This window comes from Oryza sativa, chromosome 3 (assembly GCF_034140825.1).
Source record: "Oryza sativa Japonica Group chromosome 3, ASM3414082v1".
Taxonomy (NCBI): Eukaryota; Viridiplantae; Streptophyta; class Magnoliopsida; order Poales; family Poaceae; genus Oryza; species Oryza sativa.
Window position 1 is genome coordinate 32,037,902 of NC_089037.1, and position 273,298 is coordinate 32,311,199.

The window sequence follows — 273,298 nt, forward strand, 5'->3', positions numbered from 1 at the left end:
GTGTCGTGGGGCTGTGTCTTGTGGGTACAGTTATACACCTCTGATCAGAGTAAAACTATTCAAATAGCCGTGCCCGCGGTTATGGGCGGTCGACCAGATTCACCGTGATTAGTTTCACCCTAGTTAGCTTTTGGAACTGGTTAGTTCAGGTGGTGGTTTGGGCCTGTTGCAACGTGGTGTAACGTTGGACAGTGATTGGTTAATATGGATTAATTACTACAACTTTTTTACGGCTTTCAACTACTGCTTGAAATGCCGGCTTTATGCAAAAGAACCTTTAGCCTCCCTTGGATATATCTTGCATCATACCTCCTCTTCCGGTGTGACTTGCTGAGTACAGTGGGTAGTACTCAGTCTTGCTCTCTTTTCCCCCACACCAGAGTTGAAGTCCTTCCCAGTTGAAGATGTCTCGAAGAGGTTGGTTTCGTCGCTGCCGTCAAGGATGCCTGTGGAATGGAGTCACCCGCTGCAGGAGTCAAGCCTTCAGGCTTAGCTCGCTTTTATCCTTTTCCGCTGCATTTGTAATCTTTTATATTTTTGTAAGACGTGGATCTGTATGTCAACAATTGTCGTTTGTGTACCCTGGCTGGTCCTGGACAGGGGTTTAATACACATTCAGCTTAGAAATTCTGGTTCGTGAATTTCTGGGCGTGACAGTTATGTTCGAATTTTAGAATCTCAGTGACAATAAAGAGTAGGCGGTGGACGGGCCGTAGAGGAGTATAGTGGCAACGTTTGATCAGACTTCTAAAAATTATAGAAAAATAAAACCCAGCGAGACAATAAACTCTCAAAACTACATGGTCCAATTTTTAAAGTTTTGGGACTTCTCAAAAGCAAAAAAAAAAAGTAAACCCCAATGATAATCATGTTCAATTTTAAAATCTCAATGACAGTAAAGAAGGGATGCAGCGGACGAGCCGTAGAGGAGTGCAGTGGCAAAGCCGCTGATGGTTTGGAAATACTTCTAGAAAGTAAAAAAAATGAACACAAACGATAATTATGTTCGATTTTTAAAATCTCAGTGACAATAAAGAGAAGAGGAAGTGGACGGGCCGTAGAGAAGTATAATAGCAGCGTTTGACGAGACTTCTAGAAATTATAAAAATAAAATCCAACGAGATAATAAACTCTAAAAACTATACAATCCAACTTTTATAGATTCCAAGGAAAATGAATAGAAACTGTGGTGGATCGAACAAGCAAATAAAAAATGAGATGACACAAGTAAGGGGTAACAACTGGTGTGACTTTTAGAACTATAAAATTAGAAAACACGGTGATGATAAGGTTTGGTCTTTTAAAATCTGAAGACAACGAGATAGCTATTTAATAAATTTGAAGTAAAATCATATTAAAAAATATATAATTTTGTATGGGTGCTAGCCGCGCAATTGCGCGGGCCACCTAGCTAGTTATAAATATTACTATATTTTTCTACAAACTTAGTCAAACTTAAAATTGTTTGACTTTGACCAAAGTCAAAATGTCTTATAACTTGAAACGAAGGGAGTAATATTTAGTCCTTGGCCAGATTCGGCGGCCAGCATCAAGAGCAGGTAGGGCGCGGGGTGGCACGGCCAGCGGCGGCAAAGGCCGGCGGGGCGTGTGGAAGTGACGGTGGGAGGTTGTGGAGGCGTGGCCAGCGGTCATGGGAGGCCTTTGCAGCGCATGGAGGCATGGTCGGCATGGATGTAGAGGTGCAGCCGGCGACTGTGGGAGGTTGGCCGGCGGGGGCATCGGCGCAACGGAGTCCACACGCCGACGGAGGTTGGCAGGTGGTGGAACATTGGAGCATTAACTATGGATCGGTAGGGGGTGGATGGTGGGTGTAAACCTAGCCTGAGCTTGATCGGGCTGGCAACGATGGCGCTTCAACGTTGTCTTTACTCTTGGGGGCATTGTCGAGTTGTCCCCTTCCTCTGGTGGGGCTGCCATGTGAAAACCCTATCTTGGCTCTCCTTGAGACCTCGACGAACGGCGGCGGCGGTGCTCATCATCGCTTTTCTCCCTGAAGACGTCGTCTGTTGAATAAATGGATTTAGCTCGATTTAATTCAATTAAATTCCATACGCCCACAATTAATGTTAGAAACAATAATACTGTCAGGGTTATGGATACCACATACCTAATAGTAGTTGACTAAATCTCGGCAGGACCCACCACATACCATGTCTTATACGAGAACTGACTTCGGATATGGAGGGAGTTTCGGATAAAGAAAGACAACTAGAGTTCTACATGAAAACGACAAGGACTAAAGACGTTTGCAAGACGGTGATTCTTGCTTCAAAACTAAAGGGCTAAAGCACTCCAGCTTCGAAGCTGGAGTTTGCAACTTCAAAACTATAGGAACACATAGAAAAAGGGCTGAAGAAACAAATCCATGACTTAACATAAGTAAAATGCTACCCATAATTCCCTGTATGTTCGATAGAGCCTAATATTCCCCCAGAGTACGCCGCTTACCCTCCGAACCGTACAAGATAGTTACCACCTATCATACGACTTTCTAACTCCACTTCTTTTCTGGTCGTTCCGCTCTGTCGGATCGATGGTAGTCTCAGAGATCCGGTAACCTCCAACATTTTTTACAACACGCTTCCTGCTTCCGTTTTGAGTTGAGCATCTTTCCCCCCGGGGCATATGTTAACAACCAAATTTGGTAAGTATTCGTACCACGAAAAGGGATCTAATCGGAGAAGAGTTGGAGGCGGAGACCGAGTTCTAGAACAGAGCAAGAATCGGCTAGAGTCTGGATCGGCTACGGCTAGATCGGCTAAGGTTGAGTTAAGTTAAGTAAGCTGGTATAGCCGATTCTGACGATAGAACTTGTGCGCGACATCGGGCTCGGGTTGATGTGCTTCAAGATGATTGCCACGCATGGATAGAGTCCTGGGAAGGCAATTGTATCTATTAATTAGGATTATTTATGTAAATTCCTTATTGATAAGTGTGGGCAAGAGTCTGCCGCAAAGACTCGTGATATTTTAGAGTTTGTTAGAGATAATGGTCGTGGCCGGTACGGGCATATGTTGTAATCTTCGGGTATAAATAGACCCTGAACCCTATGTAAATAAGATACACACATTCAATACAATTCCGGCGCATCGCCACCTTTTGCTTTTGTTTTATTTTGACGAGTTCTTGCTTTTGGGTTGAGCTGCATCGGTTTCGATCTTCAACAAGAGGTAAAACTCGTTATGACGAATTATGTTCTCAGTGATTAGTGCTTACATCTTCATGACACTCTAATCTCGTTTACGTAATTCGTCAAGTTATCACATATCTTACATAATTCTTAGCAATATCTCTATTTAATCTACTACCGGCTAACATTTGCAGCCGTTTAGGTTAGATCCTGACGTTGATTTGGATTATATAAGATATCTACCACTCTATGAATCTTCTAGCGGCTTGATTGTCTAGATATTGTTCTTCTTTTCATACTTAATGCTGCATCAGTTAAGTTTGATCTATTAAGTCGTGCTTAGAATATCAATCCCTAGCCTGCCTTCTAGTTGCCGATTAGAGTAGCATCGGAGTTTCAGCCGATCGTATCTAATTTAACTATTTTTTATCCTATATGCTTGATTGACATGTTAAATCTGCCCTTTATGTCAAGATATTATTGCAATCACGTATATTAAGCCTCTGTTTGGTATATTTTGCTTGTTTTAATATCTTAAAATAGAGTAGTATCGGAGTATTAGCCGATACATGCTAGATCTATCTGATCGGCTATGCTATGAACATATATAGTCTGACTATTAATATATATTTCGATCTAAGTGATTTATACTGTCTCGGCATGGCGGCCGATCTATCCCAATCACTTGATTTAAGTATATATCGATATGCCGATTATATATTGTTAATATCTACAGCCGATCGAGTAGATTTAGTTCTTTATTGTTTATTTCCAATTGCCGATCGATCTATATATGACATCGGCTCAAATGCAAATGATATGTCATCAGCATATGGCCGATCGACTATCATTTGTAGATTTAACCACGGTTCTTTTGTCTTTGTTTCTTGTTGATTACAGGATCAAATCAACTGGCACGCTCATACATCCGAAAGCGAGTTTTGGACCTGCACTGGAGTTAAGCAGATCTCCCAGGCCTCGTGTTTTCTGTCAACACGCTTTTGGCACGCCTGGTGGGACCTGATTAGAAGTCAGACGTCAGATCTTCCTCATGGCCGACAAAACAGCACCGGCAAGCCCAGGCTCCGGCAAAGGCAAACCGCCAAAGCCAGGGCTGACCGACATCATTGATGACAATGTCCTACCGGTTGACCCTGAGAAGTTCACACCAGAGTAGAAGCAGGACTTCAAAGCAATGATGCAACAAGCACGGGATCAGTATCTGAGCTCATACATGCAAACCCGCAAGGGGTCGCTCGTTCAGAAGTACAAGTTAAAGCTAGTTGCCGACATCCCTGGGACCGGTTCATCTAAAGATGGGGAAGTTAAGCGAGATCCAGATGGCTCGGCTCAGCCGAGTGTCAAAGGGGCTACCGAAGGTTCTGCAGGAAATCAAGGCGATAATCTTCCAGAGGTGCATGGAACTCCAAATCGTGTTTACCAAGAACTACCAGGAGGAAATTTCAGTCAAGATCTTCAAGAATCTTTTAACAACTTTCAAGAACGGATTGATTACGCGGTGCACCATGCTTTAATTAACCAGTCTGGGGTGTTAGCCAACACGCTATCGAACATGATGAAGGCAATAGCCGATGGCTCGATAGCTGAGCATCAGGCTACAGGCCCGGTTTACTTACCAGGAGGAGTTTTTCCAAATTACCGGACCTTAATCACCGATGCTCAGCCAGTTGTGCAGGCGGCTCCATCTGTCGCGCCAATAGCCCAACCAACAGCGTCGGCATCAACATCTGTACCTGCTGCATCGGCTACTGCGGCGGCTCAGCCGATGAATCCCAGATTACTAGTAAGGGAGTACCCACAGCCTGCTGAACAGATCACGAATCAGCCAACTCAAGACCAGGTTGCTGCTATGTTCCTGCCACCACCCGTTGTTAATTCAGTGCAACAGCAGCCGATTCAGCAGGCACCGCCAGTCCAGCCGACAGTGCAGCCGGTTCAGCAACAAGTTGCGCCACCAGTTGAATCGATGGTACAACCAATTCAACAACAGGTTGCGCAGCCGGTTCAGCAAGTGTCATTGCCGCAACAGCATTTTCAGTCAAATCAACAAACACCGCCAAGGCAACGGCTTCAGCCGATTCAGCAGACTCCGGTACGGCATCAGCCAATTCCACACTTGGGGTCGGCTAATGCATCGGCTGGGTTCGCAGCACCTGGGGGGCAACTTGTGCAGCAATTCGGGAACCAAGCCACTCCAGAACATTTAGTTCACCACATACAACCAGATGACACTGTGATACCTCAGATGGTCCCCGAGCACTTGGTACGCAATATTCAGCCGGATCTGCACGACTACCAAGGGGGTAACTTAAGTTATCGATACCAGCCTTCATCTATACAAGCCCAATATCAGCCAGGAGGATCGGCTCAGCAGCAGTTCGCTCCCCAGTTTGGTCAGTTTGAATCCATGCAGCAGCAACCACAAGGGGCAGCTCAGCAGCGACAATGGGCCGATGTGATTGCCGATGTAATGAGGGAACAATTCGGGCTCAAACCTAAAGAGACCGGAAGCTTGTATCGGCAGCCTTATCCAGAGTGGTTTGAAAGGGTTCCTCTTCCTAATCGGTTTAAAATTCCGGATTTCTCTAAGTTTTCGGGACAAGAGGGCATGTCAACCTATGAGCACATTAGCCGATATCTTGCCCAATGTGGAGAAGCATCGGCTGTAGATGCTTTAAGGGTTAGGATGTTCCGATTGTCTTTGTCCGGGTTAGCTTTTACTTGGTTCTCATCTTTGCCGTATGGATCGGTCAATAGTTGGGCCGATTTGGAGAAGCAGTTCCATAGTTATTTCTACAGCGGGGTTCACGAGATGAAGTTGTCCGACTTGACAGCAGTCAAACAGTGGTATGATGAACCCGTGCATGAATATATTCAGAGGTTTAGAGAGATGAGGAACAAGTGTTTCAGCTTAAGCTTGACCGATGCCCAGTTAGCCGATTTGGCCTTCCAGGGTATGATCCCTCCGATCAGGGAGAAATTCTCGTCCGAAGACTTCGATAGCTTATCACATCTGATACAAAAGGTAACCTTGCATGAGCATAGGTCGACTGATGTTAGGAGGAGCTCTAAGAAGGTTAATCACGTTTGCCAGTATATGTATGGATCGGAGGATGAAGATGATGATTCTGAGATAGCTGCAGCCGAATGGGTGAGGAGCAAAAAGGTTATACCGTGTCAATGGGTGAAAAGTCCTGGAAAGGAGCAAAAATATGATTTTGATATCACTAAAGCTGACAAGATCTTCGATTTGCTACTCCGAGAAAAGCAGATTCAGCTTCCTGCCAGTCATATGTCGCGACCGGGAAAATTGCATTTTCCCGAACGCTAGTGTATTAATCCCCGTCCCAGGAAAAGCCGGGGTACACCATACAAACATGATATAAAAGACACATCTTTATTATATCGATAATATTTACATTATTACAAAGGCACTTAAGGCCTGACAATCAAAAATAAACAGCAGCGGACTAGCGGGCCTACGGCTCCATCTTCACAGGCGCTCAACTGGGGTATAAGCCAGGACTCCACCTAAGACTTCTTCTCCAAAGCTTCTCTTACTGAAGGGGGAAAAGATTGAGCAAGAATGAGTACAACCATAGTACTCAGCAAGCCACACCGGAGATGCATAATTAATGCAAGGGAGTACAAGGGGATAATAATATAGGGGTTAAGCTTTGCAGAAAACAGCATTTAAAAGTCACTTAGTTGCCCAAGCCATTTTATAAAGACGATCCTAGAGTTACACAGTGTTATTAAACAAGGCCGTGAACCCTCACGAACCTGCCTTAACCCAAGGCCTACGATGATTCAGACCGAACTGGCAACCCGACCCTGGGTCCCAGCTCGTCCTAAGCCAACCCAGGCCAACCATTCCACATTTTAGTTGTTAAGCAAATTTTAAGAATTAAAACACTGACTTGGGTACATTGCTCGGCTTGCCCATAACCGAGGGCGCGGCTATTCGAATAGATTATACTCTGATCAGAGGTGTACATCTTTACCCACAAGACACATCTTCCTCACGTGTAACCACGTGCCACATACCACCACGGTATACGGACGGAAGACGTGACATAGTTCCCAACCCATCCTAGCCATAAACAAGAGTACCGACCCAACCCCACCTACGGCCGGAACCCCCGGGACAGGCAGGCAGGATTGAGCCCCCTAGCAGCAGGACACCAGCCCTGTGCCATGACATCTCGACTACCGGGCCGCAGCTCGTGTAGCCTTCATTTGTCCTAGAGATGTCCATCGACCCCCGACTTCATCCATCTCCAATCCGTGTACTTTTGTTTATAACCAGACTGAGCCACAAACTAAGCCTTACCCACTAGACATGTGGAAGTACGGTAGTGCTTTGCAACAGAGGCCCGAGCTTAATCCTTATAGTGGCCGGGGTGCTACTTCCCACAACTGGCATGCACCCAAACCCCACCGGAAAATAGATTTTAGGGGCTTTGAAAGAGGAAGAGAGGGGTATGTCCAATTCCACCATAATCCAACAATTCCATAGTGTCCAGGTGATATGAGAATTCCCAAAGTCTAAAGTTATAAATCCACCTAATGTTGCCTAATTAATCAGCGAAGCATCTACCTAAATTCATACTAGTGGAACCATGAATAGAGTACCCACTAGTTGGGGGGGTTTTGTTTATCCTAGGGTGAACAAGGTAATAATAACAATAGCAATAATAATAAGGCCATAACAAAGTTAAATAGGCATGGCTAAATAAAACAGTGATAACGCGGGAATTTAAATAAAGCGATAATGCATTAATTTAAATTAAAATAATTTTATAAACTGGGATTCAATATGCTCAAGGATGATGTGACTTGCCTTGCTCAGAGAGAACGGCCTTCCGAACCTTCGATGACGACCGAAAACCATGCTTCGGGAACCTCCGGAACGACGAAGACTACGCGAAGCACACAAGCAAAGCTACAAGCCTATAAAGAAGCAATAACAATACATAAAAAGAAAGCACAGGGTTCTTTAGGTTATAACAAACATTAAGAGACTTGAACGGGTTGATTCGGAGTTCGTATGACCAAGATATGATCATCCGAAGTTTAGTGCTGTTATATGGAGATTTGCGGATTATTATAATTAAGCTTTGCAACAATAAAACAGGTGTAAGCGCTAGCCTGGAAAAGACAGGAAGGCTGCGCCGTTGACATGCGGACCCCACATGTCAACCTAAAGGACCGCGGTAGACCGGGTACACAGAGACGGTCCACGGGTCGACGGAAGCGGACCCCGTGTGTCAACCGAGGCAAGTGGCCGACAAACGGACTCCACTAGACACCACACGGGTTGCACACGTGGAAACCACGCGGCTACCGAGCGGACACACTAACACGGTCACCACACGCACAAGCGAACGACTGCCGACACCGATACACGGGTACCGGGGCCGACAACCGCACAACGGGCACGGGCGACACCGAAAGGACGAGGACGGGGCAGCGAGGGAGAGGGAACCTTACCACCACGCGACGAGGCGAGGGAACGACAACGACGAACTGGCGCGGCGGAGACGGACGGTGAGGGAACGACTTCGGCGGCGATCCTTGGACGAAGGCGAGACGCGGCTGGCACGAGGCTTGATGACGCGGAACCGAGGACGAAGACGACGACGGGGGCTGCAGCGACCTTGACGAAGCGAGGACGAACGAGAACGGCTCGACGGAGGGACAAACGCCACGACGACCGGGAACGACGAGAGGACGACGACGACGACGACCGGGGCCGGCGAGGAGACGACGAGGGCAGCTGGCAGCGGCTGCACGGCGGCGAGGATGGCGTGGAACACGCCGCTGCGATGCCGACGACGGAGGCGGCGCCGCGAGACGACGAGCCGGCGAGGATGAACGGTGAAGACGACGTCGGACACCGGCGGTGTTCGGCCGAAGGGGAAGCGATGCCGAGGGGTGGACGAGGTGGAGGGCTACGTCACCGTGCCGAGGGAGGGGACGGCAGTGCCGGCTGACGCACGGGCATGGCGAAAGGGGCTGCCGGAGGAGATGCCGACGAGGAGGAAGGAGAGGCCGGCGCGGGCGACGGCGTTCCGGCGAAATTCGGGCGAGGAGGAGGTGATGCCGGGGAAGGAGGCGATGCCGCGGTGTCGAAGGAGGAGACGGCGGCGTCGATCGGCGCACCGGCGACGAACAGCAGCCGGCTGGAGGGAGTACAGTGGCACCAATGCCACTGGTTGCCGGCGGGGGCACCGTTCCGGCGAGTTTCCGGCGAGGAGACGGTGAGGCCGGTGAAGGGGACGGTGTTGCAGAGCCGAGGGAGGCGACGGCACGGCCGGACGGCGCGCGGGCGAGGCGGGAGAGGCGGCTGGAGGCGGCCGGCGGCACGGGAGAGAGAGAAGGACGGCGGGGAGATGGCTAGGGACCACGGGAGACCGCGGGAGGGGGCTAAAACGATAGAACGGAGCGAGGGGATTCCGTTTTATAGGCGCTGGGAGGGAGCCGGCCACGGGAGGAGCGAGGAACGGCGGCGGAAAACTCGGCCGGCGGCCATGGAAGGCGGCCGGACTTGGCGCGTCCGTTCCCGGCGATTGGGGGCGCCATTTAAGGGGGAATTAAGGGGGAAAGAGAGAGGAGGGAAAGGGGATTAATTCCCCCTAATTAATTTTGGAATCCAACGCTTAAATCGCGCGGATTCGAGGGAGGAACGAAGCTAGGGTTCACGGGAGAGGGAGAGAGGGGGCCGGGCGGGAGGAAGGAGACGACCGGCCTGACGCGTGGGCCCCACGCGGTCGGACGCGCGGTCAGCGCACGCGCGGCGCACGTGCGCGCGGCTGGCTCGGCTCGGCCTGGCTTGGGCCGGGCTGCTGGGCCGAGGCAGGCCGGGAGGAAGGAGGTGGAGGGAGGGGGAGGCGGCCTGGGAGAAAGAGGGAGGAGGAGGGAGCTGGGCCGGGAGGGGGAGGGAAGGCCCAAGAGAGAAGGAGAGGGAGAGGAAAAAGAGAGGGAGGAGGGAAGGACTTCGGCCGCGGGCCGGGGGAGAGAGAGGGAGGCTTTGGGCCAGGAGGGAGAGGGATTATTTTTAGGTTTTTCTTTTTAATAAACTTTGATAATTGTTTTTGTTGCTTAATAATTATTTCCGGTGCTCTGAAAATTCAAGTAAAATTTGAGGGCTCCTTTTAGACCAAGGAGAATTTAACAAAAATTCTCCGGGCCACATTCGAATTTTTCTTGTACGTATTTTAGTGTTTGCCAATTTCTTTTCGAATTTTAATTAATTCTATTATTCCTTTTAGCGAATGATTTTTAATTCGGGATGAATTTATCAGGACGTGACATCATACGATCCCATCGGCTGAGGAATTGGGCAAGAAGAGATATTGCAAGTGGCATAATTCTGGATCTCATTCTACCAACGATTGCAAGGTCTTTAGACAGCAAATCCAGGTGGCCATCGAAGGAGGAAAAATTAAGTTTGACGATTCCAAGAAGCCGATGAAGGTCGATGGGAATCCTTTTCCTGTCAATATGGTGCATACAGCAAGTCAAGCAGCTGATGGATCTCGTGCGAAGGGTTTCCAAGTAAATTCGGCTAAGATTATTAATAAATATCAAAGGAGGTATGATAAGCAGCAAGGGAGACGTTATGAAGAGAACGACGATGGTTTTGATCCTCATTGGGATTGCGAGTTCTTCAGATTCTGCTGGAATGAAGGAATGAGGTTGCCATCCATCGAAAATTGTCCTGGGTGTAGCGACATCATTGAGAGCTCAAGCCGACCACATAGTAGGGGTAATCGGCCTAGACAGACAAGGCTCCCTGTCCATCAGAGGTTGGGTCCGATGAGTCAAGATCATAATCAAGAAGACGAGCTGACTAGGAAGAATCAATGGTGTCTTTTGGTATTTTTATGAAGAACCAGAAAAGGAGGGACCAGAGATTGAGGAGCAGGGAACGTTTCCAGGAGGTTGAAGAGGAAATCAACCATCGGCTGAGGAAACCAAGACCAAAACAGGTGTGGCGTGTTAAGAGCCAAGCTCCTGCAACCGATGATGCTACAGCTGATGAAGCAAAGAGGTTGGCAAATGGAAATAGTTTTGTTACAGCACCAATCAATATGGTCTTTACGCTGCCAGCCGAGTTCGGAATCAGCCAAGCCGATGTCGATGAAGTGGGAGAAGAATCGGCTAAGCTAGTCCTATCATCGGAGCAGGCGGTATTTGAGAAGCCTGAGGGAACGGAGAATCGGCATCTTAAGCCATTCTATGTAAATGGCTACGTCAATGGGAAGCCGATGTCTAAAATGATGGTTGATGGTGGGGCTGCGGTGAATTTGATGCCTTATGCTACGTTCAGGAAGCTGGGTAGGAACGCCGAAGATCTGATCAAGACAAATATGGTGCTCAAAGATTTTGGCGGTAATCCATCAGAGACCAAAGGTGTTTTAAATGTGGAGTTGACGGTCGGCAACAAGACTATTCCTACCACGTTTTTTGTCATTGATGGGAAGGGTTCATATAGTTTATTGCTTGGGAGAGATTGGAATCATGCCAATTGTTGTATCCCTTCAACTATGCATCAGTGCTTGATTCAGTGGCAAGGTGACAAGATAGAGGTTGTGCTAGTCGACAGGTCAGTTAATGTTGCCAATGCTGATTTAGCTCTTTGGGAGATGGATGGCCTTGATTGTCTATCTGGAAAAGTTTGGGATGGAGATTTTCTAAAAGTATCCGATTCTGATATACAGCCGATTGAAGATGAAGAACCCAAGCTATTACTTTGAGGGCGTTGTGGAGGGTTCAGAGGCCTGTGCTAAGGATACAGTAGATGATCTCGACGATAAGCAGGGCCAAGGTTTTATGTCGGCCGATGATTTGGAAGAAATTGATATAGGTCCGGGTGATCGGCCGAGGCCGACATTTATTAGCAAAGGTTTGTCTTCGGAATTCAGAACCAAGTTAATAGAGCTCCTAAAAGAGTTTAGAGATTGCTTTGCTTGGGAATACTATGAGATGCCCGGACTCAGCCGATCGATCGTTGAACATCGGCTACCCATTAAACCAGGAGTTAGGCCACATCAACAACCTCCGAGGAGATGTAAAGCCGATATGCTTGAGCTTGTTAAGGCTGAGATTAAACGGTTATATGATGCTGGTTTTATTCGTCCTTGCCGATATGCAGAGTGGGTATCTAGCATAGTTCCAGTTATTAAAAAGAATGGCAAGGTCAGGGTGTGTATTGATTTTCGTGATTTAAATAAAGCAACACCAAAGGACGAATATCCAATGCCAGTAGCCGATCAGCTGTGTCGGTGACATGGGACCGGGAGTATCATGACTAGAGGCTTGGGCAGCCGCGATCACCCACGTGGCCTGACCCCCTCGGGGGGGTCGGGCCCGAGGGTGATGTGGCCGCCCCTCCCTTTGTCTCCCCGAGGGGTCGGACCGCTCCCGTTTCAGCCCCGAGGGCCGGGGCGCCCCGACCCACTGTGGGTTTGGCGCCACGTATATGGGTTAGGTGAGCACAGCGGGGCTCACCTAACCGCATTTATTGCGGGTTGGACGAGCGCGTCACGCCGCATGTAATGCAGCGCAGCGCGCTCGCTTATCCGGTCCGTGACTGGGCGCAGCGTGTGACCGGTCACAGACCGGTCAGATCGCGGGTTAGGTGGTGGCAGGTGGCCTGTTACACGCCTCGCCCCGTCCCGTCGGATTGATGAGAGCCTCCAGGCACTTGTCCCTAGCCGGAGACGGCGTGCCAGCTCCTGAAGATGGCACGTCGGTCCCGGTCAGATATATGCCAGGCTTCATCCCAACCATTGCAAGGAAGTCATTGTATGAAGAAGGGCAGACATGCAGCTTGCTAAACTGACGCGTGGTAGACGAGAGTGACCGGTCTGTGACTGGTCTGACGCCTGTCATGTCATTGGCGGACAACCGCGCTCCCGTTTTGCACCTCCTTCCAGCGGAGTGGAGGTAGGTATGACCCATCCCATCGGAGGGTCATTCGGACAGCAGCCATTGCAAATCTCCGCCCATTTATGAAGGGATGACAGGGTGATCTCCGGGAGCAGACGAGTAAGGACGCCTGGCCACACTGAAGAACAAGCTGTGTTTTAGCTTCCAAGAGAAGGTGAGCCAAGTTTTGGTGAAGATAGGGTGGGTCCCCACCCAAAAGAAAAGTAGGTAGAAGTGGAGCATGTGGGATCCCCTTGAGTTATAAAAGGAGGACCTTGCCCACCGAAGAAAAAGAGGAAAAAAAGGAGGAAGACAACTGGGAGAACACCTAAGCTCTCTAGCTCTTCTGCTCTCTGTAATTCCTTCACACTCAGATCCACCAGAACACAGGAGTAGGGTATTACGCTTCTCAGCGGCCCGAACCTGTATACATCGCCCGTGTCTTGCGCGTTTCCTTTCTCGCGAACCATTCCATAGACCAAGGGCTCAAGGGCTTAGAACCTCACTCTTCATTCTCTTCTTTCTTCATGGATGTTCTGGAGTTTTATGACCTCCAGATGGCGCACCTTACCCCCAACGCGGTAATGACGTTGGCCATCTTCGCGCACCTGTGCGAGATGTTTATCGGGGTGCGCCCATCTCTTCGGCTGTTCCGGTGGTTCTTCACCGTACAGCCAGTGTCGCCGCCGTCGGTAGTTGGTGGCTGCTACTTCCAGCTGCGGGGGCCGGTGCTGAGCCGCTACATTCCCTGCGTCCTCCGCAAGAAGTGGGACGACTGGAAGAGCGACTGGTTCTACACCCCCCTCGCCGACGAAGCGCGCCTCCAACTTCCGAGCCAGCCCCCAGCGCAGGTCTCCAGCTGGCGGGCGCCGGTAGATCTGGGAGATGGCTACGACGCCGTTCTTGACCGCCTGGCGGGTCTACGATCCCAGGGGCACACGGGGGCCATGGTGTACGGCGACTACCTTCGTCGCCGGATTGCGCTGCTCCAGCGGCGCGCCCGGGGCGCCTGGGAGTACACCGAGTCCGAAGACTACATGAGGACCCACCAGGGTGTCAGATGGGACTGGGCCCCTGAGGATTTCAAGATAGTGGTCCAACGGGTGCTGAATCTCAGCTCCGTGGAGGCGTCCCTCATCCCCCAAGGAGTCCTCCCCCTCTGCAGCGATCCAGATCGCGCCAACATCCTGACAATCATGATGGCGGTCGGGGCGTCGGAGGAGCGGGCTCCTCGAGGCCATGATGGCGCGGGCGGGAGCCGCAGGGGAGAACAATCTACCCCAGGAGGGGGTCGTGCTTCTGGGCCCCGTGACAGGGGCCCGGGGGGCAGCCGCCCTGCCGACGCCCGAGGGAAGAGGAAGCAAGAGGGTACCCCCTCCCCATCTCCTCCCCGAGGGGGCGGGGCGGCGCGTGTCAGCAGCAGGCACACGGAGGGGGCCGCGCCAACGCCGCAGCCCGAGGAGGAGCGGAAGAAGAAACGGCTCCGCAAGATGGGGGGACCGAACCATACCGGGGAAACCTTGTCTCCCCCCCAAGGTGGTCGTTTAACCGACCTCCTCGCAGGTTCGTCCCGCGCCCACTGTGGCTGTATTCATTCTCCCAATGCAAGTTTTCACTCACCCGTTTTGTTTGTCTTCTGGTTTTCTTCTGCTTCAGCGAGATCCCGTCGCGCCCCTCCCGCCATTCCAAGTCCGGCCGGTCTGAGGCCGAGGATACGGCGACGGCGGAGGCCCAGAGGCGGGAAACTGACCGGCGAGAAGCCGCGGATCGCCTTCGGGAAGCCGAGGAGGCTGCCCAGGAGGCCGTCCGGGCTCGCCGGGCTGAGGAAGCCGCTCGGGAGGAGGCCAGACTCCGCCGGGCCGAGGAGTCCGCCCGGGAGGCGGAGGCGGCGCGCACACGCCAGGCGGCCTGCCAAGCCCCCGACCCGACTCCGCCCGAGGCGACGACGACTTCCGAGGCCGCCCACGACGAGGCCGCGGGCGCACCGCTCGGGCCCGACCCCTCGGGCGACGCTCAGGACAAGCCAGGTCCGGGGGACGTCCCCGAGTCCGGCACGTCGATCGGCGGGCCGAGCCGTGCGGCATCCTCACCGAGGCGGCTCTCCCCCATGCCTTTCGCTGCCCCACTGAGCGCAGAGCCCCTTCTGCAGGCCTTGGCCGCCGCGAACACCACGGTGTTGGACGGGTTAAGTGCCCAGATGGAGGTCCTGCAGGCAGAGCGGGCGGAGCTCGACGCTGCATGGGCGCGTGTCGAAGAGGGGCGACGCTCGGTGGAGGCCATGGTGGAGGCGGGCCGCAAGGCACACCGCCGGCACACCTCGGAGCTCGAGGCCCGTCGGAAGGAGCTAGCGGAGATCGCCAGGGAAGTGGAGGAGGAGCGGGAGGCTGCCCTCATCGCCACCGCCGTGATGAACGAGGCGCAGGACGACCTCCGCCTTCAATACGGGAGCCGGGGGGCGGAGCTAGAGAGGAAGCTCGACGCGTCCCGGCAGCGCGAAAAGGCCCTTGAGGCTCGTGCCACGGTGCTGGAGGAGCGCGCCCGCGCCCTGGACACGAAGGAGAGGGGACTGGCGGGTCGCGAGGCCGCCGTCGCCATCCTGGAGGCAACGCTGGCGGCGCACGAGGCCGCCTGCGCCGAAGAGGAGTCTGCACTCCGCCTCCGCGAGGACGCGCTCACCGAGCGGGAGCAAGCTCTCGAGGAGGCCGAGGCCGCGGCGCAGCGGCTGGCGGACAGCCTGTCCCTCCGCGAGGCAGCGCGGGAGGAGCAGGCGCGCCGTGATCTGGAAGGCGCCCGCGCCGAGAGGGCCGCACTGGATCGGCGGGCCGCTGAGCTCGAGGCGCGGGCGAAGGAGCTGGACGCGAGGGCGCGCAGCGGCGGGGCGGCCGCGGGCGACGGCGATCTAGCCGCCCGCCTCGCAGCTGCCGAACACACCATCGCCGAGCTGCAGGGCGCGCTGGACTCGTCCGCCGGGGAGGTCGAGGCCCTCCGCTTGGTAGGCGAGGTAGGGCCCGGCATGCTTCGGGACGCCGTCTCCCGTCTAGACCGCGCCGGGCGGCAGGCGGGCCTCTGGGGCGGGCGGATCGCGAAATATGTCGCCAACCAGGGGGGCCTCGCCCAGCGCCTCTCAGAGATGGCCGGGACCCTCCAGCGGCTCCCCGAGGAGCTCGAGGAGACGATCAAGTCATCCTCGAGGGACCTCGCCCAAGGGGCGGTGGAGCTCGTACTGGCAAGCTACCAGGCCAGGGACCCGGACTTCTCCCCATGGGCAGCGCTGGACGAGTTCCCTCCTGGAACCGAGGATGGCGCGCGCGCACAGGTCCGGGACGCCGCCGTCCACATCGTCCACAGCTTCGAGGGTATGGCCCCTCGGCTCGCGTTCGCCCTCGACTCCGACGAGGAGGGCGGCGACGGTGTTGTGGACGACAGCGACGACGAGGCCGGCGACCCGGGAGCCTCAAAGTGAGCCCCCAGGCCCCCGCCAATCTTAGATAGTTTTTCCTTTCTTCTTCCGAGGCCTTCAGGCCTCCTTCTTGTACAAACTAATTTAATCTGCAATCAAATAAAGAAGAAATTTTTGTGTCAGCTCTGTTCATTGTGTGTATGAGACGAGGATGATCTGTGCCGCGGTCCTTCTGTGTCTTGGCTTGAACGAGGGCTCGTGCCCAGGTCCCAGCCTCAAATGGCGCGGGTCGGGGCTAGTGCCTGGGGAGATCCGCGTGTCGAGACTGGCCAGGCCAGGAACGTGGTGACCGAGGGTTATGGATGACCCGATTGTGGGCCTTTGCCGATTCCCCCCCGGAGTTCACCACGCCCCGGGGCACGGCTCGGTTCTGGGCCCCGTTTGGCGATTTTAGCCGGCCCGGGCCACCGAGGGCAGGATCGAGCACGAGCGTGCTAATTCAAGCCAAGATTCTTCGAAAGAAAACAATGGCACAGACACAGTCCTTAGGGAATCGAAAATGCTTTTATTGAAATATGGAAGAGAAAAAAGATAAGTATATGCATGTGGTAGCCCCCGGCCAACCCTGCACGCCCGAGGGGGGTGCGGGGTTGGCCCGAGCCCGAGACCTGACACCCGACCCCCATTAGGGGTAGAAGCGACGAAGGTGTTCAATGTTCCATGGGTTAGGCAGTTCTGTGCCGTCAACCGTGGCCAGCCGAACGGAGCCCGGCCGGGGAACGCCGATCACTCGATACGGACCCTCCCACATTGGTGAGAGCTTGCTCAGTCCAGTACGCGTTTGGACGCGGCGTAGGACGAGGTCGTCGACGCAGAGTGATCGGGCCCGGACGTGGCGCTGATGGTAGCGCCGCAGGCTCTGCTGGTAGCGCGCGGCTCGGAGGGCCGCGCGCCGCCTTCGCTCTTCCAAGTAGTCGAGGTCATCTCTGCGAAGCTGATCTTGATCAGCCTCGCAGTACATGGTGGCCCGAGGGGACCTCAGGGTGAGCTCGGATAGGAGAACCGCCTCCGCGCCGTAGACGAGGAAGAAAGGCGTTTCCCCGGTTGCTCGGCTTGGCGTGGTTCGGTTCGCCCAGAGCACCGCTGGCAACTCCTCGATCCACGAGTCGCCGTGCTTCTTGAGGATGTTGAAGGTCTTGGTTTTGAGGCCCTTGAGGATTTCCGCGTTGGCGCGCTCCACTTGGCCATTGCTTCTGGGGTGGGCGGGGGAGGCGAAGCAGAGCTTGATGCCCATGTCTTCGCAGTAGTCACCGAAGAGTTCACTAGTGAACTGGGTGCCGTTATCCGTAATGATACGGTTAGGCACCCCAAACCGAGCAGTGATGCCCCTGATGAATTTAAGTGCGGAGTGCTTATCGATCTTGATGACCGGATAAGCCTCGGGCCACTTAGTGAACTTGTCGATAGCGACATACAGGTACTCGAACCCGCCCGGGGCCTGTCTAAACGGACCCAGGATATCGAGCCCCCAGACAGCAAACGGCCATGAAAGAGATATGGTCTGCAGGGCCTGGGCCAGCTGATGGGTTTGCTTGGCGTGGAACTGGCACGCCCTGCACCGCCGGACCAGGTCGACCGCATCGTTGAGAGCCGTCGGCCAATAGAAACCCTGGCGAAAAGCCTTGCCAACCAAGGTGCGTGAGGCAGAGTGGGCTCCGCACTCGCCTTCATGGATATCGGCAAGAAGCTCGACGCCTTGTTCCCGAGGAATGCACTTCAGGAGGACTCCGTTAGCCGCGTGCCGATAGAGGGTCCCTTCCACCAGCACGTAGCGCTTGGAGATGCACTGGACGCGTTCACTCCCTTCGCGGTCCTCGGGTAGAGTCTTATCTGTGAGGTACGCCTGGATCTCAGCGATCCAAGCAATCAATCTATGGGAGCTAGGAGCGCTCCCCTCGGGTCCCGAGGCCTGGATTCCGACGGGCCTCGGGGGCCGTTCAGGCGCGTCCGTCTCCCCTAAGGGGTCGGGTCGCGCCGACGGCTGGGCAAGCCTTTCTTCAAAGGCGCCCGGTGGGGTCTGGGCTCGCGAGGAGGCGAGCCTTGAGAGTTCGTCGGCGACCGTGTTATCCCGTCTGGGCACGTGCCGAAGCTCTATCCCGTCAAAATGGCGCTCCATACGCCGCACATGGCGCACGTAAGCATCCATCTGCAGGTCAGAGCACTGGTACTCCTTGGAGACCTGGTTAACGACCAACTGAGAGTCGCCTAACACCAGGAGGCGGCGGATCCCCAGTCCAGCCGCCACTCTGAGTCCCGCAAGGAGTCCCTCGTACTCTGCCATATTGTTGGTTGCTCGAAAGTCGAGGCGGACCAGGTATTTGAGGACATCTCCGCTCGGCGAGGTCAACGTGACCCCCGCACCGGCGCCCTGAAGAGATAGGGAGCCGTCGAACTGCATCACCCAATAGGCGGTGTGAGGCAGCTGCGAGGGGCCCGAGCTGGCCTCGGGGACGAAGATGGGCTCAGGGGCCGGGGTCCACTCGGCCACAAAGTCGGCGAGGGCCTGGCTCTTGATAGTGTGGCGTGGTTCAAAGTGCAAATCGAACTCAGAAAGTTCGATTGCCCATTTCACCATCCGTCCAGTACCCTCTCGATTATGCAAGATTTGGCCGAGGGGGTAAGACGTAACCACCGTGACCCGATGCGCCTGAAAATAATGGCGCAACTTCCTCGAAGCCATCAGAATAGCGTAAAGCATCTTCTGGGCCTGAGGGTATCGGGTCTTAGCGTCCCGGAGGGCCTCGCTAACGAAGTAGACGGGCCGCTGCACCTTTCGGCGGGGCCGATCCTCTTCACTAGGGGCCGCATTCCTAGGGCGCTCTTCGTCCAAGAGGCCACGCGGGGCGCACTCGGCTTCTGTGCCGACGACCTCGGGGTCAGAGGGCGACAGGCGCGGCCTTCCCGCAGTGGCCTCGGGGCCGTCCTGGGGTCGGGGGCGCCTGGCACCGTCGGACAAGCGGGCGGAGGGCCAGCTCCGGCCGTCGGGGGCCTCGGGCCGCCGTTCGACTCGGGGGCCTCTCCTCCCTGCTCTCTCCCGGGTCGAGTCGACGCAGGGTGGGGACGCGCGGAGTAAGGGTTGTCCTCGTCGCGCTCCACGACCAACGCCGCGCTGACCACCTGCGGGGTCGCCGCCAGGTAGAGTAGCAACGGCTCTTCTGGCTCCGGGGCGACCAGGACCGGGGGAGAACTGAGGTATGCCTTCAACTGAGTGAGGGCCCGCTCAGCCTCCTCCGTCCAGGTAAACGGCCCGGAGCATTTAAGGAGCTTAAATAGGGGTAGTGCCTTCTCTCCCAGCCTCGATATGAACCGACTTAGGGCGGCCATGCAGCCTGTGACGCATTGCACATCCCTAAGCTTGCTGGGCGGGCGCATCCGCTCTATAGCTCGTATCTTCTCGGGGTTGGCCTCAATGCCTCGGGCAGAGACCAAGAACCCGAGAAGCTTGCCCGCAGGTACACCGAACACGCACTTGTCGGGGTTCAGCTTTATGCGGGCGGAGCGGAGACTTTCGAAAGTTTCCGCTAGATCCGAGAGTAAGGTCTCTTGGTTGTGCGTCTTCACAACCAAGTCATCGACATAGGCCTCAACATTACGTCCTATTTGGCTACCCAAAGAAATTCGAGTAGTACGTTGAAAAGTAGGACCTGCATTCTTTAACCCGAAGGGCATTGTCGTATAACAATAAGTTCCTATGGGGGTAATGAATGCAGTTTTTTCCTCATCCTCCCTAGCCATGCGAATCTGATGGTAACCAGAGTATGCATCTAGAAAACACAAAAGGTCGCACCCCGCGGTAGAGTCGACAATCTGAACTATGCGAGGCAGGGGGTAAGGGTCTTTAGGACATGCCTTGTTAAGGTCAGTGTAGTCGATGTACATCCGAAGCTTGCCATTCGCCTTGGGAACGACGACCGGGTTCGCCAGCCACTCCGGATGGATAACCTCTCGGATGAATCCGGCCTCCAGAAGTCGCGCCACCTCCTCGCGGACGAAGGCTTGACGTTCCGGGGCCTGCCGCCGCACTTTCTGACGGACCGGCCTTGCGCCCGGCCGTACGGCGAGACGGTGCTCAATCACCTCCCTGGGGACCCCGGGCATGTCCGCCGGTCTCCATGCGAAGACGTCAGCGTTTGCCCGCAGGAAGGAGACGAGCGTGTCTTCCTATTTGCCGTCCAGCAGACCACCGATTCGTGTGGTCTTGGACGGGCCGTCGCCCTGGGCAACCTCCTTGACCGGGACCTCGTCGCACGTGATCATCCGCTGCCTCGGGGCGGCGGGGACGGAGGTGCCGAGCCTCTCGTCGCCACCCTCGGGCTTGGACGCGGCGGCGAGGTGGTCCGCGCGCTGCTCCATACAAGCAAGCGCGACTTTGAGGTCGCCATGGACAGAGATGGGGCCACCGGGGCCCGGCATCTTCATCTGGAGGTAGGCGTAGTGGACCGCCGCCATGAACTTCACCAACGCGGGCCTCCCCAGGACCGCGTTGTAGGGCAGACTGAGGTCCGCCACATCGAAGTTCACCCGCTCCGTGCGGAAGTTGGCGGATCCACCGAAGGTGACCGGGAGGTCGATATGACCTAGCGGCCAAGTGTGCCCCGGCGTCACACCGATAATCGGCTGGGACGGCCGGAGCACCATCCCCGGGGCCTTGATGGCGTCAAAGGCTGTGGGGGAAAGGATGTTGAGGGCTGCTCCTCCGTCTATGAGGACACGCCCCAACTTCACGTTGCAAACGGTGGGGGAAACCACCATCGCGATCTGTCCTCCCCGGGCAACGCACGGCGGGTGGTCGGTCTGGTCGAAGGTGAGGGCAACCTCCGACCACCGCGCCCGCCGCATCGCCTCATGGGTAGGGGCCGCGGCCAGAAGCTCTCGCTTCATGGCCTTGAGGCTCCGGCGAGAAACGTGAGCGCACGCTCCCCCATCGACAGTGGCAATGGTGGCCCCAGGCTCCTGGAACCCCAGGTCATCGTCGCCATCGTCGATGTCCTCGGCGGGGGCCTTCTGCTTGGCCTCACTTCGCCGGTTGCCGGCGGGAGCCGCCGGGGACTTGCCCTCACGGCGCTCCTGCCTCCTCTCCTCCTCCCACTTCCTCGTCCGCTCAGCCAAACTTTTGACCGCGCGGCAGTCCGCGAGGTCGTGGAGGGAGGTGTTGTGCACGGAACACCACTTGCCGGTCGAACGCTCCCTGCTGGGAGCGCCGGCCTCCTTTTTGTCGCTCGCAGGCCTCCACTTTCGGGTGGCCCGCGAAGCGCCCTCGATGGCGAGGACATGACCCTCGTCGTCGGAATGGGCTGACCTCTTCTTCCTCCTCCTGTCTCGCCGCCCTGACCGAGCAGCGGACCCGGGGGCGGCCGAAGCTGCCACACCGGAACCGGAGGAGTTCCAGGTCCAGGCCTCCTCCTTGCGAGCCACTCGGTCCGCGAGCTGAAAAAGCTCCGCGGTAGTCTGGGGCTCCTTGGAGGCGATCTTTTTGAGCATGCGGTTGTGCCGCACGCCCCCCCCTGAACGCGTAGATCACCGCGTGTGCAGGGATGCATGGTATGGTGTTGCGGACTTGACAGAACCGCTGAATGTACGAGCGAAGTGACTCATCATCACTTCGCTGTACCGCGTGCAAGTCCGCTTCTTCACCTGGGCGCGGATATGTGCCTTGGAAGTTCATGGTGAACTGCTGGCACAAATCCTCCCAAGAGTGGATGTCACGTCCTGATAAATTCATCCCGAAATAAAAATCATTTTCTAAAAGGAATAATAGAATTAATTAAAATTCGAAAAGAAATTGGCAAACACTAAAATACGTACAAGAAAAATTCAAATGTGGCCCGGAGAATTTTTGTTAAATTCTCCTTGGTCTAAAAAGAGCCCTCAAATTTTAGTGGAATTTTCAGAGCACAAATAATAATTATTAAGAAATAAACAAAGTTAAAATGATTTTATAAAAAGAAAAGCTCTAAAAAGTCCTTTTTCCCCCCTCCCCCTCTTGGGCCGGCTCGGCCCATCCCTCCCCCTCTCTCTCCTCTTCCCCGCGGCCCATTCGGCCCTCTCTCCGCGCGCGCGCCGCTGACGGGCGGGCCCGCCCGCCACCCTCGCTGACGGGTGGGGCCCACCTGTCATCCCTGTCATCCCGCCGCTCCCGCCGCCTCGCCCGCGCCCTAGCGCCGCCGCCGCCGCCGAATCCGCCGCATCCCGTCGTCCCCGCGTGCAATCAATAAGGGGGAATTATTCCCCATGATTCCCTCTCTCTTTCCCCCCATTTTTCCCTCCCTCTCTCCCTCGGATTCGTTTGGAAACCTCTCCCCTAACCTCGCCGGCGCCATCAATGGCGGCCGGATCTTCCGCGCCCGTTTCCCCCTCGTCCGGCCGCTCTCTCCCCCTCCCGACCCTATATAAACCCTCCCCGTGCCTCCCTCCACCGTTTCCGCCACTCGCCGCTCTCTCTCCCCGCCGGAATCGAGCTCGCGCCGTCGCCCTCTCTCTCCGTCGTCGCCGCCGAGCTCCGGTCCGCCGCCGTTGTGGCCCCGGACCACCTCTCCCCTCGGCGCCGCCTCCTTCGGCTTCGCCGCATCCCCGGCGACCTCGTCCACCCCTCCGTTTCGCTCGCCGACCACCGGAGCACCGTCGACCCCGTCCACCCGAGCCGCGCCGCCGCCTTCCTCCGCTCCGGTCGCCGTTTCCGTCGTCGCCGTCGACCCGGGGTGAGCCGTGGACCGTCGCTTCTTTTCCCCCTTCCCTTCCCCTCTCTCGGCCGCCGCTCCGCCGTGCCTATGGCCGCCGCCGGCGACCATAGGGGCGCGGGCGCGCCGCCTCCCGCCGCTGTGCCGGCGTGGCCGCCTTCGGGCGCACCGTGCGGCTGCCGCGTGGGGCCCGGCTGTCAGCCACCCGCGCCCTCGGGTGCGGCTGACGCGTGGGACCCACGGCGCCGGCCGGTGTGAGCCCGGGTGCGCCCGGTCCACCGTGGACCGTGGGGCTGCCGCGTGGGCCCCACCCCCGTGGACTCGGTCCGCGCGCCCCTCCCCTCGGCTGACGCAATAAATCCATTTTAAATTAAAATTTAAATGAAGAAATTCGCAAATATTCATTTAAAGAGCATATAAACTTCAAATGGCCATAACTTGGCCATTTGAACTCGGAATTGGACCGTTCAAGTCTCTAATTTTTCCCTAAGAAGTCAAGAACCCATTTTTGTGCTTTGTTTCTGCTTGTTATATGGAGTTTATTAGAGTAAAAGCCTTTTCTTTTCCGTTGGTCGTGTAGACGCTGCAGCTTCGGAGGATCCGCTCTTCGTGGAAGTTGAAGCCAGCGTTTGGGAAAGCGAGCAAGGCAAGTCACATCATCCTTGAACATATTGAATCCCAGTTTATAAAATTATGTTGCTTTAAATTATTGCATTATCGCTTTATTTAAATTCCCGCGTTATCACTGTTTTATCTAGCCATGCCTATCTACCTTTGTTATGACCTTATTATTATTGTTATTGTTATTATTACCTTGTTCACCCTAGATTAAACAAAACCCCAACTAGTGGACACTCTACTCATAGTACCACTAGTATAATTTTAGGTAGATGCTTCGCTGATTAATTAGGTAACATTAGGCGGTTTTACAACTCTAGACTTTGGGATATTCATATCACCTGGACACTTTGGAATTGTTGGTTTATTGTGGAATTGGATTCACACCGCCCCCTCTATTCAAAATCCCCAAAATGGTTTTAGGCTGGGCTCGGGGTGCATGGTTTTGATAGTAGCACCTCGGCCATATAAGGACCGGTCTTCGGGCCTCTGTTGCAAAGCACTACCGTACTTCCACATGTCTAGTGGGTAAGGCTTAGTTTGTGGCTCAGTCTGGTTATAAACAAAAGTACACGGATGGAGATGGACGAAGTCGGGGGTCGATGGACATCTCTAGGACAAATGAAGGCTACACGAGCTGCGGCCCGGTAGTCGAGATGTCATGGCACAGGGCTAGTGTCCTGCTGCTAGGGGCTCAATCCTGCCTACCTGTCCCGGAGGTTCCGGCCGTAGGTGGGATTGGGTCGGTACTCTTGTCTATGGCTAGGATGGGTTGGGAACTATGTCACGTCTTCCGTCCGTATACCGTGGTGGTATGTGGCACGTGGTTACACGTGAGGAAGATGTGTCTTGTGGGTAAAGATGTACACCTCTGATCAGAGTATAATCTATTCGAATAGCCGCGCCCTCGGTTATGGGCAAGCCAAGCAATGTACCCAAGTTAGTGTTTTAATTCTTAAAATTTGCTCAACAACTAAAATGTGGAATGGTTGGCCTAGGTTGGCTTGGGACGAGCTAGGACCCAGGGTCGGGTTGCCAGTTCGGTCTGAATCATCGTAGGCCTTGGGTTAAGGCAGGTTCGTGCGGGTTCACGACCTTGATTAATAATACTGTGTAGCTCTAGGATCGTCTTTTTAAAATGGCTTTGGGCAACTAAGTGACTTTTAAATGCTGTTTTCTGCAAAACTTAACCCCTATATCATTACCCCTTGTACCCCCTTGCATTAATCGTGCATCCGCCGGTGTGGCTTGCTGAGTACTGTGGTTGTACTCATTCTTGCTCTATCTTTCTCCCCCCTTCAGTAAGAGAAGCTTTGGAGAAGATGTCTTAGGTGGAGTCTTGGCTTACACCCCAGTTGAGCGCCTGTGAAGATGGAGCCGTAGGCCCGCTAGTCCGCTGCTGTTTATTTTTGATTGTCAGGCCTTAAGTGCCTTTGTAATAATGTAAATATTATCGATATAATAAAGATGTGTCTTTTATATCATGTTTGTATGGTGTACCCCGGCTTTTCCTGGGACCGGGATTAATACACTAGCGTTCGGGAAAATGCAATTTTCTCGGTCGCGACAGTGGACCGACGCGGGTGGCAAGTTCATTAGCCAACCCCGCGCCTGTCCCTTCAGGGCCATGGGGAAGAAATTCGCCATGACCCTGTCGTCACCCCCGGCGGCCTCGATTCCGGTCGTGTAGACCTGGAGAAACTCGGCGGGGTTGACGCTCCCGTCATATTTTTCGGCGATGGTGGGCCGGAACCTTGGGGGCCAACGGACGTTCCGAAGGCTCGCCACAAAGGCTCTACAGCCGACACCACCAACCGGGGGCACGGAGGACTGACCCCCGCGCCCGTACTGAAGTGACGCTCCGGACGAGGAGGCGCCCTCCGTTGCATGGGTAGCACGTCGACCATTGCGCCGGCGCTCGAAGCCGAGGCGGGCATCCGGCCCCCCACGCACATCTTCCTAGGTCGGAGGCGTTGACGAGGGAATGGTGGCCGAATGGCGGGCAACGGCCGCCGCTCGCCGCGCCCTCCGCCTTGACGACACGGAGCCGGCGGTAGCAGCGCCAGAGGCCTTGGTGGCGGAGGTCCGCCCACCGGCACCTAGGCGCTGCTGCGCCGTCATGACCAAGTTGGCCACGTCATCCAGCCAACGTTGGGCTGGAGACTCCGGATCAGGGGCGACGGGCGGGTGACGCAGGAGCGCGCCCGCAGCCTGGGGCACGCCCTGGGGCGTGCTGCCATCGCCATAGACGAGGAGGCGACGCTCCCCGTCTCGCCATTCTTCTCCATCACCCGTGGGTGTCGAAGTCGCGGATCCTTCGACCCTCTCGAGCGCCTCCTCCCGCCTAGGATTTTGGCGAGAGGGGGGCGGTGGAGTACGAGCTCGACGGCGCGGGTTCGGCTCCCCGTCGTCACCGCTAGCACTCGGAGAGAGGTTGTGCGCTTTTGCTCGTTCGGCCATTGGGCTGAACGGGAAAAGCTTGGCGCACACGAAAGAGGATGAGAGCTTAGAAAAACACACGCGCCCCCTACCTGGCGCGCCAGATGACGGAGCGTGGGGGCTCCTCACCGGGAGACCGCGCAGGCCCCCCTTTGCCAGTTCGGCCGGGGGCGCTGAGTGAGGTTCTAAGCCCACATCGCCCGTGTCTTGCGCGTTTCCTTTCTCGCGAACCATTCCACAGACCAAGGGCTCAAGGGCTTAGAACCTCACTCAGCGCCCCCGGCCGAACTGGCAAAGGGGGGCCTGCGCGGTCTCCCGGTGAGGAGCCCCCACGCTCCGTCAAGCTGGTTGATGCCGCATCAGGAAACAAGATTTTGAGTTTTATGGATGGGAATGCAGGTTATAATCAGATCTTTATGGCTGAGGAAGATATACATAAAACAGCCTTTCGATGTCCTGGTGCAATCGGCTTATTTGAGTGGGTTGTTATGACTTTTGGCCTAAAGAGTGCTGGGGCAACATATCAAAGGGCCATGAACTATATATATCACGATTTGATCGGCTCGTTGGTTGAAGTTTATATTGACGATGTGGTTGTTAAATCTAAGGAAGTTGCTGATCATATAGCCGATTTAAGAAAAGTTTTCGAGAGAATCAGGAAATATGGTTTGAAGATGAATCCGACAAAATGTGCTTTTGGTGTATCGGCTGGCTAGTTTTTGGGGTTTCTTGTTCACGAAAGAGGGATTGAGATAACTCAGCGGAGCATTAATGCAATCCAGAGGATTAAACCCCCGGAAAATAAAACTGAGTTGCAAGAGATGATCGGCAAGATAAATTTTGTCCAAAGGTTTATCTCCAATTTATCCGGTAAATTGGAACCTTTCACGCCTTTATTGAGGTTGAGAGCCGATCAACAATTTACTTGGGGGGCAGAGCAGCAGAAAGCTTTGGATAATATCAAGGAATATCTTAGTTCTCCTCCTGTTTTAATTCCTCCACAGAGGGGAGTACCGTTCCGATTGTATTTATCGGCTGGTGAGAAGTCAATCGGCTCGGTTCTGATTCAAGAGCTGGAAGGGAAGGAACGAGTTGTGTTTTGTCTTAGTCGACGGCTCCTGGATGCTGAGACTCGGTATTCTCCCGTGGAGAAGTTATGCTTGTGCCTTTATTTTTCGTGTACGAGGTTAAGGCATTATCTATTATCTAATGAGTGCACTGTTATATGCAAAGCCGATGTAGTCAAATATATGCTATCGGCTCCGATATTAAAGGGACGAGTTGGAAAATGGATATTTTCTTTAACCGAGTTTGATCTTCGGTATGAATCACCGAAGGCGATTAAGGGACAAGCTATAGTTGATTTCATTGTGGAACATCGTGATGATTCAATCGGCTCGGTTAAAATAGTGCCATGGACTTTGTTCTTTGATGGATCTGTTTGTACTCATGGTTGTGGCATCGGCTTAGTTATAATTTCCCCTAGGGGGGCATGTTTTGAGTTTGCTTATACTATTAAACCATATGCAACTAATAATCAAGCTGAATATGAGGCAGTGCTCAAGGGGTTGTAGTTACTCAAGGAAGTTGAAGCCGATACTATTGAAATCATGGGGGATTCTTTGCTGGTAATCAGCCAGTTGGCAGGCGAATATGAATGCAAGAATGATACATTGCTGGTTTATAATGAGAAGTGCTTAGAGCTGATGAAAGAGTTTCGGCTGGTTACGTTGAAGCATGTATCTCGAGACCAAAATCTTGATGCTAACGATTTGGCTCAGGGAGCATCGGGGTATAAGCCGATGATCAAGGATGTAAAGGTTGAGATTGCAGCAATATCAGCCGATGATTGGAGGTACGATGTGCATCAGTATTTGAGCAATCCTTCTCAATCGGCTTCTAGAAAATTACGATATAAAGCGTTGAAGTATACATTACTAGATGATGAGCTCTATTATCGGACGATTGATGGGGTATTGCTTAAGTGTTTGAGTGCCGATCAGGCTAAGGTTGCAATCGGTGAAGTTCATGAGGGAATCTATGGTACTCATCAATCGGCTCACAAGATGAAATGGTTGCTTCGACGTACAGGGTACTTTTGGCCGACGATGTTGGAGGATTGTTTCCGATATTATAAGGGTTGTCAAGATTGTCAGAAGTTTGGAGCAATTCAACGGGCACCGGCGTCGGCTATGAATCCTATAATTAAACCTTGGCCGTTCAGAGGTTGGGGAATTGACATGATCGGCATGATAAACCCACCATCAAGCAAGGGACATAAATTTATATTGGTGGCAACTGATTATTTCACCAAGTGGGTAGAAGCGATTCCTTTGAAGAAAGTGGATTCGGGAGATGCCATTCAATTTGTTCAAGAGCATATCATCTATCGATTTGGTCTTCCTCAAACTATTACTACAGACCAGGGTTCCATATTTGTGTCCGATGAGTTTGTTCAGTTTGCTGATAGCGTGGGCATCAAGTTGTTGAATTCTTCACCTTATTATGCACAAGCTAATGGGCAAGCCGAGGCGTCCAATAAGAGCTTGATCAATTGCGGAAGATTTCTGATTATCCTCGGCAATGACATACTCGTTTGGCTGAAGCATTATGGTCTTATAGGATGGCTTGTCATGGATCGATCCAAGTTCCTCCTTACAAACTCGTTTATGGACATGAGGTTGTTCTGCCTTGGGAAGTTAGAATCGGCTCTCGTCGAACGGAGTTGCAAAATGATTTGACAGCCGATGAGTATTACAATCTTATGGCCGATGAGCAGGAGGATTTGGTTCAGTCACGATTGCGAGCCCTTGCGAAGGTTACTAAGGATAAGGAATGCATTGCTCGGCATTATAATAAGAAAGTTGTGCCTAAAGATTTTTCAGAAGGTGAACTTGTATGGAAGTTGATATTGCCGATTGGTGCTCGTGATAGTAAATTCGGCAAGTGGTCACCGAATTGGGAGGGACCGTTCCAGATTCATAAAGTTGTTTCTAAAGGAGCATATATGTTGCAAGGGCTTGATGGTGAAGTTTATGGACAAGCGCTTAATGGTAAATACTTGAAGAAGTACTATCCGAGTGTATGGATTAATTCATGATCGGTTCCTAGTGTCGATACATGATAGCCGATGTGTGTGCATCGCCTTGAGATGGCCCATATTGTTATATCGCCCTTAGTTGTTTTATAATGTAATCGGCTGAAGGTTTGCCGATTTGCAATGGCCGATATTGTTATATCGCCCTTAGTTGTTTTATAATATAATCGGCTGAAGGTTTGCCGATTTGCAATGGCCGATATTGTTATATCGCCCTTAGTTGTTTTATAGTTTTATCAATGCCATTGACATTGTAAAACTAGGGGGGCATATATATCTGTTAAATTTTTTGATGAAATCTTACATTTATATTAATCGGCATAGAAGGATGTTAAGTGATGAAGTATCAAGCTCTTTGGCCGATTACAAAAATTTCTAAGTCCTATTACATTGGGATTACTGTGATAAGTATTGTTGGATAGCTGACATAGCTTTTTGCCTAATTTGCTCTACTTCTTCTATGGCTTGAGCATCTTGAGCGTCGGTTCCAGGAATAACTTTTAAGGATTTGGTCAGTTCAGCGACATGCTTGATAACCGATTTCAGTCTGGCTTTCTGCTCTTCGATTGACTTGGGGAGATCGGCTAGTTTCTTGCGCTCCATATCCAGCTCAGCGTTGCATTCCTCAAGTTGTGCTAGGAGATCGATTTTGCGTGCTTCAAGCCGATCAATGTTGGACTTGATTGGATCTTCAGATAATTGATCAAGCTTGGATTTTTCTTCATGCACAAGTTGTCGATTGGCCTGGATAGTGGACTCAATGTCTTTGCGTTCTCGCCGTTCGGCTAGTCTTAACTTGGCCTTCTCCAACTTGAATTGGTGTTGTTCAAGGTAGACAGCTGGAGTAAGGACATCGGCTAATTCATCCGGGATTAAGGCTTGGATTTCATGTAGCCGAGCTCTGATTGGGCCACAATCAACTACCAAGCTATCTAGCGATGATGCTTCTAGCCGATCTAAGATACATTTTAGAGTCTTCTTGACATCATCAGATAAAGGGGCCAATGCTTTGCTTATAGTATCTTCTTCTCCTTCATCAAGATAATCTCTGATATCAAAAGAGAAAAGATCGGCTAGGGCCTGTGGTGATAATATGAAAGTGGTTAGAAACCAAACAATTGTAGCCAATTTGGATGCTTGCTAGGATAAACTTACTGGGATAGCAGGAGCGGCTGGTTGTTCTTCTTCTTCAATATGATGACTTCCCACGGCCGAAGGGGTTTGATCACTCGATGATTGTTGGGCCAAGGGAGAAGGAGGAGATGAAGGCTGAAAAGAAAGCAAGCGTTAAGTAGAGCCAGCTAAAAATTGAAAGTTTGAATTATCTTACTGGTGAAGCTGGTTAAGATGTTGTTGCAGCCGATTTCTTTTTCACTGCGGTCTTCTTTTTCTACAATTATAAGACTCAGGGGTGATCGGCTATAAGGTAAAAGGGTTCCAAAAGGAATTAGTGAAGAATACTTACCCTTGAGAAGTGGACTGGAGCAGATGGAGTTGGAAGGGTTTGCTTAGGTGATGCCGATGGTGTTCTTTCAGTATCGCTTACTTCGGCTGCGGCTTGATCGACTTCATCCCCGATTGCTTCTTCATCTAAGGCTTGTTCGATGGATGGATCCAAGTCAGGCAGATCATCGGCTGGCTTGTCATCTGGTTTGGCTCTCTTGACTCTGGTCTTTTTCTTTGGAGCCAAGATTGAGGTGCTTACGGTTGAAGCTCTGGTCTTCCTTTTTTGGCCTGCATCGGCTGGTTCTCTAGTGAGGCCATGGAGGAGAATTGATGTCTTGGGGGCATGGTAGCCAATGACAGGGGGAGATAATCCACCTCCGTTTGGAATCAAGCCTGCAGCATATTCGATATCTTTACCGTTGTTACTTTGATGAGGAGGGGAAGATTCTGTTGTCTGCAAAGTGAGGAAAGGAGAATGGTTAAGTAATAAATTGATCAATTGACTATACAAACTTGATAATGACAATATTTACCTGGGGTATGACGTCAGGGAAAAGATCTGTCATATACATCGTGGCCGATTGATGAAACAGATGTAGTTTCCATTCACCCCACCATCTGTCGAAGTTTTTGCTTCTGAAATCGGCTAACTCAATGTTTTCAACACTGCCCAGAGGAGGTCCTGGTAGATTGAGTAGCCGATCCATCATTAGAGCGGAAGTGATTTGGCCTCGGCATTGAATTTTGTCGGCAAAGAATAAGCCGATAGGGAGTTGGCCTAATCCAAGTTGCCTGGCTGAGCTCATTGGATAATAAAACTCATAGGACACTTGGATGTTTCTTCCTTGATGGATGCCGACGGGAAGGATGCAAGGGCTGATTGCAGCTATAAGGACTTCTCTGGATTTCTGGAATTTCTCATGATTTATGTCTTCAAACCTGAAGTCTGATGGGAGTTCAAGGTCTGTTGAGTCTTCATATGGGAACCAGATCCGAGCATCTTTCTTGAAGCCTTCATAGAAGCCACAGAACCAGTCCTTGAACAGTTCAGCCGATAGCTTTCCCCAGCGTCGGTAGGTGTGGATGCATATTCCCCATATGATGTGCACCTACGATGTGTGCGTTCTTCTCCATCATCACCTGTAATCGGCTCTGGCAGTGGGAATTCAGATTCTGTCACAGGAGGCCGATTGACAACCTTCATAACCATCAGGTTTAACCAAGTCTGCAATAACCACCAGGGTCCACCTGCTCCAACTGCCGAGCCGACAGCGATTCTAGCCGATGCATTGTTTAACATTTGGTACAGATAGCCGAGAAGGATTTTTCCTAGAGGGAATTCTTTCTTTGACTCCAAGGCTTCGGCTACAAATTGCCAGTTGGTTGTGGGGCCACAACTGGATCCACAGAAAAGAAATTTTTTCAGCCACATGAGCAAAAAGGCTACATGCTCACGAGGGGTGACAGATCCTTGACCCATGTATGCTGCCACATAGCCGGACCAACCACCTATGCTCTTGGTCTTGAAATCGAACTGGTTTCGGGTGTTCATGCTCATGGGGTTGGCCGATGAAGTCACATCTAATCCGGTGATCATGGTGATATCGATTAGGGTTGGAGTCATCGGCCCTTGGTTGAATAGGAAGGCATTGATGGTGTTTGACCAAAAGTAAGTGGCGGCAGCCATTAATGGTTCATCTTTGGCAGAGTTGGCTATAGTTAAGGCAAGTGCTTGGCCGATTCCGATCTCGTCCCAGTGAACTTTCTTGCTAGCCGATACACGCTGATACCAAGTAGACTAGCTCCTGTCAGGCGAAAGTTTTTCCAAAGATGGCCAAGACTTAAAGGTGTTCTTCCAATGACCTAGGTTGGGATTGGCTAGCCTGAAGGGAATCCGGTTGGTTTCACCAGTAATGAAATCGGTGGGGTCGAGATTGCCGATTGGGCCGAGGAAATAGTGGTTTTGATGCGAAAGACTTGGAATCGCGACTTGATGAGAAAGGTGCTATAAATCAAGAAGCAATGGAAAAGGGAGAAGCGGTATGAGACGGAAGAAAATCAATCTATTGCTGAAGAAGGAGGGATTTAGCCGATTGGAACTTACCTCAGCGTACTCAGTTGTTGGCGCAACCGATGGGCTGGCGGAAGAAGACATGGCTGCGGGCGGAGATCTCGTCGAAGAGGGAATCGCCGGGGAGTCGCCTTTGCGTCGGAGAAGTCGCCGGAGAGGAAAGGGGATTGGATTTGCTTAAGCGGTGGAAACGGAAGTTATGGTGTGAGGTTTCTCGGGGGTGACGGTTAAATATTTAAAGCACGGCGGTAACGGTCGGAAACAGTAAAAGTGCGAAACTTACTCGGAGTCGGCTTATAGCAAATCCGGAACATTATCGAATATCCCGGACTTGGGGGGCATGTGTTAACAACCAAATTTGGTAAGTATTCGTACCAGGAAAGGGGATCTAATCGGAGAAGAGTTGGAGGCGGAGACCGAGTTCTGGAACAGAGCAAGAATCGGCTAGAGTCTGGATCGGCTACGGCTAGATCGGCTAAGGTTGAGTTAAGTTAAGTAAGCTGGTATAGCCGATTCTGACGATAGAACTTGTGCCGATATCGGGCTCGGGTTGATGTGTTTCAAGATGATTGCCACGCATGGATAGAGTCCTGGGAAGGCAATTGTATCTATTAATTAGGATTATTTATGTAAATTCCTTATAGATAAGTGTGGGCAAGAGTCTGCCGCAAAGACTCGTGATATTTTAGAGTTTGTTAGAGATAATGGTCGTGGCCGGTACGGGCATATCTTATAATCTTCAGGTATAAATAGACCCTAAACCCTATGTAAATAAGATACACACATTCAATACAATTCCAGCGCATCGCCACCTTTTGCTTTTGTTTTATTTCGACGAGTTCTTGCTTTTGGGTTGAGCTGCATCGGTTTCGATCTTCAACAAGAGGTAAAACTAGTTATGACGAATTATGTTCTCAGTGATTAGTGCTTACATCTTCATGACACTCTAATCTCGTTTATGTAATTCGTCAAGTTATCACATATCTTACATAATTCTTAGCAATATCTCTATTTAATGAGTAAATTCCTTGTGTACCCCTGAAAAGTTATTCAATCTCTTACATGCCCCTGAAACTTACTCGATTCCTTCTATACCCTTGAATTTTTGATTGGATCCCCTACATACCCCTACCGTTAGATTTAGCAGCATTCCCTGGTTAGTTTGGTTGAAAATGTCTATAATACCCTTGAGGTTGGAGGAGCTGAAAACTAAGAACATGTTTGGCAGCTGGGTTTGAAACATTCATGACTGCACAGTATGTATTCCGTGAGACTAAAAAAATAGTGCATAAAATTAATTTCATTTTCTTTTGTTATAGCATTCAGTATTTTATAAAAAAATATAACATGACATTGGATCTTTCATGACCACTAACCGACACAGCCTGGGGGTAAAAGACAGTACCCCTACCCGTTTACTCAAACACCATTGCAATTCATCAGCATATCAAGAGCATCGGTAGCACCATTTAATAGGAAGAAAATGAAAATACATCTAAAAGCATTCATACACCATCAGCAGTACACAAATATATTACTTTTTACATCATGAGCATAATGGCACAAGCCCATAACAGTTCAAGGCATCTGCCTGCATAAAGTCAAACAAATTAATGAAGAAACACTAGCAGCAGCAGCTATTCGCATTTTGCTAATCAACGCAAGGGTATATCTTACCGACGGCGAGGAGCAGCGGAGCAAGGAGGTAATAGGCCGGCGTCGGAGCCCCCGAGAAGAGGGTGAGGTGACAAGAGGGAGGGCGCGGAGGAGGCAGGGAGGAGACGGCGTCGCCATGACCGCAAGCAGAGTCGAGGCCGCGACGGGATGCAGACTCGTCGCCGCGGCAGGATGCAAAGCCGCCGCCGCCCACCAGATGCGGACCCCGCCACGCCACCGATGGGATGCGGACCCAGCCGCCGCCGCCGACCGCAAGCAGAGCCGAGACCGCGGCGGGATGCAGAGCCGCTGCCGCCGCCGGGATGTGGGAGAAGGGCGGCGATGCGCGTGCAACGATGGCTGAAAGCTGGCGATGTGCGGCACCGTGCGTGTGGGAACTATTTTGGAGGATTTGGGGATCGGATGTGGCCCTGTGTTACCTAGGGTTGACAGGGGCATTTTCGCATTTTATGAAAATACTGACAAGCTAACACACACATGAACACAAACATCTGACGGAACCCAAACGGTAGGGGTATGTAGGGGATCCAATCGAAAATTCAGGGGTATAGAAGGAATCGAGTAAGTTTCAGGGGCATGTAAGGGATTGGGTAACTTTTCAGGGGCACACAAGGAATTTACTCCTATTTAATCTACTACCGGCTAACATTTGCAGCCGTTTAGGTTAGATCCTGACGTTGATTTGGATTATATAAGATATCTACCACTCTATGAATCTTCTAGCGGCTTGATTGTCTAGATATTGTTCTTCTTTTCATACTTAATGCTGTATCAGTTAAGTTTGATCTATTAAGTCATGCTTAGAATATCAATCCCTAGCCTGCCTTCTAGTTGCCGATTAGAGTAGCATCGGAGTTTCAGCCGATCGTATCTGATTTAACTATTTTTTATCCTATATGCTTGATTGACATGTTAAATCTGCCCTTTATGTCAAGATATTATTGCAATCACGTATATTAAGCCTCTGTTTGGTATATTTTGCTTGTTTTAATATCTTAAAATAGAGTAGTATCGGAGTATTAGCCGATACATGCTAGATCTATCTGATCAGCTATGCTATGAACATATATAGTCTGACTATTAATATATATTTCGATCTAAGTGATTTATACTGTCTCGGCATGGCGGCCGATCTATCCCAATCACTTGATTTAAGTATATATCGATATGCCGATTATATATTGTTAATATCTACAGCCGATCGAGTAGATTTAGTTCTTTATTGTTTATTTCCAATTGCCGATCGATCTATATATGACATCGGCTCAAATGCAAATGATATGTCATCGGCATATGGCCGATCGACTATCATTTGTAGATTTAACCACGGTTCTTTTGTCTTTGTTTCTTGTTGATTACAGGATCAAATCAACTGGCACGCTCATACATCCGAAAGCGAGTTTTGGACCTGCACTGGAGTTAAGCAGATCTCCCAGGCCTCGTGTTTTCTGTCAACAGCATACTATACTATAGTATCACATCGTAGGCCTCCACCCCAACTCTATCTTCCTTATCAGTGAACCGGAACATAGTGCATAGGTACTCTTCGATGCTGCGAGGACGAGACGAGGTGACATACTACGATCACGCACTGAAGTTCTGCCCTTCGGCTCGGCATATGGAACCTCTCAACTGCTCCCTCAGGATAGGTAGGCCCATCCCCCACCCCCCCCCCCCCCCCTCCTTTCCCGAGAGGCGGCCGGGCTGTGTTTCCCCAGCGGCCACCCAGTGGCGGCAGAAAACGAAAAAGGGTGGGCTCCGCGCGGTTCGCGTTTTATTGTAAAGAGAGAGCTTTTTTCTGTGTAGAATGCCTATTGTTTTTTCACGAAACAGTACTATATGTGGACAGTACATAGGTATCAAGAAAGAGGGCTAGCTCTGTTTGAATAGTTACCAGCCAAGAAAAGACTACTAAAAAATCTGCTACTTCGTTTCCAAGCAAGCAAAGCGCCGCTACTTATTTCTTTCTCACTTGAAAGACGACAATGGCAAGTCTCAATCAACTGTCATTAGATCATTAGTAAACAGGGGATTGCTTTGCGTATCACGGATCGAACACACAATAGAATGCTCGAACTACACTCTCCTAGCATCAGGCCTATGGTCCATCCAAGGACAGAGCTGTAATCAGCGCCTTTCTCAGATCTTCAGATAGACAGAATTCGTCGTACACGCTTAGCCATCTCGCCCGAGGGAGCCTTCCCCATAGTCCCGGCATTTATAGTTCCGGCTAACCAAGGCACGAAAGGAAGCACTCTCGATCAAGACCTAAAAGCACACCCTCGAACTGGCATTCGAGATACCCAAAGAAAAGGATGTTTTTTTTATACAAGAGCTCCTGCCTTTCACTTTCATAGGAACCCAGTCTTGTTCGAGTCAATCTTATTGATGGTTAGAAGCAGAGACATTCAGAATCTTCTTTACATCAAGTAAATCCTTCGGCTCCTATGCGCCTTTTTCTTTAAGTTATTTATTGTTTCTCTCAAGCCATAGGGAAAGTCTATGATAAATAAAAAAAACATCTCACTCTTTCTCTATGGCCCAGATTTCATGATAAGTGGGGCAAGATGTTTTCTTCCGCTTCTTGGAAAAAGTACACCGAAGGTCTCTCAACTTGTCATCGGGGATAAAAAACATCCTCAAACCGCAAAACCAGATATACATGGTCCCTTAACTAATCAAAACCGTTCAGAATAGGTCCCCCGGTGGTTTTCAACCCAGTTTTGTCTGACGTGGCTGTTGAGTTAGCGTGGGACCCATATGGGCCCCACATGTCAGCTGGCCACGTCATCACCGTCTCCCCTCCTCTCCGGCTCTCCCTTTCTCCTCCTCTCTCTCTCTCTTCTCCTCGTTCTCCTCCTCTCTCTCTCTTCTCCTCGTTTGGGTAGGCAGCTGGGGTGGTAGTGCTGCGGCTTGCCGGCGATGCGGCGGCGCCGTCGCCTGCGGACTTGGCGTCCATGACGGTCTCGACGGCACCGACGAGCGCCTTCACCCTGCTGCACTGCCGCTTCTCCAGCAGCTTGCTCCGCGCCTCCTCGATCACGTCGTTGCTCCACCGTGCCATCTCCCGCCGGCGAGGCTGCTCCTCCTCCGACCTCTTCTCCATCGCCGTCTTCACCCTGCTCCCCTTGAACCTCCGCACCAGCTCGTCCGACGCCGCCGGCGAGTTCTCGGCAGCGGCGTCGTCGTCGTCACGCTGCTTCTTGATCGCCTCCTTCACCACCGCGACGAACTTGTTCGCTGCGGCAGCGGCGGAGTCGGTGGACACCGGAGCAGAGGCGTCGCCTTTCTTAGGCCGTGGCGTGGCTCGTGTTCCAGCTGCACCCGATCGCGAGCAAGGTCGTCAAGCCATGGCCGCTCGAGGACCTACTCCTGCACACCTTCTCCCTACCTCCTTTCCTGGTGCGCCGTGGCTACGCCACCCTCAAGGCGTACTTCGCCGACGCCGCCGAGAAGAACCACCCGGGCATCCCCGCGACGTGCTCCTCGACAACCTCGTGTTCGTCGCCATCTTCAACGCCTTCGGCGGCTTCAAGATCTTCCTGCCTCACATCGTCAAGTGGCTCGCCCGCGCCAGCCCGGAGCTCCACGCCAAGCTTGCCACTGAGGTTCGCGCCACCGTGCCCACCGGCGGCGCGCATGAACCCGCCGGTGTGTGAAAATGGTGTTCTTGACTGCGGGTATGCTTTGATTTGATATGTACCGGGCAGTGGGTTCACGGAGACCAACTACACGTAGCTGACGGAGCTCTATCAGAAACACAGGGACAAAGGTTAGTCTGCGCCGCGCATCCATAGCATATGTCCAGTGACTGAACAGCTGTTGCAGTTCGTAATTTGGAGTAGTCGATACTGTATGGAACTATGGATAATGGATACGTCTTGGTGACTAGGATATACGTAGTATGTTGTTTTGAAGTGTATTAACATGCAAGTCTAATTGGTGTGGGAGGCATTGCGCATGAACCCGCCGGTGGAGTTCCAGTACGGCCACGCGCGGCGCGACATGGTTGATGGTCGTCGAGAGCCACGACGCGGCGTACGAGGTGCGCAAGGGCGAGATGCTGTTCGGCTAACGGCCGCTCGCCTTTCTTCCCCGGCGAGTTCGTCGCCGCCGGCGGCCGGCCGCTGCTGGAGCACGTGGTGTGGTCGAACGGGCCTGAGACCAGGATGCCATCGGAGGGGAACAAGCAGTGCCCCGGGAAGGACATGGTGGTGGCGGTGGGGCGGCTGATGGTGGCGGAGATGTTCCGGCGGTACGACACGTTCGCCGCCGACGTGGTGGAGGCGTCGGTGGAGCCGGTGTTGACGTTCACGTCGCTGACACGGGCGACGTCGGGATAGCACGTCGACGTCGGGATAGTACTGCTTGGCCGCCGCCTTGTCCTTGTGGGTGGTGGCCGGCGGCGGCGAGTCGTCGTCAGTCCTGACCGTCATGCAGCTGATGGACAGCGACCTGAGGTGGCGGCACGCCGGCCTGTCCAGAGCACCAGAGAGAAGAGGAAGGGAGAGAGGAGGGGAAAGAGAGAGGAGACTGACCTGGACAGGCTGACATGTGGGGCCCACGTGGGGCCCACGCTGACTCAGCCGCCACGTAGACCAAAACCGGGGTCAAAACCACCGGAGGACCTCAGGTGACCGGTTTTGTATAGTTAAAGGACCTCGTATATCTGGTTTTGCGGTTTGAGGACGTTTTTTATCCCGATGACAAGTTGAGGGACCTTCCGTGTACTTTTCCCTCTGTCGGCCCAGCAGGTGGTCTGCTCTCCTCCCTCTCCCTCAGCCCTGCCTTGCCAGCATGCACGCAGCGTGTTCGACGATTTGCCTCCAAGGCGCACATGCCAACCAAGCAGCCCCGCGTCACCCTGCCAACCCGGGGGCAGGTTGATGCCGGCCATCAAGTCGCGGGACCCACGCGACGGCCTCCTCCCCTGCACCCAAAACTCCCAGTCCACCAAACCCTCCGGCAAACACCGAAGACATAGTGAGAGGAAGACCACACACCGAATGAGAGAACCATGTGTACACCGATTTGGGAGAGCAAGTTCACAGCGATTTGGGAGAGCCACATTGGCACGTCCTATACTACCAAATTCAGAACAATTTAATTTTTTTAACCTTGAAAGGCACACAAAAAATTTGGCCTCTAAACTACAACAAGATAAGCACGCCACTGCATTCTTATGAATTAGTGTTTTTCAGTCTCAGATTATTGTGTTTCTCTTCTTCAGGGCTGGCAGAACAGACTTGTACCACTTCCAGTTTTTGCTTGTAAGACAGTGGGATATGTCAAAAAGTTGATATATCCAGTTTTTGATATATCACTTTTTGGCACATCCCACTGTCTTACAAGCAAAAACTGGAAGTGGTACAAGTCTGTTCTGCCAGCCCTGAAGAAGAGAAACACAATAATCTGAGACTGAAAAACACTAATTCATAAGAATGAAAATCTCTAGCTAGCACCATACAAACCTTTTTAAAGACAGGCAGTTTGCCACCACAAACTCCTCCGATTCAAAATGGAGTGAACAAGTGCTATAGAGACTCTTTGTTCCATTAAAGACAGGCAGTTTGCCACCAAGAGATGTCCTCTCATCATTGGGTACTTCCCTATTTGTTGCTCTTGATTTTGACTCAGGATTGATTGAAACCTGTAACATAATCCAAAAGGAAGATAAATAGCCTTTCTATTGGACATGAGGGGCAGTTTTTATATATATATAAATAGAAAAATATTAGATCAACTTAACAAGAACTCTGCAGATAAACATCACATAACAAAGTAATTTCAGATGAAAGCAGTTAACCATCGCTTATACGCCAAACTACTCAAAATTTAGTGTGTTTCGTCTAGACCTAAATGAGTAGTTCAGTATAAATTGAGCAGTACACACATTATCCGAGCCGATTGATTGGGGAAATGCAGGCAGAAACCACAAAAAAAAAAAAAAAGAATGCCCCAAAGTAACGAAATCTAAATCAGCTAGGGACCAACAGAAATCAAACAACAAGAGATTGATCCTTCTCCATTCAAGCCACGATAGAGGTAGAACTACGCTGCTATGCTACGGCGTACGACACTTACATGGGGCGGGAATCCATGGCGGACGCTAAAGCCTAGAGGGGAATCGCCGGCGAAGCCTTGAGGAATAGGGAGAAGTGTCGGGCAGTGGGAGTTGATGATTAGCGAGGAAAGATGGATGATATAGGGGGTTAGCGTTCTTCGAAGGCCCACCAAAGCCCATAGAAACTGGGCCAAGAACTCAGAAATCAGAAACCGACACCTTAAAAAGCCCAAAAAGAAAATAACAAATGGAACTACTACTGAACAGGAAACGAGATTGCAATAATTCCACCTGAAGAATCGTTATTGAACGAAAATATGGTACTCGGAACAAGTCTACTATAAGCTAGCACGCATGCACAAACACGAAGTCTTATTAACGAACATATGACTGCTCTTTTTTTGGTACGGAATAAACTTTTTAGTTAAAAGGCGTACAAAATTATGAATGAGAAAGACATCCCGGTAAAGACAACAATTTAATTTTCATGAAATTTGCTAAATAGCAGAAAACACATAACCAAAAGCCACATCTATATTCACAGAGTTTTTAAACGTGGATCCACCACTCTACTTCTGCAAACCATGCAAGCGACAGACGGTCGCTAGTCCGCTGCTAAAAAGAAAAAAAAATCGATTGGATGCAGAAGTTCACGCGAAGGCTTTGCATGCATACAGGGAGAACAAGTTTAGCATGTCCCTTGCAAGAAAACAGCAAGCGAACGCATCCGCTTACACAAAAATGGCAGTCTCCAAAAGACAGCAAAAAAAGAGTCAAAACCAGAGTCCAGAGGTAGAACCGACCGGGCAGGGCACAGAAACTCAGAGAGGTTTCGTCTTCTTCCATCTCTCACAAAATAAAAAGGGAAAGCAAACTTGTAAAGTAGAACAAAACGATGCAAAACCTTTGCTCTTGCAGAGCGAAGAAAGACCCGACGAGCTCCCACGAGGGAGAGATCAGAGCTACCTTTGTACGAAATCAGCAACTCCAAACAGTGTACAGTACCAAACGTTCTGAAGAAAACGGGATGTTGCGCGCATGTACGCCAGTGCGTTTAGCAGAGGAGATGCGCAGTACATGTACATGCATGTCACGAAAACGAACGCAACGAAACGCTTCGAATGGGTGAGCTGCGTGTGCTGCGGCCATGAGATATCTGTCGACATAGATTTCTAGCACTAAATTAGCAGCGAGCACCGAAGGTGGAAAAGGCCAAAAAAAAAAGGGGTCAAAAAAACGAGAAGAAACTTTATGAAAGAAACGAAACGCGACGCTCCGGCCAACACCCATGAACTGGATGATATCGGAAGCCTCGGTCATGCAAAACTTTAAACGAAAGCACCAGAGAAACGAACTTGCAATCGAAAGAACGAAATAAAAGGATCAAGAACCAAACATAATCCGTACAAAGAAGCAAAACTTTGTAAAGTAGAGCCAAACGATGCAAAATTGAACCGAGCAACCTTTGCTTGCAGAGGGAAACACCCGACCATCTCCCACGAGGGAGAGATGATCAGGCCTACCCTTTTACGAAACGTTCCCAAGTAAACAACGACATGCATGCATGTACGCCGGTGCGTTGAGCACATGAGATGCGTAGTACATTTGTACATGCAAATCACCAAATTAAACGAACACAACGAAAGGCTTCGAACGGGTGAGCTGCGTGTGCTGAGGCCATGAGATTTCTCTCGACCTCGCTTAGATCTCTAGCACCAAACTAGCAGCGAGCACCGAAGTGGAAAAATCCAAAAAAACGGAGAAGAAACTTTATGCAAGAAAGGAGACGCGACTCTCCGACCAAACACCCACAAAATAGGATGAGATGGGAAGCCTTCGCTCCATGCAAAACTGCCAACGAAAGCAGCAGAGAGATTAACTTGCAAATTGCAATCGACACAACGAAACAAAAGCATCCAGAAGCAAGCAAAATCCATGCATACACACATGCCAACATAAGTACGGGAGCACAGTAGTAGACGCCATGCATGGAGTATACGTAGATCTAGAGGCGGGAAGGGGAGGGAAAGAGGGTGAGGTGAGCTCACATCGTAGTGAAAGAGGTTGTTGTCGGCGACGTTGGCGAGGAAGTGGTTCGCGCGGATCATCACCTTCTTCCCGGCCGCTCCGAACCCCGGCCGCGCAGGGTGGGCGAGCCCCTTCTTGGACACCGGCGCACGATCCTTGTCCGACGCCACCGACGCCTCGCCAGCCGGCGCGGCCGCGGCCGACGCCGCCGCTGCCGGTGGCGCCAGCGCGGTCTCCGACACGAACAGCTTCTGCTCGACCTCCTTGGCCAGAGCCGTGGCAGACGGCGCCGAGGAGGACGACGAGGAAGCCGGCGCGGCCGCCGGCTGGTACGGAGCCGGAGCCGACGAGTGCGACGGCGGAGGCGCCCGGATGGTGACGGGCGTGCTGCGCGCGTAGCCACCGAGAGGCACCGGAACCCCCGGGGAGGGCGCACGGTACACGGCCCCGGGCTGGTACGAGGCCTGGTGGTGCAGCGCCGGCATCGGCTCCCCGTGGACGACGGCCGGCGGGCCCGGCTGCGGGTACTGCGGCGGAGGAGGCCCCGGCCGCGGCGTCATCCCCGGCGGCGGCCACACGGAACCAGTGGCGGGACGGTACGGCGGGGCTCCACCCCCGCCGCCGCCGCCACGGCCAGGGTCGGCGCGGCCGGAGTACGGCGGCCGCTGCTGCTGCTCGCCGCCGCGGACTCCTCGGCCGCCTCCGCCGCGGTGGGCCATGGCAGAGAGATGGAGGATGTAAACGAAATGGAGAGGCTAGAATGGAAGGGAAAGGAGGATTTTATACTTCATAGGCGAAGGAGGGTGATTGACGAGAAACCCTAGACGCGGTGGGAGGGAGAAGAGGTGGTGATCTTACCGCTCGGTGATTGCCGTACATAAGAGTGATTAATTAGGCGGCCGGTTAATCAAACTTGCTACTCAAGACAAATTACATGTCATTATAGAAAATGAATTTATATTTTTTTAATTTGTTTGTTTTTAAGGCAAATTATATGTCATTAAGTTCATCGATCGGGGTGAACTAATTAATCTGGGATTGTTTTGTTAATATATTAATTTCAGTGTTAAATGTATAGAACCAACCTATGAACGTGAAGTTATATATACATGTAGTCAAGTGAACGCCTGTATAGCAATTCATAATGTTCAAGGTTAAACTGCAAATGGCAAAAAAAAGTTCGTCTAGTACTGTAGTATCATCCCATTTGACACCACCTTCTGTTTTGTTTTCTCATAATTATATTGAAGTTATATATGTTTGGAGTGATGTTTGTGATATACATTGTCCAAATTTTGACAAACTAAATACTATAGTAGTGGATAAAAAAAAAAGGCTAGCTAGAAGTGCATGCCTGCCAGCTGGAAGGATCAGATCATTGAAATTAATGTACTGTTACTAAGTATTCTCATTTTCAGCGATCGAGTCTCGAATTGCTGCCACGTAATGCCTCTATCTTGGACCATTTTGATCGCTATGGATATAAAAGGTTTAATTCAAAACCAAGTCGTGTTTTAATTAGTTTCAGGCAGGGATGATCAAGACGAAGCGTGTGGACAGCATCGATTTTTACAGCGCAGTTAGAGATATTTGAGAATTGAGATGTGTATTCACATGTGCAAGGCAAAGCACATGGATGCATGCGGTGAGTGATGGAGTCCACACCTCCAAGACAAGTCACAACTCGATCACAACGGACGGACTTAAAGAAGATTCTGGAGACTGGAGGAACGAATGAGCACCTGAGCAAGTCTCTCTCATGCGCCTTGGAATTATCTCTCGTACGTGCTTGGCCCCACTTGACATAATCACAGCCATAGGTGAAAATATCTTCACTCCGGCTAGCTAGCTTCGCTATTCCCCTACTACTCCCGAGAGAGAGGAAGACCGAAGACCTCATGACATGATCGAGTAGAACTTTACACTGGAAAACCCATATATGGTCTGATCGTCTATCGGCGATTCGGCATACGTGTCACGTTTGAAAAACAGGATCTCTCTCTCTCTCTCTCTCTCTCAATTTCTCTCTCTATCTCTCTCTCCCTCTCGCCTCTGCAAAGAGATCGTATCAGATCGTCTTGGCTGCGAGAGCCACACAGCGATCGAGCCAGAGGCGGTCGCTGTAGCTGCCGTTCCGGTGAAAGCTTAGGCTACGGGAACATGCACATGCATCCAAGCGGTCGGCCCAGCTCATGCATGCATGTATATATACGTTGCGGCGCAGACTGCATGCAGCACTCGAAAAGCAAAAGGAGAAAGGTAGCCAAACTTTTTGATCGTCTCGATCCCTCGTCTCCAAACCCGGGTTAAAAGTTGTGTGTGGAGTGTGGACTGTGTGATTTTAACTGCAGTTATAGCAATGTTGAGTTTTTTTAAAACTTCTAAAATTTTCATCACATCAAATATTTGGACACATGTATACATGAAGTATTAAATATGAAAGAAAAAAAATAATGGCACAGCTTATATGTAAATTGCGAGACGAATCTTTTGAGCCTAATTACACAATTATTTAACAATGTAATGCTACAGCAAACATTTACTAATGATGAATTAATTAGGCTTAATAAATTCATCTCACAGTTTACATATAAAATATGTAATTTGTTTTGTTATTAGTTTACGTTTAATACTTTAAATGTGTATCCGTATACTTAAAAAAATTGATACACGAAGTAAACAGCCTAGTATTATGTAGTGGCTGACATTCAGCTCATAACATGAATGTACGTATGTACATGCAGCAAATCCCGTTTCCTTTTTCAAATTAAAACAAAATGGAGTAGTAGATCGAGTGGCCTGGAAGAAGAGCTGCACAGTGCGTGGTGGTAAAAACGACGAGTTGTACACGAGCACGCTCCTTTTCCCATGCCGCTTTTGGCATCCTCGCGCTCTCCTCCACCCTGTGCATATCTCTGCTGCTGCTGCAACCTCGCATGATCGCATCGCATTCGAGTACGACCAAACCGCGGAGGCGAGGAGGAGGAGGCGCGCGGTTGCACAACACCACTTCCCGCAATCCCGCCTCTCTCTCTCTCTCGCGCGCGCGCGCGCAGGGGAGGGGTTGCCGGGTTGGTGGAATGGTGGTCAAGCGAAGCACGCAGATGCACGCACCGGTTCGAGCCGCAAACGGTAAAGCATCTCCGGCGCGCGCTGCGCTGCACCGTGGCGTGGCATGCGGTTTCCGCGAGAGGGGGAGGGGGGGACAGCTGCTGCAAGTACGGCGTACCAGAGACAGCAGCAGCGTACACCGCGGCCAAAAGCAAAAGGGTGATCGTTCTGGGCTTCTGGCCTCTTTGCACAAAGCTGGCACTCGCAAGCTGTGACCTTGCATATGCAATGGGCAACCCATGCACAGCGTGATACATCTCTGTTTGTGAGATGAGACAACGGGTGGGTGAGTCTCATGTGTCTGGTTAACATTGCGTCTTGTACTATTTATACTCCACTACGATGACTCATTTCTGCATGCAGTTTGAATTAATTTGAACTCAAGTTTGAACTGGAGTGCGAAAAACAACCGCGGTAAAAGATGGGCTCGTGTGTGGTACTCTCTCCGTCACATAATATAAGGGATTTTAAGTTTTTGTTTAAACTGTTTAATCACTTGTCTTATTCAAAAAAATTTAGAATCATTATTTATTTATTTATTGTGACTTACTTTATTATCTAAAGTATTTTAAGTACAACTTTTCGTTTTTTATATTTGCACAAAATTTTTTAAACAAGACAAGTGATCAAACAGTTCAACCAAAAATACAAAATCCCTTATATTATGAGACAGAGGGTCTAATTTAGACATGCAGCAGAGCACTAGTGGAGTGAGGATACACTCTGGCAGAGTGGGCCCACTGGGGCAGAATGTTGGAGGAGAGGAGAGATGCTTCTTGTTGGCTTCGCAGCCAAGAAAGAAGGGAGATGGATTCTAGTAGCTCGAGTGGATGTCCACCGTTTATTGCATGTCAACTAGATAGTTACGAAAATTTTTTAAAAAAATTGATAAGATAGATCAAACATGCAAGTTAAAATTCAACTTCTACAAGTTGTAACAAAAATAATAAATTTAACTGTAAATATACATATAGTAATTTGAGTTTTGTTTATTATTTTTGTTACAACTTGTAGAAGTTGAATTTTAACTTGCATGTTTGTGAATTGATACATTACATATTGATCTATCTTATCCATATTTTTTTAATTTTTTTTCATAACCATTTAGATGACATGCAATAAACGGGTGGACATCCACTCGAGCTGTTAAAACGGTTTCCCAGAAAGAAGGGAGATAGATTATAATAACTCGAGTGGACGTCTACCCGTTTATTGCATGTCAACTAGATGGTTATAAAAGTTTTCAAAAAAATTGACAAGATAGATCAATATGTAATATACCTATACTATGCCTTAACTGGTGGAGCCCCAGACTGCCCGAGACGGCAACCCCGTGCATCTCACGTGATGGCTTCACCTCTCACAACACAAAGTGACGCTGGTATGTGGGACACGCTTGGCTGCCACAGCGCACTGTGCAGGCTTCCCGTCCTAGCTTTGTAGTAGACTAGTAGTAGCACCTTTTGTGGGTAGAACTGGTGCAGGATGATCAAAGTACCAAACCATTAGATATTTCTTTCATTTTGTTTGGACCAATCGTTTTAGAGATGGTCAAATTGAATTAAACGAAATTTAAATAAAATAGGGATGTTTTTTTAAAAAAAACATGAGTACCTTCGCTGGGGAATAATGTCATATTTTAGAGTTTTAGTTAGTAACGACTGTTACACGGTCCATAAGCTTCCCCATCTTGAGATAAAGATGCACGGTTAGTTACATTGCGAAAATGATACAACGCCCGGTGCCATCAGATTAAAAATGATTAACTTTTAGTATGGTAGTACCATAATCAGCGGGGGGAGCCAACACGTGTAGAAAAACCAATTCAGGATTGAACTTTGCAGAACTCCTATAATTTTACTCACCAGTCTGCTCTTAACTGGGAAATGAACTGAAGGTAGTCAGGAATTTCAGTAAAACATCATGAAAAAGATTATTTTTTTTATGATGTTAACCATTCTATTTTCAAACTTCACAACAAGCACTTCTATGTGGTATTCATTAAGACCTTCACAGTTCATCCAGTATAAGGTTAACAAGCACCTCTATGGGGGGTCCAACAATCACGGTACGACCCTATTCTGTCAAAAGGTTGGTTCAAGCACTTCACAGTTCAACAAGCATTACTCTAAAGGTTAACTAGCTTTTATGTTCAAACAAAATGATGATCAGTAAAATCTGACCAGAATGGCATGCAAGGTCCGATGAAATTATCGCCCCAGTCCATGCATGCTCCAGTTCCAGGAAATGGTACAGCCACAAACAGCATCAAACCAAAGCCATTGAAATTCCTCAACAGGTGCAGCCTTCCGCCGCGGCCGCTCAAAGAAAGATCCATAATCCGAGTTGCAGATGCGCTTCTTTGAGAGAGAAAAGTTGCAAGTTTTTTCAGGTAGAGGATAATGAATGGCGCAGGCACCATGTTCCTGGAGAATGACATAATGGCATCAAATCCTGTATTTTTTTTTTTGGGATGTTCTGTATATTTACGAGGAGGCATTTTCAAAGAGAACCAAGTTGTTTATTAGTACTACTGTTATAACTTATAACTAGCATCCCCGAAACAAAAATTATAACTAGCAGCTTCTGTTCTAGGTGTGTCAGAAATAAGGTACTCATCACAAATTAAGGCTGTGTTTAGATCCATGGTAAAAAATTTTACCGTCTCACATCGGATATACGGACACATATTCGAAGTATTAAACGTATTCTATAAAAAAAACTAATTACAGAATACGTCTGTAAACCGCGAAACGAATTTATTAAACCTAATTAATCCACCATTAACAAATGTTTATTGTAACACCATATTGTCAAATTATGAAGTAATTAGGCTTAAAAGATTCGACTCGTAAATTAGTCGCAATTTGTGTAATTAGATACAGTGTTCAAATGTTCGATACGACAGGGTGAAAAATTTTATGGTGGGATTTAATAGGACCTAACAATATAAAGAATGCTCTAAGGGTGTGTTTGGAAACCTGGGTTCCCAACCGCTCTCCATCGCATTTCGCGCGCACGTTTTTCAAACTGCTAAACGGTGCGTTTTTTTGCAAAAAGTTTCTATATGAAAGCTGCTTAAAAAATCATAATGATCTATTTTTGAAAAAAATAGCTAATACTTAATTAATTACACGCTAATGGACTGTTCTGTTTTCCGTACGCACCGTGCATGTTGCAAACATATGATTCCAAACACAGCAATAGAATGCGTCCAGATAAGGAGGTACAGAGGTTCTGTGGCGACATGATTCAGGCCCTGTTTAGTTCTCAGTCCCACAAACTTTTTCCAAAAACATCACATTGAATCTTTGAGCACATGTATGGAGTATTAAATATAGATAAATTAAAAAATTAATTGCACAGTTAGGGAGAAAATCACGAGACGAATCTTTTAAGACTAATTAGTCTATGATTAGCCATAAATGCTACAGTAACCCACATGTGCTAATGACGGATTAATTAGGCTCAAAAGATTCGTCTCGCGGTTTTCATGCGAGTTATGAAATTAATTTTTTTATTCATTTCCGAAAACCCCTTCCGACATCCGGTCAAACGTCCGATATGACACCCAAATTTTTTTTTTCACGAATTAAACAGGCCCTCAGATACGCAATGCCACTGGAACGACTCTATTCGTCAGATGTGCAATGCAATCCGGGAATACAGATGTTGTAAACCGGAACTACCGTGGGTTTCGCCAGCATTGCGAGGAGGTTCTTGTCCACGATCTTGACAAGGCCGGTGACGCTTGACATGCAGCAGGCCTCGTCGAATACGACGATGTGATCCAGATCCGCCGGCTTGAGACCAAGGAAGGCAGAGGCCGAGGTGCCGCCATCGTTGGAACGACGGTGACGACGAGGAGGTGGCAGCGAAGGTTTAGTGAAGGAATAAGTTCACTCCAGGTCCCTCAATTTGTCATCCAGTCTAATTTTTGTCTTTGGTCCAAAAAACCCGATATAACGCATCTCCCAACTTACAAAGCCATGCAAACGAGGTCCCCCGACAGTATTGACTCTGGTTTGGCTGACGTGGCTTCTACGTGGCGTCTACATGACTCCTTTAACTAGGTCTTCATCCTACGTGGCATTGATGTGGTGGTTACGTGGTGTTTTGATCGAAAAGAAAAAGAAAAATTAAAAACAAAAAAATAAACAAAATATGCGGGACCCACCCATCAGTCAAAAAAAATGTGGGACACACATGTCAGTGGGTCCCACCTTTTCCACCACATCTCTTCACCGGATGACGGAGGGAGAGGCAGTGAGGCCAGCCGCACGACGCTCCTCTCGCCCATCGGCCGTCGCTCCTCTCTCCCACCGATGCACGCCGCTCCTCTTGCCCGCCAGCTGCCGCGCGCCCCTCTTCTCCCCCACCACCACTCCTCTCTCTCGCCGTCAATGTGCGGCGCTCCTCTCGCCCACCAGCCGCCGCTCCTCTCGCTCCGGCTGTCGCCGCGACTCCTTGCCCACACGCCAAAAGGAGGGAAAAGAGATTGCGGCAACGAGTCGCTGCCCGAGCTCGTCAATGGCAGACGACGGAGGTGGGTTTGGGGAAAACCCGTCACCGACGTCAGCGCCTGATTCCACCACCCGCTACCCACATCCATGGCCGCCGTCTCGTCCGACGCGCGCCAGGCAACGACGGCAACAGCGATAACCCCTTGTCGGGATGAAGAACTCCTTCGCGGACCTAGAGGACGACAATGAGGTGGGCCTAGGGATGAAGTCCCGCCGGATCTACGGCGGTCACCACGTCCACCAGGAGGAGGTGAGATGGCCACGGCGGTGACCGACGGCAGTGACCTGAAGCAGGTGCGGTAGCGGGTGCGGAGGCGCGCGGTAGAAGTGAAGGAGCAGCAGGTGTTTTACGAGGTTGCCCTCCGCTCCTCCTGCATGTTCTCCTCCCGTCGGCCCTATCCCTGCCGCCGCGACCGCCGCCATGACCGTTGGAAGAGGCAAGAGGGTGAGGTTGGCCGCCGCCTGCTCCGCCCGCTCGCTCCACTCCACCGCACGCTGCCCGCCACGCTCCGCTGGCCCGTTGGCCGCTGCCCGCCTCGCTCTGCCCCGCACCCTCCGCCGCCTGTCGCCCACTTGCAAGGGGAGAGAAAGGGGATTGAGAGCAGAGTAAGAGGGGTGAGGATGGTATGTGGGGTCACATTGGCCCCACCTTTTTTAGTGCAACTGGCATGCGGGTCCCACGAGTTTTATTATTTTTCAGGATTAAATTGCCACGTAAGCGCCACGTCAATGTCATGTTGGACGAAGACCTAGTCAAAGCAGCGCCACGTTAGCCAAACCAAGGACAATACTGTCAAGTGACCTCGTTTACATCGTTTTGCAAGTTGGGGGATGCGTTGTATCGATTTTGTGCTACATGGACGACTTTTGAACTCGGTGACAAATTGAGGGACCTAAAGTGAACTTAACTCTTTAGGGAAGACGAGATAGTAGTTAAGTGGGTTGGGTTGGATTTCTTTTTTTTTTTTTGAAATAATACACCGAAGGTCTCTCAACTTGTCATCAAGTTATAAAATCGCACCCCAACCACAAAACATCCGGCGTCTCTTAATTAATCAAAACCGGTCACAATAGATCATTCGGTGGTTTTAACCCTGGTTTTATCCTACGTGACAGCTGAGTGAGCGTAGAACCTACATGAGTCCCACATGTCAGACATCAGCACCTACCTTCTTTCCCTCTTCTCTTTCTCTGTTTCTCTCCTTCCTCTCGCTCTCTGCTCCCGCACGGGCACGGCGCTAGGGCTAGCGTCCACGGCGGCGCGCAGGCTCGGGGCGGCATGAGCTCGCCGGCCTCCCCGCCCCCCTCGTGCGGGCCGGCAGGCGGGGCGAGGCAGGAAAGGGCGCCCGGCGACGGGCGGCGGGGTGGTGTGGCGGCGCGGCAGCGGGCGGGCCGGGCGTAGGCGGGCGCCGCGGCGACGGGCGCGGAGGTGGAAGCAGGCACCGTGGAAGAGGCACTGCGGCGATGCGCCGCTTTGTTTGTTGTTGTCGCCGCCAACGCTTCGATCCCTCTTTGACTCACCGGAGTGGCACCACTTGAAGAGGAAGGAGACGGGGAGCCCATCTCTCGCCTCCATTCTCCTCATCCTCTCCACTACGGCGCAGCGCGGCGGCCTCCTAGCGCCATTTCCCCCACCACTTGGAACCAGCAAAAGCGGAAGCCCGTCGCCCGCCTGGCTCGAGCTCAAGGCCATGGAGTAATCAGTACCAATCCCTTGCTGTCCATTGCTACCTACCTGTATTTAGTTTGCCCTTGCATTTCTGTCTCTATATATGCCTGATTTATTAATTAGTCGGTTGAATTGCTGAGGCGTGCGATGGATTTTCATGTGGTCTGTCCCAGTGATGAGCAGTTTAGTAATCTGAGCACTTGATTTAGTTCAGTTGGCGCTCCCTCCACGGCATGTCGGCATTATGCTGCTTGTGAGGTTGAAGGAACCGATCGATCGATATTTCCATATGCACTGTTGAGAATAGGCGTTCTGAGGGACAGACTTGATTCAGTTCAGTTTGCTTCTTCTTATTTCACATTAGTGTTTTCATCTTCTTTTTTACTTCGGCGTGATATTTTCTTGTCTTAAATCCTTTTTCTGGTGGAATGGAGTTGGAGACTTGGAGCCCAGCCCAGGCTTGGTTTTCCTCTATCAGATTCAGTCCTAATTGCTTGTTTGTTTCTCAGTTATGATCAGTTACTTACTCTGATGATTCGAATTTTGCTGTAGCTCATGTTTGGGCACCTGAGGAAACTAGAGTTGGCGGAATCGCAGCAGGAGGCGGCGTGGAGCTTCGAGAGGCGGACGTCCTTGTGCGGGTGGACGACTACGGTTGTCGCGGGGAGCGAGGCGGGGCGGGGAGGGAGGGCGAGGCGGCGGGAGTGGAGGAGCGGCGGCGCGGTAGACCTCGGAGTCGGAGGGGTGGAGCGGTGCACGAGGAGGAGCGGGAGGGTGGAGGCCATCGCCATGGGTGATGCGCTGATTCTGCAACTGCAATGGCGATGATGAGGTAGATTATAATGCTAGCAATGGATGATGGGCTTGGCATCTCGTCCTCCTCTCCCGCCTTGTCCCCGCGGCCTCCTCCCCCGGCCGCCGGCCGGCTTGCCCAGAGGAGAGGAGAGGAGAGAAGAAAGGAGAAGGAAGGGGGAGATGACATGGCACCCTGACATGTGGGGTCCATATGGAACCTAAAATCCAAGGGGGGCTGGCCTGCACGCCATACCTATACCCATACAGTGCCAGGGGAGGGGAGAGAACTAAAAGATAACTCAAGCTAGACAGAAAGGTGCTGAGAGTAAGCAATCCCCTTTCCTAGTGGTTGAGTCATGATCAGAAATATTGCGAAAGAAAGTGAAATGTCCTATCGTTTCAAAACACCGAAGGGTATACTGTGATCGGCTTTAATTAGTTGATATTTGGTTTTGTGGTTGGGGGGCGATTTTGTAACTAGATGACAAGTTGAGGGACCTTCGGAGTACTTTTTCCTTTTCTATTTTGCATACATGGGCTTTAGATTGGGCCTGAGACGTGGGCTGTTGGGCCGTCGAGTGTCACCAGAAGTCCAGAACCCTAACGAAGTAGCAGTCGCTGTTCTTCTTCCGCGGCAGGCCGCGGTAGACTCGTCTCGCTCCTTGGTGATTCTTGGCCGCCGCCGATTGGAAGCAGCGGAGCAGAGGGAGAGGGAGGAGGAGATGCCGACGCTGACGAAGCTGTACAGCTTGGAGGACGCGGCGCGCCACAACACCGCCGACGACTGCTGGGTCGTCGTCGACGGCAAGGTAAGCTTTCCCCATCTTAGCTCTCCTCCGTTCCTTCGCTCCCCATCTTAGCTCTCCTCGTTGCTGCTGAAGTAGCAGTAGCACGTGTAACGGTGTAAGGTCGGGAGATAGATGGGTGGGTGGATTGGTAGGGGGTGCGACCGTGCGAAGCTCGCTGCTCGCTCGGTCAAGATGTCGCCCGTAACCTGTTCGACGGAATGGCTACTAGATCGCGTGCTCGATTTCTTTGTGCTAAACTGCAATTTACCATCTTGCGATGCAGTAGTGGTATTTGTTGTCAGGCGACTAGTCAGGAGTAGTGATTTAATGCGCTGTGGTTATAGTGCGGGCTATCATTCTTTCTTGTGGAAACCCGTCGTATTTACCTGCATTGAACTATTGAAGGCTATGGTCAAATTGTTTGCTAGGGTCACTAAAGAATTAGAGATCTGATGCATGGCTACATGTTACGTTGTTCTTACCTACTATTCAGACAAGTTCATGCTGTGTCAATGAATGCGCTGCAGATTTATGATGTCACCAAGTATCTGGACGACCATCCTGGGGGTGCTGATGTTCTGCTCGAAGTGACCGGTACTGATAACCCTCCATTAATCTTATGTTTCTTTTTTCAGTAATACCTAGTTTATTTAGGTGGACTGATCATATCTGATTGTCTGTTATAAGGTAAGGATGCCAAGGAGGAATTTGATGATGCGGGGCACAGCGAGAGTGCCAAGGAGCTAATGCAAGATTATTTCATTGGGGAGTTGGATCCAACACCCAACATCCCTGAGATGGAGGTTTTCAGGAAGGAGCAGGATGTGAACTTCGCAAGCAAGCTGATGGCCAATGCAGCACAGTACTGGCCCATTCCAGCGACAGTAGTCGGGATATCAGTCGTTATTGCTGTACTGTATGCACGCCAGAAGTGATAATCTTTTGTGACATTGATTGAAGGGCCATATGAGGCATTGAGGGAAACCGACCCATTTTTACCCGCTCATGGATGGTGATATTGTATTTCTGTCCATAGCCCCAAAAGTTACAAACACTGGGTCCTTAGGTACATTAATTCAAATATTTGTTTGAAATTTATGAAAACTATATTGTCAAGGTGACAGTCATTTGATGAATTATTGGATTCAATACTATTTAAACATCCTTGCAATGCAAACGATCATGAGCGCTGATGGCAAAACAAAATAACATGGAACTGCTGCTGCTGCTATTGAATATCATGGCTTTTCAGCCTATTATGCTTTCTGTCTGAACCACTTCAGTTTTCTGTAATTCTCTTTTCAGAGTTTGTATCATGCAATGCTGAAATTACAAGCGGACATTTTTTTTTAATCAGTGTTCCATTTGGATTGGGATTTATCAACATCATTCTTGCGTTGAACATTAGATGTTTCCTCCATTGTTATCTCATTTTCTTCCAGTTTATTCCCTCTGTCGAACAATTTGAATTTTGAATAAGGTGGAGATAGCTGAGCCGTAGATTTCAGAAAGATGTATGGTAACTGTTATCAGTCTTTTTTTTTCTTTCTATTTTTGTCCTCCCTTGATGCTTCAGGTTCAACATTGCTTGGTAAGAGTTGGTGAATTTTCATTCCTGGTGACTCTAATGAGTCTGACTCCTGAGTAACTCCAATTGGACGACATTGCTTAAAGGCAGAGCAAGCAACCACCATGTGGAAGATGGTCAGGATGCTGAGCTTCAAGCTGGGTTTGCTTGGAAGTGCAGCTGACCAACAAACCAAAAGCTACGGGCGAACCATATCCACCCTTCCATTGCACTGAATCTTTCTCTTCTCATGGGTATATATTCCATGCCATAGACAGCATATGGTCTCTGATAGTCTGATCTCTGAAGGTTTCAGGATTCAGAGCAGCAGCTCTTTCCACAAGCCAAAACATGGTTCCCTTTGAAGAAGGTAGAGATCTTGGCACAAGCCAAAAACATTGAGCGTGTTTGAGGACCTGGAACTGGAACCAAGATCATCTATGAAGGTAAGAGTGTTTCAAGGAATTTATGTTGCTGTGATGTTGTGGTGCAGTTTTTGCACTAGTTCTATGTTTATTGTAGTGATCTGGAGGTCTGGTTCTCTTTTGGAGGAGTACCGGAGTAGACAGCTAGTTCATCTAGTTTAGTAAATAATCATTAAATTTGTCCTACTAAAGGTTGTAGCTTTTACAATGTAAAAACAAATATGCGATGATTCTCTTCAGCATATTTGGATATTCTTGTTGCTCGTTATGGTTTTATGATCTTTGGATTACATGTTCTTCAATCGTTCACAACAGCTTTTCAAAAACAAAACAAAAAAAAAAATCGGTTCATGTTATCTGACAAGTGAACACTAACATCAGTTTGGTATCTTAGCTCAATATACCAGGAAGCAAGAAAAAGAAATTAAATGATCTCACTCAACAGCATCCTTTCTGTTCACAAAATCTTACAAAACGTTATTATGGAACCTATACATGTACTACAAGAAAGGAAGTCATATAGTTCAATTAAATTTCTGGGTTGCTATAAAATACAAAAGGTGCAACTGTAATTACCTAATTTGCAGTATCTAAGTTCACCAAAGTGCTGTGCCCAGTATATACCAAACAAGAAATACATTTTGCCCCTTTAACTTACAAAACACACATGTATCAGCTTTCCTCAGCGTGACAACATCTTTTCTATGTAACCAGGTAAGTGAATGAACAACTGATATGTTGTATTGTACACCGTGGAACCTGACAACTTGAATCTCACTTTTTTTTTGTTTCACCCATCATGCATAAGCCAGGAAAGTAGCCAACACAATCCAAAATGCCAAGAGCGGGAGCGTCAATGGTTGTTTTGTTAGAGGGCTTGCATTAGGCAACCATGGATATGCATCTGGAGGTGGCATGACACAATTGTCACCATTGAAGTACACACGGTGGGGGAAGGCCCATCCCTTGTCAAAGGTGAAAGCCATAGAATCCTTCCGCAGAAGTAGTTCTGACTGCGCATTTCCAAGTGGGCCAGCTTGCATGAGCAAATCGTTGTAGAACTTTACTCCCCAGAACATTGCAGTATCATCTAAAATAGAAGGAACAAATTCTGTCAGAGAGGTTGAAGGAGGGAGGGGCATGTCACAGGTGCATTCTATTACTCTGAAAGTTAAGTAAAACAATTTACTTACTTATTCTGCCTCCATATGGAGTAAGTGGTTTGTAGTTGAAGCTAAACAGCTGGGTGATATTGTTGAAGTTAGGATGCTGAATGACCAAGTTCCATTGTGTGTAATTCATGCGGTAGTTGAAGTTTGTGATCGTGACTTTTACTCTCCAGTATTCCTTGTAGTTGAGCTTCACATGCCAGTGGATTCTTATTGGGCACATGTGGGAAGTGCATTGGACAAGAGGTTGGCCAGTCCATTTGCCAGGGCCATCGATGGCAGATTGTAAATAGGGTGAATTCTCACTGTGGAAATGAATGGAACTTGTTAAAGCTTTTGCAGAAAATTAGGGCCTCGATAGGAACTGAAATAACAATAACAGCTTAGTAACTCACTTTACACAGCTCCCAGGACTAGTCCCATTGTTTTGGCAGCCACAAGAGCATGTTGGGCAGTTCACAATTGTGTCATTGTAAAATGACGAGAGAGATACACAACAGGTTGGAGTCTTCTGAGCAAGAAATTGTGAGTATGTGCAGGTCACATTCCATGTCACTGCAAGTAGAGTTTATCTTGTTAAGAATCAATAAAGAGAAATTTCTGGTATAAGACTTAAAACATAATTTAACTTCTCATAACGCCATCACGATGCTTATCTGCATTTGACATAAATTTTATGCTAGACAACAATATTAACTGTACTATGCTACATTCTATGAAGCCGAGCAATAACCTACAACAAACAAACGTTCCTAGGTAATGAACTCATCTCACTTAGAGAATAATCTCTTCTCATTCAATGGACTACATTTTCTCACTTCCCTACAGATATGGTAGCCTAGCTTAAACATGCAAGATTTTTGTTCGTTTAGTGCAAATGCATTTACTCAAAGAGTACAAGCAATTGATATCAGGCAGTAAAGAGAGCTACTTACTTAGAGCTTGGGTTGCCCTGCGCCCATCATTGGTGAAAAACTTAGTAGGCCTAACAATCATAGCACGCCCACATGTGTACCCAGGACCTGGGGCCTTAAGAGTAAAGTTCTTAGGCAGCTTAACTGTCTTATTTGTAGTCCCAGCAAGACCTACACTGATCTGGAAGGATGAAGCAGCATTTAATGGGTCCTGGTTAAATGTATTTATAACTCCTGCTTTGCAGCAATTGGCAATTTGCATGTTGTATGGGGTGCCTGGAAGCAGATCAACAATCGTGGGATCTTTCTTGCAGCAGTGGGGTGGGTTGCCCTTGAACTTTGAGCAATCACCCTGCTCAGTGGTCTGTGCTCCAACCATCGACCAAATGACCTCCTTCTTCGCCCATGTCCACCCCAGCTGCCACCCAGGTGCCTGGATGTGCCGAAATTGTTGATAATTGAACATTGTGACTACAGCCTGCACAGGAGACATTTGGGGGAAAATCATGATACACAAACATACAGGTTAACCAGATATCCGTATAATATGATAACATGCATCTTGCTTACTGTATTATTATCTGTGGCACATATTTCTAATCAGTTGTTACTTGTTAGTTATACTATTAGTTTTGCATTGCAAGACAATTTCTATAAAATAAAATTATCGCTCAATAATAGGTTGAGATGAAAGATACGAATGATGGATGTGCTACTTACAACGTAACCATCAGGAGTCCATTGCATAACGTCCCATTTTATTGTGATGTTCCCATTTGGATCCAGCGAATCATAAGCTTCTGCAAGAAAAAAAAGAGAGAGAATATGAATTAAGCATTAAGTTACATCCCGATTCCGATTTAAAAGGTACACACCACACAACTAATAAGAAATTCGCGGTGAATATTATTTCTAAAAAAAAAATCTGAATTAGAAGTAGTAAGAAATTTGCACTAATTTCTCTGTCCTGAACTGAACAGATCCATCACCGAAATGCTTGAGATGAAGATTCAGCGAAGATAGCAAAGACTGGTGCTGGTAAGGAAGCTCTGTGTGTGCTCCTCCCAATTGCCCTAAGCTACCTAATTCGACCTCAGAATTCGTGCAAGCATGAGAGAAATGGAAGTCCCTAGTGAATTTGGAGCCCAACCAGGAGTACCAAAAACAGAAAGAAGCCAATGACGCCGAACTGGAGCCACCGACACTGTAAGGACAAGCAGCCCGGGAGTCGCATTGCCCACACGCACGCGACGGAATCTCGCGGCCACCTCGTCCGATCATCCTCCTCATCGGCGATCGGGGCCTAACAAAGCTCGCCGGCGACAGCGACGGCCGGCCGACGGACACGGCAGCACGAGCAGAGAGCTAGCGAGATGATACAGGTGGCCCAAGAAAGCGGGGGAAGCAAAGCTACGACGAACCTGTGGCGCTCGGCGCGGAGAGGAGCAGCGCCGCCACGAGCAGCGCGGAGGCGCCCCACGCGACGGATCTTGCGCTCCCGGCGCCGCCACCCGCCGCCATCATCCCCGGACACGGCACCAACACCACACCACCACACCGGTAGGCAGGTAGGTACAGTACAGCCAGCCGCAGCGCGCAACCCCCCGCCGATCTCGCGCGCCGCCTGCCTCCCCTCGGAATGCGCGCGTCGGCGTCCGTCCGGCCGCCGGCAATTGGGAAGCGAGGAGCGGAGGTGGTGGGGAGATCTGGGGGGCGGTGGTGGTGTGAGGAGTGTGGGGCTTAAAGCATGTGCGGGCTCCTCCCCTGCTGTTTTTTTTTTTTACTGCGACGAGACGACGACGCGGCGCGCGTCACCTCAGTCTCGTCGCTCTCCTCTCCTCCCCCGCGCGGGCGTTCTCGTGGAGGTTGAAGCCTAGAAGGGTAATATTGGGGTTTTTTTTTGGTTGCCGCGAGCCCGCGAGCGATAGCGTGGGAGGGAGTCTGGTAGATGGATGTGGACGCACTAACATCTGGGGGTGATTTTACGGGGATGCCCCTCGCTCACACGGCTGTTGATGTGCTGCATTGGCGATTCCAGAGTTCAGACAAACAGGGACGACCTGAAAATCAACTCCCCTCCGCAACTGATTGAGAGGTTAATCGGAAAATTTTATGGGAATGTATGTCTGTGTTTGATAGTGTGATTCGGCTGTTACGGTTAACTAATATTTAAATTCTGAACTTGACGTTGGTATTTGTATTTATGGTTAACTATTTTTCGGTGGTAGACATCAATGGTGATTTCGTTAATTTTTCAGAAGTGTTTTATAGGGTAGAGTATGCATGTGTGTCTTTTTTTTTCTATGAGTGCACGTGAGTTGTAAGCGTATGCGTTTATACCGTTCTTAGAAAACTCGCTACATATAAAACTGCATGTCTCTTATCTGTTCGTGCAAGTTTAGAATGCAAAGAACTTAAAAAAACAGTTAGTATTCAAAACAAAATTGATCAATCACTCCATTATTCAGTGTTGCGTTTACTTAATGGTATAGTGTGTTTTTTATGTTAACAATGTCTCCTGAAGTCCTGATCCGAGGCAATCATTCCAAACAAAAAGGTTTGTTACACTCTCACTTTCACCTAGCTGCAGCCTGCAAGTGATAATAGTCGACTAGTACTACAATAGCCAGTCATAAGGGGCAAAACGGGAAACACTCGACCAGCTTTACTAGCTTTGTTAAAATAGTGACAGAGGCTGATGACTTTGATTAGACAGAGGCCAAGCCACACATGCAGCCGACACTTCAGGGAATAAAAAGAAGAGCAGAAGAATCAGGAGAGAGAGAGAGAGAGAGAGAGAGAGAGAGAGAGAGAGAACGAGGCTGTTTAGTTTAGTCCTGGCGCTAATCAACCAGCGATGATGCACGCGAGATGCAGCTTAATTAGGACGGAAGAGGCAAAGAAAGCTGCTTGAGCTCGGTGCACCAACCAACACCGTGGACACCGTCGCCATCACACTAATTGGTGCTATTATCTGGACGTGCCAACAACCAAATCGCGATCGGCCATGCCATTAAACAATTCAGTATAGTTATGCTTATGCACTTTTCTTTTTTGTTTTGCTCATGGCTAATTAATTAATTGTATTTGCATCGAAATCTCCAGCTGTATGTGTGTAGTCTGTAGCTAACAACTTCCATGTGTTCTTTGCTCTTTTTTTCTCCTTTTCTTTATTGGAAGCATCAGATGAATGAGCTGAGTACAATGGTTTTGGCCAACATGTCAGTGATGGAGTGGATGGTTTTTGTTGAAATTTTCGAGACTCATCGATCAGTTAATTAAGGTTGTTCAAACGTCTGTATTGGTTGAATAGTTAGCTAAGGAGATTGGTTGTGCAAGGAGTTTTTTTAGCAGGGAGATTTTTGCTAACCTGCTAATAGAAAAATATATCTGAACAGTTTGGAGAATGATAATCAGTTAATTATTTGCAAGATTAAGCGCTAAATTAACCTGGAAATTAAAGTCCCAAACATGCAAAGCATGAGGGTGATCATGTACTCCATTCATAATGTGCTGAATCTTTGGTCCCTACCATTCATAAGTTTAGTGACGCACTGACGCCTGACAAATGAATGAACACTCCATGATTTGAAACGAACTTTCTTCTTCATATCTGCTACAATAAATTTCTTTGAGAACATTAATTTTGTTGCAATAAGTTCTGCTCCTTTTTTTTTCAAAAAAGAAAAACTTCTAGCTACGGAACCAAATTAGAGTTAGTCATCCGCAAACTAAACACATTGAACAGGACATGAGGGAATTGGGGGCATCCAAATGTAATGAGCTACACTAGTTCTTTTCCTCTCTTTCCCAACTTTACTTAATTATTCTTTACGCACACACTTCGCAAACTGCTAAACGATGTATTTTTAAAAAATATATGTTAGGAAAGTTGTTTTAAAAAATCATATTAAGTTATTTTTGTAGGTTTTTTTATTATATTTAGTCCAATACCTAATGAAAACAAACATATATTCCATTGAGGTACGAGGGCCTCTTATTCCACAAGAAAAAAAAGAAAGCACATTTTTATTATTTCACATATCACGGGGGTTTTTACTTGGAAAATATGATATTCCATACTAAAGGATTCGGGTGCATAACCACGAGTTCCAGTGCACAAAATTTTGTAACACTTAGCAGTGAGACCTTATGAATAGGCATATAATTTTTGGTCGGCAAATTCGTATGAATCATTGAGTGAAAAAAGAGAAAAAAAAGACGACACTACTAGTGTTCACTCTTATGGTTTCCTTGGTTTCTTTTCTTATTCTAGATCTCGATTTTTATGGTTCTTATCTTTGCAACTCACGATTTTTGGGAGAGAACAAATCCAATTTAGCGAAAATCATGAATTGGTCTGGCATAGTAGTGATTACTTTTGTAATTACGGTTCGAACCTATTAATTAACCACGGGCTAGTCGTCGCTCTATTTTATATGTATAGAGATTAGTTCCCAACCCACGATAACAAACACAATCATGGACATATTGTGAAGCTTAACTATTCTCAAATACAATTTTCTTTTTTACGTTATCCGATTGTATCAAAGGAGTGGTACATCCGTATATCACGTAGCAACTGGTCGACAGAGTTGTACTTCCGTTATAAAATGAAGTTTCAGGATATTTCTGGATAATGATTCCCTGAAAATCATTTTCTCTTTATTACAATTCAAACGGGAGACCATCCTGTTAAAAACGCTGATTAAACTTATAGCACAATTTCATAACTCAATGTGAGCAGTTGAGCACATATTTCTAACTAAACCGTGTAAGCATCGTATTTCCAGTTAGATGCCGTATACATCCTATTCGTCTGTTTCTCTCAAGTTTTTAGCAACAATAATTTTAGCGAAAAACCACAAGCCTCTATCATCATCCAATGATTCCAATCCCCCACGCCAAAGAAAACGAGTACAACGTGCCAAAATACTACATGGGCCGGAGCACTGCCTTAATGGGCCTAACTCGCGAGCTCAGCAACGGCCACGCGATTTTTTTCCCTTTTCTTTCTTTGGGCTCAAGCAAAAAGTGGGGAGAAAACGGGTAGAGAGAAAAGAGGAGGAGGAGCCCCAATCCGGGACGCCATTGACGCCCTCCCAGGAAGGTCAGAGTAGAGGGAGGCGAGGAACACATGACCTCCTCCTCTCCTCTCTTCGTGGAAGAGTAGTAGTGGTAGTTGGTGTTGCGTAGAAGAGAGCACGGAAGCGATACGCGGCGGGGAAGAGAGCAGAGCAGCCGGGTGGCCCGTTCTTGCCGCCGCGGCGCCGTCGTCGCTGCCTTTCTCGCCTCGGGAGATCGCGGATTAGAGGAGGAGTTGGGGGAAGAGGAGGGTTTGGGGGCAATGGATACTACCACGAGGGCCAAGATCCCGTCCCTTCACCACCAGACGGAGATCAACTGGGACAAGTAAGCGCATCTTGTTCTTGTTCCTTTTTGTTCTTTCTGGCCAATTCCCCTTTTTTGCTCCGGGGATCATTTGGACTGTCCGGGATCAGCGTTATGAATTGTGATATACTCCGTAGGTAGTTGTTCTTGTAAATGGATGAAGCGCAATTTAGTAAGATGTGGTTGATGCTGGCTTATTGGTTAGCTTTCTTAATCAGCGTTAGAGATTGTGATATAGGAAGTTGTTCTTGTAACTGGATGAAGCGCAATTGAGTTAAATGTGGTTGATTCTGGCTTATTGGTTAGCCTTCTAGATCAGCGTTAGAGATTGTGATATAGGAAGTTGTTCCTGTAACTGGATGAAAGCGCAATTGAGTAAGATGAGGTTGATTCTGGCTTATTGGTTAGCTTTCTGATTCACATGTTATTCAGTATTCACACATTGCTGTATCTATTTACTTGTTGTAGCCTCGACAAGACCAAGCTCTATGTGGTGGGAGCCGGGATGTTCAGTGGCGTGACCGTGGCGCTGTACCCGGTATCGGTGATAAAGACCCGGATGCAGGTAGCCACTGGGGAAGCCGTGAGGAGGAATGCCGCGGCAACATTCAGGAACATTCTCAAGGTGGACGGAGTGCCCGGGCTGTACCGAGGGTTTGGGACAGTTATCACAGGGGCCATCCCTGCTAGGATTATCTTTCTTACAGCGCTTGAGACAACAAAGGCGGCCTCGCTTAAGCTTGTTGAACCATTTAAGCTGTCGGAGCCGGTACAAGCAGCCTTTGCCAATGGCCTTGGCGGTTTGTCGGCATCTCTATGTTCGCAGGCTGTGTTTGTGCCCATTGATGTGGTATGCCTGTTGGTTTCCATTTTTCATGATATTATAGAGAATTGTGATATTGTTGCTAATTACTAGACTTGGAAAATGTGATAACCATGCTCATTTGGCTTGATCAGGTTAGCCAGAAATTGATGGTTCAAGGATATTCTGGTCATGTTAGATATAAGGGTGGACTTGATGTTGCCCAACAGATTATAAAGGCTGATGGAATTCGGGGGCTGTACAGAGGATTTGGCCTGTCTGTTATGACGTACTCACCATCTAGTGCTGTGTGGTGGGCAAGCTATGGGTCCAGCCAGCGCATAATTTGGAGGTTAGCTATTATCTGATTGGTCTATCAGTTATCAGTATGTTCTTCTCAGTTTCATGCATTTTATGACGCTTAATTTTATAATGCCTGGACAGTGCTTTTGATCGTTGGAATGATAAAGAAAGTTCTCCTAGTCAGTTGACAATAGTTGGTGTCCAAGCCACAGGGGGGATTATTGCTGGTGCAGTGACATCCTGTGTTACAACTCCCATAGATACTATCAAAACCAGACTGCAGGTGCTGTTTTACATCTCTGGTTGTTGCTGCTTATTCTGCCTACTGGATGCTAAGCATTTTCTTTGCCAGGCCTACTGTTGTCACTAGCATTTTATAGTTTTACATTGATACCACTCATATGCCAGTAACCTGACTCCATTATCAATAAACTTGTTGAGACCTAGGAACATGAAGATTTGTGTTCAAAGTTTATTGATGTCAGAGTAAAGACATAAAAGATGATATGTTGGTATATGTGATAACGTCATCATACCAAGAAAATAGACTTGAGGAATACTTTCTATGTTAGGCCAGATCCACTTCTGTGATTTATTCTGTCAGTTTATTAGATACTTATCATTAGGAGATTGGAAAGGAAAGCTTCATTGATTCGCAACTTCGATTTTATAGGTGAGTAGAATATAAATGCTGCATTTCTTAACTGACTTGGGGAGTATTTCAGCGACATGGCACGCGTTCAATCCACAGCCCCTTTTCTTACTGTTACAAGTCGCATCTGTATTGGTTATTCATCTTGCAAACTTTTGAATTCTTTCGTACTTTCCGTTGCAACCAACTTCTTGCTCTTAACCATAGTATTCAATTTCCTTTCCTTCTACCTGTTTATAATATTACCTTTCTTCTTCTGTTTTTCTTTAAATATCGGTACAGTAGATGCTCTATACATTTGCCAGATTTATCATTTTTGTTATTTTGTGATGTTTATTGTACTTGTAGATACTGTCAATATTGGTTTAGGTCAGTTTTACCAAGTTTTCTTTCTTGCCAAATAGGTTAATCAAAACAAACCAAAAGCCATGGAAGTAGTTAGAAGATTGATTGCTGAAGATGGATGGAAAGGTTTCTACAGAGGTTTAGGTCCAAGATTTTTCAGCTCATCAGCTTGGGGTACCTCAATGATAGTATGCTATGAATACCTAAGTAAGTCCATCTCTTTTTTTTCCAGGTGTCGGTATAGTAGTGTACTGTACGTTCTATTCTTGTAACCAACATTTCCAATGCATTTTGCATCCATATATTACTACAGTTCAAGTGATTAAATTTGTGACATGAGAAAATTTATCTTATTTTGAACTTAAGGTGTATCAGTGTATGTTCTCATGTTGTCAACTTGTCATCGTCAGTGCTAAAGCAGACACTTTTTTTTTCCTTCCGACAGAGTGGAACTAGTGTTGTTTCATGAATAACATCATGAAGCATGCAAATTAATGCTTTCTTCTTAAATTCTTGGCAAATGGACTCTAACTGTATATTGCTTCTGTGCTTATTTTTCCAGAGCGCTTGTGTGCTAAAGTTGAAGAGGTCTGAGTCAGCTTAAACCTATCACTCTGATGCTCGCAGTGGTGGAAATTTTGTAGCAAAAATCCAATAATGCTGTATGCCAACAACTGTGACCCATGAGGAAGCTCTCTTTCTTGCTGACTTGATACTAGATATCTTTAAAATTTTAGTGCTCTTGAGGCTATTTTGAAAATGCAGAGGTTCATATTGTTTGCCTCTAACGATGAATATGGATTAGGCAGAATGTTTTACATGATATATAAACGAAAGATTAGATATGTTCACTTTTCATTCTTTTTAGCTCCAGCCTCCAGGGCTTGTAATAGTGAGACCGGAGTATTGGAACCGGTTTCAGTGAGGAGGAGCAAGGATATATATACATTTGCTCGTTTCTCTTCGATGTACTCAAAATATCATTCTTCGAATTTTTTTACGATGGTGCTGGTCTTCGTTTTGTATCAATAATCATTCGTAGCGAAATTATTTTCTCCCGATATTTGTTCATATTCAGGACTGATGTGGAAATCATGCAGTGTTAGGGGTGTGTTTTATACTCCCTCATCCTAACTCCTGCTTGTTTTTTCATGTAAACACTTCCTAAACCGCTAAACAATATAATTTTTTAAAAATATATATATATATAAATTGATTTAAAAATTTATATTAATCTATTTTTATGTTTTTAGCTAATACTTAATTAATTATATGTTAATCAATCGCTCTGTTTTATACGTTGGGAAGAGCCAAAAAGGAACACACCGGGTCTCCTCCGTTTCACAATATCAATATGAATGTGGAAACTGTGAAAACTGCTAAAATGACTTAGATTGTGAAACGGATGAAGTAATATTTTGCCTATGGCTTATTATAAAGTTGTAATGCTTATTAGTGAGAAAAAAATAATTTACAGGTAAAACTTTTATAACGATAGTTAATGTGGAAAATAAACTATAATGAAAAAACATCAAAGGTCTCATCTTTTCGTTTATGCTTATGGTTATCAGCTAAAATTTGATTTTTTAACTTTAAATTTGGAGCTGATTTTGAGATTTTTTCATCGAAGTTTTTTTTTCAGTCTTTGCTTTTAGATAATTAAGAACACATATATAAAAGTTTTAGCACAATATTTTTTAAATATGCCGTTTCACTTATTCCGTGAATAAGCGAAATGATGGCTCCGCAAAATTAAATCTAATTGATTTTTTTTTGTTACGGCTAATGAAGAGCAAACGATGGACGGATGGAGCCCAATGGTCAGTCCAGTAGCGGTTCGTCAGTCCAGACCAGTTCCTAGCTCCGAACAGAGTCCTTCTCCGAAGTGCGAACTCGCTGCAAGCCGAATCCGCCGCGCCGCCACACGGAGACGAGAGGGAGAGGTCGAGAGGGAGAGGGCGAGGGCGAGATGGACGCGGCGGTGCAGGAGGCGAAGCTGCTGCGCCAGGTGAACGCCCTCATCGTGGCGCACCTCCGCGACCACAACCTCACGCAGGCTGCCGCCGCCGTCGCCGCCGCCACCATGACGCCCCTCGCCCCGCCCGAGCCCGACGGCGACGACTCCGTCCCCGCCAACCAGCTCCTCCGCCTCGTCGCCAAGGTTTGCTATCACTTTCTCCTCGCCCCCCATGTCCTCCTCCCCTCGGGTGGACGGGGCTCGTGCAGTGCAGCGCAGCGGAATCCGGCCTAAACCCTCGCTGTGTCGCTGTTGTTGATGGTTCGCAGGGCCTCGCGGTGGAGCGGGAGGAGACGGGGAGGGGAGGAGGGGCGTTCGACTCTGCCGCCGCCGCCGCTGGATACGGTGGATTGTTGCCGCCGCTCGGCACCAATGCCGTGGATTTCAGGTGTTTTAATTTGCTCGTGGCTCTGGGCATTGACTTGTTAATTCTGTGTACTTGTTGCTGCTGATCATGTATGAATTTGATGGTGAGTGTTCGCTGGTGGTCTGTGCAGCACGCAGGATGTTAAGGGCTCATCCAAGAGCTTCCCCAAGCACGAGGCCAGGCACGTATCTGATCACAAGGTGCAGATGATTAGAGTTCTCCCTTGCGTGATCTGCCACTGAATTCATTGTTTATGCCATTTCCTTCTATTTATCTGAATGAAATCTAAAACCAACTGGGCAACTTTTTTTTTATTTTTAAAAAGGCAAGATAGAAGAATTTAGGAGCATATATCTGGTACCATTTGCAATTTGCACTTGCCATGGTATTTTGCTACACATGGTCTTGCTGTAGATCCTAATAGTAATGAATGGTGTCTTCATTTGCTTACTCTTATGTTGTGTAGAATGTTGTCCGATGTGCAAAATTTAGTCCTGATGGGAAATATTTTGCATCCGGGAGTGGTGACACATCAATTAAGTTCTTCGAGGTGAGATTGAATTGGAACTCAACTACTCAAGTCTCTATCTGCAGGATGGGTTTTTTAGATTTTACCTATTGTTCATTAGTGTTCTTTCTCTTGCAGGTTGCTAAAATAAAGCAGATGATGCTAGGGGATTCCAAAGATGGCCCTGTCCGTCCTGTGATCCGTACTTTTTACGATCACACGCAGGTGAGCATGTCATTCTCATGCATGATAGTTGTCTGTACTACCACTGCGCCCTCTGTTAGCAAGTATACTTATTTACTTTACTGCAGCCCATCAATGATCTTGATTTTCATCCTGAGAGCCCCATACTGATATCTGCAGCAAAAGACAATACAATAAGGTATGCTTAAATTGGTTCTCTCCCACCTTTGGTATTTTTGTTGTGTTCTGAGTTGTTCATCTGGGATCAAGAATATTTAACCAAATGTTCACAAATATATTGTACATTATTTAATTATGTATTTCCTTGATATACCTGCCCAACAGGTTCTTCGACTTCTCAAAAACTGTTGCAAGGAAAGCATTCAGAGTTATTCAGGTGGTAAAATTCTTATTAATATTAAATTCAATCTTCCAAGATATTCTGTAAAATGTGTGCTAGCTGCATCCAGTCAGTGCTCTTATTTTCAATATTTACTTGAACAGGACACTCACAATGTTAGATCCGTATGTTTTCATCCTTGTGGGGATTACCTTTTAGCAGGTAGTACTATTATCCTTTCACCATATGGATTTTACCTGTAAACTTGCTCTGTTGCTCTGGTTATGAGGTTGTGGTATTAATTTGGTTAATACGAACTTTTCTTAGCCTTTCTTTTTTTGGACCAAAGATAAATCAGATGATCGATCCAGCTTTACTGAAAAGCCAACAGAGTCTTACAGCAGAAGACAAAAGATAGCAGGTGGATTTTCCAGCTTACAAGCATGAACACTGAGCCAAAACTACCCACATCTAGACTGAAGAACTACATAAACACATCACCACTCCTTTCAGTTTAGTTGAAACTCCACCAGCTAGATCAGACAGCTATCAAACATCACATCTGCTGCACAATCATATGTCTTCAGGCAAAATGTCCCTAGGCTTCAATTCATTGAGTTTTGCCATGATACTACTGCACCACTTGTCCACCCGCTCGTGATCATTGTCCTTTTGAAGCCTTTTCCAACACTAAAAAAGAAAATAAGATAAACTTATAACCCCACATGCAGTGGAGATTTAACTCGTATCCCTTCAAAAACATAGTTGTTTCTGGTCATCCACAAAGACCAACAAACCCCTTCAAGCAAGACAATTCTATTTATCTGTTTAGCACTACATCTGTTTATGTTAAGGATATCCTCTATGGTGCGAAGCAAGACATTTAGCTTACATACATCCCTCACAGCATTCCAAACATAAGTTCTAAAGGACAATCAAACAGAATGTGATTAGTAGTTTCTCTTTTCTTACACAGTTTGCAAAAGTTTTAGTCAATTTCTCTGATACCAGATGTTATGTGGTAGGATGAATTGGGGTGCTCGACGGGAAGGCGAGGCTGCTGCAGCCTTGCCGCCCCGGAGCCTAGGTGAGGCCGAACAGAGAAGAGTGGAGACTAGAGATAGGTTTAACTTCTTTCTTGATTAATTCCAAATGACTACGGTGCCTCTCCTTATATAGAGCCAGCTCCTAACAAACATCCTAACAACCTTATCTAATAGAGCCTAACAACCTTATCTTATAATGAGAGGGGCTGAGTTCTGCCCATAACATGTGCTCATTTTCGTCCTTCTGCCATGTGGTGTCCCATGTGGACTTGTAGGGTCAGCACCTTCTTTCCAATTTAGACTATGCAAGTGACTGAAATGCGTGCTTTGCATCACCCGAAAAAACAAATAATGAACTGCATAGGGTCATCTTACATCGATAGTAATAAAAATTAGGGCAATGCAGTTACTTTATATAGTTTGTTGCATTTGAGGGCCCTGGATATTGTCTACCCGAACCCTGGATATTACCTGCCTGAGACCATCTGTGATGTCATAAGAGGCATTACCACTAAAGCCTTTCTTTTGTCAAATTTTATTTTGTGCTGATGAACCCATAGTACCTACATTTGAAGTTGGTTTCATATCATACCTTTTTATTGTATTTGATGTGATTGTGAAGTATATAACTGGTCAATGTGCTTTTTGGTATTATCTGGCAAACTCTTTTAATTTATTGTTGAGTTTTAGCTTGCGTACTCATTAGTACTAAGCATGTCTAGATTGCTAAAAACTTCTTATGCAGTGGTTTCTTGTTTTCTAATGAAAATGAGGAACCAGGGTCTAGGTCCTTCATTCTAAAAACTCTTAATTTATTTGACTAAAACTTTTTGGAGTTCTAGACTGAGGATTTCGATTTTGTTGTGGAATCAGGCATTCTTTGCTTCTTTCATTTGATGTAATCCACCCCCCCCCCCAAGTGAAGACGCTCATATGAATATTGCTAACAAACTGATAAAGATGATAACACAAATATGCTATCCATTAGCTGTTTTGATCATGCAATTGATTAAGATAATTTGGACAGTGCCATCCTGACCTGACAAGCAGGCTGCTGCCCCTTAGTGCGCACGAGCTGCTCCCGATGCACCTTCTGTGCACAGACTTATGATTCCACCTGATTCCTTGCAAAACAGAGAGCTCAGCACGTGCTATTGGTGGCCCAGTCAGCCAGTCTGAACTACCAAGCACCTGTATTATATGCTTGATATTTGACAAATATCACAAGTCTAGTTTCTACCGTTTTCTCTGCATTCCTGCTGGAAGCTAATACTAACACATTAATATTCAAGCAAGTGATTCTGATATAAACTTTTGTAGGGACTGATCACCCAGTGGCTCATCTATATGATATTAACACTTTCACATGCTACTTATCGGCAAATTCACATGATTCCAATGCTGCCATTAATCAGGTATTCATTTTGTGTGAAAGGACTTATCCTGGACTTTTTGTTAACTCTAGAAAGATGTATATTTACTGTCCTAGCCTTAGTCACTGATGTTGATGCTAGGTCCGATACTCTTCTACTGGGAGCCTGTATGTGACTGCTTCCAAGGATGGTTCTCTGCGCATCTGGGATGGGATATCCGCTGAATGTGTCCGGCCCATAATTGGAGCACATGCATCTGCAGAGGTTACTAGTGCAATTTTCACAAAAGATGAGAGGTTAGCACGCTGCCTTGTTGTATAAATGAAACCATGTAGCATTGCTATCTGTTATGGTGGCCTCAATGTTCTTTCAGGTATGTCCTATCATGTGGGAAGGATTCTTGTATAAAATTATGGGAAGTTGGCTCTGGACGACTTGTCAAGCAATATGTAGGCGCTGTTCACAGACAATTTCGATGTCAGGTCAGCAATGTGCTTACCCTACTATATTCTCTGATTTACACCATTATATATGTTCTGTTGTCAGCTAAGAACTCCATCTTGGTTGGAACTTTAAAATGTGAGAAAAAGAGTTTGTAATGGTACCGATTATTTATTTAATAGTATTATTTTTGTGGGGAGGACGGGAGGTAATTGCACCATTAACTTTGCTATGGTAATAATTGCCTTTTCATTTCAGGCTGTCTTCAACCAAACGGAGGAATTTGTAGTATCAACCGATGAACAAAACAGTGAGGTAGATTTCAAATTCAGACCAGTATTTGTAACTTTCTTTCAGCATTGCCAACAGAAGCCTGAGTGTGCATATCTGTAATTCTACTTCACCTCCAGGTTGTCGTCTGGGATGCACTTACCGCTGAAAATGTAGCAAGGTTGCCCTCTGGCCACACCGGTGCCCCGAGGTGGCTTGGCCACTCCCCTGCAGAACCAGCCTTTGTTACATGCGGTAACGATAGATCCGTCAGATTCTGGAAACAAACCGTGTAGAAAATGTAGATCCACCAACGAATCAACCCAGAAGTTGGTGGTAGAATTAACTAATACATTGAGATTAAAAAACCTTGTTCATGTGCTGTTCCTTAATTATTTGATTAGTTGTACACTTGTACATGCTACTGAAGTTGTACACTGATGATACTGTACCCAACTTGGTAGGAAAATTTTGGCTCTTGTTGGCATTCATGTAAGCAGAATTCAGAACTTGAAATGCATGTTCTTTTCCATTGTTGCCACGACTGGCATATGCTTATGCTTTTGATGATTTGAGCGTGTCGGAAACTTGGAAATTGGAATCGCGAAGCCCTCCTGAAATTTGAGAACTTGACAAACCATCTGAGCGATGAATGAAAGGAGTGTCAAATTATCAAATCTCTCCTCCAAAAGAGAAGAACACGCGAATCTTCTCTCTTTCTACATGGTCAAGTTGCGAGGAAGAAGAAGAGCCCAGTTCTGCGAACCGGGCCCATACCACTAGAGGCCCATTTGGGCCCAACCCGCTAGATTCGAGTGAACTGGCTCCAACTAAACTAATTTCCCCATTTTTTTTTTCTCTCTCTCCCCCCTTCCAACGAGCACGTTCCCCGTCCTCCTCCTCCGCCCCACCTCGCGTGGCACGCCCATGGCCTTCTCCCCGCGCTCGCCGTGGTCGCGCTCCAGGAAGCCCGACGTGTACTCCACCGTCGTCGTCCACGGGGACGACGACGACGACGACGCCCGCGGCGGCGGCGGCGGCGGCCGCCATGCCCTCGCGGAGGATGACGAGGAGGAGGACCCGTCGTCGCTGCCCCCGCTCCTCCAGCGCCTCCCCAAGGACTTCGGCGGCGGAGCCTCCTTCGACGAGTACGACGACCCCTACTCGTCGGACCTCGACGACGCCTCGCTCTCCGCCACCGTCGTCGTCAAGCGCGGCGCCCCCGCCTCCACCTCGGCCTCCTCCCGATCCCCGTTCCTGGATCTGCGCCGCTCCAGCCCCCGTGCCGCCGAGGTCGACCCGTACTCCACCTTCGTGGTACACGGCACCGCCCGCTCCGGCGGCGCCTCCAGCCCGCGGGAATCCGCCTCCGGCACATTCGTCCGCCGCTCCGGTGGTTCCTCCAGCCCCCGCGAGTCCGTGTCCGGCACATTCATCCGCCGCACGGGCAGCCCCTCCAGCCCCCACGAGTCGATCTCCGGCACCTTCATCCACCACACCAGCGGCGCCTCTAGCCCCCGCGACACTGCCCAGGGTGGCGGAGGGTTTGGTTCCTCGTTCTGGAGCCCTGCGGTGGGGCAGTCCGAGGAGCTCCGGCAACCGGCGCTTCTTGTGCAGCAGCAGCACCAGCAACAGCAGAATTCGAGGCGGAAACCATCGGTGAGCTCTGTGCCGGAGAGTGTTACCAGGGAGGATCCTTCCACTAAGTATGAGCTGCTCCATGAGCTTGGTGCGCCTCTTGTTTGGGATTATATTTCCTTTTTGTTTATAATTCTTCCCAATTATTCCGAGCTGTTTGCATAAGCACAACTCAATTGATGAATGCAGGTAAAGGTTCCTATGGTGCAGTGTACAAAGCAAGGGATCTCAGAACACAGGAGCTTGTGGCTATCAAGATCATCTCCTTGACAGAAGGGGTTGGTTTTATAAATTTCAGTTGAGATTGTAAATAACGTCACACTAGTTAGCTGGCACGTGTACAGAATATTCAAATTATAACGTGTATGAAATAAAGACAAACTAAATATTCTGTCTAGTCAATAGTCCCTCTGTTCACGTATATATATCATGTTTGTTTGTTTTTTTTAAAACTTGTATTTATTGTCTCTAATGCAAGAGTTCTACTGCACATTGTCATGTCATATATTACATGATTACATTTTGCAAGATGATTCCAGTGGCATTATTGTCATGTAGCTAGTTTATATACTTCAATCACATATTGAATTCTAAAGTTTAAAACATTGACCACACATGCATGAATTCCACAATGGCCTACCTATATTAGGAGATATAGGGAGGGAGTACTAGCCATCTAATATGGTTAGAACAAAAACACATTTTAATACAAAAAGTTTATCATTATTTATTTTGACGACTTCTTTGTTTCCTACTCTGCCCCACTTGCATATTGACATCGTGTTGTGACTTGTGAGCATTTAACTTTCGTGGATTAAATTGTGACTCTGACAGAATACACAAAAGGATATCCCATTATGACCCTTCGTGTTTCTTCAAAGTCTAAACCTGTCTTTGTTATCAGGAAGAAGGATATGAAGACATACGGGGAGAAATTGAGATGCTGCAGCAATGCAGCCATCCGAATGTCGTCCGCTACTTCGGGAGCTACCAAGGAGAAGAATACCTTTGGGTATAATCCAATGTCCTGATAATATATTCTTATAATATTTTGAGATAGCTACACTATTCTTTTTTTTCCTAATATTTGTCTACTTGTGAACTCATTAATTATGTTTGATGTGTGCTTCAATTTGCAGATAGTTATGGAATACTGTGGTGGTGGAAGCGTTGCTGATTTGATAGGCATAACAGAGGAGCCTCTTGATGAATCCCAAATAGCTTATATATGTAGAGAAGCACTAAAGGTTCATTTTTTTCATACTTCATATGACTCAATTGTATGTAGGATTTAACTATTATCTTAAGTAGCTATGAGCTTTGCTACTTTTATTGCATTAAAATTCGCCATCAGATTTAACGGTATTCTATTAAGCCGGAATAATGCTACAGATGACCTTTAGAGGCCCAACAAAAAACTGGGCACCCTTATGGTGACCATTTCCAGATATTTTACTTGCATATTTTCTGTTGCAGGGTCTTGCTTACTTGCATTCAATTTTTAAAGTTCATAGAGATATTAAGGGTGGCAATATTCTGCTAACTGAGCAAGGAGAGGTGAAGTTGGGTAAGTCAAGTTGTTCTCTGGACCTCTGGTATGCTTCAATTAAATTGTTAGGGCTTGTTTGGGTAGGGATAGGATGGGTGGGATAAGGATGGAGGTTTACACTGAAGATTGGTGAAAGATGGGGAGGATTACCAACTTCCATTTTCTCAATCCCTGTTCCATGCCTCTATCCCTGAATCCAAATACCCAGTTAGTGTTTATTTGAGCCTACATCTGTGAATTTTACAAGACATCTCACGAAACGATGTTTCAAACAGGCGATTTTGGGGTAGCTGCCCAGCTGACGAGAACCATGTCAAAGCGCAACACGGTATTCTTCTCAATTGTGTTTGTTTTGCTATTGTATACACAAAGCTGCAGAACCTTAGTTGTTGATTGTTGCGACAAAAAAGGAAGTGGCTGATACTGTGATACAGTTACTGTAGCAGTTACCACAATGGGGGCGTTCCCATTTGTGCACAACCATTTATTGCTATGTTAATTTGGTGGGGGAAACGGGCATATGTTTATTTTGGATAGAGTATTTCTCCAAGCTGGTCCTATCAATTTTTATGCCACTTGGGTTCCATCCTATTATAGATGGAACAGGGGATGTACTTATGGCTTGTCCCCCAAATATCACCTCATAAGTACCCTCACCGACCCTTTTCACACGTTTCCAACCATTCAGCTATTGCCCTGCGCTTTAGTGCTATGAGGATCTATTTCTTTGCCTCCAGGCATGAGGTGAGAGAGGTATTTTGTTGCAGGCTGGTAAAATTGGGGGAGAAGTGGGAGAAAGATGGAGGGGAAACCATGGCGCAGGCATGTAGTGCACAAATTTTGAGCTTTATGGGTGTGTACAAAAGGGTGACATTAGCTGTCTATAAGAGATGTCACAGTCGATCTTTTTTATGAGGTGGAGGAAAGAGGTACAAGAGAGAGGGAGAGGGAGAGAGTCTCAGCAGAAGAAAAAAAAGCTGTGTGGATGTCATCTGCATTGTGTGGCCTCATTTTTCTAAATTTGTGCCATAGTTAGGATCCTTTACAGGTTAATTGAGAGTTGAGATAATCCATTGTGTTTATTGTCTAAGAATGACCTAGATGGTTAGTACAGACAACAGTAGTCGAGCACCATTGTACATGACATAAGAGTATACCATCTCTTATATCTTTATGACTATGTTTCTGTCTTTTTTCGTAGTTGTCGTTCATCTCTTTTCTATGAGCAGAATAAGCAGCCACTTCTAAAAAACACACATTGACTTTGTCAGATTTACATACCATGCGCTAAGACTGTATCCCGCATACATCAGCTTGCTTATCACCAATTTTGAATACTGGAATGTTGACTTGCTAATCTACTGACATCAAAACACAAAGATGTCCAAACTGGCGGGGATATAATTCTACGAGTGCACGAATCATTTTGCTAGCTACTCCCTCCGTTCCATAATATAAGGCACAACTACTTTTTTTTTATGTTCCATAATATAAGGCAGGCATGCATGCATGCATGCATACAATTAATTAGGACCTCTTCTCCATTAAATTATTACTTTTTTTTAAATTCTCCATCCTTAGTATCTCTAATTCTATTGGATGCATGCATTATATTTATTAGGGTGATCCAAACTAGGAGATGATAATAATTGTTTCTTGGTCTTTGGGTTAAGGGTGGTTGTGCCTTATATTTTGGAACGGAGGGAGTAATATTTTTGGGGGGTTGCATTTTCACAAAGCATATATCTTAACCGCACACATGCAAATTTTTGTAATTCAGTGTTTTATGTTTATGCCTGTCAGTTCATTGGCACTCCACATTGGATGGCACCTGAGGTTATTCAAGAAAGTCGCTATGATGGAAAGGTACTCTCTCTCTCTCTCTCATGCACATTCACAATTATGAATGTGAGTGCATTGTTTTCCATTATATTTATATAACTACTCCCTCCTTCCAAAAGTCTAAGTCCTATTTGTAGTCGCTATGTGCTAAATTAAATTGTTGATCGGAACCCAAGAAGCCATTTTAGTACTTATTGGTTGCATGTTCATTGGTTTTGTCACATGGTGAATGAATTAATTACTTCTTGGTCTTGGTGCAAAAAGAAATAGGACTTAGACTTTTGGATGGAGGGAGTACTAGGTTACTGCAGATGATGCATTCTAGCAATATTTATGCATTTTGCATTCGGATTAGGAGCTTCGAAGTCTCTGCTTTGAGATTCTTTGCAGGAATATTTGTCTACTTGGCTTTGGCATAAACGTTCTCTTTAAAAGCCACATGAAAAAGTTGTACCTTGGGTTTTGGACATATAAGTTTTTTAGTTTGTACTGTACTAAACATGTGATGTCTTTTTTTTGGTACTTTCCTTGATGGTTCCTGAAGAGAAAAGTTAATACCTGATAGTATAAACTTCTAAGGAACACACCAATGTCACAGCGTTGAGGAAATACAGTTTGAATTTTCTCCTTCTTCCACTGTTGTAGCAAAGCTAATAATGCATGCTTGTTTTTCCCTTTTCAATATCCAGGTGGATGTGTGGGCATTAGGTGTATCTGCAATTGAAATGGCAGAGGTAGGAAACATCATTTGGTCCTTCCTTTTGAAACTGTATAGTTGTTCATTTAACCTACTAGTTCTGTGATGGATAAATATTTATCCTTAATCAAATTTTTTTTGTGGTGTCTCTGACTGTAGGGTATGCCACCGAGATCCACCGTGCATCCAATGAGAGTAAGAAGAAGACTTCTTGATTCATTTAAGTGGTTATAAATTTATCATAGCTACTTTGATGCATTTTGCTTTGAATCCCTTTGCTATTCTATGTATCCTGGTTTCAGTGATGAATTTTCCTGCTATCAGTTATTTCCTCTCTTTTTCCCAATAATGTTTCATGCATCATTATATTTCTTTTAACTATTTGGTTGTATTCCATGGATGCATGGATATATCATATATTCTTAAATAAGCGAATCGAAGCTGTTGTTATCCCTGAATCATTTGTTTCTTCACTTCTTGCTATATATTTGATAAAACCATAGATTTTTTTTATTCCATCATTCTGCTTGAAGGTTGAAGCTTGAGCTAATTACATATCTTTTGCCCTTACTGCAGGTGATCTTTATGATATCTAGTGAACCCGCACCAATGCTCGAGGATAAGGAGAAGTGGTGAGTGCCATCTAATACACCATGAACTGTTGTGCTTCTCTGAGTACCTCAGTACCAGGAACAGCTGATAAGAGCATGGTTATAAAACTTTCAGACCAGAGATCATTTCAAGGCTCCTGTTTCTTTTGATCTGTGAAGAAATTATAACAGTGTCAGCTGTGACCTATTTATCAAGGAATAAACTATACATTTTTTTTGTGCGTGTTGGTTACTATAGTTAGCAGGTTTCAAAACCGAGGCTGAACCAATTGTCCATCAATATTATTATTTCCCTGCACATAACAATTTAGTCATCACGTATTTGACATAAATTATGATTAAACTCCTCTAGAGCAAACCTTATGAGCCGAACCATTTGGAATGAGCTGGTGGAAAACTACGGTAGAAGCATCAATATATGGTGTCTTTTTAATTTATACTAATTGAGGTGGCACTTTGTGAAGTTCTTATATGCTAATCTCCTGCCTCTATAATCAAGTGCACTGTCTGTCATGAATTAGGAGCCCATCACAGGTACAGTTTGACACAATTGTACCAAGCAAATATGTTGATGCTGATGTAGTTAACACAAACAAGATGCACTTCAGTCAACAGTATCAACCATTGACTCCTTTGCCTATGTTCATTCCATTCAATATATTTAGATTCTCATGCTTTCGTGTGGATAAGGTGGCTATTTTTATGTTTGCCTTCTAAACTATTGTTGTTGTAGGTTTTCAAACTCTAGTCTTAGATATTTATGTCAAAATCTAACTTGGGCATGAACAAATGACAAGTGTATTCTAAAAGTAGTCAAACTTTAATTTACCCCCTTTGCTCATCCACTAATTCTTGTTATTAGCTATTTCTTTGGTCAAGGGCATCAAATGAAACGTTCTTGAGCATTGGTTGGTCTAAGTTCTTGTTACCCTATCCTTCAGGTCCCTTCTTTTCCATGATTTTATTGCCAAGTGCTTAACAAAAGATCCAAGACTTCGCCCAGCTGCAAGTGAGATGCTGAAGGTACTTCATACTAGCTTAGGTCAACTTTGTTATGCATTTTCATGATTATTTGTTCCTACATTTAATTATGTCACTCTCATCCTCTCCCACCAATTCTTTATGCAGCACAAGTTTATTGAAAAATGCAACCCTGGAGCTTCGAAAATGTTGGCAAAAATCAAGGAAGCAAAGAAGATCAGAGCAAAAGTAGCTGCGGAGACCGAGCTATCTGGCCCTGACAGTGTATGTTAAACTCGATTAATGATATGTGCATTGATTTTTTGTCAATGTGGTATTCTTCTTTTGATGTCTGTAGACAATGCAGGATGCAACTGTTCGAATTAATGATGACTTTGGAGAAACTGTTCCTACAAACCCTCAGCAACAAACAAATCACGAAACATATGATGGTGGGGCAGGTAATTATAAGTGATGACCCTGCAAATATAATAAATCTATATTCCCTCTATATATCCTACACATCAATTTCCGTTTTTCTTTTTTGGAATCTGTTGTTTCATTGGGACTTTCCTCCTTATGCGATCTTTCGTCAAATGTTCCATTCTCCCTCTAGGGTGCTAATGATAAACAGCAAACCTGAAAACCTGATATATGATGTTCATGAGCATTAGGTATTTCTGGTTAACTCCAATTCGTGCAACTTCAAAATTACTTGTCCTTATGACTCTTCTATATAACAAAGTTTTATTTTGATTGAGCACTCAATATTAGTGCTTGCTTTTTTCCCCCAGTCTTGTCCTCTCCACTTGAAACAACCACTAAATCGTTTCTCCTTACAGGTGATTTTGGTACAATGATAGTTCATCCTGAAGACGGCGACGAAGTTGATGAATCACCCATCTTCCCAAGTTCAGAATTCATACCAGGCCTTGGGAGCATAAACTCTTTCACACATGATCCAAAGAGGGCCGAGCTTATTTCAAATTTTTGGTATGATAAACAGAAAATAATTTTGTTCTGTATGTTTTTCATTCAGAAAGCAACATAGCAAAAAACGAAAAGCTTTCTCCCATCAGAAATAAAGTTTATGTATAACATCTTTATCAGGGCGGAGAACACAGCTGATATTGAAGCCAATAAAGAGCAATATCTAGATGAACATCCTGATATGCAGGAAGCAAAAACAATGCCACCTTCAACTGGAACGGTTAAAAAGCTTAAAGTTGCAGAAGGGACTATGCCACGCCATGGTAATCAAGTTAGCTCTGCCTCACCAGGTGTTGCTAGCACAATGACCAAATTAAACAGCAGCCCCAGCCGTAAAGCATTCTCAGTTCAGGATAAGGTATATACTTCGTGGTTGGTTGCCTCAGATATTTAACGTTATAGTTATGAACCAGACCAAAATACTTAGATTAGTAATGCAGTTGTACACCCCTCTCCTTTACCCTGCACAAATTGAAAATGCCTCTATAATTTTCATTTTTGTAGCTCTGGTCAATTTATGCTGCGGGCAACACCGTTCCTATACCATTCCTCAAGGCAATTGACATTTCACCACTAGCTCTAGTATCAGATAGTGTAGTAGGAAATGGCCTAGCTGGGTCAAATAGAACTGATGCATTGGAGGCAGTTAGGGAGCTTTTCAGTGGTGATGGGCAGACAAAGAAAGGGCGCAAAGGGCAAAATGAGGTATGATTCAGACCCTTTTTAAAGTAATAGCACTAATTCTCTTGCCCATATGTGTTGTCTCTGATATTGGGTTTACTTGCATTAGGTTCCTCTTCCTCCTGGGGTGCACCACAGATTGACCACAAGTCCCACATTGATGAACCTGGCCCAAGCCCTTGCTTACCACAAAACGTGAGTTGTCTGCACCAATGTTTGTTGATCTTTCTTTTACACAAAAATTAAAGTAATTGAACAGATTTTTATGCATTTCTTCCATAAATATTTGGCACAGGTGTTACGAGGACATGCCTCTGCAAGATTCGCAAGCAACGCAAGAGCAGCAGACAATACAGAACCTTTGTGATACACTTCGAACCATCCTGAGACTCTAGTCTGTGGACATGCATGAGTAAAAGATACGACCTTGGAGCATTTCGAACATCGAAATGCTGCGCCGAGTAAAGGGCTGATTTTGGCTTCTCAATTTGATGCCGAGATCGATCCGGCCAGTGTGTAGGGTAAGTCTGTAACCAAAAGCAGGCACGGCATAGTGCGTACTGCAGAACAATGCTGACGGAGCTTGCCATTAGCTTATAGATGCTGGGTGACCTTGAAGCTGGATAGGCGGAAGGAATTCCTGTTTTGGAGATGGAAATTTTGTCTGATGTTAATAGCAGGTATTTATGTGGGCAGTGTATGTAGAGATTGCATTCGACCTTTTGCTAATCAAATTTTGCGGCTCAAATGGTGACGTGTACTCAGGCTTTGTATTTTTAACATATTTCATTTGTTTTTCCCAAGAATAAAGAGAAATAGTATTAGTACCTATGGTATTCTATCCGTTGTCAGATGAAAAGAGCATGAGTGCTGTCCATGAACCCAGTTCCTCCTGATCGATGGCTTGAGTGTTGTGTATGTTGACCGAAATCTATACTGTAGCACTATGTTGACCAAAATCTGGAGCGGCACGGTTCGTGCTGTTACAGGGCGTCTCCGGAACGAAGTCTATTGGCTCCAGCTTTCTTGCAAAGAAAGATGCACAGCGAAAAGTCTATGGTCCATTGTTCCACTTCCACAAAGTTGATGTAAGTACCCAAATTGCCAAATCATACCGACAGACGACAGTTTGTATTTATCAGTACAAAACTTTGTTATCGAAAGATATCGAGGCCTCCTTTAGAATGGAGATATTTAAAGATAATTTGAGAAGATTTTTAGTTAACTTTTATAGACAATGTAAAATTCCTACTCGCGCTGGAGTGACACTATGATTTAGATTACCAAAATATCCTGTCTCGCAGAGAAGACACTAAAGGTGAGAACTAGAGAATACAATAACATTTCCTGTGATGAAGTTGTGCGAATGCGACCCTACCTATCTTTATATAAATTCGATGTATCCATGTCCATTTACCCAGGGCATATGCTTTACGGATTTCATTAGGCGCACATGCTATCATAGCTGCTGTTTTGTTAGGTATATCGAATCGAAGAAGAGACATTCGAATAGTGCGCATCATGGTGGTAGCCTGGTAGGATCCCGGTTTGCCTTAAAAAAAGTTTGAATCCTTCCAGTAGCGAGTGGCGATGCGGTGCACCGGGATTGGGGAGGGAGCCACAGCCAGCCGCCAGGTGATACCTGTCTCGGTTGCGCTCGCCCTCCCGCCTGTCCTGCACCCGCGCCGGTGCGATGCTGCGAAGCATGTGAATGTGTCCATCGGCGCACGCCGCAACAGCACACGCCACGAGGCAAACACAGTACGGTACAAAAAAGGCCCATCCCACTGTCTCTCGCTCGCCTCGTCAAGTCAGTCTCCCTCTCCCCGCGCGGCCGCGCCCCACCCACACAAACCCTCCACCACCACCACCCACCCACCCATCCGTTGGCCACCGGCGGCGTGGGCGGAGGGCGGCGGGCCGGCGGCCATGGGGAAGAACCTGCGTATCAAGACCGGCAACCGCGCCCCGCTCCTCGCCCAGGGGGTGTGTTCCCGTTCCCCGCCTTTCTGTCTCTTCTCCCTGTATCTCTCTCTCTCTCTCTCTCTCTCTCTCTCTCTCTCTCTCTGTCTCTGCTTTTGCGCGGCTAATTCTGCTTCCGTGTGGCTCGATCGCAGGAGACGTCGAGGGCGCTCTCCGATCTCGAGGAGGGGAGCAACGTCCAGGTTCGGAGCCGAATCCGCTTTCCTCGATTGCACCCGAGTGGTGCAGCTGCTGCTAGAGCGATGCACCGATGGCTAAATGGCTAATTTGATTTCATTTTTTTTTCTCTTTTGCCCCTTCGTCTGATTGTGATCATCTCAGCCGGAGAACGTCGGGTTCTGCCGCGTCATCAAGTTGGTGAGTCCATGCTCTGCACTAGACGAGGGAAAAAAAAACATTCTGGTTATTTTTGATGATGCGGTTGATTAATTGCTGAACACGTGAGCCATATGGGTTGCAGGCGAGGCATGACGCGGGGAAGCTGGTTATTGCCACCATGGCGCTGCTCGTCGCTTCGCTCAGTAACATTCTCGTTGTAAGTACTCGCCACTTGTTGATTGAGTCAGAGCCAATTTAAGCTCTGTTGTGTTGTTCTGATGCCGAAACTGCGAAAGCACGATACATTGGTTCTTGTAAACAAAGGTCTTTTAAAAAAAAGCTGAAATAGTACATAATTATGGGAGTCTCATTTGATCTTTGACCTAACACTATAACAATCTGAAGAGTTATTTTTATATCTGAAAAGTGTAGAGCAGGATCAAAGGGTGTTGCAGCTCTTATCTCAGTATCATTGTTGCACATTTTTCTTGTTGTAATGTTTGGATCATCTTGTGCTATCCCACAGCCGAAATATGGTGGAAAGATAATTGACATTGTTTCAAGAGATGTTCGGCGTCCAGAAGATAAAGCTCAAGCCCTAGATGATGTGACGGGCACAATATTGTATATTGTCATAATCGTCGTAACTGGGTATCTTCTTGAAAACCTTGAATTAATATTGTAAAGATGCACTCTGTCTATGTCATTACCAACTTTCGTTTGTTCAGGACAAATCTGGTAGGTCTAACATGCTGCAATTTTTAATTAGTAATTATTAAACCATTAATATCTAATACTACACATTTTTAGAAAGTAATTAACACTAATGTGATAAACAAAAGTGGTATTATTTACGGAAATTTCATCAGTCAACTGCCCCTGTTTCAGTTCAGTTTGCACAGCGCTTCGGGCATGGCTATTCAATTCTGCTAGTGAGAGAGTAGTTGCTCGACTGAGGAAGGACTTGTTTAGTCATCTAGTAAATCAGGCAAGTACCTTACTTCCATCGAAATTTTTTCAGTGTTAAAGAAGTATTGCATGCAGCTATATTCATTCTCAACAGCTTATCTTGTGCAAACACAGGAAATAGCATTTTTTGATGTCACTAGAACAGGAGAGCTATTAAGCAGGCTTTCTGAAGATACGCAAATAATAAAGAATGCTGCTACAACTAACCTTTCAGAAGCATTGCGCAATATTACTACTACGTCTATTGGTCTTGGTTTTATGTTTGCAACTTCATGGAAATTAACATGTAAGTTCATCAATTCCAAATGTTTTTTTTTGCTATATTTAAAGAACTTGTTGGTATTTTATTTTGGTTTTGTGAGGCTTAATTATGTACTTTGGCTTCATATGCTTAACTTAAACTTTTCAGATTAGCATTATTTTCCTTTCAAATCACTAAAGTGTGTTTGTCTTTTGATTTTATACAATTACTGTCTCACTGTGTATGTGTGATCTCTGTAAAACTGAAGTAAACCTCATTCCTACTTTCTTCACAGTGCTGGCACTTGTAATTGTTCCGGTTATATCAATTGCTGTGCGCAAATTTGGACGCTTTCTTCGTGAACTTTCACATCAGACACAGGCAGCAGCTGCTGTTGCTTCATCCATAGCCGAGGTTTGTAGCATCAGAACATCCCGTTGTAGTTCATTGAGAATTTGAGCAAGTTAGTTTTTTTATTGAATCTTTTTTTCTTTAGGTGCCATCACCAAATATAAAAACCAAATATGTGTTTTAGTTTGATTGCTAGCATATGGTAGAAGTAAAATCCTAGGCTCTTCATTTTTGTTCCTTGACAAATCTATCTAATTGTGTTCAGGAATCTTTTGGTGCCATTCGCACAGTAAGATCGTTTGCTCAGGAGAGTCATGAAGTCTTACGATATGGTGAGAAAGTAGATGAGACACTGAAACTCGGTCTCAAGCAAGCTGTGAGTATGCTACCATTAATGTAAAATCAGCGACTTATGGCACAACCGATCTGATTCAACGCATTCTTTTGTAGAAAGTTGTTGGCATGTTTTCTGGAGGGCTCAATGCAGCATCAACCCTATCAGTGGTCATTGTAGTTATTTATGGCGCTAACTTAACCATCAACGGTTACATGACAACTGGTTCTCTCACATCGTTCATTTTGTACAGCCTTACAGGTATTGTTCAGTTTTGTGGGTATTGTGTTACTGGACCTAATGATACCATATATTATATAACTTCACATCTAGAAGTCGTCACTGGCCATCATGTTTGGTATGTTTTGATCTTTCTGAACAATTATATTTCTTGCATATGCAGTTGGGTCGTCAGTCTCTGCCTTGTCAGGACTATACACAACTGTAATGAAAGCATCGGGCGCAAGCCGACGAGTATTTCAACTTCTGGACCGTGTTTCCTCAATGGCAAATTCCGGGGACAGATGCCCAACAAAGTATGTTTCTAATGGTATATCAGCATTCCTGTTTTGTTCTACCTATCGTCTTTGACATTTCGTTTATTCCAGTGAAAATGATGGGGAGGTTGAGCTCGACGATGTCTGGTTTGCATATCCCTCTCGGCCTTCTCATATGATTCTGAAGGTATAATATTTTCTCAACGCATTACTTTGCAGACTCACAGCTGATATGATAACTTAGAATTTTGAAGATTTGATAATTTTCCTAGCATGGTGTATGTCAATAAAAAGCTAGCCATTGAAATTGCATCGCTTATAATTCTTGTTCATTTAGTATCATTGGTTCATTTTTCTGAAAAAAAAAAGTTTAACATTCCGATTCAGATCTTTTACCATGTTTTATCTGCAACATAACAGCAATATCTACTACAAACTTTACCAAATAGAGTATTAGTTTCCTGTCATTGTAGCTGTTTTATATGGAAGAAATGGATAGGTTTGACTTGAAATATCTGAAAGTTTTAGATTGCATGTGGGTTAAATAATTATATGCTTGAACTCATAAAATAAGTAATTACATTAAAATGATATGTATACAATCTTTCAACAGGTTTACCATGAGCATGGAACTTTTTTTTCAACTATGGCAAAATCCACATTGCATATATCAGCTTAAGATTTTATCTAATGCCATCAAATTGCAGGGAATAACGTTGAAGTTAACACCAGGTTCAAAGGTAGCTCTTGTTGGGCCAAGTGGTGGTGGGAAAGTGAGGACTGTTTTCCTATATGCGAATTACTTGGCATGTTGTTTGGCCGATGAATTTGTTTTTCAATTGCACTTTACAATTTGAACATCACATTTTTGCAGACTACAATAGCAAATTTAATTGAACGGTTTTATGACCCTCTAAAAGGAAGAATCTTGCTTAATGGAGTGCCTTTGCCAGAGATTTCACATCAGTTTCTCCACAGGAAGGTAACGTTTGTGCAACTATTTGTCATATAGTGAACTGTTTACTTGTTATTAACACGGAAACAAGTATTTCTATAGTAACTTCACATATGGTTGTATTGTTAGGTTCACATTCCTAATGGCTGGTTTGATAGTACTTCAAATCTTTGGCCGTAATGTCCTTTAAATTCAGGAATCTTGTAAATCCTGTAAACATGGTTCAACAATATAATCTAGAAGTACTTTAGAATTTAATAACACTCACTTCAATAATTTCGGAACCTTTACAATTAGGAGCTCGTGATAGAAATAGATGTGCATGGTTATCTTAGTTCAGAAAATGTTTGTCTAATTTCAGGTTAGCATTGTTAGTCAGGAGCCTGTGCTCTTTAACTGCTCCATCGAAGAGAATATTGCTTACGGATTAGAGGGCAAAGCCAGCTCTGCTGACGTTGAGAATGCAGCTGTAAGTATCTGTTACAACTACTAACCACGCTGAAATTTTATTTTATTTTTGGAATATCTTACATTCTCATTAGCTAACTTCTGGATGCAGAAAATGGCAAACGCCCACAATTTCATATGCAGTTTTCCAGACCAATACAAGACTGTAGTTGGAGAGCGAGGCATCAGGTTATCAGGTGGGCAGAAGCAGAGAGTCGCCATTGCAAGAGCTTTGCTTATGAACCCTCGAGTGCTCCTCTTGGATGAAGCTACCAGTGCACTAGACGCTGAAAGCGAGTATCTTGTTCAGGTACCTCTATCACACCACCGCTTCTAATTGCTGACCTGATTCCAAGTTTCCAACCAAAAAAAACAAGCAGTTATCTACTTATCTTTCTTCAATGCCCTGATGCCTCTGTACCCATCAACATATGATGATGATATGAACATGCTTGATCTCTTGCTTGGAGAGCCAGAATATGACATGGTTCTTCCTTGATGCCACAGGATGCAATGGACTCTCTGATGAAAGGGAGGACCGTGCTTGTGATAGCTCACCGGCTATCCACCGTCAAGAGCGCCGACACCGTCGCCGTCATCTCCGACGGCCAGATAGTGGAGAGCGGCACGCACGACGAGCTCCTCAGCCGCGACGGCATCTACACGGCCTTGGTGAAGAGGCAGCTGCAAGGGCCAAGGTTCGAAGGCACCAGCAACGCAACAGCCGAGATAGAACCCATAAGCAATGGCCAATAGACAAATATAGCCTCTTCTGCATAGTACTTGATTTTTGTCCCTTCTCCGGGCAGGTGGACACCGTTTCCTGATGATCCACTGAATGTAAACGGATATGAATGCATCCACTCTGAAAATGCCACGCAGTCCCGCACAACAGTACAAACACATTCTAATTGTCACGAGCTGCTGCTGTGTCTTACACAATTAACTCGCTTATTTTTTTATAGAATGTAATTATGCCTTGATGGCGTGATGTTGCGCGGATGGGTAATGACCGCAATCAATATTGTGTTGCTTGATTGCTTCTCACACGACTTAGTAATTCATTCTCTTCGTACGCTATAAGTATATAAATACTTTTAGAAGCTCTAACACATATTAAGATTAAGGTTTACTAGAAAAAATACTCATGCGTTGCAACAGGTGAAGTTTATTTTAATCTTATTATTGTTATATGGTTTAGTTAAAATGAAATTCATTGTGGAAGTTCGCTTGGATATATATATTTTTAAGAAAATCATGAACTGCAGTTAGGAGTCCGATGGTCTCAAGTTAGCATGCAAGTTTTTTTAAACAAATTTATTATATGATTTCTTATGTATTACCAAAGTGAATGATCTTAAAAACCGACTCAAAAAAGGATCAAATACGGATATGTATTTCCAAAACCAAACGAACTTAAAACCGACTCAGACATGATGACGTACCAAAATCCTGACAAAAACATCTTCAATTTTTATAATAGTAGAGATAGAGAAGAGATATAGATTAAAAACAAAACATAAAATTAAAACCGACTCAAACACAAATGACAAACCGCAGAAACATCTCCAAATTTAATAACCGACCTAAACACGGATGACGGACCACGAAAACATCTTAAATTTTTATAATAGTAGAGAAGTGAAATCATTTTGACATCCTTGGTAGTTTTACTTCACTGGGAAAGATAACGCTAGGTGATAGCGACTATAACAAAAATAAATATATGGAAATCATCAGGATGACAGATTTGGGAAGCAGTATTCTTGAAATACAATATTTTGAACAAATTTTAAATGCTAGAAATATTTATATTTGTGAATGAAGGGAGTATCAATTTTAATTTTATAAATAAACTCTAAAATATTATTTTAAAAATGAATCTTTTGGTCATGCCATCTGAGTTGATATGGCTGGATAACAGTAACAGTCACGCCATGTCAATGGCAACATACCACATGGCGTTGCAAAAGCCCTTATCACACTACGATTTTTTACCAACTTGAAAACATTGCTTCAATCCACTCTATGGTTGCAAGTCGGGAATCGGGAATAAGTCTCAAAGAGATTGGGTGGCGCCTAACCTTGGTTATGCAAAGATAAGTGTTGATGGATTTTCCTATGTAGAATTCGGCGAAGCAAGAATGGCAACAAAAGCACTTTTTAATGGTTTTGGTAGTTCAATTTCAGTAAATTAGCCAAGGCATAAGGTATGTTTAGACGAATCGGCCCTATTTATCACTCTTGCTACCAGTTGCATAGAATCTATCATAAGCCGTTGTAAACAAAGGATTTTCCTATTAATAATTGGGCCAACCTACCAAATAGTAGGGTTTTTCGCACGGTACGGGAGTAGGTCTCTCCTCTATATAAGGAAAAGCAAAAGTTAGACGATTGAGTGAAAGTAGCTCATATTTGGTAAAGTATAAGTAGAAGATCACGCCCAAGCCTAATAGTTCCATTTCAACCTCGAGGGGAATTATGCATACGGGAGTCATGCTGCTACCTTTATAGAATTTATATGGCATGGTGCAAATGTGGAAGAAATGAAGATACTAGTTTGTTGAGAGGTGTTTGCATTGCCTATAGAATGGATTTGGAAAAGATGAATTATTTGTTGGGAAATAACCTCTCGGCTAAGGAAATGAGAGAGAATCACGCGGCCTGTTTCCACCAGTTGGCCCGCGTGATTAACACACATAACTCACGATTAGTTTCCTTCAAGCGTGATGGTTTAGACGCACGGTTTTTCTGTAACGGCTTGTTTGGTAACTCGAGGAAGGGAATTGGGAGTTTACACGAGAAAATTGATGATGAGATTAAAATGGAAATTTGATTTTTAATCCCAGCCATCTTGTTTGGTAGAGATGATGGAAATTGATAGGGAGTTTAGTTGGAGATTAGATCATTAATAAAAACGGATGGCTGAGATTTGCTTAGATAAAATAAAGGAGAAATTCCCTCCCAATTACCTGCCCCTACCCAGGTATTGAAAAGGTGGGAGTTTCTTCCTCAATTCCTCATCCCCATCCCACCAAAATTCATATGTCTCCCAACCAAACAAAACACTTAATAGCCTCATCCCTCTATACTCCCAATCTCTCCTAAAAACTCTCTCCAACCAAATGGGCCGTGAAGGACTCGCCCCCGATCCCCTCACTGCACACAATATAAAGGAATCGCTACTGTTTTGTTGGTGATGACTAACGTAAGGATTAGCCAAAACTAGAACCCTTTGTGGTGTGGTGTTAGAGTTGTGGATGCACCAGGGTTCAAATCTTGGTGTCCGCGAATATTACGCAAATGCATGTGTGCTTCCAACAGGATTTTAATGAGATTAGGGGCATGCCATTGATTTCCATATCTTAGAGCATGTGTTAAGGGACACATTCACGGAGGTGTGTGTGGTGTTGTGCAGTGGCAGAGCCAGGATAAAATTATAGCGGAGGCTAAAACAAAATGACCAAGAGCAACTAAGAGAGATTTAGTTCCCCGCAAAAAAAAACTAAGAGAGATTTAGGGTTGGGTTATGATTTTTTGGGCCTTTTTAGCCTTTTGGGCCTTCTAACAACCTCAAACAAAGTCTATATTAGCCCCTCATCTATAAATATATGGATTAGAATTTTAGGGAGGTATTATGGGGGCTCTAATGGTATATTAGGGGGTAGGGGGGTCTAAAGACCCCCCCTCCCCGCCCCCACGCTGTCTCCTCCCCTGGTGTTGTATGTGTAGTGGTGTGTGCATGTGTGTGTCTACCGTGTAATTTAAAAAACAAAAGAGTTGAAAATAAAAAAAAAGGTTAATTGGATCCATGCTACTGCAACTTTGCCAAATTCAAAAAATACCACTATTATTTCTGATATCGGCCGGGTGCCATAGGTATTTTGCAAAATTTGAACCATGCCACTGTATACGTCTTGGACATGGTTAGACCAGGTTTTTTTCAAACCGTATTTTCGTACGGATCAAAATACCCCCAATCCTTAGAGGATGACAAGTGGGACCCATCTTGTCATACTATCTTTTTCCACAGCCCTTCTCTATCTCTGCGAGGACGGCGACTGGAGCTCGACGGCAACGGCATCGGTTTAGGAAGCTTGACGAGGCCGAGTCGTGCGCAGGAGCTCGAGGAGGACGACAACAGGTCTTCGAGTCTTGTTCGTGTCGCCGCCGTCATCGTTTTCGAGAAGAATGGGGATGGATCTCACCGCGTCTTTGAATCTTCACCGCCACTGGGCATCCTCGCGCTGCTCCGCGCCGAGCCGCAGCCGGACCCGCCGTCCACCGCTGCGATGAGCTCACCACGACCTCGCCGCCACCATTGAATGTGCTCCCTCGACTGCCAGACTACCACCGGCGGCGGATTTGCTTGAGCCACCACCGAATCCGTGCCACCGCCATCGTCGTCTTCGAGAAGGATGGGGATGGATCTCACCGCCGTCTTCGAGTCTTCACCACCACCAGGCGTCCTTGCGCTGTTCCGCGCTGAGCCGCAGCCGAACCTGATGACCACCATTGCAACGAGCTTGCCACGGCCTCACCGCTACCATCGAACGTGCTCCCTCGACCGCCAGACCTGCCACCGGCGGCGGATTTGCTTGAGCCACCGCCGAATCCGTCCCCTCCCGCCGGCCGCCACCACCACTGCTGCTTGCTGCGTTGTTGATTGGATTGTTGCTGCTCGATTCGTGGTTGATGCTGTCGCTGTTGAGATTATGGGCATATAATGATTTAATTTATTCCATAAATAAATCATGACATTACAGATGAAAACTAGCATGAACGCATCATTAAACAAAAACGAATCCGAATTTGCAGCAAAACAAAACTGCAAAAGGAGGCTGCATCTGCGCAAGGGTGAGGAGCCAATTTTTCGGACCATTCGACGCGTACGTCGTGCACGCGCGCCGCCTGCCCTGCCAGGCCAGGCGAGGCGAGGCGAGCGCGCGCGTGTGTTTCCCCTCTTCTCTCCACCACACATGCTTCAAGTGGCTAGGAGGGCATCCTCCCTTTTAAGGAGGTCCCCCTCTCCTAGAATAAGCAAGGTGGTACTAAACTCCACATGCATGCCATCCCATGAGGTGGGCTTTTGTGATTTTCCAAAGAATTAATCTTCGAGTGGGCTAAGGCCCATTCATTAATTCCAACAATCCCCCACCAAATCTCAAAATCCCACTGAGATTTGCCTTTTCCAATGTACTGTTTATATACCAGCGGTTCGATGGAGACCAATTAAGGTTGAACATCCACCTAGAACTCCAAGCTACACTTACTCACAACTTGAACAATGGACTACGCCTTGAATTGCAAGTCTTGTGCAAGCAAGTTTCACTCAAAGTCTTATCTGGTACTAGACCGTCTGTAGACTACCCCTCGGGTGGAGCGTATAAGTCATACTCCTAGGTCTTTAGTAAGCTTCCTAGAAGATTCACCCAAAATCTTCATGGACTGCGACCAACAGTCAAGCTCACAAAGGTGAGTTCCTTCAAGAATGCTCTGCAGGACAACATCTTTGCTAATTAAAGCCAACAGAACTCATTAAGGCATAGCCAACCTGCCTTGCAGCTCACGAGAGTATATGCATCTTCACTTAGAGAGGGTATATATATTGGTACTCTCCTCTAGTTTATTAATGGTTTGTTCTTCCCAGGATCTAATTCACGGGATCTCCGATCACATAGACTGGGTTACCACCATAGTATAACTCACATGGGTCTCAAACCCATCTCCTTCGATGCATTGTCTATCACATTTCGTGATAGTCCCTTCGTGAAGGGATCTGCCAGGTTTCTCGCTGTTTGGATGTAATCCAACGTTATAACTCCGGAGTTTCTTAATTTCCTGACAGACTTCAATCGTCTTTTCACATGTCTAGACGATTTCATATTATCCTTAGAACTATTCACTTTGACAATTACCGTTTGATTGTCACAGTTCATAAGGATAGCCGGCACCGGTTTTTCAACAACAGGCAGATCCATTAATAGATCACGCAACCATTCTGCCTCAACAGTAGCAGTATCCAGTGCCGTTAGCTCTGCTTCCATGGTTGACCTCGTCAAAATTGTCTGTTTGCAAGACCTCCATGAAACAGCACCACCACCCAGTGTGAAAACATATCCACTAGTGGCTTTGATCTCATCCACATCAGAGATCCAGTTAGAATCACTATAACCCTCCAGTACCGCAGGATACCCAGTATAGTGAAGCCCCAATTCCACAGTACCTTTCAGATAGCGCATTACTCGCTCAAGCGCACGCCAGTGATCATCTCCCGGATTAGAGGTAAATCGGCTCAACTTGCTCACAGCAAAGGAGATATCAGGCCTAGTTGCACTAGCCAGGTACATCAACGAGCCAATGATTTGGGAGTATTCCAGTTGATTCCTAGCAATTCTCTTGTTCTTGCGAAGCGACAAGCTAGGATCATAAGGTGTTGGAGAAGGCTTACTATCAATGTAGCCAAAGCGATTCAAGATCTTCTCCACATAATGAGACTGCAAGAGTGTAATCCCATTCTCACCTCTAATTAGCTTAATGTTTAAAATAACATCAGCTACTCCCAAATCTTTCATATCAAAATTTTGAGACAAGAATGATTTAACCTCATTTATCACCTCAAGGTTTGTCCCAAATATCAGTATGTCGTCAACATACAAGCACAAAATAACTCCCTCACCCCCACCATGGCGATAGTACACACATTTATCTGCCTCATTGACTGCAAAGCCTGCAGATGTCAATGTTTTGTCAAATTTCTCATGCCATTGCTTAGGAGCTTGTTTCAGACCATACAAAGACTTCAACAATTTGCACACTTTGCCTTCTTGACCTTCAAGTACAAACCCATCAGGTTGATCCATATAGATCTCCTCATCCAGCTCTCCATTAAGAAAAGCTGTCTTAACGTCCATTTGATGAACGAGAAGACCATGTGAGGCTGCTAGGGAAAGTAGCACACGAATTGTGGTCAATCTAGCAACAGGTGAGTAAGTGTCAAAGAAATCTTCGCCTTCTTTCTGAGTATAGCCCTTAGCAACAAGCCGAGCCTTGTACTTTTCAATAGTACCGTCAGGCCTAAGCTTCTTCTTGAACACCCACTTGCACCCCACAGGTTTACACCCATAGGGTCGCTCTGTCACCTCCCAAGTCCCGTTAGCGATAATGGAATCCATTTCACTACGGACAGCCTCCTTCCAGTAGTCTGCATCAGGAGATGCATATGCTTCTGAAATTGACTTAGGAGTGTCATCCACGAGGTACACAGTGAAATCATCACCAAAAGACTTAGCCGTCCTTTGTCTCTTACTCCTTCGAGGAGCTTCACTGACATCCTCCTCAGAGACAAGTTCATGTGTATGTTCAGTTTGTTCTGGTGGTGTGATTGAACTGGGAATTATTTCAGAGGGTTGGTTCGAACCACTATGTGTATCCTTCATTGGGAAAAAGCTCTCAAAGAAGGTAGCATCACGAGACTCCATAATTGTACCAACATGCATGTCCGGTACCTCGGATTTAACTATTAAAAATCTATAGGCAATGCTATGATGAGCATATCCCAGAAAAACACAGTCCACAGTCTTAGGTCCAAGTTTGCGCTTCTTCGTTATTGGTACATTGACTTTCGCCAAGCACCCCCATGTGCGCAAATAAGAAAGTGATGGTTTTCTACCAATCCATATCTCATATGGTGTTTTGTCCTTATTTCTGTTAGGAACTCTGTTTAACACATGATTTGAGGTCAACAATGCCTCCCCCCACCATGCCTTAGGCAGTCCCGCGGTGTCCAACATGGCATTCACCAAGTCAGTCAGTGTGCGGTTCTTCCTTTCAGCAATCCCATTAGACTCGGGAGAATAGGGAGGCGTCCTCTCATGTATGATGCCATGTTCCTCACAGAATAAGTCAAACTCGTTCGAGAAAAACTCTCCACCACGATCAGACCTAAGCCTTTTTATCTTTCTGTCAAGTTGATTTTCAACTTCTGCCTTATAAATTTTAAAATAGTCTAGAGCCTCGTCTTTCGTTTTCAACAAGTACACATAGCAAAATCTAGTAGCATCATCAATCAATGTCATGAAATATCGTTTTCCACCCTTCGTCAACACCCCATTCATTTCACAAAGATCTGAATGTAGGAGTTCTAGTGGTGCCAAGTTTCTCTCCTCGGCAGCCTTGTGAGGCTTGCGAGGTTGCTTCGATTGCACACAACTATGGCACTTAGAACCTTTGACAATGGAAAACTTAGGAATTAAACACATGCTGGAAAGCCGAGACATCAAGCCAAAATTAATATGACATAAACGTGAATGCCAAACATTAGCCTCATCATCCACACTGCCACAAATATGGTTCACAGACTTATTGCAGAAATCAGAAAGGGAAAAGCGGAACAGGCCTCCGCACTCATAACCTTTACCAATAAAATATCCATGTTTAGACACGACTACTTTATTAGACTCAAAAACCAACTTAAATCCGTCTCTAGTCAGACGGGAGCCACTAACAAGATTCCTGTCGATAGAAGGGACATGCTGCACGTTCTTCAGCTGCACGATCTTTCCCGAAGTAAACTTCAGATCTACCGTGCCAACACCATGAACAGAAGCATGTGACCCATTCCCCATTAGGACGGTGGAACCCCGTGCGACCTGATAAGAAGAAAACAATGAGATGTCAGCACAAACATGTACATTGGCCCCAGTATCAACCCACCAATTAGTAGATTGATTAACTGAAAAAACAGTAGGTAAATTACCATACCCGCTTCCATCTCCAGTGTTGCCAATGGTCACATTAGCAGACTTAGAAGTCTGCCCTGCAGGTGCCTTCATCCCCTTGCGTTGTGGACACTTCCTAGCCAGATGACCAACTTGGCCACACACAAAGCAAGTCCTCTCATCCTGATTAGGATTGTTGTTGTTCTTCTTCTGCTTCTTGAAGTTGGTGGTCTGCTGAGCTTTGTATTTCCCCTTGCTCTTGTTCTGGGCCTTGTGCACAACATTGGCACTGGACTGCCCACCATCGCCCTTAGACGCGGCATCTTTTTCCCGAGCTTTCTCCTCAACATCAAGAGACGCAATCAACCCCTCAACGGAGTATTCCTGTCTCTTGTGTTTGAGTGCAGTACCGAAACTCCTCCAAGATGGAGGTAGTTTTGCAATAATGCACCCGGCCACAAATTTGTCGGGTAAGACACACTTAAGGAGTTCGAGTTCCTTAGCCATGGTTTGTATCTCATGAGCCTGTTCGACTACAGAACGGTTGTCAGCCATTTTGTAGTCATGAAACTGCTCCATGATATACAGATCATTGCTAGCATCAGTAGCACCGAATTTAGTATTCAGTGCATCCCACAACTCCTTAGCGTCGGTCATATGCATATACACCTCGACCAGACGATCGCCAAGAACGCTAAGAATGCATCCCACAAAGAGAGTAGTGGCTTCCTCGAATTGCTTCTGCTGTTCAGCAGTAAGAACTCCTTCAGGTTTGCCAGTACTCACCCAGAAGCATTTCATAGCTGTCAGCCACAGAGTGACCCTGATCTGCCATCTCTTAAAATGCACACCGGTGAATTTATCCGGCCTCAGTGCATCGGCAAAACCAGCCATAGTAAAATCACAGTGCCTATAATAAGGTTTTTGGATTGTTGAGATTATGGGCATATAATGATTTAATTTATTCCATAAATAAATCATGACATTACAGATGAAAACTAGCATGAACGCATCATTAGATCTACACATGTAAACTATGCAGAATAACATGAACAGATCAAATATGCGCAACATATTGAACACGTACCGAGGTGACGAAAAGACCGGCTGCTTGGTCGAAACTTTTCGCAGGTGTCTACGAAGGCACGAAACACGCGAGCGAAGAGGAAGGCGAGCCGTCGCGAACGAACAGGGAGCAGTCGCGCGAAGCGCTTCCCAAAAACCTTATTGCCGCCTTCTCCCGGTGCAGGACGTCAAAGGCAGAGGTTCCGGAGACCTGCTCTCCCGATCGCTGGTGCACGCCGGCGAGCGGGATGGAGTAGTCTACGAGCGACGGCGCAGTACAGAGTAGGAGGCAAACCCTAGATTGATTTTCGCATATATTGCGTGAAGACGGCGGGTCGGTTTATATAGAGAAGGGTCGCTTGATCAGGGCGCCCGCACGATCTCTACTGCGCGTAACCGAACCGGATAAGTCGCGCGTAACTTATCCGGACTCCACGCCGTTTGCACGCATCGGATTTTTCGGAACGTTTCCAAAACAAAAACGAATCCGAATTTGCAGCAAAACAAAACTGCAAAAGGAGGCTGCATCTGCGCAAGGGTGAGGAGCCAATTTTTCGGACCATTCGACGCGTACGTCGTGCACGCGCGCCGCCTGCCAGGCCAGGCGAGGCGAGGCGAGCGCGCGCGTGTGTTTCCCCTCTTCTCTCCACCACACATGCTTCAAGTGGCTAGGAGGGCATCCTCCCTTTTAAGGAGGTCCCCCTCTCCTAGAATAAGCAAGGTGGTACTAAACTCCACATGCATGCCATCCCATGAGGTGGGCTTTTGTGATTTTCCAAAGAATTAATCTTCGAGTGGGCTAAGGCCCATTCATTAATTCCAACAGTCGCTCGTTCCACCGCCGCAGCTTGCTTGCTCCACCCGGTCGCCGCCGATGTCCTGGCGCAACAATCAAGATAATGGTTGGGAAGAAGATAGGGTGAAGACAAGTATGACAAGGTGGGTCCCACTTGTCATCCTCTGAGTATTGGGGGTATTTTGGTTCGTATGAAAATACGGTATGAAAAAACCTGGTCCAACTGCATCCAAGACGTATATAGTGGCATGGTTCAAATTTTGCAAAATACCGATGGCACCTAACCAATATCGGAAATAGTGGTGGTATTTTTTCAATTCATCAAAGTTGTAGTGGCGTGGATCCAATTAAAAAAATCCACCGGGTTTGTTGTTCTTCAGTCTAACTCGAATAGACAAGCTCGAGCCGGAACCTCAAACCTCGGTCGAGTCAAACCTAGAAAGAAGTCCAAAAAGAACCGGCCGCTCCGCTTCGCTTCCTTCCGCCTCCTGCCCGGCGCCCGCCACTCGATTTCGAGGAGCACGGCACAACCCACGCAAAAAACACATTTTCTGACATTTCTTCCTCTGCCCTGACGTTAACGTCTCGCAATTTGCAAAGCATTGTCAAATCATGGCGCAATTAGATTCATCTCGCAATTTACATAAAAACTGTGTAATTGGTTTTTTTTCTATATTTAATGCTCCATGTATATATCTAAAGATTTGATATCACGTTTTTAGCCATTTTTTTTATAATATGTAAACAAGACCTATATAGATTGACTGGTCGGATCGGGTTTGCCTCGGCTCCACTGCTTCCGGCTCGGATAACTAGTCCTTTTCTTCTCCCATCAAAATCTACCGGTCCCCTTCCACCGAAACCCTAGCGATGGTGTGGCCGGCGTCTCGGTGCGTCCTGCTGGATCCAGGTGTGCCCGACTACGTGTTCTCCATCGATCAAACGAAACAAGGGTGGGCGTCCATCGACCTGAAGAAGAAGAGGTACCAAGGGTGTGGGAGGTACGGCCCCTTGTTGGCGGAGAGCGTGAAGCTCTATGCGCGCCTCGCCGAGGAGCACCCGGCTCTCTCTCGGTTGGCCGTCTGCGCCGACAAGAACATCATCCGCGACATCGTGGCGGAAGAACTCAAGAAGAAGCAAGCTTTCAAGGTGGCGGATCTGCCGATTCGCGCCATCGAGTTCGGCAATGTCGACGAGATCTCAGGTGTCACTGCCCGCGTCGAGGTCGCGGACAAGAACCTCATGGTCCTCTCCCTGTCCTTCGTCTTCACATCTAGCAAGCTGAAGCACTACCTCCTCTATGATGCCATTCACGCCTCCATGTCCATGATCCCCATCCCGAATTGGTGCTGCGATATCTACCTACCGTCGAACCCTCTCCCTGTGCGCTATGGTGATGAGCACGCTCTAGTCCTCTTTGCCAAGGACTACCCCTACAAGAGAGGAGGATGATCCACCTGCATTGACTTGCTCTACCTGTGGACGTTGTCGCTGCCGCCGCCGCCGCCGCGAGAGAAGATGTACCCGAATCCCTCCGGTGAACCGTGGCACACCAGGAAACCGCGCTTCCCCAAGGAGACGCCAGCGTCCTTCTGCCACCACGTCAAGTTCACGTCCAGTAGCCATGCTTTCCGGGCCGATCTCACCAAGGGCGTCCTGTGCTGCCGCATCAAGGATCTCATGGATAGCTTCTTCGTCCATTTTGACTTCATTGAGTTGCCCCCTGGGTGCAAGTCTGACGCCCTTGATGACTCTGATACTGGGCCAGCTGAGATGTTCCGAACCATGGGCTGCGGCACTGGGGACTTGATCAAGTTCGTCTCCATCTCCTTCGATGATTCTGTGCCGGAGGACGACATACGGTGATGGAGTGGACACTGGACATGGATACCTTGCAGTGGACCAAGGGTGAGGAGCTGCGCTTCGGAACTCTGTGGGAGCTGGATGACTTCAAGAAGGATGGATTACCGAAGACCGAGCCGGTGTACCCCTGCTGATCAGCATGGAGGAAGGCGACGGTGGAGACCTTTACTCCATACTGTCCAGGCCAATCATACGGTGGGAGGACCCTGCGGTGCACCACGTCTGCCGATTCAACATGACAAGCAAGAGGCTTGTGTCCAACCCTCTTTCCTGGCGCCCAGATAAGATTGTCCCTTCTGGTTTGTTGGGCTGTGAATTCTTCAGGCACCTTGATATATAGTCAGCGCCTTGTTCCTGACAATAGGAAGATGGATTCGGGCAAAGTGCAATCCTAGGTCGAGATGGAGTCAGGTAATCAGTTTTGTGATTATACACACAGCTTCTTTTGAATTTCCAGTTCATACATGCTGAAATTGGTAACATCTTAATTTGATTGCGCATTTTATACATGCTGATGTTGTGAATTACTAGAATTATTATTACTCATTGTCTTGTTTGCAACTGTAGCAAACATGTTATGGCACTAGCATTGTCATTCACCTGACTTGTGTACTGTTTTGTTATTTTATACATGCTGATGTTGTGAATTACTACTATTACCCATTGTCTTGTTTGTTACTGTAGCAAACATGTTATGGCGTTAGCATTGTCATCCATCTGACATGTCTACTGTTTTCTTGTTGCCCAGCATTGGATCGGAGGAAGTTGATGAAAACATGCAGAGAGAGATATCACGGAAGCAAATGGTGTGGTGCGGGAGCCAGGTAGATTTGTTTTGCCAGTCAAGTTAGGAGATCAAATGCTGATTAGGGAGATCAGACTCTGAATTCCATCATTCGATGTTCAGGCTCCCATTGGATGGTCTAAACAGCCAAAAAATAAGCCAAAATTTAAATTTTCAAACTTAATTTTGAGATATTTTCAAAGTAGTTTCTTTTTCAGCATTGGCTTTTAAGTCACCAAGAACACATATATAAAATTTTTACCTATAAATTCATTTTTATTCCCTAATAAGCTAGGGAAAAAGCCGGGGGGCTCACAAGCTGGGTTTTTTAATACTTCTGTTTATCGGTACCAGTATGTTTTTCCTTGTCGATCTCATAATCTTGTGTATGCACTGAAGTAATATGAATTTATCTTGGGTTAACTGTTTTTGCAAAAACTCGCATACCTTCTTTGGAGATGGCTCATGCTCATTCTATAGTGCTTTCAGTTTGTCGGAGGGTGATCCTCTCTAGTGGGAGGCTGTGAAGCCCCCCTTTGTGAGTTCGGCCTGGGAATCGGGTACAATGCTAAGGAACGTGTTCTCGCGCGAGCGAGGTGAATCTGCGGGAATCAAGATCACGAGGTGGAAGGCGAGAGAGTGAGAGAGAGGGGTTTATACAGGTTCGGGCCGCTATCAAGCGTAATACCCTACTCCTGACTATGTGTTGATCTTCGTGCGGTTACAAAGATTTCAGATCCTGGGAGTACCAGCTAGGGTTTGGCCTGCCTCTTCCTAGAATCTGTTTTCTTTTTTCAGCGTCATCCCCTTACACGCAGGGCGGGGTCCTCCTTTTAAAGATGAAGGGGATACCACATGCATCGCCCCTGCTCTCCCTCCACGGGAGTGGGGCCCACTCTACCTATATTTAAACACATCTCGTGCCTTGGCCGGAAGCGATCCGCACGTCTTCTCCTGGGTGGCCCCCACTGAAGCCTGCCGGCCGACACGGGGGACATCCCCTATCATTCGCTATTAAATGTTTGGCGACTTTGTGGGCACACGCGCATCGGAGATGATGACCTGCAAGACCGCCCACTGCGCACGATGGGACGGGGCATACCTGCCCCCACGCCGCCTGACGTGAATCGGGACGTGGGTGCGCTACCACCCGTCCCTTCCATCCATTGTTGGGTCACAAACGGTCAAAAGGCGGTCGCCAGACACACGTCCATCTGTGAGCGGCGCACGCCCTGCCCTGTCGCATTAAATGCGACGGGAGCGGTTGGCGCGCTGCTCATGAATGCGCCTGGTAGACAGCGCATCCGCCCGCTCAGGCTCTCCACATGGCCACCACGTGGCAGCCATGCTAGGGCCTCGGAGCGATCCAGCCCCTCGGGCCTGAGGGGTGGCACGGGGCACCCCAAGCCGGGGGGAGGGGGGACGGCTGCTCTCTTTCTGAGGGCGCGACCCATACATGGGGACTGGACCTACCGTACGTGCCACACAGGGAGGGCCTTCTTCCCCCTAGACCAGGGACCCCAGGGCCATATCGTCGACACAGTTTGACGTGCTTGATGCTTGCTAATACATACTCCCTCCGTTCCATAATATAAGGCACAACTATTTTTTTAGATGTTCCGGAAGTGGATTTTTTTTTGTCCCTCGAGGAGACATCCCCTCGTTTTGTGCATGTCATTCAAAAAGTTATCAAAAAATTTGAAAAAAAAATATCAAGATAGATCAATATATGATATATCTTTTTGGAAACATGCGAGTTAAAATTCGATTTATACAATTCGAAACAAAAATAATAAATTTGACCGTGAATTACGCGTTCTATTCATAGTCAAAATTTTTATTTTTGTTTCTACTTGTATAAATTAAATTTGAATTTGCATGTTTGTGAAGTGACAAATCATATATTGATCTATCATACTAAATTTTTTCAAATTTTTTGATGACTTTTTAAGTGACATGCAAAAATGAGGGGATATCCCCTTGAGGGATGATTTGAGTTTCACAGATGTTCCATAAGGCATGCATGCATGTATACAATTAACTAGAACCACTTCTCCATTAAATTATTACTTTTTTAAATCCTACACTCAAGATCTCTAATTCTATTGGATGCATACATTATATTTATTAGGGTGATCCAAACTAGATGATAATAATTGTTTCTTGGTCTTTTGGTTAAGGGTGGTTGTGCCTTATATTTTGTAACGGAGGGAGTATATCAATTCCTAGTGCTTATCTGTCGATGGTGTGATAATCTTATCTGCGTCATAATTTTGGTCAATTTGATGCAATTGAATTCCCAACCATCTTGATCCATTATATAGCACTTCTGTGGGAGCATGTATGATGAATTGGACAGTGTTCTGTGGGTATTTACGAAGGGCATATAGGCTGCTGCTTGCCGAAGCAGCCGAGCAATCATCTAAAGTAATCCTTTTCTTTTTGTTAGGACTATATTTTGAACGCTAGAATTTTCCTCACATTGAACCTGCAGAATAGCTGCTGAAACCGCTACAGCCTACAGGCAAAAACGTTAGTTTGAGCATACATGAATTTGTCAGGAGGCATCTCTGGACCTGCAAATCACACATAATATTCTCAGAAAGGCCTAAAAATGATGTGAAATTCCTGAAAGCATGGACCTACAGTATAACACGCAGGCTTTCTCACAAAGATATTTGTGGGTAAAAAATATGTAGTTTTCAAGTTATATGAAGTTGAAATGCTCTGTTTGCTGAACATTGCTGAACACATTCAAATCTACGTGGAAGCTAGCTTATATTGGAATATAGAAGTAGGAGTAAAGCCCTAGGATATTACAATTTACAGTGACTGACTTTGGGCAATGAAGGGATAGTTGTGTAAAACCCTGCAAAATCTGTTTCGCTAAACTGAAAATATTGTAAAAGTTCTTGCGCTCGTATTTCATCCTTGAGATGATTAGAAGATAGCACTTCTCCCCGATATAGAATTCCCTATTTACAACGAGCATGATTGCAGGAATAGGCATGTATGTATAAACTGGATGATTCAGCACCTTTTCTTTGTTATGCAGCAGGTTTTTTTCGTTAAGGAAAAACTCCATATAGACTTTTTCCTTTTCCTTTTGATTAATAGGTGGTTCACCGAAGACTGTTGCTTTGTTGCCACGGTCTATCGCATTAAGTAATGCCTTTAAATATTTCCATATTACATAGCAGCCAATCTTTCAGGTGAGAAAACTAGGAGTATCGAAAGTCCTTCGGCACTTTAGGTTTTTTTGTCTAATGAATCTTTTGCCAGGGCACTGCCTACTGAATCTTTTAACCCATCAAGTGTTCAGAAATATACCGCTGTGCACTTAAATGTTAAAAATGTGTTTTTGCTACAATTGAATGTATCGAACTAAAGCAGGTTTAAGCCCTGAATTGAAACTAAACCACATATGTTCTGCTATAAGCCTCCCCTCCTACAGTTGGTCTTATGTTCTTAACATCCTCCTCCCAAATCCCAAATCTTTCTAGGCTTCTAGCACACCATTTTGAATGTTTCTGCTATCATCACAACTTGAATTTATAGACCAATATCTTAATATAAGTGACACAGGCTGAATCAAAACAAATTACTTATCGTCCCCAAATTTTCTTGTCTCCTCTCCTATACTTCTGTACCTCTCTTTTATCCCACTCTACACATTGCAAAAGAAGACTTACTTCATATTAAAATATTCACCATTCACTATTGCCGGAACAAGGAACACGAAAAGGGTTCATGTAAGGCAGATTGTAAGCTGAATATTATTTTGCATTTTTAGTGTAGCAAAACATTATTTTCAGTATTGCCCAACAATTTTAAACTGAGGCCATCAAGATTGTGTACTTTTGCTGTCCAGCAATGGAGGGAGTGGAGGATATCATTCAAAAACAGAGATCAGATGAAGACTTGTGAGATCAATTCAGAGCAAGTCAGTCTTGAGGTGCGAGTTAGAGAGGTCAGGTTGCCAACTTACCATCACTTCGGGATGTGGATTTTCATCCCTATTTGCATGTTATATAAATAGTTATCAATTTTTTTTAAAAAAGTAACAATATAGATTAATACTAAATATATCGCTCCATCAACATGCAAGACCAAATTCAACTTCTACAAGTTACAACAAAAATAACAAATTAAACTGAAAAAAGTTATCACACATTTACAACTATATTTGTTATTTTTGTTATAATATGTAGAAGTTAAATTTAAACTTGCATGTTTGTGCAGTGATATATTTTATATTAATCTATGTTACTATTTTTTTTCATATTTTTTAATGACTATTTAGGTGGCATGCGCGAAACAAGGAGATATCCCCTCAAGGAATGAATTCACTTTCCCATCACTTCGTGCTCACAAGCTGGGTTTGTTTTGCTACTGCCTGAATGGCTGAATATCCTTTTAACACTTCATTTGTCTATCGTTACTAGTACTTAGAGCAAGATCAATAGTGCAACCTAGCAGTAGGCTTCAAAATTTTTTCATGTCTCAGGTAGAGCTAACTTAAAGAGTAACTCATACAATAAGCTAACTACAAGTTAGCTATAAGCTGCCTTAGTTCAAACAAATTAACAAACAGTAGGACCTACAAACGAATTTTTTTTTTATTGTATCTCCTGGCCGATACAGCGAATTTTTTTTATTGTATCTCCCGGAAGATATAGCGTGGGACGCTGTGCAAGCGCCGGTGCCAGAACAAACGCTGGCTTCTTTCTAGATCTGTGATTTTCTTTCCTTAATCTCGTTTTAGGCTGATTAACAAGTTTTGGAGCCTTCCTAATAGCACTATTGTATCTGCTCTTAGTCCATCTAGTACTAGTAAATTCATCGAAGTTGTGTACTGTTTCCTACCATCCATCTAGGTTGTGTAGTGTTTACTGTTATCCATCTAAGTTGTGCATTGTTTTGTTGTTTGCCGGCAATGGAGGGAGTGGATGACATCATGATAGTTTGCAGAACACGAGTCTTGTGGTGCGGAAGCTAGCTAGACTTTTTTTTTTTTGCCAGGCTGCTGATCTGAGAGATCAGGTTATAAGTGCCATAGTGTCATGTTCACAAGCTGGGTTTGTTTTGCTACTGCCTGAATGTCTTTTTGATACTTGTTTATTGGTACCATACCATATGTTCGTGCTTGTTGATGGCACAATACTTGTTTACAATTCCTGCAAAAAAATTTGTGCCTTCAGAGCCAGCACCTTGTTCCTGTTGTTCATGGCCAAGGCAATAGGAAGTTGAATGAGAACTGATCAACAGCTGATTTGACTGTGGGCGTTAGTCAAGTAGTAATCAGTTTTGCTGCTTTCTCTCAGAGTTTCGTCCGAATTGCATAATTCGTACATCCTGAAACCAGTACTAATAAGTTTCCTACCTGACATCATGAACAGTGCATTTTATCTAATGATAATGAAATTCAGACGGCGTCCTTCCGCCGTCCCAGCGAAAAATGGATTGCGCATTTCACTATGGTTTTTCAGGCTGTGTTTAGTTCACACTAAAATTAGAAGTTTGGTTGAAATTGGAACGATGTGACGGAAATGTTAGAAATTTATGTGTGTAAAAAAGTTTTGATGTGATGGAAAAGTTAGAAGTTTGAAAAATTATTTTGGAACTAAACACTGCCTTACTAGCTTGGAAGCATTGCTTCAATCCACTCTATGGTTATAGGTCGGGAATCGGGAACAAATCTCTAAGGGATTGGGTGGCGTATAATCTTGGTTATGCAAAGATAAATATGAGAAATTTTGCTACAGGACACTTGTTATATGTGGTTTTAGCCCTAGGACACTGCCCAAACTCACTTTTGGGAGAAAATATTCTATAAACGTGGTAATTTGCTAGTGGACACCGTGCCGATTAAAATAATACTTTCCGATTGGGGAGGAGAGAGAAATCGCGTGAAATGTCAAAAATGCCCTTGGGCCCACATGTCAGCTATATCTCCTATCTCTCTCCTCATCTCTCTCTTCTCTCTCAGAGCGCGCTTGCACGGGGTGGCGTCGGTCGTGGCAGAGATGGCGAGGACGACGGCCGGCGGAGTGGAGCGCGGCGGCGGCGGTGGATGAGCGCGCAGCCACCGGAGTGGCAGCGTCGGCTGAGTGAAGTGCCTAGAGGATCCTCGCCGTCGCCGTCGTCGGTCTCTAGGAGTCAGGCGAAGGCTGTGGCACCGACTTCGCGGGCGCGGTCACCACGCACAGCGCAGGATGAACCATGGCGACGTGACTTCGGCAATGAGGCCGGCGTGGATGCCGACGTTGACGCCGACGAGAACGGGTCAAGGCGGTGCGGAGGCGGCCGACAAGTGCGTCGGGGCTGCCCCACGCCTGGCGGAGCGGGCACGGGCATGGCGCCGGCTGCGAGGGGTGGCTCCGGCGGCCGCGCGCTCGTGCACCGCTGCCGCCATCCCGCTTCACTCCGCCGGCCGCCGTCCTCGCCATCTCCACCACGACCGACGCCACCCGTGCGAGCGCGCTTTGAGAGAGAGATAGGAGATAGAGCTGACATGTGGGCCCAAGGGCATTTTTGACATTTCACGCGATTTCTCTCTCCTCCCCAACCGGAAAGTATTATTTTAATCGGCGCGGTGTCCACTGGCAAATTACCACGTTTATGGAGTGTTTTCCCCCAAAAGTGAGTTTGGGCAGTGTCGTAGAGCTAAAACCACATATAATAAGTGTCCTGTAGCAAAATTTCCCGATAAATATTGATCAATTTTCCTATGTAGAATTTGGCGAAGCAAGTATGGCAACAAAAGCACCTTTTAATGGTTTTGGTTGTTTAGTTTCAGTAAACTAGCCAGGGCATAAGGTACGTTTAGACGAATCAACCTTGTTGCTATCACTTGCATAGAATATATCATATCTCATAAACAAAGGATTTTTTTTTCTATTAAACCAACCAAATAGTAGGCTTTTTTTGCACGGTATGAGAGTAGATCTCTTCTGTATACAGGAAAAGTAAAAACTAGACGATTGAGTGAAAATAGGCTCATATTCGATAAAAGCATCACTCCTAAGCATAAATAGTTCCATTTCAACCTCAAGGGGAGCTATGCATACGAGAGTCATGCTGCTACCTTTATGGAAATTTATATGGCATGGTGCAGATGCGGAAGAAATGAAGATCCTAGTTTCTCGAGAGGTGTTTGCATTGCCTGTAAAATGGATTTGGAAAAGGTGAATTGTTTGTTCGGAATAATCTCTTGGCTAAAGAATTGAGAGAGAATCACACGGTTGTTTCCACCTGTTGGCCCGCGTGATTAACGCGCATAACTCACAATTAATTTCTTTCAAGCACGATGGTCAGATACACAGTTTTTCTCCGAAGGACTCGTCCCCGATCCTCTCACTGGACACAATATAAAAGAATCGCTATCTGTTTTGTAGGTGATGACTAATGTACAGATTAGCCAAAACTAAAACCCTCAGTGGCGTGGTGGTAGACCAGGGTTTAAATCCTAGTGCGCACGAATATTATATATATGTAAGTAAGCTTTCAAGAGGACTTTAGTAAGATCAGAGATATGCCACTATGATTTTCATCTCTTGGAATATGTGTTAGGAGACATATTTGCGGAGATGTAAGTGTAGTATTATGTGTATAGTGGTGTGTGCACGTGTACATCTACTGCATAATTAAAAAAACAAAAGGGTTGAGAATAGATTTGGAAAAGGTTAATTGTTTGTTGGGAAATAATCTCTCGGCTAAGGAAATGAGAGAGAATCACACGGCCGTTTCCACCCGTTGGCCAGCGTGATTAAAGCGCATAACTCACATTTAATTCCTTTCCAGAGCGATGGTCGGACGCGTGGTTTTTTTTCAAAGGACTCACCCCCGATCCCCTCACTGGACCCAATATAAAGGAATCGAAAATGGATACCCATTTTGTTGGTGATGACTAATGTACGGATTAGCCAAAAGTAAAACCCTCAGTGGTGTGGTGGTAGACCAGGGTTTAAATCCTAGTGCCCACGAATATTCTGCATAAGTAAGTGGACTTTCAACAAGACTTTAGTGCGAACTGTGAGATCATGAACGTGCCGCTAATTTCAGTCTCTTCGAGCATGTGTTAGGGGACGTATTCACGGGGGTGTGAGGGGACTTTAGTGAGAGCATGCGTTAGTCAAGTAGTAATCAGTTTTGCTGCTTTCTCTCAGAGTTTCGTCCGAATTGCATAATTCGTACATCCTGAAACCAGTACTAATAAGTTTCCTACCTGACATCATGAACAGTACATTTTATCTAATGATAATGAAATTCAGACGGCGTCCTTCCGCCGTCCCAGCGAAAAATGGATTGCGCATTTCACTACGGTTTTTCAGGCTATGTTTAGTTCAGACTAAAATTGAAAGTTTGGTTAAAATTGAAACGATGTGACGGAAATATTGGAAATTTGTTTGTGTAAAAAAGTTTTGATGTGATGGAAAAGTTAGAAGTTTGAAAAATTATTTTGGAACTAAACACGGCCTTACTAGCTTGGAAGCATTGCTTCAATCCACTCTATGGTTATAGGTCGGGAATCGGGAACAAATCTCTAAGGGATTGGGTGGCGTATAATCTTGGTTATGCAAAGATAAATATGAGAAATTTTGCTACAGGACACTTGTTATATGTGGTTTTAGCCCTAGGACACTGCCCAAACTCACTTTTGGGGGAAAACATTCTATAAACGTGGTAATTTGCTAGTGGACACCGTGCCGATTAAAATAATACTTTCCGATTGGGGAGGAAAGAGAAATCGCGTGAAATGTCAAAAATACCCTTGGGCCCACATGTCAGCTATATCTACTGCGTTAGGGGACGTATTCATGGGGGTGTGAGTGTGGTGTTGCGTGTGTAATGGTGTGTGCACGTGTACGCGTACATCTACTGCGTAATTAAAATAACAAAAGGGTTGAAAATAATAAAAAAAACCACTGGGTCTGCCGTTCTTTAGTCTGACTCGAATAGACAGGCTCGAGCCGAAACCTCAAACCTCGGTCGAATCGAACCCAGAAAAAGTCCAAAAAGAACCGGCGACACACGACCCACACACAGTACGCGCACCTGTTCCGCCCCTCTTCCTTCCGCCTCCCGCCCGCCACTCGGATTTCGGGGAGCACACGATGCAAAAAAAGCATTTTCTCACATTTCTTCCTCCTCTTCTGCCCTGACGTTAACGACTCGCGATTCGCTAAGCTCCTCCTCGTCTCTCTTCCCCCTCGATTTCTTCTCCCCGGGGGCTTAGATCTAGAGAGAACCCCGCCGATGCTCCCGATGGTGATGCTCCAGGGCGGCGGCGGCGCCGCCTCGTCGTCGTCGTCGAAGCGGCGGAACCAGCAGCGCAGGCAGCGGCGGAAGCGCGCCGCCGCGGGGAAGAAGCAGGGAGGATCCCCTGCCTCAGGTAACTACCAACCGCGTTGCGAGTTGCGACGCGCTGTCGTTGTTGCTCGGGTTTCATCTCTCTCTCTCTCTCTCTCTCCCGCTAATAATAGACATTTGTTCTGCGGTTCGATCAAATCTAGAGAGGTAGCCTAGCATCCGTGAAAGCGAAACCCTCTGTTGTGTGAGAAGAAGACATGCTTTGCTTTTTCTGATATCTGTTTGAGTTTAAGAAACTCTGTTTGGAAATTTCTAAGTTTTAGTATTAAGAGGTTCAAGGCTACTACCTGATTAGATTACCTTTTTTCTTTGCAGAAAATAATGGAGAGGAGCATGCTGATGCTCAAGGATGCTTACCTGACATCTCTACTAGCAAGTCTGAAAATTACAAGGAACGTGCCTTTTCAACTCAAGGAGATTTGCCCCAGAAAGCAGGTTGTGATTTGGAAGCAAATTTGTGCGCAGAATCAGTGCAAAGTTCGTCCAGTCAGTTGGTGCATTCAAATGAGAATAGCAATCCAAAGCGTCCAGAAGTGAAGAATGCTAACTCAGCAGGGAATTCAGAACATTGCATGCTCGACACCAGGAAAACTACAGATCATGATACATCTTCCATGCCACTTCAAGATTCTAGGTTTGATGCAAATGTCAGGATCGACGGCCTACACTCCACAACTGAAGAGAGAGTTTGTCAAAGCACAGTCGGTGATGGTTTTACCGGCATGTCAAATGCTAGTTACAACCCTTACAGTGTACAGGAGAACCAGAGGATAGGACCTTTTATGAGAGAACCTTATACCCTGCACAGCCATTTTCTGCATCCATCACATGTTAGGGGTTACATAGGCAACAAGTTTATGGGTTTTCCTCCTGTACACCCAATGAATGCATTCGATCCATTCAATCAAGGTTTTAACTTCTTCCATACAGGAAATATCCCTCCTTACGGTGTATCAGATGTTCATCGTGGTCTAAACATTTATGGATTAAGTACCATGGGGAAATGGGAATATGATTATGGAAGACATATGGATTATACCAATGTAGAGAGAAATGAACTGCGCATGACAGAAGAAGCTTACTTATCAACACACAATAGTGCTAACTTCATAAGGCCTTCAAGTTTACCTCTGACATATCAGCAAAAGCCTCCAATCACCTTGTTACCAAGAGTATCCTTGACAGGGTTTCGGAAGAAAAAACTTCTTATTCTAGATCTTAATGGTTTGCTTGCGGACATCAACCAAGATTACCACAATTCCCATATGGCTGATGCAAAGGTTCGAGGCAAACTAGGTGAATTTACTTGTACCATCATCCATTATTATTATTTGCAAAATATTGTTCTAGAGTTGTTACACAAGATGTTAATGCTCAAAATATACCTCCCTACCAGTCTTCCGAAGACCTTACTGCCACGATTTTCTTAGTTTTTGCTTACAAAATTTTGAGCTAGGCATATGGTCCTCAAGAAAAAAGTATGATCTCTTGTCCATATCTATCTTTTATTACTTTTCCATCATTGCTTCAACTGTACTTACTGTGTAACTCTCATTTCTCCAGGCAGAATGTTGATTCAGTCATTGATATCATCATGAGAGATTTCAGACCTTTGCTAAAATTTTGTTGGGTAGGTCATATCTAACATTTTGGTGTCTGTGTCTCTACTAGTCTACTGCAAGTTATTTTTAGCCTGGAACCTTCATGATCATATCTAACATAATGGGCAGGACATGTCTAAATGCACATTTACTGGACACAAAACATTGGAGAACATTCACAAACCATTGGTACTGAAGGAATTGAGGAAACTGTGGAACAAGGAAGAACCTGATCTACCGTGGGAGCAGGGGTACTATTCGCCTTCTAATACGTTACTTGTGGATGATTCTCCTTACAAGGCACTGCGTAATCCGGTATTAGCTTTATTCTCTTTCACATACCACTTCATTTGAACAATATATTTGCCTTATTGATTTTTTTTTTCATGTCTGTGTTCTGCAGCCATATACTGCCATTTTCCCTCAACCCTACAGTTATCTTAACAGCAACGATAATTCATTGGGTATGTGATCATTTCGTATCTGTAGATGCCTTATCTTCCGGAGTAATACATCTTATTCACGCTGTGAATTGCAATGCAGGCCCTGGTGGAGATCTTCGTGTTTATCTAGAGAACCATAAATAATAAAAAAAAGAGCAATACAAGATGGCTCGGTTCAGCGGGAAAATCGGCATACAAATCAATCCCAGAGGAGTAGATCCAGAGAGACCTGTGATTTGGTCTGTTGAGCTTGAATATGCCATCGCATCGCTTGCATAATAGAACAGAGTGAAAAAAAAAAGATCACAATAGAAATTGCAGGATGTAGCAAAAATTCAAGTCCTCACTGCCATTGCATCGCTTGCATAATAGAACAAAACAGCCGTGAAAAAAAAGATCAAAATGAAACAAAAGAACTCGCAGGATGTAGCAAAAAGTGCAGAAGAATAAGCAGATCTGGCTGTGCTAGGAAAAGCGTCTACAGGGGAGGAAAGAGGAGATTTGCTGCAGCAGTGGCACTACCTTTCAAGCCTGGCAGGGCGAAAGCTCTTAGGCGGCAACTGAGAATGTCATGAGAAAAAACCTTGATTATAGCATCATTTGCAATGCAGAACACTTACACAGAGCAAAAGAACACAAATAGTAATATATAAAGAAAATGGCTCAAAGGAAGGAATCAACAGCATTAGCTCTCAAGCCTGGCAGGGCGAGAGCTCTTAGGCGGCAACTGCGAATGTTATGAGAAACAAGCCTTAAATTTATCATCATTGCCATACTATTAAGGATTTGTAAGAAAATAAAAACAAAAACCAAAAAAGTTGTTACTTCAAATAAATCAAATGTAATCACAGAAACCGGCTCTGTAGACCGATGGAGATGCAGTCCCAGGTTCCTATAAACATGTGAAACGTCCGAAACCAACTCGGTTTTGGCCTAATCAAAGCATCACCGGTCAAAGCCATAGCTACAGGTGACGTGGCATCAGGCCTAAACAATCACAAAAATAGCAGATGCAAATTTTAGATTATATGAGACAAAGCTACGCACAATCCCTCAGAGACCCGTTTAAAATCACACACACACCCGAATTAAACCAATTGCAAATGGGTACTCCATCCAAGACCAAACCACAAAGGTTATGGTCGAAGGATGGACACTTGCAAAGGAGAAAAGCAGCTGCTGTTTAAAGTGTCATACGGCACTTCCTATGGTCTTAGATTCCTCACCGGGACAAGGTTGCAACTCATAATACATGAACAGAATTTAGATCTATATAAACTACAATATTATTGGATTAAGCCTCAGGAAGACAGACAAATGTCGTCATTTGATAATCCGACGGTAATTCCAACAATATGCTAATCATCACAGGCTCAAAATCATAGATGTAGGAAGCAGAAACAATTATAAAACACGCAAGATTGGATGAAAGAATATAAATTGGATATTTAAAGCATCATCAGAAAGAAAAGCCTTCTCATTCACAGTGTGATTGCACTGTGTCAGAAGGTGTCCTAAGATTGTTATAAGGTTTCATCCTCTGATACTGTAAAAATTCCACATAAACTATAAACAATAAAGGATATGTTGTGACTGGATTCAGATGCAGAGATGTGTAACGTCATATGGACGACAAAAGCCGTCCTCTGATCAAGTGTAGGATTATGCATCAATTACCTACTCACAATCCAAACAGATCTAAGAAAACAATAAAAAAAACATAGAAATAATAAGAACAAATTGGAGGTGGATTTCATGTTACTCAGTGGTGGCTTTAATAATTGGTTCGATTCTGCCAGCGAGCGTCCTCAATGCCTTCAGAAGAGGGAGCATAATATCCTCATCGCAACAGCCTCCTCCAATGCAAAGAACACAGATCTAAACCGAAATGGAACAAAAAATATACAAATTTTAACACAAAATATCAAACCATAAATAATAAAAAGAGCAATACAAGATGGCTCGGTTCAGCGGGAAAATCGGCATACAAATCAATCCCAGAGGAGTAGATCCAGAGAGGAAGACCTGTGATTTGGTCTGTTGAGCTTGAATATTACCAAGTCGTCACTGCCATCACATCGCTTGCATAATAGAACAGCGTGACAAAAAAAAGATCAAAACGAAACAAAAGAAATTGCAGGATGTAGAAAAAATTCAAGTCCTCACTGCCATTGCATCGCATGCATTATAGAACAAAACAGCCGTGAAAAAAACATCAAAATGAAACAACAAATCACAGGATGTAGCAAAAAGTGCAGAAGAATAAGCAGATTTGGCTGTGCTAGGAAAAGCGTCTACGGGGGAGGAAAGAGGAGGAGATTTGCTGCAAGAGGAGGAGATTTGCTGCAGCAGTAGCACTAACCCTCAAGCCTGGCAGGGCGAAAGCTCTTAGGCGGCAACTGCGAATGTCATGAGAAACAAGCCTTGATTTTAGCATCACAAGGCATCCATCACAGCCGACATACTTTTCAGTAAACATGAACGACTAAACTGGCAATCAAATTAATTGAAGATAATGAATTAAAAATGGGCAAAACAAATTATTTAAAGAGGATAGAGTTGGTGTTGCTGTGCATCAGACATCCAAGGAAGGAATTAGCAGCACTAGCTCTCAAGCCTGGCAGGGCGAAAGCTCTTAGGCGGCAACTGCGAATTTCATGAGAAACAAGCCTTGATTATAGCATCATTTGCAATGCAGAACACTAACTTACACAGAGCAAAAGAACACAAATATGAATATATAAATAACATGGCTCAGACATCCAAGGAAGGAATTAACAGCATTAGCTCTCAAGCCTGGCAGGGCGAGAGCTCTTAGGCGGCAACTGCGAATGTTATGAGAAACAAGCCTTAAATTTATCATCATTGCCATACTATTAAGGATTTGTAAGAAAATAAAAACAAAAACCAAAAAAGTTGTTACTTCAAATAAATCAAATGTAATCACAGAAACCGGCTCTGTAGACCGATGGAGATGCAGTCCCAGGTTCCTATAAACATGTGAAACGTCCGAAACCAACTCGGTTTTGGCCTAATCAAAGCATCACCGGTCAAAGCCATAGCTACAGGTGACGTGGCATCAGGCCTAAACAATCACAAAAATAGCAGATGCAAATTTTAGATTATATGAGACAAAGCTACGCACAATCCCTCAGAGACCCGTTTAAAATCACACACACCCGAATTAAACCAATTGCAAATGGGTACTCCATCCAAGACCAAACCACAAAGGTTATGGTCGAAGGATGGACACTTGCAAAGGAGAAAAGCAGCTGCTGTTTAAAGTGTCATACGGCACTTCCTATGGTCTTAGATTCCTCACCGGGACAAGGTTGCAACTCATAATACATGAACAGAATTTAGATCTATATAAACTACAATATTATTGGATTAAGCCTCAGGAAGCCAGACAAATGTCGTCATTTGATAATCCGACGGTAATTCCAACAATATGCTAATCATCACAGGCTCAAAATCATAGATGTAGGAAGCAGAAACAATTATAAAACACGCAAGATTGGATGAAAGAATATAAATTGGATATTTAAAGCATCATCAGAAAGAAAAGCCTTCTCATTCACAGTGTGATTGCACTGTGTCAGAAGGTGTCCTAAGATTGTTATAAGGTTTCATCCTCAGATACTTTAAAAATTCCACATAAACTATAAACGATAAAGGATATGTTCTGTGACTGGATTCAGATGCAGAGATGTGTAACGTCATATGGACGACAAAAGCCGTCCTCTGATCAAGTGTTGGATTATGCATCAATTACCTACTCACAATCCAAACAGATCTAAGAAAACAATAAAAAAAACATAGAAATAATAAGAACAAATTGGAAGAGGATTTCATGTTACTCAGTGGTGGCTTTAATAATTGGTTCGATTCTGCCAGCGAGCGTCCTCAATGCCTTCAGAAGAGGGAGCATAATATCCTCATCGCAACAGCGTCCTCCAATGCAAAGAACACAGATCTAAACCGAAATGGAATAAAAAATATACAAATTTTAACACAAAATATCAAACCATAAATAATAAAAAGAGCAATACATGATGGCTCGGTTCAGCGGGAAAATCGGCATACAAATCAATCCCAGAGGAGTGGATCCAGAGAGGAAGACCTGTGATTTGGTCTGTTGAGCTTGAATATTACCAAGTCGTCACTGCCATCGCATCGCTTGCATAATAGAACAGCGTGACAAAAAAAAGATCAAAACGAAACAAAAGAAATTGCAGGATGTAGAAAAAATTCAAGTCCTCACTGCCATTGCATCGCATGCATAATAGAACAAAACAGCCGTGAAAAAAACATCAAAATGAAACAACAAATCACAGGATGTAGCAAAAAGTGCAGAAGAATAAGCAGATCTGGCTGTGCTAGGAAAAGCGTCTACGGGGGAGGAAAGAGGAGGAGATTTGCTGCAAGAGGAGGAGATTTGCTGCAGCAGTAGCACTAACCCTCAAGCCTGGCAGGGCGAAAGCTCTTAGGCGGCAACTGCGAATGTCATGAGAAACAAGCCTTGATTTTAGCATCACAAGGCATCCATCACAGCCGACATACTTTTCAGTAAACATGAATGACTAAACTGGCAATCAAATTAATTGAAGATAATGAATTAAAAATGGGCAAAACAAATTTTTTAAAGAGGATAGAGTTGGTGTTGCTGTGCATCAGACATCCAAGGAAGGTATTAGCAGCACTAGCTCTCAAGCCTGGCAGGGCGAAAGCTCTTAGGCGGCAACTGCGAATTTCATGAGAAACAAGCCTTGATTATAGCATCATTTGCAATGCAGAACACTAACTTACACAGAGCAAAAGAACACAAATATGAATATATAAAGAACATGGCTCAGACATCCAAGGAATGAATTAACAGCATTAGCTCTCAAGCCTGGCAGGGCGAGAGCTCTTAGGCGGCAACTGCGAATGTTATGAGAAACAAGCCTTAAATTTATCATCATTGCCATACTATTAAGGATTTGTAAGAAAATAAAAACAAAAACCAAAAAAGTTGTTACTTCAAATAAATCAAATGTAATCACAGAGACCGGCTCTGTAGACCGATGGAGATGCAGTCCCAGGTTCCTATAAACATGTGAAACGTCGGAAACCAACTCGGTTTTGGCCTAATCAAAGCATCACCGGTCAAAGCCCTAGCTACAGGTGACGTGGCATCAGGCCTAAACAATCACAAAAATATCAGATGCAAATTTTAGATTATATGAGACAAAGCTACGCACAATCCCTCAGAGACCCGTTTAAAATCACACACAGCCGAATTAAACCAATTGCAAATGGGTACTCCATCCAAGACCAAACCACAAAGGTTATGGTCGAAGGATGGACACTTGCAAAGGAGAAAAGCAGCTGCTGTTTAAAGTGTCATACGGCACTTCCTATGGTCTTAGATTCCTCACCGGGACAAGGTTGCAACTCATAATACATGAACAGAATTTAGATCTATATAAACTACAATATTATTGGATTAAGCCTCAGGAAGCCAGACAAATGTCGTCATTTGATAATCCGACGGTAATTCCAACAATATGCTAATCATCACAGGCTCAAAATCATAGATGTAGGAAGCAGAAACAATTATAAAACACGCAAGATTGGATGAAAGAATATAAATTTGATATTTAAAGCATCATCAGAAAGAAAAGCCTTCTCATTCACAGTGTGATTGCACTGTGTCAGAAGGTGTCCTAAGATTGTTATAAGGTTTCATCCTCAGATACTTTAAAAATTCCACATAAACTATAAACGATAAAGGATATGTTCTGTGACTGGATTCAGATGCAGAGATGTGTAACGTCATATGGACGACAAAAGCCGTCCTCTGATCAAGTGTTGGATTATGCATCAATTACCTACTCACAATCCAAACAGATCTAAGAAAACAATAAAAAAAACATAGAAATAATAAGAACAAATTGGAGGAGGATTTCATGTTACTCAGTGGTGGCTTTAATAATTGGTTCGATTCTGCCAGCGAGCGTCCTCAATGCCTTCAGAAGAGGGAGAATAATATCCTCATCGCAACAGCCTCCTCCAAAGCAAAGAACACAGATCTAAACCGAAATGGAATAAAAAATATACAAATTTTAACACAAAATATCAAACCATAAATAATAAAAAGAGCAATACAAGATGGCTCGGTTCAGCGGGAAAATCGGCATACAAATCAATCCCAGAGGAGTGGATCCAGAGAGGAAGACCTGTGATTTGGTCTGTTGAGCTTGAATATTACCAAGTCGTCACTGCCATCGCATCGCTTGCATAATAGAACAGCGTGACAAAAAAAAGATCAAAACGAAACAAAAGAAATTGCAGGATGTAGAAAAAATTCAAGTCCTCACTGCCATTGCATCGCATGCATAATAGAACAAAACAGCCGTGAAAAAAACATCAAAATGAAACAACAAATCACAGGATGTAGCAAAAAGTGCAGAAGAATAAGCAGATCTGGCTGTGCTAGGAAAAGCGTCAACGGGGGAGGAAAGAGGAGGAGATTTGCTGCAAGACGAGGAGATTTGCTGCAGCAGTAGCACTAACCCTCAAGCCTGGCAGGGCGAAAGCTCTTAGGCGGCAACTGCGAATGTCATGAGAAACAAGCCTTGATTTTAGCATCACAAGGCATCCATCACAGCCGACATACTTTTCAGTAAACATGAATGACTAAACTGGCAATCAAATTAATTGAAGATAATGAATTAAAAATGGGCAAAACAAATTTTTTAAAGAGGATAGAGTTGGTGTTGCTGTGCATCAGACATCCAAGGAAGGTATTAGCAGCACTAGCTCTCAAGCCTGGCAGGGCGAAAGCTCTTAGGCGGCAACTGCGAATTTCATGAGAAACAAGCCTTGATTATAGCATCATTTGCAATGCAGAACACTAACTTACACAGAGCAAAAGAACACAAATATGAATATATAAAGAACATGGCTCAGACATCCAAGGAAGGAATTAACAGCATTAGCTCTCAAGCCTGGCAGGGCGAGAGCTCTTAGGCGGCAACTGCGAATGTTATGAGAAACAAGCCTTAAATTTATCATCATTGCCATACTATTAAGGATTTGTAAGAAAATAAAAACAAAAACCAAAAAAGTTGTTACTTCAAATAAATCAAATTTAATCACAGAAACCGGCTCTGTAGACCGATGGAGATGCAGTCCCAGGTTCATATAAACATGTGAAACGTCGGAAACCAACTCTGTTTTGGCCTAATCAAAGCATCACCGGTCAAAGCCGTATCTACAGGTGACGTGGCATCAGGCCTAAACAATCACAAAAATAGCAGATGCAAATTTTAGATTATATGAGACAAAGCTACGCACAATCCCTCAGAGACCCGTTTAAAATCACACACACAGTCGAATTAAACCAATTGCAAATGGGTACTCCATCCCAGACCAAACCACAAAGGTTATGGTCGAAGGATGGACACTTGCAAAGGAGAAAAGCAGCTGCTGTTTAAAGTGTCATACGGCACTTCCTATGGTCTTAGATTCCTCACCGGGACAAGGTTGCAACTCATAATACATGAACAGAATTTAGATCTATATAAACTACAATATTATTGGATTAAGCCTCAGGAAGCCAGACAAATGTCGTCATTTGATAATCCGACGGTAATTCCAACAATATGCTAATCATCACAGGCTCAAAATCATAGATGTAGGAAGCAGAAACAATTATAAAACACGCAAGATTGGATGAAAGAATATAAATTGGATATTTAAAGCATCATCAGAAAGAAAAGCCTTCTCATTCACAGTGTGATTGCACTGTGTCAGAAGGTGTCCTAAGATTGTTATAAGGTTTCATCCTCTGATACTGTAAAAATTCCACAAACTATAAACGATAAAGGATATGTTCTGTGACTGGATTCAGATGCAGAGATGTGTAACGTCATATGGACGACAAAAGCCATCCTCTGATCAAGTGTTGGATTATGCATCAATTACCTCCTCACAATCCAAACAGATCTAAGAAAACAATAAAAAAACATAGAAATAATAAGAACAAATTGGAGGAGGATTTCATGTTACTCAGTGGTGGCTTTAATAATTGGTTCGATTCTGCCAGCGAGCGTCCTCAATGCCTTCAGAAGAGGGAGCATAATATCCTCATCGCAACAGCCTCCTCCAATGCAAAGAACACAGATAAAACCGAAAAGGAATAAAAAAATATACAAATTTTAACACAAAATATCAAACCAGAAATAAGAAAAAAAAGAGCAATACAAGATGGCTCGGTTCAGCGGGAAAATCGGCATACAAATCAATCCCAGAGGAGTGGATCCAGAGAGAAAGACCTGTGATTTGGTCTGTTGAGCTTGAATATTACCAAGTCGTCACTGCCATCGCATTGCTGGCATAATAGAACAGCGTGACAAAAAAAAGATCACAATAGAAATATCAGGTTGTAGCGAAAATTCAAGTCCTCACTGCAATTGCATCGCATGCATACTAGAAAAAAACAGCCGTGAAAAAAAACAACAAAATGAAACAACAAATCACAGGATGTAGCAAAAGGTGCAGAAGAATAAGCAGATCTGGCTGTGCTAGGAAAAGCGTCTACGGGGGTGGAAAGAGGAGGAGATTTGCTGCAAGAGGAGATTTGCTGCAGCGGGAGGAAAGAGGTGGAGATTTGCTGCAGCAGTGGCACTAACCCTCAAGCCTGGCAGGGCGAAAGCTCTTAGGCAGCAACTGCGAATGTCATGAGAAACAAGCCTTGATTTTAGCATCACAAGGCATCCATCACAGCCCAAATACTTTTCAGTAAACATGAATGTCCAAACTGGCAATCAAATTAATTGAAGAGAATGAATTAAAAAATGGGCAAAACAAATTATTTAAATAGGATAGAGTTGGTGTTGCTAGGCATCAGACATCCAAGGAAGGAATTAGCAGCACTAGCTCTCAAGCCTGGCAGGGCGAAAGCTCTTAGGCGGCAACTGCGAATGTCATGAGAAACAAGCCTTGATTATAGCATCATTTGCAATGCAGAACACCAACTTACACAGAGCAAAAGAACACAAATAGTAATATATAAAGAAAATGGCTCAAACATCCAAGGAAGGAATCAACAGCATTAGCTCTCAAGCCTGGCAGGGCGAGAGCTCTTAGGCGGCAACTGCGAATGTTATGAGAAACAAGCCTTAAATTTATCATCATTGCCATACTATTAAGGATTTGTAAGAAAATAAAAACAAAAACCAAAAAAGTTGTTACTTCAAATAAATCAAATGTAATCACAGAAACCGGCTCTGTAGACCGATGGAGATGCAGTCCCAGGTTCCTATAAACATGTGAAACGTCCGAAACCAACTCGGTTTTGGCCTAATCAAAGCATCACCGGTCAAAGCCATAGCTACAGGTGACGTGGCATCAGGCCTAAACAATCACAAAAATAGCAGATGCAAATTTTAGATTATATGAGACAAAGCTACGCACAATCCCTCAGAGACCCGTTTAAAATCACACACACCCGAATTAAACCAATTGCAAATGGGTACTCCATCCAAGACCAAACCACAAAGGTTATGGTCGAAGGATGGACACTTGCAAAGGAGAAAAGCAGCTGCTGTTTAAAGTGTCATACGGCACTTCCTATGGTCTTAGATTCCTCACCGGGACAAGGTTGCAACTCATAATACATGAACAGAATTTAGATCTATATAAACTACAATATTATTGGATTAAGCCTCAGGAAGACAGACAAATGTCGTCATTTGATAATCCGACGGTAATTCCAACAATATGCTAATCATCACAGGCTCAAAATCATAGATGTAGGAAGCAGAAACAATTATAAAACACGCAAGATTGGATGAAAGAATATAAATTGGATATTTAAAGCATCATCAGAAAGAAAAGCCTTCTCATTCACAGTGTGATTGCACTGTGTCAGAAGGTGTCCTAAGATTGTTATAAGGTTTCATCCTCTGATACTGTAAAAATTCCACAAACTATAAACGATAAAGGATATGTTCTGTGACTGGATTCAGATGCAGAGATGTGTAACGTCATATGGACGACAAAAGCCATCCTCTGATCAAGTGTTGGATTATGCATCAATTACCTCCTCACAATCCAAACAGATCTAAGAAAACAATAAAAAACATAGAAATAATAAGAACAAATTGGAGGAGGATTTCATGCTACTCAGTGGTGGCTTTAATAATTTGTTCGATTCTGCCAGCGAGCGTCCTCAATGCCTTCAGAAGAGGGAGCATAATATCCTCATCGCAACAGCCTCCTCCAATGCAAAGAACACAGATCTAAACCGAAAAGGAATAAAAAAATATACAAATTTTAACACAAAATATCAAACCAGAAATAAGAAAAAAATGAGCAATACAAGATGGCTCGGTTCAGCGGGAAAATCGGCATACAAATCACCCAAAGTTAGAAATAACATATTAGTGGCACAGCTGAAAACAAAATAAGAAATCACCCAACATGCAGAGCTACAGGCACCCCAAACATGCAATTTCGTTTCAAGGGGTTTGTACTTTAGAAAATGGATGATGTTATGAGCCTCAGAGATCTTGGTGGTATGAGATCATCAACTGGGAATCCCCATCAAGAGTAGCAAATATTTAGCTTACATCACAGGCCCATATAAAAATCAGACAATCGCAACTTAATAATTACATAATCATTCCCATAAAACTCTTGAAGAAAATCATTTGTAGCTAGTGGACTAAATATATCAGCAAACATCACAATTGGAAATTAAGATAAAATTTTACAGCAAGGAAGATAAATGTTTACAGTCAGAAATGTCATGATCTGTCAGAAGTAGCTGGTTGTTAAAATCATATTTGGAAATTCAATGGGAATCCGTCTGATTTTCTTCATCACCCAGATCATGAGCATTTCACCACAAAAGAAATATATGAACCATATAAATTAACCACCGCAAAACCAGCAACTATAACAAGGCAATCTAACAAACTAAGGATCATCACAATTGAAAAAAAACAATCTAGTGCCTTATTTTTTATCGAGCTCTATTTCATTTCATGAAGGTATCCAGTTAATCGACGGAACGAGCATTACTAAAAACTACTAAATGAATGGCCCGATCTATTATAAATCTACCGCTGGTAAACAGTCCAATCACAACAATTACAACACAGCTACTCCTTGGAGGAATGGAAACTTACCCTGATGGTGTCATAGTAGTTCCAGCCAACCTCCTTGGAGAGCTGGCCGAGGAGGCAGTACTTGTGCCCAGGCTGCAGCCTCAGAACCCTACAATTCGGCACCAAACAAACACCATTAGACCAATCGCTCGTGCACAATTACAATAATCACAAAAAGAAAATATCCAAACAACAAGCGAATCCGACGTACTTGAGCGCGTCGGGGATGACCATGCGCTTGGTCCTGTCGTACGGCGGCGTCACGACCTCGTACGCCTTCAGCCTTGCCAGCGCCGCCTCTCCCCTCTTGGTCTTGTGCGGGATCATGCTGCAGGGGATTCACCGCGCCGCCGACGCAAAATCAGAACAGGAATCGAAATGACAAGGGGAAAGCGGAGAGAAATCCATTGATCCGCACAGCTTCGGGGTTTGATTAGCTTACCCGCGGACGGTGCGCCAGAGGATCTTGGCGGGGGAGCGGAAGTGGATGGGGCCATGGGAGGGCTTGGTGTTCATCCTCTTCGGAGGAAGCGGAGGTACTTCATCTTCTGGCGGACGAGGCCGCCGGACATGCAGATCTCCTAGCAGCGGACGACCACCACGCGCTTCCCGTTGAGGAGCTCCTTGGCGATGATGGAAGCCAGGCGGCTGAGCATGTGGTGGCGCGCGTCCACCACGACGCGCGGCGCGCACACGCCGGAGCCGGACACCATCTTCGACTTACCTCTCCTCTCCTGGAGGCGGCGGCGGCGGCGGCACTAGGGTTTGGAGGGGTGGCAGGGGTGGAGGCGGAATGGGAGAGGGGTGGGACGCTAGGGTTTCTTATTTATAGATCCTCTCGGTTAGGGTGTCACGCTTGCGCTCCTTATTGGGCCGGTTAGTGGGCCTCTTCTGCTGCAATGCAGTTTCATGGCCCAACACGCTTTGCAGAATGCTTTGGCTCTAAAAGGAGCGGCTCTAAAATAGATATGCCTCTCCTCTTTGCGTGAGCAGGTAATTGATTCCAAGCAACTGTATAAAAAAGTGAAAATATTCAAAGGAACACGTTCTTGGGTTTCAGTTTGGAAAGATGTGTATTTTTTTTAAGGTGAGCTGAGTCTACACTTTAAGTGGGCAGGTAATTGATTTCAAACATTTGCACTGTAAAAAAGAGAACAAAAAAAATCAAAGAAACACAAATTTGTGTTTTTTCGGTTTGGAAAAATGTAGTTTTTTTTCTCAAAGGTTCATTGTTGCAGTTCAAACGGAAAATTCGAAGTACATGTAGACGAGCAAGATGCTAAATCTGCACATTTCGTGCTGAAAGACTGGAAGTAGAAACTGAATAAACATTGAGCAGCAATGAACATTGAGGATTTGAGGCCATGGCAGTGTGACAACGTATTCATTCATTCATTCATTCAAGATCATCGTACAAAGCTAAAACATGGTGCAAAATCCTCTGATCCTACGTACACTGATTTCAATCTTTTTTCCAATATGCTTTTAAAGTAGCGTATACAAGGGTACCATAACAGAGTATAACTTTCCGCCTGGTCTGGAGTTGGAACAACCATCAGAAGATCGACATACAAGCTGTAGAGCAAATTCCTATATTAAATGGAGAATTTGGTCCTTGGGAAATAGTATTAAGAGGCAGAGGTATACAATAGTGTTAATCATGGTATATAATAACTCTACCCAGAAGGTACATAGGAGTACCTTCTCATTAACACTGCAATACCTATACGTTGCAAAAATATCCCATGGACAGGAAAAAGGAAAAATAAACAGAGAACTAATATTCCTATAACTCAGGAAATAGAGTAACTAGCTAGCTATTTGGGCATAGAAGCTCCAGTGTGGATCACTCTGTGTGATGAAAGGTTGGCCAAATGGATTGTTGCGAACGTAGCACTCGACATCTTCTGCAACTGTGAGGTTCTCCAGATAAACACGAAGATCTCCACCAGGGCCTGCATTGCAATTCACAGCGTGAATAAGATGTATTACTCCGGAAGATAAGGCATCTACAGATACGAAATGATCACATACCCAATGAATTATCGTTGCTGTTAAGATAACTGTAGGGTTGAGGGAAAATGGCAGTATATGGCTGCAGAACACAGACATGAAAAAAAAAATCAATAAGGCAAATATATTGTTCAAATGAAGTGGTATGTGAAAGAGAATAAAGCTAATACCGGATTACGCAGTGCCTTGTAAGGAGAATCATCCACAAGTAACGTATTAGAAGGCGAATAGTACCCCTGCTCCCACGGTAGATCAGGTTCTTCCTTGTTCCACAGTTTCCTCAATTCCTTCAGTACCAATGGTTTGTGAATGTTCTCCAATGTTTTGTGTCCAGTAAATGTGCATTTAGACATGTCCTGCCCATTATGTTAGATATGATCATGAAGGTTCCAGGCTAAAAATAACTTGCAGTAGACTAGTAGAGACACAGACACCAAAATGTTAGATATGACCTACCCAACAAAATTTTAGCAAAGGTCTGAAATCTCTCATGATGATATCAATGACTGAATCAACATTCTGCCTGGAGAAATGAGAGTTACACAGTAAGTACAGTTGAAGCAATGATGGAAAAGTAATAAAAGATAGATATGGACAAGAGATCATACTTTTTTCTTGAGGACCATATGCCTAGCTCAAAATTTTGTAAGCAAAAACTAAGAAAATCGTGGCAGTAAGGTCTTCGGAAGACTGGTAGGGAGGTATATTTTGAGCATTAACATCTTGTGTAACAACTCTAGAACAATATTTTGCAAATAATAATAATGGATGATGGTACAAGTAAATTCACCTAGTTTGCCTCGAACCTTTGCATCAGCCATATGGGAATTGTGGTAATCTTGGTTGATGTCCGCAAGCAAACCATTAAGATCTAGAATAAGAAGTTTTTTCTTCCGAAACCCTGTCAAGGATACTCTTGGTAACAAGGTGATTGGAGGCTTTTGCTGATATGTCAGAGGTAAACTTGAAGGCCTTATGAAGTTAGCACTATTGTGTGTTGATAAGTAAGCTTCTTCTGTCATGCGCAGTTCATTTCTCTCTACATTGGTATAATCCATATGTCTTCCATAATCATATTCCCATTTCCCCATGGTACTTAATCCATAAATGTTTAGACCACGATGAACATCTGATACACCGTAAGGAGGGATATTTCCTGTATGGAAGAAGTTAAAACCTTGATTGAATGGATCGAATGCATTCATTGGGTGTACAGGAGGAAAACCCATAAACTTGTTGCCTATGTAACCCCTAACATGTGATGGATGCAGAAAATGGCTGTGCAGGGTATAAGGTTCTCTCATAAAAGGTCCTATCCTCTGGTTCTCCTGTACACTGTAAGGGTTGTAACTAGCATTTGACATGCCGGTAAAACCATCACCGACTGTGCTTTGACAAACTCTCTCTTCAGTTGTGGAGTGTAGGCCGTCGATCCTGACATTTGCATCAAACCTAGAATCTTGAAGTGGCATGGAAGATGTATCATGATCTGTAGTTTTCCTGGTGTCGAGCATGCAATGTTCTGAATTCCCTGCTGAGTTAGCATTCTTCACTTCTGGACGCTTTGGATTGCTATTCTCATTTGAATGCACCAACTGACTGGACGAACTTTGCACTGATTCTGCGCACAAATTTGCTTCCAAATCACAACCTGCTTTCTGGGGCAAATCTCCTTGAGTTGAAAAGGCACGTTCCTTGTAATTTTCAGACTTGCTAGTAGAGATGTCAGGTAAGCATCCTTGAGCATCAGCATGCTCCTCTCCATTATTTTCTGCAAAGAAAAAAGGTAATCTAATCAGGTAGTAGCCTTGAACCTCTTAATACTAAAACTTAGAAATTTCCAAACAGAGTTTCTTAAACTCAAACAGATATCAGAAAAAGCAAAGCATGTCTTCTTCTCACACAACAGAGGGTTTCGCTTTCACGGATGCTAGGCTACCTCTCTAGATTTGATCGAACCGCAGAACAAATGTCTATTATTAGCGGGAGAGAGAGAGAGAGAGAGAGATGAAACCCGAGCAACAACGACAGCGCGTCGCAACTCGCAACGCGGTTGGTAGTTACCTGAGGCAGGGGATCCTCCCTGCTTCTTCCCCGCGGCGGCGCGCTTCCGCCGCTGCCTGCGCTGCTGGTTCCGCCGCTTCGACGACGACGACGAGGCGGCGCCGCCGCCGCCCTGGAGCATCACCATCGGGAGCATCGGCGGGGTTCTCTCTAGATCTAAGCCCCCGGGGAGAAGAAATCGAGGGGGAAGAGAGACGAGGAGGAGCTTAGCGAATCGCGAGTCGTTAACGTCAGGGCAGAAGAGGAGGAAGAAATGTGAGAAAATGCTTTTTTTGCATCGTGTGCTCCCCGAAATCCGAGTGGCGGGCGGGAGGCGGAAGGAAGAGGGGCGGAACAGGTGCGCGTACTGTGTGTGGGTCGTGTGTCGCCGGTTCTTTTTGGACTTTTTCTGGGTTCGATTCGACCGAGGTTTGAGGTTTCGGCTCGAGCCTGTCTATTCGAGTCAGACTAAAGAACGGCAGACCCAGTGGTTTTTTTTATTATTTTCAACCCTTTTGTTATTTTAATTACGCAGTAGATGTACGCGTACACGTGCACACACCATTACACACGCAACACCACACTCACACCCCCATGAATACGTCCCCTAACGCAGTAGATATAGCTGACATGTGGGCCCAAGGGTATTTTTGACATTTCACGCGATTTCTCTTTCCTCCCCAATCGGAAAGTATTATTTTAATCGGCACGGTGTCCACTAGCAAATTACCACGTTTATAGAATGTTTTCCCCCAAAAGTGAGTTTGGGCAGTGTCCTAGGGCTAAAACCACATATAACAAGTGTCCTGTAGCAAAATTTCTCATATTTATCTTTGCATAACCAAGATTATACGCCACCCAATCCCTTAGAGATTTGTTCCCGATTCCCGACCTATAACCATAGAGTGGATTGAAGCAATGCTTCCAAGCTAGTAAGGCCGTGTTTAGTTCCAAAATAATTTTTCAAACTTCTAACTTTTCCATCACATCAAAACTTTTTTACACAAACAAATTTCCAATATTTCCGTCACATCGTTTCAATTTTAACCAAACTTTCAATTTTAGTCTGAACTAAACATAGCCTGAAAAACCGTAGTGAAATGCGCAATCCATTTTTCGCTGGGACGGCGGAAGGACGCCGTCTGAATTTCATTATCATTAGATAAAATGTACTGTTCATGATGTCAGGTAGGAAACTTATTAGTACTGGTTTCAGGATGTACGAATTATGCAATTCGGACGAAACTCTGAGAGAAAGCAGCAAAACTGATTACTACTTGACTAACGCATGCTCTCACTAAAGTCCCCTCACACCCCCGTGAATACGTCCCCTAACACATGCTCGAAGAGACTGAAATTAGCGGCACGTTCATGATCTCACAGTTCGCACTAAAGTCTTGTTGAAAGTCCACTTACTTATGCAGAATATTCGTGGGCACTAGGATTTAAACCCTGGTCTACCACCACACCACTGAGGGTTTTACTTTTGGCTAATCCGTACATTAGTCATCACCAACAAAATGGGTATCCATTTTCGATTCCTTTATATTGGGTCCAGTGAGGGGATCGGGGGTGAGTCCTTTGAAAAAAAACCACGCGTCCGACCATCGCTCTGGAAAGGAATTAAATGTGAGTTATGCGCTTTAATCACGCTGGCCAACGGGTGGAAACGGCCGTGTGATTCTCTCTCATTTCCTTAGCCGAGAGATTATTTCCCAACAAACAATTAACCTTTTCCAAATCTATTCTATAGGCAATGCAAGCACCTCTCGAAAAACTAGTATCTTCATTTCTTCCACATTTACACCATGCCATATAAATTTCCATAAAGGTAGCAGCATGGCCCCCTATGCATAGCTCCCCTTGAGGTTGAAATGGAACTATGTAGTGTGATCCTATATTTGTACTTTACCGAATATGAGCCTACTTTCACTCAATTGTCTTTTTTTTTCTCATGTATAGAGGAGAGACATACTCTCGTATTGTGCAAAAAAAGCCTCCTATTTGGTTGGTTTGATAGAAAAATCCTTTGTTCACAACGGTTTATGAGATATGATATGTTCTAGGCAAGTGATAGCAAAAGTAATAAACAAGGCTGATTCATCTAAACGTATCTTATGCCTTGGCTAATTTACTGAAATTGAACTACCAAAACCATTAAGTTCAAGTTCCTAACCTCACTCTCTCGTTTACCACGCGCTCGTTTACTGAAATTGAACTAGCAAAAGTGATAAACATGGTTGTGTTCTTAAGTTCAATTTCCCAACCCCACTCTCTCGTTTACCACGCGCACGTTTTTCAAAATGTTAAACGATGCGTGTTTTGCAAACATTTTCTATATAAGAGTTGCTTTAAAAAGTCATATTAATCCAATTTTGAAGTTTTTAAAGCTAATAATTAATTAATAACTTAATTCATTGCTCCGTTTTACGTATTTGATGTGACGGTTCCCAACCCTCACCTAAAGAACACATCCTAAAAGGTGCTTTTGTCGCCTTACTTGCTTCGTCGAATTCTACATAGGAAAATCCATCAATATTTATCTTTGCATAACCAAGATTAAGTGCCACCCAATCCCTTGGAGACTTGTTCCCGATTCCCGACCTGTAATCATAGAGTTGATTGAAGCAATGTTTTCAAGTTAGTAAAAAATCGTAGTGTGGCACAAGGGCTTTTGCAATGCCATGTGGCATGTTGCCGTTGACATGGCCTGACAGTGTAACTGTTATCATGCCATATCAACTTAGATGGTATGACCAAAAGATTTATTTCTAAAATAATATTATAGAGTTTATTTTTAAAATTAAAATTTTAAAAAGGTTAAAAAAAATTCATGAGTGCGTGTGCTAGGCTGCTAGTAGTTATTTTCATTTTCCCTTACAATTATACACCCCTCATTCACAAATATAAATATAAATATTTCTAGCATTTATAATCTATTCAAAATATTGTATTTCAAGAATACTGCTTCCCAAATCTGTCATTCTGACGATTTCCTGTATTTATTACTTTTTATAGTCGCATCATCTAGCGTTATCTTTCCCAGTGAAGTAAAACTCCCACGGATGTAAAAGTGATTTCACTTAAATCTTTAATCTAGTTAATCTGTGTTTGAGCTTCTAAAAGTATTTATATACTTATACTTTCGCATGGAGAGAAACAGTTACTAGGGCTGTGTTTGGTACCCCTTTTCCCTTTCCCGAACCCATCTTCCTCATTTTTCACATGTACGTTTTTCAAACTGCTAAACGGTATATTTTTTAAAAAAAATTCTATACGAAAGTTACTTAAAAAATCAAATTAATCTATTTTTTAAAAAAATTAGCTAATATTTAATTAATCACGTGCTAATAGACTGCTCCATTTTCCATGAAACATGGATGCCGAACACAACCTGGTCGTGTGAGAAGCAATCAAGCAACACAATATTGAATGCGGTCATTACCCATTCACGCAACATCACGCCATCAAGGCATAATTACATTCTATAAAAAATAAGCGAGTTAACTGTGTAAGACACAGCAGCAGCTCGTGACAATTAGAATGTGTTTGTACTGTTGTGCGGGACTGCGTGGCATTTTCAGAGTGGATGCATTCATATCCGTTTACATTCAGTGGATCATCAGGAAACGGTGTCCACCTGCCCGGAGAAGGGACAAAAATCAAGTACTATGCAGAAGAGGCTATATTTGTCTATTGGCCATTGCTTATGGGTTCTATCTCGGCTGTTGCGTTGCTGGTGCCTTCGAACCTTGGCCCTTGCAGCTGCCTCTTCACCAAGGCCGTGTAGATGCCGTCGCGGCTGAGGAGCTCGTCGTGCGTGCCGCTCTCCACTATCTGGCCGTCGGAGATGACGGCGACGGTGTCGGCGCTCTTGACGGTGGACAGCCGGTGAGCTATCACAAGAACGGTCCTCCCTTTCATCAGAGAGTCCATTGCATCCTGTGGAATCAAGGAAGAACCATGTCATATTCTGGCTCTCCAAGCAAGAGATCAAGCATGTTCATATCATCATCATATGTTGATGGGTGCAGAGGGATCAGGGCATCGAAGAATGATAAGTAGATAGCTGCTTGTTTTTTGGTTGGAATCAGGTCAGCAATTAGTAGAGGTACAGCGGCACGCACGACGAGCTCCTCAGCCACGACGGCATCTACACGGCCTTGGTGAAGAGGCAGCTGCAAGGGCCAAGGTTCGAAGGCACCAGCAACGCAACAGCCGAGAAAGAACCCATAAGCAATGGCCAATAGACAAATATACAACAGTACAAACACATTCTAATTGTCACGATCTGCCGCTGTGTCTTACACAATTAACTCGCTTATTTTTTATAGAATGTAATTATGAGTTGGTGGCGTGATGTTGCGCAGATAGGTAATGACCGCATTCAATATTGTGCTGCTTGATTGCTTCTCACAGGACTAGTAACTGTTTGTCTGTTTCTCTCCCTACGCAAATATAAGTATATAAATACTTTTAGAAGCTCTAACACAGATTAACTAGATTAAGATTTAAGTGAAATCACTTTTACATCCGTGGGTGTTTTACTTTACTGGGAAAGATAACGCTAGATGACGCGACTATGAAAGAGCAATAAATACAGGAAATCATCAGGATGACAGATTTGGGAAGCAGTATTCTTGACATACAATATTTTGAATAGATTTTACATGCTAGAAATATTTATATTTGTGAATGAAGGGTATATAATTGTAAGGGAAAATGAAAATAGCTACTAGCAGCCTAGCACACGCACTCATGAAATTTTTTTAACCTTTTTGAAATTTTAAAAATAAACTCTAAAATATTATTTTAGTAATAAATCTTTTGGCCATATGCCATCTAAGTTGATACCGAAGATAACGGTTACACTGTCACGTCATATCAACGGCAACATGCCACAAGGCATTGCAAAAGCCCTTGTCACACTACGATTTTTTACTAGCTTGGAAACATTGCTTCAATCCACTCTATAGTTATAGGTCGGGAATTGGGAACATGTCTCCAAGGGATTGGGTGGCGTCTAATCTTGGTTATGCAAAGATAAATATTGATGTATTTTCCTATGTAGAATTCGACGAAGCAAGTACGACGACAAAAGCACCTATTAGGTTGTGTTCTTAGGTGAGGGTTGGAAACCCTCATGATGGCGCTCTCTCTCGTGGCCCGATCTTCTAGTGAGAGTTCTAGTGAGAGGGATAACTCTCGCTTTAATCGAGTGTGATGTTTGCAACATGACTACCAACTAGAACAAGTTCAGAACGTTGTGCAATCGCTACATCACAAAAGATATCGTACCAACCGTGACGCGCGATTAATGATCCCTGCAACGTAAACGAGAGAACACTGCAAGAACAAGATAAGATGCAATCTAAATATTGTGAATAGGTGATTAAGCACAAAGGAATAGTTGCAATTGAAGTGGTAGACCTAATCGACCCGGCAAATCAACACACCAACTATTCGGGGCCCTGAATCTATAGTCGCCGACTAATCGAGCAACGACTAGAGACAAGATGAATGGCACTTGGCAAAATTTAACTAAACAAAACCCAATTGTTTTTTAGGATGTACAAAGCTATTTATAGAGGAAAATAAAGCTAGGGTTAAGTGCTAATTCGTGGAGGTGGAGGGAGACACTTCCCAATTCGGTTTCAGCAACAGCACTGCCTTGTTTTGATGATTCCCGTTGACCCGAAATGAATTTGGATATGAGGCCGGATGCGTTTGAAATGTAGCGAGATAAGCTTTCCACGAAGTCCAATATCACAAAATTCGGAGTTGGCATGAAAGCGCTAGGTCCGTATGAAGTCAGTGCTGTCTCTAGAGGCCGAACTGGATTCCAAAACTCATTAGACTTTAATATCTTGTAGATCCTCCATTCATCCGATTTATTATTTGACAATGTTTTATATTTCTCATGCTTGGTTGTATGGATATACTTGATGGTCACATCACCTCACATCCGACACGGAAAACTGAGCAATGGATTAAAGCATGATTAATTAATTATTAGCTTAAAAGACTTCAAAAATGGATTAATATGACTTTTTAAAGCAACTCTTCTATAGAATTTTTTTTTACAAAACACGCATCGTTTAGCAGTTTTGAAAAGCGTACGCGTGGTAAACAAGATAGTGAGGTTGGGAATTTGAACTTAAGAACACAGCCTTAAGGTTTTGGTAGTTCAATTTCAGTAAATTAGCCAAGGCATAAGGTACGTTTAGACGAATTAGCCTTGTTTATCACTTTTGCTATCACTTGCATAGAACATATCATATCTCATAAACCGTTGTGAACAAATGATTTTTCTATTAAACCAACCAAATAGTAGGCTTTTTTGCATGGTATGAGAGTAGGTCTCTCCTCTATATAGGAAAAGAAAAAAAAATAGACGATTGATTGAGAGTAGGCTCATATTGGCTTTGTTTAGTTGACACCAAAATTGGAAGTTTGGTTGAAATTGGAACGATGTAACGGAAAAGTTGGAAGTTTGTGTGTGTAGGAAAGTTTTGATGTCATGGAAAAGTTGGAAGTTTGAAAAAAACCTTTGGAACTAAACACGGTGAAAGTACACCCAATGTATGCTCCCTTACGGTGTATCAGATGTTCATTGTGATCTAAACATTTATGGATTTGGTGCCATGGAGAAGTGGGAATATGATTATGGAAGACATATCGATTATACCAATGTAGAGAGAAATGAACTGCGCATGAAAGAAGAAGCTTAGAGGGTGTTTGGATCATTTAGTCTTAGGATTAAAATTAGTCGTATGACTAAAAACTTTAGTCCATGCCTGTTTGGATGTAGGGACTAAAAGAGACTAAAGGTCATTAATTACACTGTATAAAGACCACGTTACCTCTAAAACCATGCAAAGGGAGGGTTGTGCGTGGGGGCAACAGGTGGAAAGAAGCAACTTTAGTCCCTGTAAGCTCCTCCCATAGGGACTAATGGACTAATACACTTTTAGTCCCTTTTAGTTACCCCTCTTTGGGACTTTAGTAACTAAGGCTCTGTTCTTTTGGTTGAGTTGGGAACCCATCCCTCCGGTACGGAAAACGAAGCAGTCCATTAGCACGTGATTAATTAATTATTTGCTATTTTTTTTAAAAAAATGGATCAATATAATTTTTTTAAGCAACTTTCGTATATAAACTTTTCGCAAAAAACACACCGTTTAGCAGTTTGAAAAGCGTGCGCGCGGAAAATGAGATGGGGAGTTGGGAACTCCAGGAAACGAACAGAGCCTAAAGGGGATTAAAGTGAAGGGACTAAGGGGGACTAAGGGGGTGTTTGGACTGTACAATAACCATGTTACCCCTAAAACCATACAAAGAGAAATGCACCCTGCCCATGCGTGGGGCGAGGGGGCAACAGGTGGAAAGGAGCTACTTTAGTACCAATAAGGCCATTTCCAACCCAAGACACTAGACATAGTTTCCATAAACTCTACATCATTAAGAAACTAGTACTAGACACTACTCTTCCAATGCAAACACCACTATTCCATACTTAACTTTAATGCTACTTATCTCACATGATGTTTTGGATCTTGTGTGGAAACCATATCTCATGTAAAACATGGTTTTCTTCTCTTTCCTCATTTATTTATTTGCTACATCATTTTTCATCCTAGGTGACATCTTATTTAATGCTATGGACACCATCCTAGTCATTAGGTTGGGAATGGCCTAAACTCCTCCCATAGGGACTAATGGACTCATGCACTTTTAAGTCCTTTTTAGTCCCTCCTGTTTGGAACTTTAGGGACTAAACCAAACAGGCCATAAAGTCTTAGTCCCTCCAACAAAAGAGACCCTTTTACTTATCAACCCACAACAGTGTGAACTTCATAAGGCCTTCAAGATTACCTCAGGCGTATGAGCAAAAGCCTCCAATCACCTTGTTACCAAGAGTATCCTTGACAGGGTTTCGGAAGAAAAAGCTTCTTATTCTAGATCTTAATGGTTTGCTTGCGGACATCAATCAAGATTACCACAATTCTCATATGACTGATGCAAAGGTTCGAGGCAAAATAGGTGAATTTACTTGTACAATCATCCATTATTATCCTTTGCAAAATATTGTTCTAGAGTGTATTGAGGATCAGAGGATTTCGCACCATATTCTACTACAGTAGCTTTGTACGATGATCTTGAATGAATGAATAGTGTCACACTGCCACTGACCAGTGCTTCTATGTTCATGGCCGCTCCATGTCAGCTGTATACGAGTTCTGTAAGATTTTTTTTTAGCAGTGCTAAAATGTACGTATATCTTTCCAAGCTGAAAAACAAAAAATGTGTTCTTTTGATTCCCCCACGCACCTTTTTACAGTGCAGTTGTTTGACATCAATTACCTGCCGATGCAAAGAGTAGACTCAACTCATCTGTAAATTTACTGAACAATTCAAATAAAAAACATCTTACCAAACTGAAAATAAAAATGTGTGTTTTTTTTAATATTTTCACATTTTATAGTACAGTATAAACTCAGCTCATCTGGACAGACCAAATATGATAGTTGTGCGGAATAAGTTCATTTGAGATCCCTTAACTTGTCAATGAATCCGATTTTCATATTTCAACCAAAAACAAAATATAATGGGTCCCTCAACTGTTAAAACCGGTGCAATGTAGGTCCTAATGACGGTTTGGATGGTAGTATTAGATGATGTGGCGACTACGTGGCTAATTTGACTCAGTCTTCAACTGACGTGGTAATTTGATTTTTGAAAAATAATAAAAACTGTGACCCCACATGTCAGTTAAAATAATAATTTAAAAACAATGGACCCACATGGGACCCACATGTCATTCTCACCCCTCCTCTTCTTCCTCTTATTTTCTTCTCTATTGCTACCCCTCTCTCTCTCTCTCCCAATGCGAAGCTGGCGGGAGAGCGTGGGACGAATACCAGATCAACAGTGCTACGTATGCGTCACATCAACGAAACCGCCCTCTAAAATCACCAAGGGAGTTAAATTTCACCAGTTTTGACAGTTCGGGGGCCAAGATTTCTGGTATTGCGAATAAGGGATACGATTTAGATTCCGTGTGTTCATTAGGGACTCAAAGTAAACTTATTCCGACCAAATATGACAATTGGGCCATGAATTGTAACAGAAGAAGCCCACGGTCCGGCCCAATAAAGAGCGGAAGCGGACACCCTAACCGAGAGGATCTATAAATAAGAAACCCTAGTGTCTCACCCCCCTCCCATTCCGCCTCCACCCCCGCCGCCCGTCCAAACCCTAGCTCCGCCGCCTCCGCCGCCTCCAGGAGAGGAGAGGTAAGTCGAAGATGGTGTCCGGCTCCGGCGTGTGCGCGCCGCGCGTGGTGGTGGACGCGCGCCACCACATGCTCGGCCGCCTGGCCTCCATCATCGCCAAGGAGCTCCTCAACGGGCAGCGCGTGGTGGTCGTCCGCTGCGAGGAGATCTGCATGTCCGGCGGCCTCGTCCGCCAGAAGATGAAGTACCTCCGCTTCCTCCGCAAGAGGATGAACACCAAGCCCTCCCATGGCCCCATCCACTTCCGCTCCCCCGCCAAGATCCTCTGGCGCACCGTCCGCGGGTAAGCTGCGGATCCATGGATTTCTCTCCGTTTCCCCCTTGTCATTTCGATTTCTGATTTCTGTTCTGATTTTGGGACCTCGTGGTGAATCCCCGCAGCATGATCCCGCACAAGACCAAGAGGGGAGAGGCGGCGCTGGCAAGGCTGAAGGCGTACGAGGGCGTGCCGCCGCCGTACGACAGGACCAAGCGCATGGTCATCCCCGACGCGCTCAAGTACGTCGGATTCGCTTGTTGTTTGGATTTTTTTTTGTGTAATTGTGCGCGAGCGAGTAGTCTAATGGTGTTTGTTTGGTGCCGAATTGTAGGGTTCTGAGGCTGCAGCCTGGGCACAAGTACTGCCTCCTCGGCCAGCTCTCCAAGGAGGTTGGCTGGAACTACTATGACACCATCAGGGTAAGTTTCCATTCCTTCCTTTCTAGCTGTGTGGTAATTGTTGTGATTGGATTGTTTACCAGATGTAGATTTATGGATCGGGTCATTCATTTAGTTTTTAGTAAATGCTTGCTCCTTAGGTTAACTGGATACCTTGATGAAATGAAATTATGCTCGATAAAAAATAAGGTACTAGATTGTTCTTTTCAATTGTGATGATCCTTCGTTTGTTAGACTGCCTTATTATAGTTGCTAGTTTTGCCGTGGTTAATTTATATGGTTCATATATTTCTTTTGTGATGAAATGCTCATGATCTGGGTGATGAAGAAAATCAGACGGATTCCCATTGGTTTTCCAATATGATTTTAACAACCAGCTACTTCTGACAGATCATGCCATTTGTGACTGTAAACTTTTATCTTCCTGGTTGTAAAATTTTATCTTAATTTCCTATTGTGATGTTTGCTGATATATTTAGTCCACTAGCTACAAATGATTTTCGTCATAGTGCTATGCGATTGATGATGTAATTATTAAGTTGTGATTGTCTGATATTGGAATGGGCCTGTGATGTAAGCTAAATATTTGCTACTCTTGATGGGGATTCCCAGTTGATGATCTCATACCACCAAGATCTCTGAGGCCCATAACATCATCCATTTTCTTCAGTAAAAACCTTTTAGTGTGAAATTGCATGTTTGGGGTAGCTCTGCATGTTGGGTGATTTATTATTTCGTTTTCAGCTTTGCCACTATTATGTTAGTTCTAACTTTGTCATCTGGCTAAGTTATCTAATTTGTGCTATGCCTGTTGATTTGATGGTCATTTCTCACTGATTTCATTGTTCAATTTTCAGGAGCTTGAGGAGAAGAGGAAGGAGAAGGCCAAGGTTGCCTATGACAGGAGGAAGCAACTGGCGAAGCTGCGTGTCAAGGCTGAGAAGGCAGCCGAGGAGAAGCTGGGTCCTCAGCTGGAGATTCTTGCTCCGATCAAATACTGAGAAGCTTTGCTTTCGTGCATCATCAGTTTTGTGAAACATGTGCCCCCTTATTCCTAGTAGTATGGTGACTCATGATAGTACAATCAAGGTGTTTAAACCGTTGTTATGCATCCCAGTTCTGCTACTCCTATTTGAAATTTTCTAGTCGATGAACTGTTTCTGTTTGTCAAATGTGTGCATTTGGAGATTCTACCGATGGCTGTCATAGTCCCATATTGACAAAGCGGTTTTTCTTAACTTATTTGCCCTTGTTGAGCGTCCGTCTGCAAGTTTATGTTGATTATTTTTCTGGTTAAGACTGGATGTAATGCGTGTGCTTTATCTCAGCAAGTTCCAGTGCGTTCATTGACCCCGGGTAGATTACCATTCAGAAAGACTGTGTTGCTATTGTTGCATTACGGATAGATTAATCCCATCTATTTCCTCTGCTTTTACGGTTTCCTATGGCTACCCTGCTCTTCTGCTGCCAACTCTGCTTGACTGCTTTCCTTGCGCGCACTTCTGCTCGACTGCTTTCCTGGTGCATGCTTTCCTTGAAAAAACCAAGATGAATTTCGCTAACGTACATCTTGGTAAGATATCAGCCTACTATATTTTTGATCCATGAAGCTGATGAACAATTTATGTACGCACATTCCACTTCTCTGTAGCCATTGTATCAAATCTTTGATGGCAGTATTTTTGAGCCATGAAGCTGAGGAACAATTTATGTACGCACATTCCACTTCTCTGTAGCCGTTGTATCAAATCTTTGATGGCAGTATTTTTGATCCATGAAGCCGAGGAACAATTTATGTACGCACATAGCCATTGTATTGATGTCAGTACACGGTAGTCAAGCTCATGATTCATGCTCGTGAAAGACATGGGTGCCCGTTGTGTTGAAGTGTGCATGATTCTGGTTGATGAAGAAACTAGGGATTCCTATCTATTTTCCACTAGGCCAAGTTTAGTTCCAAACTTTTTCTTCAAACTACCGACTTTTCCATCACATAAAAACTTTCCTACACACACAAACTTCTAATTTTTCCGTCACACCGTTCCAATTTCAACCAAACTTTCAATTTTGATGTGAACTAAACACACCCCCCTCCGTTCCAATATAAATGCATTAATACATAATACGTATTATATGCATTTATATTGGGACGGCTGCCTCTGACAGATCACGACATTTCAGACGATGAACGATAAAACTTCTGTTCACAAAAATGCTTTATAATGTGTTTGTTTATGATTATTAATAAGGATTTCATGTACTACCTCTGTTTCATATTATAAGTTTGATCAAGTTTATAAAAAAAATTTAGCAACGTGTACAACACTAAATTAGATTCATTAAAACCGATATTTAATATATTTTGATAATATATTTATTTTTCATTAAAAATATGAAAAATGACTAATAAAAATCAAAACGACTTATAATATGAAATGGAGATAATATCTTTCAGGAACTGTATATGAGAATATGAGATTATATGTCATAACCGTGTGCTCTGATGTGAAATTGTAATTTTGTTTTAGATGGCATTTTATTAAGCACGTGAAATTGCAAAGGGCTTGTGATGTAAGCTGAATAATGTGTACTTGGTGTGGTTGTTAACATGTCATCTGTTAATCTTCAGGAAGCTGGAGGAGAAAGCAACTTGGAGCAAAGGATAAGCTTGGACCATCGTACAAATAGCTTCCGCAGAATTCACTAATAAAATGACTCCGTGGCCCAATGGATAAGGCGCTGGTCTACGGAACCAGAGATTCTGGGTTCGATCCCCAGCGGAGTCGTTTTTAGTTTTTTACCTTCTTTACCTGATCCATTCCTATTTTTAATTTTTTGGGGACGGAGGGAGTACACTGGAGAACGTTTTTGTGTCACTTCTTGCTACTCTCTTACCTGATCAACTGCTGTGATGGATACTATACACACTGCAGAACGGCTTTCAGATTGCGCTCATGCGCACACACCTGATTATCTTCCAGGTAATTTCAACAGTAAAAAGATAATCAGTGGTTGATACTACATCCTTTTCGCATTTGGTGGGAAAAAAAGGCACAAGATTGATATAATTTACTACTAATATATACTCCCTCCGTCCCATAATATAAGGGATTTTAAGTTTTTCTTGTACTGTTTGACCACTCGTCTTATTGATTTTTTTTTTTTGAAATTATCATTTATTTTTTTAACTTACTTTATTATCCAAAGTACTTTAAGCACAATTTTTTATTTTTTATATTTGCACAAATGTTTTAAATAAGACGAGCGGTCAAACAATGAAAAAAAAACTCAAAATCCCTTATATATTATTGGATCGAAGGAGTACTCCGTATATGGTAGTACAGAAATGGGCAAGAAAGGACGAGCACCCACTGGACGCTGTTATGAACATCTTTCAAGTTTCAACAAGTGAACACTCCAAGCTTGCTAAATCATGATCTACCAAAAGCGAAGGCTTCTCATCAACAATCGTCCAGTTATCCATGAGTCGCCGACTTGCGATATTAAGGCGTCCCATAACATAACACAAAGATTGGCCATCCCATAACACCATCAAAGGTTGCTACTGCTGTGGGGGCGTGCTTAGCCTGTAGTACTGCTCGAGTACAGTGGGCTAACATAAAGATCCTCCATTCAGGTCAGCGGCCAAATCTTCCATGGATTGCCAGCATGCCAGAATTCAAGGATTGCAGCAAGGAATTCTGGAGATGGATTGGCCTGCAGAAATTTCTTGTAAATTTCCAACAAGAAATTTCATCGTCCCACCGCATCATGACATTCGATTTCCAACGAAGAGAACCAAGCTTAGCAGTCCACGAGGCGTACAAACCTATCATCTGTAAGCTTGACTACGTTATGCCCGCATGCCTTGTACTGCATGGATGAACAAGAAAAAGAAGCGCCCACATGTTAGGCAACCATACATATGATCAAACCAGGTAAAAGACTCAATCAGAGACTAACATCTCACCCTCTCAGAAAACAAGGTACTACGCTTGTAGGACATGCTAGGCACAGCCAGACTCCCTCAGACTTCTCGTTCCGCCGAGTAGCATTACTTAGTTCCGATCTATCATAGTCACATGGTAACAAGGGTTCAACTGCCAAGCATCCTACTTGCTCAGCAACAAGGTATCGATTTACTGGCTCGTGGCCAGTTTGTCCATTAATTTGCTTGAAACATCATTGGCAGTTGTGACCAACAGAATCCTCCACAGCCTATATATGAGAAATCAATGACTTCATAAATGTGCATTCATATATCATACAGAAAAAACTGAACCCTACTCTAATTGATGAAATAGTGCACCATCAAATTGGACATGTAATGATATAATTTACATAACATCATACAAGCAGAAATCAGTTATGGTCATCTACAAAAAGGAAAATGAACTTACTCTGGTAGCAAATCATCTGATCAAGATCACCAACTTCATCCCTCTGATGTTCCATTGCTTCCTGCAGATAAAATTACATCAATAATATATCCAAGAATAATGCACAATTTCATAATAAATGGCCATAAAATGAATCAGCAGTGATTTGAAGAAAGAACAAGCACATGTTTTAACATATCAACCTCACATGAGGGAACAAGCACATGTTTCTGCTACCCACTAAGCTTCTTGGAGTATCGATAAGTCAATATTGGTTGACGAAAGATACAGATGACTGAAACTCGTTGGTGATCCAGGCTTCCACAGAAATTTCATGTCTTCATAATGCACAAAATAATTATACCGGAAAGCTATCGTACAGTTTTACAGAATTGTAGGTATAGTATAAGTTGACAGGACAATTTAATTAGAGTAGGAACCAGATATATTAAAAATATGCTCTCTAAAATGAACACGGATATCACATGGGGACACTTGTGTTGAACCTATGTTTTCATGATTCTTAAACACAATCACATGCGGAAAAAAAATGGTTACACTACAAATGTACCAATCAAAGTTTGGTAAAAAAAAGTGCAGCAAAATTAGCAGATATGGAAAGTTGGCTCATTGTACCTATATCAGTTTGTAAACATCGGATCAACCTTGAATTGCTATTCCTAGTAAGAAGGCGGTCTGAGTTCCTTTAGTCGTCGAACAACTTGCTTCATTGTGGGCCTGGATGAAAGAGAGTCGACGGTACACTTGATACCGAGGTGAAGAATCTCAACTAAGTCATCATGTGGGGCCACATCCCACAGACCTTCTATGAAGAACTCACGGGCTCGACCCTTCTGCAGAAGCATGCAAGCCCAGGCAACAATGTTGAAGCCATTTCCATATGGAGAAAAAGAAGGGTCCAGTGCTTTCTTGTCTGAAATAAGCTCAAGAAGTACAACTCCATAGCTGTACACATCTGCCTTATCAGAAACACGACATGTCATGGCATACTCTGGAGCAACATATCCAAAAGTACCTGCTACACCAGTTGTTGCGTGTGTTTCTGAATTCCCGAGTAGTCTTGCTAATCCAAAATCAGAAAGGTATGCATTGTATTCATTATCAAGTAAAATGTTGCTTGGTTTCACGTCTCGGTGCAGAATGCGTGGGACACAGCTATCATGAAGGAATCCAAGTGCACGTGCAATATCTAGAGCAATTTTGTGAAGCATTCTCCAGTCAATAGGTCTCTTAGCCCTTTCTTGTATAAATCTTTCCAAATTACCACCAGGAAGAAAATTATATATAAGAAACATCTCTGAATCACTGAGATGGTATCCTATGAGTGTCACAAGATTGGGATGGCGGCACCTCCCAAGAGTTTTTACCTCTGCTTGGAATTGCTGAATACCTTGGAACCTTCCAATCGCAAGCCTCTTTATCGCCACCAGAACTCCAGGTGCAATCTCAGCTTTGTATGTTGCTCCAAAGCCACCACTTCCAATACAATTGCTTGCATTAAAACTCCCCGTAGCACGTACAACAGTCTCATACGTCAATGGAGCACCAATATCCACAAAAACAGTCACTTCCCTTCTCCTGATTGAACGTCTTGACTGTCTTGATGCACATTTCCGTGTGTAAATATATAGGATAATCAGAGCCAAGAGAACTGCAACAATAGCTGATGCTGATGTAATTGAGGCAATCTCTATTTTGCTGAAGCCGCCACCACTATCAACAGTTGCACTATCTGATGGTGGAACATCTCCTTCTGCGAGTGATCGGGCCTTCATTACTGTATTTGCAAGTGTAGACAACCCACAAGGCTGGAGGGATGGATTTCCCTGAATACTGTTGCATGCCAATGAGTGCATATTCAAAGGCAATGGGCCAGACAAGTTATTGAATGAAATGTTAAAAATGGATAGTGATGCTGATGGGGCAATATCAGGAATGTTTCCGGAAAGCTTATTATTGTTCAGCAAAAGTGAAGTAAGATATGTCAGTGTCACAAGATTCCTAGGGATCTTTCCAGATAGGGAGTTAGACGAGAGATCCAAAACCTCCAGTGATCTCAACTTACCCAAACAGGATGGTATGGTGCCACTGAGATTATTCTCAGCTAATGACAGAAATTTCAAGCTCTTAAGCTCTTTGAAACTGGAAGGAATTTGACCCTCAAGCAAATTCCTACTGATGTCCATCTTGACAAGAGCACTCAACAAACCAATGTTACCAGGCATCACTCCTGTTATTCGATTGCCAGCAAGATCCAATGCTCTGATAGCACTGCATTTTGTACTCATTTCTTCTGTGAGCCCACCAGATATCTTGTTGTCCCGGAAACTGACAATCAACCCCTCCACATTATTACACTGTGCCAGCAAAATTTCATGCAAAGATCCTGTGAAGTTATTGTAATCAACATGAAAAGCATACAATATCTTGTTCCCAAATCGGTCTGCACTAAATGGCAATGATGTAAGGTGGCCTCCAAGATTGTTATTTGCAAAATTATGGTATACAACAGAACAATTTCCTGATTTGCAATACCCCGATGATGGCTGTGCTAGAGCTTTGGACATGAAGAATGACGGATAACGAGATGGCATGTCATCCAAAAGCTGGGGTGTGCAACCTTTGTTAGCACATGCTGGAATTGTGCCGGATAGTTCATTTCTGCTGACATCAAAAACAGCAATACAATGCGGACAAAGACCGTTATCAATAGAACCGGACAATTTATTCGAGCTGAGGTTGAGAAACTTGAGGTTACTGCACTGCCCTAGCTCCCTTGGAATCACTCCAGAGAGTAAGTTCTCCGCAAGGTTAACCATTTCCAAACTATGACACCTTCCCCAATTGCTCGGAATGTTCCCTTCAAAACCTGCCCTTGGCGCCCATAGCATCCGAAGCTTTGGCAAAGCTGTCACACTTTCCGGAATTCCTCCTATAAACATATTGAACTCAGATAAATTCACAGCATCAAACTGGCTCGTCAATACGAGTACCGACAAATCCATGCAATTCCCTAGTTCCATTGGAACCGGACCGTTCAATCGGTTACTCGATATGTCCAAAACCTGCAACCTCCTCAACCTTCCAATCTCTGGTGGAATTGAACCTTCCAGCAAATTGGAGAACAGCTGCAGGGAGCGGAGCTCCCGACAATCCCCCAATTCTGAGGGAATTCTTCCGGTAAGAAGGTTCCGGGACAAGTCAAGCAGCTTCAACTTGGGCAAGCTGCCAAGAACACCCGGCACCGAGCCGGTGAGGCGGTTGCCGGAAAGGTTCAACCTCATCAAGCTCTTGCAGTCCGAGAGAGTGCCCTGAATCTCACCATGCAGACGGTTGGAGGCGAGGTCAAGCACCCTCATCCGCGGCGGGAAGGCGAGAGGAAGCGCGCCATGGAGGGAGTTCCCCGCGAGGTTGACCACCTCGAGCTTCTCCAGCCTCCAGATCTCCGCGGGGATCTCGCCGCGAAGGCCGCGCGAGGGTAAGGAGAGCTCCCTCAGCTCGGTGAGGAGCCCCACCGCCGGGGAAAGCTCGCCGGCGAGCTCCGAGCTCCCCGAGGCAGGGGGCGCGGCGACGGCGACGGCGACGACCCGGCGACTCGCATCGCAGGTCACCCCGGGCCAGGAGCAGTGGTCAGCGACGGCGGAGCCCGTCGGCCACCGCCCCAGCAGCCCGGCGGCGCCCCGGAGCTCGAGGAGCGCCGATCTGTCCCGTTCTTGGACACGGTCGGAAGAGGCGCGGACGCGGACGGCGAGCACCAGCAGGAGGAGGAAGAAGGAGGAGGAGGCCGCGCTCCGGCGAGCCGCCACCATCTCCGGCCAGCCGAGTGCGCCGACGACGGAGACGACCTGGCCCTGGCGAAGAACGACGCGGCGGAGGCGGCGCGGCTTCCGGTAGGTGGAGAGGCGACGACGACGAGGTGGAGGAGAAGAAGAGGAGAAGAGAAGAGGAGACGACGACTCACATGGGGAGGAGGAGAAGGACTAGAAAGTAATTAGCGGCTTTCCCGAGGGGGAGACACGTAATCTGGCTGCTTCCTCTTCTCTATCTCTTCTTCTTCTGCTTTGGTTTGGTGTTGGTCTTTGCATTTGTTGCTTGCTTTGGTGGTCATCGTCTTCTTCTTCTGCTCGTTTTTCTAGTGATATTTCTTTTAAAAAAATCTTAGTTTTTTAATGGTGCTTTTTCATTCTGTGGAGGTTGTTGGGATTTGACGGTTTTGCCCTGGGAAAGATGGGTTTTGTTTTGTTGATGGGTGTGGCTGTCGGCTGTCCCTTCCTGCCCAGTATCCATGCTTTTTGAATTTTGACTGGTTCTTGCCTTTCCTGGCTCAAGTATTCTTGAGGAAATAATTACAAAAGTGTACCAAATTAAGCAGAAAGTACCAGGGAGATTAGTAGATTTATTGCAAGAAAACCTGTTATGGAAGTTCAGCAATTGAATATACTAGTGGTAGTAATTGAATTGAAGATGAATTAACCAAACTATGTTGCACATTAATTAATCACAAAGCAGAAATAATAAAGCACATATCACTCCTCGTGCACCTCGCATCCGCATCATCAATTTTCATTTCCGATATTGGCTCCAAATTAAATGATTTTCTGCCAATTATTTTATGCATCCACCTATCATTCATTTCATTTCATTAACTCCCACCCCCACTGACTCGTGGGGCCCAGCCAGGTAAGGAGGAGACCGTCCAGGAGTGCGACTCGGTCGGGGTCGTGTGGCCCTCGTCCTTTCGTGGGACCCACCATAACACAGCGCCGTTGAGCCACAGCGATGGATATGATGGTGCCTGCAGCCACCTCTTTCCTTGCACTTTCCTCACTTTGATTCACCGTATGTTATTTTTCCCTTTTTTTTGATTTATTATTATAACGTCTTCTTATTTAATCTCCTGATTTAGAGAGAAAAAACTCGAGTTTTAATAACTTTTTTTTAGACAAATAGTTTTAAAGAAATGATGAGTGTACTACTGCTAGAAGAAGCGTACGTAGAAACGATGTCACTCAGAGTAGAAGAAGACAACATGACGTACTGAAAATTAATTTTTTTAAAAAAAATGTGTAAACAGAGCGGTGTGGCTGCGTGGCTGCGTGACGAAGGAGCAGCCACGAGATAGCGGCAAACGGAGGAGGGCCCCCCAACCACTTCCAGGCTGGAGCCCACCCACCGCGTGGCACTGAGCGGTGCGCCCCCACCGTCAGCGGAGCGGGGCCCACGTGCCAGTGGCTCACGCGCGCACGGTGGATTGGTGGTGCAGCGCCGCGGTGAGGGTGGGTGGGGCCCACCCACCGTGCCCCCGGTGGGTCGTCGAGAGCGTGCACGAGACGGGTCAAGACGGTGCCAACTCATCGTCGCCGTCCGCCGTCGCCGTGGACCATGTGGCATGCCCAGCGCGGCGGCGGCGGCGGGGACGGGGACGTCGGCGTGAAGCAGTAGCAGCGGTGGCGCCTACGTGCAGCCGTTCGTAGGAGACTGACTCGTGTTCGTTGACTCCATGATGGCACGTATTGGTACGTGCCTTTCTTTTGGTATGCAAACCAGCAAATGCATCCGTAAAAAAAAAAAGCAAATGCAAGCAGATTTTAGTATGAAACTGGATTTCAAGTAGAAAATTAAAACCTGCGGGAGTATTTGTAAAATTTGCAGATATGACTTGGAAGCGGTAGCTAGAGGGAGTGGTGGCGAAAGGATTAGTTCCACGTCTTTTGAAGTTTGCAGTAACAGGAAAAGCTAGTCTTCTTATATTTTTTTTGGTTGTACGTTTATCTTTGTATCTTAGTTATAAGATAGTATTAAGTATATACATTCGTGTAACTTTTAACTGTGCATATTCAATTATCATGAATATAAGGATTGGATTTATATCCATTACTAAAAAGAAGACTTGTATATGCCAAGTTCGATCGATGGTGAGAAGATGAAAAACACAGCAGCATCTTCTTCCCACAAGACGATGAAAATGAGAAAAGGAAAATTCATGGCTACGAATTTACAGGCCGTGGTAGCAATTATTCACAGTTTGGTGGTCATGTTACAATACCTAGTTGCCTACATTTCAAACAGCACGGGAACGACTTGATCAGGTTGCTTAGAGAATTTCTGTCACAATGGCACATGGTATATATTCACCGATGATCAGTCACCACCAAAGATCTGGTAATGTCCCACGGAAAAGGATTTGTAGCCCACGAGTGCTTTTATAGGAAACTATATATGAATTGGCCCATTGAAGTATTAGGCACTTGCTTTATATCCCCTTTTTGTTTTCAAGATTTTTTCACGAATTAAGTTAGAATATTTATTTTCTTTTCAAAGCAAAAGAATATCAAACACTTTAGATATAACACGTGTACATGGCCATAGACGTCATTCGATTTCTAGGTAATATAGGACAACTGCAACGTTGTATATTGACGGCAAACCGAGGCAATTATCTAGGGTTGTCGGGTCTTGTGCCCACCAATGATCTTGAATGATGCGCTTGCAATTGTTTTACGTGGGCTGCCAGCTCACTACAAACGACAATATCTTTGCACTTACATTTATTGTTTTCCCTCTCTTGTAGATGGCTCTCTTGTTTTCTCTATATTTAGGTCATCTTTCTCTTGTCGTTATTATTGGAAAGTTATTTTTGTCTTTAACACAAAATGTAAAGATCATATCTATTATCAGTTTTGATGACAGGGAGGAGCATAGGTAGTTATAGAACTCAAGCGCCAATAGAGACAAGGCAGGAATGATCGAATATCAGGGCTTACGTCACGAACTAAAGAGTAACAAGAGTCATCAGGGCAACAAATGTAGCCCTCAACTTGGCGGAAAAATATGTTATCAACAACAGATGAATAAATGAGGTGTTGGATATCAGGGCTTACGTCACGAACTAAAGAGTAACAAGAGTCATCAAGGCAACAAATGTAGCCCTCGGTTTGGCGGGAAAATATATTATCAACAACAGATGAATAAATGAGGTGTTGGATATAGATCCAGCAACTAAAAAGTTTTTGAGAGAAACTTGTGGAAGTCACAAACTTTTTTTCGATGCAATTATGCAAGAACCTTTTTCACAATTTTCCTGAGTATGTATGTAGCAGCTCCGAAAGGATATTTCAGAGGAATGTCAACCTCCGTAGCAATTTCAGAGTACTGTACAAGAAAGCCTGTTTGTCCAATCTTTACATGAAGGAGTTTGTTCCTTTATTCAAGTGCTATATACGTTCATGTCCATTTAAAAGTGTTAATTGATGATGAAAATGAGTTTATGGTAATTATTTGAGGGTACAAATGAGTTAATTAGATATTATAAAGTTGATAAGTTTTTTTTTTTCAAAAATCTAAGAAATATTGATGAAGTTTTTTTTTTAAAAAAAACCACACCTTTTATGGTGGCCATAATCAGAACAAGACACCTTATGGTGGCCACAATCAGAACAAGCTCAACAGTGTCCTTTCAAATGATCGTGGCATATGCAGAAAAGTCTCCCAGGATCAGGATGTATATGGAATTATGGATGTGATGTGTGCAAAGAAAATTTGCTGTTTCAGCTGACTAAGCGCTCACTTCTTGCACTAAACAATTCCAAATGGAACTTTCAGAAACAATTCCAAATGGAATTTTCAGAATTGTTGGTGACGCACCGCTGGACAGAAAACAGGAGCAGAATTACGGAGCCGGCAATGGCCCATTCTGCCATTTCATGCACAAAATCGCTCTCCTTAGATTTTGTCAACCAAAACACAATCCATCCCTGTCGTATCAAGAAATGAATGCAATATTCGGGCTTGTTTGCAAAGCATGAATTCATCCCTGTCGTATCAAGAAATGAATGCAATATTCGGGCTTGTTTGCAACGCATGAATTCGTACAAGGAATTTTGCATAAAAAATGGCTCCAGAGATGTCCTACCCACCATCACAGCAACCATGCACAGGAACTGCTACCATGAAATTTCACAATAGCACTATATCAACCATGGCACTCCATTCAGCATCATCAGAGAGAGATTCAGAGCAACCATGCTTCACAGGACAACTGATCATAACAAGACATAACCCTCCCACCTAGCATGAACTAAAAATTTACAGCAGAGATAGCGAAAAAGGAGGAAATGGCAGCACAGCAACATGCAACCCGTTAGGGTCTCAGCACTCCCAAATTCTTCACCAGAATGGAATACAATCATTGTCATCAAAGGGTTCGTTTTCTGCTTGCCACCACCACCACTACCACTAGAAAGAAAAGTGCAAGAAACAAGACCCCTGAACAGTAAGGGGGGAGGAGAGGGGGTGTCTTGTCTCCTCATCGCACGCCCTAAACTCTAACTAAAGTTCAGAACCATGATTGAGCAAGCGAGGATCAGTATCCACATCGCCGTTCCGACCTCCGGGAGGAGGCTGGCGCCACTGTTGTCGTTGAAGCTTGAAGGACCTAGCCCCATTCCAGGAGGGCCGTCCACGCCAGTGCTGCCCCCGGTGCCGCTTGTCGGTGTGCCCGTCCCAGCAGCGCTGCAAAATGGATGCGAAAACAGTTAGCAGTGTGACAAGAGTCCATTGAGCTGACTTTCTTTGAAACTTCACTGTCAGAAGAGGTGATCACTAGCATATCAATGCGATTAGATATCGGTACTTCAACTAGACTCTTAAAAAATAGCAGTTTTATATATGATATATCATGGAATCACTTCCTTCAGGCTTTACCATGTTGTACTTTCCAGTGATCATATTCAAAATGTGGTGCTTGCTGAGTGGATGCTCACTCTTAATTTATTGCCAGCATTGATAGAAGTCTGAAAAGAATGGAGTACATTCTTGCACATGCAGACGTATTTACAAAGTCTAGTAGTACCATGGTGGGGTTAGGAGCACAAGAGAAAAGGCGACCATATCATATCAGCCCAGAGACTTCAGACTAACCAAAAGATTGGAATCCATTCTAAAGAATCCACACATGTAATGACCCAGCAAATCTCTAGGCTCCTCTAAACACTAATTCTAGTTTGAAAAGGAGGTGTTATCTATAGAGTAATGCTGAGAATCTGCATACAAACAAAAGTGACAAGAAAGGGGCTCCATCATCTAAGCTCGGAGATGGAACCTCAAGGGTATAGGATTCCCCTAAAAAGACTCTGAAGACACAGTTGTTCATCGATGCAGCCAAATGTGGGAAAAGGAACGGAACCCCACGCGCAAAATGACCTTTATTCCGAGATTTCCAACCAAAGAACAACACCACCACCGCCCGGCCACTGAATGCTCCCACATGGCAGAAGGCACCAAAATGTGTTATCACTAGTAGGAGGAGTACTTGCAATGAGCCAGAGTTGCCTTACGTTGTATTCAAGAACGAGGGCCAAAAGAGCAGATCGATTATTAGGTTGGTGGCTAGAGACTCACCGAAAGATGTTGCATTTACTACTCAATCTTGCATTTACTACTCAATCTTTATGTTGATTCAGTCAGTTCAGAGAACCAATCTTTATCTTGATTCAGTCAGTTCGGAGAACGGCTGGAAATCTTTGTTGGTTTCTCCTATGGTTTATTAGTGAATGAAAGGCAATGCATCCAAGTGACATGTAATGATTCAACTATGTAAGGGGACTTAACACTTGAGTAGAACTGAAACAGCGACTAGGCCATGCACCAAGAAAAGAAAAGAAAAATGGAACTTTGCAAAAACATCAATGCAGCGAAAGGATGGATTACCTAGCAGAGGCAGGGTACATGCAGCCGTTGGAGCCTGCATCCAAAAAACAAAACACACAAGAAACAAGAACTATTAGGTAAAAAAAAACAAATCTGAACCAAGAAATAATATATCATCAAACTCGTTTTTCTGAACTTTTTTCTGCATGTAGAGCGAGAGAGGGAGGGAAAGAAAGGAGCTTTTTACTTGGGTCGGTGGTGACGAGGGTGGCGGTGCCAGAGAAGACGCAGGCCTGGGAGTTCTGGTTGTTGCGCTGGTAGAAGCTGTTGACGGCGTAGGAACAGTGGGCCTTGACGGTGTCCGGGCTGAAGCAGGCGCCGCTCTGCTGGATGGGCTTGCAGTCGGCGCCGTCGCCGCACGCGTAGTCCAGCGTCTTCTGCAGCGTGCTGTCCGGCATGTCCTGCCTGCAAATGCACCACGCCCCCTCTTCACCCCAAGACTCGTCAGCCCAAGAATCGCCAAGAAAAATCAAAGGCTACGCGAAGATTAGAAGGCAAAGAACGCCTAGTACATACCTGACCGGCCGGCGAGGGTGGCGGCCATGAGAGCCATCAGGAGGAGACGAGGCGCGGTCGCCGCCATGGATGATGATGCGAGCAAGGAGGCTGCGCCTGTGGCTTCTCTCTCTCTCTCTCGCTTCACCTGCTGTGTTGTGTTCTTCCCCCTCTCCTCTTGCTGGAAGAGTGGGGGTTTAAATGCAGTAGGCTGGCTGGCAGTGAGCCAGTGACTCGGTTTCTCTCTCCTCTCTCTCTCTCTCTCTCTCTCGCGTGGCTGTTTTGCACGATGGATGGAGGCGGCGAGGAGGATTTTTCACAGCAGATTTCACGAGAGAAACGCAAGCAAAAGCAGCAGGCAGAGCGAGCTGGGCCGTTTTGTGAAGTGGCGTGTCCCGTAGTAGAGGCGCCGTGCAATGCATGCCTGGCTGGACGGTCCAGGATGGCAGTGGCTAGCGGTGTGCGTGGCTTTTCACAAACGGTCAAAAAACCCGCGTGACCAACGCCACCACCAGTACTAGTACGCACGCCATGGCCGTGTGATGTTTTGCTGCAATGCTCGCTTGCTGCTACTGCGCCAGCGCCACCCTCCCCTACCAAACGACAGACACACGCAGAGCCGTAGAACAGCACAGGGGGAGGGGAGGGGAGGTGCCAGGGGTTCTGCGCCTCTGCTGGTTGCTTCTTCTTGGGCGTGGCGTTGTGGGGGGTTGGGGTTGGGGGCCCAATGAGCCGAGCCAACCGCTGGACTATGCCTATGATGATCGGATGAGAGAGGTTTGCTCTCATCTCAATGATCATCAAAAGGCACGCGACATTGCGAACTGCTAATCTTAATTTACAGAAGATCATTACAGATCTACAATGGATCAAACTGTACATGACTAGTAGTACTTTTGAAGTTGTAGTATACTTCTATCTGAATTCTGATAAGAGGAAAAATGGTTGGGTGGTGAGTGGATGGAGGACTGTGTCCAGGGACGCAAGGGGTTGCTGTTTTCGGCCCGTTGAGGCGCTGTCGCAGTCAGAACTCCCTTTTTTTGTCTAGGCTCACTTGAACTCTAGCTCCGTCGCAGCACAAACCGCGGAGGGAGAACGTAACGTGTACTGTATATGGGTGTAAACTGTAAAAGTTGGCACAACCGCACAAGCTCTCGTCGCGTAGGAGTAAATGATCCTAGGCAGCAACAGCAACACCAGTACACCACGCCGTCATGAGCACAGGCACCACTATGCAGCTATGGCCCGTGCCCATGCCGAATCCAATCCAACGTACTAGGAGTAGCCGAGTACTCCAGGCTCAAGAGTAATGGAAGTGGCAGGAGGGACGGTGACACAAGCTAGGAGGGGCTCTTGACCGGACGAACGGTCATGGCCTCGCGTCTCAAATCTCTGTACTTAGATTTGCTCTGCTCGGGGGTCCAGGGGAGAGCGACAGATTGCAAAGGTCCAATCTTAACTAGCAGATGAGTTGTGCTATTAAGAGACGCATTGTGCTTATTTGTGCTAAACAAAGACACGATGTAGTAGTAGTAATAGATTACTACTCTAAAATGAACCAAATTCTAGCTCTCAATCTGCACATAAACTATAGCTAAATTTAAAGCCAGAATTTTACGGAAGGATTACAAACACTAGTAGATTGGAGTACTTGCTATTCTGAACAAGAAACACTGAACAGGAATCCCACATTTCAACTAACATGGTGATATGGCCGACGTCAGTCAAACTTCAAAAGTTCCTACTGCTACTGTTTCACAATACTTGTCATCATCAGTTAAACTTTGACAATCTATTTCTTTCATATTCTTCCATTCGGAGAAAATAAAAATTGTTTAACTATATGTCACACATACACTACAACGAAATATTCATAAATTTGGTGGAGTGACCAAAGTTTGACCTGTTATAGTGTTAGTGTCTGCTAAAATGTTGTGACAAGTACAGTAAGAAACAGGATTCACACCATGACAAATTTTGGTGTATACACACGTCAACCCAAAATACGGAACACCAAACTTTCAACAGCATATCGAGGTGATTAGTATGGAATTTTTACGAGGCTACAGAAACGTAAATTCATTCATCAGGGTGATAGTTTCGTAGTTGTTAAAAACACCCTTCCTCATCCATTGTCTAAGTTGGGCTGCTAACCACCTGTCATAAAAGATACCTACTACAGATTAAGCATATCGATATCAATTTACATATTTCATTTGATTATAACGGTTGTTTACATACAATTTTCCCATCTAAGATTAAGTTCCAGAAATGAAAGCTACGACTGCAAATTCACATGAAAGTGGTCATACGGCGTGGTATCTGCAGATCAATCCCAGTCAGCATCAAAGAACCCAGCGTCTTTCATCTCTGAGTAGTAGACGTTCTCTAGGAGCATATCTTCCTCCTACACTCAGACATGAACCAGCAATTTTTGATGAAGAAAAGCTATATAAGAACAAGAGGGTACGTAGAATATCCCAATGTACAAGATCAAGAAAGCAGCGTAGTAATAAGTTGATAGAACAGAAGATACCCTAGTACCTGGAAAAAGTCTGCTAGGAAAGTCACATAGAGAAGTGGAAGGTAAAGAGAATGATAACATACACTGGTGAGATTGTACAACCTGTAACAAGAAATATTTGCTCAAATAATGCTCTCAAATGTTGAATTAGCATCACACTGAAATACTACAAAAGGGCTAGTGTTTACCATAAACCAAATCCAGCTCCAGTTGCAACAAGGAAACATCCAAACAGTGATATGCCATTCAGTAGTAACATCGCACAGACATAGTTATAATATGCTGGTTTTGCTGCAACAAAATAATAAAAAATGCTGATTATGGAACAGCAAACACACAACCTAAACAAACATAACTGTGCTGTAAATTGTAACCAATTACCAGGTAACCTGTCTCTCCACCTTGAGTGATACATGAACACAATCAGGCCATAGACACCAGTAAGCACCAATTTGTGTAGAAACCATAGGCCCCACTTCCCACCAGTTCCTTGGTCAACATCAATGAACAAAGAGACACCAAACCCAAAAACATATATAGTCTGTAGAAGGAGCAAATGTGAGTTCAAAGCTAACATAGTATTCCCTAGGCTCTACCTACAGTATGATAACTAAAACACATAGCAACAATGGAAGGCTTAAAAGGTTCAGTCACAGGGCCTTGTTTTCTTTTGAGCAGTCAAATACTTCTTCTACAGTATGATGAGACGAGTGCAGGCAAATATCAATAGAAAATGTGCACGAGTTGCAAACTTGCAATACTCCCTCTATCCCAAAATATAACAATGTTTAGCCTTTAGAATTTGTCACAAAATATAACAAATACTCCAACAACATTCTCTTCGCAACCAATCACAACCCTCCACCATTCAATTTCCCCACTCTACCTCCACTTCTCATCCAATCACAACCTTCCCCCATTTAATTCTACCTACATGTCCAACTCTAAAAATCCTTATATTCTGGGATGGAGGTAGTACAAAATTATGGAACAACGGAAATAGCATACAGTCACCATTCCAATAAACGGATATGATGAGCCTGATACATTAACAAATTCACATTTCTAGCATATTGTTGTTCAGAAAGCAACATAACATAGCATTGCAATTTTGTTTGGGTTATTAATAAAGTTGGGTGAGTTGCACAAGCTAAGTAAAGAAACACAATGCCATCACTAAAACAACAAAGACATGTAAGCGGTTACTTCTACTCTGCCTGAACAATGGAGCAATGGCATACCTTGAGCAATACATCAGCAGCAACTACAGCTCCAGAGATAACAAACGTACGTGCCAAAGATTCAAAACCACTGGTTTCGTTTCCTTGAAGCAGAAATGCTATGAGACTAACTTCCAAGAATAACATCCCTGATTTGGTAAACAGAGACAGCACATTCCATGAGAACGCCCTATCAGGCATACATTGCCACGCCTGCCAACAAAGAAATAAAAAGGCTGTTATACAAGAATAAGAGAAATAACAATATGTAGTGTAGCATATGATAGAATTAAAATAGGTCAAAACTTGCTTGGTTCCATCACCAGTTCACAAATCACAACCCAACCTCCACCCGCTTAATTGCCAAGTTTTATCAAGAAAAAAACTAAATGCAAGTTCACCAAAACAGCTTGTCCAATGAAACACACCTATCCACCTAACTTCCACCCTCACTTATTCTACTTCACAACAAAACATTAACTAAACATACAAAAGTTGCACTGTTCATCAACCCACGCGTGCTACTCCCCAATCAAATACTAATATGTCCGCACATTGCTGTTCATCAGAACCAGGAACACAATTCACAGGGTAGACCCAGCGGAAAAAAAATCACATCACAAGGTTAATAATAAGCATTTCAGAACCTGCAACCTTCTCACTGATTATTCTGCCCCAATAGGTTATTCCACTAGTGTCACATCAAAATCATTTACCCTACCTTACAGGAACAACCCTACCCATCGCTCATCGTTACTAGAACAACACGCATCATGTCACAGCCATCAAATCGATACTTCTAATCAAGCAACCAAGCAGAGGCAGTTCCACGACCCACCAAATCCAATTAGAAGACGAGGAACGAGGAAGGCGAGCAAAGCGAACCTGCAGGAAGCACCAGAGGAGGTTGAGGACGGCGACGGCCCAGAGGAGCGCGTAGTAGGCGACGACGACGACGTGGGAGCGGCCGTAGCTGAGGCGGCGGAAGCTCCGGCGCGCCTGCCACGCCAGGAACCCGACGAACGCCAACGACGGGAGCATCACCGCCAGGCTGTACACCGTCCCGTGGCACCCCGACACCCACCACATCGGGCCCCCCGACGACGGCGTCGCGCCCGAGGGGGAGGAGGAGAAGGAGGAGTTCGACTCCGGCGCCCCCACCGCCAGCTCCATGACCCCCTCCGCCAGCCACCTCCGCATCGGCGCACCCCGCGCGAGCGAGAGCTAGGGTTTCGCGGGGGTTGGGGGATCGCGCGGAGGAGGTTGCCGAAGCGGCCTCGCGTTCGTTGGGTCGGTGGGGTTGGGTCAAAAGGGCGGAGGAGTGGAGGACGATGCGATGCGATCGAACGGAAGAGGGGAAGACGATGTGCGGTGTGGTCTATGGGCTGTGGGCTGCCGGGTGGGCCCGGGGATGACGTGTACGGGCCGACACGAGCTGGTGGCTCTCTCATCCGTTTTGTTTTCTCGTTAGGATTTTTTTCTTTTTGCAGATGCAGCACCAACTACTAGTGGCTCATGGTTAATGCCTTAATGGCTTCATGCTTGTGGGAAGTGACAAGGAAATCCATTTGAAAATGACCGAATTGTATACTTCCTTCGTCCCAAAATGTTACAAACTGGAACGGAGGTTGTGAAGTATAGACACATGGTTGTACTAATCATGATGCTTGTCAACAAAATTGATTACTTTTGGATTACTAATGACATGACCGTGCCTTACAACATCTTCCAAGTTGACTTGATTATACATGAATTGTTGTTATACGTAGTAAGCTTGATGGTTTGAGTTTTTGTGAGGGTTTTGAAGTTTTAGTTCACCGGAGAGAATCATGGATATGTGGAAAAGATAAAATGGTGTATCCAACGTTATGGACTAAAATGTACAGTACTTGCAAATAGGGATGAAAACGGAGCGAATACGGACGGATAATACTCCTACCATATTCGTTTTCATATTTTTTACCAGATATGAAAATGAATATGGATAGCTCGAATACGAAAACAAATACAGATTATCTCGAATACGAATAAGAATCGAATATGATCGGACACGAATATGAAAACAAATTTTTCTCGGAACACGAAAACCAACTCAACTTATAATAGAAACAAATATCAACATATATAATTAGCTCATTTTATATAAAATGAAGTATAATTTATAAATATTTTTTAAAAGTTAAATAATATTAATATTATGGACTAGTGTTAAGAGATAAACTACTATTAAAATATATAAAGGTATATTGAAGGTTATAGAGTTAGAGAGAAATGGGGTATGTCTCATGGCTTCTGCGGATATTCGAATTATTGTCCGTATCCGACAGAAACCACGACACCATATACATATTCGTATCCGGGATAAAATATCCATATTCATATCAGTATCCGAATTATCCGATCCGAAAGGTATCCGTATCCGTTTTTATCCGGAACGGACGGAAACTATCCGCTCCGTTTTCATCCCTACTTGCAAACATAGGTTTTCTTTATGGAAATCACACGCTAAAACAAAGATGTATATGCACGCGTGACGCCACCTTTTCTCTCCCCCACGCACCAATCGCTTTCAAATGAAAGTTTAAGCAACTTTCAACCACTTGTAGCTTTGTGAACCGGGACAAGTTTTAACTACAAGCGAACACAGTTTCAACTCAAAGCGAACAGCGAAGCTTCAATTTAACAAATTCTATAGCAACCAGCTTGTTTCAGATAGTCGGTGACAAGAATTCACTGTCACCTCATCAGAATTTAGAAAGCGGTAAGTATTTCTGGCAGTGAAGTATCTTGATGGTAGAACTTTCACGGGCACATGCACCATCCATTAGATTGGCTGTCTGCTACCTCTATCAGTAATTCTGTATATACAAAACACTTTTAGTATCTCCCAGCATTAAGCTCTAACGTCAGGATCTAACGATGTCGATGTTTCGACATAGAACCAAGTAATGTGAGTTTTCTTTCCACCAAAATATGATACGGTAATTGTAAGCAATAGATCACATATGAACTCAACAGCAGCAGCAGCTGGCCCTGCCAAACAGCAGAGGAAAGAGCAATTACTTGAGATTTGCAGTGGAGGCCAGAGAACTGTTTAGGTGGCAGAGGCGCTTACTGTTTCTCACTCGTCATCACTGTCAAAAACAACCGTCTTTCTACGATTAAGAGGCTGTTTCCTTGGTGGAGATTCGTCGTCAGAGTTGAACCCTTTGCGCTCCTTTACATGCTCTTGTTCCTGTAATAGAAATAGGTTGAATGGTGACAACAAACAATCAAAGGCACAAAAGAAGTGAACGCACAGGACCAGAAGTTCCAAGCAAAATGTGAAATATTTGCAGGAGAGTGCCTTATTCGAAAGGTCCATACAGCAGATATTTGGTAGACATAATGAACAACGGTTGATCAACATCAGCCAACAGCCTTTAAAATGAACTATGATGACTAGTAGAATGTTACTACTAGCATCATAAGGCAGTTTGTTAGTCATTGTGTGACACAATCAATCAATTGAAAGTGCAGGTGCCATTGTGGAGTTACAAATGATGAATGCAAATAGCTGGTTCAATCAAAGTTTTTATCGTCTAGTAAGGCGGGTCATGTAGATATAATTGCTGATATTATTAAGGATATCAAACTTGGCAGCCAATGATAGTCCATAACTAGCAATTCCTTGAGTTATGCAAGAAAAATTCTTGTGCAATCCATCTGCACTTTCTTTCCAGGTTATCATGAAGTTCTTTTACAGCCAACCAAGAGTTTGAAGTCAACATTATCTCACCTCATTATTTTCATCTGACATGGAAGTATCACCTATGACTTCTTCTGGGTCTTCTTCCTCTTCATCCATGTCATCTTCCCTTCCATTTGTTGGTGAATTATCTATATCCTCGACATCTGTTTCATACTCTGATTCCTCACTTTCACTCTTGGAATACTCATTCACCTGATGCTTGGGTACACTGGGAGAAGGAACAGCTTTCCCTACATTTGCCTGAAATCATGAACAAAAAAATATGGATAAATAGCAACAGGTTCATCAAAATAAGATGACTCTGTCACTGACCTTCTTTGCATTAGTTACGTGTCTCTTAGAAAGTGCTTCAGCCTCCAAGCTATCCTCAAAATGTGCATGGCCTGGGCCTCGGCGCTGATTATAACCAACACCAGGTGCCTCATCCTACAACCATCACAGAATTATGAATGCTTTTCCACCAAAATTTGCAGTTCCACACAACTTTATAGTGAATTGGAAGGCTGAGACTAGTTTTATGAAGGGTAATGTGGTGGTGTCTTTAAATTAGTTAAGAAAAACCCTAATACCATGTTTCAACCCATCTACAGACGCACACCCAACACTGACTACCTAGCTGTTTGCTGATTCCCATGCAGTTAGTTGACGAAATGGCCGTGGCTGTGGGAGGGCACAAAGGCAACCTCTGCAATTGGAAGCAATAGTTTTGTTGCAGCCGTTGATCGAATATGCTCATGGCCATGTAGTGAATATGAAATTTATATCTCAAACAGAAATTTGGCATGTCTATCTCGTTAAATGCAAGAGAGTTACTCAAACCTGGATGGCCAAATAAGTATACTTCAATATTGGTCACAGTGGAGAAAGAAAGAAGTATATCGGTCTACGTAGACAACATCATCTCTCACACGAGGGCCTGAGGTCAAGACCATTGACAGAAAAGCACGAGGGATTAGACATAATGGGCATAAATTTTAGGTTTTAGGCCATAACTGGTGGGTATCGGATCCTACGTTACTAATTTTCCCCAAGTAATAACTAAATAACCAATTGTATTAACTTTACAGATTTGTGCAAAATTATGGTGGAACAGGGTGGGAGCACCCTAATTGCAGCGTTACCTCTTAAATGAGCAAACTCAATACTAAGGCAAGAAACCAAACCTCCTCTAATGCATCTTCCAGAAAACCTGGGGTAAGCTTCCGCCTTTTCCTAAGAGGCTGACTGTATTTGCGCTTCACCTGTTCTCTTTTTCGTTGAAGACTTGAACTAGCTCGAATATTTTCTCCTTCAGCCTGTGTAAATCATATATCAGTATAAAGGACAAGTCATTCCATCAAAAAAAAAATTCAAGTCAAAAGATACAATTTAAACATAATGATAAAAGCAATATCACGATGGTTTGCATGTGTTTTCCTGTTCGGCTGCTTGTAACGCTGCTGTGCTGCAACAGCCGGAAGAAACAACACATTGAGCTTGTTGGCTGCACCACAGTGAAAATAATGGCAGCCGAACAGAGCCAATGAATGAAACAGTGATAAAATCCCAACATGGTATATAATATTTAGGCCACAAAAATGGGCCATGAATTATAGTTGTGTAGCCTAAAGAAACCTACCTGTACAGAACTTTTCTTTTGAATATCAGGTTGGAGCAACATTTTCAGAGCAAATCAAATAATTAGAATAACTGGTGATTATTGCTACAAATCATGTACCTGATGTTTATGGAATTCCTAAAGATTACAGCCAACTATTGAAAACAACTAATGGACAACAGATATCAGCTTAGTACCAGTTAAGAAGGTAAACTTACAGGAACATAAATCAGATACATGATATTGAGGTACTGTATATATATAAGAGAACTTTTTATTACCTTTTCTCTTTCTTCCTTCACTTTCTCGGGATCATTTTCATCAATCCATGTTTGCATCTTGATTGTTTTCTTGTTTTGAGAATCAACAAGAGCAGTTAATAAGCGATGGGATCGTGAGGACAGTGAAGAAGGCATAAACCTCATCTTCTGTAGAAGCCTTCCTTGTGATTGCATAAGCCCCTGAGAAAAAGTCAGTTGTGAGTTTATGAACATGGTGATGATCAATGGATAAAAGAGGCAGGGGAAGAGATTGTATAATTGCCTTTCCATTCCTCAGAAACAGGTTGGAATTATCATGATTTGAGTCATTTACAGATATATCAAGAACTTCATTGCCAATCAGCAGTTGTATGCTTCCATCTTTCCACTTTACAAAACGTGCATTGCTTTCACGCTGCAAGAAACAACGCTTAAAGATTTAATAGTAATTTGGAAGAATAGCAGTCATGAAGTACAGCTTAAACAGAGCACCAATGACATGCAAGACCCTTGATATCTAATCCTCATGTACAAACTTGAATGATATAACACAAACATGCTAAGCAAAGTCACAAAACTGTTTTCTCTATCAGATATATATTCCATAGTAAAAACGAAGAAAATGTCATAGTGAAAAGGTGCAGAAAACAGTGAGTGCAATACACTGACAATGTGACAAGGTTCCTAAGGAAGAAGAAACTACAAAACATGGCACAACAAATATGGCATGAAATTTTGACTCACAGATTCGGTGCCATCAGCGTTCTTAACGATTTTCCAGCGGACAATATTATCCTCCAAGCGTATCTTTTTCCTGCTCCCAGATTCATCTGTCAAAGCATCCTCCTCCACATATGTTTCAGGATCAAAAGGTTTTGGATTAACCCCCATAATATTTGAAACCTTGATCACATTCATCTAAAAAAGAAACCCAATCAGAAAGAAAATTCTATTTGTACAAGCCTACAAGGTGCTGAAAAAAAAATCACGAGCTTATAAAACAGGTATTATTGCAAACTATGAAAACCTTTGGACAGAGAACTATGAGATGATATCGGTTAGACATTATTGTTTCAACAGCGAGAAGCACACTGTCAAAATTTTGATCTTTGATCAAATAGTTCCTCCATTTTCAAATAATTGACACTCTTGACAAAAACAACCATACCAAGGAAATTGTACTTTTAATCTGTAGTTACAAGAATAGCTCTTCAGTAGTATCTGGCGCATGAATAACAAGGTGGAAAAGAAAGGGCCATGCATAGAAGTATTTGGGGAAATTCGTCTTGGGAAGCATGAAGTGCCAAGTATTTGAAATCAAGAAGACTGATTAAAAGTGCCAATTATTCAAAAATGAAGGGACTATCTTCATAAATATGCATAGATTGGCCACAAATATGGTAGATTAATGTAGTTAGAAATGTTAAGTTGGTAGCAAAATGCACAGTAATAATAAAAGATATAGTTCACTGCTACATGCGTCCTATATTACAGAACTCACTCTGTCAGGTTGACCAGGTGGCAGCATACGTGGAACCACCAAATTCAGCGGAGGACCAAGTGGCTTATCTTTCAGTTCATGTTCAATATTTTCATCCGGTTCATAATGCTTATCTTCATCAACCATGTCCTCTGGAAGTAATTCCTCATAGGGGCCTTCATCATTCATAAGTGATTCCTGTGAATGCACAGGATTGATTGGCTATGTTAAGTGATCCCCAAGGGCTAAAAACACATATGGAAACAGTGGAATAAATTTTCCAGGTGATAAAAGATAAGTAAGAACATAGATATACCGCCTAGCCATCAAAAAGAATAATCATGTAGAAAAAGAAGTACCAGACCAGCTCAAACAACTTGTACTTACCAGAAAGGAAATCAAATGAGTTTGTAATTTTCCTTCCTTCTTCTAGTGTACAATGTACAAAGTAGAAACAAAAAAGAAACGCTTCTTTTATTAAAAAAATGATGATTTAGGATGGCTTCTATCGAACTTTTAGAACTTATATGCTACAATATCTCATTGAATTTTATTTTGGACTACAGGATTGAATCAATTGATACCTCTGGGCTTTTCATGAAAAATGCTTTCATGATCTTGTAATTTACTGACTTTATGCTACAATACAAACTAGTGGACAAATTTGTGTTTTTTCAATACTGTGCGGATGTTCAAAAGGTGATTAGTTTGTCACTGGATGGTGTAACACCTTTATGTCATCTTTAAATTGTATGCCATGGCACATAAAACCAGTGATTCGGAAATCATGTATTGCCGACACCCCAATATCATCTAAATACACATAAAAGTACACAAAAACTGACATGGATAGAACAAAAAGTTATGCACAGAATTTATAAGTTGAGTTAAGAAATGAGTTCATTTGTTGTCTCACATGGGCATGTTTATTGTCATCTCGAGAACCATATGGAGCAAGCCCATCCTCATCGTTATCATCAAAAGCATCATGGAGAACTTCATGGTCTTCTTCGTTCTCTGTTGACCTGCCATAGGATTACATGTAAAGTTTTGCTGCCTTGCTAGCAGTGAAGGTTGGAAAGGGAGAATAGTTAAGACACTGGATAAAATAGGTGAATTTTGTTGTCAGCAGAAGATGATTATCACCAGGGTAGACAACTCGAAAATGACAGATGTTAAGCTTGCATATTATAATCTATAATAGAGAAAGCATAATAGTTGACATCAGACCCTCAGATTAAGAGGCAGCAAAGAGCAAACCTTGTTTCGCTGGTTATTGTTCTCTTGACATGACCTCCCTCTGCAGTATTCACGCCTTTCATGTGAACTTGTGTACTCTGATTGCCAAGTTCCACATCATGAGAGTCACCCTCAATTTCCTGGGCCATGCCACTTGACCCTTGGCTTTCACCTTGCCCTTCCTCCTATACAAATAATCAGCGGTTTGTATTACAATACTACATTGGGAGGTAAATACCAAGTTAACAAAATAAATGCAGCACATGACAATTAGGAATAAGGAATCAGTCAGTAACAAAACATGGCAAGCAATCAGAATGAGTCGCAGTGCAGCACCATTATCAACAAATGCACAGCAATTCAACTCAGGGAGTATGTTTGCAAAGTCCTCCATCAGGCAAACTGGGACACACTGCCGGAACGGCAGAAACCGAGCTTAGAATCCCCTGCAAATGGCATATGCTCCAAATTCCAACGCTCCAACTCTGCTTAGAGTTTCATAATATAAGCTTCCAGGATAATTAAGCATCCATTTTATGATTCAAAAATCAATCGAAAAAGAAAAACGACACATATATCGAACCATTTACAACTCCTCCATGATTTTTCTGTGGGGAATGAGGCAACCACTAGAGCCTCCAGAACCCATTGGTGGTCTCGTACTAAAAAAATAAAATAAAATATCACTACTTGTAAGATGCATCAACTATTTCAGTAGTGTAAATTTGTACCCAGTAGCGCGACAATTGTACCGCCGCAAACCCAGGGAACAAAACCCCGAACCACAAGCACATTTCCAGAAATTTATAGAACGCCTCGGAGGGAGCTAAAACCCTAAACCCCAAGTCGAAGCAGTAAACAAGCCGAGATCACACGGGACGGGAGGGAGGTCATGTTACCCATTGGTCGCCGCCGTGGCCGTTGTCCTCCAACCCGTACTCCTCGACCACCTCCGCCGCAGGGGACGCGAGGCGGCGGTCCTGCAGCTGGCCCCCATCCCCGCCGCCGCCGCCGCTACCGCGATCACCGCCACTCGTCGCATCGTCGCCGTCGTGCGCCAGGTACTCCTCCGGGTCCTCCTCCTCCTCCTCCTCCACCACCACCTCCTCGCCGGACTCGTCGCCGAAGATCTTCTGCATAATCTGGTTCCGCTCCTCCTCCACGTCCCCCTTCCCCGTGCCCCACCCGTCCGCCATGACCCCCTCCTCTCCCTCGCGTTGCGTGTGTTCGTGGGGAGGCGGAAGCCGCCGCGCTCGCCGGGGTTTTGCACGCTGGCACCGGCGGCGACGGCGACGGCGACGGCGAGGTGGGTACTGGCATTTAAGTGCGAACCCGCAGGAGGGTTACGTGGCAGACGGCAGCGTCCCGTAGCGGTAGGAGGTGGGGCCCACATTGCGGTTCAGGCAATCAGGCGAGCCTCAATGACCAGCCTGAATGGCCAACGGCTGTGATCATCAGGTTTGCCACGATCTGACGGCTCCAGTTTTATTCCTCCCCTCTTTTTTTTTTTTTTTGCCAAGGCGGATTTTAAAGGAGGCGACTAGGCGTCGGGCGCCCCATGGAGGAGTGGAAAAATCGGACGCTGACGTCAGAATTAAATTCGATTACACCATTAAATTCGTTGCAATTAAATTTTTAAAACAAGACCACACATGGATATGTTCCGACAAAAAAATTTAGCTTATTATTGAATTATTTTTAAATGTTGCACGATGTTCCACCAAATATATCGGAATTGTTTCACTAAGTAGATCGAAAATATTTCAATCGTTTAAATTGGGCGTTGTTTTACCTTATATAAAAGCAATATTTCAGCAAATAACGAAAGAATGTTTCAGTTCACTGCAACATTTGATCCATACATAGTGAAACATTATAAGTACACTAGGTGAAACATTTTTAGTGGAACAAAAAATGAAACGAATTCCCTTAATAGAGAGTTTCCAAAATATGTGTGATTTGTTGTAAAAGAATGTTTCAATTCACTGCAACATTATATCTACATCGTGAAACATTGTGAGTACACTAAGTGAAACATTTTTTGTGAAAAAAATGAAACGAATTTCCTTAATATAGGATTTCCAAAATATGTGGGTGATTTGTTTCAATTCACTACAACATTAGATCTATACATAGTGAAACACTGTGAGTACACTAGGTGAAATATTTTTAGTGGAGACACGTGGCAGGTGAGGGAAGGACACATGGTGGGGCCCGAGGGAGCACATGCGCGTGGGGGGAGCGCTCGATTTTTCCCTCTCCCCCGGGCGACCGAGCGCTAGGATAATCGGATTTTAAAATCTCGAGAAGTTGAGGATGGTTGTTCATTTCGGTCTGAAACTTGAGTTCGAATTCTTCAGCTGATGACAAAAAGGCTTGGTCACCGATGGAGCCAGTTCTTAAAGAGCAAATTTAATAATATAACCAATTACTAGTTTTAAATACCTATAAATATCTAATAATATAAGTAGCATATTCATACAATAATTACCTATAAATATATATATCACACTATTAATACCTAGTCCTACCTCTCATACACACATAGCGTTTTGAAGTCCGTGCTGTAGCCCGATATAAATTTGTAGCACACTTTTCTTCTTTGTCCTCTTTATCTCCTCCACATGTGTTAATAGTTGGCTTATAATATGTTATTGTACTTGTTCTAAGCTGATTTGTTTGAATTCTTTGGCTGATGGCAAGGTTTGGGCCAGCGGTGGATATGGCTCTTAAGCCGATTTTTCGAGTATGTCCCTATGTTTTTGAGTTTTATATGGTCTGTTTAGGAGAGCTTAAGATTCTGAGAGGCAACTGGTTAATAACCAACTTTTGAAAATCTAGGAAAGTTGGGTTTCCTGTTGGGTTTCCCGATTTCTGGCTGATAGTTCATTTTCTGAATTCTATAACTACAGCTTCTTAGAATTTGGACCAAAAACTAGATTGTTTGGGGAAGCTTCTAGTTCATTTTCTAGAGAAGCTTCTAGTTCGCTTCTAGTTCATTTTCTAGGGAAGCTTCTGATTCCCGGTTTCTGGCTTTTAGTTCGCTTCTAGTTCATTTTCTGGATTCTTCCGACTTTTAGTTCGCTTCTAATTCATTTTCTGAATTCTACAACTATAGCTTCTTAGAATCTGCACAAAAAAACTAAATTGTTTGGGGAAGCTTCTGATTCTGAGAGAAGATGCAACAGTTAAAAACTCCCCCAAGTAGGCCCATAGTATTATCCTTAACGATGGATTTTCTCTTATTTGCTTTATATTTCATAGAAACATAAGGAGCCTTTTTAAATAGGAATTTAGCCATCAAATAACCCAATTCTCTTATTTGCTCTCCCCCAAACAGGCCCATAGTACTATCCTTAACGATGGATTTTCTCTTATTTGCTTTATATTTCATAGAAACATAATGAGCCTTTTTAAATAGGAACTTAGCCATCAAATAACCCAAACATAAGGAGCCTTTTTAAATAGAAACTTAGCCCTCAAATAACCTAATCTAAAATTCGCTCCTGACGGAGCGTGGGGCTCCTTACCGGGAGACCGCGTGGGCCCCCCTTTGCCGGTTCGGCCGGGGGCGCTAAGTGAGGTTCTAAGCCCTTGATCTGTGGAATGGTTCGCGAGAGATTAAATGCGCAAGACACGGGCGATGTAGACAGGTTCGGGCCGCTGAGAAGCGTAATACCCTACTCCTGTGTTCTGGTGGATCTGTGTATGAAGGAGTTACAAAGAGCTGGAGAGCAAGAGCGTTCGAACTCTAGAGACCCTCTCCCTCCTCTTTTTTTCCCTTTTTTTTTCTCTTGGTAGGCATGGTCCTCCTTTTATATCTCAAGGGGATATCACATACACCATTTCTACCTACCCTTCTTTTGGGTGGGGACCCATCCTACTTTGACCAAAACTTGGCTTGTACCTTCATCTGATACCGGGATAACCCTGTCCTCCCTCATTAATGGGCGAAGATTTGCAATGGCTGCTGTCCGAATGACCCTCCGATGGGATGGGTCATACCAACCTCCACTCCGCCGGAAGCAGGTGCAACGTGGAAGCACGGTTGTTTGCTGATGACGCGACCGGCGTCAGACCAGTCACAGACCGGTCATTCTTGTCCACCACGTGTCAGTTTAGCATGCTACACGTCTGCCCTTCTTCATACAATGACTTCCTTGCAATGGTTGCGATGAAGCCTGGAATGTATCTGGCCGGGGCTGACGTGCCAACTCCAGGAGTTCCCACGCCGGCTCCGGCTAGGGACGAGTGCCTGGAGGCTCTCATCATTCCGACGGGACGGGGCGAGGCGTGTGTCAGGCCGCCTGTTGCCCCTTAACCCGCGATCTGACCGGTCTGTGACCAGTCACACACTGCGACCGATCACGGACCGGATAAGCATGTGCTACGCTGCATTAAATGCGGCGTGAGACGCTCGTCCAACCCGCAATAAACGCGGTTAGGTGAGCGCCGCTGTGCTCATCTAACCCACACACGTGGCGCCAAACCCTCAGGGGGTCGGGGCGCCCCAGCCCTCGGGGACGAAACGGGAGCGGCCCGACCCCTCGGGGAGATAGAGGGAGGGGCGGCCTCATCACCCTCGGGCCCGACCCCCCCCGAGGGGGTCAGGCCACGTGGGTGACCGCGGCTGCCCCAAACCTCTAGTCAAGATATCCCCGGTCCCATGTCACCGACAGTAGCCCCCGGCGTTATGCCAGGGCGATCGCCCTCCTCGAGGAAAACGCTCGGGCGTGACGCCACTCCTCAGGCCTGGTGACAGGTGGGGCCGGTCTCTACAGGCGGACAGGAATCCAGTGGTCGCAAATCGCGCGTATCGGCAAAGGAAAAACCGACCGACAATAATGAGCGGCTTTCTTCAAGACCGCTACATTACTTGAGTAGCGCGCGAATTGGGACGAGCCGGTTCGTTTCGCCTGGAGATATGATGATGGTGCATCGGTCGGCGAGCGTAGTTAACGCGTGCACGATATATCCCATCTCGACTGCCACGGCCGCACATCCGCCTCGTGCGCCGTAAACGGGCGAGCGGGATTAATGGAGGAGTGGGCGCGAGAAACGAGGGGGCGAGATAGTGGGCGCGGGAAGCGAGGAGCCGGGCATAGCGTTTGGCAAGGGTATAAAGACGCCGAGGAAGAGATTCGTTTCCTTCCTCTCGCCATTGTTCCCCTTGCCTTCGCCGCTTGCGCTCTAACTTCTCGTTTCCTGTGCCCTACCCTCGCCGCACTCACTCGCTCTCAAACCCCTCCTCCGCCGGCGTTATGGCACGGGGCTCCGCACCGCTCGACGGTAGCGTGCTGCCGCCTTCTCGTATCGTGAGCGAGAGGCAGGCCGGGCTGCTGCGCCGATTCATGCCGGAATCTGCCACCGGCCGGGAGGTGGTTGCGCTGGGTGAGGGACGCCCGGCGCCACACTACCCGGGGCGGTCCGTATTCTTCCTTCCCTTCGCAATGGCAGGGCTGGTTCCGCCATTCTCTTCTTTCTTCATGGATGTTCTGGAGTTTTATGATCTCCAGATGGCGCACCTCACCCCCAACGCAGTAATGACATTGGCCATCTTCGCGCACCTGTGCGAGATGTTCATCGGGGTGCGCCCATCTCTCCGGTTGTTCCGGTGGTTCTTCACCGTACAGCCGGTGTCGCCACCGTCGGTAGTTGGTGGCTGCTACTTCCAGCCGCGGGGGCCGGTGCTGAACCGCTACATTCCCTGCGTCCTTCGCAAGAAGTGGGATGACTGGAAGAGCGACTGGTTCTACACCCCTCTCGCCGACTGAAGCGCGCCTCCGACTTCCGAGCCAGCCCCCGGCGCAGGCCTCCAGCTGGCGGGCGCCGGTAGATCTGGGAGACGGTTACGACGCCGTTCTTGACCGCCTTGCTGGTTTGCGATCCCAGGGGCTCACGGGGGCCATGGTGTTCGGCGACTACCTTCGTCGCCGGATCGCGCCGCTCCAGCGACACGCCCGGGGCGCCTGGGAGTACACCGGGCCCGAGGACATCATGAGGACCCACCAGGGGCGCAAATGGGACTGGGACCCTGAGGACTTCAAGATAGTGGTCCAATGGGTGCTGAATCTCAGCTCCGTGGAGGCATCCCTCATCCCTCAAGGGGTCCTTCCCCTCTGCTGCGATCCAGAGCGCGCCAACATCCTGACCATCATGCAGGAGGTCGGGGCGTCGGGGGAGCGGGCCCCCCGAGGCCACGATGGCGCGGGCGGGAGCCGTAGGGGGGAACAATCTACCCCGGGAGGGGGTCGTGCTTCTGGGCCCCGTGACGGGGGCCCGGGGGGCAGCCGCCCTACCGACGCCCGGGGGAAGAGGAAACAGGAGGATACCCCCTCCCCATCTCCTCCCCGAGGGGGCGGGGCGGTGCGTGTCAGCAGCAGGCGCCCGGAGGGTGCTGTGCCGACGTCGCAGCCCGAGGGGGAGCGAAAAAAAAGTGGCTCCGCAAGATGGGGGGGACCAAACCATGCCGGGGAAACCTCATCTCCCCCCCAAGGTGGTCGTTTAGCCGACCTCCTCGCAGGTTCGTCCCTGCGCCTACTTCGGCCGTATTCCTTCTCCCATCTCCCAAGGCAAGTTTTTACTCACCCGCTTTTCGTCTTCTGGTTTTTCTTCTGCATCAGCGAGATCCCGTCGCGCCCTTCCCGCCATTCCAAGTCCGGCCGGTCTGAGGCCGAGGAGACGGCGACCGCGGAGGCCCGGAGGCGGGAAGCTGACCGGCGAGAAGCCGCAAACCGCCTCCGGGAAGCCGAGGAAGCTGCCCAGGAGGCTGTCCGGGCTCGCTAGGCTGAGGAAGCCGCTTGGGAGGAGGCCAGACTCCACCGGGCCGAGGAGTCTGTCCGGGAGACGGAGGCGGCGCGTGCACGCCGGGCGGACTGCCAAGCCCCCGAGCCGACTCCGCCCGAGGCGACGACGACTTCCGAAGCCACCCACGACGAGGCCGCGGGCGCACCGCTCGGGCCTGATCCCTCGGGCGACGCTCAAGACGAGCCAGCTTCGGGGGACGTCCCTGAGTCCGGCACGTCGATCGGCGGGCCGAGCCGTGCTGCATCCTTTACGAGGCGGCTCTTCCCCATGCCTTCCGCTGCCCCACTGAGCGCAGAGCCCCTTCTGCAGGCCTTGGCCACTGCGAACACCACGGTGTTGGACGGGTTAAGTGCCCAGATAGAGGTCCTGCAGGCAGAGCGGGCGGAGCTCGACGCGGCGTGGGCGCGTGTCGAAGAGGGGCGACGCTCGGTGGAGGCCATGGTGGAGGCGGGCCGCAAGGCACACCGCTGGCACGCCTCGGAGCTCGAGGCCCGTCGTAGGGACCTGGCGGAGATCGCTAGGGAGGTGGAGGAGGAGCGGGAAACTGCCCTCATTGCCACCGCCGTGTTTAACGCGGCGCGGGACGACCTCTGCCTTCAATACGGGAGCCGGGGGGCAGAGCTAGAGAAGAAGCTCGACGCGTCCCGGCAGCGCGAAGAGGCCCTTGAGGCTCGCGCCACGGTGCTGGAGGAGCGCGCCCGCGCCCTGGACACGAAGGAGAGGGAACTGGCGGGTCGCGAGGCCGCCGTCGCCATCCGGGAGGCAACGCTGGCAGCGCACGAGGCCGCCTGTGCCGAAGAGGAATCCGCACTCCGCCTCCGCGAGGACACGCTCACCGAGCGGGAGCAAGCTCTCGAGGAGGCCGAGGCCGCGGTGCAGCGGCTGGCGGACAGCCTGTCCCTCCGCGAGGCAGCGCGGGAGGAGCAGGCGCGCCGTAATCTGGAAGGCGCCCGCGCCGAGAGGGCCGCACTGGATCAGCGGGCCGCTGAGCTCGAGGCGCGGGCGAAGGAGCTAGACGCGAGGGCGTGCAGCGGCGGGGCGGCCGCGGGCGACGGCGATCTAGCCGCCCGCCTCGCAGCTGCCGAACACACCATCGCCGATCTGCAGGGCGCGCTGGACTCGTCCGCCGGGGAGGTCGAGGCCCTCCGCTTGGCGGGCGAAGTAGGGCCCGGCATGCTTCGGGACGCCGTCTCCCGTCTAGACCGCGCCGGGCGGCAAGCGGGCCTCTGGGGCGAGCGGACCGCGAAGTACGCCGCCAACCAGGGGGGCCTCGCCCAGCGCCTCTCAGAGATGGCCGGGACTCTCCAGCGGCTCCCCGAGGAGCTCGAGGAGACGATCAAGTCATCCTCGAGAGACCTCGCCCGGGGGGCAGTGGAGCTTGTACTGGCAAGCTACCAGGCCAGGGATCCGGACTTCTCCCCGTGGGCAGCGCTGGACGAGTTCCCTCCCGGAACCGAGGACGACACGCGCGCGCAGGTCCGGGACGCCGCCGACCATATCGTCCACAGCTTCGAGGGTACGGCCCCTCGGCTCGCGTTCGCCCTCGACTCCGACGAGGAGGGCGGCGACGGTGGTGTGGACGACAGCGACGACGAGGCCGGCGACCCGGGAGCCTCGAAGTGAGCCCCCAGGCCCCCGCTAATCTTAAATAGTTTTTTCTTTCTTCTTCCGAGGCCTTCGGGCTCCCTTCTTGTACAAACTAATTTAATCTGCAATCAAATAAAGAAGAAATTTCTATGTCAATTTTATTTGTTGTGTGTATGAGACGAGGATGGTCTGTGCCGCGGTCCTTCTGTGTCTTGGCTTGAACAAGGGCTCGTGCCCAGGTCCCAGCCTCAAATGGCGCAGGTCGGGGCTAGTGCCTGGGGAGATCCGCGCGTCGAGACTGGCCAGGCCGGGAACGTGGTGACCGAGGGTTATGGATGACCCGATTGTGGGCCTTTGCCGATTCCCCCCCGGAGTTCACCACGCCCCGGGGCACGGCTCGGTTCTGGGCCCCGTTTGGCGATTTTAGCCGGCCCGGGCCATTGAGGGCAGGATCGAGCACGAGCGTGCTAATTCAAGCCAAGATTCTTCGAAAAGAAACAATGGCACAGACACAGTCCTTAGGAAATCGAAAATGCTTTTATTGAAATACGGAAGAGAAAAAAGATAAGTATGTGCATGTGGCAGCCCCCAGCCAACCCTGCACGCCCGGGGGGGTGCGGGGTTGGCCCGAGCCCGAGACCTGACACCTGACCCCTACTAGGGGTAGAAGCGACGAAGGTGTTCGATGTTCCACGGGTTAGGCAGCTCTGTGCCGTCGCCCGTGGCCAGCCGAACGGAGCCCGGCCGGGGGACGCCGATCACTCGATACGGACCCTCCCACATTGGTGAGAGCTTGCTCAGTCCAGCACGCGTTTGGACGCGGCGTAGGACGAGGTCGTCGACGCAGAGTGATCAGGCCCGGACGTGGCGCTGATGGTAGTGCCGCAGGCTCTGCTGGTAGCGCGCGGCTCGGAGGGCCGCGCGCCGCCTTCGCTCTTCTAAGTAGTCGAGGTCATCTCTGCGAAGCTGATCTTGATCAGCCTCGCAGTACATGGTGGCCCGAGGGGACCTCAGGGTGAGCTCGGATGGGAGAACCGCCTCCACGCCGTAGACGAGGAAGAAAGGCGTTTCCCCGGTTGCTCGGCTTGGCGTGGTTCGGTTCGCCCAGAGCACCGCTGGCAACTCCTCGATCCACGAGTCGCCGTGCTTCTTGAGGATGTTGAAGGTCTTGGTTTTGAGGCCCTTGAGGATTTCCGCGTTGGCGCGCTCCACTTGGCCATTACTTCTGGGGTGGGCGGGGGAGGCGAAGCAGAGCTTGATGCCCATGTCTTCGCAGTAGTCACCGAAGAGTTCACTAGTGAACTGGGTGCCGTTATCCGTAATGATACGGTTAGGCACCCCAAACCGAGCAGTGATGCCCCTGATGAATTTAAGTGCGGAGTGCTTATCGATCTTGATGACCGGATAAGCCTCGGGCCACTTAGTGAACTTGTCGATAGCGACATACAGATACTCGAACCCGCCCGGGGCCCGTCTAAACGGACCCAGGATATCGAGCCCCCAGACAGCAAACGGCCATGAAAGAGGTATGGTCTGCAGGGCCTGGGCCGGCTGATGGGTTTGCTTGGCGTGGAACTGGCACGCCCTGCACCGCCGGACCAGGTTGACCGCATCGTTGAGAGCCGTCGGCCAATAGAAACCCTGGCGAAAGGCCTTGCCAACCAAGGTGCGTGAGGCAGAGTGGGCTCCGCACTCGCCTTCATGGATATCGGCAAGAAGCTCGACGCCTTGTTCCCGATGAATGCACTTCAGGAGGACTCCGTTAGCCGCGTGCCGATAGAGGGTCCCTTCCACCAGCACGTAGCGCTTGGAGATGCGCTGGACGCGTTCACTCCCTTCGCGGTCCTCGGGTAGAGTCTTATCTGCGAGGTACGCCTGGATCTCAGCGATCCAAGCAATCAATCTAAGGGAGCTGGGAGCGCTCCCCTCGGGTCCCGAGGCCTGGACTCCGACGGGCCTCGGGGGCCGTTCAGGCGCGTCCGTCTCCCCTAGGGGGTCGGGTCGCGCCGACGGCTGGGCAAGCCTTTCTTCAAAGGCGCCCGGTGGGGTCTGGGCTCGCGAGGAAGCGAGCCTTGAGAGTTCGTCGGCGACCGCTTTATCCCGTCTGGGCACGTGCCGAAGCTCTATCCCGTCAAAATGGCGCTCCATACGCCGCACCTGGCACACGTAAGCTTTGATCTGCGGGTCAGAGCACTGGTACTCCTTGGAGACCTGGTTAACGACCAACTGAGAGTCGCCTAACACCAGGAGGCGGTGGATCCCCAGTCCAGCCGCCACTCTGAGTCCCGCAAGGAGTCCCTCGTACTCTGCCATATTGTTGGTTGCCCGAAAGTCGAGGCGGACCAGGTATTTGAGGACATCTCCGCTCGGCGAGGTCAACGTGACCCCCGCACCGGCGCCCTGAAGAGACAGGGAGCCGTCGAACTGCATCACCCAATAGGCGGTGTGAGGCAGCTGCGAAGGGCCCGAGCTGGCCTCGGGGATGGAGACGGGCTCGGGAGCCGGTGTCCACTCTGCCACAAAGTCGGCGAGGGCCTGGCTCTTGATCGCGTGGCGTGATTCAAAGTGCAAATCGAACTCAGAGAGTTCGATTGCCCATTTCACCACCCGTCCAGTACCCTCTCGGTTATGCAAGATTTGGCCGAGGGGGTAGGACGTAACCACCGTGACCCGATGCGCCTGGAAATAATGGCGCAACTTCCTCGAAGCCATCAGAATAGCGTAAAGCATCTTCTGGGCCTGAGGGTATCGGGTCTTGGCGTCCCGGAGGGCCTCGCTAACGAAGTAGACGGGCCGCTGCACCTTTCGGCGGGGCCGATCTTCTTCACTAGGGGCCGCATCTCCAGGGCGCTCTTCGTCCGAGAGGCCGCGCGGTGCGCACTCGGCTTCTGTGCCGACGACCTCGAGGTCGGAGGGCGACAGGCGCGTCCTTCCCGCAGTGGCCCCGGGGCCATCCTGGCGGTCGGGGGCGCCTGGCACCGTCGGACAAGCGGGCGGAGGGCCAGCTCCGGCCGTCGGGGGCCTTGGGCCACCGTTCGGCTCGGGGGCCTCTCCTCCCTGCTCTCTCCCGGGTCGAGTCGACACAAGGTGGGGATGCGCGGAGCGAGGGTCGTCCTCGTCGCGCTCCCCGACCAACGCCGCGCTGACCACCTGCGGGGTTGCCGCCAGGTAAAGTAGCAACGGCTCATCTGGCTCCGGGGCGACCAGGACTGGGGGAGAACTGAGGTACGCCTTCAACTGAGTGAGGGCCCGTTCAGCCTCCTCCGTCCAGATAAACGGCCCGGAGCGTTTAAGGAGCTTAAATAGGGGTAGCGCCTTCTCTCCCAGCCTCGATATGAACCGACTTAGGGCGGCCATACAGCCAGTGACGCATTGCACATCCCTAAGCTTGCTGGGGGGGCGCATCCGCTCTATAGCTCGTATCTTCTCGGGGTTGGCCTCAATGCCTCGGGCAGAGACCAAGAACCCGAGAAGCTTGCCCGCAGGCACGCCGAACACGCACTTGTCGGGGTTCAGCTTTATGCGGGCGGTGCGGAGACTTTCGAAAGTTTCCGCTAGATCCGAGAGTAAGGTCTCCTGGTTGCGTGTTTTCACAACCAAGTCATCAACATAGGCCTCAACATTACGTCCTATTTGGCTACCCAAAGAAATTCGAGTAGTACGTTGAAAAGTAGGACCTGCATTCTTTAACCCGAAAGGCATTGTCGTATAACAATAAGTTCCTATGGGGGTAATGAATGCAGTTTTTTCCTCATCCTCCCTAGCCATGCGAATCTGATGATAACCAGAGTATGCATCTAGAAAACACAAAAGGTCGCACCCCGCGGTGGAGTCGACAATCTGATCTATGCGTGGTAGGGGGTAAGGGTCCTTAGGACATGCCTTGTTAAGGTCGGTGTAGTCGATGCACATCCGAAGCTTGCCGTTCGCCTTGGGAACGACGACCGGGTTCGCCAGCCACTCCGGATGGATAACCTCTCGGATGAATCCGGCCTCCAGAAGTCGCGCCACCTCCTCGCGGATGAAGGCTTGACGTTCCGGGGCCTGCCGCCGTACTTTCTGCCGGACCGGCCTTGCGCCCGGCCGTATGGCGAGACGGTGCTCAATCACCTCCCTGGGGACCCCGGGCATGTCCGCCGGTCTCCAGGCGAAGACGTCGGCGTTTGCCCGCAGGAAGGAGACGAGCGCGTCTTCCTATTTGTCGTCCAGAAGACCACCGATTCGTGTGGTCTTGGACGGGCCGTCGCCCAGGGCAACCTGCTTGATCGGGACCTCATCGCACGTGATCATCCGCTGCCTCGGGGCGGCTGGGACGGAGGTGCTGAGCCTCTCGTCGCCACCCGCGGGCTTGGATGCCGCGGCGAGGTGTTCCGCGCGTTGCTCCATGCAAGCAAGCGCGACTTTGAGGTCGCCATGGACGGTGATGGGGCCACCGGGGCCCGGCATCTTCATCTGGAGATAGGCGTAGTGGACCGCCACCATGAACTTCACCAACGCGGGCCTCCCCAGGACCGCGTTATAGGGCAGACTGAGGTCCGCCACATCGAAGTTCACCCGCTCCGTGCGGAAGTTGGCGGAACCACCGAAGGTGACCGGGAGGTCGATATGACCTAGCGGCCAAGTGTGCCTCGGCGTCACACCGATGATCGGCTGGGACGGCCGGAGCACCATCCCCGGGGCCTTGATGGCATCAAAGGCTGCGGGGGAAAGGATGTTGAGGGCTGCACCCCCGTCAATGAGGACACGCCCCAACTTCACATTGCAAACGGTGGGGGAAACCACCATCGCGATCTGTCCTCCCCGGGCAACGCACGGCGGGTGGTCGGTCTGGTCGAAGGTGAGGGCAACCTCCGACCACCGCGCCCGCCGCGTCGCCTCATGGGTAGGGGCCGCGGCCAGAAGCTCTCGCTTCATGGCCTTGAGGCTCCGACGAGAAGCGTGAGCGCATGCTCCCCCATCGACGGTGGCGATGGTGGCCCCAGGCTCCTGGAATCCTAGGTCATCGTCGCCATCGTCAATATCCTCGGCGGGGGCCTTCTGCTTGGCCTCACTTCGCCGGTTGCCGGAGGGAGCCGCCGGGGCCTTGCCCTCACGACGCTCCTGCCTCCTCTCCTCCTCCCACTTCCTCGTCCGCTCAGCCAAACTTTTGACCGCGCGGCAGTCCGCGAGGTCGTGGAGGGAGGTGTTGTGCACGGTGCACCACTTGCCGGTCGGGCGCTCCCTACTAGGAGCGCCGGCCTCCTTCTTTTTGTCGCTCGCAGGCCTCCCCTTTTGGGTGACCCGCGAAGCGCCCTCGACGGCGAGGACGTGACCCTCGTCGTCGGAATGGGCTGATCTCTTCTTCCTCCTCCTGTCCCGCCGCCCTGACCGAGCAGCGGGCCCGGGGGCGGCCGGAGCTGTCACACCGGAACCGGAGGAGTTCCAGGTCCAAGCCTCCTCCTTGCGAGCCACACGGTCCGCGAGCTGAAAAAGCTCCGAAGTGGTCTGGGGCTCCTTGGAGGCGATCTTCTCGAGCATGCGGTTGTGCCGCACGCCCCCCCTGAACGCGTAGATCACCGCGTGTGCAGGGATGCACGGTATGGTGTTGCGGACTTGACAAAACCGCTGAATGTACGAGCGAAGAGACTCATCGTCCCCTCGCTGTACCGCGTGTAAGTCCGCTTCTTCACCTGGGCGCGGATATGTGCCCTGGAAGTTCATGGTGAACTGTTGGCACAAATCCTCCCAAGAGTGGACCGACGCGGGTGGCAAGTTCATTAGCCAACCCCGCGCCTGTCCTTTCAGGGCCATGGGGAAGAAATTCGCCATGACCCTGTCGTCACCCCCGGCGGCCTCGATCCCAGTCGTGTAGATCTAGAGAAACTCGGCGGGGTTGACGCTTCCGTCGTATTTTTCGGTGATGGTGGGCCGGAACCTTGGGGGCCAACGGACGTTCCGAAGGCTCGCCACAAAGGCTCGACAGCCGGCACCGCCAACCGGGGACACGGGGGGCTGGCCCCCGTGCCCGGACCGAAGTGGCGCTCCGGACGAGGAAGCGCCCTCCGATGCGTGGGCAGCACGGCGATCATTGCGCCGGCGCTCGATATTGAGGCGGGCATCCGGCTCCTCACGCACATCTTCTTGGGTGGGAGGCGTTGACGAGGGAATGGCAGACGAACGGCGGGTAACGGCTGCCGCTCGCCGCGCCCTCCGCCTCGACGACACGGAGCCGGCAGTAGCAGCGCCAGTGGCCTTGGTGGCGGAGGATCGCCCGCCTGCGCCTAGGCGCTGCTGCGCCGTCATGATCAAGTTGGCCACGTCATCTAACCAACGTCGAGTTGGAGTCTCTGGATCAGGGACGACGGGCGGGTGACGCAGGAGCGCACCCGCAGCCTGGAGCGCGCCCTGGGGCGTGCTGCCATCACCGTAGACGAGGAGACGACGCTCCCCGTCTCGCCGTCCTTCTCCATCGCTCGTGGGCGGCGAAGTCGTGGATCTTTCGACCCCCTCGAGCGCCTCCTCCCGCCTAAGACTTCGGCGAGAGGGGGGCGGTGGAGTACGAGCTCGACGACGCGGGTTCTGCTCGCTGTCGTCACCGCTAGCGCTCGGAGAGAGGTTGTGCGCCACTGCCCGTTCGGCCATTGGGCTGAGCGGGAGAAGCTTGGCGCACACGAAAGAGGACGAGGGCTTAGAAAAACACAGGCGCCCCCTACCTGGCGCGCCAGATGACGGAGCGTGGGGCTCCTCACCGGGAGACCGCGCGGGCCCCCCTTTGCCGGTTCGGCCGGGGGCGCTAAGTGAGGTTCTAAGCCCTTGATCTGTGGAATGGTTCGCGAGAGATTAAATGCGCAAGACACGGGCGATGTAGACAGGTTCGGGCCGCTGAGAAGCGTAATACCCTACTCCTGTGTTCTGGTGGATCTGTGTATGAAGGAGTTACAAAGAGCTGGAGAGCAAGAGCGTTCGAACTCTAGAGACCCTCTCCCTCCTCTTTTTTTTCCCTTTTTTTTCTCTTGGTAGGCATGGTCCTCCTTTTATATCTCAAGGGGATACCACATACACCATTTCTACCTACCCTTCTTTTGGGTGGGGACCCATCCTACTTTGACCAAAACTTGGCTTGTACCTTCGTCTGACACCGGGATAACCCTGTCCTCCCTCATTAATAGGCGGAGATTTGCAATGGCTGCTGTCCGAATGACCCTCCGATGGGATGGGTCATACCAACCTCCACTCCGCCGGAAGCAGGTGCAACATGGAAGCACGGTTGTTTGCTGATGACGCGACCGGCGTCAGACCAGTCACAGACCGGTCATTCTTGTCCACCACGTGTCAGTTTAGCATGCTACACGTCTGCCCTTCTTCATACAATGACTTCCTTGCAATGGTTGCGATGAAGCCTGGAATGTATCTGGCCGGGGCTGACGTGCCAACTCCAGGAGTTCCCACGCCGGCTCCGGCTAGGGACGAGTGCCTGAAGGCTCTCATCATTCCGACGGGACAGGGCGAGGCGTGTGTCAGGCCGCCTGTTGCCCCTTAACCCGCGATCTGACCGGTCTGTGACCGGTCACACACTGCGACCGATCACGGACCGGATAAGCATGTGCTACGCTGCATTAAATGCGGCGTGAGACGCTCGTCCAACCCGCAATAAATGCGGTTAGGTGAGCGCCGCTGTGCTCATCTAACCCACACACGTGGCGCCAAACCCTCAGGGGGTCGGGGCGCCCCAGCCCTCGGGGACGAAACGGGAGCGGCCCGACCCCTCGGGGAGATAGAGGGAGGGGCGGCCTCATCACCCTCGGGCCCGACCCCCCCGAGGGGGTCAGGCCACGTGGGTGACCGCGGCTGCCCCAAACCTCTAGTCAAGATATCCCCGGTCCCATGTCATCGACAGCTCCTATGGAGATTTGAATTCAAGATCTTGAGGTGCTACTTAAGTCACTACAACCAATATGCTACATGCCCTTTCGCATGCCGTATATACCGAACACTAGACAAAAAAAAAAGCGTGGGTATGGGTGAATAGCATATTGAACAGGAAAATGGACCATATCAGTTTGTCACCTAATCAAGGAGCTTGTACACTTGCAAAAATACGTCAAAGTCCAGCCCAGTTTTTCGGAGATACTCGGTAGAGTGTGTGTTCATAAGGATGAGCGCACGTATTGTGGGCGCCTGCTTTTTACTATATTTCTAAAAAGAAGTTCTAGGAGCCAAAAGAAAATATTTTAGAAACGAAGAAAATAGAAATTATTTCAGCTGTTATTACCTAATGATTTGATGATAGTCTAGGCTCCGTCATTAGCGTTACCACCGTATGATGGGTGAAAACACCCATGAAACGTGACCTCATCGGGCGGTCGTCTGAACTCCACCACTAGTGTTATCAGTTATCACCACTGATCGGTGAAAGTCTAGACTCTACCACTGGCGTTATCACCACTCGATCGGTAAAACCGTAAAAAGTACCCATGAAACGTGCCAGCGCCTAGCGGTCTGGAAAGGCTCTAAAGTTTTTTTTTAGGGGAGGATTTAACTATTTGCCACTTTTAGATTTGACAATTATCCAAATACCCTTCTTAGGTTTGCACATATTTTTTGCCCCTCTTAAGAGGTGGTCTCTTAACTATTTGCCACTTTTGCCTACGTATCATGCCAACGTGGCAAACTCGGGTGAAAAAAGGTGTGGGACCCACTCGTCAGTCTCTCCCCTGCTCTTCCTCTTCCCCATCGACACCGGCATCACCTCTCTTCTCCACCGTGCCTGTACCTGTCAACACCGCCGCCGCCTCGCAGTTGACTACCACCAGCACCGTCGGAGGCAGAGCGGAGGCGGAGCAGCAGCATACAAGCTCGTCGCGGCGATGGAGGAGGCAAAGCGGCGGTGGAGGAGGCGAAGCCGCCGGACGGACTCCTCGCGGTGGTGAAGGACGCGGAGTGGCGGCGGCGACGGAGGAGGAGGGCGGCAGCGGAGGTAGAGTGGCGACGGATGAGGCAGAGCAGCGGCGGTGGAGGACGCGGACTGGCGACGGCGACGGCGGCAGAGGAGGAGGCAACCGCGCCGGTGGAGGAGGCGGAGCAGAGGCGGCAATGGAGGAAGAGGGCGACAGAGGAGGCGGAGCAGAGGTGGATCTGCGGTGGACAGACACCTCGCGATGGTGGAGGCGGCAGAGCGGCAACCGCGGCGGCGGTGGCGGAGGCAAAGCGACAACGGAGAATGCGGAGCCGCCGGAAGGACTCGTGGCAGTGGAGGGAGCGGAGAGGTGGTAGCGACGGAGGAGGAGGGCGGCGGCGGAGGTAGAGCAGCGGCGGTAAAGGAGGCGGAGCGGCGCCGATGTCGACGGGTGCAGGCGCGGTGGAGAAACAGGGGCGACGCCGGCATCGATGGGGAAGAGGAAGAGCGGGGAAGAGATTGATAAGTGGGTCCCACAACTTTTTTTCACCCGAGTTTGCCATGTTGGCATGACACGTAGGCAAAAGTGGTAAATAGTTAAGAGACCACCTCTTAAGAGGGGAAAAATATATGTGCAAATCTAAGGTGGTGTTTGGATCCAGGGACTAAACTTTAGTCCATGTATTTAGACACTAATTTAGAGTATTAAATATAGACTACTTACAAAAATAATTACATAAATGAAAGCTAATTTGCGAGACAATTTTTTAAGCCTAATTAATCTATAATTAGAGAATGTTTACTGTAGCATCACATAGGCTAATCATTGGTTAATTAGGCTCAATAGATTCGTCTCGCGAATTAGTCCAAGATTATGGACGGGTTTTATTAATAGTCTGCGTTTAATATTTATAATTAGTGTCCAAACATCCGATGTGATAGAGACTTAAAAGTTTTAGTCCCATTTAAACAGGGTCTAAGAAAGGCATTTGGATAATTGCCAAACCTTAAAGTAGCAAATAGTTAAATTCCCCCTAATTGGAAGTAGTCCCGAGATTCCGCCACTAGCGTTATCAGTTACTACTGTCACCGTTGATCGGTGAAACATCCGTGAACACTGATCTAAAAATGCTCTTCATCGGCTCTGTTTGGATGCTTCAGGCTATTAAATAGCCCTCCGAAATATTGTTATTTAGGAGTATTAAACGTAGATTACTGATAAAATCTATTCCATAACCTCTAGGCTATTTTGTGATACGAATCTAACGAGATATATTAATCCATGATTTGCTACAGTGATGCAACAGTAATCATCCGCTAATCATAGATTAATATACCTCGTTAGATTCGTCTCGCAAAATAGTCTAGAGGTTATGGAATTGATTTTGTCAGTAATTTACGTTTAATACTCCTAAATAGTAAGATTTTGAAGGGCTATTTAATAGCCCGAAGGATCCAACCAAGACCATCCGTCTAGGGCCGATGTCACCGCTGGCTCCGTCACTGGTTTAGGCATTGTGCTTCAAGTTCATATAGCCATGTAAACATCCATTCAGCAGCTAACATCAAGTCATCAACACATAAAGCTCCAGCTAGCGGGTGTAAATGACTGCTGCAAATGGAAACGACAAAACTAGAAGTAAAAGTTAGTGCTTGTTTCAAAACCAGTTTATGATAAATTAATCAATTCCCATTTTACTTATTATATGCTAAAGAACTATACCGAGGCTCTATTTGGTGAGCAAAATGTCCATGAAAAACATTTACGCTGCGTTCTTCGTGATGAGTTCTAGGAGATTGGGTGAGAAAAGGATATCGTATTCCGCGCGCATGCTTCCCAAACTACTAAACGGTGTATTTTTTGTAAAAATTTTCTATAGGAAAGTTGCTTTAAAAAATCATATTAATCCATTTTTAAAATTTAAAATAGTTAATACTCAATTAATCATGCGCTAATGGCTCACCTCGTTTTACGTATCTTCTCAACCTTCTCAATCCCCCTCTCAAACTCACCCTTAATTCAGAAACTATGAGAGAACTTTTACCGAATTCCAATCGGGTGCTAAACATCAACCAAAGATACATAATTGGCTGATCCATCCTATCAAGTTCAATGGAGTTTTAAATTAGTACAGTTTTCACCCATTTTAGCTTTTATACTCGTGCCCTTTACAAAATTATAGAAAATAATTTGCATCTCGACAATATCATAACATTTCCAACTTTTTTTAAATAATAGAAACTTTATTGAACTCAATCAATTATATCAAGGTGATATAACCACACTTAGAACACTCTCCGCCTCTACATAACTACAATGAAACACATGCGCACACACTAGTTATCTTTAAAAATAAAAAAAGGTACGGGAAATGCTTAAGGGTCAGCAATCGAAATCCTGGGTAAAACATTTGTACCTGTACAAATATGTAGACATGAAAATTGGATAATTCCCACCATGGCTCCCCGGTGGACAGACCATTATCTCAAGTGTAAAGAGAACCGGACGAAAAAGAACATCTTGAAGCTAGTAGATATTGCTTTCAGTACCAGTGTTAATTTCGTTTAGTAAGCATACTGTAGCTCTTCGCAAAAGGGCATCAACACAGCTCCCGCGTCTAGTTCCAGAATATACAAGAATCAAGATATATATAATCTCCTAGCAGGAGAAGGGGGCCGTAGTACATGCTATGGTTAATATATGCTCCTGAACAGCCCGGCTTTACAACATGCACGGGCTGCGGAGGACAGGGCAAAACAGGGGCTAGAATTGTTAGTAACTGACCAATTCTAGTTCAGGAGGCGACAACGAACACTATTCAGAAAGTCCACTGACACTTGATCAGGCCCAGCATGCTTCCGGATGGTTGATCTGCAGGGTTTGGGTCTAATATTCGAGACATCATCCTCATGCAATCTAGAGTATTTATGCAACTTTATAAAATGGTGGAGAATGGACCACCGCTCCAAATCCCGTGTCTCGGTTGCCAAATCTTGAAACGTGGTTGCCCTCTCAGCTCTGAAATACACAAATACACAGTGAAGGCCTATTTGCAATTTTGGCAGTGCAAGGTGCTGAAAACTAGAGGATATTATGCCAGAAATTGGCAATACAACTTTGGTGCTGTCTAAAGTGGGGCAAAGGTCTATAGCTGGTCAAGATGTATGACAACATTAACATTGACAAGACTGCCAGTCTTGGGAAAAAAAATCCGCACCTTGAGAAGGAATTTTGCAGCTCATCAAACCTCATGGTGAATGTTTCCAGAACTTCAGGTACAAGTTTATCGTCTTCCTTTTCAGAAGTGCTAGTCTGATTCTGTGGCCTGGCCAAATACCACAAGAAGATTCTCGATATCAATGCAAGATGGGAGTAGTGCCAATGTTTATGGATAGTAGCAATAAACGTACAGCTGGTTATGACATATATATACTCCTGGTCAGACATGTCATTTTTGACATGGGCATGGTGTCCAAAATGCAATACTGATCAATGATTTCCATTTAATATATATTTGTAAAATCTAAAAAAAATGTATTATGGAAGTACTTTTTGAGATGAACCTAACCATATGATTTCACACATATACATTCTAAATATTTGAAAAGATATAAAACTCAAAAAATATGAAAGTTTTGACCAATGGTATGTCCAAAACAACAGGTATCTGTGACTGGAAGAAGTAATTATAACCTGTTGGACTACATTAGGATTCCTTACTTATCTAGATTTTTTATCTTATTTTGTTAAAACTATCATTTTGAATTGTAGATCTTAAGCTAAAACAGGGATAAAAAATTCAAACAAAAACCTTACATGCTCTCAGTTGGTATGAAGTTATTTGCATCACTGACAGAAGATATAGCTGGGTTAAATGCGTCAGGAAGGGCCAGTCGAGAAGTGCGGTATACAATGGTTTCACAGGAATCAATAGCATTTGCTGCAAGAAGTCTATCTGGCAGAACAGGAAGTATGTACTGCATCAGCTTAGTTGTGAAAGCAAGTCTTTTCTGAGCTTGAGACACAAATGTGCTATTTTTCGTCTTCATATTTTCAGCATCTACCTGGTGTGGATAATAAGCTCGTCAGTCCAAGTAAAATGATACAGTACAATAGAAAGGGTTCTTATACAACTTGAAAAAAATGTACAACCTTCTCAACCAATCTCCTGGTAGCATGAGCCCAATCCAACTCAGGTTTTCTGCAGAAATATTACAGTAATTATTAGCCCATCTGTCAACAAAAGCAAACTCCACTGAAAAGCAAAGGAATATTTGTAGTATATTCATATTAGGGATTTAGGGTTTTTCTAATCCAAAATCATCACCTTGTATGATGTGTCTTGCTACAACCAGACATTACTTGTGCATGCCACGATAGAAGACTTGTTGCCCTTTTCCGCTTTTTTTGCCGTGAAACCAGCTTACCATCAAACTTCTTCGTTGGCAAACCACCGAAATGTGAAGCTTTATTCAGTGGGAGTAGAACTGTTTGCTGATTACAAACAATTTGGCTATAATCATTACATTGGTATTCAGCTGCTTTATTACAAATATTCTCGGCAACATTTTGTTCAGAAGATTTAGGGCAGATGATGCCCTTCCTTTCAGAATTATCAAGATCCAAGTAATTCTCTGTAGTGCTGTATGCTCCCATTAGCTCGGCCTTCTTAAGCTCTGTTCCTCTGACAAATGATGAGTTGGGGTTGTTGGACAGGTTTGGAGGAGGCAGTAGAACATGAGAAGTACATGTCATGGGCAGCTCCATTTGTGGATGCCTGGCATGGCTTGAAGAATATACTCCGAGTGGGTGATTTTCCATCACGTCACGGTGTCCTTTCCATACACCATTGGTTGCCACTAATCCATCATGGGATATATATGTTTTGTTGAGACTAGATTGACCATCCAAAATATTTGTGAACTCAAGAACAGGATTAGCAACATTATCAGTCAAATCATAGCTAGTACCACAAACAGCCCTTCGTTGCTCATGCAGTAAAGTATGGTCATCGGTAAGCAAGTGATCTTCACCATTTGCCCCCAGGCAACTCACTGGATTGGACCCACAAAAAGGTAAAGGCAAAACAGAACTTGACGTTGTTGCCCATTGAGATGCTGAAGTGTAAAATAAATCAGTTACTTGAGAAGTAGAATTATACTGTTGATGACAAGAAGATCCATCAGATATAGCTGACTCAGGAGCCCCAGATTGCATACAAGGAACGGTATTGCTGAAGCATGTGGCAGAAACACTTTCCTCTAATTTAACCTTTTTGTCAAGACCAACAAAACTTTCACTGCATTTCATTAAATTTGGTTTAACAGAAGTTCAAGATGCAGAATACAGAGTGCATAATTTTAGAACAACAATACTAATTCTATGCAAGCAGATTTCAACTTTAGACTGGAAATGAAATAGTGAATTTATTACAGCAATGATATAATGAGATTACAATCAGGTTTACCTTTTCTGGAATATTTCATATGATTGTGAAAAAGCATCACTTGGTGCACTGAATGAATTAAGAAGTGAATCAATTTCCATTTGCTCTTCACATTCATACAGGCCATGTAGCTTTTCCATGCCACTACCCGCAGATCCATCTATATTAATAACAGATGAATTGAACTGTGCATGCAATACTTTATTCTGCTTATCCTGTGCAGCTGGCATCAAATCAGAGTCTTCATTACCAGGATATGTTCCCCATTCAGCAGAATGCATTTCATCTCGATGTTGACAAATATGGCTTCTTGTTGCCCCTTTCTGTTGGGGCGCTCTGAGCTCAGAAGATGGTTTGTCTTGCTCGTTATTATTCATATCATGTGGGAGATCAACAAAATTTTGTAAGTTACAAACAGTGCTGGCACTTGTGAATGCGGACTCAGCATCTCCAGGGAAAGGCAAAAAATTTGAGGTAAAAGATGGACTTGTTAGGCAGCCATTGTCCCAGACAACTTGATTTTGCATTTTATTCCCACCTGAAAATTCTGTATTACTGAAAGTCAAGTCACTGCAATCTTCATTGAGTCCATTGTTACTGTTAGACGCTTCCAGAGATTCTTGCATAAGAGCAGTCCAAGTACAGTCCCGTGTGTCTGAAATGAGGTGATTTCTTTGCAAAGGGCTAATATATGGATAACTTGCAGGTATTGTGCTACAGCTACTTCCAAATGAGATTGTTCTATCGTCATAACCATCAGTATCATATGAAGTTATTTCTTCTGCATGATCAAGACACGATGCATTAGAAAGAATGCTGCGTTGGGTGATGTCTAGGTTATCATTTGGCATCTGCATTCCTTCACATTGTCCAGGCCGAAAAGGTCTCAAGAAGTGGTCAAATTGGTGACTATTCTGAACAAACTCTTGGGCCGCTGAAAAAGATTTTTCTTCAAAGACTGGTCCGGGAACTGAATATCCATGTTGTAAAGCTCGGTTTGAGAATTCATAATTAGCATCTTGTTGAAAACCAGACGTACTGCAGTTGACTGACGTATCTTTTATACCAGATTCATTTACTTTTGCCAACATTTTGGTGCACTCACCATACCAGGACTGCAATAAGAAATTCACTGGTCCCCTGAAACGTGAAAAAGTAGTACTTTTAGTCAGCATGCTATAGTAATTGATAAAACTGTATCATAGCCTAACATTGCTAATGGCTAAGAGTACTCCCTTCAGAAACATGATGAGTGAGTGACACAGGGTATTGAGTTGGGCTTACAGTCCTATCAAGTACTATCATGATGTAATCATTTTAAGATTTAACTATGCCTACAGCACAATTTGACTGGTGAAGTTCTTTTTTATTTTTCAAATAACTAGCCAATGAGCATGTGTAGCGTGGCAACCCAACAGTTAATAGTAATGCATCTTACAGCCTAAAGTGTGTACCCACTGTTAGAAAAATTAAGGATGAGGTACATCTTAATTGAAGAGAATAGAAATGAGGATGCACAGCTATCTGACACCCTTAAAACAGTGATCACTTAATATGTCTCCCCTTCAATTTACTAACATTGAGTAACTGCTTGACTTGTGTACCATGCGGGATGCCAATAAACACTAAGGTACGTCTCTTCAAGGCATGTACCACATGCCAACTACATCTTAATCACAAAGTTTGGACCAACTACAATCGCATTCAACAATCAAATTATATCAAACAATGTACAGTAACTAGTAAGCTAGTAACATTCAACATCTTAACAGGGCAATGGTAAGGACAGTCCTTCAAAAACCATGGATCGCGATCGAGTATAATTGCCGGTGAACCTCCACGCTTGTAGCCAGTTAGCTAGCAGCAGGTCAAAAAGAGATTTAGAGCGGACCTCTCGAAGCTACTACAGTACTGCAAGAACTGAATGCGGTATACCACCAAGCAACAGCTAATGTCCTAACACACAGTAATACCAAAACCCCAAAACCCCAAGCTCAATACGAATCTAATTAAACCCCAAAACTACTTGAGCTAATCACAAATACACGCGCACACAGTGCAATTAGAAGCTTAGCACTAGAAACCCCACTTAAAATTCGCAGCTCAGCTCAACCGCTTAAACAGCCAAAGCTAAGCTACCAAAAAACGAGCGTGCGTGCAAGCGAGCTGGAGCCAGCAATCGCGGGGGCGCATACCGAATAGACCGCGCGGCGGCGATGAGGCACCGCGCCGGCGCTGCTCCGACCTCCCCGGCTTCCCCCTCCGCGCCGCGGCTAGCTCAGGGAGTTAGGGTTTTGGAGCTCGCGAGCCAGAGAGCGAGAGAGAGAGAGAGAGAGGAGTGGGCGACAAAAAAAAGAAGCAGCAGAGGGGACGGACGAAGCAGTGTGAAACTGGAGGAAGCCGACTCGTGCGCCGCTTTGACTTTTCAGTGCTCGGACCGAAGCGGTGGGCCCTAGCCGTGGGCCGGTGGGCCCGGCCCAATCCAATTAACTACTCTTCTTTTTTTTTCCTCCTCATCTTCTTCCTCCAGTTTCTTCCTACTCTCGTTTTGTTTCGAATCGGGGAGGGGAGAGGAGAGGAGATGAAGGAGGCGACGTCGTCGGGCGGCGGCGGCGGCGGGGGTGCGGGGGTGAACGACCCGCGGCAGCCGTCGACGGCGAGGCAGTACACGCCGCCGAAGCTGTCGCCGCAGGACCTGCCCATCGACTACGCGGGGTTCCTCGCCGTCGTCTTCGGCGTCCTCGGCGTCATGCTCCGGGTACGGTATCTCGATTCGATCTCAGAGCAAGCACCACGCCTTCCACTACTCGTCGCTCCCGACCTACGCTCCCCGTCTGCCTTGCTCATGCTCGGGCTCCGATCTGAGTTTAGATGGATCTGCGCGAGAGGCTGCTAGATCTGTATCCCCCACGCTTTGTGAATTGCGGGTTGCTAAGTAATCGGTGGTGGCGATGTTCTGATGTATTGTTATTTCGCTGGGTCATTGTTGGCTTTGTTTAAAATCGGCTTGCAACCTGTTTGTTTGCAGTACAAGGTGTGCTCGTGGATCGCTATCATCTTCTGCGCGCAGTCTCTGGTGAACATGAAGAATTTCGAGAATGATCTCAAGCAGTTATCCATGGCTTTCATGTGAGTTCCCTTCACGTATTTACTTTATGCATTGTTTAACCACTAGGAAATACTACTCGAATTTCAAATCTAGAGGAACATGCAGCAACATATGCTTTGGCAGTAAGACAATTTGATGGTCTGTATTAATTAAACTAGAAGTTAACCAAAATATTTATAGTCATCAACTTATTTAAGCCGAGTTTAGATCCAAAGTTTTTCTTCAAACTTCCAACTTTTCCATCACATCAAAACTTTCCTACATACACAAACTTCCAACTTTTCCGTCACATCGTTCAAATTTCAACCAAACTTCCAATTTTAGCGTGAACTAAACACACCCTTAGTACTTTTATGTCCTCTGGTTTCGCGTTGTATGATCTGAATGTCTGTTCACAATGATAAATTTATGGGACGTACTGTCTTTGCATTGGAAAGGAACGGTTATCAGCTTGACCCAAGTGGAAATTATACACCCATCTTGTATTGTGAATGCCATTTCTCATAGGTGTAGTCATTATAACGTACATGATTAGCTATTCCCATCATTTTCCACTCTTTGTGCATAGCTGCCCTGACTTGGAGTTTGTAAATTGTAATGCTAGTTTGGTACTTTATTAATGTGGTGAATGAGAAGTAAGGTAATAAGCACTGGGGAACTAATTTTAAACTTCGTGAGCATTCTAGATGATGATTGGACAGATTATGGAAATTGCTTATAGGGATTATTTTTATTTTTTGAGAAAGAGAGCAAGAACTCTCCATTTCATTACCGAAATGAGATGACAAAAGTCTTAACAGAGTTTAAGTAGCTAGAGCAGCAAAGGATAAAAGACATGACAACACTCCGACAAACACCACTACAACCAACTTGTCTTGAACTACTGGATCAAACACAGGATAAAGCAGGAAATTAATAAAACAGCCAACATCTTCTTTTGTCCCTCTTCTGTGACAATTTCATCCAATCCCCAGTCTCTTGATCTGTGGTCTCCACCTTGCTTATAGGGATAAATTAAATAATAAATATTATAAACCTAATGAATATAATAGCTCAGAACAAGTTATTTACACAATGCTGATGTAGAAAAATCGTGGTTTGTGAACTGTGGTGCCCATAATCCATAAAGACATAAGCTGATTAGAACACCCCTTAGATGTTACTACCTCAGTTTCAGGTTATAAGACGTTTTGACTTTGGTCAAAGTCAAATTGCTTCAAGTTTGACTAAGTTTGTAGAAAAAAATAAAAATATTTCAACCCAAGACAAATTTATTATGAAAATATATTCAATTATCAATTTAATGAAACTAATTTGATATTATAAATATTACTATATTTGTCTATAAACTTAGTCAAACTTGAAGTAATTTGACTTTGACCAAAGTCAAAATGTCTTATAACCTGAAACGAAGGGAGTAGCTACTTAGCTGATTCACTCAATAATTACCACTCTAAGTTTCTAACCATATTCAATGAGATACCATTGCTTATCAAACAATAATTCAAATAATGTTTCTCTCTAGTGCAGAGGAATGAAATTCTATTAGTTGAAAGGATTTTTAGGATGAAAGTTTATTTGTCAAGGATTCTTCTTAAACCTTACCTGCCTTCTTTTGGGACTTGCGTACTTCTTCGGCACAGTTGAAATAATCTAACTTTGCGTACCTATTAAACTTATTATTGCTCAAATTTGACATAGGTATAGTCATAGGTGATATGCTTGGTTAATTGGTGGTGTTAAAAACAAAGTTACAAGGTTGGTCTATTACTGCACTATGAAAACAACACTAAGAATACAGAAGTTGTCAAATCAACTAGATATATCTACAATTTGGAAGGGGTCTATATACCACCTTCCCATGTTGTGCATTCTGTCGTTCTGCTTTATTTAAGAATATTTTATCAGGGGTATGTTTCAGATTTCAGAAAGCTGAACTACTCAAGTGGTCATCTCCAAATAAAATATCTAATATCCTCAACGTGATCGCGTTGAGTAATGCTTTATTGACCACAGAAATTTTATCTAGATTTCAGATATCATGCTATGTCAACCAAAAAATGTTTCATGTTTTTAATAGAAAGGAACAAGTTGTTAAGAAAATAAATTTCCTGATGGACTTATGGGGCTGATCAGCTGTGCTAGCTACCGCAGCGACTGCAGCTGCGGCAGTTCAAGGCAGCTGCAGCCAGCAGCCACTTACAACTGCCAAACACACCCTATGTTCCCTTCCGCCAACTTTTGGTCTTTGATTTCCTACAATGTTTCTCTATGTCACCAGATCTTTCACTAGAAGAAACTCACCAAAATTGTGATATTGCCAGGTTTGCAGTTATGGGCTTGGTGACGAACTATCTTGGCCCCCCTCGTCCAGGCACAAAGCGCTAATCAGGATGCACACTATGCAACTGTATGAGAGTATCACTTGTATTTTTATGTTCCAGAAGCTATTGGCCGCGCTCACATCTCTGAATTTCATCTGAGCATGTAGCAAATACAGTAATACACTGCCTCAATCATTAGGGGACAAGAATATGTATGATCCTCAATAATTTAATTGTGCGGTACTGGTGTAGTTCTTCTGGCCGTCTTCTGGGTGTCATTTGCTTCTAGATTTCTTCCACTCTCTCTCTCTCTCTTTTTAAAAAATTATTTTATAATTTACATCAAGCACGTTGATCAGTGCTCCTTGAGCTCTTGATTTTGTTTCACTTGCTTCATGTTATTGGAGGAATAGTCGCTTTCAAGCTCATGCATGATAGAGAGTCGAGAATAAATTGCTGCATGTAGTGGCAAACAACTCTGATTGATTTCTTAATATATCCAAGTATCAGTTGTAGGGCTGCCATCAGTTGGCCAATTACAGATAATACGCCAAATCAATTACTAATAATTCGACAAATGATGTATTAGCAATAAAATAATTTATAGTTAAAACCTGTCTATATGTGTTCTTCATAACTTAAACGCCAATCTTAAAAAAGAAACTGTGATGAAAAAAAATCTCAAAATCAACTCAACTCAAAATTCAAAATTAAGTTTTAAGTTTGATATCGGCATATATGTGATAGGGTAAAAGATGTGGTCTTAAGAATATTTTTTAAGACAACGAATCTGGATAAATATATATCGATGAATTAAGAAATGCCAATGACGATGAGATCGAAGATATCGGGTGGCAAGTGGCAACTGACAAGTCTGTGGTGCCTGTCTTTCTTGAGTTTCTTGGCAGCTGTGAGTTTGATAAAGGTGATGTAGCGCATTATTGAACGCACTGTTGTCGTCTCGAGTTTTTTCCAACAGTTCGCGTGCGCACGGCTCTTGACAAATTGTGCGCCCCGTGATCGCAACCTGTTTTACTCAGCATTCGCTGGGGGCGTTTTCGTGAATGCAATTTGTCAAGAGCCCTTGATTACTGAACGGGCAATCTTTTGGTCTTTGAATTGCGGGGCATTTTCAGGAGTTGTAGTGGACTTTTAGTACTTTGTGAAGCATTAAGCAGTAATAACAAGCCCATTGATAAGAGATCTTTGGAAACCAAAATCAAGTAGTACTCCCTTCATTCCAAAACAAGTGTAGTTTTGTTCATATCCAACGTTTAACCATTTATCTTATTTAAAAAATTTATAATTAGTACTTTTATTGATATTAGATGATAAAGCATAAATAGTACTTTATGTGTGACTATTTTTTTAAAAAAGAAAATTCAAATAAAACGATAGTCTGGCCTCGGAATTTGTCGTACAAAATCGTGCATCGTCACGTCCTCATTTATTATATCCCCGACGATAACCTATTTTGGGTGAGCAGAGACTTCTAATTTTATGGGGAAGATATTACTCCCTCCGTCATTTAATTACTATTTTGACCATATATATTTAATACATTCCACCTTCGTACCATTTTAAGTGCAGTTGTGAGATTCCGTGTCTAAAGTTTGACCGTTCGTCTTACGTTTGTCTTATTTAAAAATTTTATGAAAGAATTAAAAAATTAGTCACACATAAAATATTATTCATGTTTTATTATATAATAGCAACAAAAATACTAACCATATTTTCTAAAAAACAAAACGAACGATCAAGAATAAACAATACAAAATTGTGGTCTTTTTTATGACCATTTTACGTCTAGGATATTATTATTTAGTCGTGTAGATTGCAAGTAGGTGGACATGCTGTAAAAAAGACCTTCTAGATTGTTGTGGATGGAAGTTGATTATTTAGCTTATGGTAAAAAGGAAAACTAAGCATCGGATTTCTTGCAAATTTGTGAATAATTTTTTAGTCAAAACTGCTAATGAAATAAGAACGGAATAAGAAAGAAACTTTCTGTTAAAAGGCAAAACATTCTACCCCAAAGGTCCCGAACAATAAAATGTTCCTCTACTTCACTGAACAGTAGTGCTCCATACAAGACTATGTTTTTTTCAGCTTAAGTTTATTATAATCTAGGTTATTAAATCAGATTACTCTAAGCTGGATTATAATAAGCTAATATAAAATAAGCTGTGAGTTGTTTGTTTCTCTGGATTATTGAAGGCATATAAGGGTAGTGGGTCTTTAGCCATCCAATAATCTGGAAAAAGCTCCTCCAGATAAGATTATTAGATTATAGCGATCTGGCTTACAGATTATAATAATCTATCGTAATAATCTAATTGTTTGTTTTAGCTTACTCCTAATAATTCATATTATAATAATCCTAAGCTGAATCAAACAGGGCCTAACTTTCTCATCTAATGGCTAAGCACTTATGTTTGAAAAACTTTCCACACAAAAGAAGACAAATTTCATAAAAACAATAAATACAAAGTACCACAGGTGGAGAAGTGGTTTTTACTCCTGGTTCGTAACCTCTATATAGTCCCGGTTTTCCAACCGGGACTACGAATCCTATCTTTAGTCCCGGGTGAGATAACCGGGAGTAAAAATCGATTTTTAGTCCCGGTTGGTGTTTATCTTTAGTCCCGGTTGATAACACCAACTGGGACTAAAGAGGCAAATCCGGTTGCTTTTTTTATTATTTTCTTCTCTTTATTATTTTTAATATATTGATTTCACCCTAACCCTATCCCGTCCCCAAAATCCCAAAACAATCATCCTCAAATTGCCTTCAAATCCACAAATCGATCATCTCAAATACATCACAAAATCTTAAAAAAAATTACATCACAACTTCTACAAAATTCTATCACATATTCACATCACACACAAATCAAATACATCTCACAACAATCTCAGCTCAGCTCAGATTCTCAAAAAAGAAAGAAAGAAAGAAAAAAACTGCTAGGCGCCGCCTCGCCGCGCCGGCCGGCCGGCCATCCGCGCCTTGCCGCCGCAGGCTGCCACCTCAAAGGCCGCCGCCGGCGGCCACCGCCTCACCGGGCGCCGCGCCGCCCTCCGCACCCCGCCGCCCTCGCGCCAGCCTAGCATCTCCTCGCCCCACCGCTGCTGTGTAGAGAGGAGAAGGAGAGGAATAGATAAGGTTGAGGAGAGAGTTAAAAGGAGAGGAGGAGATAAGGTTGAGGAGAGGAGGATGGAGGAGTTAAAGGAGGGGAGGAGATACCTCGATCCGATCGCGTAGGCCTCTCCGATCTCCGCGTCGATCTTTTTTCCCGGTCGGTGTTATCAACCGTGACTACAAATAAATCTTTAGTCCCGGTTAATAACACCAACCGGGAGTAAAGTTTATGGCGATCTTTTTTCCCGGTTGGTGTTATCAACCGGGACTACAAATAGATCTTTAGTCCCGGTTGGTAACACCAACCGGTACTAAAGATTAGAAAGTACCCCTGGAGCTTTAAAACCGGGACTAAAGATATTTTTAGTCCCGGTTTTTAATACAACCGGGACTATTGTGAAATTTGGTCGACCGACCAAAGATAGTTTCTTCACCAGTGTACTATTCACGTCGCATATTTGCGTGCAATCCATCCAAACAATTTCTAAGCTCAATGCTCGGTCCATCTTCTATTCGGATGAGATGAGAAGCTAACATGAAATCGCATCACCGGTTATTCTCCACCACATGTACGCGACCAGAACGGTAAACCTTATCGTTTACCCTCTATAGAATCAGCCATCACTAAAATATAAATTTTAAGGTTGATTTTAGGGATTTTTTTTTTCAATGTATTTTTGTCCAGAATTAGTTTTCAAGTCACTAAACACGCGCGCGCGCGCGCACACATACATATAAACATTTTCACTATTATTTTTTTATGTTAATAAACCATTTGACACATAATCAATTCTTAGCGACCAATGAAGCTATAATAATGCGTGAGAAAGTGTTCGTGCGGAGGACGTCCACATGAGCGTGCACTTATTAGTCTTTAGTTCTTTTAGCATGTGTTTGATTTAAGGGTTAGGATGGATCAGATTAAGTTGAACCCATTTCTCAGTTTGTTTGACTTGTGAGCAAATAAAATAAGAAATAGTAACATCAATTAATGATAACGATCGTTTAGTACGATTTCCGTATATAACACAATCACCATGTGGTCTCTGATTAGCTGCAATTTTCCACACGTAGTACAGACTGCACAGTGGCACTATATGTCGATCGATCGAGCTGGTTAATTAGTTAATTAGATACTCCATCCATATCATATAAGGCACAACCACTTTTCTTAAATGTTCCATAATATAAGATATGCATGCAAGCATACAATTAGTTATGGCATCTTCTCCATTAAATTATTACTATTTTAAATCCTCCAGTCACATGTTATCAAATTATATTGGATGCATGCATTATATTTATTAGAATGATCCAAACTAAAAGATAATAATTATTTCTTGGTTTTTGGGTTAAGGGTGGTTATGTCTTAGAGCAGGTACAATAGCAGGCTATAAGCCAGCTGCAAATATATTTTAAGAAGTTAAATGAGGAGAGAGAAGAGCAGCAGGCTACAGATTTGTAGCCAGTTATAGCACGGACTCCAAGACGCAGGGTGTGTATAACAGGTGGGACCAGATATTAATAGTGTAGTATGTAACTATTGTATAAATGATTTATTAGATTGGCTATAGATGAATTGAAACTAGTAGCTGACTATACTATTGAACTTGAACTTGCTCTTGTATTTTGGAATGGAGGAGTAGATTGATTGGCCGACGATGGCCCAACGAAAGAAAAACAAATCGTGCGATCTACAGTAACGGAGCAGAACCAGATATGATTACTCTGATATAGACATATAGTGATATCTCACCCAATAGAAACAGTTACTGGACTCGTGGTACCACCGGCCCTGACTTAATTCACTAGTACTACTCTATAAAAAAATAAATAAATAAACTCTGAGTTTAAATCTGGACACATTGCATTGCCTTTTAACTGGCGACGTACGCTTACGCTCGATGTTTATGGCTATAGATAGCAATAATAAGGTGGATCCCACTATCTCTATAGTCAATGCCACAGTGCTTAACTTCCTCCGTCTTAAAAATAATCAACCTAACTAGTCTAGGATATAATATTCCCTCCATCCTTAAATATTTGACGTCATTGATTTTTTTAAACATATTTGACCATTCGTCTTATTTAAAAATTTAAGTAATTATTAATTCTTTTCCTATCATTTCATTAATTGTTAAATATACTACTACTATTTAAGTTTTTAAATAATATTCACAAATTTATTTTGAATAAGATGAACGGTAAAACATATTTAAAAAAGTCAATGGCGTCAAATATTTAGAAACGGAGAGAGTATAACCTAAGACAATGGACATACTTGTATATGTTAAGATAGGCTCCAAAGGTATAAAATCCTACCACCTTTTTATCAGCTATCTTAGTTTTACTCTATTATTTTTTTTCTTTCCTTGTGGTTGAGCCAAGTTTAAAGCTATCTTTTACATTTAATGTCTTATTGTTTATCCCACAATGCATATCGTCACCATAAAACCTTATAACCTCTTCTTATAGTCATACTGTGGTTGCTCTAACACTCGTTGATCACCTCGTTGTACTAAGCCACTGTTGCTTGACACGTATGTCGTGTGAGGCTGCTTTCTGCTAGTGCCCGTGCCTAGTAAGCCAAAAAATATATATATTATTTTTATTGTCTGCTTGTTCACTTGTCAGAATTTACATTTTAAAGCTTATAATGTTTATAATTTATTTTTCAGTCTAAATTTTTAACCATAAATAACTTAAATATAATAATTATATAAAAATAATTTATTAGCCATAACTCAACGGATCAGCCATACCCCAAGGCTATAAGCTTTGCCGCCTCTAGCTAGCGGTCTAGCCACCCACTCTTGCAGCCTCCACAGAAATACACTTACTCAATCACTAGGGTACAACAATATATATTGTATATCCTCAATAATTTAATTGTGCGGTACTATCAGCCCCATCGTTTGGCTGAGAAGAGGAAAAAAACGAAACGACATATTTTCAAATGAAAAATATTTAGGAATAAAACTTTTATATACGTGTTCTTAACGATATAAAAGTAAATACTGAAAAATAAACTATAATGAAAAAAAAATCAAAAATCAAATTCAAATGAAATTTCAAATTTCAGCTGATAAATATAAGCATAAGTTAAAAAATAAGACCCGTCTTCTGGGTGTCATTTTCTTCTAGATTTCTTCCTTCATTTTTTCTAAAAATAAAATTTAGAGCCATGTCTACATAAAGTACGTTTATCAGTGCTCCTTGAGCTCTTGATTTTGTTTCACTTGCTTCATTTTATTGGAGGAACAGTTGCTTTCAAGCTCATGCATGCTCGAGAGTTCGGAATAAATTGCTGCCTGAAGTGGCAAACAACTCTGATTGATTTCTTGGTTTTTTTAAAAAATATATCCAAGTACCAGCTGTCCAGCTGTAGGATCTTCCCCATATTTTCATTGAAAGCCTGAAGCACCGATGTGAAAAAAAACTACTCCCTCCGTTTCACAATGTAAATAATTATAGCATTTTCTATATTTATATTGATGTTAATGAATCTAGACATATATATCTATCTATATTCATTAATATAAATATGAATGTGGAGAATGCGAGAATGATTTATATAGTGAAACGGAGGAAGTAATAACGATGAGATATATCGACTGACAGCTGACAAGTTTCTTGAAGTTTTCTTGGCAGTTGACCAAGGACCTGTGAAAGTTGTTGATATAGCGCATGATTGAACATTTTATTGTCATTCTCGAGTTTTTTTTCAACAGTTTTCCGTGCGCACGGGGGAATTGTATACGCCGGAATTGTACGCGCAGAATTGTACGCGCCCCGTGTGATCGCAACCTGTTTTGTTCAGCATTCGCGGGTGTCTTAAGAAAAAGTGAATATTAAAAAATAACCTAATATTAAATCTCTATCTCTACTGCTATAAAAATTAAAATGTTTTTATCGATACTTTGGTACGTCATCCGTGTATGAGTCTGTCGGTGATATGGGTCTAGGGTATAATGTTTAGAGGGAGGAGGCTGCCCCCCAATGCCACGTGGCCCTCCCCCCAAGGGGAGTCAGGCCCGAGGTGGGGTGGCGGCCACTCCCTGGCCGAGCTTGTAGTCTTGTAGCCCTGTGACGCTCGCGTATTGCGCATTTGTTTGCTCCCTTGGTGGTAAAAGCCCAACCTCGCTCCCATCTACATGAACGTTTCCTCGCTATGTGTGGGGGCTAAGTTTTCTAGCCCTATTCTAGCCTTAAGTTGAGCACCGGGTGCCGTCGAAGCCCGGACAACATGTGCTGGCTCTTCCGTAGCGGCTAGCTTTGGTCCCGCCGGTTGGCTACGGTGCCCGGCCTGGCTCAACTGTGGACAGGGATCGCTGGCTCTAGTGTTTTTCGGCTCTCACACTCGGGCGAAAGTAGTCGTCCGTGTAGAAGGGAGAGATATTGGAAGGAGGCCACCGAAAGGAAAGATCAAACAGAATGTGTAGCGTGGGGACACAGGCTTGTGGGAACCTGACCTCATTTGCTAAGTGGTCGCAGGCTTCCTAAAGTGGTTAGGGACCCATGGAGGGAGGCCCTCTTCAAGCTAAAGGTTTGAAAGGTCGCAACATGCAAGTAAGGTTTGTGTTTGCTTCATTCATACAAACGATTATTTGCTAAAAGTGTGGGGGCTACGATTCCTAGCTCTATCCTAGCCCTGCGTCGAGCTCTGGGCATCGTCGACGTCTGGGACCCCCTGTGCTGGCTCTTCCATAGCGGCTGGCTTTGGCCCCGTCGGCTGGCTACAGCGCCCAGCTTGGCTTGATCATGGGTGAAGATTGTTGGCTATGGAAAATTTAGTCCTCGCACTCGCGCAAAGATGATCGTTTGCATAGAATTATTATTGCTTATGTTTATCTCTCGCCCATCTCTTCTTCGCGGTCCCGCGGTACCCACGTGTCGCGCGCTGGCTTGCCTCCCTTGGTAACAAAAAGTTTGTATTCACCTCATCCATTCAAACGATTCTTTGCTAGAAGTGTGGGGGCTACGATTCCTAGCTCTATCCTAGCCCTGCGTCGAGCTCTGGTCGCCGCCGACGCCCCGGGCCCCCTGTGCTGGCTCTTCCGTAGCAGCTAGCTTTGGCCCCGCCAGCTGGCTACGGCGCCCAGCCTGGTTTGATCGCGGGTAAAGATAGTTGACTATGGAAAGTTCAGTCCCCACGCTCACGCAAAAAGAATTGTTTGAATAGATGAAGTAGAACACGAACAAAGGTTAACAAGAGGCAGGGGCAAGTGAGGTACGCGGCGTAAGGTCATGGGCCCGAGAGAGTCTGACAACATTTGCTGAGTATATACAGGAAATAAGTTCACGACCTAAGGTACGGGCTAATCTCCCGAGCCCGCAGCGCCTCGGAGACCGGGAGGAAAGTGGGAAGTTAAGGCGACGTATGAACGTGACTAAACTCCCTACGCCCAACTCCCAGAATGATAGGACAGAAGATCGGGCCCGCATGTCAACTGACTAGCAGATTGGCGTCAACCCTGACCACCTGGGAAAGGTTTTAGCCAGGGCTAACGCCGGGGGCTACTGTCGGTGATATGGGCCCGGGGATATCATGTTTAGAGGAAGGAGGCTGCCCCCCAATGCCACGTGGCCCTCCCCAAGGGGAGTTAGGCCTGAGGTGGGGTGGCGGCCACTCCCTGGCCGAGACTAGAGGGAGAAGGCTGCCCCAGGCGCCACATGGCCCTCCCCCGAGGAGGGATCGGGCCCGAGGTCAGACGGCGGCGGCCCCCTCCCGTGACTAGGGGTCGGGCTCCCCCGACCCCCTCTCTAGGTCACCACGTACAGGTGCCCACCTACCCGCATTTATGGCGACCCGAGCGGTCGCTGCGGCGTGCAATGTACTCAACCGATCTGTGACCGGTCGAATGACCGATGGGACTGGCTAGTGCGCTTGTGCGCTGCTCGTGTGTCAGGCGGCGTGCAGCCTGACATGTCCCATCAAATAATGATGGTGAGAAGTTCTCATTCTCTTATCCCAGCCGGAGTCGGTCTTCCCGCTTTGGTCAAAGCTAGGCTCCCGTTTTCCGGTGTAATAGGAGCCCAGAAGTCTTCACCCATTAAATGGTGAATGACATGGGCGCCCCCCATGTCAGGCAACATGGTGTGGTAGGCCCCACGACCGAGGCGACGTGTATGCGGCTTCCAAGTTAAGGAACAAGACATGCATTTAATGCAAAGATGGTAATACTTCTCGAGGAAGTTAGGTTGTTGGGCCTATGTGGTATCCCCTTGAACTATAAAAGGAGGACCTTACCCACCGAGAAAAGGGAGGACGACACTCAGTAGGCCTGAACTCTAGGAGAAGAAGAGCGAGAGTGTCACAGCCTGAATTTCGTTTCCGGATTTATAAATTATTTAATAAATTATTAATAGAATTTATATTAAATGTTCATTAATTTACAAGAGAAGTTAAATGTGGGAAATAAAATTTCCGAAATAAAAGGCATGGTTGGATTTAATTTTTATTAAATTCTCCATGATTAATTATACTCTCTGAAATTTTCTCGGATTTTTCAGAGCTCAATTCCTAATTTTAATAATACAAAGAACAATTCAGTAATTAGTTAATCAATTAATGATCTAATTATAATTATGTTAAGTGCTTTTCTTGTTTAAAAATCCTTAAATTATAAATTGTTGTTTAAAAGGAATTATTAGAAATGATTTTAAAAGCCTAGAAGAGAATATCTAATTTTAAATAATAAATTCCAATATAAAATTGGGCCAGATAAAATTTTATTAAATACTTTGCTTGATTCTATAGTTCCTATATTTTTCTGGGATTTATTTGAGCCAAGGAAGTATTTTTAATAAATGGAATTACATTTCATGAATAATTTAAATTGAAAAAGTTTTAAAAATCTCTCTTTTGGCTTTGGGCCGAAAGTCGGCCTAAACCTTTCTCTCTCTCCCTCGGCCCAGTCGGCCCAGTCAGCCGCCGCATGCGCGCGCCCTCAGCCGCTGACAGGTGGGTCCCACCTGTCAGACCCGTCGTCTACCTCGCGCCGTCGCCCGGCCGAACCCTAGCTGACCCGCGCCGCCGTCTCCTTCCAAATTTGGCCGCACCTTTCCTACTCCGGCCAAATCGATTGAGGGGAAATGACCCCCGGGATCCCCTCTATCTATTCTCTTTTGGAAGCATCGACCAATTTCGTTTGGAAAGTGCCGGATTCGATCTCGAATCGGATTCCTCTCTCTCTCCCGAACCCTAATCTTTCCTTCTCGCCGCCGGTCGCCGTGGGCCTCCGTCGCCGCCTCCTAGCCTCTATAAAAGGATCCCCAGGATATCCTCTCTCCGCCGCCACCCTCGCCTTAGCTCGCCGCCGCTCGTAGCGCCCTAGCCGCGAGAGCTCTTGCGCCGCCGTCGCCGCCATGAGTCCGGCCGTGTCGCGCCGCTGCTCCAGTCGCCGCCGTCGCTCGGGAAAGCCGTCACCAGGTTCGCCAAGTCGTCGCCGTCCTCGTCCCGTCCTCCGTTTCCACCGTAGATCGCCGGAGCGCCGCCGACTCCGTCGCCCCGAAGTTCTCAACTGCCACCGTCGGTCTAGCCGCACCGCGCCGCCGTTGCAGTCGTCGTCTTCGGTCACCGTCGCCACCATCGGGATCGCAAGGAGGAGCAGCATCTCGTCCACCCCTCCGTTGCCGCCGTTTCTCGCCAGAGCGTCGCCGTCGTCGTCAACCCGAAGTCGCCGCCGCTTCGACCTCGTCGCCATCGCCGTCCGGTGGTCGTCCGCCGTCGTTTGGGTAACCGGTGAGTTCACTGCGTCGCTCTCTTCATGCTGGTGCCCTCTGTTTGCGCCGCCGCGCTGTCGTTCGCCGGCGAGCGTGTGTGCCCGAGTCGCCGCCGGTGATGACGTCACCGCTGACGTCATCGTCGCCGTGTCCCGTGAACCGCGGTAGATCAAGATGATCTCGGCCATTCGTTTTGGATCGAGTCGATCTCGGCCGTTCGTTTCCTTAGACCACCCCGTGCACCCGGTCCACCATGAGCCGAGCCCGCTAACGCAATAATTCCCTTTTCCTTTTCAAAAATAATTCTTTATTGCATCATAATTCAATTAAAATCCATATAAATGTTTTAATCCGGTTTAATCTTTAAAAATTCATAACTAATTCATTTTAGCTCGGATTTAGTTGGTTCAAGTCTCTAAAGTTGTATAAAATAAAGATCTACATATTAAAATTATCCATAAAATGAATTAAATTTATTTAATTCTTTTTAATTGGGCTTTAATTAGATTAAATCTTGTAAAATTCGTAATTAATTCATATGAAGTCAGAATGAGGCCGTTCAAGTCTCATAATTCATCTAAAATTATGATCTACATGTTTGTTTACTTTATATGTATTGTTTATTTGGTTTTTATTAGTCTTTTTCCTCGTTTTGCATGTTAGCTTGTCGTTTTCGTCGTTTCGAAGGTTCGCGAGTGCGCCGGAAGTATTCAAGAAGATTAATTGAAGACCCGTTATTGCAAGGCAAGTCACACAGATCCCAAACACAATTCCTTTGAGCATGTTGATCCTATATTTAAATTCTCTATTTATTTCAACTGTGCATTTATTTTCGAATGTAACTAGGTGGTGTGAACTTATTCCTTTGTTATGGCCTGTTTGCATTGATTACTCTATTCCTTGATACCTTGGGTTATTATATTTTGACTAGTTGAGCTTTATATATTGGTTCAGCTAGATGTTAGACATAACTGCTTAGCCATGCTTAGAGACATTAGCTCATATAAATAGGATAACGTATGATTCACTATTATTTAATGATGGCTTAATGATAGCTCACGATGGTCAATCGTGATTGGTTAATTAATTAATGTGCCAACTAAAACTTGATAATGGTGGGTTGTGAGCACATGGTTTTGATGGTCGTGCTCATGACAATTAAGAACCGGTTCACGAGTTTCGGTTGTGAAACATTAATCGTGCCAACCACAAGCCAGAATGGGCAACGGCTGGACACTTTGTATAGCAAGGCTCATTGTGGAGCACCAGACTGAGAAGTGGCGGAGATAAGCCCACGGGGGTCGCTGGGGAGTCCATGCCTCTGGTTTTTGAGGGGGTGATCTACGATCCAGGAATGGTGCACTGCTTTGGGTTGAGTTATGCGAGGGGTCTTGTCACAACTACACAAATGGTGACATGTTCAGCATGGGCACATGATGATATGGTGACATATTGTGGAGTTGTGTCTTGTGGGTACAGTGGTACACCTCCGGCCAGAGTAAAACTATTCGAATAGCCGTGCCCGCGGTTATGGGCGGGTCGAACAATGTCTTTCGTGATTAGTCTCACACTTTTCACCATAATAAATGATGCTATAACTGGTAATAATTTGATTAGCTCTTGGTTTGGAATGGTACATTCCTAGTTTGGAGATAGATCTGTACAGCCGGGTATGGTTGTTCAGGATAGTTGGGCCTGTGCAGCATGGGTGTGTTGTTCAGTGATTGATTAATATTGATGATTAATTACTCTACTGTTTTACTACTCTTAAATGTTTGCTAAATGCTGCTTTTGCAAATGAGCCTTATATTATGCCATCCTTTGGTATCCTTGTACACTTGTATATTTGCTGTGTGGCTTGCTGAGTATGTCGTATGCTCACCTTGCAATAATCAATCAAACCTCAGTTGAAGACAAGTTACGAAGGAGAAGACGTTTGGCTTATACCCCAGTTGAGCTACCTGTGGGAGTGGAGCCGGAGCTTCGCTAGATTTTATTTTCCGCTGCAGTTTTCTTCATGGTGAGGACTAAGTGCCTCTTAAGTAATTATTTATCGTTTACGTTAATTTGATGAATTTGTATATTAAATTGTCAGTTTGTGTACCTCGGCTGATTCCTGGACGAGGATTTTATGCACAAATAAGTTCAGAAGTTACTAATGAATTTCTGGGCGTGACAGAGAGTGCTCTCCGGAGTTTAGGAACCCTTGTAACACTCAACCATAATCCCAAACACAGGAGTAGGGTATTACGCTTGTCAGCGGCCCGAACCTATATAAACCCCTTTTGTCTCATCGTCCTTGGGGGATTGAACGCCCTCAAGATCACACAGTTTCGCTCACCAAGCCCTCGAATCTCACCCGCTGCCCCCGGCCGAACTCACAAAGGGGGGCCTCATGGTTCCCTGATGGAGGAGTTCATTCTCCGACAGAGTCATTTTTTAAGTTCATTTGCTTTTGGAAATACATATTCGTATTTGAGTCAGTTATTAGGTTCGTTCGCTTTTGGAAATACGGAAGGAGTCGTATAAGAAATTTCTTTAAAACAACTCGCATATTAACTTAAGATGATCGGACTCCTAAAATTCCTAATTGAAGCTCATGATTTTCTAAAACAGTATATATCCAAACAAATTCCCACAGTGAATTTCACCTTAGCTAAATCGTATAACAATAACAAGATTAAAGTAGCTTTTCACACGTTGTAACGCATGTGTATTTTTTCTAGTAAATAAAAGAGATAAAACTATGAACTCGGGTCGGTTAACCCATCACCTTATGAAGTTAGCCGGAAAATCCCTGGATGTCTCTCTTTGGGGCATGTTTGTGTAGTCATTAATTTCTGATCGGACAATTGTTTGGTCCTTTAATTAATTACCGGGCATTTTTCGGGAATAGTACTGGGATGAGTCTACAGGTCGGGCACCCGATCGGTTTGGAGAAAAATCGGGCGTTGACGTCAGCAGCGCTCGATTTACGTGCAAAACTACTTTAAACTGATTTTTCTCTTAAACTACTTATCCAAATCATAATCCAATTGCACCATTAAATTCGTTGCAATTAAATCTTCAAAATAAGACCACACATAGATATATTCCGACGAAATTTTTTTTAGCTTATTATTGAATTATTTTAAATGTTGCACGATGTTCTACCAGGTATATCGGAATTTTCACTAAGTAGATCGAAAATGTTTCACTCGTTTAAATCGGGTATTGTTTCACCTTATATAAAAACAATGTTTCAGCAAATAGCGAAAGAATGTTTCAGTTCACTGCAATATTTGATCCATACATAGTGAAACATTATAAGTACACTAGGTGAAACATTTTTCGGTGGAATAAAAAATAAAATGAATTCCCTTAATAGGGGGTTTTCCAAAATATGTGGGTTTTTTTTGTTGCAATTGAATATTTCAGTTCACTGTAACATTAGATCTATACATAGTGAAACATTGTGAGTACACTAGGTGAAACATTTTTCGGTGGAATAAAAAATAAAACGAATTCCCTTAATATAGGGTGTCCAAAATATGTGGGGTTTTTTTTGTTGCAATGGAATATTTCAGTTAACTGCAACATTAGATCTATACATAGTGAAACATTGTGAGAACACTAGGTGAAACATTTTTTATGGAACAAAAAATAATCCAAATCTTCTTAATAGAGGGGTTCCAAAATATGTGGGTGATTTGTTGCAATGGCATATAGGAGCAGAGACGCGGTGGGGCCCAGGGCCTGCATGCAGCGCGTGGTGGGAGGGGCGCGCGGGGGGAGCATGTCACACCCCAATCTGATACCGCCGTACAACGGCACCCGACAGGAGCGTGTCGTAGGGAAAACGGCGCGAACCGCTTCCTACGAAACCGCGATCTCGGTACCAGTCCCAGGACATAGTGCTGGTACCCACGGTGACAAATATGAATCATAGCAAATCCTTAAAATAAATAGAGGACTTATTTACCTTAACTTAGGTTGCAACTCAGAACAACCCGAGAATGCAACCGACGACACGGACGAGGAAACACCAACAACAGCAGCAGCAGCGGAACCAACGAACTAACGCCCAACACCACAGGCGACGGCTGGGAACCAGGACGAAACCCTAATCTTCACTTCACTTTATCTTCTCTTCAGGGCGGAGGAACTATATATAAATATTTATATAGAGCAAGGGTGAGTACTTTCGTACTCAGCAAGTCACGGGAACTTAGGTGTTTAATGCAAGCTTGGAAGAGAGGCAAGGTTGTTTTGCAAATCTTTTATTTGAAGACATTTTGAAATCACTAAGTGATTTATTTCTTTCTAAGTTTGGGCCGAAAAGAGACTTGCATCTCGATTCGACTTTAAGAGATGTTTTTCAACAGCTCATTTAGTAATGTACCGACCTCCCGGGTCAGATCATTACTTCTCGGCTCCCAGAGCCATTCCACTTGATTAATCGGCTCCCAGAGCCTTTTTCATTTTCTCGGACTCCCAGAGTCCAGCTGCCCAGCAGCAAAGCAATCCGCCTCCACTCGGGAAGCCTAGTCTATGATGCCCACAGACATCCCGAATCACACAGATTCGTTTCTGACCACTCAGGTCATCCATCTGCCACATAGGCTGATTCTGGTTACGATTCCCACCCCACAACAACTTTTCACAAAGCACAGGCAAACAAATCTACGCAACGGGAACCACCTCACATCCGCCCATGACCGTGGGCACGGCTGTTTGAACAATTAGTTAACCTCTGCAGAGGGGTACACTTTACCCACAAGACACGAACTTACTCCAGACACTGGCCGGTGTCAGAGGTTCGCGACAAAGCCTTTCCCAAGCCGACCCAGGGTTACCTCATGCCACATAGAAGGATCAAATCCTCACGTAAACATAGGCCATTTTAGGCGTTCACAAATCAACTCCAACCACCTTGATCGGTAAGTGAGCAAGCTTCTCGTTCTTGCCTTACCAGGAACCCGGTTTGTCCGACCCCGCCCCGGCGTTCCCAACTATTGGCATGCGAGGTTTCCCTGAACCGACTAGTTACTTAGCCAGGGTGTCCCATTCCACCTTGTGGTTGCACTTTGATTATGTTCGATGAGTTTCCCACAGGAATCGGTCCTTATATGCGAATACGGGACAGTGCCACATAGGCACAACCCCCGCATCGCGAGTTTTCACAAATCATTTTATTTTCAAACACACCGACACCACATGTCGGGTTTTGAAGGCTTCACAAACCCATTTCCCAAGTCTTCGACAAACAACGGTGTATGTGGGATATTTGGTATACGCGCTCAGAGAGCACGAATACCGAGGTACCACAAGGGTGGAGCGACAAGGAAATCAGGGTAGTACGACCTACGGAAATTAGTGCGACTACTGGGTAGGTCCGTCGGTTTGGCACGCAAACCGAGGCCAAGCAAGTTAAGTGTGTGATTCTAATAATGCAAGTTGCAAACAAAATAATAATGATTTTCCAATTATAGGAGCAATTGGTCCAAGGGTGACTTGCCTTGCTCAAGGTCTTCACGAAGCTTCACGAATCTTCGAGAAAACCCGCGATCGACGAAAATCCGATAACCGCAACTATACGCAAACAATCGAAAACCTAAACAAAAGACCAAAAGAAAGATCCTATTTAGACTAATTAGTAGTGCCATTAAATAGATCTCAATTTTATGGGAATACTGGAAGTTGAACGGAGTCAATCGGAGTTGCGAATTGGGTGATATGAATTTTGAAAGTTTAATTGGAGTTTCCGGAATAGGAGAGATGATTTATGGAATTTATAGAAATAATATTCTCAAGAATATTATTGACAGTCATTGAATCTGGGACCAAGGAAAATGATTCATGGAATTTTGGAATAAGGAATTGATTTATGGAACAAGGGTGGAAAAAGGACATCAAGGAGGGATGTATATTAGACTTGTTTCGGTGGCATTGGTGCGGCCCAAAGGCTAACGCGGCTCGGCCGAACCAAATGGGCCGGCGCAGGCGCGAGGAGACGGCCCATGAGGGCGCGCGGGGAGAGAGGGAGGCCCGACGGGGTGGGCGCGGTCCACCGCGCGGGACCCACATGGCGGTGGTTGGGTTCACGGTGGGGAGGGCGCACGCGGGGGCGGGCGCTAGGGTTTCGGATGCGCGCGGTTCGGGCGCGGCGCGCCGGGTGGACGAATGGCGGCGGGCCCATGTGCAGCCGCACGGTTTGCCGTGGACTGCGCGCACGGGAGGGAAGACGGAGGGAGGAGGCTGACTGGGCGCGACTTGACCCAGTCAAGCGGGCCCGGGGCTGAGGTGGCTGCCACGTGGTCGGCCACGCGGGCAGGGGTGAAAGGGGAGGAGGAGGAGGAGGAGGCGCCCGGGATCGGACGGCCGACGACGCGCAAGGCGTTCCGGCGAGCGGCGGCGAACCGGAGCGAGCGACCACCGCCGGCAGCTAGAGGAGGTCAGGGGGAATCCGTTTAACGGCACGGATTTGAGAGGGGAGGTACGACGGTGGCTGGCGGCGGCGACCAAGCTCGCCGGCACGCCGACGTGGCCGCGTGCGAGAAGAGCGAAGGGTGCGCGGGCTCGGGCTTAGCCGATCCGGTATGGTGTTGCGACGCGCACGCGGTGACGCGGGACCCGATGGTCACCGGCGGCGCACGCACGGCGGCGTTAGGCGGCGGCGGAAGCGGCGACACGGCGCGGAGACAAAGGAGAAGGCCGACGGCCTTGGGGCAGCTAGGGGGAGGTCATGGGGATCCCCGGGAGCGTGGCGGCGAGAGGAAATCGACGCGAGAGGAGCCGACGACGGTGGATTGCGGCGGCGGCAATCACCGGAGAGCAAAAAGGGGAAAACGCGACGAGACGACGAGGGTTCGATTCAAAGGGGGGGAGCATCTCCGGGGTTCAAGGAATCCGTTTCCGGCGTCGGATTGGACGGAGCGGCACCGAGATTGGCTGGCGACGAGAGGCGGCCTCCGGGACAGAGCAAGAGCGCGTGGCGAGCTATGGCGAGCGGCGGCGGGTGCGGCGCATCGCGCGGCAGGAGGGGGATTATGGTGGGGAGCTCACCAACGAAGAGGAGGCAGCGTTGGCGGCGCGGTCGGTGTCGCGGCGAGGTGGTCGCGACGCCGAGGCGGCACGGCACCGAGAGGGCGCGGCCGGGGAAGAAGGGAGGGAGAGGTGGTGCCCGGAGCTCCTCGTCACGCGTCCACGCACGCACCGGCTCCTCCGGTGCTCGGCAACGGACGGCAACAGCGAGAGCGGGACGAGCAGCAACAAGGCGGCGACGGTGGTTCGGCGGCAATGGCGCGGTGGGTGTGAGGACTGAGGCGAGTGAAACGAGAGAGGAAGGGGTTTTGGGTGGCTTGGTTTTGTAGCGGAGGCGAGGTCGGTTTGGGGAGGGGAGAACTGACCTTGGCGGTCAAGTGCTCGGCTGGCGGTAGCGGCGGTTTCGTGGGCGGTGCGAAAGCGGCGACGGCGTGGATGCGTTGAGTGGCGAAGGCGGTGGATCAAGCGGCGGAAATCGAACCGCTAGAGCGCGGGCTGGCGCGGTCGGTCAAGCGGCGCAGAGGTGGTGACACCGGCAGTGATCGGGAAAGGGAAAAAGAAGGGGAAAAAGGGGCTTGGTCCCTTGCCATAATGAGGAGAGGGAGAGTGAGGAGGAGGAGGAGAGGGAGAGCAGCTGCTTTTCCCACTCTTGGACGGGTGCGGCGTGGAGTGGCGGGGGCCATGGATGACGTCGACGATGACGGCGGCGGTCGGTTTGGCATGGAGCGGGGGCAAGGCGGCAGCGCGTGGCGTCGACGGTGCAAGGGCTGATGGCGGCGGCGACCGGGCGGCAAGCGCGCGCGCGGGAAGGGCGACCGGCGAATTCAAACGGCGGCGGCGGGAATCGGCGCCGAGGAGAGGAGTTCGACGAGAGAGAGAGAGAGGAAGAAGACGAGAGAGCGAGAGAAACAGAGAGAGCGAGCGACGGCTCTCTCTCTCGGCTCGCATGCGTGCAACACACGTGCGAGGGGGGGAGATGATGGGCTGGGAGGGGAGATGGGCCGGGGAGGAGAATCGGTCCATCCAAAAACACAGGGAGGTAAAGTAGACTTTTATAGGGAATTTGAGTTGGAGGGATTTGGGACTTGGGTTTAAATTTCAAATTTGAGATTCGATCTCGGGGGTTTAAGGAGGAATCAAGGGAGACTCAAGGAAAGGATTCGAGATGGGAATTTGATATTTTCGGAAATGGGGATAGGTATTTGGCGGGGATTCAAAGGATGCGATTGAATTTCAGAGTTTGATTTCGGAGACTTGAGTCGGAATTGGAATCTTGAGGTGGACGATTTTGATGGCGATGAGAGGGAACAACAAGAGATTGAATTGAGATCCTTGGCACAACTTAGACTCGCATACAAAGAACGAAATTTTCGCAATTAGGATTTTGCCGAATTAGTTTTTAACGTCTCACGAGAAGCGGAGCGTTACAGAGCACCCGATCCGGCTCCCCCCGCACCGGTCGCCCGAGTTAGAGCATTCCCGATAGTACTGCACTTCTAATTTGGTAGCCGCCTTGTGAAGAAATAGCAAGTCTTTTTGGCGAATGCGTAAAAGGATTGCACGTCAACATATTAGGAGGAAAAGAGTTTTTTTTTTGTTACACAACGCAATTTGCTACACTGGCTTATGCCAAGGGAGGAGGGGGAGAAAAGGCAAAATAAAAAATCTGAAGCTAGGAAAATACTAAGACGGTTAAAAAAGCAACTCCAAACAGCGGGAGGGGACAGAGCCACACTACACTCCCAAGAAATAAATCCCCAAAAACAGCAACGCCAGCTAAAGACCACAGCTAACTCTCCGAGCGGATGGATTCCATAACCACTGGGATCGAAGCGAGCGCAGAGTCGAAAACCCCGAAGTTTTGTTCCTTCCACAGCTGCCAAGAAACTAGGAATAACAAGAAGTCAAAGCCGATGCGGAAGAAATAGCAAGTCCACCAATAGGAGATTTTTGCAAACCAAAATCAAGTACCTAGCTTTAGCAAGGACTTCGAAAAATATGATACAAAATCATGCACATCCTCAGCTATATATCCCGGACGATGACCTATTTATTTGGTCATAAGTTTTTTTTAAGAATTACACAGTATACTCTTTCGTCCATGAAATATATTACTATATAATTTGTAGTGGTCTTTATTGCCCACCCCACTAAGGCGGTGTTCGGGAGGAGGTGTGGGTTGGAAACCCTTCTCCCGGCACACAAAACGAAGCATGTATTATTGCATGATTAATTAAGTATTAATATTTTTTAAAAAAATAAATTAATATTATTTTTTTAAAACAACTTTCGTATAGAAATTTTTTATAAAAAACACACCATTTAATAATTTATAAATCGTGCACGTGAAGATAGAGATAAGTTGGAAAAATTGAGGGAAGAATACAGGCTAAGACTTCCACGTCTGGACCTGATATTTATACCAAATTCTACGGAGTAGGTAGTAATGGTTACAGTTGGTTCCTACCTCTGAAACTTTCTGCTATATATTAAAAACATAGGAATGTTATATTGAAATAAGTACTAATAATAAAGGTGTCTACTTGGTTAAGAAACTATCTGTAAAAAGCAAAACATTCTACCCAAACAATGAAATGTTGTTTCTCTACTTCATAGTAAAATTTTAGTACTCCATACTAACTGTCTAATCAAACAACTAAGCAATTTGTGGAGACATCTTCGGTCTCGTGATATATATGTCGGTTCAGCCTTTCGAAATTGTTCATAAGGATAGAATATGTGTGTATATTTATAGAGGTAAGTGCATCATGAGCGTTTGTGATTGTACTATTTTGAGAAACATAAAAAAAAGGAAAAGTTTTCTACAACAACAAATACAAAGTACAAGTCAATTACATATTTTCGTCAGACACATCCAAACAAAATCTAATCTCAATGTGTGGTCCCTTCCTAACCGGGATGGGAAAGCAACACGAAATCGCATCACCAGTTGTTCTCCAGTCTCCTTGCGCGGTGACCAAGACGATTTTAGGACTCCTAGCATGCGCTCGGTCGAATTTTTTCATTACGTATATTTCTCTCTTTTAAAAATCTCATGTTTTATTGTGCTCCATCTAAATAGTTCTCTATATCTTTGATCGGAATTGCTAGAAAACTTGCGACAGTTTTCTTCACTGTCAAATTTTCAGCCCTTAGATCCGCTTGAAGATTCGTGCGTGCAACAAGATAAAAAACAGCATATAATGTGTCCTGGACAGGAATCGATCCTTGGCCTTGCTCATACATAAGGCAGCATTCAAACCACTAAGCCAGCACAACTTCATGTTTTTTAATCTACTTATATAGCATTTACACTCTAGTTACATATTAGTTACACGCTAGTTATATACTAGTTACATAGTACTTATACCCTAGTTATACAGTAGTTACATGATAGTTACAGGGTAGTTACATTTGTATAAAATTAGTATTTGTAATTTTTTTCAAGAGCATGTGTTTTACTTTTGAATTATTTTTCCATTATATATGTTGACCAATTTCTTACCGTTCAATCAACTTGGATGCTAAGATTAGTGGTTTGTACTTGTGTGTACCCATTTCAACTGTTGATGACAAATCATATGGTTAAAAATTTGAAAGTTTTGAGCCTTAAAAACTGTCGACAGATTACTAGCTAGTTCCATCTTTTATTTCTTACGATTTAAGGTATGATACTCCCTCCGGGCTGATAATACTTGTCGTTTTAGATAAGAGTGATGTCAAACTTTAGAATCTTTGATTATGAATCATTTTAAAAATATTTGTCTTTCAAATATGGTGACTACATGTATAGATTAGTCTTAAAAAGTACTTTAATAAAATTATATATTTGTTAACACTTTTATACATATTATTATGAAAAATAATGGTCAAAGTTAATTTTTAGAGACCGTGCCCTTGTCTAAAACGACAAGTATTATTAACCTGGAGGGAGTAACATTTAAATACTACACATTTAGTTTTGGGTTTCAAGAATATTGTATTTTAAAAAGCCTTAGATCAAGAATGGTCCATAAATGTCCGCGTGGAGAAAGTTCACGTGGGCGTGCGCTTATTAGCTTTTACTACACCTAAGGAGGTGCATTTGCTGCATGCCTCGACGGCATTACGACGTATACTCCCTTCCGTCCCATAAATCCCAATCTAGAATGAGTTATACTTCAGTGCTCTTCACTAATAGTACTATCTATACAGATTAGTTATACTAGATAATATCTCATCCCATTATAGATTAGGTTTTTCATAAGACGGAGAGAGAAGATCAATGATTCACTGTTTACTCGGCTTCTTCGCTGTGACACTTGCGTTACCAGAGAACTAGTAGGTAGTAGCATCATAGTACGATTTCCGTATAAGACAATCACCATGTGGTCTCTGTGTAGCTGTTTTTTTCTCTCATGTAGTACAGACTGCACAGTACTAGTACTATACGTGGATCGAGATGGATAATTAGATTGATTGATTGGCCGATAGCCCAGCGAAAGAAAAACAAATCGTGCCATCTACACTTCTACAGTAACTGTGAGCAGAACCAGATATGATTATGACTCTGATATAGTGATATATCTCACCCAATAGAAACAGTTACTCGTGGTCGACCACCAGCGTAACTTAATTTATTACTTATTTTTTTCATTCGAAAGAAACTCAATCTACGATAAAATATAACAGAAAAACGAATCTAGACAAACTATGGGAGTGGTACATCGTATCTGCGCTAGCGTACGCATACATCAGCTTGTTAACACTTGTTGATCACCTAGTGTTAAGCTACTGTCGCTTGACACGTATTCCCTCTAAAAAAACAATCTAGATGAAGATAGGACACCACCTGAATTTGTCCAGAATCGTTGTCCTAAGTGGTGTCACATCCTCACTTAAATTAGTTTTTTTAGGATGAAGGAAGTACACTATACTTGCCATGTGAGGCTGCTAATACTACTCAGTGCTCACTAACAATTCTTAATGTTTCTACCCTCCGGTTCCATCTTAATGTTTTGGACAAGTAAACGCTAAAATAATATTATATTTGTCTTACAAAGTACTATAATAAAATTTTATTTATTATATATATTATTTTTTAAAAAATAATGGAACCGGATGAGGTATAATTTATTAGGTCACCGGATCAAGCCACACCCCCAGCCCCCAGGCCCCAACCCCGAGGCTATAAGCTGCAAGTACGTGCAGTTGCCGCCTCTAGCCACACCCTCTTGCAGCCTCCACAGAAAGCCATAGTAGCATCACAACTTCACAAGGTAGAAGAAGAGGAGAAGGGAGATCGGCAAATATGGCTAAGGGTCACGTCCTCGTGCTGCCGATGCCATGCCAGGGCCACGTCATCCCGTTCATGGAGCTCTCCCACCGCCTCGCCGACGAGGGCTTCGAGGTCACCTTCGTCAACACGGAGGTGGACCACGCGCTGGTGGTGGCCGCGCTGCCGCCGGGCGGCGCCGCGGAGCTCCGGCAGCGGCGGATCCACCTCGCCGCCATCCCCGACGGCCTCGCCGGCGACGAGGACCGCAAGGACCTCAACAAGCTCATCGACGCCTACTCGCGCCACATGCCGGGACACCTGGAGCGGCTCATCGGGGAGATCGAGGCCGGCGCCGGCGGCGGGAGGCCCAAGGTGCGGTGGCTCGTCGGCGACGTGAACATGGGGTGGTCGTTCGCCGTCGCCAGGAGGCTCGGCATCCGCGTCGTCTCCTTCTGGGCGGCGTCCACGGCGTGCCTCGCCATCATGCTCAAGATCCCCAAGCTAATCGAGGATGGCGTCCTCAACGAGAAGGGTAAGCATGTAGTTTAAATTAATTAATCTCAACTTGGGTTTTGCTTTATTGACTGTAGCGTGGTTAGTCGTAAAATTTATTCTTTAATTTCGTTGGTTTTTCACTTGGGTGTTTGTTGACTAGCCACCGATCTTTGAGGCGGCTAACACAAAACGACAAGCTGGTACACTAGGAAAGTTTTATCTACGACCTGAGTTTTCTTTTTTTTTACTCAGATAAAATAAAAGTATAAATATATAGGATGATTTTATTAATCTACAGCTCCGCTAAAATGATGGCCAATTTATTGAATGGTAAAAGAAAAAAATATATCCTAGCAAATAATTTCATAAATACTCCCTCTGTATTGTAATATAGCAATCTAGAACCGAACAAGACATTTCATGGCACAACGAATCTGGATATGTATCTCTTCAGATTCGTTGTAATATGTGAAATGTCTCATCCGATCTTAGATTGTTATATTATAGGATGGAGAGATTACTATGATATCAATAGTGAAAAAAAAACTTTGGCTAACAATTATCATGTATTTTGAGAGTACAGTATAATACTAATACTACTGCATCATTCTGTACGGTGGAGTCTCATTCCTCTCCTCTTGTGGTGATTTGATTATTAGACTACTGTAACACCTTCTCGGATGTGGCGAGTGGTGTTTGGTGTCGGTTTGTTAAGGATAGATTTTGAACGATCTCGGCTATAATCCCTTTGTTGATTTAGCGGCGGTCGGTCCGCTGTTAGCCTTTTTTCGGGTACGTACATTGGCACAGTGGTTATATGGGTAGTGTTATTTTTTTTTCTCGCTTTTTCTGTTTACAATCTTCTAGAGTTATATAAATTTTGCATTGTCCGGTGTGAATCGCTCGGGAAAAAAAGATATATATTTCTTTCTTTCCTTTTTATAAATTGGTATTCCGTACATATGCAGATTTATTTGTAATTCTGAATTTTTTTTCTAGCACACAGATCAAGCAACTTCTTTATTATAAGTTTGACAGTGTTTAACTGAGGAAAAGAATCAACAATTAGGACCAACTTGTAGCGATTCCTGGTATCTCACGAGCAGGCACGTGTGATCGTTCGCAGGGTGGCCGGAGCGGCAGGAGACGCTGCAGCTGGCGCCGGGGATGCCGCCGCTGCACACGTCGCTGCTGTCGTGGAACAACTCCGGCGCGGCGGAAGGGCAGCACATCATCTTCGACCTCGTCTGCCGGAACAACAAGTTCAACGACGACCTCGCCGAGATGACCGTCTGCAACTCCTTCCACGAGGCCGAGCCCGCCGTCTTCAAGCTCTTCCCGGACCTCCTCCCCATCGGCCCGCTCGTCGCCGACCGCGAGCTCCGCCGTCCCGTCGGCCACTTCTTGCCGGAGGACGCCGGCTGCCTGGACTGGCTCGACGCGCAGCCCGACGGCTCCGTCGTGTACGTGGCCTTCGGCAGCCTGGCCATCTTCGACGCGAGGCAGTTCCAGGAGCTCGCCGTGGGGCTGGAGCTCACCGGCCGGCCGTTCCTCTGGGTTGTCCGGCCGGACTTCACCCCTGGCCTGAGCACGGCGTGGCTGGACGCCTTCCGGCGCCGCGTCGCCGGCAGGGGCGTGATCGTCGAGTGGTGCTCGCAGCAGCGCGTGCTGGCGCACGCCGCCGTGGCGTGCTTCGTGTCGCACTGTGGGTGGAACTCGACGCTGGAAGGGGTGCGCAACGGCGTGCCGTTCCTGTGCTGGCCGTACTTCTGCGACCAGTTCCTCGACCGGAGCTACATCACCGCCGTGTGGCGCACCGGGCTCGCCGTGGCGGCCGGCGAGGAGGACGGCGTCGTGACGAGGGACGAGGTGAGGAGCAAGGTGGAGCAGGTCGTCGGCGACGGCGAGATCAGGGAGAGGGCGCGGCTGCTCAGGGACACGGCGCGCGCCTGCGTCAGTGAGGGTGGCTCGTCGCACAAGAATTTCAGGAAATTTATTGACCTCCTAAGTGAGTGACACTGCAACCGATCGACTGAAATATACCTAAATTAATGTATGTACAAGCTGAAACTGAATGGGATCGACTCCAAACTTACCTGCATCGTTGAATCCGCTTTGATGCAAACTTAGATACTACATATTAATTTCCACAACAACTTGTGGTGCTCAAAGCCATCCTTGATTCCTTCTCCGAGGCCACTGGGCTAAAAATTGATTTCCACAAGAGCACATTCCTCCCTATATTTCTTGCACGATGAGGCGGTTCAGTTGGCTGGGATTCTCGGTTGCCCGATAGCTTCCTTCCCCCAACCTTATTTAGGCCTCCCTCTCTCTTTTACCAAGCTATGTCTCGCGGACTTCCAACCGCTCATCACTAGGATTGACAAACGTCTTGCCGGTTGGCGCGGTCACCTTCTGTCTTCTGATGGACGGCTCGCTCTCATCAATTCGGTGCTCGGCCCTCCCTTCCTATATGATGGGAGCCATCCTTCTCCCTAAAAGTGTGGTTGCCGCCATTGACAAGTGCCGAAGAGCTTTCTTCTGGACAGGGGATAAACACTGTCACGGCAGCAACTGCAAAATCGCGTGGGACATAGTCTGTTGTCCGAAAGAAAAAGGTGGTGCTGGGATAAAATATCTAAGTCCAGAATAGATGTGTTCTCCAGAAATTTCTCCTCAAAATGCATGAAGGTTGCACGGCCGCAGCACACTGGACTCTGGCCGCATATGTCGCAAGCATAAATATATTGTATATGCTTAAATTTTGCTTTTATAAATAAATGATCTATTTTTAACTAATTATTTAATAGAAACAACAAATAGTTAGACAACTTGATAAGAGTTATATCCGATTTTTAATTTACTCAAACTTTTAATTCTAATTAGACAACTAAATAGTTTAAGATCCATTTTACATATATATTAATGATAAAAAATAAAATACTTTACATGGAAACCGAATAAATTCCAGGTTTTCATTCGCTTGAATACTTATTTTATATATAATTAAAGTAGTGAATGAGGATCTATGTAGTCTAAATAATAAAATTTAACAAACATACAAAGCCACCATGTGTCACATTTTAGAGCGCTACAAATTCACCACGTGTCAAGTTGTAAGAACTAAAAATAATATAAATTCAAATGAAAACTAAAACATCCGACGATCGGTTTTCCCACAAATCAATGTCGTATTAATATTATTTTCAACCTTAAAATTTACTTTTAGAAAAAATCCTAAGTCACATCATATCACATCCTAAAACTAAAAAAAAGTAGAATTCTTAGAAAACATATCTAATCATCAGCTTTCACTTAAGTCGTTTAGAAAAAAAAATAGAAAAATAAAGTCGCTTCCATCTTCCCCCTCACATGCGCCCAACACTACCCACTCCTTCCCTCTCTAGCTCAAGCGCTACAGTATTCATTCCTCTCACCCTCACTAATTTTTCTCTATCAAACTAAAAGAAAAACAAACAAGAGTTATAAGCTACATGCCTCATGTCTATTTTAATTATTGCTCTATTTATAATCAAACCAATGTTATAAGATCCGTATGACTATATTTTGCGATATAAGAAATATGACATTTGGACACAGTCGTGCATGACATCAAAATAGCAATAAAATACTAAAAAAAGATCAACAAATATTATGTCATTTTACATTAGTCTAAAAAATGTATAGCTAAACTGAATCAATAGTATCCAATCCAAAATGATAAAATATTTTCATTGATGGACAACACCCATGCCCTTTTACATGTCACCTAGATGATAAAATACTATTAAATAATTAAATAACACATGTTGCACTATCATATACTTCCTCCGTCTCAAAATATAATAAATTTTAGCCCTCGGGATTTGTCCCAAAATATAACAATTTCTCCATCAACATTCTCTTCCCAACTAATCACAACCCTCCACCATTTACTTTTCCCACCTACCTCCACTATTCATCCAATCACAACCATCCATCATCCACTTCTACATACTTTCTTAATAACCGTGTCTAACTCTAAAATTTCTTATATTATGGGACGGATGGAGTATTGTTTTGCAAACATGCAATACTAAATTAGTTACACAAAACCAGAGAAATAGATAGCTCATATATGAATAGTCCAGGCCACTGCATAAAAAATTCGTGCAGAAGATATGGGGATTTTTTTTTCACACAATTGCAATAGAAATTAATTGGAGACAAACAGTTCAATTCAATATCTCATGCATTATACATTCATACATAAGTGGATGAATTGAATGCTTTGTAAACAAGCATTGATGTTACATCAGTGTGACATTCAGATTCGATCATACGGCTGCTGCAGCTGGCCAACTCCAACAAGGGTCTTCTTCCTCCTCTGCTTCTCTCTGTTCCATGTGAGAACTTCTCCCATGAGAGACCTCCGAGCAAACCGTCGCCACCTTCCTGTTCCAATCATGAAGAGGATTCCATTTTGCTAATCCAAGAAGATCCAATAACTGTCATACATTCGCATCAACCAACGTCGCAGTTTAGCTTTTCTTCCTGTTTCTTTGGTTTGTTCTTGTGCGGGCTAGCTGCGATGTAAGTTAGTATAGATCACCATTTCACCAACACCACATCATCTCGCTGTCTCGAAACCCTAGCATCATCCAAAAGCTCGTTTGATGATATTTGCATTGCACGCACCAATTGCAGTCGACTCCGATCGCACCAATCGAAATTGAGCTTAGCCCAACCGTGGCGAGGTGGCGTCCAGCGAACCAACGTGATACATGGGGAAGTAGAGAAACAGTACTGTCCAGCCGCTGGACGAACACCTCGGCAGTGATAGGACGATGGATGTGAAGCAGCAGCAGCAGCGGGACAGGAGCTCACCGGCGACGCCATGAGATGAGAAGAGAGAAGGAGAAGTGGAGTGAGATGTGTGAGAGAATGGGACGGAGATGGTAGAATGCTTGGAAATCAGGTGTATCCTCGTTTAGAATCAGCAGGAAAGGAACTGAAACCGACTCTCGGATTGTGTAACGACTAACGAATCGGAGTCGGAGTCCGAGATCGGGCCAGTGTATCAGCGCCGTACTCACTCGCTCCCGCCGCTACGAGCCACCTCCCATTCCCTCTGGCCGCTGCTCGCGTCCTCGTGTCCCTCCCGGCCACACACAGCCCCACCTCCTCTCCACTCCCGCGCTCGCCGCCGCCGCCGCCATCACCTGCTTTGACTTCGCCGCTCGAGTCTGTGGACTCTGGGCGCTCGCTACTCGCGCTGTTCCAAAGGTACGGGAGGCGACGCGTTCCGGCCCGACGCCCTGCCGTTCAGTGCGCTGCTGCTCGGTTTCAAGGAGGCCAGGCACAACAACGTCCAGGCGCCGAAAGCCGTATCGTACTGCGTGAGGATGGACGTCTACGGTAAAGGAGGGTGATTCTTGGACGCCCTTGAACTGCTCGACATAATGCATACCAGGAAGAAGTGCAGGTGTTGTTCACCATGCAGGAACTTGGAGCTGGGATTCTGAGGAACCTTTACATGTCATATGAATTGACATAAAAATTACAAAATTTTCACTTAAATTGGAATAGCCATTGCAATAACCACTACATATTTTATTAAGTGCTTATATGTTAATGACTTTACTCTATCCTATGCCATGGTATTGTGAATTTCTCAACAAACTATTGCATACATAAGGCACAATAAGAAGATAGCAGTACATAGTTGGTTTAAAAGTTATGTTTGTTACATTTAAATGTGAATATTAAATTAAATTTTTAGGACTCATATTGATTAGGTTAATTTTTAAGAAAAGACACCATGGAGCACACATAATGTATGTATGTAAAAAAATACATCGATAGGAACCAAATAAAAGGAGGGCTAGCTTGACGGTACAATTGAAACACATTTCTAGCTATTGCAGTTTCTAAATTTTGTTAGAAAAAAGTTAACCCATAAGGGCATCTATAATCAGAGCCACTCCTAGAGTGCCCTCACTAACTGAGGGTACTTTAGGGGTACTCACCTCTATAATGCAGGAGCCCAACGAGTGTCCCAACCCAAAAAAAACTCCTCTCTCTCCTCTTCCTCTCTTTCCTATTCTACCCATCTCTTCCATCTCTCTCTCTCTTTCTCCACCGGGTGCACGCGACCTTCCCTCCTCTCTCTCTCCAGCGCTCTCTCTCCTGCCGACGCTCTCTCCCTCCATCTCCCGCCACCGACTACGCCACGCTCCCTCTGCCCGTCGCCGGCTACGTGCGGCGGCGGCGGCGACCCCGAAGGCGACAGATCCGGCGCTGCCGTGGCCGGATCTGGCCCTTCGGCGGATGGAGCGGCGCCGGCCGCGCCGCATCGAGGAGGAGACGGTGACGGTGCAGGTGGTGGCCACATCGACGATGGCGCCGTCGCTTTCTTCATCGCACTCACCGTTGCCGATGATGATGGCGTCGGCGCCTTCTTCACCGCGCGCCAATGCCGTGGGATTGCCCGACGACCTTAACCACAGCGACATTGCCGGGTACATGCCCTCGGAGCTTGGGCTGCTCGCCGACCTCGCACTGCTCTACCTCAACTCCAACCGCTTCCGCGCCTCCTCCCGCTAGTCGTCGCCGGCGGTGGCGGGCGCGGCGCCGACGGTGGAGGGCGGGGAGGACGGCGCGGCGCTCCAACTCCGACCGGCAAGCGGCGCACAGATCCGGTCGTCGCCGTCGTCGATCCGTTGTCACCTCTTTCTCCTTTCTCTCTCGTCGCTGCTTTTTACGGGTGGTGGAAGGGGAAAAACCGGGGCTCAGAGCAGTGTCCTTGGGCTACTCCCCCACCCAGCACGCCTCCTCCATCGCTCCCTCGGCCGAGGCGCTCGAAGAGCCGCGTCTCTCTGATGGGGGCACGGCTATGCTGGGGCACGGCGCGGCATGAAAAAGGGACGGTGTGAGCTAGGGACACGGTCTGAGGCTACGCATTGGTGATGGCCTAAGCATTCAATTCGGAAAAAAAAAACACCATACTATTAAATTACATTTAATTTGTTACATATGTCTTCTAAACAAACTTAGACTACCTATGACGAAGATTATAGATAATTGCTTATGGGGATTAATTAAATATTGACGTTATAAAGCTAACTAATAGGATAGAAAAAATATCTAAGCAACGCTGAGAAAAATTTATGATGAAATGGTATTATGTGGTAAATATGCTGCCTTATAAGATATGAAACGCAGGCTATGATGCATGCCCGCGCATTTCTACTTTCCTAGTTTTCCTAACAAGTCTAGCTAGCATTTTAGCTCGTTAGAGATAACGAGTCAGCTCAAGCCTTAACGAGCTAGTTGCATAGAACAGTAATCAACAGGCCAGGAGGTAGCAACCCAACTTAGCGACGGCCAGGCCCAAAGAAACTGACTTCTTGCAGCAGCCCAAGGCCTACTAGTACTTCTATCCATCCACACACCAGATCTGAGACAGATATCTCCAATATAGATATTTTCTCGTCAGATTCGATCGAAGAGAGACGTGATGCAGATCACTGGCATTCTCGGCTCTGAACTTCTTTTAATGATCCTAATTCTTTTAGCATCTCTACGGTGCTTTCTATTTAGGCATTTTTGACTTTTACATAATAAGGTCTGATTAGATCGATTGCGCATACGAGACCGCCTATGCAGCCCCTCTCCACCGGCACCACCGTATGCCATCCTCACCGATGATCCGGATATCTGGATACACCGGCCGCTGACTTTGTTAATGACGGGGATTTATTCACATCATTTCTGCTATCCTAAATCTCGATTTTGATTTCTACCACATGGCAGCTAACGAACTGGCAGCAAGTAACTTTTGAGATTTGATTGTGTTTTAATTTTTTTTTAATGGGTGTTTATGATTTAATTAATTTGTTATACTCACCAAGTAACTCCTATGTAACAAATATTGAAGGTAAGCTAGGAAGGACATTTGAGTTTTCAACTGATGCCTTCTGATCGTCACCGCAGTAGAGAACACCGTAGAAGAGCTCAATTTTTTTACGTTCTCGAATTGTTCAAAATAATTGTTAGTTTTTACTTTTGAGTTATCAAATTTTAATCGCAATACTAGTAGATTTCTAATGAAAATTACTTACCAAATTATTCTTTTAGTGGTAGGTGATATATCCGTGATAGCGATACGTTTATAATGACTTTGTAAGTCTTAAAATATATTGGTCCAATTTTGAATGTGCTCGTAAAGATTGGTGTATACTTGCGTGGGCTTGCTTGCGGTTCGGACAACGGAAGGAAAACAATAATCCGACTGCACCGTGGATCAACCGATCAGAGGAGCTACGGAGTTAATTGATATGGACTTATGGCACTAGCTAACAATGGACAGCGTACCAAAAATTGGACAAAATCATCCTCATTTTTTTTAATACTAGAAAAGATACACGTGCGTTGCAACAGATGAATGTTATTTTAATCTTATTATTGTTATACGGTTTGGCTAGGGTGAAATTCACAGAGAGAATTCACTAGGATATTTTTTTTTCTAGAAAATCATGAGATGTAATTAGGAGTCTGACATTCATCTCAAGTTACTATGCAAGTTTTTTTAAAAAAAATTTCTTATACGACTCTTTTATATTTTCAAAAGCAAACGAACTTAAAATCCGACTCAAATACGGATGTATATTTCTAAAAGCGAACAAATTTAAAAACCGACTCAAACATGGATGACATACCAAAATACCAGCAAAAACATCTTCAATTTTTATAATAGTAGAGATAAAGATACAGTTTAATTAAGGAAAAATTCACTATGTTAATTTGCTTGGATATATATATTTTTTAGAAAATCATAAGCTACAATTAGGAGTCCAATCATCTCAAGTTAACATGCGAGTTTTTTAAAAGAGATTTCTTATACGATTCCTTATGTATTTTCAAAAGCGAATAAATTGAAAACTTACTCAAATACGTATATGTATTTCCAAAAGCGAACGGAGTTAAAAATCAACTCATACACGGATGACGTACCAAAGTATCGACAAAAACATCTTCAATTTTTATAGTAGTAGGGATTTGAGACTTTTTTATATTTATATAAAAATTTTGAATATAACAAATGGTCAAACTTGTAGAAAAATTCAACGTGGCACATATTAAAAAAAAGAAGAGGGTATATCACATGGAGTATTATTGTATTAATCTACTCCCTCCGTTTCAGATTATAAGACGTTTTAATTTTGGTCAAAGTTAAACTGTTTCAAATTTAACTAAGTTTATAGATAAATATGGTATAATATTCGACTAATCACTAGGTAGTCCCGTGAGACGCAACGGACGAAGGGGCTGTTTGGTTGCTTCCCAAACATTGCCACACTATAGTTAGTCAAGTTTGACTTTTTGGTGTAAATGTTTGGTTGAAGCCAAAGATTTAGCATGCCACACTTTTCTACTCTCATGGCCCACATGTCATACACTCACTTATTAACAAAAATTTGCCACAAGTGTGGCTCTCTTTTTTGTGCCATAGAAACTATGGCATACCACACTTGTGGCATAGAAGTTTGGTAAAGTGAGTAATCCATCCAATCAGCCTCTAACTTCTAATGAGATCCAAGAACCGTGTGAGATTCCGGCGCGACGACCCGCCGTCGCCGACGGCGAGACTGGCAGCGTCCCGCAGCACGATCGCCCTTGCCTTCGTCTCCTGGTCGCCGATCAGCTCCTCCACCTTGCGCCGTATCAGTTGCCTCGCCACGAGCCGTGCCGACGCTTCGTCGGCCGGCGCCGTCGCCGGCGCCGGCGCGGCCATTCTCAGCCCCGTCCTCCACACGTCGCAGATGTAGCTCTGGTTGAGGAACTGGTCGGCGAAGTACGGCCAGCACAGGAACGGCACGCCGTTGCTGACGCCTTCCACGACGGAGTTCCAGCCGCAGTGGGAGACGAAGCACGCCGTGGACGCGTGCGCCAGCACGCGCCGCTGCGGGCACCAGCCCACGACGCGGCCGCGCGGCGCGGCGCGGCGGCGGAGCCCGTCGAGGCACCGCTCGCTCGCGGTGCCCGGCCTCACCACCCACAGGAACGGCCGGGAGGTCAGCGCGAGCCCCTCGGCGAGCTCGGCGAGCTGCGCGGCGCCGAGGGCGGCGATGCTGCCGAACGCGACGTACACGACGGAGCCCGCCGGCTGCGCGTCGAGCCACGCCGCGCACGAGGCGTCCTCGGGCCAGAAGCCACCGACCGGCTTGCCGCCGGAGGCCAGCGGGCCGACGGGGAGCACGCGGCCCGGGACGTCGACGGCGAAGGCACCCGACTCGAGCTCCTCGAAGGAGTTGCAGGCGATGGCCTCGGCGAGGTGCGTGGCCGCGTTGTTCCGGAGGATCAGCCGGAAGATGGCCGGCTGGCCCCTGGGGTCGCCGGCGCGGTTCCACGAGAACTCCGCCGTGTCGACGGGCGGCATCGCCGGAGCAAGCCGGAACGCGCCGCGCCACCGCGGCATGCCGCTCTCGTCAAGAACGCCATCCCTCACCAGCTCAGGGATCCTAATCCTCGTCACGAACATCGCCGCCGACGAAGGGCAGAAGCCGGCGACGCGGAGGCCGAGCTTCTTCGCCACGGGAAACGCCCACGCCATGTTCACGTCGGCGACCATCCATGTCACCTCCCTCCCGCCTCCGCCCGCCGCCGACGCACTGGCGTTGATCCTCCCGACGAGCTTCTCCAGCTCGCTGGGCATGGCCAACAAGAGCGACTCGGTGAGCCGGCCGAGATCGCTCCGGTCGTCGCCATGGCCCAGCCCATCCGATATGGACACCATGTCGACGCCTCCAAGCTCGCCGCCATGGCTGGCATCATCCAAGGCGCCAAGAATGCGGCCATGGTTGACCTCGGTGTTAACGAAGGTCACCTTGACGCCATGCTCGACGAGGCAGTGGGCGAGCTCCATTAGAGGGATGACGTGGCCCTGGGCCGGGAAGGGCAAGGCCAACACGTGAGACTCACCATTGGCCATGGCGGCTTCTCACGACGGACGTGCGCTAGAAGCATGTGGGTTTTGGCAAGAGCGCCGGCCGGCGAGGCGACATGGATTGAGATCCTGTGTCTTGAAAAACATCATACTTTTGTGACTTATATGTAGGTCCGATAAACCATAGGTTTATATATCAGTGACAAAGACATGTTTTGAAGGTACAGGATACTGAATCGAGGCGACATGGGGTGGATGGCAACGACGACCATACGTTTATTCTCCGGTTAGTTTCAACTTGAGATTTTTCACAATAATCCACTAAATACGCAAAACAAAGATAAACTTTCAAGGCAATAAGGCTGAGCCAATCATTATCTGTAACGTCACCGTATCCATCAACATATCTTAAGTTTTGGCAGCACGCGTAGGAAATGAATTCTGAATTCTTTATTTTCTTTAATCATAAAAAGGGTACTCCATGGGATATAATCCCTCTATTTTCTTTACTAACATGTAACGCGGTTTTTTTTTTAATGTGTTTAACCATTCGATCTATTCAATATTTTTTATATTGTATTGTACTTCCTCGGCTAAAAAAGGCGCAATCCTAATTTCACTATTTTCATATTTAAATTCAGGATTTGGTTCTTAAAAACCATAACTAATATTCTTTTTGGGGTCTATTTCTTTTTTCTTGTTTGACTGGGCTAACTCTGTTCGTGAATACTCATGAGGTTCAATCAAGAGTATATTAACCTTAAGACCAGCAACATTAAAGCAAACAAGACAATTAATTTTGAAGTTATTTCCTCTGTTTAATATTCTGCTATTTCCTCTATTTAATATTATAATTTGTTTTGGTTATTCCATAATTAAATGTTTTTAAGTTTGACTAAGTTTATAAAAATAATAATAATAATAATATTTTGAACACAAAACAAATATACTATCAAAATTTATTCGATGTTGTAAGTAATAAAACTAATTTGGTGTGGTTTATGTTGTTTATTTTTTCTATAAACTTGTTGACACAAAATTACGCCACAACACACGAATGGTTGGGAGATCTGCTTAACTCCAGAGAAGGTCTTAAATTTGGATTTAGGGTTCAAGGCATGCCATTTAGTTTGATCATGCAAGTAACAAGATAGATATAAATACAGTATATGGTAAATTGTTTTGATTTTGCATCAATGCGGATACAGTAATGCAGGTAAGTATGGAGTTCTGCTTGTACAAACAGGAAGTACAGTATTAATTTGGACGCATATCAGTCGATCGGTTGCAGTGTCACTCACTTAGGAGGTCAATAAATTTCCTGAAATTCTTGTGCGACGAGCCACCCTCACTGACGCAGGCGCGCGCCGTGTCCCTGAGCAGCCGCGCCCTCTCCCTGATCTCGCCGTCGCCGACGACCTGCTCCACCTTGCTCCTCACCTCGTCCCTCGTCACGACGCCGTCCTCCTCGCCGGCCGCCACGGCGAGCCCGGTGCGCCACACGGCGGTGATGTAGCTCCGGTCGAGGAACTGGTCGCAGAAGTACGGCCAGCACAGGAACGGCACGCCGTTGCGCACCCCTTCCAGCGTCGAGTTCCACCCGCAGTGCGACACGAAGCACGCCACGGCGGCGTGCGCCAGCACGCGCTGCTGCGAGCACCACTCGACGATCACGCCCCTGCCGGCGACGCGGCACCGGAAGGCGTCCAGCCACGCCGTGCTCAGGCCAGGGGTGAAGTCCGGCCGGACAACCCACAGGAACGGCCGGCCGGTGAGCTCCAGCCCCACGGCGAGCTCCTGGAACTGCCTCGCGTCGAAGATGGCCATGCTGCCGAAGGCCACGTACACGACGGAGCCGTCGGGCTGCGCGTCGAGCCAGTCCAGGCAGCCGGCGTCCTCCGGCAAGAAGTGGCCGACGGGGCGGCGGAGCTCGCGGTCGGCGACGAGCGGGCCGATGGGGAGGAGGTCCGGGAAGAGCTTGAAGACGGCGGGCTCGGCCTCGTGGAAGGAGTTGCAGATGGTCATCTCGGCGAGGTCGTCGTTGAACTTGTTGTTCCGGCAGACGAGGTCGAAGATGATGTGCTGCCCTTCCGCCGCGCCGGCGTTGTTCCACGACAGCAGCGACGTGTGCAGCGGCGGCATCCCCGGCGCCAGCTGCAGCGTCTCCTGCCGCTCCGGCCACCCTGCAAGTGTAAAATGTTCGATCGCGCACGTGAGAAAAATCTCTACAAGTTGGCAATTTCAATTCACATCTACATGTCAGTACTAATTGTTGATTGTTTATTATTAATCTCTGTCAAATTAATAATAAAAAGTTACTCTGTTAAGAAAACACTAACTTTTACACGTAAATCTACCTATAATTTATATACGTGTCTACAATAAGACAGTTCTATGTATTGATATAACCAGCTAACTCAATCTCATATCTAGTTACTACTAGTACACTCAAAAGTGCATGTATTGATTCTCAAAAAAAAAGTGCATGTATTATTTTTCTTATGGAATTTTCTCTTAAATTATTCATCTGATTTACGATCCGATTTTTATAAAGTAAAAAATAACCAAGCAATAATTATGTTCGACTTTTAAAAATCCTAATGTCAATAAAGGGAAGAGACAATAGACGGGCCGGGCCATAGATAAGTATAGTGGTAGCGTTTGATGAGAGTTCTAAAAATTAGAAAAACCAAACCTAATAAGACAATAAACTCTAAAAACTACATGATCCAATTCTTAAATGTTCTAAGGAGAATAAATAAATATGGGTGACTTTTAAAAACTAGAAAAATAGAGAATAGAAACATGGCTATAAACACGGATGATAAAGTTTAATCTTTCAAAATCTTAAAATAACGATATAACTATTTAAAAATTTTTAAGTAAAATCATATTAGAAATAGATAATGTTATATGGATACTAACCGTGTAATTGTGCGGACCACTCAGCTAGTTTTTTTAACCAGAGAGATTTATGAGTGGTTAGTCAATAAACACCCAAATGAAAAACCAACGAAAAGAATACATTTTACGACTAATTAACCACGCTACAGTCAATAAAGCAAAACGCAAGTTGGGATTAATTAATTTAAATTACACATACCCTTCTCGTTGAGGACGCCGTCCTCGATCAGCTTGGGGATCTTGCGCATGAAGGCGATGCACGCCGTGGACGCCGGCGAGAAGTAGACGACGCGGATGCCGAGCCTCCTGGCGACGGCGAACGACCACCCCATGTTGACGTCTCCGACGAGCCACCGCACCTTGGGCCTCCCGCCGCCGGCCTCGATCTCCCCGATGAGCCGCTCAAAGTGGCCCGGCATGTGGCGCGAGTAGGCGTCGATGAGCTTGTTGAGGTCCTTGCGGTCCTCGTCTTCGGCGAGGCCGTCGGGGATGGCGGTGAGGTGGATCCCCCGCTGCCGGAGCTCCGCGGCGCCGCCCGGCGGCAGCGCGGCCACCACCAGCGCGTGGTCCACCTCCGTGTTGACGAAGGTGACCTCGAAGCCCTCGTCGGCGAGGCGGTGGGAGAGCTCCATGAACGGGATGACGTGGCCCTGGCATGGCATCGGGAGCACGAGGACGTGACCCTTAGCCATCGTCTACCTTGTGATGCTAGAGAAGCAGAGAGTGTGTGGCTAGAGGCCGCAACAGAACGTACCTGCAGCTTATAGCCTTGGGGATGTGGCCGAGGGATTTTTTTTTATTTTAACAACAAACAATTTCTAAAACTTATTTCTAAAATCTAAACTTTTTAACCACGTGGCAAAATAACAGCGACACATCATATATTACGGATGTAACAATTTTTATCTTACCACGTTGGTTAAATCGGCATGGTCAAATAATATCCCACACTAACCAAAGGACGTGAAAGTGTTGTGACGTGAAAGAGTTGTTTGGCCATGTGAGTCAGCTGCAGTGGAAGACGAAGCACGCCGTGGACGCTGCTGCGGGCACCAGCTCCGACGCGGCGGCTTAGCCCGTCGAGGCACAGCTCGCTCACGGTGCCCGGCCGGCCTCACCACCCACAGGAATGGGCGGGAGGTCAGCAAGAGCCTGCCGGAGCAAGCCGGAACGCGCGGCGCCACCTCGTCAGGCCGCTCTCGTCAAGAACGCCTCCCTCACCAGCTCAGGGATCCTAATCCTCGTCATGGACATCGCCACCGACGAAGGGCAGAAGCAGCCGACGGCGACGCGGAGGCCGAGCTTCTCTTCTTCGCCACGGGAAACGCCCACGCCATGTTCACGTCGGCGACCATCCATGTCACCTCCCTCCCGCCTCCGCCCGCCACCGACGCGCTGGCGTTGATCCTCCCGACGAGCTTCACCAGCTCGCCACCATGGTTGACATCATCCAAGGCGGCTTCTCTCACGACGGACGTGGAAATATGTGGATTTTGGCCAGAGCGCCGGGGTGGATGGCAACGGCGACCATACGTTTCTCTGGTTAGTTCCAAGGCAGTAAAGGCTGAGCCAATCATAATACGTAACGTCACCATGCTTGATACATCAACATATCTTGAAGTTTTGGCAGCATATGCGTGGGAAATGAATTCTGTTTTTTTTTTTGAAAAATTTTAACGAGATACTCAGGTTATAAAATGTTTCGACTTTAATCAAAGTTAAACTGTTTTAAGTTTGACCAAGTTTGTACAAAAAAGTAGTAACATTTTTAACCCAAGACAAATTTATTAATATTATTATTAAAATATATTCAATTATTGATTTGATAAAACTAATTTACAGCACAATAGCAAATCCGCTTAGATATCTCCGTTTCAGGTTATAAAATGTTTCGACTTTAGTCAAAGTTAAATTGTTTTAAGTTTGATTAAGTTTGTAAAAAAAGTAGTAATATTTTCAACCCAAGACAAATTTATTATTATTATTAAAATATATTTATTTATTGATTTGATGAAACTAATTTACGGCACAATAGCAAATCCGCTCAGAATGTTGAGCTCCCCAACACGGACGAGCTCGACGAACTGCAAGACAACACGTCGAGAAGCAAGACACTATTTGAGTGATCTTGTCTGTGCGTAAAAGAACTTTGCAACTGCTGCTGCCTTCAGAAATGGCACATTATTGTAAAAGAGATTGATGAAGTTATGTGTCCTTCCATAATTTCTGAAAAAAACTCAGCACCTGTTGGAAATACTGGTAAGCCTTTCTTTCCATTTCCTAATAATTCCTACTCCTACATGGCTATATACTACTCCGGATTTTGAGTTTTTCTTACAACGTTTGACCACTCGTCTTATTCAAAATTTTTTAAAATTATTAATTATTTTATTTGTGACTTGCTTTATTATCTACAGTATTTTAAGCTCAACTTTTCGTTTTTTATATTTGCAAAAAAAAAAATTGAATAAGACAAGTGGTCAAAAGTTAAAAAAAAACTAAAAATCCCTTATATTGTGAGACGGAGGGAGTAGTAGCTTCGTAGCCTCTGTTTTTTTTTTTTTTTGGCAGCCATGTGATGGGAAGCCGGCAATTCTACACGGCCATTTGGCTGTCACTCGAAACAACACATTTTCAACATCAAGCTGTACCAGAAAAAAGAAAGCAGATGTCTACAGGTCCAACAGGCAGTACAAAAAAGGTGATGCATGCATCACGATCCGATGCAACAGCGCCGACTGTATCGCCTTTCTAGGCATCTAAGCACATCCAGATCCACATAGACTGAATGGCAACTGACAACTTTCTTGTATAAATCACACCCAACTCAAAAAGTTCTTGCAGTGAAGTCACACACTAGCACGCTCCATTGGCATCCATGGCGGCTCCTCCTCCTCCTCGTCCTCAGCCTCATGTCATGGTGCTTCCCTTCCCTGCGCAAGGCCATGTCATGCCTCTGATGGAGCTCTCTCACCGGCTCGTCGGCCTCGGCTTCGAGGTCGAATTCGTGCACACCGACTTCAACCGCGACCGCGTCATCAACGCCATGGCGAACGAGACGGGGGCGATCCCTGATGGGATCCACATGGTGTCCTTCCCGGACGGCATGGACCCTGCCGGTGACCGTGCCAACATCGCCAAGCTGGGTGACGGCTTGCCGGCCGCCATGCTCGGCGGCATCGAGGAGATGATCAGATCGGAGGGGATCAGGTGGGTGATCGCCGATGTGTCCATGGCCTGGGTGACGGAGCTGGCCGCCACGGTGGGTGTCCACGTCGCCTTGTTCTCGACTTACTCCGCCGCCGTTGTGGCGCACAGGCTGCAAGTCCCCAAGCTGATCCAGGATGGCGTCCTGGACGAAATTGGTAAGAACACATCAGTAATCATCCATGAACAGCAAATGCAAAATCATGAATTCTGCCTCTTACAATTACAAATGTCGTATTGGAGTTGTTTGTTGTATTACTCATGTGGTTAATTGAGATCAAGAACATATAATCATTTCAGGGAATGTGAGGAGAAACGAGATGATCCAATTGAGACCCACGATGCCGCCCGTTCTAGCAGTCGAGCTCCCCTGGGTTACCCTGAGCGGCACGCCGGACGGGCGCAGGATGGTCATCCAGAACGTGTTCAAGACCAACCCGACAATATCCTCGGCCGAGGTCATCATCTGCAACACGTTCCAGGACATCGAGCCGGGGGCGCTGGCCCTCGTCCCCAACGTGCTGCCGGTTGGACCGCTCGAAGCGCCGGCGACGTCGAGGTTAGCCGGCCATTTCTGGCCGGAGGACACGACCTGCCTGGCATGGCTCGACGAACAGGACGCCTGCTCCGTCGTCTACGTGGCGTTTGGGAGCTTCACCGTCTTCGACATGGCGCGGGTCCAAGAGCTCGCCGATGGGCTAGTGCTTTCTGGCCGGCCATTCCTGTGGGTGATCAGGCAAAACTTCACCAATGGTGCCGGCGAAGGCTGGCTGGAGGAGTTCAGGCACCGTGTCAGCGGCAAGGGAATGATCGTCGGTTGGGCTCCCCAGCAGAGCGTGCTCTCGCACCCGTCGATCGCATGCTTCGTGTCGCACTGCGGGTGGAACTCGACGATGGAAGGGCTCCGGCATGGTGTGCCGTTTCTGTGCTGGCCGTACTTCGCCGACCAGTACTGCAACCAGAGCTACATATGCAATGTGTGGGGGACTGGAGTGAAGCTCCAGGCGGATGAGCGAGGGGTTGTCACCAAGGAGGAGATCAAGAACAAGGTCGAGCAGCTGGTTGACGACAAGGAGATCAAGGCGAGGGCAGCAAAGTGGAAGCATGCGGCATGCACAAGCATAGCAGAGGGAGGGTCCTCCCATGAAAACTTGCTGAAGTTTGTGAATTTGCTAAGAGAACAGTAGTGTCTAAGATTGTCAAAATTGTTCTGAAAATTGAAAGGTCAGAATTAATCATTGAGGTGCTTTGGCAAATTCATGGGACTGGAAGTATACCTTCTCTTTTTTTTTTCTGAAAAGTGTAATAGATGAATCACCAGTGCTACTGCTAAATGTAATGCAATATAATAAAAACTACTACCTCTGTTTTCAAATATAAGCATTTCAGGCTATGCAATGTATAGCCAGAAATGCTTATATTTGCAAACGGATAAATACTGTTTTTCAGATGGCCAACTGACAGGTATTGAAAGTGACAGCCAACAACTTCAGAAAACGACTTTTTAGTTCTCAGACATCAATCTGGTACCTTAAACACTCCAGCTAGGAATCGTGTGATATTATTAGCAAATAAATGTCGAATGCTGCCATTTATACCAAGCCATGTAGGGCTGAGTTCATTTTTTTTATTAGAAATGGAACCCAATTCTAGAACTGAAGATGGGAATCAAGTTCAGCCAAAGTTTTAAGTAGAGACAACTCGTCTATGGTGGACCAAGGGACAGCTTTATAGATCAGAAACATGTGGAGGAGCATGCGGGTATACATATAGATCAACATGCATATTTTAGACTCAGCAGCATATTCCATGATAAAACTGCTCCTCTTGCAGTAACAAATTGGGTAATGCATAGGTGAATAACTTACCTGAACAAATGCAGCACCAAAGAAAACTGGTGGGATTTTTGCACTCGCTCTCAAATGTGACCACTTTATACCTAGTAAATTACCTAAAATGTCACCTTTCAGCTGGCAGTCTGGAGTATCATGGCGAATCAAAATTGCCGAGATTGTTCAACGAGGTCGATGCCACGTCATGTGAATAATCTGTTAGCATACCGTCCATAAAAGCCTAGGTGAATAACAAGCCACTATTATTATTTTTGCAGGTGAAAAATTTGCAGTAGTTCTCAATATCAACATATGAGACTACAGACTACTTCCTCCGTTTCACAATGTAAATCATTCTAGCATTTTCCACATTCATATTGATGTTAATGAATCTAGATAGATATATATGTCTAGATTCATTAACATCAATATGAATGTGGGAAATGCTAGAATGACTTACATTGTGAAACGGAGGGAGTGCCAATCAAAACCCAGATGTACCCATCAACAGCCAACAGAAGATAACCATACATGAAATAACTAGGTAAGCATGAATTTCATAAGTGCTGAAAAATGTGTACCTTCATGGCAGTATGGCTCCATCGCAGGATGCACCATTCCTGAGAAAATTATCAAGTACCAACATTCAGTTTTGGAAAGTATAGGATCAGAACAATTTTTAATAAGTTGCTCTGAAGTACTAAAGAAACAATATAAGACCAGTTTGAAATTCATCTTTTTTTTTCCAGATGAATTATATGATCCTTGCCTTTTAGTATACCTAGCTAAATTTCAGAAAGAACTTTATATTTTTGAAAAAGAAATTTTGGAAAGAACTTCATGCCTTGTTATTATGGGATAGCAATTTTTTGGACCTACACTAATCTAGTGAAGCTCTTTATGCATAATGGGTAGGCCAAGCTAGTAGAAACTCAATAACAGGAATCTGTCACATGCTCACATGTGTATAAGCCTAAAAGATATGGAAGTGTGGTAGTCATTTCATAAACAGGACATGGCCACATCTAGGCTGCAGCAATCAAAAGCAGATCCCGTGCAACACCCCTTTGCTTAGTACATGTTGGCTATTTTGCTTGACCTAACATGACAGAGACACCAACTTGGTCCGCAAGTTTGGTAATTTATTTAATAAGTTATAGTTATATGAATGGTCATTAGATAACCTTTTCTACGAAAGGGAGAAACAGATAGTCAACATATTACATGTTTGCTGATGAAATAGGAATGGCCAGGTGACCCTTGGCGTACACAGCTGTTGAACATATCAGGCTATATATATCCTCAGGAAGTTCCAGTTTTACACCTCACAAGCTTCTTGTAGACATAGACAATTCTAAGAAGACAACTTCCATGGCCGCTGCTACTCAACCTCATGTCATGGTGCTACCGTTCCCTGCACAAGGCCATGTCATCCCACTCATGGAGTTATCTCATAGGCTTGCTGATCAAGGCTTCAAGATTGACTTCGTAAACACTGAGTTCAACCACGACCGTGTCCTCAAGGCCTTGGCAGAGAAAGGAGCAATCCCTGGTGGAATTCGCATGCTCTCCATTCCAGATGGATTGGACCCTGCTGATGACCACACAGACATCGGCAAGTTGGTTCAGGTCTTACCAGACGCTATGCTCAGCCCCCTGGAGAAGATGATTAGATCCGAAAAGATAAAGTGGGTAATAGTAGATGTATCCATGAGCTGGGCACTAGAACTGGCTACCACAATGGGTGTCCGTATTGCCTTGTTCTCAACTTACTCCGCAGCTATCTTTGCACTCAGGATGAACCTTCCTAAACTGATAGAGGATGGTATTCTTGATGAAACTGGTAAGGACAACTAAATCACCTGCAACAAAGTAATTTCTGTGTCACATGCTTATTTACTTCATATGGTTTAACCAGCCAAACACATGCAAAATATGCAGGGAATGTAAAGAAGCATGAGATGGTCCAACTGATGCCACCTATTGATGCAGCCGAGATCCCTTGGGTCAGCCTTGGCAGCACCCAAGAAAGACGGAGATATAACATCCAAAATGTCTTTAAGACCAACCGACTAATGGCACTTGCTGAAATGATCATCTGCAACACTTTCAGGGAGATAGAATCCGAAGCATTGGAACTCCTCTCAAATGCACTGCCTGTCGGCCCACTTTTAGCACCTGCTTCGGGGCCAACAGGCCATTTCTTGCCTGAAGACATGACTTGCCTCACCTGGCTCGACACACAGGCCCCCGGCTCCGTTATCTATGTGGCCTTTGGGAGCTCCACCATCTTTGACATAGCTCAGTTCCATGAGCTTGCTAACGGGCTTGCCGTCTCTGACCAACCATTTCTGTGGGTTGTCCGACCTAACTTTACCAATGGAATCCAAGAAGATTGGTTCAATGAATATAAAGACCGTATCAAGGGCAAGGGGTTGGTTATTAGCTGGGCTCCCCAGCAACGAGTACTATCACACCCTTCAATCGCTTGCTTCATGTCGCACTGTGGGTGGAACTCAACAATGGAAGGTGTACTGCACGGTGTCCCGTTCTTATGCTGGCCTTATTTTTCCGACCAATTCTGCAACCAGAGCTACATATGCAATGTGTGGAAGACAGGCATTAAGCTTTTCCGAGACAAGCAAGGGGTTGTCACACAGGAGGAGATCAAGAACAAGGCGGCGCAGCTCCTAGAAGACAAGGAGATCAAAGAAAGAGCGGTGACACTGAAGACCACGGCCCGTGCAAGCATCCAAGAGGGAGGGTCCTCGCACCAGAACTTTCTCGAGCTTGTCAATTTGCTGAGAGAACAATGATCTTTCAGGATGCAGAAAAAATCACTGCAGTCTTGGTGCAGTCAAAATAGGATTAATCGGTCAATAAAATAAACCGAATGCACACCATAATAAAGATTCCGTTGTTTGATGTACACTGTTGTTTATGAGCCTATCGTTCAACATAGAAAGTAGTATTGGATTATGAGCTGTTTAGTACCATCATCAGAATGGGCTAGCGACCACTGGAAGCATAAAATTGACTCTATTAAGCGGGGTTCCCAATCCCTCCGAAGTGGCAGGAGAAAATCACAAGGGGCAAATGCGAGTTTGGTAATAAAACAGGGCACTACGCATTCCGTCGACAAAGGGTTTGCCGATGCACTAGAGGTGTTCGACGGAATGCCCAACGGCGGACTCCGGCGACGGAACGCAGCACACACCACACAGAAACTGTCCCCGATGGCCGCCCTACCGTAAGAAAAAAACGAGCGCGAAGCGGGAGCTCACCAAGATATCCTTGCCGTTCTCGCGACCGCGCGGCGGCTCCACCCGCGGCGCGACCGATATGCCCCCCCGCCCGCGCGCGGCACGGGGTTTGAGCGAGGCGGCTGGCTCGCCTCCTCCTCCTCCTCCTCCTCGAAGCCTCGGGCTCCCCGGCCGGCGTCCACCCAGGCAGCGCCCCCAACTCCCCGGGACTCCGCCGCCCCCCGCCGCGGGGCAGCATCAGCGAAGAGTTCAGCAACGCAGCGGCAAGGCAAATCTGGAACTGAACTTCTGTGCTTGTACGGCCGGTCGCTCGCCTCCTGTAGTCCTGTGCTGGTAGCTGGATTCGTTTCCGTTTGGGAAAGTTGGGCCGGGTAGATTTAAGTTGGGCTTTCAAATTTCATTTGTGTTCTTCGGATAGTAAACGGAATAAATTCACCCGAGGTTCGTTAACTTAACAGCGAGATTTTTTGAGGTCCCTTAACCATAAAAACCATAAATGTGTACCCCTAAACTTCCACAAACCGTGCACTCAAGATGCTATGTTAGCATATATGGATGGTTTCACTGATGTGGCATCCTAGTCAGCAAAAAAAAAATTAAAAAAATACATGGGCCCACAAATCAGCTACACTTTTTTTTTCTCTTTTCTTCTCATTCTCTTCTCTTTTCTCTCTTCTCTCTTTCTCTTCTTCTGTGAGGGACGGGCGCGGCGGCCGGCGCGCGGGGAAGAAGCGTGAGAGAGACGGTCGGCGTCGAAGAAGGGGAGAGAGGTGGCCGGCGCCTGCCTCTCCCCATCCGGAGCCGCGGCGGGTGAGCGAGCGAGCGGCGACCTCGCTGTCGCCGGCATCCGCGCACCTCCTCAGCGCGACACCGGCGGAGGAGGCGGCCGGCGCCAGAGAAGAGGAGGCAGGCGCCCGGCACCTGCCTCTCCCCATCCGAAGCCACGGCGGGTGAGCGGCGACCTCGCTGTCACCAGCCATGCCGCCTCCACGGCCGCGCACCTTCTCGGCGCTACCCGGCGGAGGATGCGGAGGAGCGTGACCGGGGGTGGTCGCGTGCGTCGATGGGAGCGTCGGGAGAGGACTCGGCAGCGAGCGGGAGGATAGGCAGGGAAGGGTCGAGCGGGATGGACGACGACGATGCAGGGCTCTCGGCGCCTTGCTTGACATCGATCTCCATGCAGCTGTGGGCGGCTGCGGTCGCCGCCCGCCGCAGGCTCCGCTCTTCGTCGCTCCGCCTGCTTGCTTGCCCGTCGTCACCACCCGCCACCTGCTCCACTCTCCATCGCTTCGCTTGCCTGCTTGTCCGCCGCCGGCACTCGCAGCCACGCTCGTCCACCGCTGCCCGTCCTGCCTCCTGCCTGCTTCGCAGCTGCCGCTCGCCTGTCGCCGACTCCGCTCTCCGCTGCCGTCGCGGTGACTGCTGCAACTTTCTCCTCTATGGCAAGTGGAAGAAGAGAAGAAGAAGAAAATAGAAAGGAAGAGGATGATGCTGACAAGTGGGCCCTTCCTATTTCCTTCTCACTTATATGTGGTCCCACATATTATTATTGTTTTTATTTTTTGCTGACTAGGATGCCACGTCAGCAAAAACAGACGTCTATACTGCTTAGGGACTTTTTTGTACGGTTTTACATAGTTGAGGGGTAAATATTTCTGGTTTTGCAGTCAAGGGACCTCAAAAAAATCTCACTGCTAAGTTGAGGGACCTGGCGTGAACTTATTCCATAGGAAATTGGGGCCGTGTTGCCGGTGCTGTGTACGGAGGGAAGTAAAAGGCCTGCAATAGCAGCGTTGGTCGTTCGACTGGGCTGTATACCCTCCCTAAGTTTAATTTTTATTATTAGTAGTTTTATTATAATTAAATAATAAAATATGAATAGTATTTTATGTGTTATTTTTTTATTGTTTTCAAAAATTTATTAATAGAGGGACGGTCAAATGTTAAATAGAAAACTCATAAATAAATTTATTTTAGGATGGAGAGTGTACCTGATACGTATATGTTAAGATAATCCAATAAGAAACCACCAGGTCCAAACATCTATGTGAATGAAGAATTAGCCGAGCCGACGTGTCTGCAACTGTAAGCATGTAGCAAATTTGTTACCAACATTTTGGCACAATTTGACATCACCATATTTTGGTAGCGTTGGACGTAATTTGTTTGATTTAGAGCCTTACCAAAATTTTATGAAGTTTTTATAAGAGGAAACCTTCAGAATTATAAGTTTTAATAGGGTGACCAAGATAGCATTATGTTTAGTTTGGTACTTCCTCCGTTCTATAATATAAGAGATTTTAGAGAGATATGATATATTATAAAACTATAAATCTGAACAGGCACTTTACAAGTCGAAACAAAGTGAACATGAAAGAAATCTGTCAATCTGTGGCTACGATATCAGCAGCTCCGTGGCAGTACATACACGACTTCCAAACGCTCACTCAAACAGTGCGGCAGAACGTGGAATCCGCAATCCCGCACGCACCCACCGCCACCGCACCGCCGCAAGGAAGCCCCCGCCTCACCGGCCGCGGCAACGCATTCACCGTCGTTGGCTTGGCTACCACTCGCGCGCCGAATCCGGAATCCAGCACACGGCCACACGCGCGACTCCGAAACCGCAAAACCACAAGTCAATGCACCGGCCTCGTCGTCCCCGGTTGCTTCGGAGCAGGGGCGCTGCGCCAGCACGCTACTGTAAAAGAAAAAAAAAAGTACTACTGCTCCGGTGCTCCCTACTCCTGTTCGTTCCAGCTCATTCACTCGACGCGTCCCGCGCCGCCGTCTCGATCGCGGCAATATGGAAAACGATTTGCCACGCCTTCGTCTGTGCCGGGGCGCCGATGCGGTCGCGGTCGTGGACTCACGATGGCGTGCTCGCCTGCAACGACCGTTCGGTTGGCGCTCTCTCTCCCGCGAGTGATCGACGCGCGCGCCGACGGCGTCCGCTGACTCTGAGGCTTCTTCCCACATGTGTGCGTCCGCGAGGAATCGTATGATATATTGTATTCGGGTATTCCTGCCGGTGTCGCCTTGTTCCGTTGTTCGCATTCGCGTTCGCTAGCACGAATTTGGTTTTGTGTACAGATGGTATGTATCAATGTATGCTATTTTTTCTCTCAAAAGATTGGCACACGATGACCGGAAGAATGTGTTCTCCCGTACAGGAACTTGAATTACACGGTACGGTACGTATAATGCACGTGCTCCAGTTCAGACTTGAGAAGAAACGGACCCTGCGGTGCAAAAGGAGAAGGGCGCCCTATTTTTATCCCCGGCAAAATTTTACACCTTGTCATATCGAATATCTGGACACATGTATAGAGTATTAAATATAGACGAAAAAATAACTAATTACACATATTACGTGTAAATTGCGAGATAAATCTTTTAAACCTATTTGCGCAATGATTTGATAATATGGTGTTACAGTAAACATTTGCTAATAACGGATTAATTAGGCTTAATAAATTCGTGTTGCGGTTTACAGGCGAATTCTATAATTTATTTTTTTATTAGACTACGTTTAATACTTCAAATGTGTATCCGTATATCCGATGTGACACGTTAAAACTTTTCACCTCCGAATCTAATCTTTTTGGTTTCAACAGTTCCAGCTTTTGATCGTGGCTGCTCCAGCCTCTCTCCAAGGGTACAAAAGAACCTGAACTTTTCTGTGCGGCTAGAATGATGATTTTTCATCACCTCCGTGTTAGGTGAGCCTGGCTGCCCACATGTTCCCTATAGCAGATTGCAATGTGCCCAAAGTAGACAAGCCATGTTGGCAATCATTTATTCACAAGAGAATAAAGGAGAAAAAATAAAATAAAATTCACCAAATGACAGTATAGGTTGTTGGTGCATGCCATTTTCTCTGCTCCCTCTAAGCCTAACTGAACATTGTTTATTTGTCAGCCTGATTGGTGCCTTTCCTAACTTTGCCAAACTCACATCACATGTACTGCAGCGAGCACTCATTAGACCCAGAATTTGAAGGCCAACGACTTGCTAATATCACACGGATAGCTACACATTTCTCCCATTTCTTGACGAAACTGTACCAACCATCCCGGCTCCAATCACGGACCGTTATCTCCCTGGTGTCCACTTTTAGGCAAGGATTTCGTTGTTGTTGTCTTGAGTGTGTGCAGGAGTTCGTTAGTAGATGCAGCTTGAGTATAGTGCAAGCAAAATTGATTTGTTTGATCATGTGTGATGTATGAATTCCGGTTTGTGTTTGAGCTAAATTTCCACAGTGCAACATGCATACTTGACCGATCGTTTAATATATAGGATGCTGATTGATCGATGGATGCCTAATAAATCATCGTTTCAGCCCACCGAGTTATGATAAAAAAAATGGAACCTGTTTATCTCTACATGACTGACCTTTAGATCCAGTATTTGAATACTACTATTTTCAGAAGAAGCATATGATTAGTGTGGTTTCTTTTACAACGTCAAGGTGTCAGTGCATGTGATTAATATCATGACATGGTTCTACTAGACATCATTACCGTTTGATAGCCAGGCATGTAGTGATCTTACCCCCTTACGTGCTTCACAAATTTAACATGTACAACACCTTTAAGTAAACTTTTGCTAAAGATAATGACCTTTAAGTAAACTATTGCAGACATAAACACCAACCTTGATCTTTTGCTAAAGATAATGACCTTTAAGTAAACTATTGCAGACATAAACAACAGCCTTGATCTGTAGTACAAAACAGAAGAGAGAAACTACTTCCTCCTGAACAAATTACATGGTGGTTCATCCAGTATTTTCACTAAAGTTCTCAGGTAAAAATACAGATAAAATACTTACCTTTCTGGAAGAGAAATACACTGCACTGAATTAAATAGACCTCAGAAAAAGACTGAAGCCAAACATCTCCAAGAAAAAAAACGGGAGAGTTCTCTAACAACCAGACAACGATTGGCGTCGCTCTCCATCCCAACTTCTCCTCTGCTCCGATTCGTACTCGCATTTCTTCCACATTTTTGCGTGTTGAAGACGCCTGGATCCATCCATCCATCCGCCACCAAAACGCTCTAAATCCTATGTGCTGCTGGTTGATGCGTTTCTTGGTCACTTAGTTGGCACTCAAGAGAGAAATAATCACCAGCTTTTTCTTCTGTTGGTTGCCTCTTAACCGAAATCTGATGGGGAGATGGTACTGAGATTGCGTTTTCTTTCCTTTGCTCGTCTCCAATGTCGGTGGACTTGAGATGCTGAGGTACCTGGTGTTCGTTTAGATGTCTCTTGTAGAGGTACTTTCTCTTTTATTTTGTTGCTGTCATCGTTGTTGAGATGGTGGTGGTTGTTGTTTTGTTCTATGATTGGTATGTTGTCTTCTGTTTTTTATGACTAGGTTGGTCATAGAGGAAGCTTTATATGCTATAGATTTTTAAGTGAACTTTTGTTGTTTTATTGCAGGCTTATAAGGACCTACTACTTGTTGAAGTTGTAGACTCGTAAACCATAACAATTTTTGAATTTTAGAACGTAATTTTAGGATTATTTAGGGGTCTCATTATCTTTTTTTTACTCATCCAAGACTAATTAATGGCTTTTGGTTGCATCGGTTACATGTATTCACAACCTGAAAATTGTTTTGACGGTTTTATTTAGGCGGCATGGAATAGATATATGTTTGTGGTTTGTACGGTCATGGTATATTGACTCCTTTTTTTTTTTTGAAAAGATGGTATATTTGACTTTGTGTATATTCAAAAACTAAATTGAACTTGGAGTTGATTTTTGTTGACTTGTTAGCCGGAGCATGTGACAATCCAGAATATTGGGCTAGGGCTATGTAAAGAAGAACATTAGCACCTTTTCCCTTTCCTAGATGATGACTTAAAGGAAAAATGAGAAAGAAAGATGAAGTCTTTTAGTTGAAACTTGAAAGTAATCAGATAACAGCATATTAAGCCCACACCGCCCACGTACGTGTCACCGAAGACCAGATCCAGACCTCGCCGTGAGCAAGTTCAACCGGGGGAAAAACAGCACCAGGTCAATGATGAGTTTTTGCAAAATTGCAGCAATATGTCTTTTTTTTTCTCCCATTTCCATCGTTTTTGCCTGTGCTGCGAATGACAACATCGATTACCTACTGCTGATTATAAACTATATAATAGTTTTTAATAATAAAAATATAATTTATGGGTATGTATCCTTAATGAACTAAAAAGATAACGTAAAAGAGAAATACGTTGAAAAATATCAAAGTTAAGTTTTAAAATTTAAATTTTAGTAACGGTTTCTATGATCATAGGATAAACAATGAGATCCTAAACTAAATACAATAAACCATTCCCCTTATTTTGCTTGTTGCTACGCTTTATTTTGCTTGTTGCTACGCTGCCCGCGAGACCAACCACCGGAGAAGAGAGCTGGAGCTGGAGCAAGATGGCAAAGTCGCCAGTCCCCACAAGCTGACTCCGCCTCCGCCGTTGACTTGGCCCGACGCCCCGGCGACCTCTGCACGTGGTAAGCGGCGGCTGGAGAGGCCTGAGAGCTCAACAGCGACAACGGTAGGTGTAGCTCCGTACGTGCCCCCGCTCTTGTATTTCTTTCAAAGTTAAAAGTTTGAGTTAAAATTAATACGATGTGACTGAAAAGTTATGTGTATAATAAATTGATGTGATGAAAAATATTGAAAGTTTGGATCAAAGTTTAAATCTAAACACACCCTTTATCTTGCCGGCCATTTCTGCAACGTACGGGAGGGTAACCCGACGTGGCTACGCTACCGTGTGCAGCGCGTGCAAAACCATCGTGACATTGCTGCCGATCGATCAGCGCCCCGTCGGTGTGGCGCGGCGCACACGGGGAAAAACCCGGCAGCAAGCCAGCAATCACGATGGAAGACACGCGAGGTCAAAATTTCTGCCGCTTTTGTCTCGTCTCGATCGGTGGGGTGGATGGTTCGGCACGCACGCACGCATCGTTGGTTCCAGCTGATCACTCGGGCCACTCGGTGTCACCGTCTCGCGCCGCGTCGCCGTCTCGCTCTCGCGGAAGGAGGCCCCAGCAGCAGCCAGCATCGGTGAATCGGCCGTTTTTTTTATATTTTCCTCCTCGCGTGAGCTGCGTGGCAGCTTCGAACCGACGGGCCCGTCCCGTCGGCCTCTGCTGACTCTGATGAGTTTGCCTCGTCGTTTCTCACCACGTGCTCAGAAAGTAAAAAAATTACCCGTCGTATCATATTGCCGCTGCTCACGTCTACAGTAATAGGGCATCTACAATATATGTGATATAAAAGTAGTACATAAGTAATAAGTAATAGAATATTTCATTCAGCCATCTATTATCATTGTGCAACTAGTCCATATAGAAAAAATAACAAAAAGGTATCCATATGCATATAGACTACCTATATGGAATAAATTATATTATCTATCTCTGCTCCTCTCTCTTCTCCTAACGATGCATTGTATCCATATACATTGTGGAGATTGCCATAGGTAAAAACTATTTATGTGAGTCATATCTATATGGGTCACTTTACCATATATATTGGTGATGTCCTTAAAGCCTGTTTAGGCTATGTTTAGTTCACACTGAAGTTTGGAAGTTTGGTTGAAATTGGTACGATGTGATAGAAAAGTTGTGTGTTTGAAAGATTTGATGTGATGGAAAGTTAGAAGTTTGGAAAAAAAACTAAACAGGGCCTTATTTGCAAAATTTTTATTCAAACTTCCAACTTTTACATCACATCAAAACTTTCCTACTCCCTCCGTCTTAAAAATAAAGCAAACCCTGGGTTTCCGTGTCCAACTTTAACTGTCCGTCTTATATAAAATTTTTTTATAATTCGTATTTTCATTGCTGTTAGATGATAAAACATGATTAATATTTTATACGTGACTTGTCTTTTTCATTTTTTTCATAATTTTTTTAAATAAGACGGACGGTCAAACGTTGGGCACGGAAACCATGGTTTGTCTTTTTTTTGGACGGAGAGAGCACACGAATAAACTTCTAACTTTTCCATCACATCGTTCTAATTTCAATCAATCTTTCAATTTTAACGTGAACTAAACACATCCTAAAGATTTATTTTTGTGCAACGAGGACTTGGGTGATTAAGTTTACAATTCGATCTTGTGCCTTATTAACATCCGAAAATAATACGTATTCTCAATATTAAAAGTAAAATAAGACAATAAATTCTTAAAAAAATAACTAGTACTAGTATAAAATTAAGTTTTGAGAATTGAAATTCTGGTTGTGCCAAAAGACAAAGGATTGGAGGCTGTACTGGACTGCTGGTACGTATCGTGCACGAGCTCATCCAACCGGTTCTGACTTCAGAGATATGATGAAACCGCTATTTTGTGCCGAAACGTGCACATCGTCTACGTTCTCTGTCGGTGCGCCAGCAGTGGATTCTTTTTTCGGTCCAACGCAACAACTTCTCCGGCCCGTTCTCCGTACTGTGTTTCTGCTCCATGCATGCACGTAGTGGAAACTGAAAAAAGGCAGGAAAGAACTTGCCCTTTTCTGCAGTAAACCACTAAACCATGAGTCCACATGTTGGGTAGCACATAGCAGTGTGCCCAAAGTATACACATGCCACGTTGGCCAATGGTCATCATCATCATCATCACTCATGAGGTGGCTATAAAGAAAGGAACACACACAAAAGAGCGAAGTGAAGTTGGTGATGCATCCATCACATTTATCCCTTTGCCATGCCTAATTAAACCGCTTCTTTTCAAGTTATTTTCCAGCCTAATTGGCACCCCTCCTAACTTAGCCAAACCCACACCAAAATGCACTGCTGCAACTGCATTTCTGTAAGCATTCACTAGGCCGGTCAGTGGCAGTATGCTCACAGGATAGCTACACTTAACTCACAATTCTTGACGGAAGGCAAGTGATCACACCAACGATCCCGGCTCCAATTGTTGCTAGTCCATTCTTAGGCAAATCTGTAGTTTTACTTTATCTGCGTGTGTGCGCAAGCACTTGATAAACAGGTTTGCAGCCTGATGCTGACCGCATAGCTTGGAAAAGTTTATACTATAAAACATAAAACAATGTGTAGTAGCGGATCAAGTGGCACACGTTGATGCAAACAAGGAATATATGTAGTGTGTTCGGTCAAAAAAAGGAATATATTTAGTGCATGATCTTCACATTTACGTTTCTCCTTAAATATTTCGTAGCAGCGATTAAAACAGTGCCCTACAAAACTGTCACTCACACTGAAAAAAATAATTCCCCAAACCCAAACCAGATCAGAAAAAACAGCCAAATTTCCTCCCACTATATAGGAGCAGTTTTTTTTTTCCTTTTTTTCCCCTAGCAATGGCTTTCATGGCCAGTTGCGCTGTGTTTTTAAAACCTTACTCTCTTCTAATATAATGATGCGTTATTCTTTTACATGTTCGTGAAAGAAAAAAAATTGACGCCGTTGCTCTCCTTCCAATCGATCAACCGCGACGCTGCAGCAGCCTGCAGGTAAAAATTTGCAGCAATAAATCTGCGTGAGCTTGCTGAAGTGAGTCGCTGTTTGATGTTCTCTTTGCGTGTAAATTGGGGGCGCTCGGATCCTTCCATTTCACCGGACGAGTGCCAAGATTTTACAGCGTTGTTCATGTGCGTTGCTGGGTTGATCGCTTGATCGGATGCGTTTTCGTGGTCGCTTGAGACTCACTCAAAGGCGAATCAATGGCTCGCTTTTTCTCTCTCTTTTCTCCGGGTTGGTTAGCTTCTGCTGCGGTTGCAACCGATTCGGGTGGGGGATGAGATGGTACTGCGAGGAAGCTCTTCCTCCAATGTCGGTGATCTTGTGGGTCAATTATTTGTTGGGGAAGTGACTTGAGATTCAGATTAATTAGATTAGTGTCTGTTAATTTGTTTAGTGAATTTAATGTCTCTTATTTTGTTGCTCTGATTGTTGTTGGTGATGTGTTCTGGGGATTTTTTATTTTCATAGACACAAATTCTTTGTAGGTTTGTTTTTAGGTGGATGCGACTTGTTTTTTTTCTCTGATTTGTGTGAAAAGGTAGGGAGAAAAGACTGAACTTAATGAACTGGACTATCGTTTTCAAGAAAGAAATGTTGGATTATTATTTTTTTGATTGCTTGCTTTGCTACCTGGAACATGTGACAGTCCTTGACTCGGACTGTGTAAACAAATGTCTCTCATTACCCATTTCCCCCCTCTAAATGATGCCTTAAGAAAAAAGAGGAATTAAGATCGAATCATTATAAAGTCTTTAGTTTCAGTAAGCAAATAGAAGTGACTTAACACCAAGAAAATTCTCTCATTTTCCTTTTTGTGTTTAAAGAAAGCCTAAAGAATTCTTCCATGGACGCTGAAGCTTCCCTGTTGAACAGCAACTGTATCTTATTCAGATGACAGTACAAAAATCAGTTAATCATACACACGTTTTGGTTGGTGAGAGTTGTCACGTTGGTTTGCATCAGCGTCACCTTCCCCTAATTTGTCAGTGTCTGTTGTCCGTCCTTGGAGGCTTCTACCGTTCTTCCTCTCGTTGGATTGTGGCACAGGCGCACATCTTGACATTTCTTTACTAGTCCTACATCCCAAATTACCACTATAATCTTTGCATTTTGGTTAAATTTAGGCTACCATCGGATGGCCTAATCAGCCAAAAAAAAGCCAAAATTTGAATTTTCAAGTTTAATTTTGAGATATTTTCAACGTAGTTTCTTTTTCAACATTGGCTTTTAAGTCACCAAGAACACATTTATAAAAGTTTTACCTACAAATTTATTTTTATTTTCTAATAAGCCGTTTTGGCTTATTAGGAAATAAGCTAAACGATGAGACCCTAGTATGATCATGAGTCCTGACCTCAGATAATTTTGAACCTGCCATATCTATGGAGTATGTACTACATGGCCATTTCTGAAGTCTGAACTATATTGTTCTCAGCACTGAACAATACTCCAGCATGTTATCTCCTTTTGTCTAATGTGTCTTACTATTCCATTTACTAATAATAATGGGGTTAAAGGAGTAAAGAGGTTGGTGGTTTGTGCTGATGGGAACCTTTGATAAATGCCGAGTTTGGTGTGGCCCATGGATTGCGTGACTTCAACTTGTCAGAGACCTTGCTCGGATGGTACTAGTAGTAGTAGTATGCGGGTGTCTGACCGGCCTTGACACAGTAAAATTTCTCGAGTGGGGAGGGGTAGATCCAATTCAGACCCAATTCGGTGGCTTCAGTAGTGAAGCCAATATAAGGGGGGCAGTCTCCCCTCTGAACACACACAACTTGTAGGCAGCTTCTCTCTGCATACAAGAGGAGGTCTCTCCTTCTTCAGCGACTCCCTCAAGATCTTGCCCAAACTTGCTGAGATCTGGTGAGTGCCTTCTCACGGTCCTGTGGATCATTTGTGGTTTAGTTCGTAGTTTGTTGTGTGATCTTGCAAAGTCTTGATCTAGTAGCTGTGTTCGTTTTTGATTTCTCTGAAGATATTAGCTTTGCTGTGTTCGGATCTGGGAGATGGAGATGGAGATCTCATTTTCCTCTCACCCCCTTTCTGGATCACGGTTTCTCACTTTTGCCGCTTAAAATCGCGATTTTGCTCGCAAATTTACTTCCTTTATGCAAAAAAAATCATGTTAAAGAGTTGGTCGCGGCAATGGATGGATCTCGCCCGCCCCTGTCTATGATCTGATACTCTTCCCCAAAACCTCGAAATGTTTCCATCTCGATTCTATTGGGCGCCCCCATTTTCCCGTGTTTCTTGCGAGATCCCGGTTCGTCAGCTCGTGATCCGCGAACCCCGATTTGCTAGTGTTGACTTGGTAGCAATCCGTTTCATCACTCCATTCAGTTTGCTAATACTAATAAAAATTGTAATATTTTTTTTCCAGTAAGAGCAGTAGGCGAAGATGGTGAAGATCTGCTGCATCGGAGCTGGGTACGTGGGCGGGCCGACCATGGCGGTGATCGCCCTCAAGTGCCCGGCGATCGAGGTGGTGGTCGTCGACATCTCCAAGCCGCGCATCGACGCCTGGAACAGCGAGCAGCTGCCGATCTACGAGCCGGGGCTCGACGAGGTGGTCAAGGAGTGCAGGGGCAGGAACCTCTTCTTCAGCACGGACGTCGAGAAGCACGTCGCGGAGGCGGACATCATCTTCGTGTCCGTGAACACGCCGACCAAGACGCGCGGCCTCGGCGCCGGCAAGGCGGCCGACCTCACCTACTGGGAGAGCGCGGCGAGGATGATCGCCGACGTGTCCAAGTCCGACAAGATCGTCGTCGAGAAGTCCACCGTGCCGGTCAAGACGGCCGAGGCGATCGAGAAGATCCTGACGCACAACAGCAAGGGCATCAACTACCAGATCCTCTCCAACCCGGAGTTCCTCGCCGAGGGCACCGCTATTGACGACCTGTTCAAGCCCGACCGCGTCCTCATCGGCGGCCGCGAGACGGCGGAGGGGAGGAAGGCCGTGCAGGCGCTCAAGTCGGTGTACGCGCACTGGGTGCCCGAGGACAGGATCATCACCACCAACCTCTGGTCCGCCGAGCTCTCCAAGCTCGCCGCGAACGCGTTCCTGGCGCAGAGGATCTCGTCGGTGAACGCCATCTCGGCGCTCTGCGAGGCCACCGGCGCGAACGTCACCGAGGTGGCGTACGCCGTCGGCAAGGACTCGAGGATTGGCCCCAAATTCCTCAACGCCAGCGTTGGATTCGGCGGCTCCTGCTTCCAGAAGGACATCCTGAATCTGGTGTACATCTGCGAATGCAATGGCCTCCCCGAGGTTGCGAACTACTGGAAGCAGGTGATCAAGATCAACGACTACCAGAAGAGCCGGTTCGTGAACCGGGTGGTGTCGTCCATGTTCAACACGGTGTCGGGCAAGAAGATCGCCGTGCTGGGGTTCGCGTTCAAGAAGGACACCGGCGACACGAGGGAGACGCCGGCGATCGACGTGTGCCACGGCCTGCTCGGCGACAAGGCGCAGATCAGCATCTACGACCCGCAGGTGACGGAGGACCAGATCCAGCGGGACCTCGCCATGGGCAAGTTCGACTGGGACCACCCGATGCACCTGCAGCCGACGAGCCCCACGGCGTTCAAGCAGGTGAGCGTGGTGTGGGACGCGTACGAGGCCACCAAGAACGCCCATGGCCTCTGCATCCTCACCGAGTGGGACGAGTTCAAGACGCTCGACTACCAGAAGATCTACGACAACATGCAGAAGCCGGCGTTCGTCTTCGACGGCCGCAACGTCGTCGACCCGGAGAAGCTCAGGGAGATCGGCTTCATCGTCTACTCCATCGGCAAGCCGCTCGACGCCTGGCTCAAGGACATGCCCGCCGTGGCATGATAAGATTCATGTGAATTTTAATCGATCGATTCGATTCTCAACCTCGATTCGAGCTGCAGGAATTCGACTTGGAAGAAGAGCAATGCAAGATGGGTTGGCCACTTAAAATTCTTTATAGTTCGTTTTTTTTTTTGCAGGAGACGACACTACCATTTTCTCAGGCATAAAAAAGTTGGGTGTTCTTGTTAGTAAAATCATCGTCATCGCTGTTGAAGTTTTTTTTTTCATCGTTTGCACTGTTCTAGATCACTATAATCCCCACCCCACTCCCCCTCCCCCTCCCCCTCCCCCTGTCATCATGGCTCTTTCTGTTTGAGGGCCATCTGAACGAAAATTTACCTGTATTATTCAGTCAACTTGTTATAGCAGATTGGTTATTCCATTGTACTATTCTCAAATATATCTCTTGCTGCAAAACTTGTGTTGTTCTTGTGTGCGCAAAAACGAACCAGAAATGACTAAACGAGTAGTACATTGTGTCGGTCGGATTCATCGAAAAACGCTTCGTTTTTTCCACGCGGCCTCGGCTCGGCTCGGCTCCGTGTGGTGTCCAGCCCAACCACCGAATCCGCCGCGTATCGTTCGGCCGCGCACGCGGCCCAGCTATCAACCACCCTCCTCGGCCCCATCTCCGCCATGTGCTTTTGCCGGCCCATCTCCACGCGCCCGCTTGGGATGCGGGCGTGCCTGTGAATAAACGTGTCGTCTTGTTCCCGTGCCAAATGAGACACCGGATTCGTCAGTCCAAACTGCCCTTAAAACCGTCGAGAAAATCGTTTTGGCACGTTTTAATGGTTAGAGAGTCCATATATCTGATTTTAAAGATTGCGATATATAAATCAAATCTAACTTATATTTAAACGAAAGTTAAAGTGAACTTTCTCCGGTGACGTGCGACCAAGATGAAATTTTTTTCAATCTAGCGCACGCACAACACTTACATACTGTATCGGATATGAGTGTGTTTTTCTAGTGCACGTCTAAAGAGACGGAGACCAATAACACATCTCTAACATTATAATTTTGTTATTAAAAAGCATACTCATACGTACTACTCTGTAAAAAAAAGGGACAAACTCTAACTACGAATCTGAACACGCATATGTCTATTTATAGTTAGGATTGGACATTTTTTTGAGGGCGGAGGGAGTACTACTCTGTTTTAGAAAAAACGAATACCTAGCTTTGAACCATGTGTCTATGTTCATGATAGGATTGATTTTTTTGGACGGAGGGGTACGTGCGTAATACGTCTTTATTGGCAAAAAAACCCAAAAAAAATAGAAGAATTATCTTAGGTTAGTTAATTTAACACGCTTTTGTCTGCCACGTACGATTTCCCGCAGTCGGTTTGTGCCAAGACGTGGTGAGTAAACGATGGTCGCGGTTGTGGCCGGCACTAGTGATTACCTCCATGTGTGCGTGGTACAGCTATACCGATACAGGAAGTGAAGTCAAGTCAGTGCAGTGGTCACGTCAAACAAATGTGAACGAATCTTCAAAGTAAAACCTTCGTATACCTTCCACATGGACAGATCACAGATGGACACAACGTTAACGTATACGGGGTCAAGCTAGAGAGCACTACTTTGGCGTGTCGTGCGGTGCAACCGCGGGCATCAGCGAGTGCTGGAGTACGTGCGTGCATGGCCGCACATATGCCGGCATCCCTGCATGTGTCATACGGCGGTGAGATTCCACGGCATGGACCATGGAGAAATATAGCTACGCTAGCTGCTTTCCACGCACTTTCCCACCGACGTATAGTAGCTACAACGACGCGGTTTCACACGCTGTTTTTTTTTCCTTCTTCCAAACTACTAGTACGGGTTCTTTTCTGATTAAGATTTCGATTTAATCTCGGTTTCCGTTGATATGTTTTTCATACTAATAGATTATTCACAACCCAATAACTAGGATGATGTCTATAACATTAAATAAACTACCACCTATAATGAAAAATAATGTGGCAAGTGAATAAATAAGGAAAAAGAAAGAAACCATGTCTTGCATAAGACATGGTTTCTATACAACATCCAAGACATTATGTGAGACTAGCATTAAATTTGAGTATAGAATAGTGATGTTTGCATTGGAAGAGTAGTGTCTAGTACTAGTTTCTTGATGATGTGAAGTTTGTGGAAACTATGTCTATTGTCTTGGATTGGGAATGGCCTTAAACGTGTTTCGTGAGAAAATTTTTAATATAAAAGTTACTTTAAAATATCAAATATATACATTTATCGAGTTTGTAATAATTAAAACTTAATTAATTATATGCTAATGAATTTTTTGTTTTATGTGCTTCAATTCAATCTTCATCTTCATCAGTCTCATACACTACCTAATATATTAGCAGAAAAAATAGATTTTGCAACTATGACCTGCTGATGTAGATAATAGAGGGAATAGAGGAAAGAAAGGACACTATTTAATTTTAGTGGCAAAAATGAAAAAAAAAGTTTCATAATTGGGAACCCACTCTCCTCTTTTTATACGCGCACGCTTTTTAACTTGTTGAACAGTATATTTTTTGAAAAAATAATCTATACGAAAGTTGCTTAAAAAGACATATTCTAATAATTAATTAATTACGCGCTAATAGATTGATCTTTTTTAGCGGGAGGGATTAGTTTCCATCCCTTACTACCGAACACAGCCTAAAGAGGCTTGCTGCCATTCATGCCAGTGGGAATAATACGATTTTTTTAATGTGGTTGCTATAGGCTGTGTTTAGATACAAAGTTTGGATCCAAACTTCAGTCATTTTCCATCACATCAACCTGTCATACACACATAACTTTTCAGTCACATCATTTTTAATTTTAACTAAAATCCAAACTTTGCGCTGAACTAATCACAGCCATACTTGGTTACTAGAGCTGTGTTTAGTTGGATTCAAAGTTTGGATTTTGGTTGAAATTGAAGATGATGTGACTGAAAAGTTGTGTGTATGACATGTTGATGTGATGGAAAAGTACTGAAGTAGTTGCTACACTTGAGTTTGTTTGTTACATGCCATAGTGGGAATAATACTGAGCAGTAGTACTTGCAAGAATTAATGCACGATATTATACGGTGATGCACTGATGCAAACAGACTGACAGTACGTGTAATACTGGGGTCCGGGATCTCACGTGCCCGTACAAGCTAACATAAAGGGATTGCTGAACACAAAGGGAACATTCCATCCACATCAAAATTAATTCAAAGTTGGTGTAGATGGCATTGCTTCCACACAGCTTTTTTTTTTCCTTTTGCACACAGCTTTATCTTTGTACTCCCTCACTTTTAAAATATAAGGATTATTAAGTTGTTTAGCTAATGCTCTTTCAATCATGAAATATTAGACGTAACTACCACTAAGTAAAAACCAAGAAAAAATATTATTACCATCACATTTGTACCAATCCAATAAATAAAATGTATACACCTATCGAAATTAGAGATCGAGAGGGTGGAAGATTTAAAAAAACGGATTAAAGAAGAGGAGAGGTGTTAGTTAATTGCACATGTATATTTGTCTTAAATTATAAAACATCGAAAGAAAGCAGTTGTGCCTTATATTTTTTTTTACGAAGGAAGTACCAAGGTTGGGTCACATGATTTCTTTCTAGTTGCTTCAGTGGTTATTTTTTGAATTTTGAATTGTTTATATTCCCTTTCCAAGCATTTATTTGATTTTGGAATCATTGAAATAATAAGAATATTAGAAATTAGTGCAGGAATGTTTATGTTATGGTAAAAATAAATAAATCCTATAAATCCTTATATTTTAGATGGAGTATATAAAATGACCAAGATTATCACATTATTACTGAGCACTAATTAAAAACTCCAAAATTGATCTCAGTTGAAGTCACTTGGAATAAAGAACAAAAGGTTGAATGGTTGTCATTATACTACAGCACAACATTAATTTAGCATAAGTGTACATAGATATAGCTAGTAGTATATATCTACACCAACCTACATACACATTATAATGCAGAAGTAGTTAACATAGGTAGAGATTCTTCTGCCAAGAAGATACAGTCAGGGAATGCCTAGTGCTGCCAACTGCATACACAGACTACGGTTAATCGGGCACATAAAAGTTTGCCATGAAAAATACTCCACCGGCTGACCAATGAGGTTTGCAATCACTTGTAAGTCAGCTCTCCATCGTTGCAATAAGCTTAATTAATATATACTCCTAATTTCCAAGCCATTAATTGGTAGGTAATGACTGAGACGGTGGATTTCAGCAGGAGCTAATCAAAGAACCCTAGCTGCGTGATTTGCCTTCCTGCCAGCTGCCTCCATGCCAAGAGATGAGATGACACTTCAAATATCTAGTGTAGGGAGATAAGTCTGCAATGGATGTGCATTTGAATTAGATTATGATTGTAAAAATTGTGTATAAATATAAAACTTTGAAGGCGTGCATACACATCTTCAAACCAATCAATGAATATAACTTATAAATATTAATGCATATTTGTCCTTGCAATAGTGTTGTTAACGTTGGAAAGAACACACGTAAGAGTATGCAGCATTTTTGTCAGCAGTTTATTCTCCAGTGAGTAACTACTACTAGATCAATTGTTCCTGCATGATAAAATAATCCATCCGAACTTAGGAAATAAGCAAATAATAATTGTGTGTATATCCAAAAGAACTTGTCAAAACTTGGGGGATCAAATTATGCGGTGTCCTAAACACACCAACTAGGTACTCTACCATGCAAAAGTACTTAGAACTGCGGCAAAACAAATTAAGGATATTAATATCAAACAAAGAAGGTCTTAGTTATCTTAAAACAAATTAAATGACATAATACTTATACTACATCGCAAAACAATAAACTACTCACTCCGTTTTACAGTGTAAGACCTCCTAACATTGCCCACATTTATTTAGATGTTAATGAATGTAAGTGTGGGCAATGCTAAATGAATGTGGGCAATGCTAGAAGGTCTTACATTGTAAAACGGAGGAAGTATTCCTTAAGAGCCTTAATTGTCTTCAAAATTGAATGTTAAATGTTTATAGTTTTACACTGCATTATTGTTAATATTACGGAAAACAATATATATATATATATATATATATATATATATATATATATATATATATATATATATATATATATATATATATATATATATATATATATATATATATATATATATATATATATATATATATATATATATATATATATATATATATATATATATATATATATACTAAAATATTTCAAGCAAATAAAACAAAAATATATTGTGACACAAATCATATAATTTGTTGGGCTAACCACTAGCAGAATAATTATATTTTTTATGCGAGTAAGAACAATTATAAAATTTGATTCTATTAGTGTGCAGTCTCTTACATAGGAGTAAGAATCAACTTAATTTAGGAGTGTCTAAATTTTCGTGAGTTCCAACTTCCAGATTTCGTTAGCAGTATCATAAGAACATATACAATTTAACATCTGCTAATAATTCTAATTAATGAGGTCCATTGTGTAGCTACTTACCAACTTACCATGCATGTATATTTGAGTATTGTCATCCAAGTCTAACTCCAGGAGGCACAATATCATCAAGTAGCCCCTTGTCAAACGAAACAGCCGGAGGCACCGACGGCGACGGCGGCCGCTGCGCGATGGTCACCGCCGCCTGGGGGCTATTATTATAGCCAGGGCGTTGTAGCCCCTCGCTATTGTTCAGCTCCTGCAAAGACGTCGTCGTCGGCATCGAGCAGCTGACGGCGGTCTCGGAGGACGGCGGGTGCAACCGGGGTAAACCGTACAGCATATGCGGCTGTGGCGGCGGCGAGACGAACGCCGACATTTGCTCGGCGAGGGCGACGGCCGCCGCGCCGTGGATGTGCGCCGCGACGGCGGCGCCGCCGACGCCGCGCTGGAAGGAGGCGGTGTGGTGGCAGTGCTGGCCCTCGTAGGTGGTGATCACGACGGAAGGGTCGTCGGAAGACCGCTCCACGCGCTTCTTCACAGTGCACTTGCTGTTGGTGCACCTGTAGTAGCTCCTGAGTCAAGCAAAACCATTTTTTGTTATGTGATGATTAGTTGAGCCTTGAACAAATCCATGTTTAATAATGATGGCAATTATGGATGGTGGTGTGTCTTGGTGATTAATTATAACAAAGATTCTAATTAATTTAACAAAGTATATAGCACATCAGCACATGCATGTATGGATATAGAATTTGACTATGTATAGTACTAGTACTATAATAAGGGAAATACTCCCTCCGTTTTTTAATAGATGACGCTGTTGACTTTTTCTCACATGTTTGACCATTTGTCTTATTTAAAAAATTTACGTAATTATAATTTATTTTATTATGAGTTGTTTATCACTCATAGTACTTTAAGTGTGATTTATATCTTATACATTTGCATAAAATTTTTGAATAAGACGAATGGTCAAATATGTGAGAAAAAGTCAACGGCGTCATCTATTAAAAAACGGAGGGAGTATAATACAAGATATATACCATAAAAGAAAACTCTCCGATAAAAGAAGAATGTTCCATTACGACATATGAGATATCTAGTTGCACAGATTCTGTCATATGCCCCACTATAAAAAAAACTGCCCCTTAAAACCATGGGTTTTGCCGTTTTGGCATATTCAGTTCTAATATAACTAGATAATATGTAAAGGGCAATAAATATTGTACTACTACTATATATATAGTGAAGAATTAGATGAAAATAGCTAGGCTTTGCTAACAAAAAGTAAACTGATCAGGGAAAATTACTCGGATTAATTAATCCTATTAATACTCACTCTAAGCTAGCCAAGAGCCACATACAGGCATACTTCAAACAATTAATATGCAAGCCGTTATATATACTATGTAGAACATGCATTAGAACGAGTATTCTTTGACACAATGACTGCATGAACTTAGATTATTTTTTAAAAAGCTTTTGTTGACCAAAAATCTAAACCAAATGATTAGCAGTTGTTCAGAAAGATTTTTCACTTCACATATATGGTATATATAAAGCAGGATAGAAGAAAGAAATTAAACAAGCAATCCAAGCTTTGCCCCCCATGCTTGTGAGAGCTGAGAACACACACGAGATATGATCGATCGAGGGGATGGACAGAAACAGAAGGAAGCGATCGATCGATTGTCACGCGCTCACCTTGGGAATGGGCTGTTCTTGACCGCCTTTTGCCCATACTTCCTCCACCTGTAGCCATCCTCGAGGTGGTCAATCTCGCTCTTGGTCATGAACGCGAACCGCGGCTGCCTCGCCCTCTTCTGCCCCTTCTTCGCCGTCGCCGTCGCCGTCGCCGCCGCCGCCGGCCTGATCAAACACACACATGCACTGTCAAAACCGATCAAAGAAACCGCCATGAAAAACTCAAAAAATTAGCACACTTTCTTCACTGAAACCACCGCGTCATTTCATATCATACCGTCGCTGCAAGATGCAGTTAATAAATTAAATGCAGTGTGGGCTGGAGATCGATGTGTATAGATGTGGAGTGCAGGGTTTAATGAGTGCTTGGATCAAGTTGGCCAAGGTAAGACAAAGAAATTGGTCGGTCGGTCGTCAGGTCAGTGCTCCAGACATGGCGACGTACAGTACTAGTACTCCAGTAGATAGCCCCACTACTCCACTACACCCCCCCTCGCCGCCAACCAGCGTCGCTGCTGACATGCAGATTTCAGACCACCGATGCATCGAAATCGCAAAAGAGACCGTTCTATATACGTCCTCCGTTTCAAAATGTTTCACACTATTGACTTTTTAGTAAATATTTGACCGTTCGTATTATTCAAAAAAGTTTGTGAAATGTGTAAAACTATATGTGTACATGAAAGTATATTTAACAATGAATCAAATGATATGAAAAGAATAAATAATTACTTAATTTTTTTAATAAGACGAATGGTCAAACACGTATTAAAAAGTCAACGATGTCAAATATTTTGAAACGGGGAGTATATAATTACTCCCAATCTCTTCCCGTTTCGAACAAGATTTTGCAAACATATTTGAACGATGAGATTTTTTTTTCGGAAACGCCAATAAAATTTACACGTCAATATACTATAAGAAAAAAGTGTATATGCTACACAAAGTAATTAGCCAAGCAAGAATTTGAACGATGAGATCGATCAACAACATAAAAGTAACAAAGAATTGGAGAACATGTTTGGACGCAAGTCGAATTAATGGTGGAGTAAAAGAAAATACGCGTATCCGTATTGGATACGGGCATTATTAATTTATTATTATACAGTGGTAGTAGTACTTGACGATGACGATGAATAGTGTAATGGGCGAAATCAAAACGAGGCGAGGCGAGGCGAGGAGGGGAAAAGAACAAGAGAAACCGCGTGAAACTTGGAACAATCTTCGCACGCAAATCGCGGCGCGAGAGACGACGCGGCACGCGGATCTGCTACTACTAGCAATTTTTTTCTGTTTTTTTACCAGATTGCCCCTCCCCGACGCGTAATCCAGGTAAACGTGTTGCAATTTGCAACGAGAGAAAAAGAGAGAAAAAAAAAACGAAAACTCGTCGCATGAGCTAGCTCCGCCGCTCGCCGGAGGAGAAGCGAGAGAACCAAACGCCGGCGACGAACTCTAACGCACGCACGCACGCGGGGCACGTGTACTACTTACGCTGCCTCGGCGGCGGCCGGTCGCTTGTCGGGGGCGGCGGGCTCCCCGCTAGAGCTCGACGACGCGGCGGCGGCGGCGCCGTCGCCCGATCTCGCCGGCGCCTCCTCCTCCTCCTCCTCCTCCTCCCGCGCCGCCGCCCCCACCACATCCACCGGCAGATCCAGCGCCGCCGGTACCATCATCCCCGCGCCGCCTTCCTCGCCCGGCGCCGCCCACCCGCCGAGCTCGGCCAGCACCGCCGACGAGTACTCCGCGAAGGCGGCGTCCCCGTCGAACGGCGACCACTCCGCTCCGGCCATGGCCGCCGCCGATCAACCACCGTGCCGTGCTACGGCTACCGATCGATCTCTTCTCCGGTGATCCGCTTGTAGAGGAGAGTGCAGTGAACTGCGGTGCACTGGGGGAGTGGGGTGGGGGGGGGGGGGTGGTTCTGGATTTTTAGTGTGGGGGAGGGGGGTGGTGGCGATGGGTTATTTTTGGGTGATTAATTAATTAATTAATTAATAGGGGGGAGGGAAAGAAGTAGCTTTCGTGATTTTTATCGGTGTCTGGGCTAGACGCGTCGTCTCGGAGGTTAAAACTTTTTTTTTGGATGCTTTCTCTCTCTTGGTCATGGTGGGTGTTGGGGTAAAACTGTAAAAAGGGTCGAACCGTGGTATGTTGCTGCACATTGTTTTTTTTCTTTGAACAGTAGGATCGAAGAAAACAGATGAGCAGGAGAAATGTACGAGGGTGTGTTTAGTTCACGTCAAAATTAAAATTAAAATTTTGGTTAAAATTGAAACGATGTGATAGAAAAGTTAGAAATTTATGTGTGTAGCAAAATTTGGATGTAATGGAAAAGTTGGAAGTTTGAATAAAAAGTTTAGAATTAAACTCGGCCTAACTCTAGAATGTAAGTGTAAAATAGAGGATTATAAAAAGTAGAAAAAACACATAAATAACCGTTTGATTGAATCGTATGAAAAATATAGGAATTTTCAAGATACGGAAGCTCTTGCTAAATTTTTCTAAAACTTTTATAGGATTGTTCAATCCATAAGAATTTCAAACGATATAATATGATTTAATCTTTTTTTTAAAAGACCTCATAAAAAATTTGTATGATTGAAACCCTCGAAAATTCTTTTTTTTCCAAATCAAAGAGGCCCTAAGAGAGAAAACCATGATTATGTTAATGCAGCTCGTAATTACTCTATTTATCCTAAAATAAACAAATATAATACCGAATGTAACACATATATATTTTAATAATGGAATAAACAAAATAATTCACTTTAGCTTTTGATATTGGAATTTATAGAAGTTTCTTTTGTCAAGTCGACATGATTTCAAACCGTTTAATTCGTGGATGGTAAAGCTGTGATTGATCTTCCCTCTCTTAGTAAGCCGGTAACCATATTATTATAGTGGTTTCTAGTATGCTTTGGGGTTTAATCATCGTGAATTCCAATGTTTTATTCTTTAGAAACTAGTCATACAATGTACTAGGTAGACTAGAAAGAAAATTTGATCTAAAATATTCTGTTGATGCATTTATACAACACAAGAAAAAATTTAGACCGTGTGGATCGAATTGTCCTTGGTAACTTTTTATAGACAAACCCTTACGGATCAAATTATACGTTTGTAACGGTTTAGCCCAAACATGTAAATATTAGAAAAAAAATTGCATCAAATCAAACTCAAACATTGTACTACTAGCAATTTGTGGAGTAGTTCTCAATAAACAGAGGTTAGATAAGGGAATGTACAACGTAACCAACATGTCCACCGCCCATTGACCAATTCTCTTACGAGGTTGGCCGTCGTCATAAAGAAACAACGAAGTGACTACTGCTTAAATAATTCTGCAGGTCGCCTCTCGGCGCCATTAGCTGGATTCCTACATGATTACAATACTGTTTTACGAATTGATGAAAGGTTAATTAGGCCCCACACCGACGCTTCAGTTAGTATTATAACACACCTTGTAGCCACATGCATACAACCAACTGATACACATCCAAAAACTGTTCCATGAAAGGAACCACTGAGAGTTAAGTTCTCGAATTAGATAACACCATTTGTGGCCGGTATTCGATCAGGATAAACATAATTTCCCAGTTAAACATTTGCTTAAATCGCTTATTTAAGTGGTCCACTTTTTGGGGTAGGATTGAGTTAATGTTATACTAGCTCCCATCGTTTACACTATGTCTTATAAAACGCTACCAAAATTTAAATTTAACTTTTGGCATTTTTATCTTATTTTATTTTCTAAATTGGCTTTTAAATTACTATTAAAGTCATATATATAAATTTTTTAATTATGTCATTCCCCGCAAAAAAAAAAGAATATGTCATGTTCTTTAGTGAAGCTTTAGCTCCTCATCCCATTCCTTTTTTAGAAAACAAAGCTGCATATATTTAATTTCACATGTCCGTTTCCATTGCGTCGTCTCGAACAGTCGATTTGAATGTTCCAAACAAGATCTGTCGAATCGGCAAAGTAACCTTTCAACCTTTTTAAAAAAGTTTTCACAGGCACGGGTGAATTAGTTTAATGATTAATTACTTTCAGAATTATCTTAAGATTAATTACCACCGTCGATTACTTGGTTACGAGGGTAGATAAGAGACCTGGCCGTGGAAAGGACGATGGTGAAAAGAGAGAGAGAGGTGCGTGTGGGTCCCAGAAGAGAATCATTTTTGCACCTAACTTGGCCTGCACGAAACCACCACTCCTGTCCCTATATCGATTAATCCCCATCAAAGGTTAATATTCTTTTCCGTCAAATTTAACCCATCAAATTTACACTGCAACAAAATTAATTCTGCAGTTTATACATTGAAATAATCAAACTCTCCAAAATTTGTGACTATGCCAAAACGTTTTCTTTTTGGCCTTGCAGATGGATATGTCAAGAGCAGTACATAAGTACAAGACACGTTCTAAAAAAAAAAGTACAAAGACACAGAACATAATTAAGAACTTATGCACTTGTATGATATTATTATGTACCTTTGTAAAATTATTGTTTGTTCGTTTCCCCTCTACATAGCGTGTGATGGCGACCAGCATGTCTCACACGACGTAAAATAGGTCTCACATGCATGTGAGGCTAGGGGCCGGACACCATCTCATTCAATGTGCACACCTAACCATATATTCAAGCATCTCCCTAATTTTGTAGTATGGCAGATGATAACTGCCCACTTGTAATTGCCACAAATTATCACCCATGGTTGTGTTTAGTTTCTGAAATTGGGAAGAAGTTTGGGGAAAGTTGGTAGTTTAGGAAAAAAAAGTTAGGAGTTTATGTATGTAGAAAAGTTTTGGATGTGATGTGATAAAAAGTTGGGAGTTGGGGGGAAGTTTGATGTGAAATAAACATGGCCCATGTCTGCAATTTTTCAAGTGCTACTGTCTAAGCTTAATGTGTGATTCAACTGATCACTCACAAACTCCTTGGGCCTTATTCGGTTAATCCTATGACGAAGGAATTGGAGGGAATTTATTCCATATTGTGAAATTATTTCCCCTTAATCCCCTCCGATTATTTTCAATCCCATCTAAGTTGAACAAGGCCTCAGACAATCATGCTTAAGCATAGGAATAAAATTTAAATTGCAGACATGGGCGATAATTTGTGGCAATTAATTAATATTATAGGCAATCAAGCTGAATGAAGTTTTGCTAGAACTTAGATAAACCAGCCAAGTGATATATAACAGTTTTTGAAAGAAAAAAAAAGGGAAACATAAAGGACAATGTAACTTGTCAGGGCAAAAACCAAGCATGTCGTTATGTAGCTTCAATTGTCGGATTTATCTTCAAATCCCAGCTTTTCGTTATATTCCCTCCTAGTGCAGTGCATGCTGCAGTTGCATGGTACCTGCGCCAGCTAGCTAGCTAGTGACGATGTTTTGATGGCAACATTTTGGAGACGGTGGCGTGCCAATTTTCGATGATTTGAAATGCATCAACTGCATGCCATGGTGTATGGAATATGGCTGGCCAAATTTCTTTTTGACCATGGCTGAACACTACAAAGAAAATTCAAATCCTGGTTCAGATTGTGGGCAACAAAAAAAAATGCAGGAGAGATGTTATTTTTGTTACAATTTATCTTATAATTATTTATTTAACATGCATATTTGTGGAGAGGTATATTTTATATTAATTTATCTTATAATTACTTTTTTAAAAAATATAACTATGTAGTTGATATGTACGAAATAGAAGGATATTCTCTCGAGAGATGAAAACACTTTTCCAGGAGAGATCGATGAGATCAGAAAAAAAAAAGCTGCCTAATTTAAGCAAGCTCTCTCCAGACTCCAGCTAGCTCAATTTGAAGACGTAGTAGTGGGGGCGAGAGAGAGGAGACAAATCATCCGAGAGGGGGACCTTTTCTTTTTCACCTTTTGGCCTAAAAAAGGCAGAGACCGTCGGTAGATAGATGGTGTGGTCCATTGAACTCGATGGCCATATCTAATCCTCTTATCTCTGCCCCCATATCTCCTCTCTAATATATGAATATAGCTGGTACATTTGTTTAAGCTTAGTCTATTCTATCCTTTGATCCTATCCATCGTTCTAGTATATCCCTTTCTTCTCATTTTGGAGAGAAGAAGAGGAAGAAAGATGCATGATGCTTGATCGACTGATTTGTGATATTGGGGGGTGATTAATTAAAGATGACACTAATTAAACCACCCCCACCAATCTAGATTGATCTCATTAAGAATGGTGGAGAATCTGGAGATGTCATGCAGAGTAGCAACACTAGCATAGCACCTTCTTATCTTTTCCTCTAGGACGGGATCACACGGCAACTAACACCCCCATCTGAAAAGAATTGAAATGCAGAGACTAAAGCCCCGTCTAGAGAGTTTCTTACGGCTATAGCTTCTTGTAGAATCCTAGAATCTTAGCTCTTCTAAACTGTATTAATTTTTATCTAAATTTTAAAAATCAGTACCTATATAACGGAATCTAGAAAATAAACTAGTAAACAAAAACTAAGAAATCCAACATTTTCATCAGCCAGTTATTCAATAGCTCAATAGCTGCTTCTCAAACGCTCGAGTTCCCTAGACAAAAGGCTGAGATTCTGCACGAACTTTCTTGTGAAAAGCTAGGAAGGAAGGAGGTTGCAAAAAGCTCAGGCGAAAATGGGCTAATTGGGCTCTGTGTTTCAACAAGCACGTGAGTATGTATTGGGCCCTAGTGCGACCGTGCAGTGGCCCACTTGCAGTGTCCAGGCCCACCTGTCCAAACCAACAACTGGGGGAAGGCTTTTGACCACCTTTTCTGTAAAAAGGACGGTACTACATCGGTCAACTGTGGTCCATGGCTCCCTAATCCCTATGACTGAATGCCTCCAAATCTACCCTTTAACCCCTTCTGCGTATGACATGAACATATTTAACTTAAGTCTAATCTATCCTTGATCCTCGCCAATTCGCCATCATTCAGCATATCCCATTTTACTCACATGCAAAAAAAGAACATATCAATGCAGAATTCCATATAGCACATCTCGGAGATTGTAAAGGATGCCACTAACCGATCCCTTTTAACTATGGTTTCACTTCAGAATTCCATATAGCACATGAGCTGATCAGCAGAGGCTGCTACACATTACAGGTAAAACAAGGGTGTTCCAGGCTAGGCAACACGGCTACAATTTGCATAGTTCCAGCGTTTTATCGAAGCCTGAACTGAACTTGCTTCTGTCTACTCAAAACTGGGAGCAAAGCGAAACCTTCCTGCCAAGGAGAGCTGGGAGGCAGATGCTGTCATCGCATCACCGGTTGCGCGCACCTTAGCTCTGAAGGTCGCTGGCAGGGAGTGGCTAGTGCTTGCCTTGCCTGTCTAGGGCAGGATGACAGGCTTGATGTCCCAGATGTCCTTGGCGTACTCGTGAATCGTCCGGTCGCTGTTGAACTTGGAGGAACTGGCTGTGTTGAGGATTGACATCCTTGTCCATAGCTGCAGGTAGAGAGATGGATATGTGAGTAGAAAGGATAGACAATTTGAGTTCCCCATGTGTTATTGACAATGTTAACTGCAATCGGAATAGAAGATGCTATAATGTGAATGTATGAAAACTATGATGATCTGATATGTCTTGAGGAAATGTAGTGCCAAGCAGGGAAAATGGGAGAGAAGAAACTAACAGAGCAGTGCATTTTATGTTTATACCAGAAATGAAATTGCGGATTTCAAAACATTCATTCGGTGCTAGAGAATTAGCCCCAACATTCCCATAAATTGCTTGGTTATTTTTTTTTAGGTTTTTAGGGAGCATAGGAGCACTTGCCTGAAGTGAATGGCCAGCTATGTACATGAAAGAGCCTAACAGCAGGTCTAATGGTCTATGCATAGAAAGAGAACATAACCAGCGACACTATTTTCTGACAGTTTACATTGCTCTTTCATCACATCCATGCTTATGGAATTTGTTAATTCATGTTTATAGTAATAAAACACCGGTTTGAGAACATAAGACACAAATTCACAAAACAAGAAGTTTATGTAATAGTCACATGCAGTGCGCAAAAAGAAGAGGACTTACTTTCTGATCGCGGTATGCTTTATCAACCTTCTCCTGGCATTCAATGTAGCTGGGGAAATCTTTACCAACAAGAAAATAGTCTGCACGCCCATAACCTTCATTTCCTTCCAGAGAACCCATCAAGTCATCGTAGTTGTAAGTTCCAAAGACCCCACTGCGGACAAATCTCTTAACCTCTTCGAATCTTGGGTCAGGCACAAACTACAAGTGAAAGAAAATGACATGGTCATAACGTTGCTTGTACTACTCTGGCTCATGCTATCTTTGTGAGTTGATCATAAGCGACTGCATGACCAAGAGTGATATGATGATCCAAAGAAAACGAGTGATACCTTTCCCTGGGCTCTCTCTTTCCTTAAACCAGCAATTTCATGTGCCTCAGCACCAAAAAGGAAAAAGTTTTCCTCTCCAACCTCCTCTCTGATTTCCACATTAGCACCATCCAAAGTTCCAATAAGGATACATCCATTCATTGCAAACTTCATGTTGCTGGTTCCACTAGCTTCCATTCCAGCAGTACTGCGTGAAATTAAATTTGTAGAAACACTTACAGTTGGCAGTCTGGCAAAAACTCTACATTCTAATAGGCAGGAGAGTTTTTCTGTGAATCTGTAGACTGAAATGTAGCCAGATTATTACCTGATATGCTGAGACAATTCACTGGCAGGGATTAGCGCCTCAGCAACACTAACATTATAATCTGGAATAAATACAACCTTGACAAAAAAGCATATCACAGTTAGTTCTCTGATTGCAGCATAAGGAAATTACTGAGTTTTCAATACTGATGCTTATTTCTATAGTATAAGAAAAACAAATAGAATCAAATTCATGGATATACTACGACGGTACGACCTCTGTTATGGGCCCATAGATAAAAGTGCCAAATTTATATCGTTGAGATCAGGGAAAAAAAATGTCCATAGATAATCAAACAATTGGATGCCTTTGGCAGCTGGGTTATTAGTCAAAGCCATATTTCTATGACACAGATGAAAATGAAGATGACAGGTGAATTTAAAGAGAGAAAAACAATACCTTCAATAGATCTCCAATTTCTGGATCATGATTTACAGTAGCTGCAACATCTGTAATAAACTTCACTATCCTCTTTGCCTGTACGTAAGTGGCAAATGCTTTCCCACCAAATATGCATACCCTTGGAACAAAGCTATTTATTCTGTCTTTTGCACTCATTTCTTTCATCTTCTTGTAGCGGTAGACAATTCCAAGGATATTTAGCAGCTGTCGCTTATACTCATGGATCCTTTTCACCTGTGAATCCAGGTGACAAAAACTAAGTGAACCAATACATGATAGAATGAAAATGCTTCCTATTAAATATACCTGAACGTCAAACATTGCATCTGGACTGACGATATATCCTGTTTTTTCTCTTATGAGAGAAACAACCTTCACCTTGTTAGCCTTTTTAGCAGCACGCCATTCTGATTGCAGATCCTCATCATCAGCAAACTGTAGCAGGATGAATATCAGCAAAAAATAGCAAGATGAATTAACAGAAATATATAAAAGTAAGGAATAGGTAACAATGGAGTGAAGGAATTATTTAAAAAGGTGCATCACTTAAAATTGCAAACAGATATAACTGAATGTCTAGAAGTACCTTCTTTAATTCAGCAAGTTTATCAGTGTTCAAAACCCAATCATCAGATCCTATCCATTTTGAAATGATTGCACTTAATTCAGGATTACAAAACCGAATCCAACGTCTAGGAGTCACTCCATTTGTTTTATTTTGAAATTTAGCGGGCCACATCTGTCAGCAAAATGGGAAGATGGTGAATGTCATATAATTGGATGATTATAGAAGCAGGGAAATAAATGAAAAAAAAGTATCCCAATTCCAAATAACGCCATGTAAATACCTCATAAAAGCTGTTGAATACATCTTCTTTCACAATCTCGCTGTGAATCGCAGCCACACCATTAACCGAATGCCCACCAACAACACAAAGGTTAGCCATTCGGACAACTCTAGGTAATTTAGGATCTGATTTTACAAATGGATCTAACTCATCCTCAGAGTCCTCGTTTTCTGCCTCCACAACTTCTTCAGAGTCTACCTCCACCTCCTCAGAGTCCTCGTTTATCTCTACTTTGGACACAGTTTTCTCCTCAACCACAACACTAGGCTCCAGAGATTTGACAAGCAATTTCTCTTTCAATTTAGCAGGAGATTCTTTTTTCTCTTTTGGTTTCACAAATAGTTTGGCAATAGAATCTGGTAGGTCAATGTTGTCTAAGATTCTCATTTCTTTAATCTTCTTTTTTAACAGTGAAGTATCTTCTGTTCCGTATTTTGAGATAATGATGTTCATCAGCTGTTTCAAAACAAGAAAACATAAGTGGGTCTACAGAGCATGAAGCTAACTGTGTAAGTTTTGTGCACATGTGGTACCTCCCCATCAATTTTTTCTATGATTTCAACATGCCGAGGAAGAAGTTTCTGCATTATGTCCAAGCTCCACTTCTCCAGAGCTTCAGGAAGCACCGTGTGGTTTGTGTATGCCACAGTTCTGGAAAATATTTCAAAATTAGTACAACATTTAATGGAGGATAAATGAGGAAGTAAATTAAGGCTATTTGGACTGGTGGAACACTGAACACATAAAGCTGCAGACTCTAATAGGTTTCAAGATTAGCTAATTTGGTGGTGAATACCTTTCTGTGATACTCCAAGCCTCATTCCAGCTTAACCCTTTAACATCAATCAATATTCTCATCAACTCAGGAATGCACAGTGTTGGGTGAGTGTCATTCATCTGCACTGCAACTTTAGAGGGGAAGTCCTCCCAGCTGAGAGAATCACCAGCTCTCCTCTCGAAACGAGCAATAATATCCTGTAGTGAGGCTGAGCATAATGTATATTGTTGCTTCAGGCGAAGAACTTTCCCCTCTGGTGATTCGTCCCCAGGATACAGTACGTGACATATCTGGTATGATGAGAAAACAAGCAAATAAAACTTAAGAGATTAAATAACTCATCAAGTTTGACCACAGTGATGGCAATGAGCAATACTAGTTCATAATGTGGCACAAAACACAATACACAAAATATACCATAATTGAGAATGAATGACACAAATAAGAATGCGGTAATAAATACAATTCACATGCCTTGAGGTATGGGGCTTCCACTTCAAAAGCCATTTCACCATGTGCTAACTATTTTCAAGAGAAAAGAACATGTGCTAACTAGCCTAGTGGATGCGACCATATCCCATCAGTCTCGATCTATTGATTCAGAGGAGCAATATACATGGATTTACTCTCTGTGATTTGATTGAATAGTTCTTAAACAATTGTGTGAATCAAATCAAAATGTTGTTGGGTGCATGAGATATCTTTTAGCCTTTCAAATAGTCTGACGAAGAGTTATGCTTTGTGCTGAAAAGGATAACATGGGAAAATAATACCTTTTCAGCATTTAGATGAGCTTCATATGCACTTGCATGATCTCCAGCATTAAAAGCTTCCAAATCGAAATCTTGTGATGGCACTGTTGTTGACCAAAGACGAAGATTGTTGGTAGTTTTAGTCTTGTAGCCAGGAATAGGGATATCATGAGCAACAACCTTGATATTTTCTCCTCCAATCCAGTGCATCCTCCCATCAGTGCCTTCAACCACTTTACCATAGAACTTCACAGGATAGGAGACATCGGTTCTTACAATCTCCCAAGGATTTCCCATCTGGAAGATAAGTATGAAGTCATAAATGGTTAGCTGCTATAATCAGTATATCAACATAATCAAAATTCTGGATTTCAAGCAGCAAAAAATGAAAGGGCATATCAGTACCTCGAGCCAATTTTCAGCTACCTCCTCCTGACCATCCTTCGTTATGATTTGCTTAAAGAGGCCATGTTTGTATCGAAGTCCATATCCCCATGCTGGATAATTTAGGGTTGCCAGAGAATCCAAGAAACAGGAAGCTAACCGGCCTAGACCACCATTCCCAAGGGCAGCATCTGGCTCCTACTTGATTGCAATTACAAAAGTAGCATATCCAATCTTAATATTTCTAAAATAAAGGGAACTCTATGAATCAATAAGCTATTGGTGAAATTAAATATAGTCACTTAATCTGATAGCTACATGAAGAATATAAGTTAGGTGGTGAATCATGGTAGGAAACGAGCTTTTCCTTTGTAGATAGTTTCAGAACAAAGGGAAGGAAATGAATTAATAAAAAATGCCACTTTTCATGCATTTAAATAATAAATTGCATGAAACAAATTTGATATGGACAATTTTCCTGCTGGTCTTTTTTTATATATGGACAAAGATCCCAATCCTCTTCTAGAAATTTCTTACCTGGGTAGCAACATCCTCTAGGCTGTGTCCAAGTTGTTGTAGTGCTTCTGCGTATTGTCCAGTTAGCTCAAGGTTACCAACGGCATTAGTGAGAGCTCTTCCCTACAATACAAAAGAACAACCAAATAAGATGCAATGTATTCACTGAAAGGTAATAGATGAGGCTTGAGGAAGCAGCATATGAGACCTGTAAAAACTCCATGGACAGGTAATACGCTTGCTTCACATTTGTTCTGTCGTAATAGTCATATGTTGCATTCCAGTTCATTATCAGAGTATCAAGAACACTTTTAGCAGTTGCATGGTAAGCCTTCAGAGGTGAAAAGTGCTCTGGAGAGAATACTGGTGTGAACTCCGCATGGTGCTTAATGTTTGATGCAATGGTAGAGGAATCGATGGAATTTAGCACACTTGAAATCTCTGCATTACAAGAACAACAGTTTTAGCATCCAAAAATATATTTATTAATAGACATGGATAAAAGAAAACTTACCAATAGTATGCATTAACAGTTAAAACAAAAGAAGCGAAAATAGTTGTGTTAATGCTAATATTCTTGAACTTTCCAAACACCCTGGATATTTAGCACGGTCCACAAGCCCACAGTACTGATGCTTCTAGTCTTGACAAGTTGTATGCTTGAGTGGTCTAGGGATTTAGTATAGTATTAAACTTTGACTTTTAGGCTGTAATTCTTATTCTGATGTCCTTTCTGCTTGATCAAGGGACAGTGATTAAGAACGATGCAGCTTTTGCCTGCTCCAGTTGCTGTTTTCTTCTCTTGAAATAGAATGACGTGCAAATCTCCTACTTACTGTCAGAAGGTAAATCCCATACTTTATCAGTTTATCCTTTACCACAAAATTTGATGGTTGCTACCAAGTCTTGTTGAATCTTCTGCCTTGATTAAACGTTTCAACCACCTCATAGAAAATTAAGCTGAGTATATTGGTGATCACTTGATTATCATTTTCATTTGAAAATCAGTTTTGCTACTGTGTTACAACTACCTTCATAAATCACCCAGCATTGAAATCTACTAATATATTTCTCGGCTGTAAATTTAGAGGACTTTCTAAGACACTCCAGACATATTCTACACGAACTCACGAACAATTAGAATGCCTCAAATCCCACCTAGAAGTTTCTCAGAACTTACTATTCGAGATACAGAAATAACAGAGTTCCCATTTTACGCACTGAATCATTGCAGTTCAGTCAAAACAAACACCCAGTTCATCTCCCCGCGTAAACTCAGAGTAATAGAACTCTAGAACACACATTTTGCAGTTCATTCGCGAATGCCGCGACCCTCAAATCCGAAAACCCTAACGACCGAAAACAAATACCCATCAGAGCCCCCCACGCCACCACAATTCCGCCACCGCGCAGCCCCACCCGCGCGCGCGCGCGCGTACCGAGGATCACACGCATCCGCATCGCCAACGACAGCAATTCGAACCACATTACGACCAACCAGCACCCCCGCGAACCAGAACCACCGGCAACGCCCAGCCGCGTACCTTCCTCGGGCGACACCGACCCCTGCACGCCCCGATCGCTCGCCACGCTCCGCACCGCCAGCCGCCGCCGCGCCGGTGCCGCGCCCCCGCCGCGGGCACCACCCACGTGGAGCCCCCCGCCTCCTCCTCCGCCGCAGCCGACGCCGACGGGGAGCGGCCGGGACGCGGTGGCCAGCTGCAGCGGCGCCGAGGCGGTCGCCATTGTCGCGCACGCGCGTGCAGTGTCAAGTGTGTCAGAGCGAGAGAGAGAGAGAGAGAGAGAGAGAGAGAGAGGAGCGATGCGATTTGCGAACGCGAGGAGAGGAGGAATTCTTCTATTCTAATCGAGGTGGTGGTGGGTTAAAAATATCTGGTTGCCGTGCCGTGTCAACGAGACGGGGGTACACGTGGTGTGCCACTGGCTGGTGGGGCCGCGTCACCGGCGTGGTTCATGTGCCGCGCGCTGTGGCACGCTTGTTGCCTTGCGCGAGGTTTCGACGGCTGGGAATTAAAACGGGCTCACTTTTTTTTGTCGGGTTTTTCGACGGCTGGGAATCGCTCTTGGGCCTTCTGTTTTTCTTAAAAGTCTCTTTTCTTGGCGTGTTCTTTCAAATTTTGTCTTCTTTTTTTACTGTTAAAGATTAGTCATGTAGAATGCAATGCAAGGCGATGCTGCTCATTCACGTGACAGGAAGGGCAAGGGTAAAGAAGAAGAAAACATACTAGCATAATTGCAATGTAACTCCTACAATTTATATCATTTTTAGATAATGAAAATGAATGATTTATATCTCCGGTTTCTGTTATAAGTTACATAGTCATAACTTTGTTAAGAAATAATAATAAGATCTAAGGTGATAAAACAACTACTCAACTCTCACTTATTAGCGTTGAACCATGTAGATTTTAGCTAACAATTCAAATGGAACTATACTATAGATAGTGGAATAAGATATTTTTGGTTAACAATTTTAAGAGTATGAGGAATTTGCGCAATTATACTTGTAGATTTGATTTTTATTCATACCGTAGTAAGTGACAATATAAACCTTGGAGTTCGATTTGATTGATCCGAGATTTCACACGAGCTCTGCGATGAATGAAAGTTACAAAACCAAATAACTGAGGGGCTAAAATCAACAAAATTAGACTCCATGGGAATAATCACACAAAACATAACTCTTTTTCAGGGTTTGCTATGCTAGTTTGCAGGAAAGAAAAAGAATCATGGGACCTGTTTTGTTTTGTTGCCGCTTGCCTGACGTGTAGTGAACCGCAACGCACGGCCACCCTTGTACAGGCACCACTGCACAGCCCAGCAGAGGTGCGCGGGGCCGTGTCGTGTCTTGTTCCATCGGCGAGCGGGACCATCTTTGGGTTCCTGACAGCGGAGGCGCCTCATGGATGATGTGATTTTGATCTGTTTCTCATGACAATTACTTGCTTGGAAATGGACGGTTTGTAGTTGATTTCGTGTTGGAACTGAACTGGTCGCTTTATGACTCACTGCCTCTGTCTCTGTCTTCGATAAGCAAGGGACATTCAGGTGAAGAAACCTCCTCATAAATGCTTTAATGCCTTAATGCTTTGGTTAGGAATGGACAAAATCTCGAATGGTTGCTTTGTAGTATGAGATGATTGCTCGATCATAAACCTCTTTTGTATTTTGTTTTTTTTTTGCGGGGAACCTATTTTGTATTTTGTTATGCCTTTTCTAGTAACATTTTGTTTCTTCTT

The 273,298-nt window shown here is 45.4% G+C and overlaps 22 protein-coding genes, 7 long non-coding RNA genes, 48 other non-coding genes and 4 pseudogenes across 81 annotated transcripts; 18 read left to right on the forward strand and 63 right to left on the reverse strand.

The window, feature by feature from the left end:
* The first annotated feature begins 37,550 nt into the window (after positions 1–37,550).
* LOC136355690 (allene oxide synthase 3-like) lies at positions 37,551–39,037 on the forward strand (annotated as a pseudogene).
* Positions 39,038–40,031: 994 nt separating this feature from the next.
* Positions 40,032–42,818, reverse strand: LOC136355551 (uncharacterized). Its single transcript, XR_010739821.1, has 2 exons — positions 42,706–42,818; positions 40,032–40,243 (listed from the first exon to the last, which is right to left on the reverse strand). It is a non-coding gene; the product is annotated as an uncharacterized lncRNA (long non-coding RNA).
* A 10,582-nt stretch (positions 42,819–53,400) lies between these two features.
* LOC136355718 (cytochrome b5) lies at positions 53,401–54,748 on the forward strand. Its single transcript, XM_066308566.1, has 3 exons — positions 53,401–53,592; positions 54,099–54,165; positions 54,259–54,748. The coding sequence occupies exons 1-3, from the start codon at positions 53,506–53,508 to the stop codon at positions 54,504–54,506; spliced, it is 402 nt and encodes a 133-aa protein (XP_066164663.1). The 5' UTR covers positions 53,401–53,505; the 3' UTR covers positions 54,507–54,748.
* Positions 54,749–55,280: 532 nt separating this feature from the next.
* LOC136355719 (uncharacterized) lies at positions 55,281–56,653 on the forward strand. The gene is made up of 2 exons (XR_010740030.1): positions 55,281–55,584; positions 56,376–56,653. It is a non-coding gene; the product is annotated as an uncharacterized lncRNA (long non-coding RNA).
* LOC4334147 (COBRA-like protein 3) lies at positions 55,979–59,354 on the reverse strand. The gene is made up of 6 exons (XM_066308565.1): positions 59,068–59,354; positions 58,367–58,446; positions 57,668–58,124; positions 57,128–57,287; positions 56,757–57,037; positions 55,979–56,653 (listed from the first exon to the last, which is right to left on the reverse strand). The coding sequence occupies exons 1-6, from the start codon at positions 59,168–59,170 to the stop codon at positions 56,361–56,363; spliced, it is 1,374 nt and encodes a 457-aa protein (XP_066164662.1). The 5' UTR covers positions 59,171–59,354; the 3' UTR covers positions 55,979–56,360.
* Positions 58,032–59,354, forward strand: LOC136355720 (uncharacterized). Its single transcript, XR_010740031.1, has 3 exons — positions 58,032–58,171; positions 58,328–58,513; positions 58,627–59,354. It is a non-coding gene; the product is annotated as an uncharacterized lncRNA (long non-coding RNA).
* A 3,374-nt stretch (positions 59,355–62,728) lies between these two features.
* LOC4334148 (uncharacterized) lies at positions 62,729–66,139 on the forward strand. Its single transcript, XM_015775007.3, has 6 exons — positions 62,729–63,058; positions 63,506–63,887; positions 63,995–64,191; positions 64,284–64,425; positions 65,199–65,346; positions 65,702–66,139. Exons 1-6 carry the CDS (start codon positions 62,994–62,996, stop codon positions 65,731–65,733), a joined length of 966 nt encoding a protein of 321 aa, XP_015630493.1. The 5' UTR covers positions 62,729–62,993; the 3' UTR covers positions 65,734–66,139.
* Positions 66,140–66,955: 816 nt separating this feature from the next.
* Positions 66,956–72,225, forward strand: LOC4334149 (cleavage stimulation factor subunit 50). The gene is made up of 13 exons (XM_015775006.3): positions 66,956–67,300; positions 67,426–67,544; positions 67,654–67,723; positions 67,990–68,073; positions 68,170–68,256; positions 68,343–68,413; positions 68,560–68,611; positions 68,719–68,776; positions 70,921–71,015; positions 71,115–71,269; positions 71,347–71,455; positions 71,673–71,729; positions 71,825–72,225. The coding sequence occupies exons 1-13, from the start codon at positions 67,109–67,111 to the stop codon at positions 71,978–71,980; spliced, it is 1,305 nt and encodes a 434-aa protein (XP_015630492.1). The 5' UTR covers positions 66,956–67,108; the 3' UTR covers positions 71,981–72,225.
* A 337-nt stretch (positions 72,226–72,562) lies between these two features.
* On the forward strand, positions 72,563–87,794 carry LOC4334150 (serine/threonine-protein kinase 1-like). The gene is given in 34 exon segments (XM_015775008.3): positions 72,563–73,413; positions 73,512–73,600; positions 74,227–74,334; positions 74,462–74,569; positions 74,799–74,889; positions 75,147–75,199; positions 76,675–76,737; positions 77,403–77,447; positions 77,570–77,605; positions 77,987–78,042; positions 78,963–79,044; positions 79,150–79,266; positions 79,349–79,442; positions 79,824–79,974; positions 80,092–80,329; positions 80,476–80,676; positions 80,762–80,847; positions 80,948–81,113; positions 82,770–82,817; positions 82,957–82,992; positions 83,096–83,170; positions 83,480–83,604; positions 83,842–83,941; positions 84,037–84,208; positions 84,459–84,577; positions 84,780–84,890; positions 84,965–85,109; positions 85,252–85,384; positions 85,457–85,532; positions 86,053–86,118; positions 86,220–86,327; positions 86,662–86,769; positions 86,860–87,057; positions 87,255–87,794. Coding segments are annotated over 34 exon segments (4,455 nt in total). The 5' UTR covers positions 72,563–72,611; the 3' UTR covers positions 87,504–87,794.
* A 7,255-nt stretch (positions 87,795–95,049) lies between these two features.
* Positions 95,050–96,377, reverse strand: LOC136355580 (uncharacterized). Its single transcript, XR_010739858.1, has 2 exons — positions 95,511–96,377; positions 95,050–95,398 (listed from the first exon to the last, which is right to left on the reverse strand). It is a non-coding gene; the product is annotated as an uncharacterized lncRNA (long non-coding RNA).
* A 1,821-nt stretch (positions 96,378–98,198) lies between these two features.
* On the forward strand, positions 98,199–99,586 carry LOC107278047 (uncharacterized; annotated as a pseudogene).
* A 9,546-nt stretch (positions 99,587–109,132) lies between these two features.
* Positions 109,133–111,804, forward strand: LOC9267917 (uncharacterized). The gene is made up of 7 exons (XM_015776140.3): positions 109,133–109,369; positions 109,663–110,643; positions 110,744–110,825; positions 110,911–110,977; positions 111,078–111,263; positions 111,352–111,412; positions 111,492–111,804. The coding sequence occupies exons 1-7, from the start codon at positions 109,234–109,236 to the stop codon at positions 111,533–111,535; spliced, it is 1,557 nt and encodes a 518-aa protein (XP_015631626.1). The 5' UTR covers positions 109,133–109,233; the 3' UTR covers positions 111,536–111,804.
* On the reverse strand, positions 111,556–111,655 carry LOC112938416 (small nucleolar RNA Z107/R87). The gene has a single exon (XR_003241616.1). It is a non-coding gene; the product is annotated as a small nucleolar RNA Z107/R87 (small nucleolar RNA).
* Positions 111,805–112,050: 246 nt separating the features above from the next.
* LOC112938462 (small nucleolar RNA SNORD14) lies at positions 112,051–112,164 on the reverse strand (annotated as a pseudogene).
* Positions 112,165–112,228: 64 nt separating this feature from the next.
* LOC112938439 (small nucleolar RNA snoR2/U65) lies at positions 112,229–112,379 on the reverse strand. Its single transcript, XR_003241639.1, has one exon. It is a non-coding gene; the product is annotated as a small nucleolar RNA snoR2/U65 (small nucleolar RNA).
* A 60-nt stretch (positions 112,380–112,439) lies between these two features.
* On the reverse strand, positions 112,440–112,623 carry LOC112938401 (small nucleolar RNA Z112). The gene has a single exon (XR_003241600.1). It is a non-coding gene; the product is annotated as a small nucleolar RNA Z112 (small nucleolar RNA).
* A 61-nt stretch (positions 112,624–112,684) lies between these two features.
* LOC112938420 (small nucleolar RNA snoR77Y) lies at positions 112,685–112,766 on the reverse strand. Its single transcript, XR_003241620.1, has one exon. It is a non-coding gene; the product is annotated as a small nucleolar RNA snoR77Y (small nucleolar RNA).
* A 77-nt stretch (positions 112,767–112,843) lies between these two features.
* On the reverse strand, positions 112,844–112,939 carry LOC112938406 (small nucleolar RNA snoR31/Z110/Z27). The gene has a single exon (XR_003241605.1). It is a non-coding gene; the product is annotated as a small nucleolar RNA snoR31/Z110/Z27 (small nucleolar RNA).
* On the reverse strand, positions 112,854–114,468 carry LOC136355776 (uncharacterized). The gene is made up of 2 exons (XR_010740148.1): positions 113,380–114,468; positions 112,854–113,269 (listed from the first exon to the last, which is right to left on the reverse strand). It is a non-coding gene; the product is annotated as an uncharacterized lncRNA (long non-coding RNA).
* Positions 112,985–113,082, reverse strand: LOC112938438 (small nucleolar RNA snoR31). The gene has a single exon (XR_003241638.1). It is a non-coding gene; the product is annotated as a small nucleolar RNA snoR31 (small nucleolar RNA).
* Positions 113,150–113,245, reverse strand: LOC112938468 (small nucleolar RNA R30/Z108). The gene has a single exon (XR_003241667.1). It is a non-coding gene; the product is annotated as a small nucleolar RNA R30/Z108 (small nucleolar RNA).
* On the reverse strand, positions 113,348–113,466 carry LOC112938413 (small nucleolar RNA Z107/R87). Its single transcript, XR_003241612.1, has one exon. It is a non-coding gene; the product is annotated as a small nucleolar RNA Z107/R87 (small nucleolar RNA).
* LOC112938458 (small nucleolar RNA SNORD14) lies at positions 113,963–114,083 on the reverse strand. Its single transcript, XR_003241658.1, has one exon. It is a non-coding gene; the product is annotated as a small nucleolar RNA SNORD14 (small nucleolar RNA).
* LOC112938433 (small nucleolar RNA SNORD14) lies at positions 114,142–114,262 on the reverse strand. Its single transcript, XR_003241633.1, has one exon. It is a non-coding gene; the product is annotated as a small nucleolar RNA SNORD14 (small nucleolar RNA).
* On the reverse strand, positions 114,327–114,477 carry LOC112938440 (small nucleolar RNA snoR2/U65). Its single transcript, XR_003241640.1, has one exon. It is a non-coding gene; the product is annotated as a small nucleolar RNA snoR2/U65 (small nucleolar RNA).
* A 60-nt stretch (positions 114,478–114,537) lies between these two features.
* Positions 114,538–114,719, reverse strand: LOC112938403 (small nucleolar RNA Z112). Its single transcript, XR_003241602.1, has one exon. It is a non-coding gene; the product is annotated as a small nucleolar RNA Z112 (small nucleolar RNA).
* Positions 114,720–114,780: 61 nt separating this feature from the next.
* Positions 114,781–114,862, reverse strand: LOC112938417 (small nucleolar RNA snoR77Y). The gene has a single exon (XR_003241617.1). It is a non-coding gene; the product is annotated as a small nucleolar RNA snoR77Y (small nucleolar RNA).
* A 77-nt stretch (positions 114,863–114,939) lies between these two features.
* On the reverse strand, positions 114,940–115,035 carry LOC112938409 (small nucleolar RNA snoR31/Z110/Z27). Its single transcript, XR_003241608.1, has one exon. It is a non-coding gene; the product is annotated as a small nucleolar RNA snoR31/Z110/Z27 (small nucleolar RNA).
* LOC136355777 (uncharacterized) lies at positions 114,952–118,917 on the reverse strand. Its single transcript, XR_010740149.1, has 3 exons — positions 117,576–118,917; positions 115,478–117,465; positions 114,952–115,367 (listed from the first exon to the last, which is right to left on the reverse strand). It is a non-coding gene; the product is annotated as an uncharacterized lncRNA (long non-coding RNA).
* Positions 115,083–115,180, reverse strand: LOC112938436 (small nucleolar RNA snoR31). The gene has a single exon (XR_003241636.1). It is a non-coding gene; the product is annotated as a small nucleolar RNA snoR31 (small nucleolar RNA).
* On the reverse strand, positions 115,248–115,343 carry LOC112938471 (small nucleolar RNA R30/Z108). The gene has a single exon (XR_003241670.1). It is a non-coding gene; the product is annotated as a small nucleolar RNA R30/Z108 (small nucleolar RNA).
* On the reverse strand, positions 115,446–115,564 carry LOC112938414 (small nucleolar RNA Z107/R87). The gene has a single exon (XR_003241613.1). It is a non-coding gene; the product is annotated as a small nucleolar RNA Z107/R87 (small nucleolar RNA).
* Positions 116,061–116,181, reverse strand: LOC112938459 (small nucleolar RNA SNORD14). Its single transcript, XR_003241659.1, has one exon. It is a non-coding gene; the product is annotated as a small nucleolar RNA SNORD14 (small nucleolar RNA).
* Positions 116,240–116,360, reverse strand: LOC112938457 (small nucleolar RNA SNORD14). The gene has a single exon (XR_003241657.1). It is a non-coding gene; the product is annotated as a small nucleolar RNA SNORD14 (small nucleolar RNA).
* LOC112938442 (small nucleolar RNA snoR2/U65) lies at positions 116,425–116,575 on the reverse strand. The gene has a single exon (XR_003241642.1). It is a non-coding gene; the product is annotated as a small nucleolar RNA snoR2/U65 (small nucleolar RNA).
* Positions 116,636–116,817, reverse strand: LOC112938405 (small nucleolar RNA Z112). The gene has a single exon (XR_003241604.1). It is a non-coding gene; the product is annotated as a small nucleolar RNA Z112 (small nucleolar RNA).
* On the reverse strand, positions 116,879–116,960 carry LOC112938418 (small nucleolar RNA snoR77Y). The gene has a single exon (XR_003241618.1). It is a non-coding gene; the product is annotated as a small nucleolar RNA snoR77Y (small nucleolar RNA).
* LOC112938410 (small nucleolar RNA snoR31/Z110/Z27) lies at positions 117,038–117,133 on the reverse strand. Its single transcript, XR_003241609.1, has one exon. It is a non-coding gene; the product is annotated as a small nucleolar RNA snoR31/Z110/Z27 (small nucleolar RNA).
* Positions 117,181–117,278, reverse strand: LOC112938437 (small nucleolar RNA snoR31). The gene has a single exon (XR_003241637.1). It is a non-coding gene; the product is annotated as a small nucleolar RNA snoR31 (small nucleolar RNA).
* LOC112938470 (small nucleolar RNA R30/Z108) lies at positions 117,346–117,441 on the reverse strand. Its single transcript, XR_003241669.1, has one exon. It is a non-coding gene; the product is annotated as a small nucleolar RNA R30/Z108 (small nucleolar RNA).
* Positions 117,544–117,662, reverse strand: LOC112938415 (small nucleolar RNA Z107/R87). Its single transcript, XR_003241615.1, has one exon. It is a non-coding gene; the product is annotated as a small nucleolar RNA Z107/R87 (small nucleolar RNA).
* LOC112938460 (small nucleolar RNA SNORD14) lies at positions 118,159–118,279 on the reverse strand. The gene has a single exon (XR_003241660.1). It is a non-coding gene; the product is annotated as a small nucleolar RNA SNORD14 (small nucleolar RNA).
* Positions 118,338–118,458, reverse strand: LOC112938444 (small nucleolar RNA SNORD14). Its single transcript, XR_003241644.1, has one exon. It is a non-coding gene; the product is annotated as a small nucleolar RNA SNORD14 (small nucleolar RNA).
* LOC112938443 (small nucleolar RNA snoR2/U65) lies at positions 118,523–118,673 on the reverse strand. Its single transcript, XR_003241643.1, has one exon. It is a non-coding gene; the product is annotated as a small nucleolar RNA snoR2/U65 (small nucleolar RNA).
* LOC112938402 (small nucleolar RNA Z112) lies at positions 118,734–118,917 on the reverse strand. Its single transcript, XR_003241601.1, has one exon. It is a non-coding gene; the product is annotated as a small nucleolar RNA Z112 (small nucleolar RNA).
* Positions 118,918–118,978: 61 nt separating this feature from the next.
* Positions 118,979–119,060, reverse strand: LOC112938419 (small nucleolar RNA snoR77Y). Its single transcript, XR_003241619.1, has one exon. It is a non-coding gene; the product is annotated as a small nucleolar RNA snoR77Y (small nucleolar RNA).
* A 77-nt stretch (positions 119,061–119,137) lies between these two features.
* On the reverse strand, positions 119,138–119,233 carry LOC112938407 (small nucleolar RNA snoR31/Z110/Z27). Its single transcript, XR_003241606.1, has one exon. It is a non-coding gene; the product is annotated as a small nucleolar RNA snoR31/Z110/Z27 (small nucleolar RNA).
* A 45-nt stretch (positions 119,234–119,278) lies between these two features.
* On the reverse strand, positions 119,279–119,376 carry LOC112938434 (small nucleolar RNA snoR31). Its single transcript, XR_003241634.1, has one exon. It is a non-coding gene; the product is annotated as a small nucleolar RNA snoR31 (small nucleolar RNA).
* Positions 119,377–119,442: 66 nt separating this feature from the next.
* LOC112938469 (small nucleolar RNA R30/Z108) lies at positions 119,443–119,538 on the reverse strand. The gene has a single exon (XR_003241668.1). It is a non-coding gene; the product is annotated as a small nucleolar RNA R30/Z108 (small nucleolar RNA).
* A 105-nt stretch (positions 119,539–119,643) lies between these two features.
* Positions 119,644–119,762, reverse strand: LOC112938412 (small nucleolar RNA Z107/R87). The gene has a single exon (XR_003241611.1). It is a non-coding gene; the product is annotated as a small nucleolar RNA Z107/R87 (small nucleolar RNA).
* Positions 119,763–120,279: 517 nt separating this feature from the next.
* On the reverse strand, positions 120,280–120,400 carry LOC112938461 (small nucleolar RNA SNORD14). The gene has a single exon (XR_003241661.1). It is a non-coding gene; the product is annotated as a small nucleolar RNA SNORD14 (small nucleolar RNA).
* Positions 120,401–120,458: 58 nt separating this feature from the next.
* On the reverse strand, positions 120,459–120,579 carry LOC112938450 (small nucleolar RNA SNORD14). Its single transcript, XR_003241650.1, has one exon. It is a non-coding gene; the product is annotated as a small nucleolar RNA SNORD14 (small nucleolar RNA).
* A 64-nt stretch (positions 120,580–120,643) lies between these two features.
* LOC112938441 (small nucleolar RNA snoR2/U65) lies at positions 120,644–120,794 on the reverse strand. Its single transcript, XR_003241641.1, has one exon. It is a non-coding gene; the product is annotated as a small nucleolar RNA snoR2/U65 (small nucleolar RNA).
* A 60-nt stretch (positions 120,795–120,854) lies between these two features.
* On the reverse strand, positions 120,855–121,036 carry LOC112938404 (small nucleolar RNA Z112). Its single transcript, XR_003241603.1, has one exon. It is a non-coding gene; the product is annotated as a small nucleolar RNA Z112 (small nucleolar RNA).
* A 61-nt stretch (positions 121,037–121,097) lies between these two features.
* Positions 121,098–121,179, reverse strand: LOC112938421 (small nucleolar RNA snoR77Y). The gene has a single exon (XR_003241621.1). It is a non-coding gene; the product is annotated as a small nucleolar RNA snoR77Y (small nucleolar RNA).
* A 77-nt stretch (positions 121,180–121,256) lies between these two features.
* LOC112938408 (small nucleolar RNA snoR31/Z110/Z27) lies at positions 121,257–121,352 on the reverse strand. Its single transcript, XR_003241607.1, has one exon. It is a non-coding gene; the product is annotated as a small nucleolar RNA snoR31/Z110/Z27 (small nucleolar RNA).
* On the reverse strand, positions 121,267–123,345 carry LOC4334152 (large ribosomal subunit protein uL13-like; annotated as a pseudogene).
* On the reverse strand, positions 121,398–121,495 carry LOC112938435 (small nucleolar RNA snoR31). Its single transcript, XR_003241635.1, has one exon. It is a non-coding gene; the product is annotated as a small nucleolar RNA snoR31 (small nucleolar RNA).
* LOC112938472 (small nucleolar RNA R30/Z108) lies at positions 121,561–121,656 on the reverse strand. Its single transcript, XR_003241671.1, has one exon. It is a non-coding gene; the product is annotated as a small nucleolar RNA R30/Z108 (small nucleolar RNA).
* On the reverse strand, positions 121,938–122,020 carry LOC112938476 (small nucleolar RNA SNORD24). The gene has a single exon (XR_003241675.1). It is a non-coding gene; the product is annotated as a small nucleolar RNA SNORD24 (small nucleolar RNA).
* On the reverse strand, positions 122,193–122,272 carry LOC112938374 (small nucleolar RNA R12). Its single transcript, XR_003241573.1, has one exon. It is a non-coding gene; the product is annotated as a small nucleolar RNA R12 (small nucleolar RNA).
* Positions 123,346–124,007: 662 nt separating the features above from the next.
* LOC4334153 (uncharacterized) lies at positions 124,008–126,864 on the reverse strand. Its single transcript, XM_015773200.3, has 7 exons — positions 126,628–126,864; positions 125,354–126,334; positions 125,172–125,253; positions 125,020–125,086; positions 124,734–124,919; positions 124,585–124,645; positions 124,008–124,505 (listed from the first exon to the last, which is right to left on the reverse strand). Exons 1-7 carry the CDS (start codon positions 126,761–126,763, stop codon positions 124,360–124,362), a joined length of 1,659 nt encoding a protein of 552 aa, XP_015628686.1. The 5' UTR covers positions 126,764–126,864; the 3' UTR covers positions 124,008–124,359.
* An 8,967-nt stretch (positions 126,865–135,831) lies between these two features.
* Positions 135,832–137,731, forward strand: LOC4334154 (large ribosomal subunit protein uL13w). The gene is made up of 4 exons (XM_015776793.3): positions 135,832–136,185; positions 136,284–136,400; positions 136,493–136,580; positions 137,417–137,731. Exons 1-4 carry the CDS (start codon positions 135,914–135,916, stop codon positions 137,558–137,560), a joined length of 621 nt encoding a protein of 206 aa, XP_015632279.1. The 5' UTR covers positions 135,832–135,913; the 3' UTR covers positions 137,561–137,731.
* Positions 136,873–136,951, forward strand: LOC112938375 (small nucleolar RNA R12). Its single transcript, XR_003241574.1, has one exon. It is a non-coding gene; the product is annotated as a small nucleolar RNA R12 (small nucleolar RNA).
* LOC112938475 (small nucleolar RNA SNORD24) lies at positions 137,123–137,205 on the forward strand. The gene has a single exon (XR_003241674.1). It is a non-coding gene; the product is annotated as a small nucleolar RNA SNORD24 (small nucleolar RNA).
* A 1,541-nt stretch (positions 137,732–139,272) lies between the features above and the next one.
* On the forward strand, positions 139,273–139,345 carry TRNAR-ACG (transfer RNA arginine (anticodon ACG)). The gene has a single exon. It is a non-coding gene; the product is annotated as a tRNA-Arg (tRNA).
* A 490-nt stretch (positions 139,346–139,835) lies between these two features.
* LOC4334156 (LRR receptor-like serine/threonine-protein kinase RPK2) lies at positions 139,836–145,061 on the reverse strand. The gene is made up of 4 exons (XM_015776010.3): positions 141,575–145,061; positions 140,960–141,020; positions 140,530–140,777; positions 139,836–140,432 (listed from the first exon to the last, which is right to left on the reverse strand). The coding sequence occupies exon 1, from the start codon at positions 144,766–144,768 to the stop codon at positions 141,619–141,621; it is 3,150 nt and encodes a 1,049-aa protein (XP_015631496.1). The 5' UTR covers positions 144,769–145,061; the 3' UTR covers positions 139,836–140,432; positions 140,530–140,777; positions 140,960–141,020; positions 141,575–141,618.
* A 3,908-nt stretch (positions 145,062–148,969) lies between these two features.
* Positions 148,970–151,335, reverse strand: LOC4334157 (PLASMODESMATA CALLOSE-BINDING PROTEIN 2). Its single transcript, XM_015773529.3, has 4 exons — positions 151,184–151,335; positions 150,855–151,094; positions 150,668–150,701; positions 148,970–149,470 (listed from the first exon to the last, which is right to left on the reverse strand). Exons 1-4 carry the CDS (start codon positions 151,248–151,250, stop codon positions 149,284–149,286), a joined length of 528 nt encoding a protein of 175 aa, XP_015629015.1. The 5' UTR covers positions 151,251–151,335; the 3' UTR covers positions 148,970–149,283.
* Positions 151,336–153,226: 1,891 nt separating this feature from the next.
* LOC4334158 (protein CANDIDATE G-PROTEIN COUPLED RECEPTOR 2) lies at positions 153,227–156,236 on the reverse strand. Its single transcript, XM_015772482.3, has 6 exons — positions 155,792–156,236; positions 154,928–155,119; positions 154,068–154,227; positions 153,875–153,977; positions 153,707–153,788; positions 153,227–153,569 (listed from the first exon to the last, which is right to left on the reverse strand). The coding sequence occupies exons 1-6, from the start codon at positions 156,104–156,106 to the stop codon at positions 153,492–153,494; spliced, it is 930 nt and encodes a 309-aa protein (XP_015627968.1). The 5' UTR covers positions 156,107–156,236; the 3' UTR covers positions 153,227–153,491.
* A 1,302-nt stretch (positions 156,237–157,538) lies between these two features.
* LOC107276186 (protein LEO1 homolog) lies at positions 157,539–164,590 on the reverse strand. Its single transcript, XM_015774161.3, has 12 exons — positions 164,133–164,590; positions 163,255–163,418; positions 162,911–163,019; positions 162,016–162,192; positions 161,259–161,432; positions 160,798–160,929; positions 160,536–160,715; positions 159,821–159,952; positions 158,970–159,083; positions 158,685–158,897; positions 158,022–158,141; positions 157,539–157,939 (listed from the first exon to the last, which is right to left on the reverse strand). Exons 1-11 carry the CDS (start codon positions 164,427–164,429, stop codon positions 158,028–158,030), a joined length of 1,806 nt encoding a protein of 601 aa, XP_015629647.1. The 5' UTR covers positions 164,430–164,590; the 3' UTR covers positions 157,539–157,939; positions 158,022–158,027.
* Positions 164,591–183,011: 18,421 nt separating this feature from the next.
* LOC4334159 (uncharacterized) lies at positions 183,012–188,312 on the reverse strand. The gene is made up of 7 exons (XM_015776190.3): positions 188,145–188,312; positions 185,971–187,089; positions 184,831–185,802; positions 184,656–184,704; positions 184,320–184,567; positions 183,721–183,828; positions 183,012–183,521 (listed from the first exon to the last, which is right to left on the reverse strand). The coding sequence occupies exons 2-7, from the start codon at positions 187,038–187,040 to the stop codon at positions 183,293–183,295; spliced, it is 2,676 nt and encodes an 891-aa protein (XP_015631676.1). The 5' UTR covers positions 187,041–187,089; positions 188,145–188,312; the 3' UTR covers positions 183,012–183,292.
* A 176-nt stretch (positions 188,313–188,488) lies between these two features.
* On the forward strand, positions 188,489–191,633 carry LOC4334160 (protein Asterix). Its single transcript, XM_015776191.2, has 3 exons — positions 188,489–188,707; positions 188,978–189,078; positions 191,383–191,633. Exons 1-3 carry the CDS (start codon positions 188,531–188,533, stop codon positions 191,444–191,446), a joined length of 342 nt encoding a protein of 113 aa, XP_015631677.1. The 5' UTR covers positions 188,489–188,530; the 3' UTR covers positions 191,447–191,633.
* Positions 191,634–214,317: 22,684 nt separating this feature from the next.
* LOC4334161 (UDP-glycosyltransferase 83A1) lies at positions 214,318–217,122 on the forward strand. The gene is made up of 2 exons (XM_015775386.3): positions 214,318–215,058; positions 216,148–217,122. Exons 1-2 carry the CDS (start codon positions 214,560–214,562, stop codon positions 217,035–217,037), a joined length of 1,389 nt encoding a protein of 462 aa, XP_015630872.1. The 5' UTR covers positions 214,318–214,559; the 3' UTR covers positions 217,038–217,122.
* A 7,244-nt stretch (positions 217,123–224,366) lies between these two features.
* LOC4334163 (UDP-glycosyltransferase 83A1) lies at positions 224,367–226,112 on the reverse strand. The gene has a single exon (XM_026023878.2). It carries the CDS (start codon positions 225,991–225,993, stop codon positions 224,581–224,583), a length of 1,413 nt encoding a protein of 470 aa, XP_025879663.1. The 5' UTR covers positions 225,994–226,112; the 3' UTR covers positions 224,367–224,580.
* Positions 226,113–227,116: 1,004 nt separating this feature from the next.
* Positions 227,117–230,407, reverse strand: LOC112936005 (UDP-glycosyltransferase 83A1). Its single transcript, XM_026023879.2, has 2 exons — positions 229,052–230,407; positions 227,117–228,131 (listed from the first exon to the last, which is right to left on the reverse strand). Exons 1-2 carry the CDS (start codon positions 229,542–229,544, stop codon positions 227,242–227,244), a joined length of 1,383 nt encoding a protein of 460 aa, XP_025879664.1. The 5' UTR covers positions 229,545–230,407; the 3' UTR covers positions 227,117–227,241.
* A 1,076-nt stretch (positions 230,408–231,483) lies between these two features.
* LOC107277532 (uncharacterized) lies at positions 231,484–237,446 on the reverse strand. Of its 4 annotated transcripts, none has more exons than XR_010740165.1 (5): positions 237,176–237,446; positions 235,116–235,753; positions 234,473–234,511; positions 234,011–234,107; positions 231,484–232,204 (listed from the first exon to the last, which is right to left on the reverse strand). It is a non-coding gene; the product is annotated as an uncharacterized lncRNA (long non-coding RNA). The 4 variants fall into 4 exon arrangements; XR_001544562.3 differs by having other exon boundaries at positions 233,928–234,107; XR_001544561.3 differs by having other exon boundaries at positions 234,011–234,132.
* LOC4334166 (UDP-glycosyltransferase 83A1) lies at positions 231,693–233,516 on the forward strand. The gene is made up of 2 exons (XM_015775387.3): positions 231,693–232,217; positions 232,360–233,516. Exons 1-2 carry the CDS (start codon positions 231,731–231,733, stop codon positions 233,244–233,246), a joined length of 1,374 nt encoding a protein of 457 aa, XP_015630873.1. The 5' UTR covers positions 231,693–231,730; the 3' UTR covers positions 233,247–233,516.
* On the forward strand, positions 235,219–236,870 carry LOC4334167 (UDP-glycosyltransferase 83A1). The gene is made up of 2 exons (XM_015775388.3): positions 235,219–235,734; positions 235,833–236,870. The coding sequence occupies exons 1-2, from the start codon at positions 235,263–235,265 to the stop codon at positions 236,705–236,707; spliced, it is 1,347 nt and encodes a 448-aa protein (XP_015630874.1). The 5' UTR covers positions 235,219–235,262; the 3' UTR covers positions 236,708–236,870.
* A 10,871-nt stretch (positions 237,447–248,317) lies between the features above and the next one.
* LOC4334169 (UDP-glucose 6-dehydrogenase 3-like) lies at positions 248,318–250,908 on the forward strand. Its single transcript, NM_001418719.1, has 2 exons — positions 248,318–248,513; positions 249,031–250,908. The coding sequence occupies exon 2, from the start codon at positions 249,049–249,051 to the stop codon at positions 250,489–250,491; it is 1,443 nt and encodes a 480-aa protein (NP_001405648.1). The 5' UTR covers positions 248,318–248,513; positions 249,031–249,048; the 3' UTR covers positions 250,492–250,908.
* A 3,452-nt stretch (positions 250,909–254,360) lies between these two features.
* Positions 254,361–259,560, reverse strand: LOC4334170 (probable WRKY transcription factor 57). 2 transcript variants are annotated; one of them, XM_015775935.3, is made up of 4 exons: positions 259,154–259,560; positions 257,660–257,824; positions 256,024–256,527; positions 254,361–254,844 (listed from the first exon to the last, which is right to left on the reverse strand). In XM_015775935.3, exons 1-3 carry the CDS (start codon positions 259,450–259,452, stop codon positions 256,047–256,049), a joined length of 945 nt encoding a protein of 314 aa, XP_015631421.1. In that variant the 5' UTR covers positions 259,453–259,560; the 3' UTR covers positions 254,361–254,844; positions 256,024–256,046. The 2 variants fall into 2 exon arrangements, with proteins under 2 accessions (XP_015631421.1, XP_015631422.1); XM_015775936.3 differs by having other exon boundaries at positions 256,016–256,527.
* Positions 259,561–264,652: 5,092 nt separating this feature from the next.
* LOC4334171 (alpha-1,4 glucan phosphorylase L isozyme, chloroplastic/amyloplastic) lies at positions 264,653–271,864 on the reverse strand. Its single transcript, XM_015775934.3, has 15 exons — positions 271,583–271,864; positions 270,247–270,479; positions 270,060–270,161; positions 269,544–269,720; positions 269,160–269,435; positions 268,405–268,676; positions 268,142–268,259; positions 267,609–268,064; positions 267,347–267,499; positions 267,067–267,195; positions 266,758–266,994; positions 266,359–266,435; positions 266,052–266,238; positions 265,720–265,920; positions 264,653–265,133 (listed from the first exon to the last, which is right to left on the reverse strand). The coding sequence occupies exons 1-15, from the start codon at positions 271,782–271,784 to the stop codon at positions 265,017–265,019; spliced, it is 2,937 nt and encodes a 978-aa protein (XP_015631420.2). The 5' UTR covers positions 271,785–271,864; the 3' UTR covers positions 264,653–265,016.
* Positions 271,865–273,298: the final 1,434 nt, after the last annotated feature.

Excerpts from the sequence above, each read along its gene's own strand:
- LOC4334161 (XM_015775386.3), top strand. The coding sequence starts at position 214,560 with ATGGCTAAGGGTCACGTCCTCGTGCTGCCGATGCCATGCCAGGGCCAC. Across the intron at positions 215,059-216,147 it reads TGGCGTCCTCAACGAGAAGG|GGTGGCCGGAGCGGCAGGAG; the intron begins GTAAGCATGTAG and ends GATCGTTCGCAG.
- LOC9267917 (XM_015776140.3), top strand. The coding sequence starts at position 109,234 with ATGCTCCCGATGGTGATGCTCCAGGGCGGCGGCGGCGCCGCCTCGTCG. Across the intron at positions 111,264-111,351 it reads ACAAGGCACTGCGTAATCCG|CCATATACTGCCATTTTCCC; the intron begins GTATTAGCTTTA and ends TGTGTTCTGCAG. Across the intron at positions 111,413-111,491 it reads CAGCAACGATAATTCATTGG|GCCCTGGTGGAGATCTTCGT; the intron begins GTATGTGATCAT and ends ATTGCAATGCAG.
- LOC4334163 (XM_026023878.2), bottom strand. The coding sequence starts at position 225,993 with ATGGCCAATGGTGAGTCTCACGTGTTGGCCTTGCCCTTCCCGGCCCAG.
- LOC136355718 (XM_066308566.1), top strand. The coding sequence starts at position 53,506 with ATGCCGACGCTGACGAAGCTGTACAGCTTGGAGGACGCGGCGCGCCAC. Across the intron at positions 53,593-54,098 it reads GGGTCGTCGTCGACGGCAAG|ATTTATGATGTCACCAAGTA; the intron begins GTAAGCTTTCCC and ends AATGCGCTGCAG. Across the intron at positions 54,166-54,258 it reads TGTTCTGCTCGAAGTGACCG|GTAAGGATGCCAAGGAGGAA; the intron begins GTACTGATAACC and ends GTCTGTTATAAG.
- LOC4334147 (XM_066308565.1), bottom strand. The coding sequence starts at position 59,170 with ATGATGGCGGCGGGTGGCGGCGCCGGGAGCGCAAGATCCGTCGCGTGG. Across the intron at positions 58,447-59,067 it reads CTCCGCGCCGAGCGCCACAG|AAGCTTATGATTCGCTGGAT; the intron begins GTTCGTCGTAGC and ends TTTTTCTTGCAG. Across the intron at positions 57,288-57,667 it reads CAGGGCAACCCAAGCTCTAA|TGACATGGAATGTGACCTGC; the intron begins GTAAGTAGCTCT and ends CTCTACTTGCAG.
- LOC4334169 (NM_001418719.1), top strand. The coding sequence starts at position 249,049 with ATGGTGAAGATCTGCTGCATCGGAGCTGGGTACGTGGGCGGGCCGACC.
- LOC4334153 (XM_015773200.3), bottom strand. The coding sequence starts at position 126,763 with ATGCTCCCGATGGTGATGCTCCAGGGCGGCGGCGGCGCCGCCTCGTCG. Across the intron at positions 124,646-124,733 it reads ACAAGGCACTGCGTAATCCG|CCATATACTGCCATTTTCCC; the intron begins GTATTAGCTTTA and ends TGTGTTCTGCAG. Across the intron at positions 124,506-124,584 it reads CAGCAACGATAATTCATTGG|GCCCTGGTGGAGATCTTCGT; the intron begins GTATGTGATCAT and ends ATTGCAATGCAG.
- LOC4334167 (XM_015775388.3), top strand. The coding sequence starts at position 235,263 with ATGGCCGCTGCTACTCAACCTCATGTCATGGTGCTACCGTTCCCTGCA. Across the intron at positions 235,735-235,832 it reads TGGTATTCTTGATGAAACTG|GGAATGTAAAGAAGCATGAG; the intron begins GTAAGGACAACT and ends CAAAATATGCAG.
- LOC4334171 (XM_015775934.3), bottom strand. The coding sequence starts at position 271,784 with ATGGCGACCGCCTCGGCGCCGCTGCAGCTGGCCACCGCGTCCCGGCCG. Across the intron at positions 270,162-270,246 it reads TGTCCATGGAGTTTTTACAG|GGAAGAGCTCTCACTAATGC; the intron begins GTCTCATATGCT and ends TTTGTATTGTAG. Across the intron at positions 265,134-265,719 it reads AAGCATACCGCGATCAGAAA|CTATGGACAAGGATGTCAAT; the intron begins GTAAGTCCTCTT and ends CTCTACCTGCAG.
- LOC4334148 (XM_015775007.3), top strand. The coding sequence starts at position 62,994 with ATGGATACTACCACGAGGGCCAAGATCCCGTCCCTTCACCACCAGACG. Across the intron at positions 63,059-63,505 it reads ACGGAGATCAACTGGGACAA|CCTCGACAAGACCAAGCTCT; the intron begins GTAAGCGCATCT and ends TACTTGTTGTAG. Across the intron at positions 64,426-65,198 it reads CTATCAAAACCAGACTGCAG|GTTAATCAAAACAAACCAAA; the intron begins GTGCTGTTTTAC and ends CTTGCCAAATAG.
- LOC4334160 (XM_015776191.2), top strand. The coding sequence starts at position 188,531 with ATGAAGGAGGCGACGTCGTCGGGCGGCGGCGGCGGCGGGGGTGCGGGG. Across the intron at positions 188,708-188,977 it reads TCCTCGGCGTCATGCTCCGG|TACAAGGTGTGCTCGTGGAT; the intron begins GTACGGTATCTC and ends GTTTGTTTGCAG. Across the intron at positions 189,079-191,382 it reads CAGTTATCCATGGCTTTCAT|GTTTGCAGTTATGGGCTTGG; the intron begins GTGAGTTCCCTT and ends TGATATTGCCAG.
- LOC4334166 (XM_015775387.3), top strand. The coding sequence starts at position 231,731 with ATGGCGGCTCCTCCTCCTCCTCGTCCTCAGCCTCATGTCATGGTGCTT. Across the intron at positions 232,218-232,359 it reads TGGCGTCCTGGACGAAATTG|GGAATGTGAGGAGAAACGAG; the intron begins GTAAGAACACAT and ends TAATCATTTCAG.
- LOC4334156 (XM_015776010.3), bottom strand. The coding sequence starts at position 144,768 with ATGGTGGCGGCTCGCCGGAGCGCGGCCTCCTCCTCCTTCTTCCTCCTC.
- LOC4334157 (XM_015773529.3), bottom strand. The coding sequence starts at position 151,250 with ATGGCGGCGACCGCGCCTCGTCTCCTCCTGATGGCTCTCATGGCCGCC. Across the intron at positions 150,702-150,854 it reads CCTCGTCACCACCGACCCAA|GCTCCAACGGCTGCATGTAC; the intron begins GTAAAAAGCTCC and ends TTTTGGATGCAG. Across the intron at positions 149,471-150,667 it reads ATGTACCCTGCCTCTGCTAG|CGCTGCTGGGACGGGCACAC; the intron begins GTAATCCATCCT and ends TCCATTTTGCAG.
- LOC4334158 (XM_015772482.3), bottom strand. The coding sequence starts at position 156,106 with ATGCGGAGGTGGCTGGCGGAGGGGGTCATGGAGCTGGCGGTGGGGGCG. Across the intron at positions 154,228-154,927 it reads CTGCTGATGTATTGCTCAAG|ACTATATATGTTTTTGGGTT; the intron begins GTATGCCATTGC and ends CTCCTTCTACAG. Across the intron at positions 153,570-153,706 it reads TCCTAGCAGACTTTTTCCAG|GAGGAAGATATGCTCCTAGA; the intron begins GTACTAGGGTAT and ends GTCTGAGTGTAG.
- LOC112936005 (XM_026023879.2), bottom strand. The coding sequence starts at position 229,544 with ATGGCTAAGGGTCACGTCCTCGTGCTCCCGATGCCATGCCAGGGCCAC. Across the intron at positions 228,132-229,051 it reads CGGCGTCCTCAACGAGAAGG|GGTGGCCGGAGCGGCAGGAG; the intron begins GTATGTGTAATT and ends TTACACTTGCAG.
- LOC4334149 (XM_015775006.3), top strand. The coding sequence starts at position 67,109 with ATGGACGCGGCGGTGCAGGAGGCGAAGCTGCTGCGCCAGGTGAACGCC. Across the intron at positions 67,724-67,989 it reads GGCACGTATCTGATCACAAG|AATGTTGTCCGATGTGCAAA; the intron begins GTGCAGATGATT and ends TATGTTGTGTAG. Across the intron at positions 68,612-68,718 it reads AAGCATTCAGAGTTATTCAG|GACACTCACAATGTTAGATC; the intron begins GTGGTAAAATTC and ends TTACTTGAACAG.
- LOC4334159 (XM_015776190.3), bottom strand. The coding sequence starts at position 187,040 with ATGTTGGCAAAAGTAAATGAATCTGGTATAAAAGATACGTCAGTCAAC. Across the intron at positions 185,803-185,970 it reads TATGAAATATTCCAGAAAAG|TGAAAGTTTTGTTGGTCTTG; the intron begins GTAAACCTGATT and ends AATGAAATGCAG. Across the intron at positions 183,829-184,319 it reads TTCATACCAACTGAGAGCAT|GCCACAGAATCAGACTAGCA; the intron begins GTAAGGTTTTTG and ends GTATTTGGCCAG.
- LOC107276186 (XM_015774161.3), bottom strand. The coding sequence starts at position 164,429 with ATGGCGGACGGGTGGGGCACGGGGAAGGGGGACGTGGAGGAGGAGCGG. Across the intron at positions 160,930-161,258 it reads ACGCTGATGGCACCGAATCT|CGTGAAAGCAATGCACGTTT; the intron begins GTGAGTCAAAAT and ends TGTTTCTTGCAG. Across the intron at positions 158,898-158,969 it reads ACGTAACTAATGCAAAGAAG|GCAAATGTAGGGAAAGCTGT; the intron begins GTCAGTGACAGA and ends TCATGATTTCAG.
- LOC4334154 (XM_015776793.3), top strand. The coding sequence starts at position 135,914 with ATGGTGTCCGGCTCCGGCGTGTGCGCGCCGCGCGTGGTGGTGGACGCG. Across the intron at positions 136,186-136,283 it reads CTCTGGCGCACCGTCCGCGG|CATGATCCCGCACAAGACCA; the intron begins GTAAGCTGCGGA and ends GAATCCCCGCAG. Across the intron at positions 136,401-136,492 it reads GTCATCCCCGACGCGCTCAA|GGTTCTGAGGCTGCAGCCTG; the intron begins GTACGTCGGATT and ends GCCGAATTGTAG.
- LOC4334170 (XM_015775935.3), bottom strand. The coding sequence starts at position 259,452 with ATGGCCGGAGCGGAGTGGTCGCCGTTCGACGGGGACGCCGCCTTCGCG. Across the intron at positions 257,825-259,153 it reads CCGGCCGCCGCCGAGGCAGC|GCCGGCGGCGGCGGCGACGG; the intron begins GTAAGTAGTACA and ends GTGTTTGATCAG. Across the intron at positions 256,528-257,659 it reads AAGAACAGCCCATTCCCAAG|GAGCTACTACAGGTGCACCA; the intron begins GTGAGCGCGTGA and ends TGCTTGACTCAG.